We start from the raw sequence: 261966 nt of genomic DNA, 5'->3' as shown, positions 1-261966 counted from the left end.
TATTAGTCTCATCTCCTAAGAAGAGGCAGGCACTGTTTGTGCTCTCTGCCCACCCACACCCAGGAATTATTGAACTTGTTGACCAATTTAATTTAAACTCAGCAAAAAGTGAGACCTTCAAAAAGATGCTAAGTTCCTACAAGTTTGGCAAGAGTAAACATATATAGGAGACAGAGTCATCCTAAGGCACACAAAGAAAAAGAGAAAGCACCACAAACTTTACTTAATAAGAGAAGATAATACATCTGGGGGGGGCAAAACCCCTCCTATTCCTATTCCTGTCCTATGCAGATCTCTATTGCCTAATGTAATTCAGGTAAGAAGTCAGTCAACCCAACACAAAAATTTGTTCACTATATCCATCTTGGCACCTGGTAAAGAATACAGAAAATGCGGGTTAAAGATGATCCATGCTGTCAAGCTTAGAATTAGGACAATGATTTACTTAAGACAGTGTCATGGACCTTCTTCTGTCCCTAGGAGAGCACAGGCCAAATGTGCGTGGCTTCTGCCGTGCTTTGTGGTGTTGTGTTCTTGAATAAGCCATCATTGCTCTCAGTCAGCAATTCCAAATATCAATGACCATGTGGGAGGTAAAGAAGTATCTTGGTGATTTCCATACTTAGAGCCTCCCAAGGGCTTGTCTGCAGTGCCTGCAATGGGACCTTCAGTGGAGAAACCTTCTCCTGTTCTGCCTAATGAACAAGGCATTGAAACAATTAAGTTGTACTGAAATACAAGCTGATAAGTAATGAATTAAGTTTGTGATCTCTGACTGTTGTGTAGCACCTCTTAATTTCAGTGCACTTTCACAGATTTGTCAACAATTTCTCCATTTCTAGGGAAAAAAAATCCTCAAATAAAGTAAAAAATGTATAGCTTCATGCGGAAGCAAAGCTAGTCAAAGGGCACAAAGAGCTAGTCCCCCCTCGCTGCACACCGCTGAAAAATATTTTACTATGTTATTGAAACATACGTTGATACATTACCTACATAAATATGCAGCTGCCTGACATTTTAAATTATTAGCAGAAAGGACTTGCGGTGACATAAGGCTCAATCCTGCATTTCTGACAGATTTCCAGGTCTCCCTGTGATGTTAAAAGGTATTGGAGCTGCATAAGAAATGCAGGATCAAGGGAGCGCTGGCTTTGCCTTTAGGATCTCAAGTCCCATTATACACAACTAAGTCTGAGACAGAGTCCATACCATGGGCTCAGCCTTACTGTCATGCAATAAAAGCATCACCAGACTATTTGTGCTGATCACTCACCTGTTTTCCCAAGCCCTTTTTGTCTTCAATCTCTGTTCTCTGAAAGAAAAAAGAGAAACATGCCTCTAAAGACTGGTGGGAAAGAATCACAGCTGTGAACTACAAGCGAGCAACATTTCCACTATGCACACAATGTACCTATGCAGCAGTTGTTCCATGTTTCTGCCTTTTGCTATGAAAAACAGAAAACAGATCAGCATCCAAGGTGCTTGTTTGAAGTGTTGGACGTCCAGCATGGCAGGGACTTGGACATGAACCTGCCACCTTCTAGCCAAGCGCCACAGGTTCACCAGCTGCTTAGAGATGGACTTAGCTCTCTTCCAGAACCATGCTGTGGTTCTGAATAATCTGCTCCACCAAATGCCTGTAAGAGACCTTAAGACCTATGCATTTGTCCAAAGCAGGCCATCAGATCCAGAACATGGTGCCCAACTCCCAAACTCCTTCCACTGGAAGTGGGGATGACACCGACTGCTTTGCTGTGACCCTTTGGAATATTAGAGCTGCTCATCATTACAGAGACTCATCCCCAGATCAAATCAAAACGACTCAAGGGTGGCATTTCTTCAGCATCAGCTACCATTACTGAACCTAAGAAATCTTTTAATAAGAAGCAAAGCCCCATTGTGTCAGGTGCTGTTCAAATACAGGGGACAGCATCTGCAGAGGAAAGTCAACAATCTCAGCAGATGAAGCAGACAAGAGCCACAAGGAGAAATAACAGCATAAAGGTGAGTAACATCCTTAGGGTTGCAGTAGGGAAGCTGAATACAGAACCCAGGTGTCCTGGCTCCCAGCCCTGCGCTTACAGCACCACATCACTCCACCAGGCACACAGATGCTGCAGTTTTAAGCCTATCAGTCTTCATGTCAGGTGTTACCTCAACTAACATGAAGTAAAGCTGCCATGGTAACTTCTCCCGAATTTCTCTACTTTTTTTGGCTTTGCCAGTCTTGTTAGAAAGCAGTCCACAAACACTGGTGCATTGGGACCTTTCTGTTTGCTCCTTTTCTCAGACCTTTTGCCTCATCTTGTTTTACTGCATACAAACAAACCTCATCCAATTACAGGTGAATATAAACGCACACACATAGCAGTTTTAGAGGGTGTTACACATCCCCCATCACTCCCAGCCTTGGGCTATCCATCAAGGATCATGCTAGATTGTTTCACACTCAGATAATTTAATTTAGTTCAAAACTGTCCTCACAGCAAAACATGACTTTGAAAAAACAGTCAGCACGCTGTTTTCAGGAAGCTTACCCGAAGTAAATTCTACTTCCAGGCTGCTCCCAAAAGTCTCTCTTGACTCTGACAGCCAGCTGTGCATAAGAGGAAACCAGCATCCAGAGAACACGGCTAAAATCGGAGAGGAAAGTTAAGATGAAAAACAGCAGGAAAAAGAGATTAGTTTAACATCCTAGTCTTCAAAGGCACTACTGAGTTACAGGAGGTCTATAAACGCTCTTAGATGCTCTCTGAGAGAATAGGTCCCTGGGAGGTTAGGGAGAGGAAGAAAACCTGATGAAAGATCAGCAAAATGGAGGAGGGCTGTAATTTCACCTAAAAGAGGCGCTCTGAATTTGATGGAGCTGCTGGGGCAGACACTACCACCCATCAGAACTTTTCTTCTTCCCTGCGGAGAACAAGCAGATTTGTAAAAGCTCCACAATCTTCAAAAATTGTCTCCTAATAAGGCACAACAATATCTGCTGCACAGCCAAGAAAGCAAGAGTTAAGGCTGTCACAGTAACCTCCTTCTGAGATGTTATGGTAGGGATTTTTCACAGGAGCTTGAAAGAGGAAGGGGCCCAAATCACACAGATAAAAAGCAACGGGAACTGAGTGCCTCACAGCTCCCAGCTTTCCTTGAGGGAGGAATCCAATTAGCCATCCATAACAGGTTCATCTGGCCTCAGTCTCTGAAGAGCCCCAGCCAACTATGTCTTGGCCTGAATCCTGCAAGGACTCTCCTGGTGGAGGCAGCAGCTGAGGGTGCTCTGAAATCTGCATGAATTTTTCTTCTGCGCCAGACTTTGCAAGCTTGGACTGCAACGTTATATTCCTTCAAAAAATGGACACAGCCCAAACTCTCAGGTAGGGGTATGGCACAGGGCCACCACTAAAAGAGGCCTGTATTTCTTCAGTACTTTAGGGTCTTTAGAAAGACCATGATTAACTTATGACCAGACACAAGACTCACCAAAGGCTCAGCTTCTTCCTTTCTTCACTGGCTACTGTATGGCTGACCCTTTAAGCAGGATCTTAATGAACTACAGAAACTCATTCCATCCCTCTTTCTCTAGAAATTTGCTATACAATAAAATAAGTAGAAATCCAATTTAATTAACTCTTCTTCCCACCCTACTATTGCTTCTTTCTCACTCTTTTCTCAATTCTTTTTATTTTAATTAAGCATGTCTGATGTAGAAAATGAGGATGAGGCTGGCAGAGAGGGACTGTGATGAAAACATGCTCAGGTGACAGGGAAGCTCTCTGAGACTCTTCCACACTCCACTAGAAGGCAAAAATTCAATGCAGACACCTACATGTTTCATGTATTCCCAGGCTGAGACCTGCAGAGTACAAACTGCCTCCCCACTGGCCTTGTGGAGGTGAGATGCCACAGGGACTACTTACACTGACTTGGCCCCACTTGAATTCTCCTTATCAAAGAAGACCTGTAACTGACCCTAATGCCTGAGCTCTACAGAAGAGCAAACAGCTGAAGACTTAACCTGGCACATAATATTCCATAACATTCATTTATCCCTCACTCTGCGTGTCGATCTTAACGCAGCAACTCAGGCAAGAAGGGTTTATTTCAGGTGTATTTAGTGGTCTATGAAGACCTCCTACGATCACACTATACTTTATACGTGGGCAAGAGGGAGGTAATACTCCAGAAAGAGTGGGAACAAGATGCAAGATCGGGACTTAAGCAGTGACAATAAAAGCTAAATGAGGTAAATGTGCCAGTGCAAAGAACATTTGCTTTACTCCAAGGCTGCAGTTCGGTACCTTCACAGCAGCACTGCATTAAGTTATTGTGGCCAACATCAAAACAAATTAAAACACAATTTTTTCTGACAAAATACTATTACCATGCTTCACTACACAAAGACCCAACTGTACATCCCCTAGACCTCTCCATACTCAAGAGGTCTGGATATAAATGAGGGCTTACGGTGAAGCCCCACACATCTACACAGGCACCATCATTTGAAGAAGTGATTCTCTGTTTTGATATTCTAACAAATGTTCTTCCCCTAAAGTGCAGGAAAGACACATGGTGAGGAACTTGTATAGAGCATATGGTGCTGAAATAGCAAGCTGATAAGTCTTTAACAGCTTTTGACAGTGGTAAAAGATCAATTATTGCACCATAAATATTAAAAAGTTCCTCCAGCCTTTTGCTGGAACGAATGTATATTTAAACATCAGTGTTTCCCTTTAATAGCAGCCAATTTGCCTCAGAATCTGAAAGTTATGCAGCCTCACAAAGTTAAATTAAATGCTCGATTGCTGTATGTTTACATCTCCAGCTGCTAAAGAACAGGCCTAGCATTTGCAGCACAAACTCGTGAAGCCACTGAAGCTGCAGGCAACCTGAAAATGGCCCTTGACCCTTTGTTAAAACTAAAGGGTAAAATGGGATTGCCATTGCTTTCCCTTCCCTCCCTGTTTACATGGGTGTACAACAAAAATAACCAAAGATGCCCCTGGAGAGTATTAGGTAAGAGGGGCCGATCTCCCAGATTGACTACTGTGCCAGCAGAGATGCATAAGTGTAATGGGTTTTATTCTCTGAATTTCTTGGCCCATGAGCTTTCTGCCTTGGATTAATATACATATGTGCATATATATATGTGTGTATATACATATGTGTGTGTGTGTGTGCATATACAGACTCACACTCTTACTAGCCTTAATTTTAATCATGAAGCCAATTGGCAGCCCCCTTTCAACAGTTCTCTGTGGAAAGTCACTGAGGCTAAACAATGATGATATAGGTTTGCTGCTAAAATTAATACTATACATGGCATTTTTATGGAGATTTGATGACAGAACCACATGTAATGACCCTGGGGTCCAGTTCAAAGCAGCACTAAATGGAAATTGACACTGAGCTGCACAACTTGGGTTTGGATCCAGAGCTAAACTGTCCTATTATGGTTCTGAAATTATTCATATGGATCCACTGTTATTACTTAAGGGCAACACACTCCAGTAGCACATCAACTTCTTGCTCTGGAAAGCTTCCCATCTAAGGCAAGGTATCTTACCATGCTTTGGGCTTTAAAAAAGTGCCTGTCTCTGCTGACTGCTGTAGGTAAGGATGTTAAAAACTGTATGCATTATTTATACCAGTGGGATCATACAGGGATAGCAGTGAAGGTCAAAGCTCTTTTGTGCACCAATGGACAGGCACTCACTTGCTGTGTGAACAGACAAAACCAACAGAGAGAGGGAAAAGGATACAAAGGGTAATGAATTCATAAGTCCCGGCACAGCACTGCTGAAAACCACAGTGGAGTTTCCTTGCTCCCAGGCCAGTGCATCGCCTGCCAGGCCAAATCACTGCTCTGCTTCTCACACGTTTCAATACCTACCCATATTTGACCCTATATGATCCAGGTTCCCAACGTGGCCTGAGGGTGTGGCCAACCCTACACGCAGCAAATCACCTCATGCACAGGTATTGTTTTCGGTGGAACAATTCTATCCACATTAGTGCTCTATATACGGCCATAAAAGCGCTATAGTTTAATCAAAGCCAAGTAGGCCAACTAAAAATATTGTATTAAGAATAAAGAAAAAAAGCTTAGGTCAAATCCAGCATGGAACGGTGTGAAATCGCACCAAAAATGCCATGTGTGTCACTGACTCATACCTCTCCCACATGGGAATCGCCTACTTTCCTCTCTTGACTGTTCTAGCTGGAAAGACACACCTTGTCTTCAGGTCTTGTCCCCTCTCCCTTTTCCACCCATACCTTCCCACTTTACACTAACTGAAGTTCTTCAGCCCACCTCATTTTCTGCCACATCCAAGGTGCAGTGCTCAGGGTGGTGGCCATTGTCAATTGGCTGGATTGTCTTATCTTGGATGAATAAATCTAGCTTCCCCTTTTCTCTGTGCTGTTTTGAGTACAGATCATTAGATAGCACAAGCACAATAGCTGTTGTTGGCCTTTGCATCTTACCACCTAATGGCAGTCTTGTCCAGCAGTCTTAAGTGTTCTCCTTTCTTAGCAATTGTACTTATCTTGGTGGGAAACGCCACTCTGAAGTTAGATCTATCTGCTCCTAAGCATCCTTAGCTCTGCAGCCTTCTGTTCTTACCTTCAGGTCAGACCGGAGCCAAGGTTCAGTTATGTTCTAGCAGACTGCAATGATAACAATTTATACTATTTTTTAATATCTTCAGCCAAACCTGCTGGGGAAATTAACCTGCAGGGCAAAGTCAGAGAGCACATGGTTAAAGGCAGAACTACAGCAATCACTAGCAGGTGGTAAGCTAAACAAAAAAAGAACTTATGAAGAAAATTTAAAAATCATAATGGTGCCCTTGGGAATACAGTGGCATGAAAAAGCAGAGCTTACATCCTCCTTCCACATCCAACACGTTGTCTAAACCATTTGCATTAAATGACCCCTTCATTGCACAAGGGGCAATGCATGCCAGAAAGGACACCATCTGACTGATGGGCAGGTCAGCAAAAGAGAACAGAATGAAGCCAGCGATTGTCAACCTGCTCCAGCCTGCGATGACCTTCTCCATGAAGGGGCTACTCACAGCTGGTTAGGGCTCAGCCAACCCAAAGATGAGAAGGGTGTTTGTAGCCAGCCTTCAGCAAATGATTGCTTGCAGCAACTATGGTGAGGTATAGAAGAAGCCCTCCCCTAGTTACCAAACAAAGCAAGAAACTGAATAACGTAGGGAAGGAAGAAGAGAGAATTCCCCAACCACGTTCAGAACAGTGAGAGAGGCAGTCTGGAGGCAGGTAGCGAACATGGTATCTGTGAAGCTGCCTGGGACCACGCCCGGCTGAGCCTAAGTCTATTATCAGAGACCCTTAAGACGAATTCTCATTTCTTCAAAACTAGGCACTTTTTCCCCTTCTGTAACATTTGTGTCATTTTAAAAAATGTTTATGCTTGTCTAACTCTGGGTAATTTATTTCCGCAATTTGGCTCTGCCTCAGTCCTAAGGGTATTTTTTTGTTTGTTTGGGATTTTTAAAGAGGATTTTGGGCTCACAAAACATCTCAGATTGACAACTCAAGGAAATAAAAGCTCCCATTGAGCAGAGTGCCTGTGTCAGCCATGACAAGGCAAGTACCCTGCACCGTCTTGCCTCTGCTTCTCAAGGTGAGCCACAACATCCAGCAGAACAGCAGGCCATGCTGTTTTCTGGTGTAGCAGACTACCGCTTCGCTAGCGTGAGCCAGGTCTACAAAGCGGATAACAGTGCCAAGGAAACCAAATGGAGACCAGTCACTATGAACTGACATCCCAACCAGCAGACGTGCTAACTGGCAACTGTGATCCCAAAAACCCAGAGGTGGAAAACATCTCACAAGTTTTGATGTCAATCAGACAGATCCTGTGTCGATTAATCACTTGCTATAATCTATTAGCAACACAGATTAAACCTCGATTAAACCCTCCTTCACAGTTAGCCACAATACAGTGGGAAGGGAACAGAAGAGCTCACAGAGTGGCACAGATTCAGGGCTCAGGGCTTACAAAGCACTGGAGTCCCAGTTTTAATGGATTACAGGAATTTACCAAACATCAAACTCGACAGACAAAACAGACCACAGACTTATTAATTATGAATACTCTTTAGTCGGTGTTAACCAACAGGTTTGATAAGATTAGCCAAAAAGGAGAGAGAAAGACAACATCAGTTCAGGAACAATATTTCTTCGTTGTCCAAACGTTAACCTCCATTGAGTTTTATACCTTAATACTCTCATTCTATTTCATATCACTTCACACTGCTATATTTTTCTTTTATGTTCATTTTCTTTACCATTTTGGATACCTTCCAACTATTCGGGCTCACTATTAAACACTTCTGTCTGCACTGTATGTGTTTTTATTGCTAAAGCTGAGGAAATAGCAGGTATCTCTAACTGTGCAGAACGCAAAGCGTCCCCCCTACCCAGTGTCCCTGTTGGGGCTGGGGCCCAGGCCTGGGAAACTGATGGAAAGAGCCAAGGAAATTCTTCCAGAAGGTAGGCAGACATAAGGGAAGAATTTTTTATTCAGGACATTCCCAGTGTACCTAAAGAAAGTAACTGCAGGACCTGATGGAAAACATGTGCTTTGAAACTTACTTTAAAGCTAGAACCATCTTCAGACCAATTTCAGAGCAAAGAATCACAGCATTCAACAAAAAGCCCCTCCTAGTGGGCCATCATCTTTTAAAACAGCATAGCATAGGGAGGGGAGCAACTTCTCAGACGGATGAGCCACAAGAACAAGGTCAATACCTTAAACCCTACCCAGAGAACTCTAGACAAGTAACACAGCTCATGGGCCATTAGTGTTGCATCAACCCAGCAGCACTGTTACCTGTTCAGGTACTAATCCAGGTTAGATACCTGTCGTAACTCAGGACCTGGATGCAAAGCAGCAGCAGGCTGATCAGCGCAAGCCCAAAGACACTTGAGTGTCTCAAGAGCCCCCACTCACAAGAGGAACAAAGCACATACATCTTCAAATGAAAACAAGATCTGGGGTGGATTTTGTTGGTTTTCTTGGTTGTTTTGGGGTTGTTTTTTTTTAAGGCTGACTCCAGCAAAAGTATGCCCACTATAGCATTTAGAAGGGCAGAGGCCTCACTAATGCAGTGCCACGCTGTTACTTGCTTCAGTTTCTGGACTAACTGAGGCTGCAGACCAAAAAGTGAATGCAGCAGCAGCATCTCCAATGAATGAAAATACAAATGATAGCAAGGAGCATATCCAAGGACATGGCTGCAAATTCCCGCACAGATCGAGCAACACCTGCTTAGCAAGAGCTACAACAACTCCACACAGCAAATTGTCATGTCCTATGGCAAGCGTCCATCTTTCATGGCAGGGCAGAGAGAAATCTTGCCATTTCTAGTCTTTTCCCCAGCCTCCCAACAACATTGCAGGATTATCTACATGAAGCTCCAGCCAACTAGCTCTTACACTTTGCACACTGCCAACCTCTGGCGTTGGTTCAAACAAAGAGGAAACAGAGGTGAAGTAATCAGTCTTCTAGTGACTCTAAAACTGTTCTGTGCAGCTATGTAACTTCCTAGAAATACTCAGTGCTGAAACCGTTGGAAGGGTTTTTTTGTTGAAAAACACTACTTTGATCATTTAGGTAATTTCAATTGTGGCATAACTACCAACTTTAGCAAATTGGAAAAAAATAGACAAATCCCACTTTTTATTTGGAAAAAATTCCCTGTTTCATATAATTTACAGTACTCACAAAGTTATCACTGCCAGAATATGAGGTGTCATATTATAGTAAAGGAAATATTTTGATTTCACACCTTAAATCATTAGCAGCAATTTTGAAACACCTTATCAAGATAACAGTGTCTCCTCCTGGGAAAAGACTGACAATTAGTGAAGCATTAACAGTGACTATTACTAATGTGCCAGGCAACATTGTCTAACAAATAACAAAATGAAAAAGGAAAACAGAATAATGTGCAAAATACTATTTTATACCTCCTTTTCAATTATTTTTTTAGTGATGAGTTAGTGCCTTTGGCATACACTGCAGGCCAGGCAGTTGATGGTGTATGGTGGCAGTTGGGGATGGGTAGCATGACTTGAGGTTGGCAGTGGAATCCTTCAGTAACTTATGAGAATTAAAGTCAACCTGCCATTATCTGCCAACGTGTGAACAGTTTCCTTGCTTTTTGTCATTGGCAGGGATGTCTTTCATTAAAGATTGAAGCTCATAATTTTTAGATTCCAAACCACCCAGGCAATGTAATTAACATTGCATGAGCCAAAAGTAATCAAGCACCACTTTAGGATGTTTTCTGGGTGTTTTTGTTGTTCTGGGGTTTTGTTTGTTGTTTGTTTGGGGTTTTTTTAAAATAAGCTGTGCAAGCATGTCCAGGAAAGTAAGAAATCAATTGATCTCTGCCTTGAACAAGTCAGGTGAAGTGCAGCACCTCTCTGTTCAGACATTTCAGTCTCAACTGCAGGGCTACAGTTCCTGACCCTCCCTTTAGCTCCAGTTGCAATATGCGCCAGACTGCACGTTTCAGATGGGCACAAGTGGAGATGATAATGTCATGGAAATCAGACTTTGCAGGTCACCTAACAAGGTCAGGGCAACACCTACATTAATGAAAGCAGAACTGTTTGTACTACAACCCTTAACTCTTACAGGAATCTAAAATGTCGGTGGAAACATCCAAGCAAATAATACAAAGCAGAGAAGATGGACCTAAGGCTGAGACGAGAAGGGATTTCAAGGAAAAAGGTCCACAGGAAAGAAATTTTCCCAAAATTAGAGCAGGTTTGAAAGCAATACTAATACTAATCCTAGAAATGGCACACAGCAAGGTAGACAGAAACTTCCCATAGAAACCAGTTTCACCCAAAATACTACCAATGAAGTCGAAATACATTTGTCAAAACAGGTTTGACTGACTTTGGACAACCCAAAAAGAAGATCTAGCGATTAAAGCTAGGCTGCAATTAAGTGCAGAGGTACGAAGAACCTGTTCAGCGTAGTCGTGGCCACAGAAACCAAGGACCGTGGCAAGGCAAGATGACACTGAGTGTGTATGCAGAGGATGGGCCTACGTTCAGGAAACCAGAACTCCTTACCACAAAAAGGGGTCCTGAATGACAAATGGGCAAGACCAGAGCCAACCTGAGTAAACTAGGGGAGGAAGGGTAGCAGGGGAGGAGACGGAGCAGGGCAGCCTCAGCCAGCAGTGGCACTGCCTTGACACGTGCCTGGCTGACACCGAGGAGCCCGTGGGGCCCACGGCTCAGAGCATGTTGCACGGAACAAGCCCCAGATCATCAGACCCCCAACTACTCCTGCCTGTCTCATGGCTTCTGTCAGCAGTGGTGATACCGCAAAAGAGAAATGCATTTTGCCCAAAAGCAGTGTGGGCCAAGGGGAGTAAATTTACAATGACATATTTCAGCATTTCCAAAATGATATTTTGCCAGGATATCCAGTTCACAAGAAGTGTCAAAATATTTGGTAGCAGTCTCATTCAAACTGACACAAAATATAATTAAAAAAAAAAGTTGTTTTACAACATGGAAAAATCTGCCTTTTGGCCAGCTCTAACTGATAGCCCAGTGTCAGCTCAAAAAAACTAGGCATGTGTTACTTCCTTCAGTTTTTCCCTTATTACATTGCACAGCTGTAAGAACAAGGGGGTAGCTTGCCTGTTAGATTTCATCTGGCTAATATGAATCTGTCCCCCATTTTCAATCAGCAGAATTAGCAGTCAATCGGTCAGGTTCTTTCCCAGCATCACCGCAGAAAATGCAAAAGGTTCGCATTTATTTTATAGTTTTACAGCAGCTAGGATACCTTTAGAAATTTATGTCTTGCTTTCATGCTTTACAGCACTCCTTGAAACATTAGTAATATCATCTAGGCAGGAGCAATAAAATGCCAGGACCCTTTACCACATGCAACTCTGTCTGACACCAAATCAAGTTTCTCAGGTGAACTACAGATTGAAGAAAGAAGTAGTGTGAGGAGCGGAATCCAATTCATCTCAGTTATACTCATGCCACTGATGTCAATATATTACATCCCTACCAGGCTAAACCAAGTGTTTCTTCTGAAAGATGCAAGAGTAGAAGTATGGCTTTGGATCTGAAACTAGACTGACACAGGGCTCTGCATCTATTTTTAATGTTACATAGTCTTATACTTTCTAACTCTGGATCAGCCTTTTTTTAAAAATAATAATTTCTATCTTTTCTGTTCAAAGCCATCTAAAAGAAGATTTAATAAGACTGTGGGAAATGTGTATAAAGGAGGAATAACAGATTGATTTTAATCCTACTATTAGTCAATTAAGAGATTCTAGATTAAAGGCTGCAGATAACCTAACAGTCTTTTCAGTCTCTTTCTCCAATTCCCCAGATCTTGTGGGAGAATTAAATGTGAACTGCAGCCACAGTCTGGTGATCACACTAGTTATTAATTTTCCAGACACTGTTGAAAAGAAACATTTACTTCAGCAGACTTTACTTCTGTGGACCTCTGTGCACCAAGTTGCACCAAGAAAAGACCTTCTCCTCACTCAACCTAAGACACTTCATGTCGTTCTGACAATACTAAGACCACTTAATATGAACATACTTTGTAGCCTCTGACATGCTGTCAAAGAAGGGGAAAATACTTTACTGCAATTGAGAATTGAATTCATAGTATATTAAAACAAACAAGAATTAAATCAAACCACCATCAGAAGAACGAGTTACATAAAATGCCTAACAGACAGAACTCAAACATATACTCGGAGTGCTGTTTGAATGCCGTGACGTACATGCCAATCTCCAGCCTTCAGGATGGACCAGCAGCAAAATATTTACCACGTTGCCCCTCTTGAAGATTGTTGCTTGATGCCAAACAGAACTTTAAGTCTTTTCCCTGTTATGCTGTCCTTGACAGCTGTCAGGTCCAAAAGGACACACTGGTCAAAGCATTTTGTCCTTAGCTCACACTGCCACTTACTGCCTAGTGCTGTTCAGTTACTTGCTCTTGTAAACCCTTCTTCATTCTCAAAAGTTAAATCACTTCTTCCTTAACCCATAGAAGTCCAGGGGGACCAGAGCTCAGTGTGCCTCCAAACAAATACATTTATTAAGTCATACATTACTTCATTAACACCTAGGTTACAAACTACTGGTTATCTATACCAAAAACCTCATGGAAAGGGGGCCCCAGCCTTCCAGGAATGGTGCCTTCCAGATACTGAAATGACAACTTTATAATGCAGAATGAGGTCTGAAACACAAAAAATCCTGTCCGTAAGAGGCTCTGCCGTGCCCTAGCTGTAGGGCTGATGAACAGATCCAACACGTTGCATGCGTTGTGAGGCCAACCACAGGTCCCTGGCTCCAGGGAGGTGTGTTTTAGCATTTAGTAAGGTTCACAACTGCACATTCTCCCCCAACCCAGAATATCTGACCAAAAGCCTGCCTTTCACATGTCCAACTGCCAGTGTCCCCTGTCACACTGATCAAGTGATAATGAGCAACAGCACTTGGTTGTTGATGGAGGCATGTTCCAGGTGGGCTATGGTGTGCCCATCCCTTACATGGCTACACATCATACCACACATGCAGCACAGGGTAGAGGATGTTAGCGTTTAGGAAGAGATATGGGCTGCCATATAAGCATACCCCACTACGTGATTAACTGCAGCCACCAGGCAGGCTCCGCAGCACATTTTCCCCCCTGAACAGGCTGTGAGCTGGCCCCACAGGCTGCCTTCTGGCCAAGCCTTTCTGCAAACTGAGAAGCTCACCCAAAAGTGAATACTTCTGATGCTCGGGGCAAGGACTGACAAGGCAGACTACTCCCAAGAGACTTCACTTTGAACTCATGCATATCTAGGAATTATGTTTTGCCCCCTCTCTGTGCAGTGGAGATTGAGAGATCACAGTCAGCATGCATTGCTTTTTAGAGATCATCAGTGACAATGATTTATGCTTTAATAGCGAATTCCCTGTGAGTGCTTAATAATACAGATTAAGCCCTAATAAATGTGTTTCCTGCAGGTTTAAGTGACTAACTCTATGATCTATTAGACTTGTCTTATAATACATACAATTTTTCTTGGTAACTGTGGAAATTTCTAAAGAATTGGCAGCATCTGTGCCTGAAGTATTAAAGAAATCTATTTTTTACCGGAGGAATTTTGTACAAATTAATTCCAGCCTTGGATGTAAAATGCTAAAATTCATATTCTCTGTGAATATCTGTTAGAAATATTCAGAACAAACACTTATAATCATTAAGAAAATTAAACTGTTAAATACTCCTCAAACATTATAACGAATCATGTCAAGCCACAGTTTTATATTTTATTTTCTAGCTACTTTGTCTGTTTCAGCTATACATTCACAGTACATAATATATTCTGTATTATTCCTCCCAGTTCCTAATACTTTTATGTGTTGATCACTAAAGGGAAAGTTTTAGCATACAGCTGCTTTTAGTTAACATCTGTCAGAAACCCAAAAGATTAATGAATCTGGTGCTGAGTAGCAGATCCAAACTTCACATAGCTCTACTAATGTTTTGATCAGTCTGGAGCAAAAGGGTATTTAAGAATCTCACTGACAGCTAGAGGGAGGGAAATAATCACTTTGAATGAAAAATCCAAATTCACTCAACTGGTAATGAAATTGCACTGAATATTGATTCAGGGCTCTAATAAGCTCAGAAGTTCAAAGCAAGCACTGGAAGGCAAATATTCTCTCCTTTTCCTTCAGACAAATCTGTAGTAGTACCACAAGGTAGGATTTCACTTCGTTCTAAATATATAGGATTATAAAAGAGTTTTGAAAGCAGTCCTGCAATCTCTCCTTCTCCCCCCACCCCCTGCATTTTTAAGCTGACAAATTTAACAACAACTAAATTTCAACTGAGAGCAACACTTTAAAGTGATTTACATCTAAATGAATAGGTTACTGTCTCCCTTTGGTTTTCAGAAATTATGCAATTGCCTTTTTTTTTCACTAAACCAGACTAATCTGAGATTAATGTTCAGCTAAAGCTCATCCTTCATTCCTCCCAACCATGCCAGAGACATTAATGACAATGTTAGGAGTCGGCTTTGCAGAGGATTTCAGACACCACAGCACAGGAGGAGAGTTACTCATGAGCAGTAGAAAGGGAAGTCTTCATATTTTTGTAAATCACTTACCGAATTGTCTTTCCCCAGCAGATGGAGGGACAGGCTACACTAAGAAAGGGAAGGAAGAAAGTCTTTTGGTGAGAGTTTTGCCTAAGTAAGGAGTTGCACATATGACATAATTATCAGAGCAGGGTTTCTAGTGGTTTGCTTTCCGGGCTGTAACTCACAAGAGATGAGAGAGCACAATGCCTCTATCTGCATTAACTCTGGAGTCTTCCTGGTGGCAGCAAGGAGACTGCCCCTCCATCTGCTCAGACAACTGCCATTTGTTGTGTGCAGCCTCACATTCTGCATGCTGGATAACCCGAGAGAATGCCATGCCCTTAAAACTGAACTGACCACCTATTTAGCAGTGCTGCCAACGGGGAATTGCATGGGACTGGGTCTGTGGAGGTCAAGGCTGTAACCTTGGCTATGTTGGTGACCAGGAAAAGCATCTTGCTGTTTGACATTTTAATTGTCTACCTGTAAAGTAGGCACGAAGTCCATTGCAAAGTGCGGATGAAAACACTAGGCACTACCTTGGAGTCTTCAACTGCAGTTAAGTGCCACGTTGACAGCTCACAGACTGATTTCAGGCTGCCTGTGCTCCTCTCCCCGACTCCCTGGTCATCATACAGGGGGGACTCCATGCTGCTTTAGATCTGCTGCTTTTTTAGTAGTGTGCATTTCGAGCCACCACTGCTTGAAGTCCAATTATCCTTACCTTTTACCAAACACCCACTCCCATCCCTCCAGCCTCAGATGTGACAGATACGAGCCTCGGCCACCCCATCCTCCCCAGAAGGCACACACGTCTCTCTTCATACCACCCAGAAGTTGCCACTCTTCCTGAAGAGCAGGGCACTTGCTCTCTCCTCTTTGAGACTCCATCTCTACATACAAATCCCTCATCCTGCCCTGTCTGTTAGGGTGATGACCTGCCAGTACTCAGATCAGCTGCCCCAACTCTGAAGTCTAAAATACTATTCAGCAAGGAAGAGCCTCGAGGCAGGGTGTGAGGAGCACAGATACCACTTTGTAAGCAACAAAGCATGATGGAGCTCTTCATATCATTCAGGTCTCTGGCCATTAGGTGTAAAATAAATAAGAGCAACAATGCATGCCTCTAGCACCCTCTTTTCCTCCCACTTTCATGCTCTGTGAGGCTGTCTGCATCCATCATCCAACCAGAAAGTCAGTGTCCTGGAAAAGATGAGCTGGGGATTGAAGCGCATGGTGACACCTTCCCTGATGACACTGAATGCGTGTCTCAGAATGAAGCCTCAGAAATGACTTCTCAGAATATACCAGGTAATTGACAGGCAATTTAAAGCTTTTGCCCCTGTATCTTCCTTACTCTGGTGTAAAAGCTCTATGTGCTAACAATTGCTTCATTATTCTCTCTCACAATGAAAAAAACCCTAAAGATTTCAAAGGGAAAACAAGTCCTCTTGTTACAGCTCTGCCCAATCCAGCCAGGTGTGACAAGGCCAGTATTTCAGCAGATCATCTGAGCATTGCAGAATTGCTGACTGTTGTCAGAATGCCTTTTTCTCCATTCTGCCTCCCTTTCTCTCCTGCGGTAAAAAGTCTGATTGTTTTCAATTGGCAAAATACTAAAACCTGCAGCTCCATCTCTATGGGAGACTATGGCTGTCATTAGATGGTCTTTGATCTTCAGGAGAGAGAGAGGAGAGCAGAAAATATCTGGACTTATGTGCTTGTCATTAGAGCATCATTGTTGCATATTACCAAAAAGGAGGTCAGATTGGCTCTATTATTCTCTTCAGTTGAAATTCAGAAAACAAAATCCACACTAAGTGTGAATAAATGCTCCTTCTTTTGTTCTTTAAGGGACTGAACACATACACAGAAACGCATGTTCTTAACCTAGATCTCTCAAAGAACGTCCTTCATACACCTCGAGGTAATGACCCTGACAGGTGATCACTTCCAATTTTCCCATATCTGAACATCATATTGATCACTTCCTGGTGTACAAGTGCAGATCTGTATCCATATCTACACACACCTCAAAAAAAAGGGAGAAGAAAGCACACATGATAGAGCAGCAGCAAGATTTCATTGGTATGCACTCAGAAGAGTCACATTATTTATAGGCAGCAGACCTGAGTGGATTCTCAGGAAATGTTTACAACATGCAACACCCTCATGTATTCTGCATTTGCATCCATGTTGGGAAGAAGTCGCAGGCATGATGCGTCATACCAGTGCAGACAACCATGTCCCATGAACATTCCCTTGCAGGGTTAAATTTACTAATACAGATAGAGACACTGTGGAGGGGCCACTGGCACCAGTGGAGTTGGAAGAAGGAAGCAGTAACCGGGTGAACTGCTGCACCACTACAACTGTGAAATGTCAGCAGCTCTGCCCAGAATAAAAGTTAGCAGAGGATCTGGGCTTGGGAGCAGCAAGTGCATCTCAGAGTGCAGCTAAACATCGTTCACATGGATAAAAAGGGCTGTGTCTTCCTCTCCACCAAGTTTTTATATGACAACCAATCTGATTCCAAAAGCGCTCAAAACTCCATGACGAGCACATAGACCAGAGCCTCTTCAGGAAAGTTTTGTTATTTGCTGCTCAGAGCTGGCCAGATGTTCTTTGCAAAACATCTATTTAAACTCTGCCTAGCTGTTGCAGGACTATTAGGTTTCATGGTCACCAAGCTCATTCATGTGTGTCTGGTAGGCACGTTGGCTACTTCGCTGTCTGTGTGCAGAGCTGGGTGCTTTAACAAAGCATTCAACTATGAAAAAAAATCCAACTATTTCTTACTAGACCACAATCAGCAGAAAGATCGGCAGTAGATGGTTAAAGATCCTCTGTCCCAAAGGATTTGGCCAATGTTTGTGACTGGGCTGGAGAGGGGGAAGCACTTTCCCACCATGGCATCCTTACTGTCTGGGAAGCTTTAGAGTTGACATGCGTGTCCCACTCCTGCTACCTTCTGTCCTCTCCTGGTAGTCATCACGTTTCACACTGCAGACTTCAAACAGACCCTGGTGATGCAGTGCAGTCACACCTTTAAATCCAGGAAGCATCAGGCTTGCCTCTGGCTGCCAGCATCTCCCTCTCTGCACAGCATGACACACCTTGCAGACCAGCACATGGTTCCCAATATGTCTATTGTTATAAGTCACAGCCCTTTGTGCATCAAGGATGTCACAGGATAGAGCAAGTGAGGAGACTATTGAATTATGTTTTATGTCATGCACCGAAACAGGATATTAATTATTGTAGAAGACACAGCAGGGACTGAAATAAAGGACTGAAAGGGACAGTTGGGTTATTGTGACCCATTCCCTGCTGCTACCGGTACCTTGTCACATCTCTTTCTTCATTTGAACAAGCTCTGTCTCAAGAGTAATCAGACTCTGGGAGGGCTGAGATATTTTTTGGGTGCATTGGCCCAAATACACCAATACTGCGTAGCACTGCCACGGCAAATTGACATCTATGGATGTGCCTTGTACCTGGTAAACAGCAAGGCACAGAGCATGCTGCCAACTGCATATGCTTTCTCCATATAGATCAATATAGTCATTGGGAAAAATACTTGCCAACTCCCTGGATGCAGCATGAATATCAGGGTGAAAATGAGAGGGAAGCACTACCCACATAAACCAGGCAGAAAGCATCCCCTTACATGTCTGTTAACAGAGGAAAAAAAAAAAAAAATCTTAGTGCTAGGACTATCACAGGTTAAACCCTACATGCACATTGGACAATGACTGTATCTTCAAGAGTTAGATGTTGTTTGGACAAATACAGACCTTGCTTCGTCATGTCTGCTTTACTCTTTCTCACAGTCTAGTTAGCTTCAGGATCCAGCCTCAGGCTTGAACTTCACAATCAGCAATTTCCAGTCTAAGTATCCTAGTAAACATTATGGCGCATGGAGCTTAGAGGAAGAAAAGGCATGTGTGGGCAGAGCCCAGGAACCAAACAATCCTGAAACTCAGTCTCAGCTCAGATTCATTTTCAGATTTTCCTTTACAATGTCTCATCTGCTATATATTATGAGGGGTAGAGGAATCAATTTATATAAGGTCCAGGGTATGGATTAACTGCCCTTGATGATAGGCAGCATCTGGCATTTAAAGAACAGTAACTCCACCTATATATTTGTAAAGCCCTGATTGAAAGGATACTATCTGAAACAAAAACTAAGCCATGGTGTAACAGTTGGGCATAGGAGCCAGAGATGTCTGTCATTACCACAGCAGGGGTTTTTTAATTTTAACTTCTTGAACATTTCATTCTTTGTTCCTGCCTTGCTTGAGACAACCACTTTCCTCTCTGTTTGTCCATCTGCAATTTTGCAGAGAAAGAAAAACGATGAGCAGCTTTTCTTCATCACATACTTCACATGAAACTAACTTCTCTGAATTCTCCTAGCACATACAATGTCCCTGCTGCTGCAAGATAAAATGTGTCACTGCTCCATCTGCTACTCATTTGCTGATGAGTCTGTATGGCAACATGCTGCTAAGCAGAATATTCCAAAAAAGAAGAAACTGTGCAGCCCAACAGATCTGGCTTCAACAGAGCTAGGGCCAGGTCTCATTAATCATTTTGCTGTGCTGCTTACAGTACCTGGTGGAACATTAGGACTGCATCCCCAGTTCAGTATTTCATGGTACCATCATACACTAGTTAGACAACTCCTCATTTGGTGCAGGAATGGAGAAACAGAGACAGCAGGAGGTGCTCAGTGCTAAATGATTCCTTATTTCAGTACTGCTCTGATATTCGTAAGCAAAAGTCCTTAATTTTGGGGCAAGGAGTGATGACAATCCAGGTGCAGAATGTACCCAGTTGTCACCCTCCTCCGTACTGCGTTAAAGCTATATCAGAAGATGCTGAAATTGTAAGACGCACAGTACTGAGGCATTGCCAGCTACTTTGGATTCCTGCCCAGTGCCTGCTTACCAAGGGGAAGTCTTACCCCACGTCTTGGAGGAACAAACTGCCCCTCAGCATCAGCCACGGGGCAAAATTCAGAGGAACATGGCAAGAGATGTGCAACCTCTGGCCACTCTCAGCGGAGGCTTCCCACCATGCACAGAGATTGTGCAGGAGACTAGATGGATCAACCACTCTTCTAGCAACAGCCAGGGAAATCTCCTGGGGACCAGCTCTGCACCAGAGGAGAAATGATTGCTCTCTTCTCTGGGCTTGCCCTGCTGGGGGCTTATTCACTAATGGAGGTAGGTATACCTAAAGAAGCTGGGGTGTCCCATCACCTCCCAGTCAGGTACACAGGCCCCATTAACATCACCTGGCATGTGAAACATCTCACATCGCCCTAAATGTCCTGCACTGAAATCAGCCCCATCAATGTCCCATTGGCTCAGATTAAAAAAAATGACTACGACACCTGCATCTCCTCCCCTCTCCCCCCCTGTTCAGCACCAGGGAGGTGCAGGGTCCTGCCCTCCTCTGGCAGCCCAGCTCACTGCCCAGCAGTCCTCTTACTCCATCCTCCTTGTCCTCACCACAGCACCCCTCACCCTCACAGCCCCACCACCCCTGGGTGTCCTGAGATGTCTGAACCTACAGAGCCCTTACTCAGACCCAAGCAGTGTAGGAAAATCTCCTTCTCCTCAGAGGGCAGATTGGAGAAGCAAAATAAATAGTTTCTTCCATTCAGGTCATTCAAGTCTGACTGACTCTCCAGCCAGCTGCATCCCAGTAAAGACTGCTCCATTACTTAGGGCCTGGGGAGGCCTCTGGTATCCCAGGAACTCTTAACCTGTTTTTCCCCACAGAGGCAGCAGTACACCCAGGACTGTGTCCTCTTTATATCAAATTAACTGGAAGCCACACATTTGAAAAAGTTTCCTAATAGCCATGTCTGTTTAAGTATATTTTTAAGATTTAAAAACAAAAAAGTCAATCTCTAAAACATAAATGTTATGCTATTTTTCAAAATAATTGAGGGGAGGAAATGATGATTATTTGCATTTCATTTTTCAGACCAGCTGCAATCAAAGAAATGCCTGATCTCTATTGAATTACAGTCTGCCTTTGAACTCTTAATGTACAGCTCTTTCCTGTACTTTACATAAATAATGTTGTTATAGTACATGCCCAGTCACAAAGGATACACAGACAGACAGATACAAGCAAAGCGAAGAATCTGAAAGCAAGGTGATAAGATTTTCAAGGCAGAAACACATTTTTCTACTTATCGTTGCCTAAGGATAACACTATTTGGAGCACAAAGACATGCAGCTCCTCATGTTTGATGAAAAGGCTACTAAAAAAGAAGAGAAGAAGAAATTATGACATTTCCCCCCACTCTTTCTGATTTGAGTCAGAGGAGAAACCAAACATGCCTAAAGGGGAAGCAAGGCAGCTGCCTTAAGATACTTTCTGAAATTCAAGCTTTTGCTGAACAACTATGTGGTAAAGTTATAGTCCAGGTTGAAGTTGATAACACAGGATCCTTAAATTTAAAAAGTCAGCTTTCTAAGACACCTGGGTAAAGAAAAGCCCTAAAGGGGAATTGTCAAAGAGAAGCTATTACAGTATACTACAATATCATTACAAACGTGACGATCTGACAAAGGCAAACATCCCTCACCAATAGAGAAGTGTGAATAACTGATCTTTTTAGATCAGTAGTTCAGCTGGGAAGAGAAAAAATACTTCAGGTAGACCTGAAGCAATTTGTTAAAAAAAAATATATATATATATTTTAATATATTTTTACATATATATAAATGTGTGTGTATATATATTCAATAAATGGTAACAATTTGTTTTGGCTTGAACTACTCATTTCAAGCCCAAATGATTTTGTTTCACTTTGCAGTATTTCAAATAACAGCAAAAGTAGAAGTTGCCAGCTGCATGCTATCACAAAACCAGCAAGACATCATATCTGCTAATTCAGCTAGGGAAAGAAAAATCTAGAAAGAAATGAAAAATCTGGAGACATACCTTTTTCTACCCAGCTCAGAACAGGGTTTCAAATCTGTTTATCAGGATAGTTTTTAAGCACCAAGATCTCTCCGGACCAACTCAGTTCTGTTGAAATTGGTCCATTTTGTAACCAACACTAGAAATTATTCCTCAAGTCTGCAACATTATCAGAACTTCCCAGCTTGAAAATTCTCTTTAGTTAAATTTAACTTGATTCAAAGCAAAATACCTATGTATAAATCCCAGGCTTTTGAAACGGCCCCACTGCTGTCACTATCCATGGAGTTACTGCAGGACAAACAAAGGAATCTCCATCTTGATCCAGAATCAGGACCACAAGCCTGTTTTGCAGGGCCTTGCCATCCCAAAAGCGACCTTGGCCACAGCTGGAAATTTAGCTATACCCTCCAGTGAGGAGTGATACCATAAAGTTAGTCTCCTTATCCTAGATCTCATGACTGCCTCACTGTGCTGCTTCCAGCTCTTCTGCAGTCATACTGTGATTTAATGAGCTCCTCCAAGGCAGCAAAAATCTGGCAGCAACTGCCTGAAAACTCCAAGACCCCATAACAAGGCAGGAGATAAGGCTAACCCTAGTACATTGGATGAACCAGGGCAAACAAATAAAGCTGCTCTGCAACTCCAAATTGCTCATTACCAAGATGCAAAGGAGAGCAAATTTGGATGGCTGTAAGCAGAAATCTCTTGTTACTATTCCTCCAAGCAATCACCCTTAGTCTTACTCGTGGGCAGCAATTACCACACCATCCTCACCCCCTGTGACACTCCCCTGGGAACTCATGTACTAACCATGCTTTCAGCCACTTCTTAAAAACTGCAGATGGCAGCGAATTTTGTTGGCTGGCCACTTAGTGTTTTTTTACAGAGAAGGGAGATTTTGTAAAAGGAAGTCTTTCAAAAGTAGAAATGAAGGGTGTTTATAAAAATAACCAGAATCCTTCCCCAAGGCGTTCTGAATAAGACATTCCCAACAGCCCTAAGGTTCAATGTAAGCAATGCAAGGGTCAATGAAGCATTGAAAAGGCACACCCCTCTCCATAATTAAAGGGTAACTTCATTTCTGACGACTTCAGTAGACTGACAGCGAGTACGTGATTAACTCAATATCCAGAGAACTACACACACTCATAATATCCCAGAAGAATCAAGCGCTGACAAGGTGGAATGAAGGTGAAGGAACTTCAACCCACTGTTGAAAGGATGGAAAAGTTACTGACAATTGGAAGCAGAGTTATACAGTGAGAAAAGTTGGGCAACAGTAAAATCAGTGATAATACTAACTTGCCAGTAGATCTAAAAGCATTTTAGGTTGGGCATGTGTTCTTGCACCAGCTAGTGAACACCTTGGTCAGTGTACTGTTTCCCCCACATTCAGCATGTGCTATTGGTTTCTTCTCCCCATCCTCAACCACGAATAATTTCTGGAGAAAAGCCTAATCAGTCTCTGCTGTCTTTCAAAACCCAGTGTCAGCTACAGACATCTCAATGGTTGGGATTTATAGCAAAGAAACACCTCACAAAGAACAAGATGGGCTTCTAAGGAATAAGGCAGAGATGCTGTGCTTTAGTTCAACAGATTTTTTGAGAACCCTATACAACATACAGTAGCCCCAGCACGAATCGGAGGCCAGCTGCATGGGTTACTACTGCTATCAGGAGCCAGGCATAAATTTGGGAGACCTCTCTAAAAAAATACTGGTGAACAGCTGTTTTCACTCTGGAAGTTAGTGGTGGGGTCCTTTTGTACTCAACTGATGAGCAATCCCATCCAAGAACTTCCCCCAGAAAAAGATAAGTTATGTCTGTAGTGAAGGTTTTATTCTCTCAGATATTACAAGCCCAGGACAGCGAGAGTTCACCTCCACGGAGCCTGAGAACATACCCTGCCTGACAGTGCTTAGGATCCTGCTGCTTGCCTGCAAAGGGCCCATCAACATCCCAACTTCAGGCAGAGCTGGGCTGGAGAAAACCATTTCATGGATAATGGACCCAGCCAGCTCTGTAGCTGTGTCCTTGAGGACTTCCTGCCCCAGCAGTGAAAAATCTGTCTCCTAGTAGCAGTACTGCACTCACAGAAAAGCGCGGGTTTTTTTCCCTCCAAGTCTTTCTAAAAGTTCAAATTCTCATCTAGTCCTCAATTAGAGCTATAAGATCTTTACAAATCCAAGAGAGAAACTCTTGCTTTTATATCTAAGACAGTTGGCTTCCAAACCTCACAAGACCACTCATGAGTCTATTTGTTTCTCATCCTCCCCAGCTGGGATACATTGACCTGCTAATCTTTCAAGCTTGCAACAGCCAAGGCAACACAACTGTACTTTCACCGAATTTATCATGCTCCTTTTGCCTTGGCCACAGCTTACATCAGCTTTCTTGCTTCCTTCCTGCTTTGTCCATGGGGTCCTTGAGCCATCCTCCTACAGGGTCTCACTAGCTTAATAACTTTAGAGCAAAAGAATTCTGTTCTTGCAGGTTTTGCTGAGTGTCCCTGGTTACACACAGACCTTGAAAGCCTGAGCTCACAGAGGAAATCCCAGTCATGACATGGAGCTTCAGCTTAAATCAAGGAGAACAGCCAGTTGAATTAGGAACATGTTCTTTCCATATTAAACAGACTTTTGTCCAGGGCATCACACATTCCAGCTTTCCAGCAGGAATAGCTGTAGTTTATGTCTGGATTTCAACCCCGGAAAGATCTCCAGCTCAGCCGCCACACATCCACACATTCCTACCAGAGCCACTGAGCCATGTGCTAAGCTGTGCAGAATGCACTGAAGTCCAGTCTTTTGGGAAGCCTCAACTTGTCCTCTGGGGTGACCACACACCTGAACATCCACAGCTCAGTCATCCCTATGCCTGCAGTACACGAGTACTCTGCTCTTGCATGTCAGGAAGTCTGTCAGGCCTCTAATTTTGCTTGCAGTGCCCGCAGAGGATCTCCGTTCAAGAGAAATGCCTGCATCCTGATGCTACACGAAAATGCCACACGTGCTCTAATGCAAAACACAGGCTCTGGAGAGTCAGGCTCCCCTTGCTACGGTGGGGCTGAAAGGACCTGTGCTCCACCAGGAGCTTTGTGCAACAGAGCAAGCGGAGCGGTCACCATCTGCTCTGCTTGCTCCCTGCCCTAGGCAACTGCACGCTGTGCCCACGCCTGGGGCCAGACCTTAGCAAGCCCCTTCCAGGTCTGGTTCTGTTCCTCCCTTCTCACAGACTTGTGAGGAAATGAAATCTCAGCTGTCGGGGGGTTGGCGAGAGGAGCAGGGTTTCTAGGTGAGAAGAACAGGCCAAATGCTCTCTTTCTATCACCCTCCAATGTGCCAGCTTCACAAACCTGCTGACAGTCCTTGAGAGCTGATGACATTTTTCAAAACATTGACAAAAATAGACAAGCACTTCCCCCCACCATTGAAAAAACTCATCAACTATTTCCACAAGGCCCTTCTGCTCCCCACTCTTTCTTTGACCACCTTCACAGCCGGCTCTTCTCTATCAAAACATTTATGTAGACTCACTCCATTCCATAGTAAAAAAAAAAACCTGTCTTCTAGGGAGCAGCTGACACCCCAACTCCTTAAAAGATGCTAACATTTTAATGGCAACTCCCATACGTTGTAAATTCTGGTCCTGTCCCCTTACACAAGAAGAGCTCCTAGTGACTCCCCATGAAAAGATTTCCTTAAGTGAGAGTTTAATGTAATGGTTTAACATAATGTAAATTAAGCCATTAGTACCTGTAACTAACACTGGAAATAAAGTTAAGTGCTCATTGAGCTCATAATTTCAAATTAAAAGGAAAAACAAACATGTTTTTAAAAACATAATTCGTAACTTACTGCTTATATCTTAGCTTGCTGTTAAAATACTTTTGTGTTTTATGTCCATTTCAGTTTAGCAACACTAATAAATCAATATATTTCTGTAACCTGAGTACATACACTTGCTATATATACAGCATCCTTTGGCAATATGCAATAAATTGAACTGAATAAGTGTAATACCATTAATTTTTTTTTCTTTTTAAAGATATATTTATTTCCGTACTTCTTGTATTGATTCTTTAAAACCTATAATTAAGCCTCTGTTGGATGTAAATGTACCAAGATATTTATTCTATAGGGACAATCCAAATACTTTACATAAGCAGGGATTAATATGCCCATTCTGAGCCATTAGTTGGCCTTGGAATAAACTTGCAAGATGGGAAGCATTTTGGCTCTTATTCAACTTGAATTTAATATACTTACATTCAGCATATGCCTAAGTCCCCTGCAGAACTCGAACCAAAGTTGTTGACCAGATTAGGGGCATGAAATCCAGCATCTTGAAAGATCAAACTCTCACAGATAAACAATGTTCTTGTGGCAAGTACTGCAATATGCATGAATAATCAGATATCACAAGCAGAGTAAAACCACACAGTTCTACTAGAACCCCAAATCCAAAGCAATTGAGATTGAACTCTTACAGGGGCTAGGTCTGTTTCTGAAATACGGGCCTTCTTCCTAAGCTCCTCAGAAATTAGCTTTGCTTTGTGCGGCTCAGATCTTGAAGAATTCCTCCTGTTTCTTATGTCCCTCCATATCCAAGTAGCTCTGCTCAGGCAAGACCTAAGTGGTGTGAGACACACTCACTCCTTGTTCCTTTGGTAACTAAAAGCTCACCATGCTAAGCCAGAGCTGTACAGAGCATAATTCTGTAGAATTTATTCAACACACATGAATCCTGCTGTCCAACTGAGGCAAATGAAGCTTTAGAAGCCTCCAAAGGCCTCATGTGCAAGCAAAGGATGAAGTCAGCACTGCAAGAGTTACAGCTGAAGTGCAGTTCTACAACCTGATAGTGTCTTTGCTTTCCAGGATTAGCTGTATGTACTACCTCACCTGCTCCAACAAGTCCAAGAACATACCTAAATCATTGACATCATTATCTGTCTTTAAAATAAAAGGTCACAAATAAAAGCTATCCATGCTGCAAGCTCACAAATCTCAACGCAACATTTTTCAACTCCACATGAGCTGGTACCATATTCTGGCACTAGGGAAAATAAGGAAAGTCATGTTAGTGACTGAACAGTTACAAAGCTGGGTAGTCAAGGACGGCCAGGAATACACCAAGATTGTCTTTTGGGCTAGAGAGCACTGGCTCTATTGGGATTCAGCTCTCAGTGCTTTATTTGGTCTCATTGATATTTTGGTAGGTTTCTCAATATCATTGTATTCAGCTTATGTTGAATTATATCTGCTATCACTCCCTGTTCGATTCCTCTACAGCTGAGCAACAGACTCAGAAGAAGGGAAAGAATAAAAGCAGAGTTGTGATGTCGGAACATTATGATGCACAAAGTGTCATCATATAATTATTACAAGAAATACTTGTAAAAAACAGTAAGTTAATATAAAGATTTTCTTGCTTGGAAAGAAACAGCATGAAGTTAACACCTGGTCTCATTAATATGCATGTCAACCTGCTTTCAAGATAAATAACAGCATTCATGTAAACCATTTAACGTAAAAGCAATCACACAGAGACATACACGATCCAATTCATGCCGAGGTTTTAATTTAATGTTTAGATCACAATTTTAGCTGTTTAAATTGAGCATAAAAAATAAATAATAATCAAACATAAATGCTTACTTTAGATTGGGTTTCATCTTCAAGAGATATATGGCCCGGCAGAGGTGGTCAACAATTTGGGACACATGGCAAAAATACCCCCAAAATCCCAAGATTCTGTCATTTGAAGAACTGTCTCCTGTTTATTGGAAACTAGATTACGGCTTCCACTTCTTCCCTCTTTATACCAAGACTACCCATATTTGTGTGAATTTCTTAAACTTCCAGGATTAAGAAACTCTAAATATTCTTAGAAGTGGTCCCCCAGGAAGAAAATTTAGAAAACTCAAGAGATAAATCAAAAAGGAGGTCTCAGGTCTCAATCAAATAAAAGCTTCAGACATCCTCCACTATTCAGTTTGGACTGACATTCAGAGTATTAAGACCATAGTCAAGATGGACATAGTAGTGTAATGTAAGGCTCAGTCTGCCCCCAGCCAAGCAAGGACAGGCATGGACAAGAAAGGAGACACTCCATCACTGAGACAGGGCTTGCACCATACTTTGATTTCAACTATAGATCTTATTGTTCCATCCTCAGGTAAATGCTGAGCATCAAGAACTGCCAGAAAATCCAGGTGAGACCTAGAGCTATGGGCTTTGTCTTCAGGTCCTTGGTAGTTCAACCCCCCATGCAAGGAAGGCTAATTTAATCAACCCAGTGGGCAGCCAGTGGGATGAGAGACAAGCGCTTCTGACTACTCGTGATATTCTGACTCAAGCAGAAGGGAAGCACTGCAGGTGTCAGGCATCCCGCCATTCCCAAGTCCTATCGTAATATGGCCTAAAACCACAGAGAATGGCAGTGGCAGTGAATCGGGTGGACCCACACCCTGCTTATATTCCTCTTTCTTACCTTCTTTAGGGATGCTACTTTCAGCATCATCTTACCCCTCCTAGAGACTTTTCCATGGGAAGGATAACCAGTCAATAAAAAAGGAAAAAGAATACATGTTGCCTCAGCAGATACCTCCAGAAAGGCTATTCCTACTCCTACTCTCATCTCATCTCTTGGACTCCCATCTCCAGTGGTAACATCCTGATAGCCTCCTTCAGTTCTTCTTTGAGAATAACCCCTATTTCCTGTAACTACATTGTTATTTCAACAGAGTAGAAATGAGTCCACTTTCATAGAATCATAGAATGGTTTGGGCTGGAAGGGACCTTAAAGATCACCTAGTTCCAACCCTCCTGCCATGGGCAGGGACACCTTTCACTAGACCAGGTTGCTCAAAGCCCCATCCAACCTGGCCTTGAACACTTCCAGGGATGGGGCATCCACAAACTCTCTGGGCAACCTGTTCCAGTGCCTCACCACCCTCACAGTAAAGAACTTCTTCCTTATATCTAATCTAAATCTACCCTCTTGCAGTTTAAAACTGTTTCCCCTTCTGTAGTGTCCTATCACTACACCCCCTGATAAAGAGTCCCTCCCCATCTTTCCTGTCGGCCCCTTTAGGTACTGGAAGGCCACTGTAAGGTCTCCCCGGACCCTTCTCTTCTCCAGGCTGAACAACCCCAACTCTCTCAGCCTGTCCTCATAGGAGAGGTGCTCCAGCCCCCTGATCATCTTCGTGGCCCTCCTCTGGACCCACTCGAGCAGGTCCACGTCTTTCTTACGCTGGGGGCCCCAGAGCTGAACGTAGTACTCCAGGTGGGGTCTCATGAGAGCAGCGCAGAGGGACAGAATCACCTCCCTTGACCTGCTGGCCACACTTCTTCTGATGCAGCCCAGAATGCGATAGGCTTTCTGGGCTGCAAGCGCACATTGCTGGCTCATATTCAGTTCTTCATCCACTAACACCTCCAATCCTTCTCCACAGGGCTGCTCTCAATCCACTCATCACCCAGCCTGTATTTGTGCTTGGGATTGCTCAGACCCATGTGCAGGACCTTGCACTTGGCCTTGTTGAACTTCATGATGTTCACACAGGCCCACCTCTCAAGCCTGTCCAGGTCCCTCTGGATGGCATCCCTTCCCTCCAGCGTGTCAGTTGCACCACACAGCTTGGTGTCATCGCCAAACTTGCTGAGGGTGCACTCAATCCCACTGTCCATGTCACCAACAAAGATATTAAACAGCGCCGGTCCCAGTACCAACCCCTGAGGAATGCCACTTGTCACTGGGATCCACTCGGACATCGAGCCATTGACCACAACTCTTTGAGTGCGACCATCCAGCCAATTCCTTATCCACCGAGTGGTCCATCTGTCAAATCTATGTCTCTCCAATTTAGAGACAAGGATGTCGTGTGGGACAGTGTCAAATGCTTTGCACAAGTCCAGGTAGGTGACGTCCATTGCTCTTCCCTTATCCACCAACACTGTAACCCCATTGTAGAAGGCCACCAAATTTGTCAGGCATGATTTGCCCTTAGTGAACCAGTCACCTCCTTATTTTCCATATGCCCTAGCATAGTTTCCAGGAGGATCCGCTCCATGATCTTGCTGGGCACAGAGGTGAGACTGACTGGCCTGTAGTTCCCCAGGTCTTCCTCTCTTCCCTTTTTAAAAATGGGGGGTTTGCTTCCCCTTTTCCAGTCGGTGGGAACTTCCCCAGACTGCCACAACTTCTCCAATATGATGGATGGTGGCTTAGCCACTTCGTCTGCCAGTTCCCTCTGTGGATGCATCTCATCAGGTCCCATGGACTTGTGCACCTTCAGGTTCCTTAGATGGTGTCAAACCTGATCTTCTACACTGGGTGGTTCTTCATTCTCCTGGTCCCTGCCTTTGCCTTCTGCGTCTTGGGTGGTGCGGCTGGAGCAGTTCCTGATGAAGACTGGGGAAAAAAAGTCATGGAGTACCTCAGCCTTCCCCATGCCCCGAGTAACCAGGTCTCCCATTTCCTTCCGGAGAGGGCCCACATTTTCCCTAGTCTTCCTTTTATCACCGACGTACCTATAGAAGCTTTTCTTGTTGCCCTTGACGTCCCTGGCCAGATTTAATTGTATCAGGGTTTTGGCTTTCCTAATCTGATCCCTGGCTGCTCGGACAATTTCTCTGTATTCCTCCCAGGCTACTTGTCCTTGCTTCCACCCTCTGTAGGCTTCCTTTTCATGTTTGAGTTTGTCCAGGAGCTCCTTGTTCATCCACACAGGCCTCATGGCATTTTTTCCTGACTTCCTCTTTGTTGGGATGCATCGCTCCTGAGCTTGGAGGAGGTGATCCTTGAATATTAACCAGTTTTCTTGGGCCCTTCATCCCTCCAGGGCTGCATCCTATGGTACTCTACCAAGCAGATCCCTGAAGAGGCCAAAGTCTGCTCTCCTGAAGTCCACAGTAGCGAGCTTGCTGTGCACCCTCCTCGCTGCCCTAAGGATCTTGAACTCCACCATTTCATGGTCACTGCACCCAAGGCTGCCCTTGAGCTTCACATTCCTCACCAGCCCCTCCTTGTTGGTGAGAACAAGGTCCAGCATTGCACCTCTCCTCACTGGCTCCTCTATCACTTGGAGAAGGAAGTTATCATCAATGCATTCCAGGAACCTCCTGGATTGCCTATGCCCTGCCGTGTTGTCCCTCCAACAGATATCGGGGTGGTTGAAGTCCCCCATGAGGACCAGGGCTTGTGAATGTGAGGCTGCTCCTATCTATAGATGGCTTCATCTGCTCGGTCTTCCTGGTCGGTAGCCTGCAGCAGACCCCCACTACAACGTCACCTGTCCCTGCCCTCCCTTTAATCCTGACCCATAGGCTCTCGGTCAGTTCCTCATCCATCCCCAGGCAGAGCTCCATGCGCTCCAGCTGGTCACTGACATAGAGGGTGACACCCCCTCCTCATCTCCCCTGCCTGTCCTTCCTAAAAAGCCTGTATCCTTCCCTTCCAACACTCCAGCCATAGGAGCCATCCCACCACATCTCCATGATGCCGATAAGATCATAGCCCTGCAAGTGTGCACACATCTCTAACTCCTCTTGTTTATTCCCCACGCTACGTGCATTTGCATAGAGGCATTTAAGTTGGGCCCCTGATGAAGCTGACTTACTGGCTGGAATTCCTTTGTGCTGCTCTTCAGTTGCTCTCCTGCTGACCTGTGATCCCACTCCAGGCTCTGGGCATCTATTGCTGGCACTGGCATCAAGCTGGTAGGAGTGGGATGGATTGAGGTCCCACCACCCCTGGCAACTTTAGTTTAAAGCCCTCTTCACCAGCTTGGCAAGCCTATGACCAAAGATGCTCTTCCCCTTCTCTGACAGATGGACCCCATCAGCCACCGGTAGACCAGGTTTCTCAAACCATCTAGTCCCTCTGCTTCTGCTATGAACTTTAGCTCACTACAACTTGAGAAAACATCAGCCATATTTCAGTACAAAAACCAGTCATCTCCAACCTTTGGTTTTCTCATTTCCTATGTTTTGACTACAACTGCGTGGATTTCCATGACAGAGTCAGTGAAGAGATGCAGGAAAAGTCACAGCAGATATTACTCATGTCATACTTAGCAGTTCGTTATGATTAAAATTCTATATTAAAAAAAACTGTCCCACCTTAAGGCTTAATCAGAGGACAGATTTTATTTGCCTCCCCAAAGGCACCTTGAATGCTTTTTCACAAATTCTGACTTTTTAGTAAAACAGCCTTCTCCCTCAAAATAAAAAAAACCCTCTCTCATACAAATAAAGTTTATTTTCAGTGCTTTTGTATTAAGTAACCTCAAATTAATGACTTGTATACTGGCATAACACTTAACTGTATCCTGCTCCTACATACCCTGGCTCTAATATTTCCATCCTGATGCTTACCATAAAATTCTTCTCTCCAGTTGAGTAACTCAACAAATTGCTGTGATGTACATAACACAGGTAATAAAGAGCTGGCAAACTTCACATTCATATTACTGTAGCCAGCTATCTCAGCTTTTGTTCAGCAATGATTGATAGACCATTATTAACAAGCAGAAAAAGATGCTGTAGCAAGTCATTTAGTCCAATTCCACTCATTGCTTACAGACATTGAGGAAAGATGAAGATCCATGGAGCACAGCTTGTCCATAAATAAGACTGCTTATATGAGATTAGAAAGCCCTCATTAACGCAAAGCAAGCCATGTAATTCCAAAATGAGCAATCAGAAGAGAAACTTCTGTGTGTGTGTTCCTGCACTGGAATGTTTGCAAATGGAATGAAAATCATCCTTGAAACCTCAACTCACCCAAAAAGAGTCATAACTCACCACCTCCATGGAATATTTTTACAACTGTCCAGTTAGGTAAGACATTGCAATAAGGCCAGTCAATACCAGCTGCCATGACAACAAATGGCTGAACCTATTCAGAAAGTTTGGGTAGCTCTTCAACATTTTAATCGATTTTGTTTGATTAGCAAATGTATCACTTTCCCCCTATTGACAAACTTGGCCTGTGCATGCTACCAGTCTGCACTGGGAAAAACACCCCCATCTCCATGCAGAGGTGGAATGAAGCAAGCTGGAAACAATACTAACAGCACCAGCAGTAACTTAGAGGGGCCAGCCTGACAGAGGCACAAGTGGCTATGCATCCGATCTTCTTATGGCTCCTAATTCTCCTGTCATACTGTGCCTCATCATCACTAAGCATCAAACACAGTCCTAGTATAAACACTTCTCATGTACGATCAGAGGCAAATGGTCTGAATTTGCACATTGGGTTTTTATTTTATTTTCCAGTTCCTTCACACCTCATTTCAGTACCACTTGTGTATTTCTGTTACTGCTCTTGGAGCGACATTGTCCCTGTGTGGTGCTATAGCATCTAAGAATGATCTGTTTGCTTAGCCTCAGGCCCTTAACTATGGGAAACAGTCAGATCCATTTGATGTACTAGCTAAACATTGTACTTCTGAAGTCTGCATTAAAAAAAATTTATGGAAATCCCATTACATTGGATACCTCGGAGTACTGCAATGTATTCAGTGCCAAGTGCTTATACACAGAAGAACAAGCAGATATTGGCCTAATTCTTGGCATCCTGAAAGCTGAGATACTCACATACATTCTGAGCATATGACACTGTGGATTTAGCTAGTGAGGAACAGCTCAGGAATAAGCTCATGAATTTAGGTCTTTTGCCTGGTCACAGTCATAGTCAGGCACTATATTTCACTCTGCACAAACAAGTCCTTATTTGCTCACCCAGGAACTTGAAGAGAAAGTTTACTATACTGGATATTGCAGTCTATTTGACTAAAGCAGATTCATAGATTTCAGATGAGCAGAAATCTTCTGTATTAGCTTTTTCTTACCAGTCTGTACTTGATTTGTGACGTGGACTACACAGAATTTTCACTGTTCTCACTATTTTTTCCTTCAAAATCGCAAGTTTTAATGAAAGATACAACCTAAGAAAGGAAGTTTCCACTAAATTTCCTATCTAATTTTCTGCCCATTCTATTTCCCACCCAAAACATACCCAAACATAGTGTCAGAAAATAGTTGGAAAACGTTATATGTTCACTGCTGAGAAGCTCAGAACTGTCTTGTGTAAGAGCACATCTTTATGTAGCAGACAGATGGATCTTGCCTTGCCCTCGAGTGCGCAAGCACTGTAACTGCTACCAGCCCAGCAGCTGGAGAACCTCAGGAGACAACAGAGGAAAACAGAGGAAGGCAAAAGAGAGCTCTGGAGGGTGGCTGCCTTCTTCATAAGTACTGTCAAAATCTTTAACTACTGTTACACCACAGATAAGTTCTTTGTTCAAGATTGCCAATACAGTCTGTAATCCATGGGCTAGGGCAGTCAGGTTAGAGACTGTGGCAGAGATAAGGATGTATCCAGACCACATTAAAAGGGCAACACCTTAGTTTTTGCTAGAATTTTGCCTTGGGTTAACAGTATTCTTCAAAAAAGTAAGGCTGTGAGGAAAGGTACTCTCATCTAAGCTGCTCACAGTGATTCTTCAGGGAGATAGATAAATGCTTAGAAAGGGAGAACTAGAAAACAGCTGGTCCTTTTACTCTAAGACATGGAATCAAAACTACTGCAGCTATGGCTGAGGAAGCAATACTAGAGGGCAGTGATCGTACCTTCTTTTGTGTGTACCTCCCAGCCAAGCATCTTATTGCTATGCCAGGATGGTTGGCCATAGATCCAGCCCGCTGTGCTCTTTACAGCTTTCTGCATCTCCACTGCCTAGGGACAGAACAGTCCCTGCTTCCCCCAGAGAAGAGAGTCTACAATTCTTTGTGCATAAATGGGACAAAGGAGAGCTCGCTTGTTTACTGCAGGCTAACGGGAGAATCAGGCTGATGCTGGCCCTAGTCTCACAGGCTGCCTTACATGTATAAATAGCGAAGCCCTCAGAAGATGCCCGTTATTGCTGAGTCTGGAAAGCAGCTAATTTTAGTCAGTAGCAGAGCTTTTAAAACAGTCACAACCCTTCACTGCTAGAAGATAACATCTCTTTCACCTGAAAGACAGACTTACAATAGTTCTGTCTTTCTGGTGACACTAATGAGTTACTGCTCTGGGGATAGTTCACTCGGATCCCTCTAGCTGGCTTGCTTTAAGCTGTCAACTGCTGGCTGCACCGTAACTCCCTATGACTGAGTTAAATCCTCCAGGGTGGCACGTTCTCTATACGCTATGCTTCCTGTATCTGCTTCCCCTCTCCTCAGGTCTTAACTTTATTCTCTAAACTTAGACCCACCACAGATCAGGCCATGAAGTGTCAGAGAGATCCTTAAATATGAATTCATTTTCTTCCTCCCACATAACCCTCACCTGCCATCACCTCCCTGAATATAATTACCTTCACTCTGTCTTCTCAATCCTTTACTCACACTTTGGTCTTTTACAGGCTTAGTAAGATGCAGATCTACTTTGAAGTGTGACTCCTGAAATTTTTCATAAGATTCCATGCTTGCTGTCTCTGAGTGACTCCAGATCAGACGTGTTCAGTTCATAACAGGGGTGGGGGGAAGATAACAAAACTCGGCACAGTTTCTGCCAGCTCAAGAGTTTGGCTACTATCCTGCCTTCCTCAAAAGGCTCTGGAGGATGGAGTGTGCACTTTGAACAGCTCCCTGCAGCAAAAGTACAACTGTTCTCTAACCTTGTCCACAGGACTAGCAGGGCCAAAATCCAATCCAAATTGAGTGCATCACTAACGCCATTGGATCTGATTCCATAGGCACAGCGAACAGATCCAGTGCAAATAATAGGCACACATTTACCAAAGTCCTCATGCTTTAAACTCACAGGACCTAAGCCTTCTCTTTCACCCAGTGATTCTCTCACCTTGAGACTAGCTCCTAATCCCATCCATCTTCCCACCCTCTCAATGATGTTACCAAAACCAGTGCTGATATTAAAAGCTGTCTATAGATAAACTCCCCGCTGGCTTCCATATCTGGTACCCACCTCTTGCTCAACCTGCTCCTTTCTCTCCTCTTCCTTATCTCCTGTGTGTCATCTTCCATCAGTGGAGGCTACTGTTTTAGTGGTACTGCCTGCTAAACTGCCTTCCAAGTCATTGAGCAAAGCTGTAGGAGAGCAGCAAACATACAAAGTTGTCATAAATCTTCACGTGAAAACTTAGCTCTTTTTTCTTTTGAGTAATGTCAAGACTTGGACATTGCATTTTTGCAATGCTAAGAGGTCAGTGGGCCATTCTGAACATGAGATCATGATCTTGTGAGATGCAAGTTCTTCATACTGCTAAGCTGAAAACAGTTTTCCAAGCCACTGAGAACTAACCAAATCGGATGGAAACAAGAACCGCACAAGACTCTCAGGGCAGACAGAGACAAGTGGCTTGCAGGTTCTGTGGTGTGCAACTATGTGCAAGGATTGTTTTGGGCTCAATGGTAACGGCATAGAAGAAGGACAATACACACTGACAGAAAGCTATAAAGAGCCCTAGAGGCATATGGACACTAAAACATCAGGCACTGATGACTGGCAAGACTGAAGTTATCGGCTGTGAACAAATGACAAGAAAAGCAAAGGGGTAAAATAAATAAAAGGTAATGCAAGACGTTCAGACAAATAATAATAAAAAATTCAAGTCCTGAAAGCACATGGGGTGCTATGAGTGAAGCAGGCTCAGAGGGATACAGCAGCCAGGCTAATTTGTCGAGATAGCAAAATGACATTTTCTAAAACAAGCTAAATTAATTATTTGCCTCAGCGCTCCGGAAGGAGAAAAGAAGCTGACAGAAAATGACATGTCATATAATTCTCAGGGTGACAAGGAGGGGAACTAGCAGAGATGCAAGGGTGGAGGCCTATATATCCCTCCTGTGCTACTTGGCTGCCGAGGGCAAACCCTTTAGTTGATGAATACAGACAACATACCAATGACATGCCAGCAGTGCTCTGTGATGGGGAAAGGTGCTGTCTGATCATTTTCATGAAGCTCAAGACAATCTCTAGGTCTGACCCTCCTTTGCCACAGCCTTCATGTCTTCATTTCTGCCTGCACAAAGTGACTATGAAATTCTTCCAGATAAGAATTCTCCTTTTTTCTTGGTGGCAGCTCAACACTCCCTGTTCACAGGTATAAATGTCTAGACAAAGTGCAACAAAAAACTTCAGGCATGAACTCATGTCACTATTCACAAAGGAAACAGGTCAGAAGCCTTTTCGAAAGTCATGTGAAATTAACAGTGGGGAGACCTGGCCCTTGTCAAGCTAGGTGGAGCCTGTGTAAGCTCTTGTTGCCTTGATGCAGGGCGAAGGGGTTGCTGGCTTCCTGACACCGAAGGGACCTCAATGTAAGACAGATTTCCAGAAAAAAATGAAATTTAGATCACAGTTTTTCTCTCAGCATCAATGTTAGCTCCATTCTTTCCTTTTCATAACTTACTTCCATTACAAAATAGCTCCCCTTAGTGACTGAAGGCTCCCATGCACGTATCCTGTGCAATGTGTTATAACTACTCTCTGTTACATGAATACCTAGAGATCAGTGACTGTCTCCAAGGGCCTCACTCCATCCCCTAGCCTCCAACCAAGTCAACAGCAATACTCCCATTGCAGGAAATTGCACCTACAAGGACATGATATTAGAGGATTTACTTAAGTATAACCAACTGACCAGAACTAAAACTGGGGTAAATAAACTCATTTTTATTAATAAAGAGGGACACATCAACCCACCAAAAAGCAGAATGCAAAATTCTTTGTCGTGCTTTTCCAGATTTTAAGAACTACATTAATGTTCAAGGCTTGAGATAAAAAACAGTAAATCAAGACCTATGTATACTCTTGGCATTACTGTTGTTTTACTTTCCATAAGCATAGAAAGACTTTTGGATACCACGGTACATTGATAATGAGATTGCAAGGTGTAATGTTTTTTAGAGTCATTAAGAAGTGGAATTACAGACAAGCCTTATCAAGATCTGTTTAATAGCATAGGTAGAGAAATCTTGAAGAAGTGATAACATACTTGCAGTGAAGCTCTTGGAAGCTGTAATAATCCAGAAATTGTCTGTTCTTCTTGCACAAGTCTGACCAATTCATTTGTCAGCTGCACATTTTGTGCCTACAGTGAAGAAAAACACATTGCATAGTATTATCACCATACACAATGCAAGCAGGCATAGTTATATAGAGATAGATGAACTTAAGGCGGGGGAGGGGGGAGAATAACAGATAAGCTACAAAATTCTGTAAATACATTTAAGCAAAAGAGCCTGAAATGAGGCTGTTTGAATTCCCTCTTTTCAGATGTCAGTGAGTTGGAAGATCGTGGCAATTGCTCACTTTAGACACACTCGAGAAGGTAATCAATAGAGAAGAGAGAGTAATAATGCAATTTAATTTAATATAAATAGACTAGGATAATAAATCTCTCTCTCTAAGCTAAGAGATAAGTCCTTTCCCATTATGCTTCATTCTATGCTTCTAAAACAGCATATGTGAGAGTCTCTGATGAGATATGAAAAGTGCAAAACTAAGCTACAGAGGTATGTGTAGAAATACATGTAAAATGCTATAACTGAGCAAGAAGTCATGCATGGCAAGGACAAATTTTTCCTGTTGACATTTTATAGATGTTCTTTTAGCTTTGCACAAACTCAACTGCACTAGAAGCTTCACACAGAAACCGACACACCTGAATCTGTGATATCTTAGAACGATGCATTTTGGGGCATCTGTAGCAAACTAGTAAGAGATGAGGATGTCATTGTGATTCCAAGTGACTGGAAACAACCTAGATGAAAGCACTTGAGTCAGCATGTAAATAATTACTTACTCTGGCCTAGTCCAAAGACTGTTGTCTTCACTGGAGAACTCTTGTCAAGTCGTGTTCTGTGAGTATCAACACAATTTCTAAATTCCTGTCCCAACATATAAAACACAAGTAACATTTTCTGGGCATGGTCTCTAATAATTATGGTTCTGGTCAAGAATAAACAAAGTGGGAATAATTTTAGTGCAATGCAGAAAAATCTATTGCTTGGGGGACAGGAAAAAGGAAACAAAGTATATCTTCAGTAGCCACAGGTTCCAAAATCCCAAAGTCATAAGTAACAAAAAATGTTTATATACATATTACATTTCAGATCTGTGCTTACACCAGAGGCAAGTGAAGCTGACTCCAATACGTATCAGAAGTTCGCAGGTATAGGAAGGTACAGTGATCTCGAAAAAGAGATTACTCTAGGGCAGGCTAAGGAAGCGAAGAAGCCACACTTCAACTGCGCTATGTACAATGTAAATCATTCCAATACAAAAGGATCATTCAGGGATGAAGAAAGGACAAGAGACAGTTGGGGCATAATATAGGAACACCGAAGTTATTGTTGTTTTAAAAGGTTTTAGGAAATAAGAAATTAAAATTCTGCTCCAAGGATATGCCAGGCCATCCTGGGGTCCAACACATCCAGGTACCCTACAAGATCAGCAAAGCTTTGCATGCTCCTGGCTGCTGCAGATGGTACCAAAAAATCATTGTCCAGGGAAGTGAGGTGGCTCTTGTTCCCAAAGAGCAAGAAGACTCTCTGAATTGATGTTTGTGCACAAAAATAGCTCTCAGCACAAGATCAGCCGGACCCCAGGCTAATCAATAATTTCAGGATGGCAGTATGTAAGTGCATGTTGTGCTGGAGAGAAGAGTTGATCAATGCTTCATTATACACTGGTACTTGACATCAGATGCTGCAGGATGCTCCTAGCTGCATGCATTAGAGCGTGGTGCTTTTTGCCACAACACAAAACTCTCAGTAAAAAGCCAAGAGGAAACAGGGTCCATGGGTAACCTACTGGTCTGTCAATGATTCTTGTCTTTGACATCTTCTCCGAGCCCTGTTGCTGTTTCAACTGTGCTAACAGCTGCTTTGTGGCAAACCAACACCTTAAAAACACACAGTGGCAAATTCTGGTCCTAATATTCCCCTCCAGCTCCGTCTTGTGGATGAGTGGAGCAAACAAGGAATAAAACAGATTTTGGTTTTGTTCTAACCATCAGTGAGGAGTCATGAAGTTAAAACCTTGGGTTTCTTTCTCATACAAATTTAGAGCTCTGATTCACAAGCACTTTCAGGCTGGTTGTGGCAGCTGAAGAGGTCAGGTATAAACCAGCAAGTAAGGTTATCTCTACAGTTATCTCTACTGTTGCAGCCGGTTCCACACAGACTGTGAATTGGAGGCTTTGGCCACTGCAGCTTCCAGTGTAGCATGTTCACAGGCCGGAATCAGTGGTGGCCTAAGTTGCAAAACAGAGCTGTGAACAATGAGGGCTCAGGAACTGAACGGTTGCCTGCTCTGCTACAAGTGATACAATCTCTGCAGAGGAGCAAGGCCTGGCTGGAAGTATTATGTCACACCAACCAGCACAAATTGCTGGGGTCACGAGTCCTCAGCATCCTGGATTCCTGCAGCAAGTCAAAAGGATGATGAGATCTTGACTTCACCTTTGAAAATAAGTAGTGTCCTGAAACGCACAAGGATTTTTGAAAATGGATTTGATACACATGCAAAGCCTCTTGTGTTATCTACAGCCAGATGCTTCTGGGATTCAGAAGTTATTTCCTACCCTTTGTGTCTGTTTGGTGGATGCCCAATGGGTTCACTCTCAGTCTAAGGTGTCACCCCTGGATCCTACTAGACCAGTTATTTTTGCCTTTTTCCTCCTTCGACTTTCTGTAGAAACCAGCTAAAACATAGACTGAGTAACAAGGTGTTTAGATAGGGAAGGAAACAGAAGTTCCCTTCCTGTCCTCTGGGCATTTACTCCTGTTTTTTTCTTAGCTACGACCGATATGTGATGTCTGAAACAAACTAATTTCAGCTGCTTTCCTGGGATGCTGCAGAAAACAGTAACAAAGTTTCTGGAGACGTCTAAAGCTCCCGCAATCACCAAAAAGAGCAGGTGGGCAGTACCACCGATGATGATTTTTTTTTTTTTTTTTTTGTAACGCAGCCAAAATACAAACGTACCCGCGGAGCACCAAAAGCTCTGCAGACAGGCGGGCTCCACAATTAAGAGGAGGTGGGCACACGGGGGTCTCTCCCTCCTCCCTGTGGCACCGAGCGGCGGCGGCGGGCGACACCCCGCGGCCAGGGCAGGGAGCCGGCGGCCCGCCGGGAGAGCCGAGCCGGGAGAGCCGAGCCGGGAGAGCCGAGCCGGGAGAGCCGAGCCGGGAGAGCCGAGCCGGGAGAGCCGAGCCGGGAGAGCCGAGCCGGGAGAGCCGAGCCGGGAGAGCCGAAGGCTGCGCTTCCCGCAGCTGGCAACGTGCCTCCTCAACAGCGACGGTGGGCAGCTTGGGCTTTCCGAGGTCTCCGTCGCCTGCCTGCTGTCCCCGGGAGGCTGAGCGCAGTGCCCGGGGAAATCCACAGTGAGCTTTCATTATCCATCGAAGCCCTGGTACTAAGCGAAGATCTCGCAGCTCTCCGGTGCTGGCATGGCGTTAGTGAGCTGCAGAAAGCAATCACCTGTGAGCACAGAGAATCCCACTCCATCCCTCCAGCTCCCACCCTCCAGCCAGTATGACTCTTACCCTCTCACTCCTTAAAGTTGCCCAGCCTGGAAGTTAAAACAATTAAGAACTCCAGTTGCCCCATGGTATTCAAAAAGTGGGCTCTGATTTATTGCATCCCATTCTCTGCCAGGCCAACAAATGACCCAACCCATCAAGCACCTATTCAGGCCAACAACATTCAACGATATTTCTTCCTCTCCTTCCCCTTCTCCCATTACAGGAGAGTTGGAGAGGGCTCTGCACTTTTATGGCTGTTTGACAACTAGAAGTAGCTGATCTGTGGCCATTGCCTTGGAAGTAAGAGTTTCCAAGCCAGTCCTTGACTTTGTGTACCTCAAGGTTTACCCTGCACCTAGTTTCTTGTATTCAGGCTGTTAAATTCAGTCAGCTGAATTCAGCTGATCTCTCCCTTTACTGATGAACAAAAGCATCCTCATATTCAATATTTTCATTAAATGCAATGGAATTCTCCAAATTCAACTCCCCTTTCTATGCACTTTCACTGTCTCAGAAACAGTGTTGGTCTCAAACACCTGCAGGTAGTGTCACTAACATATCAGAGAGCTGTTGTGTCTCTAGTAAACTTCTTAGGGCTTCCCTGAAACAGGAATCCTACCCCAGACAAACCTGATCCAGTTCTCCAGACCAGGACAACTACTAGCAAGCCCAGGAGAATCACAGTGTAACAAGACTGGGCAGAGCAGGACAAGGGCCAAGATGAATTAAGGGCTTCAGGCAATTGTGGACAGCTGCCCAAGCAAGAGGAAGAGAGGCTGTGGAGCCTGGGGAAGGGAGAAACCCTGCTTAAGTCCACATGGAGCTCTCATCTGAAGGCAAAGGCTGTCCCGCTCACCCCATGGAACAGTGCTAATGCGTTGTCAGACCCAGGGGACAAAGGATCTTTACAACGGTGTGGTTGTGCTTGTTGAGCTGAAGATACAGAGGTGCTGGCGCTACCCACAACATACCTGCCTAATCATGACAAGGAGGCGGGAGGGAAGGCAAAGGAAGCTGGAACACAGGCTGCGTTTGAATTGGGTTAGCTCAAAGCCTGTAACTGTGTTAAAGAAAAGCCACGCTGAAAATTCAACTGCATCCCTAAAATAAAAGATAAGAACTGCTAGAGTCTAACTCCAATTGCTGAACTTCAAAGCAAGGGGATTTCCACCTTGTTTTAAGTGAAAAGTTCAATAGGCTCAATCCAGCCACTTCCATAAACCAAGCAGTGGCTTAACCCATCTCACAGTGATGGATAAAGCTGGCTACTAATGGATTGTTGTCCAGAGATCAACTGTCTCCAATCCTTGAACCCACAGTAAATGCTGAATGCTGTGTTGGAGCCCACAACCAAAGAAGTTCAGACAGTAAATCAAAAGGAGAAAGTTTAAACACATCTTCTATTTTTATCAGCCAGAGGTTCAGCAAAATTTTTTCAGTGACATTTAAAAATGAGATCTTTGTCATCCCATCAGGGACTGCAGAAAAGCGCAAAAGCAGGTAATTCCCTGGGCACAGAGGCACGTGCCACCACCTGAGCAGGAAACTCCTGGCTCCCCTTAGGGTCCGTTCACTACATCTGCAAGGCAAGGACCAGCCCTACCCCTGGCCTGGCTGGTGCCCTGTGTACGCCTCCCAGGAAGGCATCAGGGAACTAACCCACCAGTGACACACACCCCATTTTCAGGGATTTCTTACTGGAGGAGAGAGCTTTCCTTCTCCCGTACTACGTAGCCTGGGCAGGGGTGGCCTTTCAGGAAGTATTTTAACTTTTGGGGTGGTTAGGTTTATGCCACATATATCTCAGTGGTCACTCAGCTGGCAAAGGATGGCAGACCCCTGGCTACAAATCTCTGTAATGCATCTGGAGTCAAGCCACAACGCTCGATAGAGGCAGGCTGGCTAGCAGATCGACTCCACTCACCTGGGGTGCAAGATGGGCACGTGCAGGGTGGGTTTCAACCAGAAGCAAGTCACCTCTCTGAAGACATTCACTGTAACATTTATGTGTGCAAAGATTGTTCCAGCCCTCTGCCACTCCGTCCCTCCACCTCCTGGACCTCCCCTGCACCCAAGCACAACTAAGCTGCTCAGTGTCACTGTGAGTCGATAGGACTGGGCATCTGAGCACATGTTGCTGCTACCACCTCACAGCCCTTTGTGGGAATCTCTCAGCATCAGTACAATCAGATTTGGGGAATCACTATTTGTGTGCTGGCTTGCTTCCCTCCCAAACATTGTTCCAGTTCAGAGGAGTGGGTATGTTTTTGATGGAGGGGTGTAGTTGGATTCTCTCTTAAAATGCCTTTCTGTGCAGGAATTTATTCACCTTACTAATCTTGTAGAATAAAGTAGCCTCTACAACTCTTGCACCCATCTTATCAGTTGGCTCAAACAAAGAAAGTAAGCTTTGAGACCTTAAGCCCTTAATCATGGGGAACCCAAACAGCTTTTCAGGAAAATTCATTTTCTTGTCTATTTCGACAGAAAGTCTTCACATAACTGAAGTGACACATCTGTTTGATGGATGCTGCCACAACACTCAGCCCTTTCACACTGAAGATTGATTGCTCCTAGAAATAGGTAAATATCATTCACCTAAGAACTAGGACCCCAGCTTCAACGGAATAAACAGACCTTTCCTGCATCTACTAACTGCTGAAGCATTTCCTGGGCACAACAGACTCCATCAGTGCCAAAGAGAGAAGGTCACTGCACAAAGAGAATCTCAGAGCAGCAGTGGGTACTAGCAGTAGTCAGCTTTACTCACAGAGGTAAAATGACACCTCCTAGAGAGAATCCCTTTAATTCCCTCAGGTCTGGGATGAGTTTTAATTCAGAAGAATGGAGCAGTCTCTATAAAACAATCACAGCATTGAAATTAACAGGGTTGCTCCTACACACAGCAGATTTGCAGAATCAGAACCATAACCAGTGTCTTACTTGGAGAGAGTTCTGAAAGGGGCAGGTTATTTTTCTTAGTGCCTGTCTCTCTGTTGTTATCTGCCCCTCATGTCTCAGCACTACTTCTGCATTCATCAGCAAGGCCAGTTAAAAATCGCCTGAACTGCCATTTGGCCAAGTGCTTATCTGCACAACTGCACAACCCATACCATCAGTTAGGGAAAAACAATTTCCCCTGGCTACTAGAGACAGCCTAATTACCTAATCTGACAGGTTATTAATGGTTCAAGTCAACAAAAAGTATAATGGATGCTGATAAGCACAAGCTGCCTGGACATTTGGCACGTACAACCCAGCTAGAAATCACTGCTGTGAAAAGCTGCCACTGGCCACAGAACTAAATTGTCTGATCTCTCAGGGTTTCATTTAACAGCTCTATCAACATGATAAAGAGACAAACTAGCAAGTTTAGTCCATTAATGAGGACTGTGAAACAGCCTAACAGGATAAAAGATATTTATGCTGCTGGTTAATATAAAAATAAATCTCTGCTTCATTTCTCTAATTACAGTACCCTCCCCTTTTACAATGCTACTTTGGGGACAAAAATCATGCTATTGTCCATACTAGGAAGGAGAGCAGTACATCTAAGGGTTCATGAGGAAATGGGCAGCAAGAGTCAAGACAGAGCCATTTTTTAAAGCATTGTCAACTCTCCCATAACTCACCAGAAGTGCTGCACTATTTCATGGGTCTGTTTTAAAGACCCAATTACTAGACTCACATGATCCCTTCAGAATCTCAGGTTTTCATTTTAAAGAGGAAAAAGAGACATATCCTTTGCAGTTACTGAGAGCAGTGCACATATGTGTATCCAGAACAGCTCCAAGCCAGAAAGCATACAAAAAGGAACTCATGCTATCAGTTATTTGTTGTAATCTCAGGTTTTTCCCAGACACTCTTGTAAGCATTTGGCACCTTTCTCCTGAGGTACAAATGCCTGGAGCTAGTAGGATTGAGTCCATTTAAGGATGAAGAGAAATAAACAGATTTGTCCCATAGGCTTCAACTTCCAGTTAGCACATTCCAACACCGACTGTCACTGGAACAACCGCACCACAATGGCAAACGGCAGCTCACACCTCCAGTGTCCATGAGATAGGTTTTTCACAGAAAACTATTTAACTTTAATCTGGTTCATTGGTGTGTTGTTTTTTTTTTTAAATTAAGTAGAACATTTTTCATTGTGTTTTGTTGTTCCAATTCCCTGTGAGGTCTTTCATCCACCACTTCTGCATGTAGTTCACTTCTCAGTGTAAGCACCCATCTTCTACTGCTCAAGCAATGAAAGGGCTTAAGGGGACTACTTGAGCAATCAATACTCCAGTAGATCTTATGAATGTTTTGAGACCTGTCCCATCATTAAGCAAAACTTTATATCACTGAAATATTTATCTCTGTTTCTCTGCAGATCCCCAGCAACATGAAAGCAACACCTTGGAAAAATGAGAGGAGACACCTACCCGCTTAAGTGCACCCTGGATAACACGTTTGACTGACACATAACATGAAGATATTTCAGTTCAGGATGTTCTACATTTACAACAGCTTGTACTCCCTGAAAATAAAAGTCCTGGTGGCTCATTCAGTGCTTGCATTGCTTACAGCACGTTAGGCCTAAAGCCCAGCTTCTAATCCAGATAAAGCAACTATTGATTTCCTTGGATTTTTTGTTTCTATGCCAGCAGTAAAACTACAGATACCTACATGCTCATTCTGCAGCAAACTCAAATTCTTTAAACCACAGCAAAGGGAAGTGCAAAGCAATTTTGATTGGAACTGCCAAGAGAACCACATCAAAATCAGAGCATTTCATTAACGTTAAAATCTTTCACCACCTTCTCAAAATCACGATACATCTAGCCAACACCAATGGTTCATATTGTCCACAAGACTATTGGTGACAGTGGAGGTTGCAGACATTGAATGGATATAATTACAGCCAACAGAGAGGCCAAGTCATGATATAACTTGCAGGATGTTATTAGCCTGGGATACTACTGTTTAGGCAGTGGCAAAGGTGGCTTCCCTGTTCTAACATCAGGCAAAACAAGATGCCTCCCTCCAAACACTCCATAGGAAGTTTGGAACTCAGAAGGCTCAAGGAAAATAGTCCACTGCTGCCAAGCAGGTCCATCTGGCCAAAACACTTCAAGCAGAACAGCCGCCTGTTGGGGAAACATGTTTTCACACCCTGGACCATACATTTGACCAGTGCAAAGGAGGCAGCTGACATTAAGGCAGTTCAAAGAGGGTCTTCTCGTACCAAACAAGGCTGCAGGGTTTTTTTTAATTACATGAAAAAATTAGGCAGGGATACTATCGTTGCTTAACACTTAAACTATTATTGGGCCAAAAAGGCAGTAATTCTGTTGTGTTAGGTTCTGTATAAATGAGCTAGACCTGTCTCTCCTTTGTTATAACTGCATGACACAAGTCATCAGCTGTAACCGCTATGTAACTGCTCACCTGTCTGACATTCCTCACTTGCCTCTCAGTATCTTCAAGATTAGGCTTTGTATCAGTTCATTACTGCAGAGTATCTGGGGGTCTTGGAGGCTCTGGACACTCCCACATGTATGCATGCATGCAATAAGGCTGCAGCCCATGACAAAGACATGAAGCTTACTATGCACTGCCAGTGAAGTCCCCTTCAAACCAGGCTCCTGGCTCCACCAATGACACTACATATTACTTCACTACAAAGACAAAAAAAAAAAAAGTAAATTCTTCTATAAGTGCATAAACGTTTCCAGAAAAAAAAAACCACCATCAAAAAATGGTATCACAAAGCCCAAGAAAACACAGCAACTTTACACAGCATACAGTAACCTGCAGTAATCTGGTGTCTTGTTCTCTATTGCTATTCCTTTTCTCATTTCTAGAGTAATAATGCACATAATTTCCACCTATGGGATAAGGATCTTTGAACTTCTATCCAAATGTTTTGTACACTCTAAGGTCAAGAAAGCTAACAGGGCACAAAATGAGCACATTTTCTACTATTGGATTACAAACCTACAGAAGACTCAAGACCATATAAAGGAAAAAATACACCAAGTGGCATGAAGATCTGCAGGAGGTGGCATAAAAACTTTAACCAGTATTAGGCAAATAGCCCTAAGCTGTTCGTTGATGTGCATATGTAAAATCGATCAACAGAGTACATACGTAACTGTATTTCACCATTCTGCGTTCCCTGGCTGTTTGAAAGCTACAATACAGTATAGCATTTAGCCTTGCTTTAAAAAGCTGTTTGCTTCAGGGCTGTGTTCTGATCTCAGAAAACCTTTTACTTTCACGCCATTTGAGGTAATGCCAAAACTCTCATTTAATTCTGTCATAGGATGCTAAGGAAAACGTTGACACTCAGCTTCTCTCAGTGTTACAGGCAGTTTTTCCCCAAACTTTTTTCACAGTTCTACATCTACCACAAGAGGGAGCAAAGAGTTCACCTTCCTTAAATTCTCCGTTCCAGAGAGAGGTAGAGATAAGCAGCTCGATGTTGTCATTACCCATGACCGAGTTCAGGCTAGGAGTTTACAATGCTTTTGTAGAGCACGCAGGTCCTCAGACAATTAAAAGGGCCAGGTTTTTTGCTATGAGAAAGGTGTTGCTTCACACTCACACCGTGCAGAGCTCTCTCCAAAGCCAGCAGATGCTGCAGAGCTCACCTAAGGAACAGAGACACACAGAGTGATGCTACAGGCTGGTAAAATCAAGACAATCCTGATGGAAAGAAACCTGCAGCTTCATCACAGCAGTGTGAATAGGTTGTTTGCAAGAAATTGATAAGCATTTCCAACCATATCGGATATGGGGTGGAGGGCAGGGCAGGGGACAGATGAGGAAAACTACACCCTTCTAACTGCATGTACTGCTTTTAACAGCAGTGTACTGTGATTTCTCACTAAAACACTATCAGAAAGTAGCTCCCTAAAAAAAATCCCCCTAAACCTCTTCTTCTGCAGCATACGCGACCACAGAGAGGAAACAAACTCTTTGTATAGGAGGGTATCCCTGGTCATTCCTTCCTTCTCTCTCTCTCCCCCTACCCTTACCAACCTCCCCCCCAATCATCAAACTCTTTTTACATTCTACTGTTATGAAACTGAATAGTTATAATGATTAGAAATTAATCTTAAATCCAGGCAGTTACAGGTTGCTGCTGAAATACTATGACACCACTGTTAAAAGCAATAGCTGATATCCCATTCCAGCACAGCAATCAAGCAGGTGCTTAAGGCCATTGACTTCCAATCTATAGCAGTTCTAACTATGCCATTGTTACCACTGCTATCAAACACAGCAAGTAAAATATCCTTACACATTGCTGGATAAAGATGGACTAAATTCAGATGCAGATTTTCTAGGAGAAGGAGAAGAAAACCAAGTCCTCTGCCTCACACTTACCTTCGTCTCGGATAAGGTTACTTGGCTGTAGCTATCCAACTCTCTGCTCGGATCGAGGCTGCATTTGTGCCATCATCCACAATTAGTTTCCAACATGCAGATGAGGAGTTTGCTCAGTTGAGGTCTTAGCCACTTAGTTGTTTCCTTTTGATAATTCAACTCCATTCCAATTCCACAAAGCTAATTACAGATTAATTTTATACAGCCTTTGCTGTTCAGAACTGGTTCATAAAATAAAGAAGCCAAGTGACTAATAAATGCCAATATCTCTTCCACGCTTTCAATCTGTGGAACCAAGTCAGACTCTTCACAATTTAAAACAACAAACAGGTGCCCTTTTGTTTCTAATATCCCTGTGGATTCCCAAAAGGTCAGCTTGGCTGTAGGCCACAGTTACTTCCCTTGATATTGACAGCAGCTGTGACAAACACCATCAGTAGCAGACTCCAGGTGCTTGCTATTACCAAGTGTGCTACAGTTCAAAATGGCACATTTTCAGTTGAACACAGACCAAGCCTGATTCCCCTTGCACCGTTAGCAGCAGAACTGCTGCAGTCAGAAAGGTGTGCAATAACCCCCCATGCCCACTCAGACTCCGTAATCCAGCAGAAAGAGTTCCCAAGTCACCCTGTTATCAAATGCGGGGCTCTCTGATCCTTAAAAAGACAAGAATGAGTCAGAGAAGCAATCCACAAAACAGTGCAGGAATGTCACTACAGCTACATCTGTTTTGTAGTAAACTTCTCAGCTGTTAAGGAATAGCCATGAGCACACAAGGACACTAAAAGAAATGTCCTACTACAGACTTACACCGATTGATAGGCTGCTTCACTTACAATTTTGTCAGGAGAACAGATGCAGACGCTATGGATTCCTACAGTTATGCCTACTATAAAATTTTTAGTGTATTAAAGTGGGTGCATTAAAGGGATAGTCTGATATTTCAGTCAATAAGGATGAACATGGGCAATCACTTTATACACACAGACCAGCCCACCCCTTTCCTACATCATTCCATCTCTCCATGCCTCAGCTCCCCATGTAAAATGATGGCAACAGCAAAAAGTGTTACAAAGAAATAGGATGAAGCAGCAATCACTTACTCCAGTTGTGGAACAGTGAGACAGAGATAACACAGAGATTGTAGCAGAGCCTCCCTTGCACATTACTAGACAGTTCACACTCTTCGAAGTTTAGTGACTTCGGTCCCTGTCTGTAAACACTGAAATGAGTTGCAACTAGTCATAGTACCTGCAGTGTTTGGGAAGAACTGGATATCTCCATGTCTGCACAAAGGTACCCTGGAGGACCTCAGACAATACTGAAGAACATATCTGGTAAAGACTCATTTCTAAAGTTGTCATGATAATTAACTCACATAGAGGGAAAAAAAAAAAAAAATCAGAAACAGATTTTTCCATGCTCATTTTGAAGCAAACCCAAGTTTATATTTAGGGGTTAAAAAGGTAAAACGCTAAGTGTATATTTCATGGGTACAACCCATTTTACAATCATAAATGGGTAAACATCAACTATGAAGTATTTTAACCACACGCAGCTTTCCCAGAGATAATTTATTAGCAAAGTCCAATACTTAGCAAAGACAGTAAGACTATTCCAATTTTACACATGAATAAATGAGGCAGAGATATAATGATTTGTCCTGGTGGGCCAGCAGAGGAACCAGGAACGTGGTCTTCCAAGTCCAATATTCTGTCCAGTTAGCCCCTGTACAAAGTAATTTGTGAAAAAGAGAATAATTTTCACTCTAGGAATGTGCAACCATGACAGAGGACTGACACCCCTCAGAAAGAGTCAAAAAGGAACCCTTAAACAGAGATACAAACTAGCTTGTTAATCTATTATCTGGGACTTTGTCTTAAGAATGGTAAGAAAAAAAAAAATTAATACTGAGTTGTTTTTATTTATCCTTGGACTTGCAGGCCCCTAGGCTCTACCAGGTTTTTAAGTTTTTCTCCATAAATGCAAAGTCTAGAAACTTTTAGAAGTTAAAACATACATTCTTTACCTTCTAGAAGAGATGAGAGCCTCGTGTAATTGTGAGCCCAAAAGGGGTGGCTTTAGCAGACCCAGTAAATATTACAATATCATAACAGCACTGCCAGAGGTACCCATGCAGCAGAGAGCTCTTCACTTTTCACCTAGAGGGTTTGAGAAATAGTGCATTACAGCAGCTACTGAAAGAACACTTAGTGCAGTATGTTTAGGTTGTTCAAGGTCTCTCTCACAATACTTTATCATATAATTTTCACAGGAACCTCTTACAACCTCTTACATGCCTGCCCTTCATGAACAATATCCTTCAAGAACCAAATGCACAAAGGGAAGACTGAGGCTCTCACTTTATTTGCCTGCATAAAATAAAAGGCCTACAAAGGGAGAAAAGAACAGATCTGAAATTAAGACTGCAAACAGATTTGGATGGGGACACAACAGAAGGGCATCTGCTCCAGGCTGGTTGGTCAGAATGAGCACAATGACAGCAGTGTCTGCCATCTCAACACGATGGCTTCTCCAGTTAATCAGCAACACCCCAATTTTTATCTCATTTGTTTTCCAACTAATATTTTGTTGTGCTTTTGAATAATGCAGCACAGAAAGGGAAGCTGATTTGCCATGTACTGTACACACATTTTTTTCCAACCAGTCAGGTATGCCTAATCAGCAAAAAGCACTTACATTATTTTCAGAAGTTATTAACTGAAATGGGAAACCAGCATACTGTGATTCCATTACAAAAGAGTTACTGCACTCAAGTGCAGCTGGTATAATAAGTATCAATTGGCTTGAGAGAACCTAGCTATGCCAACTAAGGCTCTGTCCCACAACATTAAGTCTTGCAGTTCCCCAGTATTTACAGGATTGCCACACATAACCTAGATCTAAACCCATAAAAAGAAAGAGAAGTGCTGATCTTCAAGTTCACCTAGATCTTCAGGCAGCTGCGTAAAACAGAAATACAATGAGATACCAATTGTATTAATAAGAATATGAAACAATCTGGACAGCTACATGGGCATTAAAGATGTTCAGCACCTTTCCAGGATCTGGTTCCTAGAATATCAACCAAAGTTCACTCAGAGCTCTCATCAGAATCACTTCTGCTTTATCCAAGTTCTGCACTTAAATCTCTAGTAAGCAGTCATCTTCTTTCTTCAAGCCAATAAAGATCCATGCTGAGCTGTCAAACTAACTCCTTGGACTTTCTTCAAGAAATTTTTCCTGTTAGCTTCATCACGTATTTTATCTCAGAACTTTGTTTCAATATAAATATAGACAGGCTTTGTTTTCTAAGCCTAAATATTAAACTTCATTAAAATATATGTACGTATTTAAAGCACTATAAAGAATGCTGATGCACATAATCAACGTGCCCTTAAAACAAACCAAGAAACATTTCAAGCACAGCAAACAGCAGTCCCCCTCATGCAGTTGCAACTCTGCTGTCATCCACAAACATATACATATGCTTCCTTTCATCTTTCAAACACTTTGTGAACAAGGTGAGCTTTATGATTCATCTGTCACATTTTACTTTGTATGGGAGCCAAAGAAAACCAAGAAAGCAGTAGCAACAAGGTTGGTTAAACATGATATGATGAAAATGTCATTTAGATCACACTCTTTTAGGGCATTTTTTCAATGGCATTAGGCAGCAACTACAACACAGGTTGTTCAGCTCATGACAAGGCACAATACAACTCCAAAATACAAAGTCAAAAGTCAGTCAGCAGTGTAAGTGTGACTTGCCTGAGAACATCCAAAAATACACGTGTGGTGGGCTGACCTTAGGTGGACACCAGGTGCCCACCAAGCCGCTCTACCACTCTCCTCCTCAGCAGGACAGGGAGGGGAAAAAGTAAGATGGAAAAAACTTGTGGGTCAAGATAAAGGCAGTTTAATAGAGCAAAAGCAAAAGCCGTGCATGGAAGCAAAGGAAAACAAAAGATTTATTCTCTACTTCCCATCAGCAGGCGATGTCTGGCCACTTCCCGGGAAGCAGGGCTTCACTGCGCATAGCGGTTGCTCTGGAAGACAAATGTCATAATAACGAATGCCCTCCCCTCCTCCTCCTCCTTTCTCGTAGCTTTCATTGCTGAGCAGACATCATACTGTGTGGAATATCCCTTTGGTCAGTTTGGGTCAGCTGTCCTGGCTATGTCCCCTCCCAAGACCTTGCCCACTTCCAGCCTACTGGTGAGGGGGGAATGTTGGAGAGACAGCTTTGATGCTGTGGAGCACTGCTCAGCAGTAGCCAAAACACTGATGTGTTATCAACACCTTTCTAGCTATCAATACAAAGCACAGCACTATGACGGCTGCTATGGGGAAAATTAACTCCACCTCAGCCAGACCCAATACAGTTTTCACCCCTTATTCCACACCATTTGCATCGTGCTCACGTTCCACATAATTTAATACATACCTATATATCTTCTAACCATCTCATTGTACTTAATTCTCACTACTGAAATCCCATCTTAGCAACACTTACTTACCTTACAACTTATACTACATACTTAAAACATCTTTATACCCAACATACAGATTTATACATTCTCATTAACTACTATCCCCTGTCCTTTAACAGATACATATTATTCTCCCATTCCACGGGCTTCCTCCACTCCTCCAAGAACAGGCTACGACTTGAGCCCTATTTGTCAAGATGGGTGCTCAGGACAAGAGAAGCAGCATATTCGACCATTGGGCATCAACACCGGCTTCGTTTGGGTCATCGTTGCACTCATCCAGTTCCTTGAGAAACTCACTCTTCGTCAGTTCAGGTCATTCTTGCTACATCATTTCCTACAACATACAACTCACATCACATTATTTTTCCCCCCAAGGTTAAAACTCCTTGAGGCACACACCAGGTCTCCCCATCCTTCCACATTACCCACCAAGTACACCCAGGTCTTTGAGTGAAGACAATCCCACAAATGGGTTTGCCTTTTCCCAAGGGAGCAGCAATCCACACCGCCTTCCCCAGCCACTTGCCTATGTGCACTATGGGGATCTCCCCCCACAGTATGTAGGGGTTTTGTCTGGGCAGCACCAGGATAGTTAGCAGATCCTCTGGTGTTAACCAGCCAAGTGGCTTCTGCTAAATTTATATCCCAATGCTTCCATGCCCCATTGCCCAATGCTCTCAACGTAGTCTTTAAAAATCCATTATATCTCTCAATCTTTCCAGAGGCTTGTGGGTGGTAGGGGATGGGATACACCCACTCAATGCCATGTTTCTTTGCCCAGGAGTTTATGAGGTTATTTCAGAAATAAGTCCCATTGCCTGGATGACACACTGGGTGCTAAAAAAGGACTGTGGTGGGTTGACCCTGGCTAGACACCAGGTGCCCACCAAAGCCGCTCTATCACTCCCCTCCTCAGCTGGACAGGGGAGAGAAAACATAACAAAAGGCTTGTGGGTCGAGATAAGGACAGGGAGAGATCACTCGCCAATTACTGTCACAGGCAAAATTGACTCGACTTGGGGAAGCTAATTTAATTTATTACCAATCAAATCACAGTAGGATAATGAGAAAATAAAACCGAATCTTAAAGCACCTTCCCCCCACATCTCCCTTCTTCCCGGGCTCAACTCCACTCCTGATTTCTCTACCTCCTCCCCTCTCAGTGGTGCAGGGAAACGGGGAATGGGTGTTGGGGTCAGTTCATCACACGTTGTCTCTGCCGCTCCTTCCTCCTCAGGGGCAGAACTCCTCACTCTTCCCCTGCTCCAGCGTGGCGTCCCTCCCACAGGAAACAGTCCTCCATTAACTTCTCCAACGTGGGTCCTTCCCACAGGCTGCAGTTCTTCATGAACTGCTCCAGCGTGGGTCCCTTCCACGGGCTCCAGTCCTTCAGGCACAGACTGCTCCAGCGTGGGTCCCCCACGGGGTCACAAGTCCTGCCAGAAAACCTGCTCCAGCATGAGCTCCTTTCTCCACAGATCCACAGGTCCTGCCAGGAGCCTGCTCCAGCGCGAGGTCTCCACAGGGTCACAGCCCCCTTCGGGCATCCACCTGCTCTGGCGTGGGGTCCTCCCCTGGCTGCAGGCAGATATCTGCTCCACTGTGGACCTCCCTGGGCTGCAGGGGGACAGCCTGCCTCACCATGGTCTTCCCCACGGGCTGCAGGGGAATCTCTGCTCCGGCGCCTGGAGCACCTCCTCCCCCTCCTTCTGCACTGACCTGGGGGTCTGCAGGGCTGTTTCTCTCACATCTTCTCACTCCTCTCTCCACTGCTGTTCTGATGCTGGGGGGAGGGTCCACCTTCTTAAATATGTTATCCCAGAGGTGCTACCACCGTCGCTGATGGGCTTGGCCTTGGCCAGCAGCGGGTCCGTCTTGGAGCCGGCTGGCATCAGCTCTATCGGACATAGGGGAAGCTTCTGGCATTTCTCACAGAAGCCACCCCTGTAGCCCCCCGCTCCCAAAACCTTGCCATGCAAACCCAATACAAGATGAAAGGAAGGCTACACTGTATCCTAGAAATAATGGTTATAATATATTAATCCTTGAGAATTTCCAGGTGTAATATTATTCACTTAATCATAAAACAGGAAGAGTGCTAGAAAACTGCCAACTAATAGAATGAAGCATCTTGGAGTGATGTGCAAAAACACAAAATAGGACTGACTTTTTCATCCAGCCATTTTTTGATTAAAAAAATGTATTTTTATCTCAGTTTCAAAAGAGGAAACACCAGTAAAACACAACTGTAGAAAGAAAAACAGCTTCCTAATAGACAGCCTTGCTGAGGGTGATGCAGGAAAATACTTTTTGCAAAAATCAGCCTGTGTGAGACAGCTGTTGCTGAACAACTAGCAAGGATATAATGGTGCTTTATCTGCTGTTCGGGCTGTTCTTTGATTTGGTTTGTTTGGAACACAAAAGTAACAAAACTTAGTCACTTTTGGGTCTGGGAGATCTCATTGGAGTTCCTGGGCCTGCTCTCCAAGATTCAGAGGCTCCTCTTTGGGCAAAGACACGTGTGCGACTATAACCTGGGAAGGAAGCATATCACAGGGTATTCCACAACCAATAGATTCCTCAATAAGGTTCTGACAAAGCTTCTTGTGGCCAGAGGAAATTAGATCGCTCAAATCCTGTTTCCTGGAATTGAAAGAAACTGTATTACAGACATTTGGTCGATAGTATGCATAGAACCACTATTCTTTCCACCACAAATTAGTCCCTAAGCCTTTGAACACAGGTAAGGTCTTTGGTACGTGAAGTCAAAAGCTGCTAAAAATATAATGGCAAGCAGAGAAAACAACGGCAGTGCCCTAAGATGTTGAACAATCAGGGAGCCTGTTAGAAAAAAAGTGTCTAGAGAATTCTTGGAGGCACATAAGGGAGACCAGGCAGGGGACCAAAGACCAAAGTTTGGTCAAGGACCATAGCATAGACAACCATACACACACATACCCCATGTCATTCTTTAAAAGACAGCACTGAGCATAGCTAGTAAATTTTAGTGACTTAACCTAGACTTGTGCAGGACTGGCCTATGACCTCTGTGCTCTACTACTCCCAGACTACACCCCAATGCTCCTGTGATACACTAGGAAATTTTTTCCACTATCCACTATGGCTGAATTGCATCCCCCCATTATTGCAGGTGACTGTGCATACTCTGAAAAATATATCTTTTAAAAATGCTAAGTTTATCTACTTTAATTTTTTATAATTCCCAAATGTTCATTTCTTACTGTAAAAGCTAACACTTTTGAAGCACAAAACACACCCACCTTTACCAATGATTCAGAATGGTTTAGCAATAAACAGCTCAGAAGCAAACGCAGCAACTGAAGAAATGTCCTGGGATCCAAACTCAAAAACTTTTGCACCTAGCAAAAGCACTAGGGATACAATTCACACAGAAGATTTTTCAGCCATTCTGTGGACAAGAAAGCCTTACAGTCACTCCCAAAAGGCAAAGGCAATACACGTACAATGCTTCCACTACTTATAGCACACACATCCTGGTTACCTGTTAGTAAAAGCAAATTTATGGTACAGTCACTTAAAACCATAGGAAACACACACCTGACTGTATGTGAACATGGAGAAATTAAGTATTTCATTTTGTTGGATCCGTATGGAAAAACTCATGTATTTAACATGAGCTCTTCTGTGTGAAGCAGTGTTGGGTTCTCTCAGCCAAAGGCCCACACCACCCAGGGAATTTATGCAGCAGGAAGCCTTTGTCCGTAACACAGGGTATGCTGTTTTCCTTCAGTATGCCAGGTAAACTCGTGGCAGATGGAGACGACTAAAGATTTTCTCTCTCCAGTCTGAGTTTAAGGGGTGCACATGCCCAGCCCCCTGCTCCTCCAAAAGGCTACAGATGGACCTTGCGTTTTCCACACACATCTTGAAAAGGGACGATGACTTCCAAACCCTATTCCTCTAAAATGGCCCCAGCTGAAAACTACTGTCATGTTTGGGGATGCAGGAGGTCAGTTACATGACCTCTCTCTGCCTTCCTGGTCTCCCCTCAGCACTTACCACTACTATATGGCTCTGCGACCTGAGTGCTCCTCTGGTGATGTGCTTCTACAAACGTAAGTAGGACCTTACAAAGCCAAAGAGAGAAAGGGCAGTCTGAGGTTTGAAGCTGAGGGTCAGGATCTGAACAGGACAAGAATCTGGGAAAGGTCAAGAAAACTCTATGTAACAAAACACTTTCTGTAAATGTTACCCTTAAATAATATAGTCATCGCTCATAAAGGCAGCCTACTTTTTCAAGAGTTAGCATCAGTAAGTGCTTTCCCAAAGCTTCTCATGGAAGGTGCTGCAGGAAAGGGTTCACGAAGGTATTGCTTCAGGCCAAACGCAATTTTTGCATTGAAAGGAATAAAGTTGAGGGCTGGCTCAATGAAGAGCCTTGCGGCAGAGCAGGGAGACAGCAAGGAGGAGGTCTGCCAGTAACCAAAGATAGAAGCATTAAAGCACTCAGCCCCAGTGAGGTAAAAGGAGAAGAGGACAAAAGAAAAAATTCATTTGTTTGTGGACTACAATGCCAAAAGAAACCAAAAGATTATTCAGCTAGACATCTGGTATAAGACAAGTCACAGATTCAGGAAGCAACTCCACACCGACAGCCTTTACGTCTTCAGTTAAAATGTAAACCATCCAGCCTTGATGCAAAGACAGACAGAGAACCCGGAACTTCACCAGCTACGTTGTTTCAAAGACTAGTCATACACACACAAATTTTTAAATCTATGCCTCATTTCTAATCTAAATTTGTCTGGCTTCAGCTTTCAGCCACTGGTTTTTGGACTTCATGTTTCTAAGCCCTTTGCTGCTGCACACTCTGTAAGACTCTCTAGAAACTGGTATTTCATTCTCATCTCCCAAAATCTAGACCTCAGAATGAAGTCATTTTGTCGTCTAATTTATGTCAGTCTCTAGCAGTACACCATAGCAAGATCACAGAACTGCTGGAAGTCTCTCTGTGTAGGAAATAGTTTCCAGACCTCCCGTTGAGGAATCATTGCTGTAACAGCAGCGACAACAGAATTCTAGCAGGAGTGGAATTAAAGATCTCCAGAAAAAAAGGCTCAATCTTGCACGGTTTTGTGCGTTTTCCCAGCAGTTGTCGGCACAGAGCACTTTGCAAGGTCAGTCTTAAAGAGCTGAATTCAACAAGTTCAGCTAGAAGCAACAGAGAGCCAAACCCTAGTGAACCTTCTCCTTCTGTGTAAGGCAGCGAGCTCCCCCTCGCATTCCTTGAGCTCAGGCAGCTGCTGTCACGCCTTGCTCCCTTCTCCCCAGCAGCAGCAGCAGCACCAGCAGCAGCACCAGCAGCAGCGCGGGGGGTAAACGCGAGCCCCGACCCGACGGCGGCGGCAGCAGCAGCAGCAGCTCCCGACGAGCCGGGCGAGGCTCACCCGCATCCCGGCGGGCACCGGCCCAACTTCAGCGCAGCCGCTCCGAACCCGCTCCCTCCAAGCAGGCTTTAAAAACTTCTCACCGGCCGGCCCGCCTGCCGGGAGCGGGGGTGAGCGGGCGGCTTCGGCCCAAGAACAGGGCCCGGCCCTGCCGCAACCCCGACCGGGCGGCTCTCTGCCCCCCCCCCCCCCCCCCCCCCGGCCGGGGGTGGGGGGGAGACCGCCGCGGGCCCGGCCCCTGCGCGGCGAGCGGGGCCCGGCGCGTCCCACCCCCGGCCTTGACGCCAGCGCGCTAATGAAATGCTAATGCCGGGGCGCGGAGCCGGGCGCTGCCCGCGCCAATAAAACCCGGCGCGGCGCGGCGCGGGGGCCCTGCCCGCCGCCAGCCCCGCCGCCATGCAGAGCGCGACCCCCCGCCGCCCCGCCGGCGCTGCACCTCCTCACCTCCTACTTCATCGACAGCATCCTGGGCCGGGGCACCGCCGCGGGGCGGCACGGTGAGGGCCGGCGGCGGGGCTGGCGGCGGGGCGCTTCCCCGCTCGGCCCCGGTAACTCCCCGCTTCTCTCCCCTCAGGCGAGGAGCGCGCGGCGCCGCCGCCGCGGCCCGGCCGAGCGCGCGCCCCCGCGGAGGAGCCGGCGGCGACGGGGCGGGGGGAGCGCCCTGCCGGCGAGGCGCCGGGGCCGGCGAAGAGGAAGCAGCGGCGGTACCGCACCACGTTCAGCACCTTCCAGCTGGAGGAGCTGGAGCGCGCCTTCCGCAAGTCCCACTACCCCGACGTGTTCACCAGGTAGCGGCCGCCGGCGGGAGCGGGGCGGGCGGGCGGGCGGGGGCCCGGGCCGGGGCCGCGGGAGCCGCTCGGGCAGCGCGGCGGCTAACGGTGTGCTGCCCCCGCAGAGAGGAGCTGGCCGTGCGGCTGGACCTGACGGAGGCCCGCGTACAGGTGAGTGCCGGGGCGCGGCGCGGGGCTGCCCCGACCCTAGGAGCTGCTAAGTGGCGAGGGACACCCCCCCCGCGGCGGCCTCCCCGGGGGCCGGGGCCCGTCAACCAGCCCACGAGGGCTGAAAGCAGCTGTTAGAAATAACGCTTTATCCCCCCCTTCCTCAGCTGGGCGAGAAGTTAATAGCGGAGGGGGGCCGCAGGAGGTCGGGGGGGGCCGTGTGCCGTCCGTTTCAGTTGGTTCTCAAAGGACGGAGAAATTGGCAAGTTACCGCAGCGACAGGAAAACAAACAGCTGCTTAGAAACATTCCCGGATTGCACTTCACCCTCACGTTTGCTGCTGTCTTCATGGGTCTAAAGGCAGGTACTGTCTCCTGAGTTTTGAGATTATAAAAACAGTATTTAAAAAAAAGTAACCAGTTGGTGTACAGCAAATGAGGGGTTCTGTGGGGCATCCCAAGTTATTTACCCAGGCTTCAGAGAAGCTTACACCCTTTTCTTGCTCTAACTTAGCTCAGTAAAGCAGTCACACTTCTAAATGACTGGTTAAAACAAATAAAAGATTACTTTGACATTCATAGGACAGTCAGGCACTGTCCGGGAGAATTTTATGGCCTAGCTGGGCTGTAATAATAGCAACGCCCGTAGAACTTCAGCATACAGAAACAGACACTAATCATCTTGTAGCCTGCAGTTTTCTTAAACTACAAATGACCCTAGTAGCTTTTCCTGACTCTAAGCACTCATATTTAACAATACCTCTTCAGAAGCAGTTTCTTTAGATTCATCTCTTGTATAAGCTAGAAATCCTTTTTATACAAAAACGTTAGCTTTAAAAAAAAAAAAAAAGTTGTTTCAAAAGGTGTGATGGCTTTCAAAGTATTTTTAAGCTCAAAATGACAATTGGACTAAATTTGGCTTGTGCTGTATATCATATGTGACTGAACTACTGTTCCAGCACAGCTCTGGGTTATGTGCATACTTGTGAGACTGAGAACTGGTGCAGCTGCTCAGTGTGACAGCCCTACTTACTGCTGCATAGCTTTGCTACTGTTGATGCCAGATCGTTGTTGGTATACGTTGTCATTACTTCAGTCACTGGATCTGCGATTGTTCACACCAGCTAACGTCTGTAAAGCTGTAAGTTTTTTAGCTTTTTATTTTAATATGCACCATCTTCAGAAAAGGCCTTAGAAGTATTAATGGTACTTCGTAATTGACTCATCTGAGAACACCTAGATGCACTTTTCATCTCTCTTTTGTGGACTTGGAGGAAATTACATGCCCTCCCCTCTCCCTACCACCAACAATCACTAAAACCTCCAGTCACTGAAATACCCAATATCTGGCAGTTACACATGGCATCTACCAGTGGAAACGATATGGGCAAAAAGCTGTTAACTTACCTGTTACTGTCACATTCATTTCGTGGGGTGCTTGCTCTGTAGTCCATTTCACCTGTGAAGGAATGGCACAATGGTAGGTGGGAAAGAGGAACTCTTCTCCTAATGACTCATCTAAAAGAAATGGAAATGTTTAGGTTTGATGGAGTCAAGGAGGAATTAACAAGCAAAACAGCAGAGTTGACGTATCCATAGTGGATGGAAGGAACAGCAGAGAGCTGTTCCTTGCACCTTCTTACTCCTGGTCAGATCTTAACACAAGTCTCCTGGGCATGAGCACACAGCACAGTTTGCTTAGGGTGAACTTCCAGTGCACAGCGCCTCTACCTGTGTATGTGTCCTTGTCTTGTGGTAGATGGGGGACAACTTACCCCGGAGGGAAGAGGATGTAAAGGAACACCTATTATATAGATGATGTACTGTACTTAACAAGCTATCTTGATTCTGAAATACTTGCCTCATATGCCCATGCTCGTAGTTGCTCTGAATGGTGTCCTGTGTGAAATGAAGACTTCCATACCTCTCCCATGGTACCTGGCTAAACCAGCTGACGTGAAAAGTAATATCTTTTTATTTACTCATATGTAAACCCAGGAAACTAACCTTGCCAAATGCAATCAGACCATTTCTTCACTTCAGTGTGTTTTCAAATTGAGGTCTGCTTCTCTAGGGAGAACCCTCCGTCAACCAGCTGAAACGGGTACCAGCCACTACACTGTTCCTCAGTCTTGCATTTTGAGTCTTACATGAAAATGAACAAATAAGAAAAAAAATTGCCCATGAACATATTCTCATTTCAGCATCACTTCAAAGAGATCCCCTCACCCAACCCTCATTATTTGCTTGTATAGAGGAAAGGAGATGGCAGCAAGAATCTTCGTATTCTTCCTTACCTTAGGAAAGGGGTAGTGTGAAAGTCTGCAAAACCTTGTTGTAATCTGAAGCCATGCTGGGATGCTCTTCAATAGCATTCACATCTGTTGTTGCCGTTCTACTTCTCATTATTCATATTGTTAGGGTGGGAGGAAAATAAGAAAAAGTTAATGGAATGTTTTATTTTCTTAATGTGAGGAGTAAAACATTACTTGGGTATTTCAGTACTGTAAATGGCATCAGTGTTAAAACATCAGCTTACAAATATAACTGATCTAGGCATCCTTGTGATATTTTCTGATTATGATCCTGTATTCAGCTACAGCAGAAGCGTGATAGTTAGTCACACCTATGTGTCTTTTTATCATTGTTAGCTATTACATCAATTAAATAGGATACATTTTTAAAGAAAATTACAGCAAGAAAGCCATCAAATTTTACATGCTCACCTTTTTTTAAAAGACCTAAATCTCGTTTTGGCAGATATGCGTGGTGCTAGTAATTACAAAAAAAAATCTGGGTAGTATTTAGCATACAATTCAAACTTGATGGTTTAAAACTCATCATTGAGTATTAAGTAATGCATTTTTTCCAAAGTATTTTACCACCGATACAGTCATACCATAAAAATCTTAAGACTGGTGTAGCAGTTTCTGTTATGTTTGGTTTGGCACTTTAAACGTGTCTGAAAATAGAGTAAAGGCAAGTTAAGCCTTTTATTGGAAGCAAAGAAAAACTGCTTAACAAAAGGTTCAAGATGACTAATCTGAATGTTAATGACTATAATGTGCGCACTAAATTTTGAAAGCTGTTTGTCATGTCAGTGTAAGGTATGAGGCATGCCTTTGCTCCTTTTATCGCTTGCATTGATGAGTTTGTACCAGTAGGGAACTGAAAGCCAGCTTTTTTCTGAAGATAATTATTAGATATCTATGCTGGTATTTCCTTCCAGTTTGATAAATACAAAATCTGAGAGATGACTAAGTAAGTTTGGTTGTAAACCCAAAATCACCTGTAACAGTAAAAAAGTTATTTTGCAGTCAAAGTGCATGTCTGAGTGATCAAGTGGATTTGCTTTAGGACAGACAAAGCAGAAAAGCAGACATCTCATTTTGTGTTAGGCTTCTTTATGAAGAACAGATTGAATAACAATGCTAAGATTTAGTAGGGAAATTAATACCTTTGCAGCATTTGTTTTATCCTTTTTAGGAGAGGCTTTATCTGCATATCTGCAGTGTAAGACAGTTCACTGCCTTTTTAATCGGATTTTATTTTCATAGAAAACACTAACACCTTTGAGTTGGTGGTCTTCTCCTGTGAGATCTCAGCTAAGCTCCACTTACAAATATTTGGGATTACTGGTTAACAGCAATTTAAAGTCATCTGATCCCATTAATTGAGTTCATTTTTCTTACCAGACCCCTGTCTTGGACTAACACAGACCAAGTGTGTAGTCTTCACTGTTGTGCAGGCATAGCCATCTGGTGTTTCACTGGTTCAGATATTCCTTTGTAAGACATCTGATCATTTAAAGCCTGTGGTTGCTGGGGAAATGGCCAAAGAATGAGTCAGAGCACTCAAGAATTTGAAGTACCAACTTCAAAATTTTGATGTTCTGACTTCTTCTAAGGGCACCTCCCTCTGCTGACTGCCTGTACAGTGAGACAATTCTGTGTTACGTACATAACCTGAGGAGTATGAATCCCTCCTCCAGGAGGACAGCAGCTTCCCAGTGTAAAGATAATATATGCAATGAAAGGACTAGAGTATTAATTCTTCAGCTGGCTCCCGAGAACCCCACAGCAAGTGCTTTGAAAGAGTAAATTGTTACTGACGTATATAGGAACAACATCAAACTAAGGGCAGCAAGGTTGTGGCACGCTACAGCCTTCTGGTTTGGGTATCAGCACCCTAGTGTGTGGAGGACTTTCCTTTCAAACACACTTAATATTACTTAAGTACCTGAAGGTAAGTCACATCCCTGGAAATGGTTATATGGCATGTCTGAGATTACAGCAAGCAGTGAAGCTGGGAACCTGCAAAACCTGATTTTTAGATGTTACACAATAGAAATTTAACACTCTCTGAAAACGTTTTTTGACGGAAATATAATTGCAGATACGAAAAGCAACTATTAAAAAAAACATGCATCTTCTGCATCCAAAGATTTTTGTCATAATACAGATTTCTATAGAATTTTACTATTTCAGAAATACTAATACCAAAAGAATAACTATTTTTAGCATCTGTTGTAGTTTTTTTGAGGCTTGAATTTTTGCAATTTAATTTTATTATTTTAGTTTGGTTTAGTGGCTTTGCTAGGTTCTTATTAAGAAGTTATCTACATTGTATGGTAAAAGAACTTCATATTTGAAGTTTGCCTTTGTCCTAAATCAGAAGTAAATTTCAGGAAGTCGTAATTCTGTACAAGACAAAAGTTGGTCTTTCCAGCGACTTTTGTTCCTTGTGTTACCACTCTCTACTAAATTCTGAATCCTGATCAGTGCATTCAAGTATTTTACGTAGAACTTGCAAGTTCTATACATAGTGCTTGCAAGCAGCTCACTGAATTTCAACAGCAGTTACATACAAGACTGCTGAATGAGATTATGGGCCACAGCTAATGCCTTTCTTCCAAATCCAGATCCAGTTCAGAATCCACCTTCAATGGCCTCCACTGCAGAGGGGGCTAGAAGACCTGAGCAGCTGAGTACATTCGGATGTTAAGTGTTCAACCTCAGCAGCATCCATTTTTAAATATCCTTGGTTTAGGTCCTTTCTCCCTTGTTTTAGAGCTGATGCTTTTCACTCTATTCTCTACTACCATCCTGGGTCTGAAAGGTTCTGCTCAGTGAATGCCAAAGAGTAACAGTGTGAAGAGTCAGTTTTCTGATCTGTAGATTCAGTTGACTAAAGTCTTTAAAATATGTTTAATGGGCTAAAATAATGACTAGTCAGGCTTGAAGAGACAATATACTCAACAGCTTACTACACAAAACCAATACTAGCTAAAGCCCTTTTAGGAATAGCTTGATACCCTGTTCTAATACTGCTTACTAGATTTTTCTAGTTTAGTATTGGCTTTCACTGCAATTCAGTTAATCACTTTCATGTAACTATATGCTGTTTGCATTCATGGCAGATAACAAAAGCTTCTCATTTTGAATCCTCTGTATAACAATGTATGCTCCAGCTATCAAGATAAAAAGCACACACCATATATTTGGCCTAGTTACTCTTACAGTCACGATTAAGTTGCTTCTTGACGTATCTGCACAGAAATAGCCACCTCTTGAATGGCTTTGTTGAAGTTTAATTTTCAATAAATAGCTTATGAAAGGAAGAATGATCACTTTTACTAACTGATCATGAGTTCTCAGGTGATAGGTTTATAATATTACAGTGGCTTTAAAACTTATGGGACTATTCAGTCAGAGCTAGAGAGTAGTCAAGTTTACAATATTTATAACTGATTTATTTCTTAATAAACCCACTAAGGCACTTATGAATGGATCTTTAATATTAAAGAAGTGGTTTTTGGTTTAACAGTAAATATTTTGCCGCCTGTATCACTGCATGCAGTAGTAGCTGGTAAGACAAACTACAGAGTAAGTTCAGCTAATGCCTTTATAATTTCTTATTGAAGGTCTGGTTCCAAAACAGAAGGGCAAAGTGGAGGAAACGTGAAAAAAATGAAATTCTGGGGACTGTTCCAGGAATCTCCTTAACGCACCCACTTGGTCTATTTTTGGATGTTCCACTGAGTCATTCTCCCCTCCTAGATCACACGTGGAGGTCAATGCCTCTTTCAACATTGGCTGTGCCATCCATGTCTCCAGCCTTTAGTCCTTCAACCTTAGGGCCATTTGGCCTCAGCAGCCTTACCTGGACTTCTCTCTTCAGAAACCCTATTTTAAATCCACATTTTGGAAGGTATAGAATTAAATTTTTTTCTAAATCTCAAAACTGTTAAAAAATGCTGCATTTTTATTAGTTTGATACTCACATGTTCTCAATAAACGTGCTCCCGTAGATAAACAAACTTACTAAAATGGGGTTAGTTCCTGTGTAGGATCACTTGATTAGGAATAGCAAGGTTTAGTTTTAAGTCATGCTAGTAAAAACTTAACATATAATTGCTCTTTGAAGAACAATTGTGCATACTTACTGAAATTTAGGTCTCATTGAACTTTACTCTTCACATAGACTGCTGTAATCTAGGTGGCTCCAGCTCCATCCTTAGCTCACAGACTGACACAGATTATACACCATAAAGATGTGACTGCAGACAGACATGGGTTGTAGATGATTTGACAGAATAAAGGTATTAGACATTTCTTCTCAGGAGACCAGGAGCCTGGCTACATATGAAAGAGTGACACAGCTCTAGAGAGAGACAGATTGAGAGAGAGAGATCTTCCTGATTCTTACATGTCCTACTAAGAGCCTGTCCTTTTCCCTTGGCAGGTGATGTGCTCTCACCACATAGAACAAGCCCACAGCTAGCCTCCTTTTCTTTGTCTGTAGTCGGACACCTAGAACTCTGGCAATTCATTTCAGCTGAACCTGCTGTCTGGGCTTTCTTGTCTGGCAACCTGAAATTTATCAGCAGAATGCTGCTGCTGCTCTAGTGCACCCCATAAGATAGGAAAAAAGCATGTGCGTAGTGTGTGTGTGTGTATACATATAATAGGTGTGTAGATATATATATTTTAAAAAAGAAGGAAGGTAGTGCTCTCCTGCTGAAATTAGAGCCTGTATCATAGTTCCACATTAACAGATAGACAAATGCTGTTTTTCACATGGAATAAACTTGTCTGAACAAATCGGCTGCATAAACAGTCATATAAATTGGTCTTGTTATGAGGTGGTTTATTGCTTTCACAGAACAGGCTGATCTACAGCATCCAAGGTTTGTTTAGAAAAGATTTAGCATTAGGAGTTAAGCAAATGGTTGCTGTTCTAGGCATCTGCATGCCATGTCTGATCATCTCACTTATTTTAGTTAAAAATGTTTGGGTTTTTGTTTGGGGTGGAGTTTTTGGGGTTTTTTAAGGGCAAGACACTATACTGCAAAATAAAGCTAAAATACATTCTGGAAAACAATGTACCTTTGGAAGAAATTGGAAATTTTGCCACATTTTTTTCTAATACTTTGGGTGGGGGAAGCTGCAACTCAGTAAGTACTTGTTCTCCAAAACAATTCTTAATTTGGATAATATTGAATTCTTTCAAATACAGGTTTCTCAATGCTTTAAATCCTCTCATGACAACAGCTTCAGTACTAATGAAAGCTCCTGGACCCCCATCAGACCCTGCTCTTACTGCCTTCACTGATCCAGCAGCAGTTGAAAGGAAAACTTCAAGCATTGCAGCACTAAGACTCAAAGCGAAAGAACATTCAGCACAAATCCCTCAATTAAACCTCATCTCCAGTCTTACAAACACTAACAAAGAACTTTGTTAGGAGCTCTCCCACAGACTACAGCCATGGAGGGGAAAGTGAATGCCTTCTCCAGTAAGTAGCTCCTGTTAGAGACACACATTTAAAAAAAGAAAGAAGAAACACACACACACAGAACTGTAGCTCCTCCATCTTCAGCAACGGACTGAAAGGAAATAACCCTGCTAAAAATTGGTTTCCTTCATTACAACATGAAATCAGGTAGTAAATTGGCTTGTATCATTTCTGACACGACAGAAATAGAAGCAGGAACTATCTCATCTTTGTAATTCAGGCTAACATGAATCTGAAGCTTTGAAATCCTCAAACTCACCAGATGCTAGTCCAAGGGTTCAAAATTCTTTGTAGGAATAACTTCAGTTTTCTAAGCAATTCTTAACTCGCTTCTCAGGAGGAACTCTTACATGCAGTACTTGAAACATAAGAATCAGTACGTAGTTATTAACTTTGAGGCCATGCTTCATGTTGAAGTGCAAATGCCAGTGAAATCTCGCATTTTAGACAGACTTGGCCGGAACAAGATGGGGACTATTTTCAGTATAGGCTTTTGATTCAGAACTAGGTTTGTATAAAGAGTACCTTGTTTCAAACTAAAAAAAAAAATAAAAATGTTTGGTTTATGTTCAGGGTGGCAATGTTTTAATAATTAAAATGTTTAACCTTTGTATATGAAAACTGTATTCTGTGAAACTAGGCTATCAATGTCCAGTAAATGGTGTGTAGTTCTCTATGTATGTATATACGTATCAATAAGTAGCTCATAGCTGTAAATATGAGGTTGCTGAATACTTTTAGCATGATTACTGGCACATCTTACCAGACCAGTAAGTTAACAGATTACTTGTACATTTCCAGACATTTCATGCCTTGAGTAGATTCAGAATTTAAGTGAAAACTAAATGTAAAGTGTTAAATTTTTCCTTGGACTCATGTTGGAATGAGTGAAAACAGAGACCTTACTGAGCAGGAGTCTACAGTTCATCAAAATCCTGGACTCCCCTTCTGGCCTCAGGTCATTTTAAAAATTTTTGCTGAATTTCCCCATCCAGGAAATGGGACGGAGAACAAGTGTCTCATCTATTAGGTCTGATGCTTTAGTGTAAAGTGAGGGTAAGTAGTATCCTCCTCTTGCAGCTCACTTGCCTACCTCACAGGGCTGTTGTGAGGATTGATTAAACAAACATGACGCTGTGCAAATGGTAGAGTTATACAAGTGCTAATTGTTGCTTAGCAATTACAAAAGAAAGGCCAACAGCTGACTACACATGAAGATTGCCTTTCCCACATCTGTAGCGGTGGTCCAAGCAAGCTCTGTTTCTCTGGGTTCATGGGACAACATGGAGCTCTCTTCCACTGATGCCTGGTTCCTCAAAACTATTCTGAAGCACTTACATTTACACCGAAAAGATTTTGTGTATTTTAGAACTTCTTTCTCAAGGCAGTTCTGGGACTACTCTTAGGACTACACAAATGTTTTCGAGGCTAGAGTTTTGACTGCAGAGCTCCGGATACCTAACTGCTGCTTCTGTAGACTCCTCTGAGCTTGTACTTAGGTACATGACAGAGAAGACACTTTGCTGGATCAGACAGATCAGTTTCCCATTTCCTCTGAAATACTAACAGCTTTGACTGCTCTTGAGTCATAACCTACCGCAAGACTGGAAGTATTTCTGGGTTCGTAGACCTCATTGTTAGCACAGCTAGGAGAAGGTGGTGGTATTTTGCTGTTAGGAGAAGCAAGCTTTCTACCCAAGTTACACTAGGCCTGCACTGTGGGTCAAGCAGCAGGAAACTTGGGAAGTGATGTAACCAGGACCTCTCACACAAAGTTTGAGTGTGTTTCTCCCACAACAGCTATTTGATTCCACCAGTCCACTCTCATGGCCCAGGCTGCCAACTGGCAGCACAACACAGTATCCACTCAAGTGCTGAGTTTGTTCCAAATTAGCCTTTTAAGCAGGTTAATGGCTTGAAAACTATCATTACACAACTCATGTTCTATTCTGTACAAGCTTCTGTGGCATCTTTCCTTGCCATGAGTGTCTCTCTCTTGCAATGCAAGGAGGTTCTGCAGGGAAGGAGACTGTATCACTGTTTCATTTAAAGTAGCAGAAACTGTCCTCCATTTGCCATGAGCCATTCAGAAAACAACTGCAATAAAAATAAAACCTAGGTATTTTTGCCAAATTATATCCTAGCCAAATTCACCAGAAGCAGTATCTGCAAAATAACTGCTGAAGGCTGTTTTAATGCATTGCATGAAATAGTAGGTCCTATGTAATCACCAAAATCTTCATCATTGACCACAGGGCCACAGAGATCTCACTTGGGGGGGGCGGGGGTGCTATGGGGGGGTGTCAACTTCACAACCTAAAATTCCCTTGATTTCAGCAGTTACATCAGAGATAACTTTCATCTATCAACAAAGTTTTTCCAATAGCTATGGACAGAAATCATTTCAGGAACAGCAATTAACATCACTCATTTGCACTATAGCTCATGCCAGAGCTAGGAGCTGCTACCTCTACCCAGCACACACAGCCACTTCAACGCTACTCTGGGAACTGTAGGGTTGGACAGCAGGGTTGGCTCCTAAACCCTTGCCAGATTGATCTGGTGTTGCTCTTTCCTAATCCTCCTTACAAGAGGACACCCTTCCTCCAAGACACCCTCTTCTCCTACTGAAACCACAGCCAAGCACCTGCTTGGTACCACTCCCCTGCCACCGCAAGCTGTGGCCTCCGCGTCTGACGTCACGCTGAGGCAGGGACAGTCTCCACTTTGGTGTATATTTATGCATGGCTCTGTGGCTTCAAGCTACTGTGTCCTATTTGATATATGACAGAATTGCAAAGTAAGTGCATTGCCTATTTTGTTACATTACTGATTAAATAGGAGCTGCCATTCCTGTGCCATTTAGGCGGAAGATGGTGTCTGCAATCATTAGCATTTCCCAATGGGTACAGGTAGAGAATGCAGCTTACTGATGTTTCATCTGGTTTTAGTTTGAAATGCAGAGAGGTTTTCTTTAAGCTGATTTCATTTTTTCTGCTTTAATGAGTCCTTCCAAGAAATTTCCATTCTTTCATGTGAATTGAAAAGCCAGCTGTGAGAGCTAATGATATTATGAAAATAAATATGCAGGACAACACTTGAAATCAGCTTAGGAATCAGAGTGCGTCAGTAACCAAAACTCAACAAGCTTTTTATGTTAATTATTACTATCTTATAATGAAATATTACACCAAGGGAAGAAGGTTTACTTATTCAGTCTATTTTACATTTAAATAAAGGGGCTTAATTACAAGCTATTATGGAGATAGTATTAAAATTACATTTTAAAAATGTTGGGGAGCATTTAACCGAAAACCCTTCAGCCCAGTTTCATAGCTACACATGGGTCAACACTCTCACCAGGAACCAAGGAGGGACATTTACTTCCCTAGCTTTCCTCAGGGACAATGAGGAAAGCAGCATCCTACATTCTGAACAGGCCAGCCATTTTACAGAGTTTCTCACACTGAATGTGGCAATTATTTCCCGACGCTTTATCTTGCCTTATGCACTAAATTCTTTAGTCCTAATTTAGGCAAAACGTGCACTGATCTGGGTTAAGACTGCAGGATTTGACCCTATGCCTCTCTTCTGAATAAAGAACGGTTGCAGCCTAATTCTTCTCTGGGTGACACCAAGATGGTTTCCTGGCATAGGTTTCAACTGAAGCAGGTCTGGAGCCCTGTTTGTTTTCTTGGGTTTGTATGGTTTTCCTGAAAGCAAAAATGTAGGGGAGGATTTTCAAAGCAGCACAGAAGATCTGAATACACCATCCCCATTCACTTTTTACAGCCCACTGCGAAAAAAAACTCAATCTCCAAATTAAACCTCTTGACATTACCCTACACGTCACAATTTTTTTGAGGTGTTTTGTTGGAAGATTCTGCAGCATATTGGTATCTCTTCAAGAAATGTTCACAAATATTTCTATTGGACTGCTCACATTTGGCTAAATTGTCAGGTTTGTTCAGTTTGTTCTCTGCCCCAAGTTCAGTTCTGATAACATAGGACGTTGGGTAAATTTCCGTATTTCCAGTGACATAATATCATCAGAATCGTGCCTACAAAGAAAGAGCGATTTTGTTGGGGGGAAAAAAAAGGAGAATAATAGGCCAGGTGTTTGAAGAAAAGACAAAGAAACAAGCACAGTAGGGTGTTCTGACTCACAAATCTGTATTGAGAAAGAAGTATTCATGAAGAAAATTAATTTAAGAAGTATGTAGTTCAGGTTTTGAGCCCATAAGTTCCTTTCAAAAACAGATTAGTGATTAAAAACTTTTTTAGTCTAGCAATCTCTTAAACAATTAGCACAGTAATTGGAAAGGGACTACAAATTCAAATCTAGATGGACATAAAAGAGTTTCCCCATAGAGCTTTGCCTTGGTTTTGTGGGTAACTGGCATGCACCTGCCTTTACCATCAGTGGGGTTGAAATACTGAAGAAGTGCTCTGAATAGGGATACAAATGCCCCAAACAGTAATGCCATACAAATTACTTAATTCATGTAAAGTAGAAGTAATTGTATTGATTATGAATGTGTGAGTGACTCTTTTATTTCAAGTTATATGAGATGTAAACCACCAGCTTGCAATGGGGTCCTCACTGCAAATTTGCCAACTATAGGGTGGGATGTTACTTTTTTCCTTATTCTGAACAATAAATCGGAATGCACCGCCACATGGAAATAGAGACTTTAATCTAAACCAGGTAAATAAGAATTTCTCTCTAAAAATTCTTTTCTCCTCCAGCCAGGTGGTAATTTTGCTCCACTTGTTCACCCTGCAAAAGATGCCTGAAATCAAAGGAAAAGGCAGATACAGGAGAAACATCCTCAAACTTCAGACGTTTTTCCCCAAGGCAGAACTTTTTCTTTTTCTTTTTGCTATTACTGAGATTTTGAACAACTTGTTCATTTGCAACCCTGTCATTAAATGCCATGATCACAACTAGATAAAGCCTAGGCTGCCAAAAGAAAAGAGAAATAAAAAAGGAAGAGGGAGAGTGTGCATAGTGTATCCCTGGCAATGTAATTATACTTACCAGCAAACGTCCTGAGTTGTGGCTTCCCAGGAAGCTGTATGAACAAAATACACATAGGAAGAAGCATGTGACGATATGCATGTCACCTGTACGTCGCTTACTTGAGCTATACAACCACCCAAATTGCATAAAAGGCAGTTAGGAACAGGGCATTTCTATAGACCTTATATTCAAGCAGCTCTACATATGGATTACAAAGGAATCAAGCTCATGGTTGTGTTACAGTCCGCACTGATCTACACAAAACCATCCCCTGCCCCGGCGTGGGCCCTCCGCGGCTGCCGTTCCCGTCAGGAAAACCAGCCCCCCGCCCCGGGGCCCCTCCGCGGCCGCAGGGCCGTCCCTGCCGGGGGCCTGGCGCGCCTCCCCCCTCCTCCTGCCCGGCCCTCGGTGTGGCAGGGCTGTTCCTCACGCGTTGTCCCTCACCCCTCGCCGCCCGCCTTGCCCTTTCCTCAACACGCCTTCCCCTCGCGAGGGGCTCGGCTGTGCCCTGCGCTGGGGGAACCGGCTGGAACCGGCCGGAACCGGCCGTGTCCGGCACGGGGCAGCCCCTGGGCTCTCCTCAGAGGGGAGCCTGCCGCCCCGCTGCCAGCGCCCGCGCGCGGTCCCCCAGCGCGGTGATGAGTACTTACAAGAAGGGATGTCTCGCAAGCTCATCCTTGCACCTAGAACTGCCCCATGGCTTCAGAAACACCTGACCTGAGCTGAGGCTGTTCCTTCTGCCCACAGAGAACCTGCCCGCTCGCTGCCTGTACGCTACTTCCAGGTTCGGACGCCATCCCGGACACCCCTCCCGCCCCGTCCAGCCCTGAGGATCGGGCCGTCCCCGCTGCAGACGAAGGAGGCACAGCACAAAGCAGCTAACGCGTTACTTCGCAGCAGCGGCAGAGCACCCGCGAGAAGCCAGCTCTCCCACGCTGCTTGTCCTCTCTTCAGCCCTTGGCCATGCCGTCCCCCAGCCCCTAACGTATTCGGTTTACTAAAAAATGCGAGGTTAACCTTCAAGGATTGAAGATATTCAGTCCAAGCAGTATGCCAAGGCACAATTCCTGGAAGGAACATAATATTCGCAATTAACTTCATTTGTTGGTGGCAGCAGCATTTCCAATATTCGAGTTGGAGAATTGCTTGGCGGTGGCTGGAGGGAAGATTGGAATGAGCTCACAGAGTGACACTGATGGAGTAACAAAACTTTTACATTAAAAATATATACTGAATGGGGGATTGTTGTTTGGTTTTTTTTTTTATTTTAGAAAACCTACCTTATCAGTAATGATCTGCAGAAAAACTAGGACAAAATACCTGATGTAGCTGTTACAGATAAAAACTTAAGTCTTTGGTGTGAGCAGCATAGTGACATTATTGTGAACTAAAGCAGAAGCAGACGAGACAGCTTGAATTACAGTTTCATCTGGTTCAAAAGGGTGGGTGCTAGTAAAATGTATTTAGGTGATCTGCTAAAGAAAAGAATACATTGCATTTTGTAAGTACCCAGTCACAGCTAGAGATTTTGACAAAAGTTGACTTTCACACACAATTAAACAAAATAATTTCAGTTTTCTAGTTTCATAGAAGCTGATCCACAGACTGCCCTATCTCCAGGGTTATTTTGTACTGATAAAAAATCATGGGATTAATGTTTTTGAAAGAAGACAAGAAAGGACAGCATTATTATAGCCTTATTTTCTATATATCCCAAAGTGAATATAGGAAGAGAAGTGAAGCAGGCTGCAATGTTAATGTATGAGAAGAGCCTGGAGACACTCTCATCAGTAAGTTATCAGAACATCTAAGTCTTACCTCTGTTAGTGCTCTCTCAAACTGAACTAGTAGAGAAGTTGCTGACTGCAACAATAAAGTTTTCAGTTGATGTTTTAAGCAGTGGTACTGTAAGCATTCACCACCTTTGTACAGACCTAAGCAAAGAGAGAGCAAAGGAGGGGGCTACATTTGGAGGACAGAGGAACAGATGGAAGACATACTCAGTTCCCAGCTCCATGGCAGGGTTTCTGCTTTTGGACTGTGGTGAGCGCACTGCTCAGAGCCCAGCGCTGGACGTAAAATAAATAACCCTCCCCAAGCAGAGTGGATGGCAAGTGCTAAGGACTGCCAAGACATGGCCTTGAAGACAATAAAAGAGCAGCTCCAGGCATTACTAGAGCACGCACAAAATTCTCAATTTTAAAAAGAACTCAATCTGCATCTCAATTTCTCATCCCAAGTCCAAGAGAAGGCAGGAAAGAACCTCATTTATTGTTTCCAGCACAAACATGGCCATTACTAATGACTCTTACAGAACTTTACCTTATGAAGGTGCCATTTCAAGAACAGTTATTCTTGAAAACTTTTATGACAAAAATGCTTGTCTATGCTGCAGTCAAATATGTGAAATTATTCGCAGCCTCAACACTGAAGCGTTCAGCAGTTTTGCTTGTGGAAGAACACTTTGATCGGAGAAATAAAAAATAGTGACAGCCATTCAGATGTCTGTACAAATCCCAGATATGCATGTCTCACAGGACTAAGGATAACATACCCGACAATGAAAGGAAGCTTTGATTATTGTAGCAAGTCTAAAAGCACCCTCAAAACACCCACTGTTACTACTTAAAAGCTAGTTATTCACACCCTGCGTTTGACTAGGTGGTCTCCATTCACTGTTAAATCTTCCTGGCATCCCCAGTAAAATAGTGCTTTTGATAGGAAGTTCCTATACACTAATAATGATCTAAAAGGAAGACATATTTCTAGACTGGAAAACAAACAAACAAGAAAAACAAGAAAACACCTAGCTCCATGCATACCAGGCATCAAAGGCCTCAGGCCCCTGCTGAATAAGAGCCATGGATCACTTTAATTAGAGCTAAACCAGCTCCATCTGTCAGTGAGAAGCACAAGAGAAGACCTAACCATACTGAAGCGAGTCTTTCTGGTCCCACTGATGTACACTGTTAGCAGTACAGGGTTCAGAGATGTTAATAGTTACTACCATACTTGTAGTAGCCACAAAGTTTGGTTTTTTAAATTAACATATTCCCCAAAATTTAGAAATTACTATTCACTGTAAATATCCGTTTCCCCTCGAACTGCCCTTGTACCAGGAGACTAAGCCATGCTAGAGAACTCAGAACATTACCCTTCACTTCCAGAGCGTGCCAGCATTATTTTGGGGTTCTGGTTGTTTGGGGTTTTTTAAGTCCATTATTAATCAGTTACATTATGCTTTGCAAAATGTATTTTTGTAAGTTATTTTCATAAACACAACTCAAATGAAATCATGGCTGCATACTAATAATATAACAAACCTGCAAAGCTACAGTCTTAGGCAATTCCTACATTACCTACAGGGGAGAAGGATGGGGGTTGCAAGAACATCATTTCTTCTCTCCCATTAAAGTTTAAAAGGCGTTACATACAGACTTTGCAGTTTGGTGGCCATACATCAAAACAGACAGAAAATATTCTCTTCTCTGCTACTATTTCAATATGGAAAGGTCTCATACACAATGCAATAGATTCACAGCAGGTCCTTAGAAAATATTGTACCTTTAGTGCCTTTGAGTAAACAGGGGACTTTAGAAGGAGAAAAATGAATACAACAAGCAATCCAAACAAATTTTAAAATAATTTCACGAATGGTTTCCCTTTCAGTAGGATAAAAAACTCTGGCTACTCTCTAAAACACTCAACTGATAGCTTACTTATTAGACAAAAATTAGTGTCCACTCAACCATGAAAAAGACAAGCCATTATATGCTATAAGAGAGATCAAACTGACATCAGCTACTGTACATCTTGACACTTACTACATAATCAAAGTAAACTTTGCTATATGTGACTGATCTAATGTACCTGTCAGTTATCACCGTCTCTGCTCAGATGAGTTCGTGTGTCACCTATATACATGGGACAAAACAAATAAATAAATTGCAATGTTATCTCTTCAAGCTGCTCACACAGTAAGGGGAGAGTGCTTAGTATTCCGTAATGGAGTTAGGAGTAATTTACTGAGAGATAATTTCTTTTGGACCTAAAATCTCCTGCCTCCTGTAGAGCAGACAAATAGAACTATCTAACAGGAAATGGGGCATGATAATACTGCTCTTTAAATAGAACTAACAAAATGGAAATACAATAGGCATTACAAAGTATACAGCTAACAGTTATCAAAACCTTTGATGTTTTTATAGCTATTTACTGCAAGAGACTGTATTAGCTGCTCCAGCCCATTTTAATACAAGAAAAGTTTAACACGTTTTTTTAAAACACTTTAAAAAAAAAAAAAAATTAAACCTCTGAAGTAGTACTCTCAGGTGTCTGGGGAAATCGAGTATGAGGAGGGAAAGCCACTTCGTTGATGAAATAACAAAGATTTGGCAATCAGCTCCAACAGTGGTGTACACGATGGACTACAGTTGTAATAGCACTGATGGTTTAATCATCCAGAACTAACTTTCCTGTATCTGAACAGAGATGCAGCAGGGTGCGGAGGCCAGGACACTCAGCTGGGACTTGAAAGACTAATTCTACTTCTGACTCTAGCCCTGCAGCTCCACACACCTTAGGCAAGACATTTCATCCTTTTGCCTCACTTTGCCGTGTCTGCAAAGCACAGCCTCCCTAGGGAGAGCAGCATCACTCACCCTGCTGCTCTACAGTGTCACCAGGATCCTGAGCCTCAGCACTGCTGTAGCACAATCCCCAACATCAGTCATTTCAGCAGTGATAGCCTGGGCCCCCTTTCAACTTGTAGGACTGATCTTCCCTGGCAAAGCTGGGAGGGGCTGAGTCAGCAGAACCAAGACTCCAGGAACCCTTCTCACAGCAGTGTCGCTTATATATCATCTCTTTGCTGCTCTGTGTGAAAAGTCACAGATTTCAGAGAGCAGTAAGCTCTATCATGGCATTGCAAATCTGATTCCTAAAGAGATCCAGTTCAGCTCACTTCTTTTACTGCCCTTCCTGGCTTCTTTGCAGGGGATGCAGTCCATCTGCTACTGCATAGCCAATAAATGACAAAAGTAGGCATTAATGCAGTAGGTATCCTTACTGTAACAGGGGTCTTTTTTTTTTTTTTTTCCTTACCTTCTCTTTAAGCCATACTTTTAGCACCAGTTCCTGAACTTTAAAAGGAACAAAACAAGTCTGGAGGACTGGGAAATTCACCATGGCTCCTTGCTCAGAGTGATGTTGTGTTTAGGTTTCTCCCTCATAAGAAGTCAGCTCTCTTCCAGTTTGCCAAACACAACCCTTCAGCATAGCGCACCTCTGCCCCTTGCCTGCAGCCTCAAAGACAATAACCAAGGTCTTACTGGACAATTGAATTTGTCGAGCTGATTTTTGGGGGTCATTTTACCTTTTTTTCTGCTTGAAACATATAACTTCCTTTCATTTTATTCCCTCTTGATTGCATCACTATACCAAAATCATCTTGGTTCTGGCCTTTCTTTTGTCTTTTCTCTTCTGTCCTGGGCCCAGTGATACCTCTCTAACCTGAAAAGATAAATTATCCAGGAACAAAACTGTTGCTATAGTACAAAGTGAAATGACTGCAGCTACCCAGACCCAGCTTCACTCTGCATCCTAGGGTCAAGTTGAATCTCCAGCCACCAAGAATGCTGCTTTATAACAAAATTTTCAGGGCACTCTGTGCTGAGCTTCGTTCCAGAGCATCTCTTTTGTCCATTTGGTTGGTGCTGCTTCCCTCTCGGGGAACTTTTTCAGTACAACAAAATATTTATCAATGTTGAAATCTCTGTGAAGTAGAAGTGGGAGGATTCTCTTCAGTGGAAGTTACTTTAAATATTTCACTTTCCAAGTAGCTCTGTGAATATAGGGGAGAAATACATAACTTAAACACAAGGAGTTACTGACCCAGAAGTGATTAGCATTAGTGTAAAGCTTTCAGACCCTTTTTCATCTTATTGATTCTAAGCAGAATAAATCCGTAAACGATAATAGGGCTCAATTTAAATTACCTACAGCAAGTGCTGCTTTTCAGCTCTCGTCAGACAATCATGCTGTTCAATCAGCTCCATTCTGTATGTACAAAGCAAATTAATGTGTATAAAACAGTCGTAACTCAGGCCAGTTTTCAACAAAAGAATCTTTTATGTAGCACACAACTGCCTTTTATTGACATGCTTTTAATTGAGCCTAGAATGCTATGTCCATATTCTACCTAATTATAGCAGAAAATACATATATCTCTGGACATACTGACCATACCTTTCCCTTTGTAAAGTTTCCAGAACTTTACCAGGGTAGAGAATGATGATCTCAGTTAAGCCCAGATTTGTTTAGAAACACTAAACGGGCATGAGAAGACACTTCGAGCATATCGCAGCCAAGCAACATCTCAAGGACGATTACATTAGCACACTGAATCGGCAAGGCCAGTTCCTCACTCCTTGAAGCCAGTCTGTAAACATGCCTCTCAAAATCAAGTCAGAGGGCACTACAGTACGTGACATTGATAGAGAAACCTGCAGTCTGGAAGAGTTGTTTAAGCAACTCATTTTTGTTTCAAAATCTTTAGTGTGTCTTTCTTTCTTTCTTTGTGTTGCTCAGTTTACCAGGGAACAAGCAAGTCCCAGGAAGCCAGGATACTACTTCTTTAAAGGATGAACTCCTGGGACAACAGAAGCAGCAATGGCAGAAAACAAAGAATTAAAGGTGAACTCTGGCAAATACTTCTGAGTCAATCCAAGACATTTGCCCAGTGGGATTATCTTTGTGAGGGCAGGGATGCCAGGGGCGGGGGAGGTTATTTGCACTTGTCTCTGCCATTTCAGCCAGGGTGGCTTAAAGAGAACTAGTAGGGGATTCTGCAGAGGTGAAGGAAGAGGACAGAGCACAGGCCTTTTATTTCCATTTTGACATTGCCAAGTCCAGCCCTTGCTGTGGGTAGGAAAAATCCTGTTGACAACTTCCATAGCCTTTACAATAAAGCCTCAAGCTAAGACAACAGCACATATTCTTCTTTAAGAACATGCATGCCATACCATGGTTACCAGCAGCAAAGAGCAAATAAACCCAAGGCTAAAATCAACTACACTGTCGGTGTCGATTTTAACATGGGTAGCACTCCATCTCAAGGATGTATATTGACAATTAGTCAATTTTATTGCCAGGCTCTTCTGACAGGTCCGTGCTTCAATGACACTATGCATGGGACTCCTACCTAACATTTTGCTTTAAATATTCTTCCTGTTAACCAGTCACCCCAAATGTAGATTAAGGTGAATGACATGAATGCAGCCAGTCTGACATGCACAGACACAGCAAGTAGCTGGGAACACCACACAGAAAGGAAAGTCCTTTAGCAGTAGACAAATGCTCCTGATCAACACACACACAAGAAATCTGTAGTGTAAATGATTCAGCTACACTTCCCTGCTGTATGAACACACTTGCCTGGCATTCAGATGAGCAACTGAAGTGTGCTAGCCAGTGCTCCCGCTCAGTGCAACAGCTCTCTACATGAGTGACCTTCTCTTCCTCTTTCTTCACTTTTTGTTTCCCAAGAAGTTTGTCAGGCACTGCAATTAAAAGTCTGTGAGCACTAGTGGAGTTAAATTAAATGGATGTTTAACCTCTCTGGGGAAATATTTAAGAAGTGTACTGAGATGTATTTACTGAAGATTTCACTAATTCAAATAAATCAAGTTAAAATTACAGACTAGACTGCCTACTGTCAGTTTTCTGAAAACCCTTCCATTCAAAAAAAAGCAAATAAAAATGGTAAGTTCATTTGTCCTTTGCTTTTTAACTGGAAGCAGAGCTGACATTGATGTTGTGGTGAAAGACATTAGTATTTAACTACTTGAAGAAATTCACATTACCACAGTGTCCTTTTAAATTGCTGTACTTATGTTCGCCACATAAGTTGCTATTAGCAACTGTAAAAAACAAAAAAACCCCTTATATTACTGCCTTGAACATAGCAATGGTTTATTGTACTAAATTCTTTGGAGCTTTCTTTGCTCAATATTTGAAATAAAATCAAAATGCTATCCCTGAGAAAGAACTATTTCTTCCAAAGTATATATCTCATTCACTGTAAAAACAGACTTTAAAAACTAATGTAGCTGACAAATAATCCCCAAGTTTTATGTCATGAAGTAAAACAAGTCCTTGTGAGAATATTGACTTGTCCCTTAAACTTCACTTTTCAGCTCTTAAGCTAAATAAAAGCACATTGCTAAAATCCTTATATTGAAGTGATTTTGATTTCTCTGAAACAGATGATAATTCCTCTTCGCCCTCCAACTCTGGGTTGGTGGGTTTTTTTGCATATCACTTTTCCAAATTTGTATTACCATAAAGATCTAAAGGAGTAGGGTTTAGATGCTATATATTTAAAGATAAAGCAAACATTTTATCTAGGACAGAACAAACACTTTAAGATATGCTGTCATTAAATATTTAAGTAATGCTTCTCTAAGAATGAGTGAGTCCACTTGATGTTTACAACAAAATTTTTAAAATGTCTGTTTTACTAACTAGAAAATACGTCTAACGTTCAGATTTGGTGGACAAAGCTTTTCATTCAGTTAAACAACATACTACTGAAATACCAGACAAAATACTTGTTAATGGTGAGTGTGACTGTTTCAGGAACAACACAGAGTGACAACATGGCTCAAATAAAAAACTGGCAACATGCCAGTAGATTCTCATTTACCATAGTCTGTCTTTACACAGGAAGATCAAATTAACAACCCAAATGAAGAAAAGGTCCAATCTGGTAGTACTGTAGTATTAGAGAAGGAACAGATAAATAATTAAGTCAGGAAGAAGGCTGGAGGGTCCTGCTTCCCATTCTGATCAACATGTGGCAGGATCCTGGCTAGCTCACAGCATCTTCTTTAGTTTTCCCCTCTATGAACTGGGCAATAACACCTCTCGAACTTGCAGGAACGAACACAGGATCAACCAGCTTTGGTACAGAAGCAGCTTTAGTACTCTATGTATGCAACATACTTAAATACACCCACCTAACCCTATTTAAGTAACACCAGATAAACAAAAGCTTCAGAGGATGGAGTTCTTTCACTGATGTCATTAAGAAACGCTTATCTCTCTCGCTGCCAATTTATATCTAAAAATTTAACTAGTCTCAAAACTTCCCTTTATGAAGTTTAAAGTTTATTGCCCTGCACCAGCACAAAGACAGAATCCCTTGCACATGTTCCATTAGGCTCCAATATCAATAATATTCTTTATGGTATTTTAGTCAGTGGGACACAGCTCTTTAATAAATGACCATGGGTAAGGAACAAGGTAACAGTGACAAGAAAAGTCGGCTCTGAATGGCAGGAAGTTGTTCACATCATGTGCATCTAGCTAGGTGAGCTTATCAGTTTGGAAGGTACATTTCCCTCATCAGTGCCAATACACTTTACTAAAGAAATGGAGTTAAATATGCCTTCAGGAATGGGCTGAAATATTGCTGAAGTGGGGCTTTCAGGTCTGACTTTAAAGCATCAGATCCTACTGTATGGCGCTAAACAGGGACCAAAATGCTTTTTTTTTTTCTTCCACAAGCAGTCTTACCTAGACCATCTCCAAAAATATTTAAAAAAAAAAAAATTATAGCTTGCCTCAGATTCTTCTTAACTTTTACTTATTTTCCTGGCAGCACTGAAAAAAAAAATATCTGTCTAGATTACTCGATCTTCCTGCTTAAGTTAATTTTTCTTGTCTCAGCAGAACAGATCCTAGATTTTCATGCTTTTCTGCTTGTAAAAACTGTTGTTTTCTTCTGGAACAGAGGACCTTGATTTAGTTCAGTCATTACATTCATTTTTCTAATGCATTCCAGGTCTCTGGAGACAGGTGGTTCAGGATGGAGAGAGATAAATATAGCTGCTTCTCCATGGAGCATTCTGTTGCCTCAGGTTTCCAAATCCAAATTAAGTAGTTAATGATTTATGTATACACTGAGCATTAGCATCTTTGTGCCACGTTAGTCTTCAGATCACAAGTGGCTCTAAAGAGGCTTTAGTCAAACAAATGAATATTAGGTTGAATGATTCAGCTTACTTCATGTAAACAGTTCCAGCATGTTCACATTGATCATCACTAAACTGCACAGAGGCGGGCAGTCTCAGTTGTAAAGTTAAAGAAAAAAAGCACTACCACAGAAGCAGCAACGAGTCCTTGGCTCTTTTTTAAATGCAAGTTTTATCACACTGATATGCCCTTCTCCAGATGTATTATCCAAGGTTGCAAGCATTCACTGTAGGTAGTGTTTTTATTAAAGCTTCACTGATGCATTATGAAATTGCAGGACTGTGCCTCTTCCTTTAAAGATAACTTTCAGCTTCCATAGTCACAAGAAACCCTGAACACATACCCTCTAAATCCATAACCAGAGGTCAGCTGTATTTATGCATGCATGCAAGTATTAACGATTTTTTTAAAGTGATTTCCTGGTGCAGAGATCTAACTCAGACTTTTTAGACACTGAGTAGGCAATACAGGGCAGGTGTGAATTCTTCAGCCTCTCTAAACCTTCTAGTTTACATATTGCTCTTTAAACCAAAGTTTCCTCTGACAGTTGTAGGGTCGTTTTTGTTTTGTGGTGGTTTTGGTTTTGGGTTTTTTTTTCTTCTTCTTCTTTCTCAGATCTGATACTCAACATGAATCCTCTTATCACCTTAGCAATATACACAGATCAGCAAAAATATCACTTTGGATAAGATAGCATCTAGCTATATGAGTGTTTGTAACTTAACCTTTTTCGACCTTCAGTTACAGAGGTGGCTTGCTCTGCATATGCCAGGTTTTGTTTTGCTAAGTATGTCTCTCTAGAGTCCGAAACAAAATCAACAATCTTTGTCTAACGAGCAATTACATTTTTTTTCTTTTCAGTACTGCCCTACATTATGCAGCCTGTTATTTCATTTTGATATTTCCTACATGTCAGAAAACATGAATTATACTGTGCTTTCTGCCTGCTCTACTATGTGGCACAAAAATAGCTTTATTATAGACTATATAGATATTTCCCCAATATTGGAATTATCATCAGTGCTACCTAATCAGGGCATATTTACCCCAGAAAAGCCTTTTTGGGCTTCTGTCACAAAGCACAATATCCAATTATTATAGCAGCAATCATCCAAGTCTAAGTTTTGTTTCACTGGGAACCTTTACAACGTTTTGTATTCTTAACACCCCCATCCTTCTCCAGGCACGTTCACAGCAGGCATTTCTATTATTGTGAAGCATGGTACAAGTACGACTCACCTTCGCCTTCAGTCTTCACTTTTGGTAACAAGCAAAGGCCCTGGTTAAGATTGTAGTGCTGCAGAGAGAAGTCTGAAGAAAGAAGATTCACTTTCAACACAACAGCTGAATAGTAAAGAGGAATAGCAACAAAGCACACTGTCAAGAGATAGAGCCAAAGAACAAGACATGAGCCATGAGATGTTATGCATCTCCTTTCCGGACCTAGTGCTCTCTTTGCTGCACCAAGGAGGCAGATCCTCGCCATTATGAAAAAAAAACCTAAAACCCAAACAACAAAAAAACCCAACAAAACCACCAAAAAAACCCAAACAAAAAAAAAAAACCCCTAACATGTTGATTCCTGTTCTTGAGCAATGCAAGTCTTAGCAAAGAACAGTATATCTCCTTTTAGACTTTTTTCTCCTGGGGGAGGGGGTGCTGCAAGGGTTTACTGTTTCTTAACACAAAGCAATTAGTAGAAGTTTTCTTAGACAATGACTATCACTTTCCATAAATACTCTTTAGCAGTGCATTTTTAGAAAACCATGCTGATGCCATCCAACTAGAAACGCAGTGCTAACACGGCAAAGCCAAGCATTCTAGTAATGAGCAAGGGTTGGGTTTACTCTGCAAAATGTATAGCAAAATTGTCTCAAAGTAGAGTTAAGAGTACTTGTTAGATTGCAGAGAGAGCCTTCAAAAGAAAAATTCAGAAGCAACTAGAATAATACTGATTTTCATGGTCAAATTAGTTTTGGTTTGCAGACACAAGATCATTACTGCAAATGGTTTGGCTTGACCAAGTAGAATAATTAAGTTTCAAGGAAGGGAATGGTTACCAAAAAAAAAAAAAAATTTTTTTTCTTTTTTTTTTCTGTACTCTGCTTTAGGTAAACTGACATCATAAATCCTTTAACAACAGTACTGTTCAGCTGTATTCCCAGTCCTGCATTGACAACAAGGCAATTCTCTGAATGCAGAGAAGATAAATGGAGTTAATGCCACTAAGCAAACATGACATTTTTGTTGTACTGTGATCACAGATGAGTCACTAAGTAAAATGATTAATCACAAATCAATGTTACTAGGCTCATTTAGAGATGATTCTCCCTTTGCAAAGCAGGTAGAAGCTCTAAATTTATAGGCTAATGCGTTTATTCTAGCTGTAGCAGTCTCGTTATTGGTCTTAAGCATCAGAGTCTGCAGGAAATTTGTGCGCAATTAAGCTAAAGTGATGACCTCCTTATACACATTTTGGCACTTTTTTATCTGATAGTCTGTTGTGCAAATATATAAATGAATTGAAGCATTACATAGAAATTACAGCTAATGCAATACTAAGAAAAATAGACATATACCAGAATTTTAATACATATGCCAATAAGGTATCTAGACCATAAATTACACTCATTTTATCAGTCTGCAAATGGGTTTATCAGTCCACAAATGGGTTTGTATGAAGATTTTAGACTGCTTCATTTTCGGTTGACTAACATTTGTAACTTCTACAAACAGTTTTATGATCTAAATTGTTTCAGGAGGAAGTGCATAGATTTGTTGAGCGACATGTTTATAAGTCATACACACACTGTGAATACTTTCTATTTAGTAAATAAATTCACCTTATTTAAATATTAAGCAGAAAAAAATATTCTTTCAAACTTCATAAAGGCTTGCTAGCACCATAATGCTTTTTTTCTCACCATTAATTTAATGAAATTAAATACTCACATAGACTCATGCACATATCTTTATCTGCCTACCTAATCTGCCAATATAAATTGTTTCTGGAGTGATCATTTCCAACCTATCCAACCCACAAAGGGCAATTTTACAGGGCAAAAGATTGTACCAATCTTAGACATGATAGGCCCTGGATCCCTGTACTACCAGACAGGGACTATTTCAGAGCAGAGCTGGCTGAATATCAAACACGATTTAAAGAAGATTAAATAAATACATGACAATTTGATCAACTTTCAATTATGCTTTCAGAAGGGAGTCATCAGTTGAATATAATAAATATACTCGTGACTGTATGGTGAAAGTCATATAGTCAGCACCATAATTCACAAGTTTTTAGACCCTTCTAACACACACAATGTTTTTGCTCCACTCAGCAGTATTTGTAATACTAGGAATCGCATAGCCATCTGGAAAACACAAGGTTTACACTGACACTGCAGTTAGATTCTCCACAATGTAGCAGTGTTAATGAAGGGATGTGTTGGCAAGGTCCCCAAGCTGGTCCACATTCTAGTAGAGCAGAGAGGAGTTGCCAAGTAGAACCATCCAAGAGTTGTGAGGTCCTAAGCAAAAATAATCTATAGTAACTGCTAAGCAGCTCACACTGCTCTTGTCAGAAAGTACCAGCCAGGTAGGAAACACACCACTGTGCTCTGGCTTAGGAAAAAGGTCAAGTACAAGATCTTTGGACATGCACAAAACTGTCCTGCATGTGGAGCATTTATTGCTCAAAGAATACACCTGTCATTAACAGTTCTTGCATCCTTCCAGTGCTCCTCAAGATAGTAATTGATGCATTACACCTTTAGAGATCTCTCGAATGCAGGAGATATCAAACCTACAAAGTGATCTAAACTATGCCTGAAAGAAGCTGTCCATACATGAAAATTGACCAGCTATTAAAATGAACTTGTCTCAGCTCTTCCTTTGCTCCTAGTATGCACAATGGAAGGTGAAACAGAACCCTGTGACTAACCTATTTATTTCTACGTTGAACAAAGAAAGCAAGGACTAAATCAACTGCCTTTTAACTAAGAATGGAAACAAATACCAAGAAATGAGAATTACCTAAATAACTACGAGGGTCTACAATGATTTACAAATATCTTTTCAGCAACTCCTATGATGAACTGCCATGTTGTACTTGCTACTTACTGTTTTCAGGAAGTATAGACAGGAACTAGGTGACAAGAAAAACAAGTTGAGAAAGCTATGTAGACATTAACAGCTATATGTCACATTTTAAAGCTCTTTACTCTGCAATCATAATTTAAAACTTTACTTCCTCCTTTCAAGACTATTTGGGCACACATTTTCCCTCAGGGAGATATCCTAGAATTAATGACTTAAGAATCTGCTACTGAGAGCCTGAGTAGGAAGCGTACCTTCACAGGAACCACGTTACAGACTGGCATCTATGCAGATGTTAAAGTGTTATTTTGAACTTGGCACTGCAGCTTTCAGACCATTTGCTCTGTATTTTTCCCCATTTACAAGCCAGCAATAAGGAGGGATAAGCAAAGCATTCACAAGAAACTTCACACCATGGTCACAGTGGAACTAACAACCCTTCAGATCAGTTCCCCATTTTCAAAGGAAAAGTGCATTTGAGCGCCGAGCCATCTCAACTCTTCCACAGCAGAAGCAGCATACTGCTGCTAGACATACGGCAACTTACATTTTGACGATATACTGGTATAATGCAGCTCATTAAACTCAGATGGCAATATTCAACCAACTGATATGATTAGGAGCATGCTGTCTTCTTGCAAGGCCATGCTGTAGCAATCGGGAGAAACACAGTGCGTGTGCTGATGAAGTCCAGAATTTCACAAGTACTAGGCCAATGACATCAGTTCTCCCAACACTGAAGAAACAGCAGCCAAGTATGCTCCAAAGGTGAGCATCGCTGGGTCACAGGATTTGCATGACGATGCTTCTGTGAAAAGAACTTAGAAGATACTGCTTTTTCTAAGGGGAGCGTGGCTAATGCAAGGACCAGACACACTGTTTCCACCAAGCGCCTCAGATCACCCTGCAACCTGCCAGCATGCTCAAGGCCTGCCGACAGCAGTTTCCCAGCTGAACATGAGAAAGTATCTCTCTACTATAGTAATGCGACAATTTTAAACCAAAGACCTTATAAGCCATACACTGAGGAAAGATTTGTCTAAATAAGTATTTCACTTGATGACTAGAACTTGTACATCGTGTTTTGTTTTTATGACAGCCACTGACACAGAGATAGAAGAGGATGAGTCACTAGTGTATCTGCACAATCACATATGAGTGCTCAAAGCCTTCCTAATTCTGCACAGGACCATTAAAAGCTTGACTTCCAAGAATGAACCTGAGATTCCAGGGAGAACTCCTCACATGTTCTCTGTGGTTATAATATGCGTTAGCAAGCTTTTTTTAAAGCTGGCAATAATTGTCAGACAAGTAGAGAGGGGAAAAAAAAAAAAAAAAAAAAAAAAAAGACTTAACTACAGAACAGCTCCCATTGAAGCAGTATTTTCCTTTGCTCCAAAGGAAGCCCCAAGCCCTATTCAGAAGTTATCATTCCAAAAAATAAAGGTAGTCAAGCTACATCTTCTCTCCCCTGCATCCCAAGGGACAGACAGGTGTCTACATCATGATACTCAGCCCATTAAAAGCTGACTGCTTGTTTTCTATCATCACCTAATATTTTCAACTGCAAAATTCTCAGCCCACATTGAGGAAGGCTGAATTTGAAACAGACCAGGAAATTTAAAGCAGCAATACAGTATGCATACAAAAGTTAACATTAAACAGGAATATACTTCCATCTTTCAATTGCAATAAGTAGTACCAGGCAAGAATTAGCAATCACCATGAACAGAAAAAGCAATTTTCCTTAGTCACTGGAAATGTTATTATTGTAAAACTAACTCTTAACAGACACACTCCTCCTTCAAAAACAGCATAAGAGGAGAAGCAAATCCCCCTAATATTTTTTTAATAGGACACAACAGAATAAAGGAAAGTGTTTGTAGCAAAGCAACGTTGGCAGCTGTAATCTCAAAGGCGAGTAAGATGACTACAGTGCTCCCTCTAGTGGCAATATACATGGGAGACTTACTTGCCTTCCGTTAAAATCACAGCAAATCGGTGGTCAAACTAAGTTTCAAACTTTGAGGCAATACAGCAGGTACTTCAACTGAAGTAGCATTAGACAGGCTACAGCCCAGATGAATTACCGCACTTCAGCCTCAGGAATGTGGTCTACATTATGGGAAACAAGTTTTTACACTAATGATGCTGCCAAGTACAAGCCACTGCAGCATGCAGAAAAGAGCATGAAATGAAGTCTCAGATCAGAAACGTGGATTTGAATTGAAATTCGATCTCAGCACCAGAGAAACCATTTACAAGGGATGAATGTTGCAGAAGGAGGCGAAAAAAAATGTTTTCTATCCAGTAGAACACAGGATACTTTGGAGCACATACAAAGCATCTCAGGAAACCAAATTGTAAATATTTCTGTACTGGGAAACATTTGGATCAAGTGTACGCTTCAGGCCAGTAGTTACGAGAGGGCTGAGGACAGCATGGTCATAGCCAATGCCATACTTCCCTATCAATTTAGTAAAGGAAGTTTATCAAGTTGTTTTGCCAGCATGGAAATTTTGGTTTGGCCTGTGCCCAAATAATGTTTGGCCATCAAACGAGGCTTTCTCATTGCAGTGAAACTTGATACACTTGAGATAAATGAAGAAACATTTAAGGAGGGTTAGTAAGAGATCCGTAACAAGCAGTGTTTAGTTTTGACCACATGACCTCACTTGACAGATAGGCAGCTGCTTGCCGGAAGGTTTAACAACTCATCCATGCAGCTGTTACCTCCGTAATGAACTGCTGCAACGGGACTTACTGGGAAAGTTCAGAAGTCCAAAGCAGGGCAGACCAGCTCACCGAGCTCCTGTGATTCAGAAAGCATAAGCATCAACTTCCCTGCCCCTTCTAGGTGCTATCCAGGGAGCAGTAAGTCCTTACTACAAGTGACCACCACAACAGATAGAAGTTCTTGGCAACATTTCAATTTGTTTTGCTGCAAGAGACTCTGCACTGTCACTCACCTTTGGGTGAAAACAGACAAAAAACACAAGCAGGTTGCTGAAGTGAAGGCAAAGCACCCCAAGAGCAACAGCTTCTGCAGTTACATTCTGCAGCCTCCCAGTTGCAGACTCCACAACAATTAAAGGTCTCTGACAGTTTGACAAGACTTGCTGTGATATGCAGTGTTTCTGCCCTCACCTGTCCCTCTCCATCCTGCAGTATCTATAAAAACAGGCTGGGATGGTAACGTTTGGTCAATTTTAACTTCCGTAACCATTTGATGAGCCTTAGCGGGGATGAACAAGACATTTTACATCCCTGAGGTGCTGCAGGAGACTTTCTGAACACTGAGGAATACATCCTTATGCCAGCTATTCTCTTCTCAGGTTTTCAGGATTTTTGTGCTGGATTCCAAGAGAAAAAAGGAATTTTCATAATACTACACTTGAAACTTCAGTATTGCAGAAGGCAACAACACAGAATATACAGGCTGGCAACTGTCCTCACTGGAGCTTACTGAAAAAACGGTGATAGCAAAGCCACAGCCACTGCCGCATCCTCACTGGTGCTGCATGTCTTGGTGTGCATTACTGCAACTTCTGGTATCCCCAAGCACACCTGCTTCTGCTGTAGCAAATGAGATCTGGATTTACAGTAGTGACACACAGGTGCCTGCATGATGAACTGTAAGAGCATGGTATGTTGTCAGCTTATAAGTCCTGTTAGGGCTTTCAAACACCACAGTATAAGTCATGGTTTGATGGCTATGGGTACTGAGGGTGACAGCAGAAGAAGATTCAGAGTTATTGCTGGCAATAAAAGTGATTAGACTTCCTATGCCCACAGCAACATAGTATATAGCATATATATAAAAAAATCCCCTGGCACAGAAATAAAAATTAAGGACAGATGGCTTTCAGTACAAGATCTTGGGTTGTATCATTCACAACAAATAATTGTTTTCCTATGAAACAATTCTGATCAGATTTTGTGGATAACAAACCACACTAGTTAAAGAGGGACTGATTTGCTTTCTGTCAAAGAACAGTTAACGTGCCACTTTATTTGTACTTTCTACCTGAACAGTGAGTATGCAAGCCGTATATATGAATGCCCCTGCTCTGAAGAAGATGCCACATAGTTTCATCAGAATAACTTTGCTATGTCATCAATTTTAATTCCAACCTGTACTTCAATATGCACGTAACTATTTTCAAGTACAATGAAAACTTAAGTCAACAGCATCAGTCACCAGCATTGCAGCTTTCAGTAAATCCTTCACAACTTCAGAAAAATCTCTATAAACATTGTGTAAAGTAGGTACAGAATGTACAGAGGACAGTTTTCTATACAAAAGTGCATTTTAGCAATACAATTAGCAGAGAACCTGGGGAAAAAACCACTCTCAATTTACGCAGTACCATATGCTCTAATCTATACCTCCCATCTCTCCCCCAAAACAGAAAAAAAAAAAAAAAAAAAATCACAAAACCCACTTTCCCCTTGCTTTGGTTATGAACTATATTCAAGGCTTCAACATTACAATTTTTTTTTTTAAATGGAAGAATTTATTTGTAATTTGGAAATGTTTTAAAGTTAGCCAGATGAGAGAATGCAAGTATGATTAATCAGAGTTAACAGTCAAAACAGACAAGCTTTGAATATTACTATGATTTTCCCTTGACAGATTAATAAACTATCTTTGCAAACCTTAAATGGAAAACCGCATGTTGACTTGTCTTTTCTATGCCCAAGAACTGCAAGATCAGTAAGCTAAAGAACATTAAGCCAACAAATCTAACAACATTTTCCATGAAAATCTGGCTTATAAGAATGAACTTCAAGAGCCCCCAAAACAGTCAGGTTTATTAATATTTATAGACCAATGCATCAACTGATTTCAAAGCTGAAAAGACTGTTAGGAGAAAAGAAACGGCTTCAGGCCATTCAGTGTAGATGAACAGTAAATATTGCCATTTTTGTATGTTTCTATATTGTATATGCACTCTGATGTAAATGTGTATGAATAAGTTCAAGCAGGCTGGTTGGTTTGTTTTTTCCCCAGAGAATGATCTTCACAGGTTTCAGACCACAAAATGAGAACTGAAAGTTAAGCCCAGGAAAGTCGTGCAAAGAATTCTCTTGCTCTTCTTAGTAAGCATCCCATACTGAGCATACTATAACCATCTTTTAATCAGTTTCCCAGATAAAGAAAAATAGATATTATCTTAACAAAGAATGACATTAGATACACACACAAAAATTAGACAGGTTTGTCAGGAAGCTAGCTTTCTTCCTCATATTTAAAATCATATTAGAAAAGAATGTTCTCTATTGTTTACAGTCCTCTTGCAATCAGACTTTCAGTGCTCCTTCTAAGCCTTTTTAGCGAAAAAGTTACCATGGAAGCAAACCGTTAATGTTACAGAGTGTAAATTGATTACATTCATATTACAGTGGGTACAAAGCACCTAGACATATAGCTTCAGTACTATGGAGCCATACAACTATGAGCTTTTTCCTGTTTGTCTCTTATTTTGCTTTTAATCTTGACATTTTTTTATCTATGAATAAAAAGCAGAGATTTTATTCTTTTTTGAAAAAGCACTAATAAGAATGCATGATTTTAGCAGTCTGCTACTCTTCTTTATCTATCTGAACCCAATAATCTGTAGATAACTTCTGTAAAACAAAGTGGTAGCCACAATGGCCAACACTCGAATCAGCAAGACCAGGTTTAATTAAAATTCCAACTGTTTGACTAATGACAAGGATATCCAGTATAAATTCATAGAATCATAGAATCATTTAGGTTGGAAAATACCTTTAAGATCATCAAGTCCAACCATTAACCTAACACTGCCAAGTCCACCACTAAACCACGTCCCTAAGCACCGCATCTACACTTCTTTTAAATACCTCCAGAGATGGTGCCTCTACCACTTCCCTGGGTAAGCACACAGCATATTGCAGGGAAAGACAAGAATGTGACAAAAACACCTGCCCCCTCCACAAAATGAGTGTGTCACTAGAACTCGGAAGGATGAGAAAAGGGAAAAAAATGCAAACATGTAGAAGTATGTGGGAACTCTTGAATCCCACAGCTACTTCAGGCCTGAACCTCTGAGACACCAAATACTTGGCAAAGACAACATTCAGGTAAGCAAGATGTTATTCTGCAGTCTTATCAGAACATTCAGAGTTTCTTAGGTTATAAGCATCCTGGGACTACAAGATTACAAAGCTATAAATTATTACCACAGAACCCCTGGAAATCCACTCTCTTCTATCATTTTAACTGTCACACAAGTGACTGAAGTACCCAGCTGGAGATGACATACCACAATCAGCTACTGTGGCACCCAGGACTTTTTCATCCAATGTAACAGATGAGCAACTGGACCCATCTAACCACTTAGACTAATTTATACTTACATGCTTACGCTAAGATCAAGATGGAAATACTATCCTCCCTCATTTCATGACGTCTGGAAGCTAGTAGATGGGTGATCAAAAAGAACTGTACCTCATCAAAATGAGGGGGTCTTCTCTCAACAAAGCCTGAAGGATTTTAAATGCTGAAGAGCTGCTGAAACAGAATAAAGCGACACGCTTTCATGCTCCACCACGCTGATATCACACCTTTCTTACAATTCATTTCAGTGTCTCAGTTCTCTACAGTATTAAGTGTGCGTTTTTCATCAGTGTCCTGGTTTCAACTGGAATAGAGTTAATTTTCTTTCTAGCAGCTGGTATAGTGTCATGTTTTGGGTTCAGTAGCACAAGAATGTTGATAACACACTGATGTTTTCAGTTGTTGCTAAGTAGTGTTTATACTAAGTCAAGGATTTTTCAGCTTCTCATGCCCAGCCAGCAAGAAGGCTGGAGGAGCACAAGAAGTTGGGAGGGGACACAGCCAGGACAGCTGAACCAAACTGGCCAAAGGGGTAATCCATACCATGTGACGTCATGTCCAGTATATAAGCTGGGGGATCACTGCTCGGGAATTAACTGGGCATTGGTCAGCAAGTGGTGGGCAATTGCATTGTGCATCACTTGTTTCATATATCCCAATCCTTTTATTATTTTTGTCATTTTATTATTCTTATTATCATCATTATTAGTTTCTTCATTTCCGTTCTGTAAAACTGTTCTTATCTCAACCCACGAGTTTTACTTTTTTTTTCCCCAAATCTCTCCCCCATCCCACTGGGTGGGGGGGGAAGTGAGTGAGCGGCTGTGTGATGCTTAGTTGCTGGCTGGGGTTAAACCACAACATTGGGGGTGGGGTGGGGTGGGAATCACACTTCAAAGTCACTGCAGAAAATAAAGGTTGTACTGAACTGTGACACTGTACCCACAGCAAAATGTTTCATGATGAATTCATCCATTACAGCCACGGTAAGTTGCAAGAGTTCAACAGCTGCACCCTGAAATTAGCTGAACAGACAGCAATTCAATTTTTTCTTCCAAGATATTTAAAAGAAGCTCCAGATTTAAGTCAATCTAAATCCTCAGTCACTTGTATACTGTTAAGAAGTTTTTGGTATTTCTTCTAGAAGGGAGAGAGCCATCAACAAGCTATTGTGCAGTACAACCAAATACTGACAGGTAACATTCACTTCTGGTTAGTGGCCAAATAACTGGCCATATGGCATAGCTAACACTCAAGTTTAAAACAACATTACATAGTTTTTAATCAGTCAATGGCCAAGTCTGGGTACCTGTTGTCTAGCAGCAGTAAGAGTGACTAAGTTCAAACATACTAGTTTGACTATGGACCTCATTTATTTCTTATTGAAACCCTTTCAGAGGCCATTGTTCAGATATTTTACTGGTCAGTTTAGTTTGAGGCTACAAGGAATGCCACTTCTGAAAGAAAAATACTTCAGCTGTCAGGGCTAAGTCTGTGCAGGACATGCAAAGTGAATGTGAGTAGTCCTATATAAAGTTGATCATGCAGTTCTGCAGGATTGGGCTATATCCTGCAATTACAGGCACCTGTGGCCCACTCTGAACTGCCAAACTCCTTAATTCACAGGAGCAAAATGAAAGTAATGAAGGATCAAGATAATTAAAAACTACTTCCTAAACTCAGAACTAGAAAATACTTTTATCCTCTTTTAAGTTTCACACTGAAATTTAGAAGTATGATTTTTATCTCAGCTGTGGGGGGAAGGAATTCTGTAACAAGTAGTTCCAAGATAAAGACAAAAGCCACCTAACAGATTGTCAGAATTAGGAAGCAGGTTAAAACTACTTTTACCTTCCTACATGAAAGCCACAATTTTACCTCATTTTCTTAGCAAGAGAAATTTCAAAAGCAGATAGACAACAAAAGCAGAATTCTGAAACATGTATTGGTGTAACAACCCACAGAGAAGACACATCCTCAGCTAAACATACAATTAAAAAGCACAGCTGCATTAATTAAGTTCTCCTGCCAACATGAATCTAGATATGCTTCTGGGGAAAAAAAAACACCAAAGTTGTGTGCCACTTGTTTGCACTTCTGTTTCCAGTAGCATTTTTAACTATTGTAGTGTCCTAGACAACTTAATTGCAGATTAGTGTACTTTCAATGCAAAACGATGTTTGTATTTGAATCTTTTCATAGCAATACTAAGGATGTACTGGTCAACCATTAGTAACAATCATACTATAAGACATTGAGCAGCAAAATAACTTTCTGAAGACTAAGCTTGCAAGTTGTTGTTGGTTTTTTTGTTTTTTTAATTCTGCTTCCTAAAGAACATTATTAGGTGTTATTTGTGTTACAGATTCCCTGCACAAGAAGTTCTGTTTCTTGTTTTCTATGTAGTTTGAGATAAGTCCTTTTCTAGAAGTTGCAATTTGTCACAGTACTTTGATTTTGTATGATCCAAGAGCAAGACAAAGAAAGCCCTATAGAACTAAAGATTTTTTTCCTCATGCTAAACAATCTTCCTAATAATGGGAAAGGAAGACAGAACAAGCCAAATGTAATATTAAGTTGGAAAAAACAAAAAAGCTGAAGCATAGTAATGCATGCTTAGTGTCATCCAAACGCACCCCTAGACTTAGGCCTTGCAAGTAAGTTAGCATGTTAGACAAGTTCAAATTTCCTTAAAATTGTATCTATTCAGCAGCTTTTCAGAAGACAATTAAGTTTCTGAAGTCTGTTGCAAAATTAGTCTCAAAAGCTGAAGTTACTCAATACTTAAACCTTCTTACCAAAATTACACTTGAGAAAAGATCTGGTTTATATTGTTAACACTAATCAAATTTTGGTCAAGAAATATATGTAAACAATAAGGATAATACATTTAAGGCTTAGAAAGAACACTGATAAATTCACCCCTGTCACATCAAAACATCCACATCTCCTTCATGGTCCTCCTCAGTCACTTTTAAAGATAGCACTTCTTCATTAAGAAATAATCCACTCAGTCTTTCCTTACGAGCTTGTCTTTGTTCTTTCAGCTGTCTCTTACGTAAGGCCTTTTGCTGTAGTTTCCGTTGCTTGGAACGTTTCTGTCAAAAGACAAAAGACACACACAGAAAAAAAAAAAAGATTTTATTCTGTAGATTAGAAACTACCTTTAAAGCTGGCAAATATAAGTTAACCTCTAAAATAATGTCTGCGCTGAAAAATAACTAAAACGAATTCTCAGAGGTGGTGCAAACATTAATCCAAAATCGTATCTAATATTAAAATATCAAGACCATTTACCACATCTGAGCTATGAGGCACAACATCACCCTGTGATGTTGCATAGCTGAGTCTTTGATCGGAAGAATCTTTATTGCAGGGGAAATATTACTGATTCACAATAACAACCTGAGATGTTGAAGAGCAAGCAGGAACTGCTCTTCTCTACACCTGAAATTGAAATTATGGAGACAGGACAAGTGTCACAGTACTACTTTAATTGAAACATGCTTCAACAGGTCACTCCTCACCAAGTAATCTGATGAGACATGTTGGAAGAATAAACTGAAGAAGCTTCAAAAAGCCTGATGCAACTTCTGGTTGGGAAAAAAACCCAAAACCCAAGACAGTCTTTACCATCCAGAAATTATGCCTAAATTAGGTTGATCAATCTTAAATTTTGGGGGGGTAAAACTGTGTGTTCATTCAAAGAATTAAGTTAGATGCATAAGCCCTTATTCAACCCGCACTCACCTTATTCTAAACAAAAGTAATGAGAAGCTCTACTACATACAAACATCAGGCTTTCACTTAGAAATAATGGGAAGAGCACAAGTTTAAATTCCTTATGGTCATGTCAGAGGAAACAGTCAGCACTGGTTTAGCTAGATAACTTCAGCAGATCCTCAGTTACTAACCATGCTCCTTCAATACAGATATCCCAGTTAAGATCACATAAGCAACCTTAACAAGTTAGACAGCTTAATACACATGTACATAATGAGAAACTTTACTTTTGAATCCCGGATTCTTTCTGCAGCACTTGTGGACAAATTACTATCACTGTGCGCTCGACTCATGTTGGCACTCGAGTTTGAAGCGGAGTTAGCAACACTAGAACCACTGCTGCTTGCTGAGCTGACCATGCTGGCACTGCTGCTGCTGGCACTGGCACCACTCACACCACTGGTACTTGCACAACTGTAGCTACTCCTCTTCCAGCCTTCCCTTGCAGACCGTTGACGAGGTCCGTGTTCCTTGATATAGTTTCTCACCTTTAGAACAGAGGCAGCAGAATTACTAAAGCCTGATAAATACTGTACTGAGATACTCCTTTTCATGGAAAAACCACAATTTGCCTGTTAATAATGATCAAGTTATTGGATCAGTTCAGTTAGTCTTTTAAAACATTTTTCTGTGGCTGCTTAACTCCCAAACCATCTGGCAGTCATCAAGAAAACTTAACTAAGAACTAAATTAATATTTACTTCATTATGGAAGGAAGAAAACTAAGTAACAAGCTTTGGGGTTCCCTCCCCCTTCCTGCCCCCCAAGTTTTCTACTACATAAGTTATACTAATAACATCAAACATACATACATATATATATATATCAGTCAAGTTCAACTGAACTAAGCTGTGTACCCAATGTATCAAATTTGCATATATATTCAAACAAAAGTGGGTGTAAGGCAAGCAATACTTTTCTACTTTAAGAAGATACTTATAAAATGTTTGAAATATGAAATAGGCCAAGCCCATAAAAGCAGTGAACGTTTTCTGTTTTCAATCTTTATCTTCATCATAATCACAAATACAGAGTAACACTGAGGAGTTCAGTTTGGATGCTGCGTCTTTTCCCAACAACACACCACAATAGTACAAAGACTAAGACAACGGTAGCATATATCTACCATACCAATCAGGTACCCTTCTTTGTTATAATCTGTATTTTATACCACCTTTAAAACACATTTTTCTACATCCCTTTTTACATGAAATTTATGGTCTTCCCCAATGAACTCCAATCCTTTAGGAGTTTTAAATACTAGTTTATATACAGTGAACAAATGAAGATGCTCAACCAGCTCATGGTCATGAGGTGGAATACACTTTGTCATAAGCAGTACCAGGCCCACAGCATAACTCATTACACGCACGCCAGCTTAGGCTTAACGTGTGTCGAGAATATATAACCAGTCTTTCATATAAAGGTTTAATACATACAACAACATGCTTTTGAACTGTTTTCCCTCACTCACAATATTGTGCTCTAGTGTTATCTCCCTATATCTAATGATTATGTACAAAAATTGATCACAACTCCGTAAGAGATTTTGCAAGACATATCAGATGCTGAAACCCTGAAGTCAAATGTACAAATCTTAACTCACCTGTTTCAGTTTTTCATCTGTGAGACAGTTCAATTCAATAATGAATTCACTATCTGTAGGTGAGATCTGAGCAGTAGGATCAATAATTTTAATAATATCAAGTTGCTCTCGAAGGCCCATCTCTGTACTGACTTTGCGACTCAGATATTCAATATATTCAACCTAGGACCCAAAGAAAGGCAGGTCATTTTAAAGTATTATTGATTCTAAAGAAAAAAGGACGGACCAACAGAATAAAATGTACTCAAATATCACATTTCCTATGATTCTAGCCTCATTGAGTATCCTCAAAAACTCAGGGTGAAAGCTTGAGTACACGTTAAACTGCCTACTACAGATGCAAAAGACAAAATTTAGTTTCAAGAATCAAGTAGTACTGCATAGGTCTGCATTTACACCTACAGCAAACCGTATATCTTTTAAGATGTGGCACCGATTGACAGTTCTTCTGTATATTACAGTTCTCACATAGCAAAAAAGTCAATTTCACCTGTTCATCATTTGTCATTGCACTCCATGGAAGTTCATCGAGATTCCTGTGCTTGTTTTTCTTTTTTGGAAGCAGACAAGGAGAGCTTGGAATACTAGGTATAACATCAGAAAGTACATCACTCCCACTTGTAATGTCACTGCCAGGCAACTTGTAATATGCAAGAGAAAGAACAAAGCCTTAAAATACAGTAGGCAGATTTAAAATCATTCTAACACCATTAACAATTCAAAACACACCATCAAATTAGCAAAGCATTGCTTATCTATGTACTCTAACAACTTCTTAATAATTACTCATAACCCTGCAGTACTCCTTTGAACCTTCCAACAAACAGTAAATGCAGCAAACTCAATTCACACTATTCTCTACTTATGAATCCTGTTTTTAAAAATTTGCATTTAAGAAAACAGCAGAATCATGTGGCATCTCAACTATTTCCTTTCTCCATCAGTGTAAATTGTCCATTACAATCCAAACCTAAATCTAAACCTCCCATTTTAAAGCATAAGTCTAGTTTAAAGAAGATAATTTCAAAGCAGGTTTGCAATTCATACCACACCCCACAATTACACAAGACAATTCAATTAAAATCACTGTCATTTTGCTGGAAGCAACTGCAGAACTTTAGCTAGCTTCGTTTATACAACTGACATGTAATTTCTGAATGCGCTTCCAGTTAAAGCGTGACAGTCGGATTACTCATGCTTAGATTCTGCCAGATAACACCATAAAGAGCTACAAAAAAGTCTTTCCAAAATTCTACAAGTCCAATCAAGTATGTCTCTCAAGAAATGCTTGCTTTAAAAAACAAAGAGTCATTTAAAAAAGCTAGTTACTAGTCAAACATGCTGTCAGCTAACTAAGACATGGGAAATTGCTTCTTTTCAAAACAATCAACGAGTTTATCAGCCAATTAAAATTTTACAACTCAGTGAAGCTCTGAATCTTTGGGATCCAATGTGAGTTGTTCCTACAGGCTGTGTTATACAAATGCACTTGTAACTTCTGTGATACGATATACATAGCGACTAGCTGTTAGACTAAAACAGTAAGAAATTCAGAGCTAATCTCAGTCCATGTTATCTGAAGTTCATTTGCATCTTCTGGAACAGGATGTGCGCCTTCTTGAAATCAGTGTTTTCAGTCCTTATTCTGCACTTAGAAGACTCTGTACATGCTTTGACTAAGCTTTATGACAAAATTTAAAAGTATTCCTCGGTATATTCTGAAGCACCATGTTTCCTGTTTCAAAGTTATGTATACGTTCATAGTTGATTTAAGTCTATAATGTAAAAAGTCAGTTTAAGTCTATATAAAAAGATTTGCATATCACAATTGAAAAACTGCTGAACAAAGAAGACTACCACAAACTAGAGATACCTGACCAGGACTGCATCCAATACAGACTAAGAAAAAGGAGGACGTGATTCACTTTCACACTTTTCCTGGTGAGACAAAGTGAGCTCTGTACTCTTACTTGGCCCAGAAAAAAAGATGGAAATAGGCTATGGCAAGAGCTTCTACACTTTACCTAGGTGCCAGCGCCATTCCAAAGGAAGATTTAATACAACCAAATCACTGGAAGCAGACATCTATAACCAGATTTCATTACCAGGGCAGATCCTCAGTACAAAGGATCTAAGCTCATGGCTACAAGACACATGCTGGTCACTAAAACCAAACTACCATAACATATAAGCATGTCTCTTTGAAGAGCTGACCTTCAGTGTCTCCTCCAGATTAAGAACGCTGGAATAAAACGGAACAAAACATTTTCTTTATCACTGAACATTCAGATATCTGCTCTTACATTCAGTACTTACCAAAAAACAAATGCCAAGGACTTTTCAGTTAAAGCTAAACCCAGCACTTAATAGTCTATACAAAATTTTACATTTACAGTGGAACTAGTTTACCTGCCATTCAAACTCGCTGTCTGACCAATCCCAGTATGTGCTGATAGAAGAGGAGACATCACTGCAGACGCTACCCTCGGGGAACAAATCAAAAGAGGTGAACTCCTGGTCATCCAATAGAGAGTAACAGTCATCTTGATCACCGACTGAAACCGATGAGAACAGCTCCTCACTGCACTCTGAGCTGGCTACGCTGGTTCCACAAGACGTCAAGTTCCACCTGCAAAACAGGACAAAACAAAGAGAAAGCAGCAAACGTTGGCATCATGTGTCCTGAAAAATTCTTTTAAGCCTCATAAAACTATCTCCACTTTGCCTGTCAGTAACATTACACGTTGATTTTATTGAACTAAGTTATAATAATGTAAATTGAAGTATTCTATTTTAAAATATTTTTAAAGGTCCATAAACAACACCAAAGGGAATTCAACATTAAAAACAGCAAGGCAAAAATGCATAAAAAGTTCATATAATTACACCTTTATTTTAGTATATTAACAGTTTCCAACCCAGAGCCATGATTCCTGTAGTGTATATATTGTCTTTTTTTTTTTTCGTTGTTTGGTTGTTTTAAATACACTGAACTAAAAATATAATTTCCCATATGTTGGGATATTTAAAGTTCCATGTGAATTGAAATAAGCAAAACTAAGAAGTAAATCAATTGGACTTCAGGACAAATAGGAGTCAAAAATAAATTCGAGGTTGATAATCCCACACAAAACTAAGGCTTAGTAAGGAAAGACATTATGTATATACCCAAGGCTCCATTATTCACTATTTTCAACTCTGAATGCCAAAAATATTGGACATGCTGTTGCAATAAGACAGCGCAAAATGGGAAAATGACCTGTGTGAAAATGCTACCATGCCAGAACTAAGCACTCTTTTCCCCCTCAGAATTTCATTTAACAACCTAGTTAATGCTGCTGCTAAAGGAAAGCAATTGAGGACTATAACTTCACAGAACAGGTTTTTTTAATCTAATGAGAGTAAGCCAGAATTTAACAAGCTCGTGAAATGAGTCTCCATATCTGGATTTATTTTACATATTGGTAAAAAGTAGGTCGAGACAACCATGAGTCAGCACAGCACTGCAATATGGCCAAAACAATTTGAAAAGGGCTTCTAAAATTCACCACACAAACCCACTCGATCAACTCCTTTTCCACCAGCCTATCCACTTCAGCCTGGCTAAATTAGAAAAACATTCTTCTACCCAACTGCAAAAGCTGAGCAATGCCATCACCCAGAAAGGCTGGTCCTCACTGTCGTTATTTAAGCTGCACAGCAGCTTGGCTAAATATGTTTGTGATGGACTCACTCCCACATTTATTTGGCCAGCAGTGAATTAATCCAATGTTAAATACATTTCAAAAACTTTTCCTTTAGCAGATTCAGGAGATCTTGCCCTCCCTCCCTTTCTGCATCCCTTATACACATGCGATGTTTTACTGGCACAGACTTTTGTGGGCAGGGCAATCAATCGGTACAGAGTAGAATATGGTGACACACACGTGGTGACACAGCATGCCTTTGAATATTAACTGCAGCTTCAGTATTCATGAAATATCAATGAAAAGAAAGGTAGAGTAGACAAAAGTTACCAGACCTATCAAAACACAGGATGAGGTACAGGGGCTTTACCACCAGCCAAGTACGCACAGACGCTCCAGGTATGCAGTATCATTGCTGGTATAGGCAGTCAGCCCTCACCTTCTCATACCTAGGGGGCCCTGCTGTACTTGCTGGGGTGAACTGGATTAACAAGAAGTGGGAACTACATTAAAATCACTCATAACTTTAAAAAACAGAAAGCCTTATGCGAACACCACAGATTGAACCGTGCATCTGCAATGGCTTCATCAGTACAAGACGTGGCACGTCCTTGCCCAAAGGAGTGAAATACCCACTCAGGAAGCCTGGGTTACAAACCTGGGTTTATAAAATGAGCAAGCCTGAATAACGCACTCAGGAGTTAAAGACAATACAAAGAGAAATGTACGATTTGGTGAATATCACACATTTACGTTACATCTATGCTACAAATACATCTTACTGTTTATGTCACAATTGGGTCTTAGGAGATAACTCGATCATGGAAGTGTATCATATTTGATCGAGGCCCTTCATGCTGAATCATTTAAGAATCTATAAGTAAGGGCTTGCTCTTGTGAATGACACTTTTAAAGTGTAATATCCATAATTTCATACAAATTCAATTGAAAGATTACCTTATTATTCACTCTTCGTTACAGTGTCGTAGAAACACTAATAACCAGCAAAAGTATCTTGCAGCTCTGGAACAGGAACTAAAACTATCCCACACGTACGTTCGAGACTGAAATCTCACAAACCATTCTCAAAAAAACCTATTGCTATATTCAAGTTCAATGCTGTGCATAAATAATAGCAGGAGTAGGTTTTTAGGTAAGCAGGACTGTGGTTTTAATTTTATGAGCACAACTGGAATTTCTTTGGAGACCTGCACTTGCATTTTCAGAATAGGCCTTTCCTACAAATTACAGACAGAACAACTTGCCCTTAATTAGTAGCATGGGATGGAAATGTTTCTGCAAGAATCGCTGCAGTCACCAAGCCGCCTGACTCATCCCGAACCCCTACAGGTTTGCTTGGTGTCCACGCAAGGCCTGCTTTTTTTAATTACTGTAAACGCACCACTCTCTAGCTGCCCATCCTACGGCGCTCAAAGCTGCCTCTGAAGAAACTCGGAGAGGAATAAACACATGTTAAAAAACGACCAAGCTCACGCCAACAACCGTAACCTTACCAGCCAAGACCGGACCAAGCTCATACACAGCCCTGCCAAAGCGAAGCGCAACCCAAGCCGGGGCGGGCGGGCGGGCTGCCCGCAGCAGCCGCAGCCGGAGCGCGGTCACACCCCCAGGCCGGCAGCGGGCAGGAGAGCGGGGGCAGGCAGCACGGGCAGCCCCGACCCCGCCGCTGCTTCTGGGGCAGCCCGACGGGCCCCCGGCGAGGGGCGGCAGCCGCCGCCGCCGTCGCGCCTCCGGCCGCCTCAGCCTCAGCCTCAGCCCCGGCCCGGCCCCCGTCACCCCCGGCATCACGGAGCCGCCGCGGCCCAGCCGCCTGCGGTCCGCCGGGCCCCGCGGAGCCGCGGCCGGACCTGTTGGAGTGGAAGCGGTGCAGCGGGTCGGTGCGGTGGCAGGACGAGAGCTGGCAGCCGAAGTCGCTGACGTCCAGGCAGCCCTCCTCGCTCAGGCTCAAGCTGCCGCCCCGCGGCGGGTGCTGATGCGAGAGCAGCGGGCACGGCTCCTCGGGGGCCAGGAACTTCTCGTACGGCTCCTCGGTCATGGCGGCGGAAGAAGGAGGAGGAGGAAGAAGAGGAAGAGGGAGGCGAGCGCCTCACGCACGCAGCGGCCGAGCCGCCAGCGCCGCCATCAGCGGCCGGTCCCGGGACGCGCCTCAGGCTGGCGGTCGGCGCGGAGAGCTCTTTCCGGCGCCGGCCCTCTATGGCGAGACGACACGGCGCCCCCTGCCGCGGCGGAGGACGGAGGGCGGCCCACGCGGGCCCGCCCCCAGCACGCGGCCCCGCCCTCCGCCCCGCGCGTCAGCGCCAGCCGTGGCCGCGCTGCTATGGCGGCGGCGGCGGGCAAGGCCGCGGCGGCGGCCTACGGGCACGGCGAGAGCGGCGGGGGCCGCGGCGCCGGCGGCTTCCTGGGCCCGCGGGTGCCGGCCGAGGTGGAGGCCATGGCCCGGGGCGTGCAGGACGTGGGGCAGGAGACCTTCCGGCGGCTCCTCAAAGGTAGGGCCCGAGCGTGGCCTGTCCTCGGCACGCCGCCGGGGCTCGCCCTGCCCCGGGGCCCTCGCTGCCCCGCCGCGGAGGGACGGGAGGGATTTCCCGGCCAGACCCGACGGGCAGGCGCCGCGTTCCTCGAGGAAGGCAAGGGCAGCCGGAGGGGGCCTGCTCCGCTCTGCCGCGCGTGGGCAGGGCCGCAGCTCTCGTGGGACGCTTCCTATTGCTTTTCCCGGCGGGAAGCTAAAGCTGAGGGTTAAATACAACGGCGGGTTTCCTTGGTTGTGTTCTAAAACGCTGTAAAATCCGTGAGAATGGGGTACGGACTTTTGCAGCTGTGGACGGCCCCCGGAGTGAGACTGAGCGCTGTGAAAGTCATTCCTCCCTCATCCCAGAGCCAGCGGTCGAGTCGCTGTCAGGACGTGTGAAAGTCAGAGACCCCACGGATGTTTTCATAACGTGCAGGAGAAAATAAAGGAACCTCAAAGTGCAGGTGTCTTACTGAAGTTGGGGTTGTAAGATTGAAAATGATTGATTTGATTTTTGTTTGGGAGGCTTCTCATGGCACCTCTGACCACCAAAATCGGAGTTACTCGGTTGAGTAAATTATTGTATGCGAAATAATCACAGAGTAATCAAAGAGAAAAGTTGATTAGCAGAGTGAAAGCACGGCTTGTTTGTGGCTAGCTGAGAGGGGACCGACTGCTGCACAGCATGGCATAGTGCTGCAACCCTTAACATGCCCGTTCTCTCAGCTAACTTCCTTTCAGGCTTTTTTCTTGATTCGAGCCAGTAAGGACTCAAAGCATCTGGTAGCTGGTTTGTCCTTAAAAGTGTTGCTGCACAGTGTCAAAAATGGAGCGATGTATCCAGGGTTGCCTTATAATTGAAAGTAATAAAGCTACTTATAGGCAGAGGCATTTGGGACAAAAGTAAATACAGATGTTGAACCATATTTGCTGTCTAGTGCAGGAACAACGGAGACTGAAAAGTTACATCAGTGTCAGGAAGCCTGGCGGTCTCCTAAACCCCATCTGGGTTTAATTCCGGTGTAAATTACCGCCTGCATTTAGGTGTGCAATAAATGCTTCCTACCGTAGGGGGAGCAAACAGTCCTTCGAAAGCCCCTTGCAGCCAGGGCAGGTGACTCTGCCGCGCAGATTCACCCAAGTGCCCGCGTCCCCCAGAGCGGATGGAGACGCTGTCCAGGTGATGCAGAGCTGGCAGAAATCTCCTGTCGTCTTCTGCTCTTGCTGGTCTGTGATTAACAGTTTGCAGGACAGCGGTTTTTCCTTTGAAGGTTCAGTAGTCTCTGAAGACATGGTGGATTTCGACAGAGTATATCTAAATTGCTCTGGCACTTGCACCAAGTTAGTTTTTTGAGGCTGTTGCTGTTACTCTGTTGCTAAATAATATAAAAAACGAGGTACTGCTTCATATGCCTGCTCAGTTCACAGTGTAAAAACTGCATACACCATTATCACAGGGTTATCCAGCCAGTGTTATTGCAGGCTCTGCTAAACTGCAGGTGTAAGTTTGAGACCGCAGGCATCATCTACTAGGCATGAATGACCCAGCAGTGAGATTTTCTTGGGAAGTTTTTGGGTTATTCTTTTTTTTTTTTCCTCCCTCAGATTGACTGTTAGAAATGTTGGTACAGCTGATATTTCTGAGTTCCCTGAGCTATACTTACTAAAAAAATTTGTATTCTAGGGTCATGCAAGTAGGTTATAAAAGAAGACATAGATTTTTAACCAGTCATTAGGGTTCATCAACAGAAAGACCAATACTGTCATTAAAGCTGTCTAGTTAAAAACTATAAGCAACCTGTTGTTCTTTGAAGAAAAAGATCAAAGTTGTATTTAAGTAGGTAAGTAGACAGCAACCTGTTTACTGCTCTGTGCATGCTCTAATAGACAGCCCTCGGTGCTGATCTGTATTTGGTCTTTCCAGTAGACTCTTTTCAAAGTCAGTTTTGTTGTTGTAGAGCAGAGCCTTTTTCAGACAGGTTGGTACTAGCACCTTGCACATCCTAGCTACTCTGTGTGAAATCTGCCATGCAGATAGTACCAGACAAATTGAGTCAGCCACGTGAATGATGCAAGACTTGCCACTGAATTTGGTGTGCTTTTAAAAATGTGAAAAGCAAAGAGAATTTATCCAGAATTAGAAGACAGTAGCCAGTAGAACTCACCTAATACCAAAAGGAAGGCTGGCAGTATGATTAAAACTTTTCCTTTCCCCTCCCGCCCCCCCCAAACGTTGGTATTAAGCTAATTTCTTAGTGTTGGCTTTCAGTAACACTTGGTGAACATTTTTAACTTTTCTTGTTTTATTCACAGCACTAATGTGGCTCATTATAAATGACTAATCTAATGACGCTATCCTGCAATGGGATTGTGTCAGTAACCTTTTTTTATCCACAGTGGGGCTTCCTGTGGCTCCAGCAGACCATCCAGACTGATCAGAGTGCAGGACAGAGGCTGACATGACAACAGAAATTTATATAAGCCAGTGCATATATGGAAAAAGGAGGAATAACTGAATGATGAAGATTGAGATAAACCCACACCAGTTATTAGTGTGTAATATTGCCACATGGGTTAATAGTAATTTTCTTTAAAGTTTTTATTATCAGCAGTTGTGCAAACTACAAGACTTGAAGGTTTAGTTTTGTCTCCTTGCTCATTTAATCCTGTCTCTGCTGACATTGCAAGATAAATGAATTATGTAAAAAGTTGGAGAACAGTGTTGAATTGTTTACTCTCTCAATCCTCTCTTATCCTGTGTATCAGAAGTGTAATTAAGCTGTAAGCAGACTCCTGATGTGAACAAGTTTGCTGATAGAAGCTCAAGTTGGATTTGTACTCACGAGCGATGAATTTTTTTACCTTTTTTGCATTATCCCACTGGAACAAATTTCAACAGGGAAAACAGCTTCAATTTTACAATGCAAAAGCTTAATCCATTGAAGTTCTCTTGGTAAAGTGTTTTGAGACTGACCTGTGGTGGTGGATGATCAGATGTATTTAGAGAGACCTGAAGTGACAATTTCACATCAGGAAAAACATCAGTACATTAAGTCAAGTAAAATCATAGACATGTTTATGTTAATGTTCAAGGTCTCCAGGTCTTCCTCTTTTTAAAGGGATCTTGCTTTTCTTTCTTATTCACAGTCACTGTTAATGCATTGGAAGGAAAAGACTGCAAGGAATCTGTCAAGCTGATTGCAGAAAGCACTAATCTCTCAGAAGAGCAACTTGCTTTCCTCATTTCTGGCATGTATACCCTTCTCCGAGAAGCATTGAGACTCCCCTTATCAACTTTCAAACAAGAAGTAAGTTCTGGGAATACTTGGAGTCCTGATAAGTTAAAAGCTGTGTCAGACGCGAGTTACCATCTAAACCCTATTTGCCGGGGTGGGGAGCTGCACATAAAAATGTTGCTCCAAGTGGTTGGAAGAAACCGATAAAAACCTAGACCATTTTACTTTACTTGTTGCGTAGATTTACAGTGAGCTCTTTGGAAGAGTACTTAAGCTTTGGGAAAGAGATTTCTGTATCTTTTTCTGCTTCAGCATCTTGTTTACTCTGCATGTTTGTTTTCACTCTTAAATTAAAACCCCAGAAGAAACCATTGCAAAGTGTTATTTCATTGGCATGAACTCTCTCTTACACTAACAGCGCATTCACACATACCGCTCATTTTGTCCACACTTACAATTTCTCATATTTGTTTGCCTGCCTTTCTTCATACTTCTGCTATAGAGGAAGGAAGGTCTTATGGCCAGAACAATATAGCGGAAATTGGGAGAAAGTGCTATTTCTGCTTATGCTATGGATGTTCTGTATGAATATGTATGCGTCTGCCATGTTCCCAACCCCTATCCCTTTTTCATGGCTATTTTCTTTCCTTTTCATGTTACTTTACCTTACTTTTTTTCTTTTTTTCATTTTATTTTTATGTGAGTGAACCACTTCTGGGCTTCCAGCACCTCTCTCTTGTTTAAGATACTGTTTTCATATTTACCCAGGCATACTGGAAAAGCTCATATATTGCAGGAAACTTAGTGGAAGTATGCTTTTAGTATTCAGAGCTTATCTTTTGCCACTTCCTTTCTGTTGTCATAGTTTAAACAAGTTACTGCAAAACATATTTGAGAACAAGGGCACAAAATTACACTAAAAGAAGAATAAGTTATGGATAGCTACATAAAAGAAATGGCAGAGATGTTGTTTTCAAAAATAAAGGCTTCCAAGAGATTTAGGTCTTTAAGATCAGTTTCTCACAACTTGATTGAACACTTTTGGAATTTCTTCTAGATATGTAACCCGTAATTTCAAAACTACTGGCACTCGAGACTAAAACTTTTGGGGAGAGATATCAAGCAAGTAACCACTGTTAATTCACTAGGTAAGAAACGATCTTTCAAGACTACATCCTGTAAAATTTCACCTTCCTTGTCTTTCTAGGTTTTTAAGGAAGACCTAAAGGAGCTCAGGTATGGCTGTTTATGCCTGGTTTTTTAATCTGTTTGTTTTTTCATAACTTTTATGTAACTGCTTCCCCAAATCAACTTTTCTACACAGCAAAATTGGTATAAAAATTACCTGTAAATAACACATAATACATCTGTTGCCAAATGTCATGTGAAGCCAGAGGAAAAAAACAGGTGTTGTGTAAGACTTGATTTAGCACTGAGCATGAGCAGGAAATTTCACATGCTGGGGAGATTGGTCTAATTTAGTTGTAATGTAGGTTATGCAAATGTGAGTGACCTTCTCTCTGCCATCCCCACCTTGCCCTGCAGTATTTTTTAACATGTTTGGTAAGACAGTGGTAACATCTCAGAAGCTAAGAAACTGCCCTACTTTTTTTCTTCTTTGAAAGGCCAATGATATAACGCTCATGAAATCCTACCACCTTGTTCAGCTATGATCTCTCCTGCCCGTCATCCAAGATATCGTTTGTTACAGACTTAGTCAAACTGTGTCAGACTGTTCAGAGTAACTCTGAATAGAAGTTCATATCCTAAAAGCTAGACATCAGATGCTAATAATCTTTATAGGTTTTCCCTTATTTCCATATTCAGTAGCAATGAGAGAATAACAGCAGTTGATGTTTTCATCTATAGAGAAACCTCTGCACCAAAGCTCAATTATTTTAAAATGCTAATTTCCCATAATTCTTAGCATTCTGATTGCTGCCTAGGAGAAATAGATAGATATGTTTCTAATTCTGTCTTTTTTCATCCTTATTTGTCTATTAACCTGCACATTGGCTTTCTCCTCGGACTGTTCTGCAGACTTATAAGCATAATTTACTTTATGAGCAACTTCAGGCAAATTAAAGCTGCAGATTTAGACATGTAATTGGGATGTAATCGGTGAAAGGTGTAATTGGGGCCATGATGAAAGGTGCCTTGCCAGTTGATACAATTTTGTCTGCAGCTCAGTGCTGGAGTTCAGCCTGCCTTTTGTCTTGTGAGCTAAAATGCAAGCTGCTTCCTCTGCCACGTCATGGAGTTTACACCCAGGTTAAAGTAGGTCAGTAAGAAACCGATGAATTGCTTTTGACCCAGTGGGAGTTGGTGTTCCTTGAGGTGCTCACAGAATGTGTTCAGTGTGATTAAGGAATAATGAAGAGTACTAAAAGCTCCATGCCAAGTTCTCTGGGGATGGGTGAATATTCCTCTGTTGAGCAGTGGAGAAAGCTGGTATACAGGAGGGCCAGATGTCACTGGTTGGACTGTGTACACTGGCTGTATCTAGAAATACCGACTCCCAGGCCCCTGTCCTTGTCATTTGACTGCACTTTAATGCCTTACACTTTTGTATTTGGCTTTGGGGTTTTTTTCCTCACTTTATGGTTTATGCATGGAACTATGAAGATGCTTTTCAGTCTGGGTGATCTTTTTTATATCTTTTGTATCTGCATAAATCTTTTTTATCTTGTTCTGGTTAACATGACTGATATAGCAGCAATAGTTCAGGTAACTGCATTTGTGTTGCTTGCAGACTTGTATGTTTTATGTGCTGCTCGTTGCTGCTATGCTCCCATGATTCTCACATTGTTGGGACTCTTCCTGACTTCCATCTCTGACAGTCTTATTTCCTGTGAGTAGCTCTCTTCACCTTGTGGCTAAACTTTTAGAAGACTAAATAGCTTATTCTACTCTCAAGCTATGATACTTAGTAAATTTGGTAGTACCTTTAGCATCTTTGATTCCTATGGGAAATGTCACTTCCTATGTTTCCCAATGCACTTGGGTTTGGAGATGAAATACCTGCTCGTTTTTAAGGCACCTAGTAATTACATTCAGACACTTGTCCTTCTGCAGTGACTCCTGTAGGTCATCCTGTGACCATGTGCATGAAGAACACGTAATTGGTTGAACAGCAGAGTCTTGGCATTATTGGCACCCAGTGTTTGGGCAGGTGTTTTGCATTTTAAGGCAGAAAAGGCTTATTTCCCTTTTTTTGTTGTGTCTTTTAAAAGTTTGAGCTCTGACCCAGGTTACCTTTTTTTCACCTCTCCTGCATTCTATTTTGTTTCCTTCAGTGAAGCTGAAGATTGGACTAATTCCACCCATATAAAGTCTTGTAATTCTCAATTTCCTGGTGATGCACTGGTCTCAGCTTCTAGTTTTGGTGGAGAGAGAGGCTGGGAGACATGCCCACTTCTGATTAATTAGATCAGTACTGTTGGTATCACAGGGTTGTCATTCTATATCCCCTATTTTTTGGCCTGACTGGCTGAGCCAGTGAGAATAAATTCACTCTAAATTGTGGGTGCTATTTTTTCCCTCCCCTCACAGGTTGTTTAATAACTTTATGTCTCAGGCCAATAACATGGGATTGAGACATCCTCACACCTTCTTCCTTGCCGTTTGAGTCCCTTCTGTAGAATGTTCCTTTGAAAACTGAGTGCCAACTGTAGCTCAGGCCTGAGCTGTGCCATGTTCTGTGTCTGATCTGCTTAGCGTGTGACAGGCCTCATGTAAGCTGCTTGAGCCAGGAACAGAATTTTCAGCAAAATCATTAACTGCACAGCAAAAATAATGCAAGCTCAAAGGTAGCATTAATGCTTCTGTTTGAGTAACACTTACTCTTGCAGTCGAGCAAGCATTGTGATAGGTATCATAATAATCATATTGCAACCCACTGTCTCCAGCTATGCCACTACATACAGAGGATATTCGGTCATCATCAGGATGGGTTAAGTGATACACTTGCACAGAAAGTATGTTTGCAGAAATAGTCTTGTCTCTTCTGAAAGAAAGACACATGGAGCCAAAAAAGCACTGTCTAGTTCCTCCTCCTCGCTTCCCAGTTTGCCTCAGATAACTACATTGCTAATATGAATTCAGTTTTATCCAAGCACCGTTTAAAAATGTGTTTTAACCCCACTTCTTCCATTAAGAATTCAAGCTCTAATAACTGCTGTTTCATCTTCCCACTGTGTGAGTTGATGAGTTGTTTTTTCTCCCATCATTAGACACTGTAAGCCCTTTAGGACAGGTAACTTCCTTGTTTGCTTTGATTTTTCTTTGATATACCGCTGTGTATCTCTAGCCACTGGTGAGTAATGTCTCTGGGCACTGATTCATGTTGACTGCTGGATTTAACTGGCAGCACAAATAGTTATTTCTCCCACTTGTCTAACCTGCCTCTCTGTAGGAGGTTACTGTCCCTGTGACAAAGGCAGCTGAATGGATAGTGTTTGCTCTGCAGACTTTGCAATTCACAGCCTGATATATTGAACTGAAAATTAACAGCAGCTTGTTTGTAAGGCAACAACAGTGTCGGAGGAATGGTAAAGTAGTGGAGAGGCATAGGGTGGGTGTAGTGTGAGTTACTCTATCTGACGAGTTCTTATGGTCCCCATCAAATTTATGCTTGTCCTCCCCATGTTAGATATGCTCCTTTTGTAAGTAATCTTAGCTACAAGGGCCTCTGTTTTTACTTTTGAGGGAGCAATCCATTCTGTCTTCTTTTCATGACGCTTCAGGTGACAGTGAAATGAAATGTGTATGTTTAGGATTTTTGAAAGTATGCATTGCTGCCTTCTGCACTTGTCAGAGCCATCAGTAAAACCTTTCTCAACTTCACTGAGAGAAGTTAAGCAAATACTGGGTTCTTTTGAAACTCACTGTTGCCATGCTAGGTAGGACAGGACTGAAGTGCTTACGTAAGAGCTGATGGCAGTTTTAAGCAACGGAAGATGGAAAAAGTTGACACATTTTTTGTGTTCTATAATAGGTTGGGTCTTTTTTTTTTTTTAGCTAAGGCCATATATTTGTGGTTACAAAAAAAACTTAACTCTTTTATATGCTTTTCTCTTTAAGGATACCAGAAGATTTCATTGTGGACTTTTGCAGTATAGTCTTTGGTAACAGGTTAGTGTCTTCATGTATCATGCATTGTGTAACCAGCAGGGTTGCACAGAGCTCTGCTGACAAAAATCCCAGGCCTATTGAAGGAACAGCAAAATTCTCTAAATTGATGAGAACAAGATTTGTCCCATTATTTTGAATCAACATAACATGATGTCCATCGTGCATGGCTATATATGCAGTAAGTAGCTTTCATGCCAATTTAAAATGTTTCTGTGATCATCACCCAGCAGTTTTTATAATGTTCTATAGACTCTGTAAGGTGCATCAATACCTACAGATAAAAAATGTGTTGCAGAACTAAGCACTTCTATCATCATCATCACAAGTTAGAGCAAAAGTGAAAGACTTGCTTTGTTGAGAGGCAAGCTACATATGCCTTCTACATGCTGTGGTTCGTGGAAGCTTTCTCAGATAGCATTTAATCAAGTCTTAATGTACAGTTGAATTGGGAATTCACACTGGGTGACTTGATGACACCTAAGCGATTTCAACTGCTCTGCTAGCTGTAATTAATTTTCTAAGCAGTATATGTCAGTAGCTCCAGAGAAAGTATTAAATCAAGAACTTTTTGAATCGCATCTCTCTTTTGTCCATTCTAGGGATTCGTTTTTTCTATATGGTTCTCTGCTCAGCCATATTTAGCTTATTCTACATTTAGAAATTGCTTGGACTTTCTGCATATGCAAAACTTTCCTTCTTGAAACTTGAGGTCACTCAGCACATAGCATCACTAACCCCATGCTGCTCCAGATATTCTGCATGGAATCCTGATAATCATAGTTGTGGTATTTCAGTTACCCTCACAAGGGTCTGAATGCTGCTACCAAAGTTAAAAATATTTTTCATTTCCTTGGTTAGGAGCTTGGCTTAAAGCTAAAGGTTCTTGGAGTAAAAATAAATTCAGCCTTCTCATCTTTTCTTTGCTCTTCTGTTTGAATTATAGGTGTTAAGAATGCAAAATTCATGGTTGCAAAGTGGAAATATTGTTTGCAGTGGAGAAAGAGGATAAATTTAGATGTCATTTGAAGCATGCATGATTGTTTTTTACTGTGAAATCACGATGCTGGAAAATTTAGCTTTTTCTCATTTCGAAAGCTGTGATTATCTAGTGTAATCTCACTCTGTGTTTTGAGACCAGAGAAGAGCACCTCAGATTTGATTTCTAGACAGATCTGCTTTTATAATCTTAAATGTAACACTGAATCATACATATGCTTATTGAGTTGTAAATATATATGATTGTGATGGTAAGAGAAGTATTAGCATCTGATCAAAAATTCAGTATGAGCTAGATAACTCAGAAAAATCCATTTTCAATACTTTTCCTGGCATCTTATCCTATTTTTGCAATTTTGTTCACTAAACAACAGCTCTGAAGTACTGGAAATTTGACATTTGTATTTCTGTGTCCCCACAGTTCCATCAAGTTATATAGACTGAAAGGAAACAAAAACTTGCCACACTGACACCATCAAATAACTGCGTGAAAACTCCTCTCTTTTAAGGGAAAGAATAAGCCTAACTTCCCCCTCTTTGAATGTTTGTAATAAATGTACTGCTTTTTTTTTTTTTTTTTAAATAGTGTAGCTTTAGTTTCTACCAGGAGGGTGCGTTCTGTGTGCCATTTTTCAGCATGTCATACATACTAATTTATTCATTCTCCCTGTTCAGTGGCCTGCTAGGCATGTCTTGTTATGCGCCTAGGGAACCATCCAGAATTTGTCTTTAGTTTTGATAGTTAGGTCAGCTGCTGGTCCAAATTTTCTATTCTTTCATTTTCAGGTGCTCTTGTGTTGCATCCTTTGGCAGATGATTTTCTTGTCACCAGGTGTATCATCCTTTCCATGTATAATTTGGGTGGTTTCTAGCTGATCCATGGTGTTTTACTTGTTCTAACTTCTGCCTTCTGCACTATGTGCTGACAGTATATTGCAGCTGTTGGCACAGAGTGTTTACAAAATGTGATTATAGTCTATAGGTTTTGGATATAAGCTCCACTGAGTCTTTTCTGCTCCATTTTGCTGTTCCTCTTAGAAATCAATGGCTTGATTTAATGGCTTGGATAATTTCTGTATGTATGTTAGCCACTATGCACATTCTGTCATCCTTACATGATTCTTGCAGTTCCAGCTGCCATCTCGTCCAAGCTGGGAAGGTGCTGACAGAAGCTTAAACTAAGCTATAAAAGCCACAACTCTTTCTGAGGGAACGGTACTGAAGCGCAGTCCTGACCAGAACTAAAGCTTTGTGGTTTGGCCACAGAAATGCCATAGCTTAACAATATTCAGAAGCTTCACCTCTGTTTGGGCATTGCTGACCTTTCCCACCACTGCTAACTAGAACATCTTCCTGTTTACTCTTTCTTCCCCCAAAATGCTGGTGCTGCACTGAATGGATTATCTTCCATTGATGGGAGTTAGCGTGTCTTAAGGAAGCGGTAGCAGTGTGGCTATTTTAAGGCATTCCCTAAATTAAGCAATACTCTGGCAGCAGCTTGCCACTAAGGGAAAGGCCTGTTCTTATTGTTTAATCCTGCTAATGACCATTCTAGACTCCAGCTCCTCATGGTTGCACCCAGCTGTGGTGACCTACTTCCTATCCAGTAGTTGACAGTGAGTGAGAACCAGCTGATCTATTTTTTTCTGCTCATTCCTTTACCATACTATTAGGAATATGTGTCACTTCTGACACCATCCAGCACCCACCACCCCAAAAAAGGATGAATTCTTTCTTATGTTGCTGTGGATAAATGCAAGAGTATTGGAGGATCTCAGCCTGTCGGTCCTGTGTACCTTATCAAATCATTAATCTTTCTGGGCAGTTTCTAAAGGCACCAGCTAACTTGCACACAAAAATCTGAGTAGGGATGTTAGACTATCATTCCTACAATCCTTGATTTTTTCAGAGAGGATTCCTTTCTGATGTAAAGTCTGTAATTAGATTATGTCTAGCACCATGGATAAAGGATGTAATGTTTCTTATCCTGCCCTTAGTGGGAGTACTGGAGTAGCTTTGAAATGTACTGTAAATAACTTCCAGAGACATGGGATGCTTAGCAAAACAAAAGGGTAAGTAACACGGAAGTCCAGACTATCTCCCAAATGGACCAGCCGAGTGACCTCATTCTGAAGATATTTCTGCATATATAACTAAAAATGGGTGGTTGTTATGTCTTTGTATCAGATTTGGCTTGTTTACCTACCCAGAGCTTAAGAAGCTGTTAAAATTTTAAAGATTGTCAACCATCTGAAGTTTAATTGCTGTCAACTGTATTTCCTCACAGAAATAAACCGAGGCTTGATCAGCCTGATTCTTCCTGCAATATGAGTAATAAATGAAGTCCTTGGCTTCTTACACATTAGACTAGACAAAACATCTTGAAGATTGTGCTGGGGTTGGCAGTGAACGTTATGTGAGGAACTTAGAGTTTGTAAATTATGTTGGATTAGCAAGAACCACTGGGTGATTTTTATCTTTTTTTAAATGTATTTATTTTTTAAAGTATGCTTCAAAGTGCACTCTGATGCTATTCTATTTTGAAACATTGCTGCTCACTAATACTAGATGCTTTCTGCTGAAGGAGCACAGTGACCTTATTGCAACTTTTTTGCTCAAGTCATCTGTCTCGTTCCTGGTTGCTTGTTCCTGTTGGATCTGCATGAAGCTAAAGATATATTTGCAGATCCCTTCCTATGCCTCACAGTTGCATATAATTGAGATAATAGATATGCCAGCCACCACAATGACATTTACTAAACTTTATAGTGACATCAGTGTACTGGAATTACACAGAGTCACTTGGTCTCTTTGTTTTTTTAGCATGGACCATAGTTGAGCATAGGAAAAGTGGGTAGTGTGAGCACAGCTGTCTTAAATACACAAAACCTCCACTCATTCAGACCTCTCTAAATGAGGATAGATGTAGGAGAGAAACAAGTTCCGGACAGGTTTGTTCTGAGGAATCTTATTTTCTCTTTAGATTGTTGTTTCTTTTATGAATTTGCATTTCAGTCTCCCATTTCTGATTTACTCTGTAGGCGTCCTGCTTCAGAAGGCACAGCTCTGATGCAAAGAAGTAGGCTGCCAAGTGTCCAGGACTTAAAGTGGAGAGTGGACGTAGCTATATCCACAAGGTATAAAAGAGAATCCTGCATGACCCTAGAAATTATTTTGCCCAAGGTTAAACTGACTTCTTGTGCTGCTTAAAAATGTTAACAGTGTTAAAGTGTATCTTGCTGTTGGCAATTGGCACGTAGCATTAAATGGTAAGATACGGGGGGGGGGGGGGTCTGAACAGTGTAGAAGTCAGTTTATGTACAGGTTACTGCTGTTAACATGGACCTGCCAACAGGCTGCTGCCTTCATATTCTACTAATGATACTTTTTAGGCTCCTCATTTGTTTTGATCGCTAAAGCTAGAAACATTTCACTCAAAGTCTGAGTCTCTCTTTCAATATTTTAAAACTTAATGGAGCTGATAAAACTCCACAGGTCCTTGGAGGTGATAGAATAAATTAGATGGATTTTGCTTCATGCAGCCAGCCAAGCTCTCAGTTTCACTGGAGCAAGGGAGGGAAATCATCTATTCAACTTCTCAAGTAGACTATTATTTGTGTGTTGCACATGTTAAATAAAATGACTTTCCATCACCTGTACAGTCTGCTGTAGATTCTACAAAGAAAGGCTTCAGAACACCACTGCCACAGTTATGCAACTGGTTGTTAATCTACCTCCTAGTTTCTTTCACAAAACAGGAGTAAAGGCCTTTGTGATCATCCTGCCTGCAGTGAAAACTTCTTGCCATCTGCCACAGCAGAGGCAGCTGGGGGATGCATCTTTGGCTACAGCCAGAAGGAAAGAGAAACCTGTTGTCTGTGCTGTTCCTGGTCTTTGTCTAGTTCTACCCAAGACAGACCAGGGTGAAAGAAATTGGAAGGTGATCCAGTATTTGTCAGTAGCGTAAACTGTTAGTGTGAGTGACTTTGTATTGCATTCATGAATACCTGCATCCAAGGGAGAGTGCAGTGTCTTTGCTGCCATAGTTGAGAGGCCCATGGGTAATCAGGGATAGTCTTCCTGAAATCAAGAAAAAAGGCTTCTAAGTGAAAATGGTAACAGCCACAAGGTACTAGTTCAGGTGACTCTGAGATGACCAGTGCTGTAGGCACCACACAGGTATCACTATGCAGAAAAAATCTGTACCTATAAGAGAGCAAAATGGACAGATAAACATCCTCAGGCACAATGCTTGCAAGCTGCAGGCAAATCCTATGATTTGTTTTCCAAATAACACAGGAGCAATACATTATCCTTTTCTATTTTCCTTCCTCTTACTTTCCTTTCCAGTCAACCTCCTCCCCGGGATTTCTTGTTTATCATCCAGCAACAGCCTCTGCAAAGAGGTACGGCTTCTGGCTGTAATGCCTGTCAGTACCTGAGCAGGCTTTGGCAACATCAGTTGATGGAAGCTGCACAAGAATGACTCATTTCCCCTCTTTGGGTCATCAAATAAAATAACAACCCACAAATTTAGGATGAAGACTGGAAGAGTTTGATTCCCCAAATGAGATGGCAGTTGAAAGTATGAAGGGATGGAAAGGGTTAATGCAACATGATAAACTACATAAGAAAACTGTGCATTATTACTAGCAGTACTTGGTCAGCTCTTATCCCTATCATAGTTCCACTAAACTGATTATTATGTAAAATGAAAATACTCCTAACTTGCAGTTACTAAATTATATAAAAAAAATTAGTCTCAATACACAAATATTAGTCTCAAATACTCTCAAATTGGACAGGACTCCTATGTTCATGAGTTGCCAGCCAGCCAGGTACGGAACTCTGTGACTGAAATTACTCATGTTCTATGTAAAGCCTTCATGAACATCTTAAATTGTTAATGTACAATGGTGTACTCGTCACACTGCTGATGTCTATTGTTGTAATACTAATAATGTAAATAATTTCAGTTCACTGGCCCGTGCACTTCAACCATCCATTCTAATGATGATGAAGCTTTCAGATGGGACAGCTCATCGCTTTGAAGTAAGTCTGATTGCCATAAAAAATAAAAAAAGAAACCACTTGAAGTTCTTTTTAGAAAGTTGAATTACTATGTAAAATATTAAAGCTTTTGTAAACAATGCATTATCATTGGTTGGTTTGCTTTGGAATCCTTCACGTTCAGTGTAGCCACATATATATAATGAAATGCCAACCAAAATAATTTTGTACCTTGTTCCTACACACACGTTTTGCTGAAACCTCGTTTGTTAGAAGAATAGTAATTACTGAAAAGCACTGTTGCATAATATCTAGTTTGATTAAAAATTATGGTTTTGTTACAGCTGTAACCTTCAGACCTGATGGTGGCTCTTGAGGGCAGAAGATTTACTGGGGTAGTTTATATAATGTACGATACGCTTCTAAACCTCCTACATTTATTAGAGAATGGTAACGTTCTCTTCTGTGGCAGAGGTAGTTTTATTCTTTTTCTTCAGTACAGTTCTTGCTGCTAGAAAGAAAGTAAAAAAAACTCTTTGCTTTTTACCTCAGAATTAGTCAGTGGCAGTATTTATGACACTGTACATAAAGGCTTGCCAGAAGATGGCCATATTTTTAACCTTTGAAAAGGAATGCTATTTGTTCTATAAATAACATGGTGGTGCATACAGGAATTCAGTGCACAGCAGGCATTGTTACATTTGAACTCTGTAAAGATTTTGGCTTCAGTTCATGTATTAGTAGTAGTCTGGATGAAGCACCAAAGCACTGTGGGTTGAAAGAGGTGGACTGATTTTGCTGTTACAATGCTTCACAAGAAGGCAGCTATTGAGGAAGGCACAAACTGTGTTACATTGCAAAGTGTTGAGGGTGTCAATTCACAGGAAATCAAATTCACCCCTCTGTGGACAGTTCAGCTCAGAGCATCCCATACACTCTGTTTGAGGTCCTTCATGGAACTTAAATGATGCCATGGACTTCAGGTTAACCCTTGATAACAGGGTAAGTTTCACTTGTGAGAATAAAAACAAGTATATATTCTTTACTGTTTAGATTTGGGGCTTTATTTCCTGGTATATAATGTCAAGTCTTGGTCTTTCTGGCATTGTTCCTGGTTGGTTTGGTTTGGCTTCAGGGTTTTTTTTGTTGTAAGACTGTGGAAGACCCTTTGCTATTCTGCAGTGGAGATACGTCAGTGTGCCTGTCCAGTATGCACTGCAGTGCCGATACCAGATAGCAAACAATGTGCTTCTCTTAGAATCAGCTCTTTGCTGCTGCTGCTTAGATCTGAATGCCAAAGATGTGGCTGTAAACATGATTTCTGTATCTGATGAGTGGTCTTCCAGCAGTTAGTAGCCCTTTGGGATAAACCTATGTTTTCATTTAAGGTACCATATGCAAGTGTCCTGGTTTCAGCTGGGATAGAGTTAGTTTCTTTCTAGTAGCTGGTATAGTGTTATGGTTTGGATTTAGTATGAGAAGAATGTTGACAACACACTGATGTTTTCAGTTGTTGCTAAGTAGTGTTTAGACTTAAGTCAAGGATTTTTCAGCTTCTCATGCCCAGCTAGCAAGAAGGCTGGAGGGGCACAAGAAGTTGGGAGGGGACACAGCCAGGACAGCTGACCCCAACTGGCCAAAGGGGTATTCCATACCATGTGACACCATGTCCAGTATATAAACTGGGGGGAGTCGGGGGGGGGGGGGGGGGGATCACTGCTCGGGAACTAACTGAACTAACTGGGCATTGGTCAGCAAGTGGTGAGCAATTGCATTGTGCATCACTTGTTTTGTATATTCCAATTCTTTATTATTATTATTGTTGTTGTTGTCACTTTATTATTGTTACTATTATCATTATTATTTTCTTCCTTTCTGTCCTATTAAACTGTTCTTATCTCAACCCACGAGTTTTACTTTTTTTTTCCTGATTCTCTTCCCCCATCCCACTGGGTGGGGAGGGGAGTGAGTGAGCAGCTGCGTGGTGCTTAGTTGCTGGCTGGGGTTAAACCACGACAGCAAGCAAATACAGTCCTCAGCTCTTCAGTTTCCTTTCATTCGGACACATTCAGAATGTCCTGCTAAATAACAGGGCTTATGTAAGATGGTAGGTCCAGAAGATAATTCCATTATGAACAGTTTTAAAATGTGTATGCTGCAGGGAGAAGTTACATTCTTTGGTCTCTTGGGTTTGGTTTGGTTTTTAATCACAGTGTGACTTCTGACAATGAAGATTTTTTAAAGAGCACTGGGAATTGCAGCATTTTGAGTCTTGTATATATGTCAAGAGTGAAAAGGACACAATGCCTTTTTATGCATTTCTGATGCATATGGAAAATGCAAACCAGATGTTGGATTCGTCTCACATAATTGATATCTGTGCTACAATAGGCAGAAGGATGACAAGGGACTCTGTCAAAAGAACTGCATGTCTTCAGTGTAGTCAGAGAAGTAGAGTAAATTAGGCAGTGCTCTGCAGAGCAGCCTGGGACTAGCTAGACTGCTATTGGTACTCATGTGAGCACATGCATTTGTGCACTGCACTGATGTTAATCTGTGTCACCCAGTCTGTGCCTGTGCTCAGATGTGGTTCTCTGTCTTAACGGATAATAGATTTCCATCCATTTGGCTTCTCAGGCTTGAAATGGTAAAGAAAAGTCCATTAGTCTCCTGCACAGTTGAAAACATTTTGTATATTTAATCAAAATCTTTTGCCTTCCATGTATAGGCAGTGCCGTGTCCTCTTTGCTCTTGAGGTTGTTGCCCAGTGTTTTGCTTTGAGGCTCAATTCCTTTCTCCTGCAAGTTTGGACAAGCAGAATATCTGGAATTCGCTGCTTGAGAATTGTGTAGGCTCCACAACCTTCCAGGTGTCTCTGTCTTTCCTTCCAATCCGTGACTTTCTTACTTCACCACAGCAGCCATCAGTTTACATTCTGGATTACTTCCTTTCTCACATCAGCCAGTATAGAAAATGTACTACATAGCTGTTATTTCTAGTTTTTCCCCATTCTACTCTTCCTTTTCACCCAGATGATTTAGTTGAATTAACTGACTTTTATTAACCTCAAATCCTTGTCTTAAGTTTTAAAAAAAAAAAAAAAGTATTTTAAGAGAGATTGGGCTGACACTGCGGAATGTTCCCTATCCATAGGCATGCCCTAGTTAAAGTTCCTAACATGTTTCATGTTTTCTAACCTGAATATTCTGTTTCAGGTGCCAATTGCAAAGTTTCAAGAACTGAGATACAATGTTGCCCTTATACTGAAGGAAATGAATGATTTGGAGAAAAGGAGCATACTGAAGATCCAGGACTGAACACTTTTAAATTGGGAGTTTATAGAACAGATCTGAAGCCCTCAGCGTGTTTTGCAAATGGCAAAGCAGGGGACCATCACCACTTTGCCTGTCTGAACTGCAGTGTAGCATTTATGATGTCTGCTGTAAATATTTTTTCAATTCAAGTGTTAAAAGCACAAGCTCTTTTCATAAGACTTAGGAAAACCAAAAAATAATCTATGAAAAAGTATAATGCTGTTTGTGAGCATTTTTGCATGATTCATCAAAACATTTTTTAAATAACTGTCTTAATAGATGTAAGAGTCATTTATTTCTGATTATGATTCATCGCTCTAATTATTTTTGAAAGCCTGCTACCGGAAACCCTGTCAATGTGTATCATAAGAGAGCTCTGCAATATCTCCAATAAAAAATAAAATAAAAACAACACTCCTGCGCTCTAGTGTGACAAATGTGAACTTGAGTTTTGCATAAGTAAAATTGCTGTCTGCCTTCTCACTAAGTGACTTGAGGTACAGCTACAGATATTTAAAGGCTCATTTTGAAGAAAACTGGAAGTCTGTGGATCAAGAAAGAAGTATCAGCTGAGCTTCCAGAACTAACTGCATGGAATTGCAGATCTAAGTCTTTATCTGGTTGCTCAGAATGGGCTAAATAGCACTAATCTCACAGATTTCTAACTGGAAATGCCTGCCTCTTATTTCATGTATTTCCTGTATGTTTGATGTGAACAGAATCATCTGACTTACTACTGGGCAGAAACCTCTGGCACTGTGATGATAGCGAACAGCAGGAGGCAGTAATCTTGTAGGCCACTACAGCTATATACTCATTAATAGAGCAAGTCAGACCCCAGGATGAAAAGGCTACGTACAGCTTCTGGGATGAAAGTCACAGATATGAGGATATCCAAGCCCCCGGGTCAAGAAAACAGTTAAGCATGGGCTGAAGTTCCCTGAATTGGTCAGGCAGTTGGACTAGGTGATCATTGTAGGTCCCTTCCAACTGAACTGTTCTGTTCTATTCTGTTCTGTTCTGTTCTACTCTACTCCTTTGCCCCATGAGTAAACCTTGGAAGAACTCCCTTAACTTGAAGCATGTGTTTTAAGTCTCATTTAAACACCATGGAACCACAAGTATGTACCTAAGAGTTTTGCCAAGAAGGGATGCATTCATCAGTCACTGCCTGAACGAGTTTTCCCCCAGCAGCAAAGATACAGAGGCTGTGAGCAACAGCCCAAAGAGCACAGGCCATGGACCCTAGAACTATAGGATTTATCTGGCTGTCAAAGGCAGTTTAGGAACAACATGCCACTACCATTGTTAAGCATTGTCTTATTCTAGCTGCTTTCAGGGTTTCTACCTCAGCAGTACCGCCCATAATTCTCTCTCTCATTTTTTGTGATTGCAGAACTTGCCTTTATCTTCCTCACTCCCTGCAGAAAACTACTGAAATTAAAATCGTGGATTCAGGAGGCCTTTTGCACTCCCACAGAAGTTTGTGTAGGAAAGGATGACTTGGCTCTTGTCATACTTTTTAAGAGGAGACTTCTTTGACAGCAGTCCCTACCAATCTAAAGACAGCTAAATAGTTGTGGTCCAGAAAGCTTTTAAAACCTGTGCAAGAATGTGTCCTGTAGTTTCAAATAAACCTATCAGCCATGATTTCACACTGTTCAAAAGCTGCATGTTCCATTTGCTTTGTAGGCTACTCATCAGTAACTTCCAGGTTTGATCCATGCTGCATCTTAACTACTGTGTTCAGGTCACACCAAAGCATATAAAGAGGAATTCACTCCTATAACTTCAAGTGGATCGTAGATTGCATTAATGTCATGTTTTCTTTTTGGTTTTACTTTCTGAAGCTTGTTCATCTTCTTTCTGGAATTAAATTATCACAAGCTGTGAAACAACCTATGTTCTTATGTTCCTTGTTATAACCTTTCCCTTCTGAATATTTAGGTTTACGTGGTTTCAAACTGGAAGGGTATCTCAACTGAGACCATAAGTGAAGTCTTTTCAGACAAATGGAACACTGCATGGGTGTAAAATAACCTATTGCTGAAGACATTTGCAAAGTACTTTTTACTGGTCAGAGTAGAAGAATCCATAAATACCTTTACCTTCTAGACAGCATATATTCATTCAGTTGTTCTCCTGTAACAGCAATTGCCCATGTTCTCCAGAAATGGAAAGGCTTCCTGACTGTTTTCCTCATGTTCTCTGCAAGGGGTGATGGACCTCTTAGTCTCAAGTTTGTCTTGCCACACATTAAGCAAGAGTTTGCTGTAACTGGAGGTTTACCGTGCACACTGAGGGGTACTTAAACACTTGGGATTTTCATTTCTCTGTACTTAACAGTTAATTTGTGCTTTTCTTCTAACAGATTAGCTTTCCAGTAAAACAGCAGTTGTCGCCAAAATGGCTAGTGGAAGTGGCTAGTGGATAGTGCCTGAGTTTTGATAAAATATGAACCTTCAAATGATTGTTAAGTTTCTCAGAACTTCATGGTGAATTATGTATTAAATATTTGTTCAACACTGAAATATCGTCTTACTTCACAATTAAAATACTCTGGGATTTGAATTCCACTGAATTTCTGACTGTAGCCCTTTCATTCCAATACAGAACAAAAGTAACCTTCTAAGAATCTGGGTATGTCTGAACAGAAATTATTTTACCCAACTCACTCTAGGTTTGGTTATGCTTCAAGGACACACTGTGAATCCCCCCTTTCTGTATCACGCGGTGAAAGATACAACTTGAATGGGATGCTCGCTTTGTCAGTCCCGATGTCTTGTCAAGCTGATCGCTCGTCAGTCATCAATTAGGAAGGCAGGAGGTTTGCGTGGGAAGGGCACTGGGTTTTTTTCTTATTACACATGTTCACGGACCAATAGGTAACAAAGACCTTTCACAGGTTCTATTGGTAGTTTTCCCTGAAAAACAAACCCCAGTGATCCAGTTGGTTTCTCTATTTGATGGTGCCATGCATTTATTTAAACTCGATAATGTATTTGTGAATGTCTTAATTCTAGCGATTTCCTAACCATTTTCTCCATTACACCTTTTCTTTCCTTTCCTTTATAGTATATGGAACATTATGCTTTTTCTTTCAAGATTAGTGTGTCAAAACGTATTTAAAATAGAACTTGAACTAGATGGTTTTTCAGTGTAAATCATGTGTGTATAATAGCAGAGATGCCCAGTGCATGCAGGAGTAGTCACAGTAGGCAGAATGCAAAAGGAGAGTCAAAGATAGTTGTCAGAAGTCGTTCAGAGATTCAGTGGCAAAATAACACAGAACTTCTCACACGTCTTCACTTCCTGTTCTCTAACCGTAAGTTAGCGCAGCTTCCTGACGTAATGGTCAGACCTCCCTCTTTTTTTTTTTTTCAGTTGGCTCAACTCCACAGGCCATCAGTCCAAATCTTTTCTTGCCTATGGACTATTACAGTGTGTGCAGAGCACTTGAAAATAAAAAGCCATCTGTGGCTGTATTTGTGATGTGACTTCACATCCCTGCTTCCAGTAGAGAAGGAGCTTTGTCAGCATGACTAGTAGGTTGGAATTTCACACTTGGGTTAGTTGTGTTTGAGAGTGGAAAGAAACAGGTTTGTTGGTTGTTTTTGTGGTCTCAAAGTGTGATGCAGATTATAGCTCCAGAAGAAGGCTGAAGAATGTAGTCATGCTCTCATACTGCCTGTTATGCCAGCCATTAACTGCTGGAAGAAGATCAGTATTGTGCTCATTGTCATTAAAAGGAAGAAATTAAACCTCCCTTTGTAGAAAAATCATACAAGGGAGACGTGCTTTTGCAGAGTGAGTCACCTCCTAGCTTTAACTTCTTCTGTTTAAGTGAAGGATAAATCCGCACTTGATCTCATGAACAATGCAGGTAGGTAGGGGGTTGCTTTTTTTTTTTCACTTTTTGCTTTTTCTTTTTTTGCTTTCTAATCAAGTATACCTCATGACCCACTGCTGCTCCAAATCCATGAATATATGTATGAATGTATGAAAACTCTATGCTTTCAGCACATGTTATATAAAAACACCCCAGCATATCTAGATTGAGTATGTATATTCAATTTACACAGCTGTTTTTGCTAAAAGAGTCTTTGTAGAGCCAGGCCTGATGTCAGAATCAAATATTTTGTAGTTGTTTGACTTCTAGTGAACAGTAAATTAGCATCTTGGCTTTAAAATATTTTGCTGCTAGTGACTGTACAGCTCACTCTGTACCTGTCACACCCCACAAAGTACTAACATTTACCAAACACCACACATACCAGGAACTAGCAGAGGCAGAGGCAGCTCGTTTCTCCCCTAAGAAGTCACAGAGTTGTTGCCCATAGGCCATCCATGATAAGGTCTTAACTGTTTTCTGGCTTTGGATAAAGGTCTGTGTTCTGAACCCTCCTAAGCATACAGCTTCTACCACAGGAGTTGTTAATAAGCACGGCTGCCCTTTTCTCTTGAAATGTTTCAGCCACCTCCCTGCTGGCGTAAGAGAATTCCCAGAAGTACATTTCACAGTGCTTTTTTGAGACTCATTTCAGTCCCGAGTGATCAGACTGTCAGCTAGCCCTGCAGATGCTTTCATACATTGTAAATAGAAACCGTGGAAGTTCCTTTCAGAGCACAAACGCTGACTACAGTTTCTATGATAATCTATTTCCATTCCCTGTCTTGAATTCATGTGCTGCTAGAAACCCTCCCTTTATACCATGACTTATCTCTTTAAGTGTCTGCTATGTAACTATGTAAATCCTGGTGGCGTATCCCTGATAGAGAGATTGTCATTGCATTGCTACTGGTAACCAGTGGTTATGTCACTTTCCCTCGCTTGAATAGGCTTTGACTCATAGCGGTTTTCAGGACAATGGTTATAAAATAACACACTGAGGGGTTGCGGAGACTATAGTTTTGCAACAGAGACAACTGTCAACTTCAAGGGTAGAAGAAAGCATTTTTCTTTTTTCTTTTTTTTTTTTTTTGTTAAGGGTTTTGTTCTTCTGTAGCGTGAGTTCTTGCATGGAAGTTTGGAAAACCAGAAGTCTCTGTTAGCAAGATTGAGTCTGGTGGGAAAACCCCATTACTTCTGAGCACAAATGTTAATTCTTTCTAATTGTTCTGAAGCATTGCTTAACTGAAATTTTAAGTGCTTCAGTTGTCCTACCTTTCTTTGAATTATTTGATGGCAGGCTGTGCTATACTTTGGATTATTGTCTGACTAAAGTGATGGCAGAAAGAATTACTGAAATGAGCCATTATTCAATTAAAGTTTTTGTTTTTCTAATTAAAGGACTTGCCTGGGAACAACGGTTAGATGTTGAACTTTTTCTTTCTTTCTTTTTTTTTTTTCCCCCCTGAAGATTCAAGAGCCCTTGAGACAGAGGCCAAATTTTTGGAAGGTGCAAAACGTCTTAGCGTCATAGGAATTAAAGACAATTGAAGGGTCTGATGGCTGGCTTCTGCTTCCAGGTATATATCTGACTTTCTGTATAAGCTTAAGGATTGCCTACACATGGACACATAAACATCACAAAATTAGCCCTCATTATTAATTTAAAGTGTGTATTATTAAGAGTTAAGATCAGAATTTAAGTGGCTTTAAATTAGTTTTTCACTTTAAATCTAAGTTCATCTAAAGTTTCTCAAGTATCCTCTCTGAACAAGGTCTTACAAAAGTCACGTTACGTCTCCTTTCTTCCATCTTTTGCCCTGTCCCTTCAAACCCCATAGGCAGGGCTTGTCCCTTAATACCTGCTTAGCTTACACAGTCTAAGCTGGGGAGTCCAGACACTTCTGTAAGTAAGAAATGGGAAATGAATTCCTTCATCCCCTCTCTTGAGCTTTGTGAGGAGGCCAATAGTATCAGTAATAGGATATCCTCAGAAATTTCAAATTCTGCAGTGGATTTTAAGACAGTGTGAAAAGTGCCCTCTATTTTTAGGGTATTTGAAAACGTATGTATATATATCATGGACATTTCTAGAAACTGTAACTGTAGATCTGCCTAAAACTGCAAACAAAAAAATCAGACAACTTCTTTTAAAACAACTGCTTCTATGCTATGGTAGCACGGGTCGTTTTCTCCCTAGGCTACATTTAGCACGGTTACACAACTAGTGCAATCCTTTCATATAATGAAAATTGGTGGGAACGTGCAGATTGAGGTGGTCAATGCAGCTGGTTTTAAATCAAAAAAACCCATACATCGTAAGGCATGTGCTTTTTTACCTAGAACCCGGCATGGACAGGTGTATCTACGCAATATGCCACACCGCGTGACCAAATAAACGCGACATTTTCCTCCTAATGTTCTGCTTACTTGTCCTAGAAGCACGATTACTTGACATTAAAATAGCTTCACTACTACGTAGATTCGGTTAAAGAGAGCGATTGACTGTGTAACTACAGCCTTTAAAATTCCATTTCCAGCAGGAAACGGCATTCTTGTTTTTCAAAATCGCTTTGGACTGCTCTTCCTTTTGTATTACCGTAGGTACCAAAATCCGGGGGTGAATTCAGTTTCTCACCGTGGTGTCACTGCAGACCAGCGGGTCAAACGTAACTTTCGAGCACAGTTCCCAGCCGGGTGCCTTCACACGGAGCACAGCTCTGCCGAACCCGACAGCCCCCCGCGGAGAAACACAGCCCGGGCCGGGCTGTCAGGGCGGCAGGCGGGCAAGCGAGCGAGCGCCGGCTGATTTCGGCTCTGCCTGAGACCGGTCGAAGCGGACGGCAGCAGCGGGCGGTGCCGAGGCGGAGCTGCTCCTGCTCCCGCTCCCGACGGGACTCTCGCACCGGCCCGGCCCGGCCTGCCCGCCGCTGACAGGGCGCCCGCCGCTGACAGGGCGCCCGCCGCTGACAGGGCGCCCGCCGCTGACAGGGCGCCCGCCGCTGACAGGGCGCCCGCCGCTGACAGGGCGCCCGCCGCTGACAGGGCGCCCGCCGCTGACAGGGCGCCCGCCGCTGACAGGGCGCCCGCCGCTGACAGGGCGCCCGCCGCTGACAGGGCGCCCCGTCCCCTCCCCTCGCCTCGCCTCTCCTCGCCGGGCCGCGGGCCCCGCCAGCCCGCCACAGCCCCCACCCTCTCCACGGGGACAGCCCCGGCTGTCCCCCCGCCCCTGCGGGACCTCAGCTGCGGTTCACGGGCGGCGGCTGGCGGGCCCCCTCGGCGGGCCCGGGGGCCGTTGTCGGCTCGTTACAAAACCGCCTGGTTTTGTAACAACCTGCGGGCGCTGCCCAATGAGCGCCGCCGCCCGCCGTCACGTGCCCGCCTTTATATAAGCGGCGGCGGCGGCGCGGGGCGCTCCCGGCGCGGGGCGGCAGCAGCAGCATGGGCCGGCGGGGCCGCGCCGCGCCCGCGCCCCCCGCTCTGCCTCCGCGCCCCGGCGCCCCGCAGCGCCCGCCCTGCTAGAGGCCGCCGCCGCCGCCGCCATGGGCTCGCACCTGCCGCCGCAGCAGCGGCCGGAGCCCCAGCTGGTGCTGCAGCTGGCGGCCGGGGCTCTGCAGGCGCAGAACTTGGAGCTGTCGGGCGGCGGCCTGGGGCCCGAGTGGCAGGTGCTGCTCCGGCGGGCCGACGCGCTCGCCTACGGCGGGCGGCTGCACGAAGCCCTGCCGCTCTACCAGCTGGCGTCCCGCCACCAGCAGCTGCGGGCGGAGCAGCTGGAGAAGCTGGTGGAGTGCCTGGCGCAGAGCGTCCGGATCAAAGAGGGGCTGCCCGCCGCCGGGAGCGGCCCCCCGCAGCCCCGCGAGTGGGACGTCTTCAGGTGCCGCAAATGCCAGGGCTTCCTCTTCGAGCCCGTTTCCTTGCCTTGCGGACACACGTTCTGCAAAAAGTGCCTGGAGAGGGACCGGGCGGCCGAGTCCCGCTGCGTTCTGTGCAAGGAGGAGCGCGGCGCGGCGGCCGGGCAGCTCCTGCGGGTCAATGTCATCCTCAGCAACCTGCTGGCCAAGTGGTTCCCCTGCCAAGTGAAGGCTTCGCAGCTCAGGCACGAAGGGAACCTCTTGTACAAGGAGAAGAAGCTACAAGCCGCCCTCCAGAAGTACAACGAAGCGGTCAGCCTAGGTAACGGCTCCCGGCCCCCTGCCCCCGAGCGTCCCGGGGGACGCGCTCCCCGCCGGCCGCTCCGGTCCCGCCGAGCCCCGGCCCTCCGGGGCGGGGGAAAGCCGGGGCCGCGCTGCCGGTGGGGGGGGGGGGGGGGGGGCGGCCGCCGCCCGGGCCGGGTCCCGGTGGAGCGGGTGGCGGAGGGAGGGGGGGCAGCCCCCGGGAAGGGGCCGGGGTCTCGTCGGCCGGCGGTGAAACTGGGTCAGGAGAGCAGCGGTTGCGTAAGCCGGAGCCCGCGGTCCGGGCCGGGCTCCCCCCCCCACACACACCCTCCCCGCCCCGGCCGCCGCCGTTGTGTAACCGGCGGAGCCGGGAGGCGGCCGGCCGCCTCGCCCGGAGCACGCCGCCGCTCCCCGGGGGAGCCGCTCGGCAGCCGGGGGCGGGGGGAGGCGAAGGAAAGCGGCGAGGATGGGGGCGAGGGGCCGGGGTTGCGCGGCCGGGCGGGCTGCCTCGGCGGCGGCTGGCTCTCCTCGCCCCGCCGCCGTCAGCGCCTTCGCGCCGGGGAAGAACTTTGGCTGCCGGTCGTGGTGCTGGAGTTTGAGGAGAAGCGACTCGCTCTGCGCGCAGAAAGTGGAAGCGAAAGGCGAGGTGCTACGGGGAAGAGTTTCTTCTAGACGAAAAGAGCACTCCGAACAAAAGCGTGCTGCCTTAGTCCGGTACGCGCTATGTCCTGGTGGCTACCACACGCCGTAGTGCGAGTGATCGCTTCACCTGCGCTGCTGTCGCGTTTTCTGAGTCTTGTAGTCGCCGCTCGTTTTCCTGTGGTGAGCTATGGCACGAAAAGATCTTTAGGTATCGTTTAAAAACTTGGATGCTAAAAATTTTGAAACTCCGCCCTGCAGCGTGACGGCGTTCCTCTTGCTGCCTTAAATGTCTCCTGTGTGTTTTTATCGACCGTCTGATCCTCAGTCAGAGCTGGTAATTTATTGTGTGAGCGTCTCAGCATTTATTTATGCAATGTTCCCTGCAGTTATATAATACGTAGCTGACATTTTGTCTGGAGCTGCCCAAAGAGGTTTCCAGATTTCATTTAGTGCACAGTTAGTTAAAAACTGGATGTTTTGTGGGTTTGTACAACTTGGAAGCGTCAACATGTGTTTTTTGAAAAAAATTTAAAAATTAAGGAATAAAGCTTATGTAACTAATTTTCTACTTACTTCGATCAACCGATTTTTCTGTTTCCTACAGCTCCAAATGACCACTTACTATACAGCAACCGGTCCCAGATTAACTCTACTTTGAAAGCCTGTGAAGATGCGTTGCATGATGCAGAAACAGCGTGCAGACTCCAGCCGTACTGGTTCAAAGTAAGTTCTGACTCCAGTTGTACTTTGTTTTAAAACCTCAATACCACCCTGATAGAAAACTGTTAGAATGGTCAGACAGCTGAATCTGAGGGAGGCTTTAAGTCCTGTAACTTCTTGGACTTCTGTGACTCGCAGACATTTAATCATGATATTCTTGAGCTTTCCTGGGGTGAAGGAAGAGAGTGATAATCCTGGAGGATGAGCTGAGGCTATTGTCTTTGACCTGGATGAATCTCAAGTTCATGAACTCTCTCTAAAAATTGAATGCTGTGCTTACATCTTTCTGTAAGGATATAATGACTATTTTAGGAGATGAATGTAGGGGAAGCAGATTTTTCCAAGATCTCTTGGGCTCAGGTGCTGTGAGAATCACACTTACTTGAGTTAGAGGATATCCCAGTTCTGCCTGTAAGAGTTTTCAGGACCACTGTGGTTAAAACCCCAGACACTGGTGGTGTCTAGGTGTAAGAGTTATAGTGATTCTCCCTGCCTAACTTCTTCTTTTCTGGAAAATTCTTTTGTCATTTCATCTTGATTTTATTGCATATTCTCATGACAAAAGAATAAAAGCTGCAACAAGGGATGTGTTTCATTGCAGGGTCACCTAAGGAAAGGACAAGCACTAGCTAATCTGGGGAAAACAGAAGAAGCTTTAAGAGAGTTTCTATTCTGCCTTGCTCTAGATACTGGGAACAAGACAGCCAAGTCTGAGGCACAGAAGGTGAGTTCCCTAAATCATCTGGAACTGCATTATTGTTTACAGTGGCCTTTCATAAAGGAGGATAAGAATTTTTCTCTTCCCCCTTCTCTCTCATTACTGCAAAGAGCTGGAGACACATATCCAGACTGTTGTTCAAATTTGAGTTGTGTGTAGCCCTTACTTGAAGGTAGGGAGGTAGCAAGAAGACATACTCAGCAGGCACTATGTGGAAACGGTTACTCACGGTGTTAGCATCAGCAAATTTGAAGTAAAACTGAATTGTTAATAATTGCCACCCACAGACTATTGTGTTTCTCTATAGTCAAATTTCTGATCTGTTTCCTAGCTTGGCAATGTATTGCCAATGACAGAGTGCAGAAAGAGGGGGAGTTGCTATTGAATATTGTATCAGGCCATTGACTGCCAGAATGCAACACGCACCACCCGTCAAACTCCACTTGGGAGCAGCAGCTCTCTTCCTACCACCAGTCGTGCTGCACTGAGTATCAGTGTGTGAAGGAGGCGTGAAAGGAAGCAGTCGACAAAAGAAGAGCTGTTTTAAAATAGTTTTTAAAGGTTGCTAATAATCAATGCTAAATAAGCAACAAAATGGACCTGCAGTGAGGCTTTTTTCAATAGCAGCTTAAGATGTGGTGTGTGGGTTCTTAAATAGCTTTTGTGAAGACTGCTCTGTTTTGTGTACCCCTCAAATCTCTGATTTGCTGGGAATCAGTTTTTTGACATTTGACCGCTTTGTTGTTGTTGTAGCTGAAAGGCTTAGTGTCACAGTGATAGCTTATGGCAATAAAAAAGTAATAGTTCTATTTTCCTTGTACTGAATTTTCTTTTATGGCAGTGCATTCACGCTTTTCTCCATCACTGGTGGGATGGGAACTTCGGGATTTCTGTGTGCTGAAATACGTAACGCTTTCTATAAGCACAGTAGAATTCTTACAGTAAAGCACTGTTCATGAAGGTAACTGAGAGAGTATAACCTGGATGGCCGTAGTGCAATCAAATTCTTATCTCATTTTGTATATGGTTGAGATTTTCATCTCCTGTGAGTTTTTTGTCACTGGTATCTGGGGGTTTTGTTTGGTTGGGTTTTTCTCCCCAGCGGGCTCCATGCAGTCTTTCACTGTCATTGTGTCACGATTTGTTCTCATAGTCATGCTGGGAGACTTCCTGTGCACTAGAGCAAAAAGAGCAGGAACAAACGGATATGTTTCTAAATTCTGACTCCAAATAGCCTTATCCAAGACACCTAATTTCTGAGCAGTGGGGTTCTGAGAAAAACTAGGCTTCTTATGACTCAAAGAATTACTCGTGCACTCATCAGACACAGAGTTCATCCATGGTGCAATATTCTACTGGGTCATTTCCAAGCCTGTTTGCATAACAATGACATACTACATTTTACCAAATTCTTTGGGTGCAGCTGTGATGTTCTCCTTGTATTAACTGTCTGTCCATGTTAGTTTTGACATAGTGTGATCCTGTGGAATCCTTTCTGGCTTTAAAAAGAAATCTTAGCTGTTATGTGGCTTCCTCAGGGATCAGCAGGATCACCTTAGTAGTATGTTGAAATTAGTTTTTGAAGTGCGAGTCTTCCATTCAGCTCTGTTTCTTTCCTTAAATGATCATCTGATAAGCTGTGCCGTACAAGTGGCTATAAGCTGCTACTTGAAACAGATTCATTTATGTTCTGATAGCAAATGAAGAAATAGCATTTTTCTACTGCCTACATTTTTTTGTATTCTCAAGTAACTGAATGAAAGATAGCTACAGTTTACAATATCAGAGACATTTACTTAACTGAACTTGGATTAAGCCTGTGAGATGAGTGCTCTCTGTACTAGTAAACTCCAGTGAAAGCTTCTGATGTGCAGCAAAAAAACCCATATTTAAGATGTTAGTAATTTCTGGTGAGCTCTGAACTGCAGGACAAAGAGGACAAAGGCACGTGTGTGTCACATCACAGAGAATGGTTAATAACTTTATGGGCTTATTTAACTCTGAAAATGTCTCTTGCTGTCTGTTTGGCCTATATTGCATTAGCTCTTGCACTTTTTGTTCTTACCCTAGTCTAAAGGGCTCTTTAAATGGTTTGAACAAAATCAAGGATGCTTCTTTCAGCTATTCCCTTACTTGCTTTTTCATTTAGAGGTTGCAAGGAAGGAACTAAGCAGTGAAGTGTTCTGTTTTATATCACAGCTTCTACTTAGTTTGTTTTCACTCATCCCGGGAAATGCTCAGGAACACTTACCCGATATCCTGCAGCTGTTGTCACATCACTCTAGATTAAAGGGGAATCTCCTAAATTCAGTGGGATCTGGAGGCACCAGCCATAACCTACAGAGGTTGCTCAAGGTAAAGATCAAGTCTGATGTGTGGTTCTTAATTTGTTGTGTGTTTTATGTTCACATGGGGAAGCCTTCTCTTCTTTTCACCTCTGGGAGTTAGGAGGATAAATTTTCTCAGATTTTTACTGAGTTTCAGAAGATACAAAACAATGTTGACGTACTGAAGTCTCTTTCTCTGACTTCTTTTTCTTTAATAGAAGTCCTCTGTTGTTCTAATAAATTTTATGCCAGAGTTGAGTGGCTTCTATTCCTGTAACTGTCTTTAGCTCTTCCAAGTAGCTGGTAGTGGGAAAGGGCCTCTGAAGGTTGGACTGAGATACCCTCAAAAGCTGTGAAATGCCAAAATCTAGGGTTTCAGCTTGAACTGTAACTGATGATGTCAGTGACAAAATCATCCTGCATTCAGATTCTGTACACTGTGTAGAGGTTATTGTAGAGCCACATAAGATACATTAGCTACTCTGTAAGTTTGGTTTCCCAGCCATAGTTTTGTAAATGGCTGTAGAGGTTTACATTCATGGGTTTGTAAGGACCACTTTTGCTTCACCGAAACCTGAACTTTGAGGATAGGTTTTGCACATACTGTATATGTAGGAGAAAACTTCACTAGTCCTTACAAACAAAAATGGTAGGTTTTGAGCAGCCTTGTTGAGACCGATAAGAACAAACAGTGACATTGCCTTCTGGAAAGGCTATTAGGATATTCTGACAAGAAATCCTTTTGTATGACCCTTTCCTGAAGTCATTTGAGGGACAGTTCACTTATCTTTCTGCATGTTACACATCACCACAGCTCCTGATCACAATCCACAGGATCTGCTTTCAGGTTCATCTGGGAAGTTGATGTGACAAGCTGATAGGTGATGTCCTGTGTAATGGCTGCTCACAGGTTGTTCTGTAGCCGTAACGGGATAAAGACTGATCATTTTATCCTTTGCAAAAGAAATCTGTCACACTAAAGGAAGCTCTGTGCATCTTCTCTGTTAGAAATTGTGTGTGTTTATGCTGCTTCCTTAAAATAAACTTGGATTGTTTTGGTTGTTTTGCTGGCTGACACCATCATTATGATATAAACAAAATGTATTTTTCCATAGGTTAAGTGATAACAATATATTTAACCTGAGATGTAGTCACATTTCTGCCTCAATCAAGTTTCATGACCAAGCTATAAATCCACACATAAGGGCTGAAAATATTCAGTGCCATGGTAGGGCTGGGGAGGGGAATAGTTAGCTTTTTTTTTTCTTCATTAAAATCAGGCCCTGACACAGCAATTCTCAAACTGTTGCTTCTTGACCTACAAAGTCCTTTCTGGTGATCCATAATATTAAAGACTTGTGACAGGTTTGGGGTTTTTTTCCTTACCAAGTTGTTAGAAGATTGATCTAATGTCAGTCCTCTCTTCACACAGGTAAATGTGGAACAGAAAAAGGGTTTTCCCATTCAAGAGGAACCAAATGTAACTACTTCTGGTAGTTTGAGGAAGTCTGTACAAATTACAGAGAGCAAAAAGGACTGCTCAGAGGAGGAGAACAAACTTACCTCCACGCCAGAGTCTACCTTTCTCATTTCTGAGAAGTGCAGCCTCCTGAAAAGGAAGTGCTGCTCAGAGGAGATGCGAAATGCTGAGGTAACCTGCAAACTGATGAAGAAAGGTATGTTTAATTATGCACGGCATAAGTCCCATGGCATGAAGTCAATGGAAATTTTGCTTTTATAAAACTCAGAGGAAGAGGGTCCAAATTGCACTTTGGCTTTTATATTTTCTCTTTAGCCTAATCGGGGCATGATGTGGAATCTTTCTCGTGTGTAAAAAAAAAAAAAAAAAAAAAAAAAAAAAAAAAAACAAAAACCACAAACAAACCAAAAAAAAGCCCAAACAAAAAACTATATTAGTCTAAAAAGGGGGCTAAGAAGGTTGGGTCAAGTGCTTGTTTATCAGCAGGGCTCTGAATCTTTTAAGGAACATCAATATCATGCATGGTCTTAGCACTTTCTGTATCAATTTAAAAAAGTTTGTTTAAAAGCACAAATTCTGTTTGTTCATGATATCTGACCTTGTTTTCATGCTGTGGGATGTATTTACAATGGTATGACAGAAGAATTTGTCTCACTTTAGACTTCCAATGCTAATAAAAAAATGTTTTGACATTAATTGTTAATGCAGGGCTAAATTCAACCCTCCGTAAGTGGGTATAATGTCACCAAAATTAAGGGGAGGTATGCTGATTTGTGCCAAGGCTGAATTTGATGCTTTGCATAGAAATTATTGTAATGATGCTTAATGGTTCAGTAACTTGCAAGTATATACAATACACATTTAAATATTGGATGCTGGTTGTAGATACATGGAATACCATTGTGTTTACATAGTTCTGTTCAATTACACTATTATTTTTTTTTTGTTATTGACAGATACAGTTGATGCTAAGGGAAATAGTACTGGACAACATATTCCATTTGAATTCGTGGATCCATCAGATCTGGACTGCTCCCTGTGTATGAGGTATCCATTGTTTTCTCATAGATGTCTTTAGCTTTCAAGCTGTATCTCTTTCCCTTTTATGACCTAGAGATTCTCTAGCTTACTTGGTAGTTATTTTTCCCTCCAAATTGAAATTAGTTTTTATTACAATTGTTGCTCCAGTGATGCATTTCTAGACCTTTGGTTCTGAACACTACTGGTGAATAGGAACTCTTTGATCTGCTCTAGGCTAGTGATTGTTTGGAAAAGGGCAGGTAGGGTCGTGTGAGGGTTAAGTGTGTTAGTGAAGGTGTCTGAAGATTTCATCTCACCACTTACACGTGCCCACCCAGTGACACACATAGTGCACAAAACCCTGGTTTGTCCTTTGGAATTTGTAGAGCCATGTACGATGATATATAATGCATAAAATAGCTAAAGAGACCACATCCAATGAACTTTCCAAGTTTGCATGTAAGATACTGTGTTGCTGCTATTGCAACAGGAGGATCTTGCAAGCAAACAGCATGTTTTTCCTCTATTGCTTAAGAGATGTGTTCCTTAGTTTACTAAGGCCGTCACTCTATTTGCTTGATGATCTCTTCCAGTTAAACAACAGTTATTCTTGGGGACAGCAATGACTTGATAAAACCAGTAGGAGTTGTCAACTACATCTATTTTGCTACTGGTTTTGTAAAAAACATTTTAACTTTGGCAAATATACATGTGGGGTTTTGTTACTGACTTAGAAGGAAATATTGGGAAGGTGTTTCACAGGGGTCTTGACCTCTGCAGTGGGTGTTGCTTAGGTTTGTCTTTTTAACTACCCAGATTTATCAATAATGCATGTTGGGGTTAGTTTTGCACTATATTTTAAATTCTTAAATAGCAGATAGCCTCTTCGTGGATTTATTTCTGAAGGCTTGTGCTTTTGAGAAACCTGGCCTGGCTTTGTTTTGGTTTTTGTATGCGCAGGGTGGGACTTCAATTTATTTCAGATGAACTGAAACCTTCGGGGGAACAACTGCTGTGTTTGATTCGCTTCTGCTTGGAATAAATCAGATCTGCCCCCTTTCCCTCCGTCTGCTTACAGCTGAAACATGCTCCAAAAGTTTATACAGCTGTCAAAACACTTGATACTGCTAAGACCAAAACTTTCCTATAACAGAAGGCCACACAGTTAGTCTTAGCTGGTTTTAATGAGTCTGCATGTTTATGATCATTGTGTCCACAAAGCATTTTTCAGAGGTTTTTAATAAAATTAATTAGCCATACTTCCTCATCCTCTCTGTAAAATCAGAAACAGCCAGACTACAATCATTTGTAAAGGAATTAGCTCAAGGATTGCCGATTCCCTTACAGTACAGAGGATGGTGATGCTGATCTTGTAATTGCAATCACAAATACAGGCCTTGCGTCTAGCTGTCACAAGATCTTTTTCTTGCTATTAATGCAGATTGATTATAATTATTTCCTGCCATGTTCTTCAGAAGTATTTCAGGGATTTGGATCCTGAGATACTTTGGACTAATTACCTGGTAACCTACTGACCTGTTCACTATTAACTGCAGGAGCTGTTATTAACCTATTTGTTTGATGGTGTGGCCAAAACGTTACTGATCTACATTCACTCCAACAGCAAGCAGAAATAAAAAGTAATAGTTAAAGCAACATACTAGTGAGAAATGAAGGAGCATTACTCAGCAGGAGTGAATATTTAGTTTCTTGCTGTTACAATAGCTTAAAATGATGTCATGAGAAATCTTGGTATATAGTGTTTCTTTCTGCAAGTCATGAGGCTTGGTTCAGGTCCCCTTAGAGTCGTTAGTAAAAAGCTGCTGCTGGCTTCCATGAGAGCTAGAGCAGAATCATGCATTTCAACAGGAACTTCTTGTCTTTATGCTAACAATTCAGGTCAAGTAAGTCACTATTAAATAATTACATATGCAAACCAATGCTTACTGAAACATATTGTAGAACTCAGTATTTTACACAGTTTAAAGCAATAAGGTAGCCTTGGTGCAGTGAGGTTTCTGTTCATGAAACAATTAACAAGGCTTTTCAATTATACAGCCACGTTGCAATAAGATAGGTGTTGTATTTTAAATACTTCTTCATATGTTCCCTTGCTTAAATGTCAATATTTACAGTAACTAATGACATGTAATATACTGGCTATGGCAATCTCGTTAAGAGCCAATTATGTTCTTACACTCATCTTGTTTAAAGATGCTAATAAATACGGGTTTACATATTTATAATTTCCACGTGTATAACAGAACTTAGTGTACTGTTTTGATAAACTTTGATATTTTTAAGTAAACTTACTAATTCATTTAAATTATAATTAGACTAATATTTGAGACCTTAAAATGCTTAGACACTATGTTGTAAAATATAGCTTATGCCAAACAACTTAATTTCTAGTCTTGAATGTTTTCTATTAAAAAAAAAAACCAACCAAAAAAACTTCCATATTATTTACATCTCCTTAAGGTACTTATTGGCAAGGAAATATCACTTTGCAATATCATGTAATCATAATAAGTAAAAAATCCTTACATGAAAATAAGTGTCACAAAGGTACTTGAAATGGGTAAATATTAGATACTTTGAAGACCTGGCTTCATATATTTAAATTTTTTTCTAGATGAAACATGAACCTAATGTCACTCATTTTCCAGAAAAGCAGTCATTTCAAGGTTAAAAACTGTCTATTCCAACAAACTGCTTTCCAAGTCACATTAGAATTGGCAATAATAGTTTATTGCAATCACGTATGTGGGCTATTACTGCAAATAGCGATTTTGTGCTTAGCTCTACACATACAAGTAATCACATGATTTCCACAGTAATAGTTGTGCAAGTATTGCTCAATTTCATTAGAAAAAGTCAGATGGTCCAACTTCTGCTTCTATTTATTGCTTACATAGAGGAAAATTAAATCCTGGCTTGTTGGAAGTTAATGTCAATACGCTCTCTCACATTCACTGAAGTCAGAGTTTATGGGCTGCCTTTCATGTTAGGAGGTAATAAGAAAGTTTGTAAGCTGAATAAATACAAAAGTTGGCTGAAGAAATTAAAAGCAAGGAACAACTTTATCCCTGGAGTAGTCAGTAGTTAAATCAGTGAATGAATACAGCTATTTTTTTTGGTAGCAGCTTTTTCTTTTACTTTGGTACTTGATGTTGTCTTTTTGATTTTGGATTTTCTAATCCAGGCTCTTCTATGAACCTGTCACTACACCTTGTGGACATACTTTCTGTCTCAAATGTCTTGAGAGATGCCTGGATCACAACCCAAAATGTCCCCTGTGCAAGGAAGGGCTCTCAGAGGTAATGATGCTTGGATTTTCTCAGCATGAATTCAAGGGCACAGGATAGGATCAAGTAGCACCTTCAGAAACCTTTGATATTTCCCAACTCAAAAGAAATATTACATATCAAGAAGAATGTGACTTTTAAAATGCTCTTGTGACTTACAAAGCATGGATAGTCTCCCCTGTTCAAACCTTATGGCCAGACCTGTACTTAGAAAATCTGTAGGTGGTTTTACTTCCCAGATTTCCCAAGACAATGCCTATAACATAGAGAATAGCTCACTAAACAACTCCTCAGTGGCAGTGCAAGCTTAAAAGATCATTTTGATTTGTTATAGACATAAGAAAATGGAGATAACAGATGACTACCTTGTGCATAGGCACCATACACTTTGAAATGCTAGGCATTATCTATAACTGCTTGCGTGTGTTTTTACTGCAGTGCTTGGCTATGAGGAAATACTGTAAAACAGTACTAATGGAGGAGTTAATAGCTAGATATCTTCCAGAGGAACTCACTGAAAGAAGAAAGGTTTATGAAGAGGAAATAGCAGAGCTTTCCAAGTATGTAATCCATTTATATAAAATCCAATCTTTAATACTACTGCTGTTAGCTAGTGAATGGCTCCTGCTGCTGTGGAAAAAGAGCTAAGATGCTGACAAAGGAGCTTCTTTCTCTGTATCATGTGATTTCAAAGACAACAGGGTCTAGGTGAAATTGTGCTTTGAGTTAGCATAAAAACTGGACACTGTGCTAAACAATAAACAGAAGTAGAAGAAATCCAGAAGGTTGCTTTATAAACAAAGTATAAAGCAATGTGGTTGCTTTCAGTGGCCCTCTGTGAAAGCCACAGAGTGAGACAATAGGTGGAAGTAGTCTCACAGGCTGGGGGTTGGAATGTACTGTGTAGGGAAGAAATGGGATTAAGGAAAATAAAGTAAATAAAAGCAGTAACAGAGATGCATTAATGCTCTCACTAGCAAAACCAGAAAGCATAACTAAAAATTCTTCTGCTAGCAAGTGGTATATCACTTTCCATAATATCTAGTCAATTAAGGGGAAAAATAATTTTAGTTTTTACTTACTCCATTAAGAATTTTATTCTAAAGATGTTATAATCTCTATTTAAAGATACTATAATTTTAAAGCATATGTTATTGCATAAAATGTATTTTATACTTTGTCAGTAGTTTGGTAAGATGTCATATCTGATTTGTCCTTTCTTTCTTACAGCCTAAATAAGAATGTTCCTATATTTGTCTGCACAATGGCTTATCCCACAGTCCCATGCCCTTTGCACATTTTTGAGCCATGTTATCGCCTGATGATTCGAAGGTGCATGGAGACTGGCACCAAACAATTTGGGATGTGCATCAGTGACCCTGTAAAGGGGTGAGTGAGCAGCATGCTTGGACCATGTGATGTATCCCACTTAGTCTGGAGCAAGTCTCTTTGGAGAGGTGGAGAAAGGTCCATGGCTGTAATATCTGTGACAGTTTTCCAGCAGAGAAAGTTTCTTCCTAATTATGCGGGTTAAAGACATTGAGAAGACTGAAGTTTCTCTCCTGAGCACTTAAGATTCTGACTAATATGACTGCCCATTTTTCTTGAAATACACATAGCTAGTGTGTATTATACAAAATTGAGCTGCAGACCTCTTGTAATACATGAAAAGGAAGTGTATTTTCTACTGTTTTGAAATCTGTTGAATGCTTTGGCACAAGAAATCAAATTGAAACAGCAGTAAGGTGTGTTGGCGGGTTTAGTTTTTTAAATTATGAAAAGAATAGCTAAGCTATTGGGATACATTTATATCCTCACTGTTCTGAATATAGTGGAGGCCACAGAGGTACAATAGGACCTTCATACGGACTGGCTGAGCATTTACACTGAGCCATTTGCAGGCAGTCTTGGGTAATTTGACCTTAATGTCTGTCTCTGTATTTAGCTTTCCTCCCTTCTTTTTATGGCATATACTTACAGGGTATGTATACGCCATAAAAAGTATGATGTACACAAAATACACACCTACAAAGTAAAATCTGCTGAAATTGTGGGAAAACTTTTTTCTTTATAGATTTCGTAGTCCTTCCACATTTTTCTGAATGGCACTTGTTCTTCTGTACAAATTGACTGAGCATATTAGGATTATGGGGGAAGTGTGCTTCTGAGCTGTAGAATTTTCAATTTCATAAGATGTTCCCTGTATTCCAAAACGTGCAGTTACTGTTAATCAGATTAGACAGCCTGAATCTTCCTGATAGTTTTGAAAACAATTGTGGAATAATTTGAACTACAGTAGGTCAGTACTATGAACAATAGAAATGAGCTGACACTGGTAAATACCTTTGTGGTAGGGACTGGCTGTACGGCAGTTCTGTGAAACTAAGGTTGGAGAGAATAAGACTTGTTTACTTGCTTTTGTTCTGATTTCAATAGGTTTGCAGATTATGGCTGCATTCTGGAGATAAGAAATGTTGAATTCTTTGCTGATGGTCGCTCTGTTGTAGACAGCATCGGCAAGAGGAGATTTAAGGTGATACAACACAGCCAGCGTGATGGCTATAATACAGCGGATATCGAGTACATTGAGGATCAAAAGGTAAATTTAGGATCAAAAGGTAAATTTAGGAATATTTCAGTTCAACTGTATTACATGTGAAATTCTAAGCACATATGTTCTTAGTGAGTTCTTTTTTTTTGTAGAACAGTTTCTAGTAAAACAAATTTGTGGTATTTACTAACCACTCATGGTTAAAGATGGGAAACATAATAGTTACCACAAGCATGCACACACACTGCCCATATACTGAAGAGTGTTTTTTCCTAGAGGTTTTTAGCAGAAGACAAAACTAAGTGAATCCAGGATGAGATCTTGCCGCTCTTCTGAACAGAGTAACTGCAGTTTATAAGGGGGCGGGAGGGAACCTGCCTCCATTTGCATGGAAGCCAATTAGAATACTCCCATTCAGGTAAGAAGGAGCAGGATTGGGTCCACTACACCTTCAAAATTATTTACATTCATTCTTATTAAAAAAATATATATATATATATAATCTAGGCAGTCAAAGTATTCTGGGTGATATATGAGCTTTTGGTGTATAATGGGAAGATAAAATGTCTACTCTGAGGAGCTGTTAATAATAAAAAAAAAAAAAGCTTTGCATAGTCTTTTCTTCTGTGTTGTATGATGTTTATGTAAAAGTGTTTTTATATAGCAAACCAGAAAGAACTTGTTCTGCAAACAGGTGTCTTTAAGAAAGTGAAGGATTTGATAGATGGGGTGGGAGGAAGCAGAATGGGGGACACCAAACTAGCTTTCAGGATTTATCCCAGGTATCTCTTGTCATGCTTTTCTTTCTTTTCCTTTCCTCTACCCACCCCAGAAAATCCCCAAAATTAATGTTGTGCCTTCCCCAACATGCAGACTGAACTAACAGTAACCTTGCCCCTCTCTTTACTCATTTCAGGTGCAAGGACAAGAGTATGCTACATTACTTGTTCTCCATGATTCTGTCTATGATCAGGCATATATGTGGTTTAACTCCCTCAAGCAAGCACTCAGAAGTCGAATTCTCAGTCATTTTGGTCCAATGCCAGCTAAGGATCCTGACCCACAGGTATGTAGAATCAGTAGCTTATGTAACTTTTAGAGACAGAAATAGCAGGGATATCTGATAAGCTGGGAGGCATTCTGTTTTAAGATGAAAATATGAATACTCTTCATTCTATCCTGCATGAGCTAAGTATCTAAGTTATTTTGCCATATACCAGTGGTAGCACAGTTGTGAACAAAAAGCTTGTATTTAATGTTGGTAACTTCCTGAGACTACTTAACCAACTATTAATCCCAGGAGACTTAAATACCTTTTTGCCTACTCTACTTCCCCAATTAAATGACTGAGAAAATAGACAAGAGGAAACCTGGTACTCTTGTCTTGTTCAAGGACTGCAAATGGTAGGGATCCTAAAATAACAGAATATAACAACAGGAACTAAATATGAAGTAGTGTCTTAAAGTATGAAGAAGGGAGGCAGGAATCCCAAAGAACTGGGTCAATAATAACATGGGAACAAAATCCATTTAAAAAAAAATCTAGAAGGCCCAACCTATAAACTGTTGCTAGAAATAGAAAGATGCATCTTGTTTCTGCCTTCAACATCCTATTTTTAGGAAAGGTACAACTTGGTTGTAATTTATTTCAAGCCAGCCTGTAATCACAAGCCATTAGGTTGGCATTGAAATGACCTGCTTGCTAGACTGCTGTCAAAATACTGTGTTTTCAAAGTTAAATCTTCAAAAACAAGACCTTACCATCTACATGTATCCTAACCTCTATTTTTTTCCCCTTACTATAGGCTAACCCTAATGGGCCAGCCTGGTGCTGGTGGGTCCTAGCTGTCCTTCCACTTGAGAACAGAGCTCAGCTCCCTTTCCTTGCCATGAAATCCCTCAAAGACCGCTTGAATGGCATCAGACGTGTCCTTACATTCATGTCTCGTACAAGATCACGGTGATGGTGAGAAGGAGAGCTGTGAAGTCTCCCACAGTATTTGACTGTAGACTGTCTCTTGTAACTTCATCTAACTGCAATAATGTCTTACCAATTTGAGTGTCAGGATGTTTCAAGCCTGAATTTCAAAGAAAATGAGTTATAAAGAGCAAGGGATATTGCATCTGGAACTCCGAGATGATTATTGAATTACTGCACTGCTAAATTAATAACAAATGTGATAGAACAAAAAGTGATCTTGTTTGCCATAAACCTTTCAAAAAGCTTAAGGGGTTTTTTAATTTATTTTATTTTTATTTTTTTTTAGTGGATAAAGGATAAACTGTGCAGTTTAATGTGAAGCAGAAATAATAATGCATTATTTCAGTGAACTGCAAAGTCTTTTATTCCAAATGGTTCAGGTTTTATATAGCATTGTGTAAAATAATGTTCACAACTTCCGTTTGATAATTTATTTTTGCACTATGATTTTTGTTTCAAAATGTATATTATTTATGTGTTCATTCTCTAAAGGAAAGTGAGCTGCTCTATTTATTTATAGCGTTTTTACCCTGTATTTATGACTGGGGGCAAAATGATGATTCTAGCAGTGCACAAGCAACTGCTTTGATAATTTTTCAGATATTTGTGTTCAAATACTTCGAATGTTTTTCTACTTATCCCCAGTTCTACCACAGCCTAAGAAGGATGTTCCCCCCCCCCCCAACAGCCTGCCATGAAGTCTTTGAATACACAGATTATGTCTGAGATAATTCAAGCACAGTTGTTGGAGCTTGATCCTATGCTTGCAGCTAGGTTCCTGATATCAAAAAAAACATGCTTAACCCTTAAGCATGAGTGTTTAAGTGCTTGGGTAAATTCAAGTATTGATCAGTTGATGTCAGTGGGAATTGGCCATAGTGGTGACAGAAGGATCTATCCCCTAATTTTTCAAAGAACAGAGAATAACTTGGAGTTGAATTTATATCTGAACTCTTTCTTGCAAGAATGGAGAATGGCTACAAACAACTGCAAAGAAAGAGCCACAATATATGAAAAGTGGCTTTTCCTAAAGAAAACTGGAAGTACTGGTATCATTTCATTGTAGGTTACTACACAGATTTTTTTTTTTTTAAATCAACTCTTGTTGCTGTTAAGATCAGTTTTATTTCTTTTAATTGTTTGGTGGGATTTGGCTTTGGAGTGTGTGTATGGGGGGGTGGGGGAAGTAATTTTGAACTGTAGGACTCAGAGGGCAGTTTGTGTCACATGAGAAGGAACATGTTGTAATAAATGCGATTTATTTCACCCCAATCTTCAGGTTTCTGTTAGCTTCAAATCTCTACCCAGCCATGGCATTTCTCTTAAGAGCTTGGGTAGTGTTGCTAATAATAGCTAACTCCCAAGGAAAACAAGTGAATTTTAACATGATTACTTCTAGCTATAAAGCAGGTAAAAATAGGGCAGAAATGAGAATAGGAAGTATCTTTGTTTTGACTTTTTTTTTTTTAATCAACAGTTCGTATACTTGTTTTGCTGCTTTTATTGCTTTCAATGTACCACTTTCTGGGACTGATTTTGTCTCCATCTGACTTTAACTTTCACTGATTTCAATGTGAGCAGAACTGGGCCTTTATTCTAAGCTACTGTTTTCCTTTTCAGTTGCAAAAAATAGATTGAATTGAGAATGCTAGAGTTTCATTGTTATTTTTACCCAGGATAGCACTCTTTGCCATTCCATGCCTTTATGAAAAAATGCAGTAGAATTTAATGTCAATTTTCCATGTGTTTTTCCACCATCATCTCATCAGAAATATTTATTAACTAAAAGTAATTTTCATCTTAAGTTTCCATAAAACTACCTTTGTTCCCCCTCTTGTTAAATTCTATAGAACTTTTCTATAAGGGTACCAAAGAAATGAATGGAAGACAAACATGTTTCAACCTTGTGATGCAAATGAAATATGTATCCTGTGTTTGCATTGAGCTACTCTAGAAATGCTACAACTTCTTTCCATACTGCTAGATTGTTGCACTTCTTCCATAGCTGGTACTTTACATGCTTCTCCCTAAACAATGTATAGAAGTACGTACATGTTCTGAACAATAACAATGTGTATGGTGGCTTACACCTGCTATGGCATTTGTCTTCATAAGTCAATAATGAAGTGATCTCTACTTGTTCGGAAGTGAAGCTGCATTAAGTGCAATTCTTCCTTAAACCATTATGTATTACTGCATAACATAAGGGCCCATATTGCTCCCACAGAAAAAAGTTGTCACTTTGTTACTCTTATTTGTGAGAAAAGGACTTTAAATACCTATTTTAAACTGTTTTCTCACTGATGTCACTATTCTTTTTTCCTGCATGCTATGTCTTCTACATATTCATATTCTGCCTGTTTTGTTGATTTAGAAATTGGCATGGAAAGAATCCTTGATTTTAAAAGTGAATACTGTCTTTTCTATTAGCTTTGAGTAAAGCTGCCAGAATTTCCTAAGCAGAAACTTGTGTACAGGCCCTATATCATAAATGCCCAGTGTATTTGTTGCAACCTGGAAACACTGGACCTACTGCATGTAATGCATACAGTTGATCTGCATATGCACAAGAAATCGAATGCATCAAGAAAGTTCATCTGTACATGTACAGTAGCATTCTGTCTGGGACTGCTCTATGGCCACACATCCCAGATTAGTGGCTAAAGTCTGCAAATTCCATCAGAAGAAAAAAAAATAAAAATTGAGAAACAGATTTTCTAGAGAACACAGACCTGTCCAGGAAAAGCTGGACAAGGAGTAGCCTTAGCCTTCAGTGAATTGAGATGGTAAAGTTTCAGTAATAAGGTTTAAAAACAAAAAAAAGTCTTCTAGTTATGCTACAGCATTGCTGATTTTTTTTTCAGTTGTATTAATTAGTACAAGGATGTAAATGCAACATTTATTACAGGCATGAATAAACAGCTGAACAGATTTAAAAATACCCTCACTTTAATTATAGAAACAGCATTGATCAGATAAAATACTAATTGGGGGAGTGTTTTATTTAAGCCTCTCACATTTTTCTAGACACCAAACCCAGTCCCATAACCAGTCTTGCTCATCTGTTAAAAAAAAAAATCATGACTCAAACTTCCATTTCCTGTGTGGCCAAGAAGTATTGATTAATCTTTTGTTGCGAGGGCATAAGTAATGCATAAGCTTCTTGCTAGTTCTTAAAAAAAAGTCAATTTTCATTGACCCTAGTGATCAGTCCCCCTTTAAAAAAAAAAGGGGGGGGGGGGAAATACAAAAAACAAGTCTTCTGTAATGGGGGCAGAGAGGGAACCAAGATCAAACTATAGATCAAACTGTAACTGAGTCAGTGCCAGTCTCCTGGGCAATATCATGTAAACATCTCCCAGAAATGACTTGCATTTGTAAGATACGGGTTTGTTAATCTGAAATCTCTTCACTTTGCTGTAAATGAAGTATTTTAAAAAATACATTAAAATAAATAACAAAGACTGGCTGTATCACCTTTCCAAATCCTTGTACAGTCAGAGAAGTTTTCTGCAGGAAGTAATACTAATTTTTCATTCCCATATATAGACAGACTTATGACACTCTAAATAACTTTGCTTTGTCTTATATGCTCCTTTGTATAGCGATAACTTAAAGGGATATGTTTCCATGAAAATAGCTGTTATTTTGGCTAGCATGACTTGGTTGAAAGTAAACCTGAGACAGGACCGGATCAATTGGGGAAAAAATCATGAAACCTGACAAGGAATTTGGACACAGTTGTGGAAAGTAGTTCAGTAGTTTTAATAATGAAATGATAAAATGATGTAGTAGGCCATTATCATGCTAAGTCTTAAGTGACATTCTGGTGTTAGTTGTAAAAGTTTCTCTTTTTTTTTTTTTTTTTTTATTTTAAGTGCTGATATCTTATCTTCCATTACCTTGTAGCAATAAGAGATACCAGCTGTCATACTGAATGGTTGACCTATTGCTTGGCCTATCCTTCTGTCCTGTATGACTACTTACTAACAGAACACCTGAACCATGGATTTCTTAATCCAAAGATTATGTTAATCTAAAAAAAAAATCACGTGGATTTTGATGTAGCAAGTCTGGCTTAATCTGTGCTTAGAGAAAGAGCATCTAAAACAAAACTTAATTTTATAAAGGTCTTTTCATGGAATCATAGAATACCAGGTTGGAAGGGACCTCAAGGATCACCTGGTCCAAGCTTTCTTGGCAAAAGCACGGTCTAGACAAGATGGCCCAGCACCCTGTCCAGCTGAATCTTAAAAGTGTCCAATGTTGGGGAATCTGCCACTTCCTGGGGACATTATTTCAGTGGCTGATTTCACAATGAGAACAAAGTTTTCCTCTTAATGATTTCTACATGGTGCTGAAGTTTTACTGGTGTTTAAATTAATGACAGACAGGAGCTATATTTAAGTGCAGTGTTTAGGAATGGAGAACATGTTCACAAACTCTTAGTTTAAAAAAAGTGTAAATTAACCACAGGTTTTCTGTGCATGAAAACCCAATGGAACTATATGCACTTAGGGTAGTGCTCCCCATTTCCCCGAGTCCTACATCAGATGAACTCAACCCCTGCTTTCAATGCCTGCTTTAGTTATCATTTAATTTGTCAGCTTCATAACCTAACTTGTAACTGGTACAGCACATAGTTTAGGATCTGGGGCTTATTCCAAAGCCCAGTAAATCACTGAAAGTCTTATAGCTACAGAAAAATGGTAGTTTCAGCAAAGACACTATTTTGAAACACTTTGCTAAATAAATATTGTCTGGGTACAAGAAACTAATCTGCTTAGACAGGATTAAAATAGTGGATAATAAAAAACTGAACTATTACATTGACTTACTCATCCAGGTATCATGTGAAGTGCTTACTAATGTTGGAGTTTCATAAGGTCTAAAGTAACCCTCACATAGAAGTGCCTGTATTCTGTTATTGCCATTCTTGAGCTTTTTAATAGAGTCATAGCCATATATTTTATAAATATAAACATATGCACCTTTAAATCTTTACATTCAATTTGCAGAACAAAGGTTTACAGAGCAGAAGTGTAGCAAAAACAATGTAATAGCTTCTATAATTCCCTGGTGAGGAACGGGAGAAGTACAAAAATGAGGAGCAAAAGACTATCCGTGTAAGATGTCTTAATTTGGCACCATATACTTGTCCAATTTAATTCCATCAAGCTATGTGGTTACAAGAGTGCCAGAAATATATCTATCAAGCCATTTTAAATAAAAAGTTTTGTGGACTTGTATATTCCATTTGTTTGTAAAACATCCTTTTGTGCACTGTAATGAACTTGAAATGAAACTTAAGTTATACTCTCATATCACTGAACAGAGTACTGTTCAGCTACCTCTACATAAGGTTGAAGTAATTTGTTTTTTCCAGATTTGTTCACATTGTCATACAAAATATATTTTAAAAAAATCATAGTCCAAAGAACCTGTATGTGTTTGTAGATGTACTTATAACTATGTTGTACCAACAAAGTCTGTGTGGACAGTTGTTTGCTAATTAAAATTTTTGTGTTCTTTACTCTTTGGCTTGCATAAAAAAGAACTACAAAGGTGAACAAATACTACACGTGAGGTGCTTTTTAGGTGTTTTAGATAAAGGAAAAAAGAACAACTCTTAGATCCTGCAGTCACACAACACCGCTTGGTATGAAAGAACCAAACCATAGAAATGAAGTTGTCCAAACCTCATCACTTTTGTAAAGGACAAGAAGTGTGGTTTTTTCCTCTTTGCTGTAGTAAACTAAGAATAATGGGAACTGAAGAGGGCCTGGCTTACAGCACCACCATCTACTTCCCTGGTACCTCTCATGCATTACTGTTTGCTTTACAGCTTTCTGTGATTTAAAACTATAACCAGGATACCTTTTCATTTAGTCTCAGGCAAGAATGAATCCTAGCTGCATCTCTGAGGCAATGAAAGGACTATTTTCAGTGAAGACCCCTTAACAAGAAGTTCTATAGGATTTTCAAAGTCCTTGTCTTTATAGAAAAAGCTAAAGAATAGTTTTATTCATTAACCTAACATTGAGAGAAGTGACTCCATATCTTATTCTACTAAAAATGTGTAAGAGTTGCCAAAATTTTTAAAAGTTACGTATGTATGGGCTGCTCCTCTTGCCTTGTCATTTAAGCAAGATGTAGCATGCTTGTGGCTTGCTGCCTAAGTCCCAACCACCTCCGGTATCAGAGATTGGCTTGCTGATCTCTTATGTAAGCTTGTTCAGGCCCTGTATTTATTTTAGAATCCAGGGCACAGGCTACGACTGTATATGGTAAGCCAACAACTAATTATGTCAAGAAGACTGCTGTTTTCTGTAACAAAATACATTTGCATTTGAGTAAAGGAAGTGTTTTGGTTTAAGTGCTTTTCCATCAGGAAATAGTAAATAGTCAAAACTGAAGGGAACATGTTGATTTAAACTATTCCTTTTAAGTCATGATTTTAGTTTTGAAAGCTTTAAGAATGGTTATAAAAAAGTGGTGTTTAGATGCAGTATAAAGCAGAGAAAATTTAAACCAAATATAGGATAGCAAATTATTTCCCAACTACTTGCTCACTGTGTTCTCATTTTATAACACTGTACCTACACAGATTTATTCAAATGATATTTGAAATATTCTAAAGTCATCTACACTTACATAATGCTTCATATTAAAATTATCATCCCAAACTGCTAATGATTTCTATCATGTAAAGCAGGTCAAGAGAAGCTACTTATTCCAGTCAGCCTTTGCTTCCCAGTATAGTTCCCTGACACAGGAACCTGCACTGACTTCACTGGGACTTGGATCAGGACTGTGGGCCATACTAAGCAAAGGGAAGGGTATGTCGCACGATAGCTCCTGGCTGTTTACCTGCCACAGCTTTGAAAATGTTGCCATTCAGCTGTAATGTGCTTTTTATTCTGTGAATGGGATGCCACAAAATCCTGGAACATCTCTTAATGTGCTGTGGTTCTCTGTATGACTGACTGAAAGGTATTGCAACAGGTGTATCTTCAACAGATGTAGCTGACTTCTTAATTGAACAGTTATTTAGCCTCTGCTGCAGCAGTCATGGATTGACTGGTCTTTACTCCCTACTACTCAAAATCAGGAAGTAACAATGTAAGGTTATGTGATCTGCCATCCTCTTGGCCACATGTACAGATGAAAAAAGAATAGAAACTGCATTACTAAGCTATTGCAGGGCTGGGCTTGGTTTTTTTTAGAATGTATTTCTAATTTTCAAACAGATTTTTATCAGTAATACCAAGTTCTCCAACAACTACACAACAGAAGAACAGATTAAGTGGTGCTTACTAGTAAACAGTAATGTCATCAGGCCTTCTTTACCAGAAATGTTACATTTTTAACTAACCAGATAAATTGTATATTGATACCAAAAATTAATATACAGAGGCTACCTGAAAAACAGAGCATTGACATAAAGAGCAAGATTTGCTACGAAGACTAGCCTTCAGCTGCCACATACTGAACAGTTTACATCTTATGATAGGATGGCTTTCAAGTTGTTAAAGCAGAAAAAATACTAGCTGAAAGAATCTATATAATGAAAGCCTGCACATGCTGTCAAGACCAGTTTTATGCCAGTGTAACATCTTTTGTTTCAGTAGATCTGCTCTTGATTTATAATGCTATAAATGAGAGGAGAATTAAGCTATTTATGTAAGTGACTTTATTTACATAACTGACTTATGCTGTATTATGTGATGGAAGAGAAAACCAAGCACATGCCTTTTTTGTGTTTTTCTGTGAGCTCCAGAAAGATTTTGTAAGAGTAATGCTAGTAATAGTTTTCTCTATGTGACATATTAGAAATTCAGTCTCATCCACATGGAGGTTTTATCATGAGTAGAATACATGGTAATAGATGACACGATAATGTGGAAGAATTTTAGCAAGTCTGCAGACAGTCTAGAAAATGTGAATGCTGAACATCACAATTTAGACTGTAAGTTAGTTCAACAAAGCAATTGTTATTCAGGCTCTTCCTTGGATGAGTCAATGATTTGTACTGTGACTATTAGTACTGAATGTACCATCTAAAATTCATTTTGAAAGATTACTGAAGCATTAATGATTTAAAAGTGGTTGCTACAAGTATTTTTTATCAATGAGAAGCCCAAGCACTATCAAGGCTAAAAAGCATACACAAGGATTTTCAACATAGTGGAATTAAGTTTTTTCACATGCTTTTACTTTGTTTTTTACTCCTTAGTGAATGATGACTATATAATATTTAGGAAATCAGGGTCAGTAGAGTAAATGTTCCTGTAGCAATTTGGCAGACACACCTTTCATAACTCATAAAGTCACTACTGGAAAGGCACAACTGGGTCACAGAAGTGCATGGTGGGATGCTGCTTTCCAGTTATGCAACCAGGGTAACTAAAGGTTAGAGCAAGCACTTGAATAACGAGCTTTTTGCCAGAAAGAATAGAACAGAAAAACACAGTGTTTTTAAATGCTGGCTTCTGAGCAGCAGCCGCCTAACGTGTCTAGTTAGGAGTCATCAAACCGAAATAGAACCGGATGCGTCAGAACTTTGAAGAATGGCAGTTCAACATCCCAAAAGAAAAATACATCTGCTTGTATTCCAAAAGCAGATCCTACCGGTTCTCTCATTCCAATAGATGATACTAGAGCCATTTGCAGCATGCTGCTCCGCTTTTTCTCCTGGCCCACTGTAACTGGCTTTCTCACTCATCTCTTGTCTTCTTACTTTCTCCATCATCCAGTAACATCTCCAACTTTAAGGAATTCCACAGTTTGCCTTTGTTCTCTTTCCTGCTTCTACATAAATGTTACTGGATTACTTCTAATAAATATAATTATTGCAGAATTCTTACCTAACTTCTGACAGAGGAAAGAAGAGAGAAAGGAGGTTTTGTTTCAACACTATAAAGACTTTCCAAGGTTTAGAGGGCTAGGATCATAGCCCAAGGGCACAAGTTATGACATTAACTAACAAATAACTCCCATCAAGTTTGGGGATACTAGTTACAAAAACTGAACACTATCGCAAAAAGACTAAATAAAATGGTGTTCTTTCAATCACAATTACACCTCCTGTTACAGCTGCACACCAGATAAATATATTAATCAAAATGACCTCATTTTAGGCATGCGTAGCAGTGTGTTATATAACCATGTTAAGTATGCTATTTTATTTCCCTCTTGCCAAGGAGAAATTGTGTTTGTCTTACAAGAGTTCCAAATAAGTCTGGTTATAAAGTGATGGGGAAAAGAACAGGAGGGAGAGACGAAAGTGAGAGAATTAATAAGCAAAATGACTCATTCCCTGAGTGCAGAGGTGATGTTGCACTCCGCTTAAATCTCAGTTGCTCTATAGGAAGCTAATGTTGTCACCAGCAGTCTCAGTATTCCTAACATGCCCAACATTTCTCAGGATGGGAAAAACAGATATGTTACAAGGATGGAAACTACATCTTTTCAGACCTCATCGGTTCACAGCATTCCTGTTTTGTTTTCAAAGCTGTTTGTGAAGGCTGCCTCCATAAACAAGGAGTTTGCAGAATCTCCTGCCACTCTTTTTGTTGCTCACTTCTTCGGTGAAAAGTGGCATTCAATTAATTCTTTTCTAGTGCTACTAATGATGCTTTAAGCAAGCTCAAAAGCACCCTTAAAAGTAGAATACATCCCCACACACTCATAACAAGGCTGAGACTTGTCTAGATTTATACTGCACTACAGAAAAAAAGGACCAAGAGGCGTACATTTTTGCAATGTAAGATCACTCAGCCAGAGAACTCTGATAAGTGCTGAAAATGTGAAAAACAAATGGCAGGGTATGCATTTCCCATTTGCTCAATACACACACATAAAAGAAACACTGTGTAGGCTTCACTGCAGCATACCAGTGCATCCAAAACTCAAAGGTTAGTTACATAAATGATAAGGCGTGGGCTTAAATGCTTCATTCAGCTTGTTAATTACTTGCTTTGTGGCCTGAGCCAATGTTCTGAAACAGGTTCATCCAATATTGTGTTGCTTCCTCTGAATTTTCATTTAGTGTATTAAGCTGAAGTGCTGGGAACAATTTGTTGCAATACCTAGGAAGAGTCTGCTTTCTTTTCAAGCAATTTACAGAACAAACTTACTCAGACTAATCCACAGATGCTCTTTAAATGTCCTCGCTATTTCAGAAAATTATGAAATTTAATTCTTAGAGCATTCTCGTCAAATAATGGAACTGCTGGCTGCATAAACATATATGTATTATTGGCGTATGTTTTGAGGGTTCCTTCTTTGCGTTCTTTTTAATCTACACATCCAACGTGGGGAAATGAATGGTGGTGTGTTAGAAAACTCTCAAAATAAAATACTTAGCGTGTCTCTGGCAGAAAACTAGTAGAAGCTATGTTTTAATAGTAGAGGGAAATATTTCCACCTTCAGTTCAGTCAACTGGGATACCTAGTTGATGAGTCAGTTTAATACCATGGCTATGAACAAGCCTTCATTATTGAACAGCCTATCCTAAAGACAGACAGACCACCTATCTATTTCACGAGATGTGCAAGCAGAAACGGAGGTTTAGAATTCCTTATCTCTGTGGAAATAAATCATATTGTATTTGGAGCAAACTGTAGTTTTACCATGAGATATCTCATCAAGATTGTACCTGGGAATCCCATCTAAGATTCACTTCAAACAACAGAATTTGTTTTAAAAATAAAACTGCATAACTTGCCTTGTTTTCATCAGTGTACACTTGCAGACATCTTGATTTCTAACTAACTCACTCAGACATGGGCTAAGCAACCTATTGAGACCTTAAATTTAACAGCTACAGTGAAGTGGAAGCAAACTGAATGCAAACATTTCAGAAGATTTTGACTACCAGCATTTTAAGATTGTAATGAATATCCTTCAAACCTCACCTTTCTATTTCTACATGAAGGCTCTGTCTTTTTCCTCTATGATAAGGATGCCACTTAGAGATTTCTGAGTCACAAATGCAGATTAGCATTTGGATTTGAATTACAAGTCAAAAAAGGGAGGTTGACTGAAACAAAAATCTCATCTGGTCTATTATATGGACCAACTGCAAAATATAGATTGCAGCTGCAAATCTGGGCTGGAGCTATCTGGCAGTATGCACTGCTGTGTGAAAGGTGATGAGATTATCACATTGCCACTCTCCATATAACCTCCTTTCTACATCGTTCTCCAGATTTTTCAGGAATATTACTTCTGAGGTTGCTCATTCCCTTTGGTTCTGCATTTCATAGTCTCTACCCTACTTGTACTGGCTTGCTTTACTTTCCACATTTCGTTATTTCCTACCCATGGGCCACATCATATCATATCATTTCATCAATATTTCATCAGAATAACTCCCTGCTGGAATCAGTATGGATTTCTGCTTAAAAATTGATACCGCAATATGGCCCCACATTTCTATCCTTATGCACCTGTTCCTCTTGAGTTACAATCCCTCTGTGTCTTAATGCTTCCATTCTTCATATTGCTCAGAACATCAGCGTATTCTTAACTATACTTAAACTATCAAATGAATACAATTTCTAAGTTAGAACATGTATAAAAATGCCTTTTCTGTTAGCAAGTGAGAATCGACCACGCTATTTAGCTGATTTCACTACACAGATCACTTTTGTCTTCAGGGTAAACATTGTTTCTTCAAATTGAAGATGAAAACTGCAATTAAATATAGGCCACAGATGTTCAGGATGCAGACGACAAAAATATAGGTTTCATAACTCGACAGTTATGCAACCAGTTGCTTTTCACATATTAAAATGAACATTTAATTTTATGCTCTTATTTGCCCTTAATCTAAACACAAATAAACCTATAAGGGGTCCTTAAAATGGTGAGACTTAAAGAAAGATGTTCCTGATCTATTTTAATCATTGATAGTACTTTCCTCAAGTTGTTCATTGTTTTCTAATTTAAATTCAGATCCCAAATACTCAGACATCCAGTTCTCCATTGCATTAATGAGACACCTAAATAACTTTGGGGATATCAACCTTAATTTTGTCACAGATCTGGTAAAGGCAAGACTATTTTAAAATAAGGTCATTATATATATATATATATATACACACATATATATGTTATTTACCTTACCTACTGAATCTCATTTAAAGTGTCTACCCTGATAGTCAAAGTCCTCTCTGGGACTGGCTGCATGACACCCTGCAGCAGTGAAACTCTCATCTAATACAGCACGGTCATAGACGCAAGAGCCAAAATTTTTATAGCAGCTGAATCTAGACCATGGAATTTAATCCCTTAGCAGATAAAAATGATCAGGGGACTAAGCACTTTCTGTACTTACATAAAAATCCTTTTCTTCAACTTAGCTTCCCTCTAGTAAATCACACATACTAATTCTCTCACGCAAAAATAAAGAAACCAACCGAACAAGTTGTTCTGTTTGCTGACTGTAAATGGAGACAGAATGCAAATATGAGAGAATGTTCTTCTTACAACTGTTTATACTTTTAGCTACACACACACACACGCACACACACGGTGACTAGCTGCAACGTGGAGTGGATGGCACAAGGGATGGGTGGGACAGATGCATTGTGAAATATGGAAGAGAAGGTATACAACTCTGTATGAGAGCAAACTTCTTCAGTTTCAGCATTCACACAATTAAATTCTTAAATATACTGGAGACACTTGAATACTTTGGCAGTATGACCACTGTTCACAGAATGAGAAATACAAACTGAAAGGCTTGCTACGCGTTTAGTAGGTTTTTTTATACTAAGGCCACAAAGCACTAACTTAATAATAAAAACAATAACAACCAAAAGCAGAATAGGAAGACAACAGGTTTGCCCAGAGTCAATAAAGGCAGTAATTCCCAAAACAAGTGATTTTTCATGATGAATGAGATAGGCCATGCAGATATCTCAATTTGTATTTTACATCACAATGTGACTATACAGAACTGGTATGCTTTTATTTTTAAGCTAAAGAAGTTTAATTCAGACATGACACAGAGCCTCACAATACCGTTTTGCAGCCATTTTAAAAGCAGAATTGTAATTTGGAGAATGCAGATAAGAAGAGATAAGAGCCTAAGATTTCTTAGAACAAAATCCATGTAAACATCTAGAAGAGCTCTTGACCCTTTTGCAATGCCTGAGGAACCGGAAAACTACACAAACAAGGCACTTAATAAACTTGAATTACAGCTGCTGGTATAAACACCTAATGTGTGCGTCTGTTCATTCCGGGTCCCCACAGCCTTGCAAAGGCAGAATCAGCTGTTCCCAACCCCTGAAGAAAATCTTCATTAATCTCTTCTAAGAATCTGACACAAGTCAGTTGGGTTTGTCAGGTTCAGCCAAGCTGCATGAGTCGGGTCACACAAGTCAAGAATAGAGTTTTACTGGTAACTCAGAGAAAGACAGAGAGATGGTTGTTTTAAACCCCCTATAATAGCCCGTCTGAATCTGGCAGGCCAGTTCCTCTCCACAGCACAAAGCAAGCTTCTCACAGTTTCTAAATGAAGCACAAAGTCCTTAATGCAGTTACTAAATGAGAAGTGGCATCTCAGTGGGCTGCCTCAGTGGATTAATTTTAAATGCATAATTCAATATAGACCCACATAAACCTTTATGAATAGAAATAGAGGTTATATAAGCATGTCCTTACAGCATATACTGCAAATTTAAAGGCCAGTTTGAGTATAAGTCAACTCTGTCTTTTATTAATATTTTCACCTTCCCATTGGTTCCTTTCTCTAGCAAATGTGCTAATCAGATTACTTTCCCCACTCATACATTGAGATGCCTAAAATAAAAACAGCATTTCATTGCCAGAGACCAACTTTTTTCCTCAATCCTTTAAGAAAAGTTTACGTTGGGCTTGTTCTGAGGAGGCAGGTTGCATCAGTAATAGTTGAGCAAAGGCAGTGAATGCGAAACCTTCGTTTCATATTGGTCAAAGTTAAACATCCAAAAGTCCTGCATGGACCTGCATGTCTCACAAAGTCTTGTCTCACAAGAGCAGAAAGGCTGCTGGACAAGCTTCTACAGAAAGCCCGTGCTAGGAGGCAAATTTACATCCCTTTTATGTCCCAGGAAACATCCTTGGGCAAGTTTAACAAGGTATCAGGTAAGAGCAAAGTGGGACATCTCCTAAAAACAAGACAAAAGCTCAATGTCTACTCCTTGCCTTCTTTGGAGCCAAAACACACACACTCTTCAGGGAAACCAGAATGGAAACCAGCTTCCTACTTTCAGCCCTTCCTAGCTAGACAAAATTGGTCTGCCAGCTTTAGACACACAGGCACTTCACTACTTCTGCTACCATAAATGGTCACAGGTTCATCAGTTTAGCTATAAGTTTTGTGCTTTAAGTATAGTTGTTGACTGATCAATTCAAAGACTTCAGAAAGCCAAAATGAATTAAGACCTACCTCAGAACTATTTTTCATGTGGTAGATGAATCATTTCCCATAAATCAATTTCTTCCAAACCAATAATGGTATACTTCACTGCACTACAAAAAAAAAAAAAAAAAAAAAAAAAAAAAGATTAGTTTGATGATCCCAGAAATATAAAGATAGTCATCTTTTTAGCCAGGGATTAACATTACCTTCAAGCAAGGTAAATCCCTAGCCCACTGAATGCCATTTTGCAAAACTGACTGGCAGCTTCACCAGTTAAAAAATATGTCTAAATTGTTACTACAATTTATTACTAAACATAATCAGATTAATTAAAGTCAGAATGTCAGGCTTGGGCTATTAATACAAATATTTATGATTACATGTTGATAGCAGCAGCTATTCTGCTATTAGGCTGTACATTAACAGATTGAGTCCAAAATGAACACAGTTTATAAGAGCTAGAAAATTGCATGGGTTTAAAAACAAAAAAAAATCCACCAAATATCCCCAAGCTTTGAGAGAGTTCAGATCCCGATCTGGACCAGAGCAGCGCATCTGAATTACAGTTCCACAACACACAGAACCAAAACCTTAATCATATACTTGCTGAACTCTGGAGAACTTTATGTCTAGCTCAAAATGTAGCTTTCTATCTTGGGTCCACCATCAATGTAAACATAAATGAAGAACATTCTGTGAATGACTGCGGAAATGCCTACACTGTGTTTTGCAGGGAGATGCAAGTTTGCTCTGCTTTCTCTCAGAGTCAGGCAGACGTCAGTCGGTTCTAACTTAAAAGCCATTACGCCACAGGCACTGCGTTACATCAGTAATACTGTACAACAGATGACACGTGGTGGCACCCAGTCTGGTGCCAACTCACATCCCCACAGCTTTGAACGTGAACCAAGTTAGCCATGGTCCGCCTGTGAATTCTCCCACTTTGTGAAAGTTCAGTGGAAGAAATGTCTGCAGTGACATCGAGGAACTCAAAGCAGCCAATAAAATAGTATTTTTAGTAAGAAACAGCTATTAATTACAAGTCAAGTTCTGAAAGGGCTACCTAGGAAACACATATTTATTCAACCATTTTTTCACTGTAGACTATCAGACAGTGTGAATTTGGGGCAATTTCCCCCAACTTCAGCACAGTTCTGGCATAGCCAGGAGGAGACTTGACCCCAAGTTATTTACTGAGATTTATTTTTGAGCAATGCAGAAAGAAAAAGGCCCAATTATAATCTTATTTAGACCAAATTAATTCCACTGGCTTTAGTAGATTTGTTCCTGACTGACAGAGCTGTTCCCAAGATCTGAAAGAAAGCCCAAAGCGCCACTTAGCACTGAAATCCTTCTTGTTATTTCACATTTCTTTGGAAAATTGCATAAAGTCTGTTGTTGTTTAAGTCACTCCCTGAAAGAAAAAAATCTTTGATTGCAGTACTGTGGTTACAGACCCATACTGTTAATAAAAACAAATGCAAAAGTCTAGCAAAACTATCAGTTCTGTCTGGAAAATTGTTGGGTTTATCTGCTCAGTCAACACAAAAGTGTGTGCGCACGCTTCTGAAATTCCCATTATCAAGCACAGTAAGAAGACTGACAAGCTGCCTGTCCAAGGCAAAGAAATCAGATGTTCCAGTAACTCTGACTCTGGACACCACCAGCATTGCTGGCTCAACTTCTTTCCCATGGTAAAAGCTACGAGAAATTCATTTTGAAGACCAGGTTATTAGGCAATGGCCTTGGTTACATCAGCACAGCAAGGGAAACACTAGGGGAGAGTATATAAATGTCAAGGCTCTGCGCCTGCGAGATGGCAGCAGCCTGCAGCGTGCCTGCAGGATGCCAAGCCACTGATCTCAGCCGGGCACAGGCGCTGCCGCCCTCCCGCAGCAGCAGAGCTCAAGGCTGGCTCAGACTCTGGCACGCACAGCAGCCCCAGCGCAGGGCTGGACGTGCCAACCCCCTGGTTCACCCCGTTGCACCCAAGCCAGGTTTCAGCACTGCTGGCCAGGGCAGAGAAGGTGAAGCAGGGAGGGGAACAGGCTCTGGCTTACCTGAAGTCTCCACAGAGGGGTCCAGGCATCCCACTGCTCCATCCCAGCTCCCTCTGCTATGTCACTAGCTTTCCAGGGATACAAACTGTCTCTCTAAAGGAATGGCATGCTCTAAAAATTAATTAGTCATGGCAGTACGTCTGTTATCATCTCATTTTTGAGCCGCTGCCTTCAAAGGAGAAATCCATAAGAAAAAGGATGGAACAAGATATAAACCAGCATTAACAAATTACATACCCACCCGATTCCAGTCAATTCCAGTGACTTTGGTGAAGTTGCAAATGAGACTGTCGCTACATGTGAACTGAAACTATTGGGCCAAATCAGTGGCATGCAAGTCATAAGGCCACCTGTGCTGCAGGAAACCCACTGAACTAAATTAATTAAACATACTATGAGAGACACCGGAGATCACATCTGGACAACGACTGGCAGCAGCTCACTCATGAGAGTCCCTAAACTGAAGCTGCACAAATATTTCTCTTGATGTATTGCAGTAGGGAGCTTCTGTCTGAAAGTAAAGCAAAATGTACTGTAGAGCGGGGTGCCTGTTGGCACAGATGCAAGCACACTGCATTGAGCAGCTACTCTTCATCTGGATTTCAAAGACTCTCAGAAGTGACTTATCAAACTTGGCTTTAGGGGAGATGCATTTGCTTGGAACTTCTGACTGATGCCAGGAGATCCTTCAGGTAACACCAACTGGGGGTGCATTACCCAGGAATAAGTGAAGACCTTCACACCCAGCAAGTCTAAGCCAAACACATCTCCTCGAGGTGTTAGACTGATGACAGCCCCAAAGCCACACCAACCTGGTTACCAGACCTGGATTCCCAGAAGCGAGTGGTAACACCCAACTTTTCCCCCATCCAAGGGTGGTTGGACTCCAGATTGCAACATTACGCTTTGTCACAACAGCCCGTGCCATTTTAACCTCCAAGTTATATTGCTTGAATTTGCATGACATGATTGACTACCAAAAAAATAACACATTTTTCTGAAAGATTTTGTTCCATTTTGCTTAAACATCTCTTAAAAGGGGCCAAATCCAATTTCCACTGTGGCCAGTCAACAACAGGACTAGACCTGTAGTCTACCTTTCAACAGGCCACACATGGTCAGTACAAGCCCATACTGATCCATGCTAGAGTGCTTTGCAGAATTTGGGCTTTAGTAGCAAGTCATGCTCTGAAACTATTAAATAAATAGCAAGTAAAAAGTGATGTTGATTCTTCTAGCATTTTACATGCAATGTACATATTCACAGTTATTATTCTACCACAATATGTAGTACTTCTCACAGCCAAAGTTCTTCTTTTATAAACAATGTAAAGTAAGGAGACAGTTATTTTTATAAGGGATCATAACATTAAGAATGCTTATGTAATAAATTGTCCTGTCAAAATGGAAAAAAAAACCCCAAAACATAAAATGAGGCTCTATTCTGATTTCCTTTCATGCAAGTACAGATCAGGTCACTCATCTTTGGGTAAAACTCCCTTTACCAATGAAATACTCTACTAAAACAGATATATATTCCTCCTCTTTGAAATACGTATGATTCAGGATCCAAACTGAGTAAACGCCTCTTGTCTTTAAAACACAACTCTAGTTTAATGTAGATATATCCCAATTTGTACATCTAGCTGTGTCAGAAAAGTCACTTTTATTTACTCCTGTATGAATGAAACATACTTCCATAGCTCACAAAGTCCAATGAAGTTATTTCATGCCACATGCACAACTAGTAAAATGCTGCACCTTTGGGGGGCACATCACCCCTCCATTGCTTCTCAATGACTGTCACTTTACTCCATTTGCCCACGTCACCAATGACATAGGTATTTAGCAGAGCAGGAACAACGCACTTGCTAGGAGCCAGCCAGCAACATCTTCTCCTGCTTTGTTAGCTCTCAACGGTACTGATGACATCATTAGGGAAGGCTGCTGCATGTAATTTAAACGCTATGGAAACACAACACAGCCCCAGGACTTCGACCCTTTCCCATACATTGCTGCAGTTGCTACAATGAACTTATTGTGTAACTTGGAAAAACTTACCTCAATGCCACAGAAACATATTCCTGAGCAATGCGGAAAGCTTCTAATTTTAAAGCAATCAACTTCACCCTTCTGTGTTGGAAAAATACCTGTGAATCAAAACTAAGTTGGAGCCAGAATAGTATAATAGGAAAAAATGTAATGAAGTATTAGCTTAACAAAGTAGGTTAGGGTGAACTTTGAACAAGGCAGCATTGCCAGTATTGATACGTATGTGATCTTGGATTTGTCAGCTTTTCATCAGATTTCTGTAAAATATGGCTGACTACAAAACAGGTTAAGTAACAAGGGGTTTTGAACCCACAAATGAAAAGTAAGAATACTTAGAGAGAGAAGCTATGTTTTTTTTAACAGAACTATTCTGAGGCAGATAGAAGAAAGGCTGGAATGAGAGTTTCAGGTACCAAAAAACCTTCTCCATTTAGGTTATTTATGTCAATCAAACCCTTCTTGCTGCCTTTTCATTTCTACATCATACAAAATTATATCAATTAAATACTCCACTCCTCAGCCATTTTCATACCTGTTTCTTGTTCAGTGACTAACTTGGTTTATAGATCAGTCAAAGAATCGACAGTTAATAATCCTGTTTAAATAATCTGCCTCTAGATCTTTCTTCTTTTAACTGCCTCTAAAAAATAAACAGCTATTGAAATAGCTTATTTTTAAATCTCTCCTAGCACAATAAGAATAATAATAGCATCTCACATTTTCCATAGTCAATAATCTGCCCCTCAAGTCAGGTGAAGCTGCTAAACTTTGGCTTCGCTCACTTCTGAGAAGCTGCATTTTTAACACACAGATCATACAGCAGTTCCATTTAAAGTGCTGCACTGCTGTGGGTTTGACCAGCAAGTCACCACATGCTTTGATTTGCAGTGCAATCAAGGTACTCACCTGCTTAATGTGGTTCAGAATAAGGAATGAGGTCAGGTAACAAAGCGTTACCTCTCCTGGACCACATAAAGTGGAAATGTACGGACTGCATCGAATGAAAGAAGAAAAAAAAAAAAGCTGTGGATGGCAGTGAGCATCTTTGATGTATTTCCATTCATTTACAAGAACATATGAAGTTCTGCTTCCCCATGTGCAGAGAGAAGAGACGCATGAAGAGCTTCACTACTTAAAGGCCCCTTCCAATACCTTTCCTTGGGCTTAGACACAACCCACTATGGAAAAGTAATTTGAATTGTAGCTTCCCACTCTAAGCCTTTTGTTTCTCAGCTTGAACTCTCATTCTTCCCTAGTCATTCACCTTCATCCAGCCATGCCCCTTCATCCATCCAGCTGGAAATACCTGAGCAACCGTTTTATTCTGGGAAGACGCATGGTTTTGTGTTCCAAGTTCAGAATTCACAGTTTATTTCACCTGCCTACTTCCATAAAAGACATTAAAAAACATTTTCAATGAAAACCAGAGTTTTCACTCAACCTCTGCACCAAGAACGAACCCAGACCATAACAACAATAGCCTGTAACAAATATTGATGCTTTGGGTGCAATACTTCCTGACAACATAGAAGACACAGAATGCAACAACTACAGCAAGTGAGAAATCAAGGTCAGAATCTTAAACAGGTGCTCAGATTCCCCAAATATGAGAGGTTCCACATCATTATTACTAACATTTTGGTGACGGTTGATGAGACAAGTTTGTCAAATCTTATAACCAGGATAAATCTCTAACAAAAACATAGGTAGGCTAACACACACTAGAGGAAAAGACAGAGACGTTTGCCTTATTTATTAGGCTGCTAATCACATCTCTCATTACCAGTATCCTTCAGATCTATCACCTTCCAGTAGCAGCTCTAAAGGACAAAGTGTCTTCACAGGCTAATCTCTTTCCTGTATTGATCTCAAAAGCACTTAACAGAGCAGGTGGCACAAACTCAGGAATTACAGCTTTTCTAAGCTGAGAACTTCTACTGTAATACTTCAAAACAAACTGCATTTAATATTTTAGACTACAGCACTGAAAAAGACATAATGTAATCCTAGTTAGGGGGCCCCTCTCTATCCAAACTTTCTAACATGAAAAGGGCTAGTGTTTAGTGTTTTCAATATGGTTAGTCTTTCCTCATTATTCTAAGGCTTTCCTTCTAAGTATGGTAATTGAAATGAGTATTGGTTCCTCAGTTATATCTGAATTTTAGAAATTGTTCTTTGGGTCTCTTTAAGGAGATGTGTATACAAGATTCTCGTAATAAAAGTGTTGTCGGAGTTGTGCTAGAGCAGAATTGTGTAGCTTTGGAAATTTTGGAGTCTTTTTCCCTCATTTAAACTGACTCATTTCCTCTTGTCCACAAACCCACTTAATTACCAGCTGGATGATAACATAACAGATTCTCTTTTGGCCCAAGTCTTTACAGCTCACTGTTACAGCAAAAGGAATCTCCATAATCTACAGCTAGGTGCTTGCCAAGTTGCTGTTTGTCTCTCTAACCTCCTCCGTAAAACCATCAGATTCTACACCTGGCTGGGATGAAGATCAACCTCCAGCCAGGCAGCTGCTGTTCTAAGCAGCAGCATTAAAACGCCAAACTGCAATGATCTTTTGGGACACGTTCACGTATCTTCCTGCATGGCCTCACTGCAGGACTGAACTCACCATGTAATCCACCTTTCCCCATCATAGAATCATAGAATCATAGAATCATTTCGGTTGGAAAAGACCTTCAAGATCATCAAGTCCAACCATTAACCATGCCCCCTAAACCATGCCCTGGAGTACCCTATCCACTCGCTTTTTGAATACCTCCAGGGATGGTGACTCAACCACTTCCCTGGGCAGCCCATTCCAATGTTTGACAACCCTCTCAGTAAAAAAATTTTTCCTAATATCTAACCTAAATCTCCCTTGCCTCAACTTGAGGCCATTTCCTCTTGTCCTATCTCCAGCCACCTGACAGAAGAGACCAACACCCTCCTCACTACAACCCCCTTTCAGGTAGTTGTAGAGAGCGATAAGGTCTCCCCTCAGCCTCCTCTTTTCTAGACTGAACAACCCCAGCTCCCTCAGCCGCTCCTCATAAGACTTGTGCTCCAGGCCCCTCACCAACTTGGTTGCCCTTCTCTGGACACGCTCAAGCAGCTCAATGTCTTTCCTGCAGTGAGGGGCCCAAAACTGAACACAGGACTGGAGGTGCGGCCTCACCAGTGCCGAGTACAGGGGAACAACCACCTCCCTGCTCCTGCTGGCCACACTGTTCCTGATACAGGCCAGGATGCGATTGGCCTTCTTGGCCACCTGGGCACACTGCTGGCTCATATTCAGCCGGCTGTCAACCCGCACACCCAGGTCTTTCTCTGCCGGGCAGCTTTCCAGCCACTCTTCCCCAAGCCTGTAGCGCTGCATGGGGTTGCCGTGACCGAAGTGCAGGACCCGGCACTTGGCCGTGTTAAACTTCATACAATTGGCCTCAGCCCATCGATCCAGCCTGTCCAGATCTCTTTGTAGAGCCTCCCTACCCTCAAGCAGATCGACCCTGCCTCCCAACTTGGTGTCGTCTGCAATCATCGTCACCAATTCTCAGGGGCTTCTTGTAACAACAAGGTAAAGTTTTTTTCCCCACACTTTATAGCTCCAAAACCTCCATCGAATCACAAATAGAAACAGACCTCTCTGAAAGAGAGACCTCTCTGCATTAATGGAATAATGCATAATTCTCCGCATTAATGAAAGCCTCCGGTCTCCTTGCTGTAATAGCGCACATAAATGCATACTGAAATCTGCTTTCTGTAACACCGAGAACCCTTCTGCGCTCCTGGGGGATGGCACTAGCACCCTCTGCTGTCACACAGCAGCACCAAGGCCGGCTGAAACCCCAGTCACTGTATTGTGCACAGGGAATTTCAGGGACAGCTTTGTACATCCTCCACTAAAGATCCTGAGCCATAAAACCTCACAGTGACGTTCTGCCATGAACTCTGCACTTCAAGACAGCTTATTTTCAAAGACAGTGACTGTGTCTAGAAATAATCACCCCAAATGAGCTTAGATTAGTTATTTGCGCTGATCGAACACCTAAAAGCTACACTAGAATGACAGGAAATCAAAGCCATGCTAACAGAGCTACCAACTTCTACAAATGCATCAATAAGTCACTGATATTTCAATGTTTATCTTAAAACCCCATCTTCTAAAGTCTTGTGATTACATGAGGCTAGGTTTTGGTTTTCTCTCTACATGCTTTTTTTCTCTTGGTTGCAGAGAGAAACTTGAAAACATTGATTTCAGAAATCCAGAAGGCAAGTAAATTTCAAATGTAACACCACATGATTCTCATGGGTTTTTCTTCTTTTTTAAAGCAACCCCAAAATGTCTTACAGCAGCTGACTAGCAATACCAAAACACATTCAAACAAGTATTTACAAGGCTTCCTGTGACCACAAGTGCTAGCCTTCAAGCCAACCCTGTACTGAAAGAAGCAATAACTCCAGAACAAAAGGAGAGCCATCAGCTCTCTGGTGATGTTTTCAACTTTTAAATAGCTAGATCTAGAAAAGTCCATTAGTCTGACCAGCTGTGGTGATCAGTCCTAGGCCACACAAAATCATCTCAAAACAAGATCTATGCAGTATATCCATATATAGAGTCTATATTGACCAAAGACCTCTTTTTATTTTTTCCTTAATGAATGAAGGCCATCTACCACTCTCCTTTTCCCAGGAATTATATCATCATCACTGGCAACAGCATTTAATTGTAAACCAAATATGGGAATGGAATACAAAAGGGGTTTCTTCAAGACAAGGATTACAAAAACATATATACATACCAAACATAAAAGACAGAAACAATATTAAGATCAAAAGCAAACACAGGGAAAGAGAGATTATAGTATAATTTGCAGTACTTTGGGTGAAGTATCACAATCCACACTAATAAAAAGAGAAGAGAGCTTGCTGAGTATAGAAATGCAGATATTTTACACAGGGTCAGTAAGCTTGTGATGGGATGGCAGCTGTACAAAACTTCAGGAATCAAAGCTGAGTATGTTCATTTACATGACACTCAAAAGTTTCAGAGAAATACAAATGTTTCAGTTCTTTGTAAGAGAAGATATGCTTCCTAAAATAGAGAAAAACAAGTAGTAAAATAGGCATGGATTACCAAGCCAATGTGAAACTCTTACTCTGTCTGGTGTTAGTACAAAATAAACAGTATCTATAGCTTCAGTGAGCCTACTTGGGTGAGTAAGTTTTCACCTATATAGAAAAAAAAAATCACAGTCTAGCTCCTAATTAATACTGCTTTCAAATTGCAAGAGCTACATATTAAATTCAGGCCAAGACTGGAAGATTAAAGTCTTGCTTGAGCTGATCTGAAACCAAATTTTTTGTTTTGCAGTTAATCCTATCAATAGATAAAATTTTCCTTAAAAATACCTACCAACTTCCCAGCTAAAAACTGGGAACTGAACTCCATCAGCCAAGCCAGCCTTCAAATTTTGCACTGACTGTAAACAAAAACTACATAAATGTGCAATGCTGCAAAAACTGAAAAGGACCGGTAAGTGCCACTGCCACTTAAGCCACTAACATAATTTTACAAAGCTTCTTTTTCAAATGTTTGCTTCCTTCAAAGTCAATAGCAAAACTTCTGTCAACTTAAGTGACTGCAAGGCCGGGTCCTGAGAGAATAATCCTTTCCCAGCTGCACATTCTTAGACTGATGTTGAGTTACTGGCTAAAGACTGATGAGGCAAAGAGGAAAGCAGATGCCCCTTTTATCACTAATATTAAATACAATTGACTAAATACACATCCACATGAACATGGAGAGTAGAGTGGCATTTGTTGAAAACAAGATGCCACCTTGTAGGTAGCAAATAGTTCCCATCCCCAACATGCTCTTTAAGAGAGACAATTGGCTGAGGAATCTCACAAAAAATAAATCACTATTTGCCATAATCAAAGGACTTTTTTTTTTTGGTAGAATGCCCAAATTATCCCAGATTTCCAAAGGTGTAACGAAAAGCAGAGTATAGGCTAGAGTGTGGTGGTTTTCCAGTGCATGGGAGAGAACAGGTATGTGGCTCTGGGCCATTCCAGTGGGCATCAATGAGCAAAGCACAAGACCCACAGCGTTGTGACTTCAAACCACCCAAAAGCAAGAATTACTCCAACTCACAATGCTGTTTAGATCTTATAGCTACCACAAAACAGATCCATGAACAATCAGAAGCAAAGTCAGATTGCCCGTCCGAGAGCATTAGACAAAGAAGCGTGATGACATCAATGCCCATGAGTCATGATGTGTCAGTGCCCAGCATTATATCTATTTTATAGCATACATTAATTTCTTAGCCAAAGCCACATTGCACAAAATACTGTATGGTCTGCGGAATCTTTAAAAACATGTTTTGCAAGGGAAATGTTTCAAAAGCCTGAAGCATGTCTTCTTAGAACATCACTGTCAGATGTGTAAGGATATAACAAATTGACCAAGTTTTCCTAGTATTTGGTAGTAGGAAATGCTCAGCTTCCTAATACTTGAAATTAAGCCTATGATGGCATTTCTTCATTGTGTATTTACATACAACAGTCTGATCAGAAGTTTTAAGGCTCTTATTTCTCAAAAAAATTGTCACAGTAAAGAAGGGATTAAATGGAGTTAACGCGGCTATTGGCAATACAAAGAAAGATGCTTATGTCATTTGCTATTGTACAATCTGGGGCATTTCACTCCATGCTTTGGCTTTCTTCTTGGCCAGGGATAGCCACGGTGGTTCAGCAGGGCTGCATGGTGTCATTGGCAGGTTAGAGGAGTGTCTTGCTTCCTTTTCAACAGCAGGAGTCACAGATGCTTCCTGAGCAATCGGTCCAACTTTACCTGCCAACAACAAGATATCCATCACTCATCAGAAGGCTAGAGAGTTAAAAACTCAGTTTCTGCCAATATTTCCTTCTCTCTAAAGCAATTGTTTTACAGCCCAGAATGTTTGTGACTCAAAAATAAGTCAGAGGAATCATTAAACTGGGTATCACTAGCACTATCTGGTCCAGCTACAGCAACAGTGAGGACTAGCTGTTGCAACGGAAAAATTGATACTAAGCTGTTAATGAATAATCTGCCCATAAAAGAATCTTCTCCTCAGCCCCAACAGCAAGTGTCTAAGCCCTGATAAATGAAGAAGTTCTTCAAAATTCTTCAAGCATGTGGAGACTATAGCCCCAGGTATTCTTATAATTCATATTCTTGGCTAACTCATTTCTTAATCTTTTCAAACTCTTAATTTCCATGACAGTGCACAGCAAGGTGTTCCACAGGCTTATTCTGCTCTGTGAGTGCAAGAGAATCTAGGAATAAGACTCCTGAGTATGCAGGAAAATGGAAGCAAAATATCTGCAGGGCAAGGATCACCCCAGGCTTGCTGTGGGGTTAAAAGTAACTGGTATATGTTTTTCAACATTGAGAAGTCTTAAAGATTTTTTTTCAGTCTTCACTGCCAGCACAAATATTGCTCCAGCAATATTATTAAATACCAGGTAGGGATTAAACCAGTGTGTTATGTTCTTGGACTTGTAAGCCAAGAAGGTGGGATTCTGGTGGGGCTAAGTGTTCCTGTTCATGAAGCCTAACACAAGCTTGTCATCCTCACAAAGGATGGAGGAATACAGATAACAATCCCTGTATGGCTTTCAGTTACTATTTAGAAAAGGCCTCTTCCATCCATCTTGTTTGAAAATTTTCAAGATTAATGTCTTCAGACAGACAGCGTGGAATTGTGCTTCACAGAATACAGCTCTAAACAGAGGCAGCTCTCTCATTTCTCAAGACATGGTTCACAAGTCTTTCAACATCATGCTCTCTCCATCCATTCCAACCCAGGCAGTATCTCATTTCTGTATGTAAGTCACACTGAGAAAATTCAATTTTTTTCTCATACTTGATTACTCTGTGCGTGGCATGTGGCAGGCATGATGAGGCTGCTGTGTTCCAGCACAAGAACAGAGACCACATGGGGACTTGAGCAATGTTAAGTACAAAAAGCTTGAGCTTGCTTGCACTGAAATCAATGGAAAATGTTCATCAGCTCCATCAGTCACACCCCTGAGCAAAGCCAAAGAAGTTCCCTATCTCCACTCAGGAGGTCTCTGGTCTTTTAAAAATCCTGCTCTTTGGTAGTTCTTGCAGGAGGCAAGCTATAATTAGGAACACTGGAGGAAGTATACTATCCATTAAAAACAGGCTGCAGCTCTACTTATACAGCAAATTCTTCAGAAGTATCTAAGGTGATGTATGCATTTAAGTGTTACTGAAATTTTGATTTTGGAAATGAATTTTCACATTTTAGGAGACTTCCTTCTTTGTAATAAGCAAAAGTGAGTCTAAAGCCCTTTGCATGCTCCCAACAGCACAAGGTAAAACAAAACCCAAAACCAGTAGCTCATGCCTATTTGAGGGAACATAGGCTTTGGGACAAACCTTACCATGCTTAGGGTGAAGTGGGAGAGAGAAGAGGCAAGCGAAGTAATCTTCCCTTTGTTATGACATGGGCTGCCATGCAGCAGTAACAAAACAGTCACACGCAGTAAAGTAAGGATCTGATTTCTTGGAATTCTATTCCAAACTTAGCTGACTTTGAGCTATCCTGGCTCTTGCTGTTGTGTGCAGGATGCATGCATTGCACAGAAAACCTCAACCATCCATGAAGAAAACTGCTAACAGTTAACATAAGCCAAAAAGCATGATCCAAATTAATAACTCCTCTGGATATTAAATCTACATCCTTTCCACGACCAGCATCTTCAACTAGACAAATTGCTGGCTGTGCTAATGGGAACAAAATCAGAGGAGAGTTTACATTTGGGATTCCCAATTTCCTACTCATGTGCTGACAGTGCTGAACATTTCCTAAACAATAGGGCATGGTTTTCTGAGCAGTAGAGGAGTAGTGTTTTCCTTAAACATCAGCACTGGTCAGAGCTCTTTGTGATATTCAAGGAGTGGGAGACTAGAATACGCCTATAAATGCTATCGCTGGAGGGGGGAAACAGTCATTGGATGTCAGGAAACTAGGCCAATTCTTGGGAAGACATGATGCAGAAAAATTTGTAATTCTGCTGCAAAGACCACAAGTGGTGTAAGTTCTAGTAAACGAGTAGCAGAGTACTTTGTGGAGTTCTGAATTTTGACTGAAGGCTGCTAGACTTCCAAGGTTTAGATGATTCAACACACAGAAACGCAGTCTGTTTGTGCCAACCTTTCAAAGGAAGACCTTCTAATCTAAGCAAAAATCTTGGCCTGTTTACGTTTCATCTCTCACTTTGCACCTAAAACCATAAGACAAAGCTGGCCTGTAACAGAATCCTTTTTAAAAACTATTGTATTTTAATCACACACACACACAGTTAGGGTGGCAACTGACATCAGACCCTCTGTGTTGGTGCACATCCTCAGCTGGTCAGCTACCTGTAGTAAGGGAGAAAGCTTATTTTGTAGGACCTGTAGATTCAAAAATGGGTAACAGCTCTATAAACAACTGCTACAGGGAGCAGGCATAGAGACACCCCCTAATATCTCTAATACAACAATTCTGGATGCTGGTGGATTATAAGGGGAAAGTGGCCAGGTGCATGCACTCTCTCTAGACAGCATCTCTTCCTGACAGTGTCAGCAACAGAAACCTGGAACGGAAAAGCCACTGCTCTCGCACAGTGGGGCACTTCTTATCTTCTTAGGCAGTATCTGAAATCAATAGCTTTCAGCTAGCACAATATGCTTTTACAGCTGAAGAGCTGGCTTATCTATATCTAGCTGGATCATGCCTCTGAGGTTTGGCACCACACTGAGTAAGCAGGGAGGGATAAGCTGCAGCCCAGCAGTAGCCTTGGAAGAGCTATGTGAGTCACGACGTCTGAGTCACACTCTTCCCCTGCATCTTTCTTATAGAGAATCACAGCTAACAGGGCAGGAGAGGGGCCACTGAGCCTTTGTGTTCACCTGAGGGCGGAACTGACTCTACCTAAATTATTCTTGATACATGTTTATCTATTAAACACATCCAGCAATGGAAGCTGCACACACTCTGTAAGCAACCTATGCTATTCCACACTTCACCACTCTTTTTGTTAGAATTTCCTAATGTCTAAGCTAAACCTCCCCTGATGCATTTTAAGCTTATACAGGGCATAAAGACTAGTCTTGTCCTCTGCAGCAAATTAAGTTTTCTTCTCTAGACTAAACAACTCCACTCCAATCAGTATTTCCTGGCTGACTGGAGATCTAGAAGACCTGACCTTTTTTGCTGCTCTCTTCTGGACACTCTCCAAATTCAACTGCTATTCTTTAGTACTGACCTTTGCCAGTAATAAATCACCATACTGTTTATATGCCATTCCATGAACCGGCAGTGGAGATAAAAGTTCCTCACTTGCTTTCTCTGCTGAGTGAGCAAGCCGATACATTGACTTACATGCAAACTATAGTCTGAACAGGCCTTACATAAAGTCTGCTGTTTATCAAAAAGGTAGATGTCTCTCCCCATTACCTGCCACCCATACCACTCACTGGTGTAAACTGTAGCCACTATGTAAAGATGTAAAGAAAGAGAATACCTGCAGCAGCAGACACACTGGTCTTCATTTGCATTTTCTTGTCCTGAGAGCTCAAGCTGGAAGGCATATTCTTCTTCAGTATGTTCTCACTAGCACAGATCCCTCGCTACAAAACGAGGAGAGGAGAGAAGGAAAGAATGCAGCTAAGAAACCTGCTAGCCACTGGCACTCATAAAGCTCGCCCTGGCAACACCTCTAAGCCTGGAAATGCAGCAAAAGCCAGACAAGGATGGTTGGGGACATCCTGTGGGAGGGAGGGAGGAAGGGAGGGAGAAGGCAAGAAGACAGCTGCTACAAATACAGGGTTACTTCACATGCAGGCAAGTTACCTTCCCTCATATGTATGGGGAATTGAAGAACTTGTCCAAGCTGCACAAGAAACTTGTGCAAGAGTCAGTGGAAAAGCCAAATGTTCAGTATGCAGTCTCCAGAGCAGGACAGTGAATGCGGCCTGTAGGTCACTAACAGTGAGGAAGCTAGTGCAACTCAAAGCGGCTCTTGGGCTACAGAAATACATTCTGGGCAATAGGCAAGCTCTGGAAAAGTTCAGGTTTGAGTAGTGCAAAGGGACATATAGGAGGATCCAGCTCTAAAACTAATCACTGTGACAGTATAGTCACATGTGTTTGCTCACTTTCACCAGTTGTCTGTCTCAATACGTTTTAGAGGCTAGTCCTGAAAATCTCTCTTTGAGTAGTGCTCACAACGCGCCTCCCAAGAAGATGATACTGAACAGTTTGCAAAGGTACCCATGCAATCTGGTGCAGGATTCATACCCATAGAACGTTACTTGGTACTCTACCTCCTCTTGATCCACTTTGGTCAAAGCTTTGTCTTCAGCTTTATGTTCTTTGGCAAGAGGGTGGTCCTGGAAACCCTTTTGTTTTAGTTTTGCCACGGAGACCCAAGCTGGTTCAGAGGAAGCAGTTTCCAAATGCGGAGAGGAGACTTTTTCTACAAAAGAAGCATTTTTGAAGTAAAGAAGGGATTTAGGTCAAGTCAGCCTAAAGCTAGTGTTTTGTGTTTTAAATCCTTCAGCATCTGTAATACCCTTTGAACACTGGGGAGATAAAATTACCTTCCCTGACGATTTTGTCCTTGGCAGTAACTGTTTTTCTATTTATTCTGGAGTTTTTGACCTGACTCTGCTTCCGTTTAAGTCAATGGCAGAACTCCCACTGAGATCATTGTGAACCGGATTTTGCCTTTGAAACAACATCCTTACGTTGCAGATTAAATGAGTATGATAACCATTATTTTTTCATGTAGGCAGTAAAATACAAGGTGCCTTTTCACTTTTTAAATATTTTAGATGAAGTGATTGTAGAAAAAAAATAATCACACCTAATGCAACTCCTATTTAAGGTTTGAGCTGCTGCAATCTGGAAAATTAACTACAAAACAGCAGCAAGTTTTAAAAAGCCGTGTTAATATTCCAACTATATGCACAAGTAGGTTGTACCAGAAATGTTTCAGAGGCCCTTAAGCTATTACTCTGTTGTTATTCTTGCTGGAACACACCCCTCGTTAAGATAAACCAAGAATTCTCTTGACCAGCCAAATCATCAAGCCAATTAAATTATGGTGCTGATGAACCCAAGGCTGAATTCAATCCTCGTCAAGAGGATTTTTGTCTTTTGTTTGCCACTCTGCCAAGGTTCTTACACAACCACTGTTTTCTACAATGTTTAGATTAAAATACAGCATAAATACCTGAAGGTTTATGACCATTTTGCTTCTTGGCCACTTCTTCTGGTCTTGTCTTGGGAGAATTTTTGTCTTGTAGGAGGTCTGTTTTTTTAACAAATGATTTTGTGCTGACAGGAAGGCCTGGAGGTGGCTTCCCGGTGCCCACCGATTTCTGATCCTCCTTGACTGAAGCAGAAGAAGCCGTGGGAACAGCAGAGGGGATCAGCTTTGGAGACTCAGCACGGCTTTCATTCTGGTATTTTAGTAAAGAAGATGTTCTCCTTAGTCTGACCCCAAATGGGTTTTCAACATTTTGTGCTTCATGGTTAGCCCACTCCATAGAAGAATTCAAATGCAAATCACTGTCCTTACAATCTCGATCAAATCTATCTGAGTTGGTTTTTGCTGATTCCTGGGTGACTGCATCAAAATGGGTGTGTTCTTTTGTCATTCCTTCAAACAATTCTGGTCTTATAGGGGACGTTGGGGAACTTCTGGTATAGGAATCTTCCTTTGAATTTGAACCCCCTGAGAGAGATCTTTGCCATGCTGGTGCAATGGTAAATCTGACTGGTTTAGCAGAAGCAGTCTTCAGTGGACTTTTTACATTTACATCTGAAGATTGGCCATCTTCCACTGTTTTTCTGTGAGAAGCTGTACTGCTTATCTGGTACTCCTTACTGTCATCATCGGAAGAGATATTACTCTTCAAGCCAGCCAAACTTGAAGAGGCAAGACATCCAATGGAAAGTCTTTCAGAATTGTATGATGTGTTGGCCTGTTGACTGCGTTGGTTACCCTTCGAAACAGAAACAGTTTCTGCTTTAAGACATGCTTCCAATTTACTGGGAGGTAGCATGCAACCTGCTTCCAAGACCAATGCAGCAGTGTCTATTTTTTTTTCTGCATTGTCTTTGGATGACTGAAATTCCATTATTGCACAAGTTTCTTTGTCATTTCTTGTTACTGAACTGTTTTCAGCCTTCAAAACAGCCACTGTCTTGATGTCAGAAGACGACTCTGAATCGGCTACCACAACCTGTGAAGTGCTTGGTGCAGTATCTGAGACAGCGTGGTTGGAATGATTCTCAGTAGTACCCAAGCAGGCTTCTACTTTGCCAATAAACAGTGGATCCCCCTTTTCCTGGCCTTTGATGTTTGGGTCCACAGAATTTACTGAGGACCTTTGTGCAACATCTGCCAATATATTTATGCCCTCTGTTTCCACACCATTGCTAAACAAGTCATCTGCTAGTATGTCTGGAAACACAACAGCTTCTCCTTCAATTTGTTGCAATTTTGGAAGTGCAGATACTTCAGTATTGGTATTTTGCTGATGTAATTTCAATTCATCAGCAGATTCATCTGAACAGCATGACATTTTTGCACTGTGGTGTTCCTCCAGGTTCACTGGAGAAGGCTCAGGTCTCAGAAGGGGTGCAGCTGCTTTATAGTGATGGTCCCTGTCTGAAAGGCATGCATCCTCTTGCAGCAAAGCACAAGAGTCTTCTGCCACAAGCGTGGAATCACGAGAGTCACAGACAGCATCAGTGGGACTTTTTACACCTGGCGTCTCCTTAGAACTGCCTCCCTTTGCACAATATCCCACCTGGGCTGATAATCCTATATTAAACAGAGAAGAGTGTGCACTTAAAGGTTACAATTCAAGCACCATCTGTATCAGTAATTCATTCCAGATAGTGCAGTCATTTAGCATGAGTTCCCCATGTCTAGGCACCATTGCCTAGAGCTCTCAAAAGTGTATTTAGAAATCAGATGTCCAACTGAGGAGACTAATAAAGTTTTTAGTTTGAACATATCTAATCCCAGGAATGACTGAAAGTTGTTCTCTGCTTAAGGTGTACCAAATCAGTTGCTGTTTAGTTCTTTTCAGTGCACGCGCCTAGTTGTAACCCTACTAGCCAGGTTTCCCTAGACACTTTTTCATGTGTATGCCTAGAAAGGCTGTCTAGAATGATCTGGAGGATTTTCTGTATTTATGCAGAACATCTCAGCATCAGGTAGCTTTGCTTTCTGCAGCTCCAGCAGGGCTGCTGAACATCTGGATAGCTTAGATGTGTCTGCACACACAGTAACTCTGATGTGTGACAGCATCAGGTCCCGAGTCTGCCCTGACGACAAAGTGCCAGCATTCCCACTACACTATAGCATTACCATTAGCCAGTGCATTTGTAATGCAGTGCTAAAGAGAAAAGTCTTCAGTGCTGTTTTGGAGAAATTTCATTTGTTATTACAATTAATACAATTACAATTGTGTTACCACTGGCAATTAGCTATTATTCAAATGATAAGGGGGGAGGTGGCAAAGGAATATCTAGTAAACACAAGCCAATTAAAGTCACCTTATACACATAGCAGATATAATACTGAGGTTAAGGTTTTTTGGAGTTTCAAGGAACTTGGATCCCCAGTCAATGAGATCTAGCCAACTGTGTAGCACAGGTACTTCTGAACACGGTACTTTCACCTCATGTATTTTTTAATGCTGCCCTCAAAGTTCACCATTTCAGCACCACTGTGTTGAGTGGAGTACAGGACTTTTTCCATCATAACACTTTAGCAGCCAGGATTGGTTTTATGATATAAAACCAAAAGATGCCTAGTCTGAAAGGACTTACAATTCAAATAGGTCCTGTCAACCTTATGTAGAAGAGTTCAAGCACCCAAAGTAGCAAAAAATAAGTCCTCATTACCTTCCCAATCACTTTTATGCTGGTCACTCTCAAGTAATTCTGTTGAATTTCCCTTCTTTTCTGGAGTTGCAGGAAGACGTGTTTCATTTTCCAGCTGTTCCACCTAATGAGGTGCAGTAAGATCTTTTAATTAAAGAATAATGCACAAAAATTGTATTTTATACACAGACACGTTTATCAATACTCAAAACATAGTCACAAAACCCTCATCCTGTAATTTACCAACACTGTGGGTAATGTACTATTCCAGTTAAAAACCTAGAAATCATTCATGTTTAAAATGTCAAAGGCAGCCCATTGATCTCTCTTGAATCTGAAACATTCTGGGATTGACATATTCTGAGTGAACAAGTATGTTTTTAAGACATGGCTTGGTATAGAAGAGACCAAGCCAGAGACATTATCATCAATTCTGATATCACTGACTAACACTCCACAATTAGCTTCTCTCCTTCAGCACTGTATTTGTACCAGCTGCAGCACAAAGAATATCCAGCAAAGATGCTGTAGGGCCCAAGTTTCCAAGAAAACCTCATTCTGTATTACTCTTTATTTCTGCCACACTCCAGCTCAACAACCTTTTCTATCTGGTGAACTTCAGCTTCACAACGTGTTTCCTAGAATGCAGGATGAGAAGCATCTCATCCTAATTTCCCACATGCAGAGCCACATGCCTTCCCAAAGTCCTTCAGTCTTTCCTCTGACATACAAAGAATTAAGTTAAAGCTAATCTGAAATCGTTTGTAGAAATAGACTTAGGCTTCTTTAAAACTGAAAACTAGCTTTTCAAACAACAGGAATGTTTTTACAAACAAAGTGTAACCCACAACTTCTTTGGCTAAATAATGAAAAAACAAAGTTGCACTTGTCTTCAGCTCCCATGGTACTGAAGTCTCCCAAGTCTTTTTTGATTGGTTGGTTGGTGGAAAATAGGTGGTTTCCCTTCTTCCAATGGAAAAAAAAAACCCCAAAAAAGTATAGGAGTGTGGATAAGAGAGAAAAAAAATTAAAAAAAAAAAAATTAAAATAATAAATAAAAATTCATATCCATTCCCTCTGTGAGGTGATTCTTTTCCAGAAAACACTTACCTGGGGTGTGTGCTGATTCTTGTTCGTAAAGCCTTTTTGTTTCCGGGGGTTTATGGCAATCCTGTGCCTGGCTGCTGAGGTGTCCAGGCAGCCAAGGGGACTGGCAGGGATGGTGAAGTCAACGGGAAGGAAGCTGCTGCCTCGTGAGCCGGGGGCCCCCGGAGTGGCAGAGGATGAAGGACTGATGGGCCTGGAGGAAGCTCCAGAAGGTATCTGTAAAACACAAACACATCACTATACATTTTGCTTGGCTTCCCCACATCTCTGAAACAATTCCTTTGCTAGCTCATTCCATTTCAGAAGCCTGAAATGGCTGTATGTTTGGACATAAATCCTCACTTTAAAACGCATGTCTAATGTCGTCTCTGCGTAGAGATTACTCAGTTCTGTGTGTTCAGCTGTATGTTACACAAAAGTGAGAAATACCTGTCTCTCCCTCTCCCACAGTAAGAGCCTCAGCTTGTCCTCTTCCCAGTTCTTATCTGAAAAACCATTTGCAATATATGTATGCACCAGCAGGAGACACTGGTGCAGTTTTTATAGCTGCCTTTTTATCCCAATAATGTGACACATTGCAGGAATATGTTATTAAAAAGCCACAAAAGTAGCATGGATGCTTGCTCCTCATTATCCCTATTTCTAAGAAAGTTACCATAGCCACGCTCACAGGAAAATCAAATGCTTCCCTCCAACAAGTATCCCAGAACCATCTTTCAGACAGTGATGTGGATCTCACCCTCGCAGGAATGCTGTTCTGGGGAACTAAACAGCAGTAACCTTAGATTATGCTATCAAAATAAAGGGTTTACATAAGTGTTTGTAGAGAAACCCCTAAACATGCAGTCTGACTGGTTTTGTTACTGTTTTGAAACGTAGACCAGACTTTCTGGAACACTTGCAAAATTTCACAGACATGCCAAACAAGCTTCATTTAGTATAACATACCTGCTATTTTGGCTTCAGCCATAAAGCTAGGTGAAACACAGCCATTTAACTGTGCATGTCATTCAGATTTTAGTTTTGTTTAAGCTTAGGATATAATACAGCATTGAAAAAATGTGTGCTGATGAAATTTTAAAGATAATGAAAGCATCTGCCCATCTGATCTACAAAAATTGTCTAGGTACATTGCTTTGTGTTTAAGGTAGCTAAAATTAATTTACTTATTCTCCATTGAATTTCTTTAGTTCCTAGATCTGAAATAAACCACAACAGAATGTGGTATGACAGATACAGACTCTTCTCATGAAACATTTACACATTGTGAAAGAGAGAAGGAAGAACACATCTAGTAAATAAGCTAACTATTGTTATAATTCTACAAGAGTAATGATAAACCTGTCAGGATCACTAGAACTTACAAAAATAGTAACATTGTTACTCATTTCTACATACAAGTTCTTCTGCCTTTCAATTATAAAATTACAGTTGTGCTTATTTAATATAAAAACACCTGAAGCTAGTATCTGAGCTACTGCTGTACATAAATGGCAAATTCTCTACCCTACTGAAGGTTCAGGGTATTTTTTTCTCTTGAGCACTGACAGTTGGTATCTTCTCTCAAAGACAGTGGAGCAGACACAAGATTTCCACATCAGTGTTTAAGTGTAAGATAAATTTGGTGTTTGTTGGTTTTTGGGCAGATGCAGGAGCCTGCACAAGGAGAACACTGCAGCTAGGAGGCCCATTTCCTAAAAAGCGCTTGTGCCAAAACACTGTCCTCAGCCCCACAAGCTGAGACCCTGTTTTGCTTTTAATCAGTCCGGGTTGACGATGCCAACAAGGAAGTTAGATTTCCGTAAAGGCTATCTGGCAAAGGCAGGGTAATGTGGGTTAATGTCTCTGTGAAGTCACTTGCTCCTTGCTTTGAGTGATAGCCTCACATTTAGCTTTAGATTAGTCAGAAAGTGGGTATTTATAAGTGTGGAGGGCACTGAGAAGTTACATGGGTGATACATCAGGATTTCACACAGAGGTGACAGCAGCATGAAGCTCTTGGAAATCCCAGTGAAGCAGCACAGGGCAAAGAAATGAAGTAACTATCATCTGCAGCAAGATTAATACAATAGTAAAATGTAAACCACTACACTGTGTGTAACTTCAGATTGCTTAGGCTCAAATCCTCTTTTTCCTTTACTAAATATACAACACTGTTAAATGCAATAGTTGGTGTAGATTTCTTGGTGCTTTTCACAATTGTCCTCATCTTTGGGATGAGGTTATTCAGTTTAACAACTTGTGTTCTGCTAGCTCAAATCCTGGTATTACATAAATAGTTTCAAAAGTTACTGATAGAAATGATGATTATTTATGAAAAGGTTTTTTATTTTAGGCAAACATACTGGCAAGATTTCTGCTAAACCAAACTGCTGACTAAGAAAAATATTTGGGTAAAGGAACATACATGGTCCTATAGAGAAGCTAGCCAGATTCCTAATGAGTTGGGGAGAAAAAGGAAGAGCCTTTAAGTGGGGAATTCTGTGCAATAAGAGAGAAAAAAATTTCTCCTGTCCCTGTCCTTCCTTCTCATAGGAGATGAGGTTGTAAGACTGAAAGAGCTCAAAGACTTCAGAACCAGATAGAAAAGGGCTTTTTGCATTGTAAGGAAAAAACAGTATGCAGGCTTACAAAATGAAGCATTTTAGTCCAAATATAAAATGGGAGATATGTTAATAAAATGTACATTGAAGTAAAGATAAAATATATACAAGAAGTTATTAAAAATAATGACAATCCAAGTTACCTAGATCACTTGGGCCTCTAAAGTTGTGTAACTAGTAGTGTGCTACGAGGGGGGAGACATTGCTTTATCTTTCTGTCCCCAAAGCAAAAGATCTAGAAATGACTGAGCAGGAGAGTGTCTGATCTCAACCACGGACAGGGAAATTTAGCTGGTCTTGCCCAAAGATTGCTCTCTTCCTTCTCAAAGGCTGGCCCAAGAGAGAGCGAAAGGGAAAGCTTCCTTAGCAGTAGTGTTGGCGCTAACTGTTTGACCCTCAAGATACTGCTCTGGCTCCTTAAGGCCCTCTTCATCAGGAAGGAATCTTCTAAGAACCCTGCTACCTCCTCTTTACTTGTGGGCTATTCTCAGTTTCACAGAGGCTTAAATTGTGTTCTCTCTGGTAAGCTTCTCAAACAGGGATTCTGTATGGAGGACTGCAAAGGTTGGGCCAAAATAGCCTGTAGCTGTTCTGGACCCATAACTATTCCTCTTCTCAGCTAAATGGCAGATTACGTTGCTTATACAATTGCAAGGGCTATCCCATGAATTGAATCAGTTCTGTTGGAGCGGTGGCTGCCTCTGTCACTGGCATTTGAAGACCCCATTGCCATAACTGTGGTCTGAGTGGTCTTTCAGACATTATATTAACACTGGAGAAAGGCAATATAAGCAAACCTTGCAGGCCTGTCTTGAAAGCGTGAGATGGGCAGGAACTCAACTCAGCTTCAAGCAGCAGGGTCAGTCAAGGTAAAGGTCCCCTAGGCTCCTCTCTAAAAATATGACCTCCATAAATTTTTCCAGGCTGGTCAAGGAATAGACTGGGTTGGTCTGACAGCAGAACCTGCTGCTTCTGATGGTCACTTATCATCCAAAGAAAACTGCAAACTAACACAGACCTTTTCCTGCGGAATACCTGGCATCAGAAAGGGCCGATCCCGCAATTATTTCCCATGATAAGAGATGCAGGGCATTGCTCACAAGCCACTGCTGACAGCCAGGTTTTATTAAGCTGTTACTGCTGTTGGGTATTGCGGCCCTGGGACATGGAAGTGGAATTGAAGTGCTTTGCCTTGTCCAATTTTCAGCTGTGTAACTTTACAGATTCATATTGTGTCACAGAGCTGACTGCTGTTCACACAAACCATTTACCAGTAGGTTTCTGCCTCTCTCTATTTGGTTCTTATTCAAAACTCTGTGAGAGGTACATTTTCAGTATCATTTGCATCACTCTGGACTGTTTATGAATTGTTTGCTAGGATACATGATACCCAGAATAGATTAAAAGAAAAAAAAAAAAAAAGATTATCATACTGGCTCCATACAGACACCACACATGCTGTCTCAGGGAATTTTATTAGCAGGAAAAGTAGCTATTTACCTGTTCATCTTCACTGTCTGTCCCGCCTAAACTCAAAGAGCTATGACGCTGAACAGGGTTGGAAGACTGTGGGATAAAATAAGGAAAAGGGTAAGTCAAGGGAAGTATCACATTGAATTATCTGGGACTGGATATCCAGTGCTAATTATGAGAAAACACAAGAGGAAAGATAAAGGAAGGGTCACTGTGTCCCTGCCTCACAGAGTAGGTTTCATTTGTTCACTGGGGATCAAACATAAAGTAGGGGAGCTTTATCGTGCTAGGAGACATGGCATGAAGGTTGACCACATGAGGCAATACATTTTATAAAGTTATTTTGGCTTATTGTTTTAAGATCTTCAAATTTACAAATGCTCACATGCTCACTCAAGTCCAAAATCATGCATCTGTTGTGAGAAGGCAACTCCTAAGAAAGAAGATAACCCAAACCCCCTCTAAGTCCCATCAGGACCTGTTCTCCTTAGACTCATAGGATTGTCTCTTTCATAGAATCATAGAATCATTTAGGTTGGAAAAGACCTTCAAGATCATCGAGTCCAACCATCAACCATGCCCACTAAACCATGTCCTGAAGTACCCTGTCCACTCGCTTTTTGAATACCTCCAGGGATGGTGACTCAACCACTTCCCTGGGCAGCCCATTCCAATGTTTGACAACCCTCTCAGTAAAAAAATTTTTCCTAATATCTAACCTAAATCTCCCTTGCCTCAACTTGAGGCCATTTCCTCTTGTCCTATCTCCAGCCACCTGACAGAAGAGACCAACACCCACCTCACTACAACCTCCTTTCAGGTAGTTGTAGAGAGCGATAAGGTCTCCCCTCAGCCTCCTTTTCTCCAGGCTGAACAACCCCAGCTCCCTCAGCCGCTCCTCATAAGACTTGTGCTCCAGGCCCCTCACCAACTTGGTTGCCCTTCTCTGGACATGTTCCCGCACCTCAATGTCTTTCCTGTAGTGAGGGGCCCAAAACTGAACACAGTACTCGAGGTGCGGCCTCACCAGTGCTGAGTACAGGGGAACAATCACCTCCCTGCTCCTGCTGGCCACACTATTTCTGATACAGGCCAGGATGCGATTGGCCTTCTTGGCCACCTGGGCACACTGCTGGCTCATATTCAGCCGGCTGTCAACCCGCACACCCAGGTCTTTCTCTGCCGGGCAGCTTTCCTGTCAATTTAACTAATATTGCCCTGGTTTTGAGCTATTTCATTCCAAAACCAGTAATTGTTTAAGATTCTCTTGCAGTCCCCATTATTTTTGTTTTCCTCACTGGCTTTAACACACCCAAAACCATCTTCCCCTTTCACAGGTGCAGGAAACTGCCAATCTGTGCAGCTCTTTGAAGCTGGAAGACATGGGAAGTTCATTTGTGCAGTGTGAGTACCTCAGCTTGTTCTCAGACTGGAAGTGGAACAGTCACAGTAACACAACAATCACCCGTGAATAATTGACTTGTTATGTTTTCTGCCATATGGACCTGCCAGGAGAGACTGCCTTGCCCAAAGGCACTGAGAGTTGCCATATCAACTGAATTTCTCTCCTCTTTCCCTAATGATATAGGTCACAACTGCCCCAGCAGTTGTGTGGTCTACATAAAAGCATAGAAAATTGTACTCAGAAAGGGTATTTGTAAGGCCACTTCCTAGGCACCCCTCACAATTACAAGTCCACGATCCACCTAGGTAATTTGTTCTAGTTCTGACTGATCTGTTCCATCAGATTTTATCACAAGCAAGCAAAAAGGTCTTCCCCTTCTCCAAGCAGATTTTACTTTTTCTGTACAGGTGGTCACTAAAGTGTCATAACAATTATACCTTGCTTGGTGAATCTGTCAGAACTTCATGAAGGGTTGAAATTTCAGGAGGGCTCCTAGGTAAACCATCATCTTCAGAAACAGCACCTGCATCTTCCAGTTTCTTCCCAGTTATAACAAGAGGAGGCGAACCAAGTCTGATGTTCTGCTGCAACTGAAGCTGTGGTTGAAAAGAAATTTAGAATATAGACTTTCAATGGCATTATTTATAGGGGACATTTTGGACACTTTTACCCCAGTTGCTCCCAATAGGCATGCAGAATCTCTTAGTTAACAGAAATACTTGAAGAAACAGACCATTTACAGAAAATAGCCACTAATAAAATTTTATTTAGTTACATTCATCAAGGACCCATCATTAGAACTAGCTTTGGTACAAAATTAAAATCAAAATCAGTTTTATTCAGTAAGTTACCAGAGACAGAAATGTCACCATTCTAAGGCAGTTTAATTTAGGATTAAATTTAAAACTTTAAAAATTCTAGATTTAAGTATTCTTTAAATAATTACATGTATCCAGATGTCCCAAACAGTCATACAAAGTATTGTCAGTCAGCAGTTCCCAACCCCAGGTTTATGTGGTCAGCTTTCCTTCACAAAGCCCTTCCGAATATTGAGAGCTTGTCACCACCCTCTCCCGCACAAGTAGCTGAGTCCCACTTTTTATACAAAGAAAATTTAATTCAGTTTCTGGACCCCCCTAATGAATTGCTTGTTAATTTTCCCCAGCATCACATCCTGGTCCTGTCTACAGCAGGAACGATAACAGCAGCCAGGAACAACTTTGTTTGTAAAGGAGTATGGTGATTCTTTTCCAAGATTGCACAAAAGAATGCTCTGGCAGGCCCTGACCCTAGAAAAATAAAACAAAGTCTGCAACCTCACAAGCAGCCAGATGTTCCCTCAAACTAAAAAAGTTCAGATCTCAGGAAACACCACTACTAAAATTCTTGGCTTAAGTCTGTCGGCTGTGTCAAAGCTGGAATAGAAACAAGCCTGAACAGAAACTCTGTCCTTCAACTAAAAGCGTCTCAACTGAATATTCCCAAGAAAAATATGCAGACCTGTTTTTTTTTCTGTTTCTTTGCTTATTAAACCAGATTGGGAAATTCGAGGCCTAATTCTGCGCTCTTCTGCAAGCTATGCATTCATTTATATCTCTGTAAAATAGATCTAAATAGCTGCCATTCTTATTCAGCAAGATTCACTTGGAATGTGATTCCTATAGATCTAACAGCCACACAGGGTAGCACAATGTCACCCTTTAATCCACCAGTCCCCCAGTTCAAACAGCTTTCTTGCCCTTTTACCCACAACAATCCAAGAAGTATCACCAATACAATCTGCAAAAGCAGGACTGACGACAAACTGCACAAAGACTGCAATATATGGGCAAAACAAGACATACAACATACTTGTGCACTTCATGGGAAGGAAAATATAGGAAGTCAATTTTGTTTTTCTCTCTTTTCACAACTTCCCATCTTTGATTTATTAAATTTATTACATGCAGACAGCAAAGTGTTGTGGGGGAAACTCTGAATTTACAGTCTGTCTTCTACTGGTAGAAGTTAATTTACATTGCTAAGAAAATAACAGCTTTTATTAGTGCTTGGCTTTTATTCTGACAAGAGTGAAGCTCACAGAAAAAGGCTATCTTTTATGGCTATAAAAATAGTACTGGCAGTATTACATTACCATGCAGGATGATGGATGGATGAAGAGAGGCCACAGTGGACTGGAGATAGCATGAAAAGAGCTTTTTTTCCCCAACAAAGGTCTGTCATATATAAACATGATCTCTCCTGCTACTCCTATTATTATACAAAAAATACCCTGAATTGAAGCTCAGCCTATTTTGCAGTCTTATGGAGGAACAAGTCCCTCTGTGCATCTTCTATTACTTAACATGTGATGCAATTGTGTTTTGCAACACAAAGTTCACACTGAGCAGAGGAAGAATTTCAATGGCCTTTGGCTGCCTTATCAACAGTTTGTTTTCAGCCTCTGGAAAAACCTTAACATTTTATCTCAGTGCTCTGAGCTGGGCAGTTATTTAAGTGCAATTAATATAACCAACAGTTGATAATGGAGCTGTCAAGGAGGGTTCACTATGTGCCTTGGAAGAAGGAAATGACCTAGCAGAATACAGTATCCTTTGCTGGCAGAGATCAGTAGAATAACGACATAAATAAAGCTGTCACTAAGAGTGCCCTGACATATCCATCATCCCACACACTTACACAGCCGCTGGTGCTAGCATGTACAGTGAAAACATCATAGTCAGAATTTCCAGAAAGAATAACATATAAATAATATATAAAGAATAACAGTGTAAGGGACGTGCTACAGTATAAATAAATGGCCTTAACCCAAAAGCAGTAGCTATGAAGTAAAGAATGGAAATCCCATTGGAAGAGGACATGCTCATTAAGGAAAGCTTCCAAGAGTCCATGAACTGGATTCATGTCACTCACACACTATGAGACCTGGGCAAGGCTTAAAGCACCAGGACTGCTCAGAGATCCAAAGAGCAGCTTCCAAGAGGCAGAATAGATCCAAAAGTAGTAAATCTGGCTTTGGACACTTTAGTCAACAAAGTCTTAAAGCACACAGCAGAGGAATCAAGCAACAGAGTTTCCTAGGAGACAGCTAATACAAAGCAGCACCATGAATGAGGGGAAGATGTTCTCACCTGCAAAGTTTTCACTCTTCCAGGTATGTTTTCCTGAGACAACGTGTCACCTGCCACACTTCCTGGTGCAGACTCAAAAATGAAGACGCTGTCATGGGACAAGGCTTTGTTTCCCATGCTTCCTTTGGGGCTGGGAAAGAAGGAAGAGTCGTCAGTGCACTGGGTACAGCCCTCCAACACTTCCCTGCACTACTTCACCAAGGCAGAGGGATCATAAAGAGCCCAGGGTAGGATGCATCTCACTTAACTTCAGATTTCTGCACGTTAGCTGTCTAAAGTAGTCACTGCTATCTCCTTTTATACTCAGAAGCAAGGAAGAAACACTTTTTAGGATGCTGATCAAATGCAGGTGTCTCTTTTCAGATGTACTCAGCATCTGCATTGAACACAGGCCAATCTCTGTGGACTAGAGAGGGAGTCCAAGGTGATTAGGTCAGATGCTGAGATTTAATTGGATGCATGCCACCCTGAGAGATATCTACAGCGCAGAGGAGGGCGACAGGAGTCCCCTGCCCTCCTTTGGTGGGAATGTGCCTAGCACGAGACATTCAGGATACAACCTTTGCAGCCTGGTGTGTATCATACCTGCCGAAGATTGTGGATTATTTTTCCCCTTCTTGCAAATGCAGGCAAAAAATGTAATTCCACTATATTAACAAACTTGATTCGAACCCTCTCAGGTCCAGCAATAAAAACAGTTCTGTTCACCTGTATCATGAACATCGCCAGATCCCAAGCATATTAAAAAATGTAGACAAGACAAGTGTCCATGGCCACAGTTACATACCTATCCATGGCCAAGTTAAAGTACCCAGATGAGATATTCCTGCCCTGCTTCTGTGCTCACTGGGTGTTCAGCCCAGTGAAGCACTGATGAGTTCCCACAAGAGCTGTTAACTAAGTTGTAATCAACTGAAATTGATTGGGGTTGGGCTATTAGGTTGTGCAGGGCACATTTTGCACTTGAGTGGCACAACAAGGAAGGCTCCAAACCTTTTATTCACCAAGTTCCACCAGCATAGGCAGGCACTGTCTGTATATTACTTTGCCAAAAAGACCACAAGGATGCCCTCCACCAGGATTTCATTCTAGCACTTAACTGGAAAACAACAGAGAATACTCATGTTGTTGGCTGTCAGCCTTGTAACCCACAAGTTACAAGGATTCCTTGGCTCAGCTGCAGTGCAGGCAATGCTCATTGGCTCTGCAGTTTTGACTCTGGGTAACAGGGGATGATTAGGAACAGAACTCTGACAAGGAAAATCCAGTAAGCCTAACACTCTTCTGCAAGGAAATCAAATAGAAAAGGTGTCCACTATTTGCCTAACCCCAGATTCTCTCTTTATTTAGAAGCCCTGAAAGACTGTGAACTTTCATAAAGTAAATACATCATGTAAAAAGCTCCAAACAAATTACTCTTTTTTTAATCTCCTGCATCTCCCTTCTCTACATCTCCAGAGACAACATCTTCTTTGTTGGCTTGACTAACCCTCCTGTTGCCCCAGAGGTGTAGTCAATCAGTATACAGTTATGCCAAGTCTCACAGTAGGGCAAAATAATTTTGCTCTATGTTTATCTTGTGTCGAAGACAATCTGAGCTCTTTCTCTCACAGCACAGGTCAGAGTTCATGCTTCCTCCCATTATATGTAATAGTTAATGTCTGTGTTAAGTTTATAGGACAGCAGTTCTCCACACAAATAAGGCCCGTGACTTATTTCATCATTAGAGTGAATGAAGCCATCCCATCTTTTTGTGTGTTTGATTTTAGAGTCCTTTTGAACATGAAAGACACTCTATACGGGCAAGACATAATTTTACTGCATTCAGAAAGACAGTGTCATGCAAATTTTATTTACTGTAATGTATATTCATTACTAGTTGGCATATTTTATTTACTGCAACGAATGCATGTGCATTAGCATGTATTAACCTTTTTAATTGGGGATTTCCTCACTTCCTTTACTTGGAATTCTTTAGCATTAAGAGCTGAGGTTTCCTTGTTCTTCAGACTGCCAGTACAAGATCTGTTTCTTTCTTTCTCTCCCTGCATATGTATCATATGTGTTTGCAAGAGAATTACTGTATTTTCTTCTGGCAGTCACAAAAAGAGCATTGGATTAAATATAGAATTAACTGCAGCTTTGGTACAGATGAGTCTCTTATGCGCAAATATACATTCATTTGTAATTCCAGGCAGTGTATTTATATTTGCACTGAAGCTAAAGATGCACTGTTAGCTATACCCCCAGATGTTTTAGCCACTGTACCTCCACACTGATTTCCCCAGACAGATGCTCAATTCATTCATGTGTAGCAACACTTGAGCCACCATGACTGAGGAAATGATGGGACTCTACAGCCAGCAATAAAGCCACTCCTAAACTCATCATGGCCTGCACTATCTTCCACCTATTGTTGCAACCCCACTCCTTTTATTAGTGTTTGAGGTAGGGGAAAGAAAGGTGACACACTTCCTTCAGGCAGCCACTGTCTCAAAAACAACTGCAGCCTGCCAAAGGAGTGAGTGTTCATTACAAAGACCAGGACAATTTTACATATTGCCCCAGTAGTTTTTCCTGCTCAGAGCTTTTTAACTGGAAGAAGGCTATTTGGGACCCAATTTTCCCCTATGTAAGGTCTTCTATCATTTTGATAATACAGAGAAGATGTTGTCCATGGCACATGCTTTAACTTTGCCATCAAGGTTTTTCCATTTCCATTCAAAACTCGTACCTCTCGGAAGATAAAGAGGCAGCGGCATATAATGCTCCCTTCCCCTTCACAGATGCCCAATTCCATTGATTCCCTACAGCACCTTGACATCTGGGCACATCCCCTTGGCTGTTACAGGAAGCATTTGGCACATCTGGGGGTTTGGTGTCTGGTTAGTATTCAGAAAAGTTAAATTTTAGAAATACTACATGGTTAAAAAAAAAGGGGGGGGGGGAGAAAACCAGTGCTTCTGCCTCAAGAACAAACAAACAGCAGCATTGTTCTAGGATTGGTTTTGATATTCTGCATGCCAGAAATTACAAAGCTCAGGGTCCTGCTATAAACCCTTCACAAGTTTTATTCCCACTGGCTTTCAGGATCAGGTTTTCCAAAGGATTATGTTGTTCAGTCTCTCTAGGCACTTACAAAGCGTGCTTATGCCATGCAGGGTCTGGACATGATGGGGTTTTCAAGTAGCACAAACATAGCCTCTAATTTTTTTTGGATAGTCCATCTAATCCTATCTCTAAGGGAAAAAACAGAAGGGTTTTACTCACTTCCTGATCTCTGATCTTGCAAAACAGTTCCTAATCACTGGAGGATAGTGCTGAGGTAAACAGCAATTGGACATAAAGTACTTGGTTAAGGGCAAGAGAAAGAGTTCGCACCCACACTGCCTCTGGACCGGACAGCTGATTTTAAGCCAGATCCCTCCTATGGGCTGATGGGGTAAGCTCAGCTGTTCCTAAGCTTTTTGGACTGGGTTAGCTGAGTCACTCTAATTACCCTTACCCTAGGGGACTGGTTGTGTGGTCACTTACTCTGTTGCTGTTACGCTAACAAACAAACTAAAGAGATTGTCGTTTCATTCACAGATCATTTCCATGATGCAGTTGCATAAACACAACAGAGAGAGTGGGGAAAGGTGGGGCAAGAAGGAACAAGCACCCATGAGAAAGTAACATCTATAAGCTGTTCCACCAGAAGAAATGTAGTGTCCAGCTCCATCTAATGCCTTATTTGATGATACAAAGCATTTGGCAGCAGTGCTGATCTCAGCACGTCCCACTCTAGTCACCTATTCATGCCCTCTGCCAGTGTCACACCCGTCCAATGTCCCCTCCAACAAAACACGGCAAACCATAGGATGTGGCCGGTGTTCTGTCACACTTTGTTAGTCTGCAGTTCCACAACCTGAGGCCTAGGGTAATCCAAAGAGAGGCCTGGCTGAGCAGCTAACAGGGGAGTATGAGGACGGTGGGGAGTTGGAAAACAGCCAAATTATAGGTTGCCAGATACTGATCCATGACACCCCTGGCAAAAGACACAACCATGTTCAGAGGGTTGTCCCACCCCAGATTCAGAGACATGCAATGGAAGTGGTGTGTAGCTTGATGGTCTAAGGTTATCAGTGAAGCAGTGTTAGCAGTGCACGCTAATAGCTTGTATTACACTAACTGCAAAAAGGACAAGTTTTTGAACTAACATCATTCAGGGATCTGAGAATTGCTCCAGACACACCTTAAGAACTTGCAAACCTCACTTACATGTACAGCACTTCATGGGTAACTGACACAAAAGTAGAGGCCTTCAGTTGTTATCTATACCTAAATGACTATGTAAGGAAGTTAAAGCAGCAATCTCATACTGATAACACACCAAAAATACTACTTTGCCTTTACCCCAGCCATGATGGAGGGCACCATTTATGCTAAAAAACAGCAACTCAACTTCACACGTATTCTCTGTACTAGCACTACTCAATCATCATCCTCTTATAAAGCTGCTGCTGATCAGACCTTCCAGGACAGATTGCGAGCACTAAAACCAATCAAAACAATTTGGGCTATCTGCAGTTTTAGACTAAAAGGTTGGATCACCCCTGCCCCTGGCTGCTCTCCCCCTCCTCTCCAGGCTGGCTTTTGAAGCACTAGCAAAGAAAGAGGAAATTCTTGGAATTCCTTCATCAGCATTAGGGCTTGTTTTGCACAAACTTGGACAGAGGTTGCTCCTAAGGGGCCAACTCACACTTTCATCCTACTGCTGTGAGAGGTCCGCTTTTATTTATTTATTTTCCTTCCCCGCCAGCTTACCCAGCCTCCTTCGGTGAATGAAGTGCAGTAGTGTCGAGCACAGAGATGCTGACATCGCTGCTGGACTGACTAGGTTTTAAATTACTCTCCCCCCTGGGAGGCGGAGGCTCTTTCCTTTTCTTCTTCGCAAAGAAGTTCTTGAAAGTCTGAAATTTGGATTTTTTCTTTCCTGCAACATGAGAAAAATGAAAATTTATGGAAGTTGGAGGTGATTCTTAGCTTGGAGAGTGTTATCTCTTAAATTCTGGAGGAAGCCTCGAAGGCAGAGCAGCCCATTCAGGTTTAGTCGTCTCCTTCGTAAATAATTCAGTGCTGGAGTCCAGTGAAAGGTGAAGCTGCAGTTCTTACATTTGCTGCTTATAAAGCAACACTGGCATTAAGCTGACAATAGTGGTGCCTACTTAGGTTCCAGTTTATGAAAAATACACCTTATATAGAGAATGTAGCTACCTACAAATGAATAGTGATCATGCCAATCATACTTGATATATCTTCAAAAAAAAAATTATGTCAATGTTTTTAACTCTTATTGTTCTTTACTCAGCTCGGTTTAGTTCTGCTTTCTCTTTACTCAGTGCTGTAAGAAGAGAACACCTGAAGGATATTCAACATTTGGCAAAAGATTGAAACTGGCAAAAGAATTTATAAACTCTAAACCCAAAATATCTGTTTCCACATTAAACCACTGCCCCAAAATAAAATCAACAACTCCTCCAAGGACAATGGAGCAAACCTAAATTAAGACACTGCCCTGCAGGTCATGAAACCCCCAAACATAGCAGCCCTAAGAACACAATTAGAAAATTGTTAACCTGATTTCAGATTTTCCATTGTCCAAATGAAAAGAAATACAAAAAGAACAAAATAAACTATACGAAACATCACTGACTTCTTTCATTTTTAATAATCTAAGATACTTTAACATTCTTATTTATATTTTCTTTCAGCACACAAGTGCTGCATTTTGGAACTGACCTTTACATTGGTCAGTTTGGAGTGGTTTGGGCCAAACTATTGTACTAAGACCCCTGTGACTGACTTAAATACATATGCAGAGCAATAACATCACTGCATATCTGAGCCAAATTCATTGTTCAATTAACACTTTACAGCAGTTGGCATAATAAATGCCCACAGCTGGAGGATTCCTTCATAACCAAGGCATTATTTCAACACAATTATTGTCTTCTCCCAGCAATGATTTAGTCGGCGATGCTCTGTCTCAACGTGTGCCCTGTACGTGTAGGGGTCTCTGCCGATGGGCCTTATCTGGGCTGAAACTGTGCCACCCGCACAGCTGCATCAGACAGTAGCCACTTTGACAAATAAACAATGATACTGAGATCTACTCACCCTGTCTCCTCCCTGCTCTCAAGACCAGTGCCAGCACCATGTGTCAGGACATACAAGGACACTGCTACACTGTCGGGCACGGACTGATGAAATGGCTACCTCTCTGCAGAGCAGTAGCAGCCACGGAAGATCTGCACATTGCTTTTCAAGTGACTTAGGCTGTCACTGAGACCAAATTATCTTTCAAACCATGTAGAGCAAAACTATCAATGGAGTCCCACTCATCTGAATAATAATGGGATGTGGTGCTCCCACAGAGGGTTTATCAGTGGGAGACCGTTTTATCTTCCACTGCTGCTTATTGGGCAGTAAGTGAATGAGATAGTCACAGAAAACATACAGGTTATATTGCCTGCCCTAGACTACAGAGCTGACCCCAAGGCTTTTGGATTTGTTAATACTCTCATGGGGCTCAATGAGTTTCATGTTGCGCTGACAGCAAGAACTGGTAAGAGAAGACAGGTCACAGAGCAACCAGAAGACCATAGTGTCTCTCAAATAAAACAAGTGTGTTGTGTCCTTTAGACAGTCTTTAGAAATGCCTCCCAACCATTACTGCCGTTCGAATCAGCAATTAGACAATGTATATGATACAGGGAACTTGTCAAAGCTGAGTTGGTTTATTTTAGATGAGCAAAACAAAACATTAAAAAATTTCATTAAAGCAGTGCCCCAAAATTATCAATTCAGCAATGTCTGCTAACACAGTCCAATGACTCAAAGAACAAAATGGCAGACTTTGCTACATGCAGAGACCTCTGTGCAACTTAAAGGCAGCCTACATGAAAAACAAGGACATTGTCATGTACACTGGTCAGCTGACAGCGGTATGGACAGAATGCAAGTTCGATTCTAGTGCAAGTATTACTGATGAGCTTAATTAGATGCTGGTATTTCCAGAGAACCAGGGGAATGTTTAAAAAAAACAAAAAACCACAACACAGTAACAACAAAATAGAAGTGATCCCAAGGACATTTAAGAGAAACAGACATAAGTCCTACCACAAAGGATAACATTGCCAAGGCACTACTCCAAATACTTGTTTAGATCAGAAGTGGTGCTAACTTTAGAATGGAGTCTATGGAAAGGATTTGCAAACGCTGCCAATGAGTAAACCTCAGCTGGCACAGGACAACACTTGGGTATCATTGTGCAACAGAGAGTTCTCTGATGTAGACACATCAGTTACTTCAGTGCATTCTCTAGCCTCTAATTTATTACTGATGTGCAGGATACACCCCCTCTAGCAATAATTCCTCTTCAGCCATGCTCTGCTCAGCTGCATGCCTTCAGCTGTTGCAGATGAATGTGAAAACACTAAGTTTTCCTACAGTCCCAGAAGATGGGCACTTGCCATACTACTATGCAAAAAAAGATAAAAACACTACTAGACATTTAGTGCTGCATGCAGATGAAAACTGGGACTGCTCTGTGTGAGAGCATTTGGCAAAAAAGACACGGTTCAGAAAGACGGTGTTCATATTTGTTTCCTGCTGTGAACAGTTGTGCGCTGGTTTCGCACACCGTTAAAAGGATGACACATTTAATTTAAAGGTGCCTACATTACAGTGCACTGTGAAGTAGCCCAACATATCACTAAAGTGGTAGAGTGCTCTATGATACTTGAACTAATAATATACAAGAGGATCTTATTACTTAAAATGGAAAAAATTCATTGCATAACAAAAATCCAGTCAAAGCAAGGAGAGAAAATCCAAGCTCAGACAGCTATGCCTATATCCCTTTCACCCACTGATGAATAATGACTCATGATTTTTTAATTCTTATGGTTACCAATCTTCAATTTTATGGTATTAAAAATAAAAGATTAAATTTAAAGGCTACTGCCCTAAAAAGCAAAAGCCTTCCCAAAAATTAGTTGCTTATGCTAACTATGAGTTACCCCACTATAACAGAAAAGGAGCAGGAGTAAGTATTTTGCTTTCTCTGTAAAGTTTGTTTATTCTGTATTTTTTACTGTTTGTGTACTGCCTATTTCATTGTTTCTCCTGTGCACAGAGAGAATTAATGCACGTCTTTCTGCTCTTTGCATGGTTCTTCCTGACAACAAGATAGAAGAGAAAAAGATGCTTTTTCCAGTGCCAAATTGAGACTGTAAAAAGCACAGGGAACATCTGATTTGGGAGCTCAATTATCATATTTAAATTAACAGTTAATTTTGGGATCTTCTATGCTCTCTTAACTTCCTAAGGTGTGTTCAGGACACATTTTCCACTTTTTCCTCAAATCCAAGGACTAGATATTTCACCAATAAAAACACATGATCAAAAAACCCCACAGACAAGATTTCTGAAAATACCATGATTCTTCATAAAAAATACCTGATATTGCCAGAAAGGCTATTAAATCATGGAATTCAGTAAGGCTAACTAACATTGGGTGCTGACAGTTTTTGGACAGTGACCTGGTTACTGCCATCAAGGAAGAGCAGCATGCACTGGAAGCCCTCTACTAACTAGTCAGACAATAAGGTAAACACCAAGAAATTAATCTAATTGACAAGACTGTGAAGGTTGAGGATTTTAGCCACCTACAGCTTTTACATCACAAGCCAATTAAAGCTATGAGGAGGAAGAGGTGACGCAATCCTCCATTACATGGGAAGTAAAACATCCTAAAATGGCTTTATCCAGGTCCAGTCAAGTGTCTCTTGATTACTTCAGCAATAGCACAGCAGGCTTTAACTTTTTAAAATTTTGGTTCAGTTAGAGACAGAAATATTCCTGGTGGTTTTAGAGCCAACACTTAAGACAGCAAGCCACCTCCTGCCTTCCCTGTCACCCGGGTCAGAATTGATCCATTTGCTGAACCTTCTAGTGAACCCGAGTACAAAATTTGCATGCATGGGTTTCATAAAAGTTCACCAGTGTGCCATGGATAGCACTGGACTATGTGATAAACTAGATTATAACTTTAAGAAACCAGCTGCTGCTGAGCATCCATCATTACACTTTCTTCACCCCTATCTATCTGCCATGCACAGTTCAACTAACAGTCACTTTCTCATTTGCTTCTCTGTTCTACCAGTATTCTGATGGTGGCAAATGTATTTCTAAAGGATAAAGCAAGATGACCTTTGAAACACAAACATTTAAGATGACTGTGAGACATAAGCCAAAGAAAAGAAAAAAAATGAAGCGATGTGACAGCCACTTCTGAAATGCCTCGGCCATAATACTATTCTTCATATTCACCTATCTCCTCAGGAATAGTCTGAACACCAGCAAAGGGGATCTCCTTTAAAGACAACTCTTTGGCATAAGTAAGATATTTTCCTTTCTTGACTATTATTTCATTCCCTCATGGCTGTTTGCATCAGCCCATGTCACCAGATTAAAGAATAAGTAACAAATGGTTGTCTGTGGCCAGAAGCAGAGAATGAGGCTGCAGTGGGGGTACTGATACAGCTCCCACAGACAGAGGCTGGCTAACAGGCTCTGTAGGATCCATCAAAGCAGGCACAACAATCAGCCCTTCAAGCTCTAACGTCCTGTTTTTGAAAATCCAAGCCAGAATCGGAAAAGAATATCCTCCATCAGGTTACAACCCTCCAGTACTGCACATTAAAAGATCTTTCCCATAAAATTGCCAGCTGACAAAGCCACACAGAATTTTTTTTTACACTACAAAAAACAAAACAACACTGCAAAACAAGTCACTACAGACCCCTCGACCTAAAGCAAATAAATCTTGACTTTCAAATCAGCTATGCATTCGGAGAACAACTGCTTACCTGTGCACTCTTCAACTGTCTCTCCTGTTTCAGGTGACTGTATGACCTCTGTTGGCCCCGTAGCCATGATATAGTCACTGAAATAGAGATGAAAGCATTAGATAAATTTTAGTCCACCTTCCCAGCTGAATACAGTTCCACCCAGCATGAAGAAAGAACATGGCTGGATCCTTTCTGAAACTGCATACCCAAATGCTTATCACAAACATGGCTTGCACACTTTTTTGCACTTTGGCCACAGAACTTCTCCTCATTTTTCAGTAACACTTATTTCTCCAGCCAAAACTTAACAAACCAGTGTAATTTCTTGCCAGTACCTCTCTCTTTTTAGGAAACCAGGGTCAAAGTTTGCGTTAATGAAAGATGTCATTAAACTTGCTTAGCAAAGACTGTAATGCTTCCCAATCTCAGAATAATGAACTTTTATGATTGCTCTTTGCTAGAGTGACAGCTCCATGCTATTGTAAAAAACATCTTAAGTAAGTGCTCTGCTGCCGAGGGTTCATGTATTACAGTATCCTCACAGCAGGCACCAGGCTAGTCTGTCAGCATTATTAAAATTAGTTAAGCATCAGCACTGAAGCATCGTCCTGGGCTATGCTACATTTGTGGAAACCAATAGATCAAATTTATTTTGGACTCAGTGCAATCAGCTTTTAGCCACAAGCTTTGAAACCTTATCGCAAGCAGGGCTATTGATCAACCAAATTAGCTGATGGCATCATCTTCCTCCCCGATGAAAACAAAAGTTCAGCCTAGTTTTAAGATCATTCAATGTTAACTGGCTCCACTTTGTATTTTCCAAGACTGCTAAATGGGTGTCTGTCAGAGACAAAAGAATTAAGCAGACCACAGGAGTTACAGTACAAATGTCAAGCAACAATGGAAATGTGACAGTTTAGCAGGGCAGCTCATAGTGTCCTTCGTTAGGGAAGATACCTAGGTGATACATTTACACAGTTAGCAGTTCCAATATGCTGTGTCAGAACTTAAAGATAAGAAATCTTTACAAACAAATGAAAATACCCAGAAACAAATCCTGCTCCCTTTTCTGCATAGACCTCATCTAGCAATTTTCCACCTCATAGTGATATAACAACGCTGCCAAACTACGTATCTCAACAGCACGCAAGATTATGGTTCCATACTAATTTAGCCAATCAGTAAACTATTTTATTTCTTCTGTATCACCCACAGATTCTATAACCTGTCGTGCCCAAAAGCACTGGGACTTTCCTGTGAGCTCACCTCCTCAGATAACCTTAAAAGATAAGTTGCACAAAACCAGAAGCAGAGGCGATGGGACTGTCAAACAAAAAAAGGGGGGGGGGGAGCAGAAAATCGAGGTAAAAGAGGCAGGGCTCCTGTGAAAAAACAGACCACAGAGTAAGCTTTCCTTGTACTAGCAACACAGATGTGCAAACTGCCATGCTGCTGAACTGTAGGTAGAAATGGAGGAGATAAGAGTGCAGTTTTCTTCTGTTTTATAACAGATCATCTGTGAGCAGTGAACACAAGAGTGCGTTAACACACTGTAGTTCCAAGCAATCTCATCTCAACTTGCTAAAATCAACGAAGAAGTCATTGCAGCAACCAGAACTGATTATACCTTTCCTAAATAAGATGCACTGAGGATGTTTTTGAAACAATTGTTAGACAATATTGAGAAGCAACAAAAAATAAGACTTTTAAGATTTTCCCTTTTGGATGATCATAACCATTCAACTCTTTTCCATTTTTTCCCACATCTCATCAACTATCCATGAAAATGCCTGGATTTCCTGCGTATTTTGATTAAAGTGGTCATCAGCAGACTTTCTCATAGACTCTTTCTCTGCATTAAAAAGAAATTCGGTTCCAATTTTTCCCCTCAAGTTTATACACTATGCATATTGATTACATTAGATTTTTCTTGAGGGAAAGGGAAATGCATTTGAAATAAAACATCAAGAAAGTACTCAACGAATTTACAAGGACAAACTGGCAAGTCCCCAGACTTGAGCTTATTTTCACAGAATGTGAGTGGGCCTGACATTTGGCTCATTTAGACCTCTAACTTCTGCTTTACCCACCTTCAATAAAATCAAAGAGAAAATGCTGCTTTCAGATCCAGCTTTGTTTTCACTGGCTCTACATTTATTTAAATTACTCGATCATCTCAGCTGCTCACTCAGAATCCTTCCAGCCTTTGGAGGTATTTTGACTGTTGTGTTTATTATAACTGCAAACATTTATTTCCAGTTGGTATATCTTTTATACAAGTAGAACTATAATTGCAAAGCAGTTCAGCTCCGAGGCAGTCTCTTCACAGCCAAATCAGCTCCAGCATTAACTCGATTTTATAGCTGAGTTCTCTGGGGCATATGGAGATCAAGTGTCAATTGCAAGGGTGCATCGGTTGTTTGCAAATGTGCCCCATTTAGGACATAATGGTTTGGTGCCTTTGTATACCTCATCATGGCATCATCTTTTTCCAGCGAACTGAACAGTGACTTGACGCGAGGAAAACCATCATAGATTTTTCCAAGCTTTAAGTTAGCAAGTATTTAAATGACAAAAAAAAAAAAAAATTTACAGCAAGGTGTAAGTTCTATCATTAAAAGCTTGATGACATACCTGAAGGAAAGTTTGCAATTAGAGGACACTTAGACTTCAAATTCTGGTGGCAGTGAGTTGTACTTTACAGACAACAGCTAGCAAATGTTCTGAGCAACAAACCCTAGCCTGGGGATCAATGTAACGGAGAAAAAGAGGACAAAAACCCATCAATACAAATACATGCGAGTGCACAGGCATTAACTGATCGAACCTTCAGACATTCACCACTTCCAGGCCTTAATGACAGCTGACAGACACGGTGTCAGGATGTATCAATACCATGTACGTTCAGTTCAATCAGCTGTGCTAACCATGTGCACCCTGCGAGATTTCCCACAGCATTACGCCATTAAAGACAAAGTTTTAAACAAATACTGTGTGCATATTGACTTTTAGTGATAAAAATATCAGGTTAAATAAATGGCCTTTTAGAGCAGTCTTTCTGATACTCTTCAGGCTAGGAGATGCTAGAGGACAGGTGGGAGAAGGAGCTCTCAGAGGGATGAAGGAGACTGTCTCCTCAGGGGGGGAGCAGTCAAGGCAGAGCAGTGACAGATTGATAGCTGCCGACCAAGGTAGTAGAGTGTCAAGTCCCAGCTACTGTTTGCTTCCCACAAGAAGTGGAACAGTGGGCACATTTCGCCAGTCTACAACTTTCTAATCACGGTCTTAATCCTCTCTCAAACAGCTTTTGCAATCCCTGCATATGCACAGGCCTCTTGCTGCAGAGGTACAGTACAGACAAGATGCTGAGTCTCTGCTAGACACCTTAAAAGCCACACATGGCCCTGCCCAGTAACTCCACTGCAGCAATTCCTGTGTAAGGCCATGGAAAAGACTGAAAGCTTACTGAAAGCAACAAGAATTGACTACACGGTGTTCACCTCTCCTCCACAGAGTGATGGGCTGGATTATTACACCTATGAATTAATGAATTACTTGCAAACTGTGAAGTAGCTTCCTATACAGATGCAATCACAACAATTAACCTGACATTACTAGACCCTATTTGCATTGCCAGGGTGTATTTTAAAGCAATGAAACTCCTACAAAGTTGCAGGGCTTGCCTTACTTTCAAAGCAGGCAATGGGACCTAGTTAGAAATCATCACTACCCTCTCCTGGTTTGATGGTTTAGATCTAGGCTCCCTGCTATCCCATACAAAACTTCCACTAATAACCCTACTGTGTTGCATTCACTTGGAGCTCTTCAACTCATTAAAGGAACTAATGAGTCTTAAAAGAAAAAAGAAATCTCCAGGAACAGGAGAAATATCCTTGTCTCCCTTTTACAGACTGGGGCAACTGGACAGATATTTGGAGTGCTCTGTGGGAGGGCAGTGAGAGGGCAAAAGAAATAAAGTGCCAGGGTCCATTCCCTTTTCTCAGCTAAGGACATTACTGAATATGTGGGGGGGGGAGAATGCTAAAAGAAGAAAAGACAATGCCCTTTCACTGCTTGGTTTGTGTATTTAAGGACTCCTGGGAAGTTAACACTGTACAGGACTCAAGTTTCCTGCATTTAACAAAGGCCCAAGACAAACAGAAATGCTTTCTGCTCAGCCTTAGAAAAGGGACACAGCCTCCTTGCTGTCTCTCCAGTGGAGCAGAAGACTTGGAGACAGCACAGCAAGCAAGCTCCTACCCCATCTTTAGTGTTTCTTCAGCTTCACTCCCATGCTTCTGTATAAGCATTCTGGAAGGCCTTATGACAGAGAGATCAAAGGAGATGCTGAACCCTGAACAGCCTCTTTCCTACCAAATAAATGCTTGAGGAAATAAAGACTCAAGAATATGAGGCACTGCATTCAGTTAGCATCTTCATAGCCTACAGAAGACAGACAATGGCAAGCAGCCAAGAGAAAGAGGTGAAATTTTTGCCTGGAGCTTTTAAAGACCAATTTCCTCCATGCTACAAAAATTATTTGAAATCAAGCTTATGCTCCAGATTTCAGGACACACACTTTGCACAGAAAGACGGATTAGTATAGGGAAATGCATGCCCCTCATCTGGTCCTCTACACCACCACTCTGCAGCCAGCCTCCCCCCAGAACACACTTCAAGCTACTGCAGGACCTCAGAGAAAGCCCATCTATTTCTCTTGAGCACCGAGTTTCAAACAAAACTACAGAATGCAAGATGGTTTAGTATTCAGATTACATTCTGCACCAAAAGGTAACCAACAGGTTAAATTTTTACTCTGTCTTATTAAAGCACATTAGAGGACTTTGTTCTGATGGAATGTGGTTGATTGCTTTCCTCTCTGGGAACCCTACAAGCTAACCATCAATGAACTTGTTAGTCCAACAACAGTTAAGTGAAATAAAGTTTACCCTCTGCAACTCCATGGAACAGTATTTCAGAGTCAATCATAAAGCAACAGCAGAGCCAGCAAGATTTTTATTCAATTTTCACATCCCTTGAGCATATCAGAAACTCAACAAACAAAGCTCCCATTGCTCTCCATGCAACGAGCCGAGCGAACTGCACTTCAAGGTCCACGTTCAGGGAACATGCTGAATAGTGTGGGATCCCACAAACAACTTTGCTGAAACAGGGTACGACCCAACATGACAGCAGGAATTGGGATCTGACCTTGCACAGCTGATCCCATTGTATTCTTCTAGGGCACAGCTTTTCTAGGATGAAATTCCCAGGGGTTTTTTGCCAGTCCCTAGCTAGTATGTCCCTAGCCAGACTGTGACTGTTTTAGGCAGGCATAAGAGAATAGCACAAAGAGCAGTTTACATTAGGACTCTTGCTACTGCCTCTACTGATAACAGTGAGGGGAGAAGTTTACCAAGCTAATGAATATTGCTCTTGTAATTTTCATGGAAGGAAGGAGAGTTTAAGAAAGTTTAAGGTCCTTTTCCAAGGATCACAAATAATACAGCAACAGTAGCCATCAGGAATTCTGGATAAGCAAGTAGATAATACTTAATATCAATAAAATACTCTCCCAGGATCAAGTAGGGGGTCATAATTCCCCATAGCAACAGACATCATTCAGCTCCTACCCTTGACGAGATATCCAGAGCAAACAACTGTTCACATAAAGAGATCTATTCACAGCTTTCACACTTCGCATTCAGACAACACCCCCTTCACCGCCCTCTGTCCCCACACCTTGGCTTCTCCGAGAAGGCTTGCCAGAAGACAGGTCCCAATGTGCTGAACTCTTTTTACCTACAATCTGCTTTGAGAAGCCTCTGTCTGACAGCGTTTCTGAAGGATTTCTGCTATTCAGCAGTGCCTGAAGCATTATGTGCTGCCCTCCTAGTGAGTGTGTGTGTAACACTAATGGAAAGCAGCTGGTGGGCTGAAGCCGACTTGAAAAAAAAAAGTAACAGGAGGAAATGCCTTTCATACAGTCACACAGGCTCAGTCTGTAATTGTGTGAGAAGCCAAAAGGATAAGAAGGGGGGAGGGCAAAATGAGACAAAAACATTCATAAGCTACTACAGAAAACAGTGGAAATGCACTCTGTTACCAGTCCAGGAACTGAGAGTAAATGCCTCTGTCCGCTACATGCTGCCCTGTCTCCACAGACCCACTCCCTCTCAGCAGTCATGCCATTTGCTAAATCACTGCAGAATGGTCTCCCTGCATGGGGGGACAGGACTGCAGCATACATACACAGGCCTGTGTTACCTTAAACCTGAGGCAGGTACCACTAGCAGACCAGCTGTTTGTTAGTTCATACTCAGCTTGAGAGGCCAAACTGAAGTCCAAGCTACCATAGCTTTGCAACACTTGGCACCAATGCCAGACAGATTAACCTGCTTTGGACATGCCACTTCAAGCTGCCCTCATACACCTAATTACTCTGCAGTGCTTTTTAGCATGACCTTGTGTAGTTGCTGTCAGTGTGAGGATCTCCACTGCTCAGACAACAGAGCAAATAGCTTTTGGCAAACAGGTAGATAAGTAAAATGTTTCTGAATAGCCTCTCGCTGATAATAATTTGTCACACAGTTTTTCCAGTGCATTTTCTGGTCTGCACCAAATAGGGGAAATGTGACAGAACATTGCTCAAATCAAGACTGGCACTAATATAGTCATGATCTAAGCACACGCAAGAGCTCAGCCAATATTTTGGGCCCAGACTGCCTCCAGTTTAAAGGAATGTACATTAAATGACCCAGTTGAATTGCACCATTTGGCATTAGCATAGGAATAAGTCAGTGCATTTCCCATGTAGTAATTCTTTTCCTTCACACTACCACACTGGGGAAATTTCAGGAAACAGCTGGAATGAGGATCTTCTTCCACTCTTCCTAAAAAGAAGTAAAAGAAGCAGCAGAGTCATCCAGTAACCGTACTAAGGAGCTAGTACATTGCCAGCAGTAGAAGGCACTTTCAGATCTACTTGATGTGGATACATTTGGAGTAGTTGGGAAGGAGGGGGAACATGCCTTTAAACATCAACAAGGATGTAACCAAAGTCTGCCTTTGCCAGTTAGGGAGCTACACCCAGCATTACTGCCTTTGGAAACAGTTTCAAGAGCAAAGCAACAGGAAATGTCAAGCCACTATCACTAAACAGCAGACATGCCTCATGCTAGCAGAGTCAAGATGTCAGAGAGTCAAGTATGGGAATAAAAGTAAAGCTTACTGTCTCTGCCTCTCCATGTGGCAAATTCAACAAATACGCGTAATCTTCCATCCCAGACCTGGGTGGTGGGCATATTTGGCCACTGTTTTCTAGCTGGCATGTGTGCTTTTTACCCCCTCTCCAAAGTCCTAATTAATTTTCTTCCACCTGTGGCCTCCCACCATAAAGTGAGATGACTGATATCTGACCTGTGGTGTGCAGAGCCCTGGGAGTCCACAGGCTTCTTCGCAGGGATCAGCAAAGGATAAAAAAGGTAGCTAAGGAAAGGAGTTTACTGTCAGCTGGCTTCAACATGCTCTACAGGGGCTTGAAAAACAGCGTGTCTCAGAAAACTCCATGGAAATTGCCAATATCTGCAAACTGTGAAGGTGACAATTATTAGTTTAGACAGTAAAATCTTTGAGACAGAGCTCATCTTTTAAACATATCCTAGCAGACAGAGACTACTGGGCTGGGAGTTGGGAGAATTGGCTGATTTTCCTGGCTCTATCACTGGATAACAGGGCAAATTACTGGATTGCTGACAGTAGCCGAGTTAGTTATTGCTCAGCCTTGAGTTTCTTTACCTGTGGAATCGAGATGGTCACACTGAATACCTGGAAAGCTTAATGAGCTGCATGGAGGAGCTAAGCACTACCTCTGCTACGGGAGACCAGCATGCTGGAATTATACCAATTGACACTGCTATCATGTGCTACCACTACACGGAAGATAGATAACAAAAACCATAAAAATTCGCAAGAGTAGCCTGCATATCTGCCATGCCCCTGTATCTGAGTCTCACACTGATTTCCAAGACCTTATTCTCACAAAACGTGAAGAATCATTACATCCTGGGCCTGAAAGAAAGAGTCTGGAGACATTTTTACCAAATTAAGCTGTCTGAATATTGCAGGGGAAATGAGGCTGAAACAATAGTGAACTGAATGCCAGAACTGAAACATGGGACTTCAGGCTATGTCTAAAGCTTTCTGTTTTTTTAAGGTTTTTCCAAAACAGTCACTTATCCCTCAACTTGTTGGTTAAAGAGCAGCTTAAGGATGGGAAAAAATAATAAAAAAAAATCTTCAGATAGATCAAACTTCCCAGGACACATTTCTTCCAAGAGGAGATAATATAGATATTTAATGCCCAAGAATTCAAAGTGCACTGAAAAAAAGGAGATGCTAGCAAAAATTTCCAGGGTGAACTGTGTTACAAATTTTCACTCTGAAGATCAAACTGTCATAAAAAACAGTCAGCCATCTTTTGGCTACAAGAGAGCAAATAAAATACAGGCTTTGTGGTCTCGGAGGCTGCTCAGGAAATCTCTCTTCATGTGAAGTCCCAAAACCTAGCTGGGGCAACACGTACTGCCTGTACACACACAAAAATAAAAACATGGCCAGCTCCTTCCTATGTTGAAACATACTGTGGCTGGCTGGCTAAACCCCCTGAGTGTGCGCTGCCTGTGGGTATTTCTGGAATTCAGACCCCATTTTGGCTCCTAATCAAGGAAGGTCTGGGGTGGCTTCCACACTTGCAGAAGGAGCTCTTCTGGAGCTGTGTATGAAGCTTGAGGGTCTCCCTTCTTTTGCTCTAAAGGAAACCTCCTGCTGTCCCTGCTCTTCTCTCCTGGCTGCTCTCTCTGGAGCCTCAAGTTAGGCAGCTTCTGAAGTGTGCTTGGTCTTGAAACACATGGAGAACTGTTAGAGCCAAGGGAGATCGATGCATGTGCTTAAAGCAGTCCCTGAGCCATTTATGTCCCAAGGGCATCTACTGACTTCTCTCTTTAGTATGAGCAACCACTAAAAAGGGATCCTACTTCTCTGGGATTCCAGACACAAATACCTCTCTAAAACAGGATCATCTAAAATAAGATTATCTGAGCTAATGCTGTTTTGCACCAATGGAGTATCAACCTGTATTCAACTACGTTTTGAAGAAGGCGGTACAGTAGCATCAGGGAGCAGAGAGGGAACATGACAGTAGAAAAACCCAGGAGGGTGACACCAAAGACAAAGACAACAAGGACTGTAAGATGGAGTACTGACAAGCAGGCAATGGTGGGGGTGGAAGGGAATCAGATGGGGACAGACATTCTGAAAGGTCTTCACAGGCCAAGGCGGCAAGAAAGGAAGCGGTAAGACAATTTGCATTTTTTGTAAGCAAGCAATGAAATTTCAACTTCTGGAACATTCTTTTCACTAAACTAAGATGATGAAAAGCAGTTTGACTGCTAGACTGAACCAGCAAACAATTCCTTTTCACCTGTCAGATATGTATTTTCCAACGTACACAGATAGCCTGATGATTAACACAATGTCTGCAACATAATTCTGAGCTAGAGCATTCAAATACATCCCATTTGCATCCAAACTACTGTGTGGATCAGAACTGTGTTGGTAGATGAGTGATACTTACAAGCCCTGGCAAAAGTGCAGAGTTACATATTTCTGAGAATGAATAAGCATAAATGAATTCATCATGAATAAAAGTCAAACATTTAGTTCACTAATTAGCACCAGATCCTTGAAACTCGGCGGCTAAAAGAAACAACCACCACAAAAATTTGAAGCTGGAATGCCGCCTTAGCTCTGGCTAGATGGTTAAAAAGCAAAATCAGGCGGCTTTGCCTGCACAGCCAAGTTACCCTGCTGGGATTGAGAGTGCTACAATCCCCTCTAACAGTCACAAAGATACCAATGTGCTGCAGCATGGTGACAGGATATGATAGACCACAAAATACCTTGGCACCTGCAGAACTATAAGCTTGGATCACATTAGAGTAGAGCACCTTGTGCTCAACTGCTTTCTTACAGCAGCAACCCTTAGGAGATATTTGGGGAGACAAAAAAAAAATTCCAACCTTGGAATTACCTTGGGGGTTTTTTCCTGTTTCCCCACAGACAGACTTATCTCAGACTTTCCCACGTTTGGCTGGTAATCAGCTCTAGCTGCCCTACAGCAGTTCAGGTAGGTTACCTACTAGAAGTACAGCTTGGACCTACTACATTTCTGTCCCACATATCTATAGCCAGATTTCAGCTTCTAAAGCCAATTCTACACCTTCACATCACAGCTATTAAACTTTCCAGACCTCTGTACAAGGAGGAAATGACAAATTAATCTCTCCAGTTGTCTGTAAGGGTACAAAGCTAGACACTTTGAGCAGCAGAAGTTTCTGCATAAGAAGAGAACACAAGGCAAAATTATGACAAGATGTTTTCATGGCTCAGTCTGGCAAAATAACATAGACAAAAAACCTGACAGCCAAATGGTGCAGAAGAGTGAGAATCATATTCAGCAGATTGTCCCAAACCAAGAAGCTTCTGCTCCAGTGCGAGAGAAGTAGGACAGGCAGCATTAGAGGTGCACATCTGTCAAACACTCAGCACCTTGGTGATAGGGAAAGGGCTGTTCTACTGAAACCAAGCAAACGGGCATGCCTGCTTGGAATTCCTCTGCCTACAGCCAGCAAACACACCGCATCACTGTGGCTGCTAAAACAAACACCATCCAGAGAGAAGCACGAACAGAACGAGGAGGACTGGGAGATGTGGAGTGACTCACTGGTATATTAAGCCAGAACTGAACTTATTGCACAGAGATGAGTCAAATGGAATGAATCAACAAAGAGAAATAGTTGATCTTTTTGTTAATAATACAGCACCATTGTACTAACTGCGCTCAACTGCCTGCAGTACCATGGTTCTGCCACCTCCTGACTGCTTTTGTTCACCCTCTCTACTATTCTTGAGTAAGAAAACAGGACTTAAGCCTCCACTCATTTAACCAGGCATAGCACTGAATAATTCCTGTGCGCTGAAGACAAAATGCTCACAAATGTCCAAATACTCTGTATAATTGCCACGTACAGGAACATGCTCATAGGTTTTTTATTTAAAGATTCCCCTGAGAGACTCACGATGCCTGGGGAGTCCTTTCACCTCAGCTCACCCTCTCTGACTTGGCCCCAGCTGGGAGAGCTCTCCACTTTCCACAAAAGCACATCCCTTCTCCTGTTCAATGCTTTGCCTCTTGCACCCTCCGTAAGCTGTTTCTTGAAACCTGGTATTGTCACCCCCTTGTGGATCCAGGGATTGTCTCTGCACTGGTGAACTTGCTTCACTGGTCAGGAACCACCTTTCATCCTCAGCTGTTTTCATCTCAAAAAACCCACTGGAAAACTGTTAATCAGTGATTCTTGCCCTTGTTGGGGAATATTGTGTGAAAGCGGTGTACAATAAAGACAGGTAAACAAACATATTTCAGGATACCAAAGTGTTCATGGGAAGCATTTCACCTCAACAGAATTCATCAGCCACACAGACAGACCCCCCCAGATCACCACAGGACCACGGCACTAGCTCTGCCACAGCTCCCACGCAGCACGCACTGACTCCAAAGCCGCACAGCCTCCTGACAGCTGCCAGCCACACTGAGCCTACGGACCACTGCTGAGCTGAGCCGAGTCCAGGTATGCTGGGGGATGCCACAGGCATGGATGGCCAGGGAACTCACTGTCTCACTTTAAACAGCCTGTGAGTCCTGGAGAGATGCTCCATGTCTAAAATTGTGCCAAAGAGCAAAGCGTCAGGTACTGTGGACAGTCAGTAAACACAGCTACTTAAATCCCATGGCGATTACATGCCTCCAAAAAGTGAGAGAGGCCACAGGAGGCAAATGAGCTGCTGACAGAGAAGAGCCAACAGTTTTAAACTGCCCCATTCCCCACAGTGCCAAATTGCTACTTCAGTAGCTGTTGGTGGAGCTTTAAACGACTTCCAATTCACTTGCTAGTGTCCAAGCTAAAACAGCAGCTGCTTGCTGTGGATGGGGAACCAAAGGCTCTAAGGACCTCACACACATATAAAAGCTGTAAAAAGTGTAGTACGCACCAAGGACAAAGGGACTTCTGGCACTCCTTCCACTATCCCCTATGAGCCTCTCCAACAAGAGGGCTTGCGGCGAAGGTGTGGTAGGCAGTGAACAGACATCTCATCTTAGTTGGTTATCCATCAGGTGGACAGCACTATACCATCTTTACAATAATCCCAGTAAACACCAAAATCTCTTCCTGACACTCATCTGAGCAGGCAACAACGCAAGCTACAGCAACAGAGCAACAGCACCTAATCCAGAAAACACGTTTTACTCGATTTCATGGTTATAACATCATTTTACATTTGCAATGACAATCTAAAAATATATTGAAAGTAATACTCATACATCCCTTGATCAACTTGCTTTACCCAAATGCTGAACTCCTTTGCAGAACAAGAGTGCACATCAGCATTTTTGGACAATTTTGGACTACAAGAAAAGAACACAATATCCCACTGGAAGCACGGAGCTTGGCATAGCAGAAGGCATTCAAACTGAAATATGTCCATAATTCTGGAATTGCTTGTGAAAGGCACCATGAAATCCTGAGTGACCACATTAAGTACAGACCAGTTAAATACATTTCCTTATAGTCTGTTACAGAAACCAGTTCTGAGCTGGCATGCAAAGCCTTCAGCCAAATATTTTATATAGCTTCTAACACACTATATTTGTCTTTGGAAATTGGCAGTTTGCATTGACCATCAGTGAACCTTACTATTCAAGCAACCACATTTTCAGCTCATAACTATGTATTTGGCTAGTACCAAAAACTGAGAGATGTATGAAAAAATTCCTCTACAGGCTTTAGAAAACTTCATCTTATCTGTCCAGGTCTAATATTTTTTTCTGACACCATGCTAGGACCAAGCACAACAAAACTTTGCAACAAGGATGAAGAGCTATAAACTTACCGGAAGAACAATTTCAGATTATTCAGGTTGCAGATGCTGGTTAAAGAGAAATATGAAAGCAATCTCCAACCGTGGAATAGCAGCCAAGATTGGGGCTGTGATGAAGAATTACCTGGATTAGGCTTTGGGCTTTTTTTTTTAAGTGATATCTCATAAAAGAACATTAACAAAGCACAGGGACAGGACTCCCTGCACAAAGATCAGATTCAGCCATACATTATTGCAGGATACCAAGACAGAGTGTTTGCTTCCCCTTGCAAAATGTGGGGAAGTGAAGGTAAATGTGGCAGCAGCACAGGAGACCACTACACAAAGCAGTTTTTAAAACAGGCCAGGTGCTTTAGCTGGACCCAGCAGCTCAAAGCCCTGGATGGACCCCTTTCCCAGTGTCAGTGACAGGTTTTATGGGCTGCACTGAGCTCTATTAATGCTTTGGCTAAATCCTTACTGGTACCCAAGCCAATTGTTTAAAACATAAAAGTCATTTCATTCCAGAATAGCTTTCGTTCAGAAAGCGAACTAACTCCTACAAGTCGAATGACCACACGAGGATTCGGGGAGGCCATTCCAATGACCCATTTGTCCAGAAAGATAAACACTGCATGTCAAACTGCAAACAAATTTCATCCAAAACCAATCTCAGGCTAAAAACATCATTGTTACTGCAATTGGTGTCTTAGACTCATTTTAATTGCCAATAATCACAGCCAAAGCAGCATATAAAATTTGTAAAGACTGCAAAGTATTAATAGTTGCACTAATCCACTTGGGAACACATCACAGGGCTGAAATAACAGGTTGAGGAATATAATCTGTATATATACCGAGTGTAGAAACCTAACTGAAGAGTAACAAGAAAGAAGATTTTGTTGAAGAAAAAAAACCCTCTTCCTCATAAATCAGGTGGAGATCCACCAGGAAAGAAGAGATCGTATGCCACATGAAAGAAGCTTCATCTGCCCAGCCTTTATAGCCTCTCAGACTTCCAAGTTTGTTTTAACTGCACTAGATGCTGAAGGATTTTGGGGAAAAACAACTTAGCATAAATCAAACAATGTAAACTGATTTTTTTTGTCAATTCAAGTGCCAATCCTCCCACCTTCATCAGGACTCACTCTTAGCCCTTTTGCTAGTTCTGATTGCGTCCTCCCCCTTTATCTAAGGCAGACTTACTTTCCAAATATTAATTCCCTCTCATAGACATTGTTACAAATTTCAAAGGAGGGAAAGAGTCAATATGGGATGGAAATGCTAACAGAAATCTAACAGGAATTGTGTGCCTTTGAAAATGCACATTTCCACCAGACTAATGTGAGACAAACCGCTGGTATGAAGGGTACAATCTTTAGGAGAGGAAAAAGGAGAAAGAGTGAATTGTCAGCTTCACTTTTGAACTATTTTTTTTCCCCCTCTGCTAACCAGGATTTACCCATACATTTAACTATCAGCATTCACATCTTAAGCCTCAAGATACAACTTCGCTTGCCTTTCACTGTGCATTTTCACTTTCTGTAATCCCATACTGTATGCAAGAATAGAGCCCTCTATAGTCTGCTGATGCAAAACATTATCAAAAACTGCTCAGTTTTTGCAGCAGAAAATTTTGTTCCATTCCTTAGCAGGGAGAATGTCAAAGGAAAAACAGAATGTATCTTCATGGTGGTTCAAAGCACAAATACTAACATGCATTGTCCCATTCTACTCTCCCTTTATAGTCTGCTCCAACAGAATACGTCAGTGAAGCAATAAAAAATATTTTAAAATACAACCAAAACTCTCAACAGGGAGCAATTACAGGAACAAACCTCAGGTTGCTTATACAAAAAACTGAGCACATCAAGTTCTCAAAGAGCATTTACTGCCAGATTTCTAGCTGAACGTTTTTTAAAAGCCAATGTGCATTTCTTTATTGCTCATATTTATGTGTTAATATATAAACAATATAGCTAATCAATAAGGAAGAGGACATTTTTCCTTTTACTATAATTAGACAGGAGAAGGTTCTTAATTCCTTTTTCAATATTTCATGTTTATACCTCTGAAGGAAAAAAAACATGACCAATTTTCACTGATTTGGTATTTCAGCCAGGACTGATTTTTTGCACTTTTGTACTCAGAATGGTACTTCAGTCTCAAGGCATAAGCATTTTGTTCAGTGCTGCTGCTGAAACGCAACAAAGACAGAATTTCAAAGTACCCACTAGACTCAGCTCACTTTGGAAAGGTGGAGGGAAGGGCTCAGCATGGCACTTACTTTTTACTTTTCAGGCAACCGTAGAATCCAGCCATGGTCCTTCCTGGGAGGCGTGTGTGCATTTAATTCATCCTTGTGTGTGGATGCCAGCACAAAGATTCTGCAGCTTCGTATCCAGCTCACCAAATGCCCACACACGCACACAAGAAAGCCAGCATGCCGATGCAATTACTAGCCAGATAAAGTTCCTGATCTGAGGCCCTCCGACTCTGCTGAACTGGGTCCAAGGAGGGCTGTGCCTGCTCCATAAATGGTTATGAATTGTTAACTCCCCCTTTTCCTGCCTCCTTCCAGCGCTTGGTAAGCACAGCATCCTAAGTGTAAAATACCATATGGCATTTGATTCTGTCTCCCTGTGGGACTAATGAGAGGCTTGGTTGTAATTAGGATGTGAAGAAGCCCTGAGGAGATTAATTGTTATTGTTATTCTTTAGACAGAGAAAGGCTAAGGGAAATACTTGCAACATCTTTGAAATAACCACTAAAAACTGCAGTCATTCTCCAGCACATAAGGGGTGCACAGGACCTTCCAGAACAGGCATTATCCCATCTCACTGTAAATCACAATCTATTCTAACAAGCTATTCTGCACATTAACAGAAAAATTAAAAAAAAAAAAACCAAAACAAAACATCCACGCAATATTGCAAGATCAGGCAAAAAGCTCTGGAGTTTAAAGTAGCCAGCACACCCATATGAGAAAAATACTGCCTGGTGATGCCCTCTGACAATACGCTAACAGTTGTTACTCACTAGCACAACTAAGGAGGCCCTCACTGGGTGTGGAAGGAGGAAAATGTCTATGGTTTAATGCTGAGGAACATAAACCTCAAGCAGCTTCATTCACAGGGGTGACCCAAGCCCTGGGGACAACATAACTGCACACATTTCTGACATTATATTGCATTAAATTCATATGGAAATGAATCCGCATCATGGCTGTTAATGACCTCTGTTGAGGTAAAAGCAGAGAGGTAAGGCAAGACATTGCTTGTGCTGCCTGCACAAAACTAGGTAGTTATCAGCAGCCAGTAACAAAGTGTTAGCCTGTTCCTGGAGTTGCATGTCTTGGTAAGAATCTCAGCTGACGATTAAAAAAAATGCATGCATATTAAACGTAGTAAGTTCATAACTCTCATAATTGCAAAGGAAAGATTTACACTCATTCCTAAAAGATGAGAAGAAAACTACATTTATTTGTATATCTCAGCTGTACATAATATTTGAATACTTGGGTCTGGCAGGCCAGTAAGAGGGAGTATTGTATGAATATTTCTATATGAGTTCCTCTTAAAGGCGTTCAGTAGCAAGACCAGATTTAAGGTGGAGCAGTTCTTCTGGAATCCTAGTATTCTGGAATACTATTTTAACACCTTTCCCGTAAGAGAGACATGAAGTTTGAGAAATGCACCTCTGGTGAGGAGTCCCGTAACTGACTCAGCTACAGCAGTTTCATTACAGGGCAGAACTTTGAAATCTATGAACAGACAACTCTATTTCTCTATTTCTATAAAGCCCCCTAACAAAGGAAAGCCATGACACAAATAATAAATGACAGCAAGCGCAAGGGCCATCACAAACAGGAACCAAATCATATTCTAGTCTAGTTTCCCACTTAGCAGCAAAGAAAAAGCCTCCACAAGCAGTCAACTTCAATGCCATCCACAGAAAAACTGCAAATCAAACCTGACCTCAAGCAGATACACTTTCTGTCTCTTGGGAAAAGAAAAAGAAGCAAAAATACAGTAACACTAGTTGAAGTTTTACCCAAATGAGTTTCACTGTTGTCCTGAATTACTGCACTTGTCACAATGACTTCATGCTGAACTCCTAATCCTAACAGAAAAAGGCTAGCTAGAGAGCATTAGTCTCCACCCACCAGAGAAAGCCCATAGAAAAAAAAAAAGTCAAAATCAAGGCTCTAGTTATTGGGTAACAACCACTAAGAAGGAATTCCTGGAGATTACTGGAGAAACCTTCTGACTGGCTTAATGTACAAAACCTTGGACGTAGGATTGCATCTGAAATCTGCCCGGCATTTAGTTCAGAAAATGCTGCCAACAGAAACATTTATTGTAAGAAATTAAGGAGACCTCATGAGAAATTCGCATTTGTATTTAAAAGCAAGAAAGATCAAATGGCCTTCCAGTGGGAAAGCCCAATCCCTAAAGCCAGTGGAAGGGTGTAATCCTGATGGCTTTGGAAGAATTTCATCACTAACTGGTGTAGAATACGGCCCACAAGCTTCAAAAGATCAGATTTTTTGCTAACATGAAGCAGATTTCCTGTCTCCCAACCTCCTCAGATGGTTTGCCTTCAGAATAGGTTTCCTTTCATTATTTTTTTTTCTTTCATGTATTTTTGTCTTGAAGTTACTTACTTGAACATGCAAATCTTCATCTCTTGGGTTCCATTTAGGTCAAACATAGTCCTGTTCCCAGCAACTGGCAGTTTAGCAACACACATTGCACCATCTAGAAACTCCCTTACTTTCCAAGAAGCACAGACTAGTAAACAGTCATTAAAAATAATTACCCCACCTCAGGATTTAATCGTTTTTGATTCTCTATCTTCATATCAGTCTCGAAGCCACTTCATGGTAGCATTTATTATTCACTGCTCTGCCTCTTTATCACTAGCACAGTTCCAAATGGCCACACATTGAGCTTTTTGCTTACAGATCTGAAATCTTAGATGTTGATAAACATCATGGCTCTACATCCACAGGTAAATCAGTGCAAGTAAGCAGTTATGTACTGTACCCCAGGTCTGACAGCCAAACAGTCACTGAGCTGACATCAGCTCTTCACCTGTCAAGTGCTAAAGCGAATGGGCTGCTCTACTGCCAGTCAATTAATTAAAGCTGTTTTCAGCTTGGAAAGTAGATGAACACAAAATAACCACAGAATACAGACTTTGGCAGAGTAAAGATGGTTCTTTAAAAATAGGGAAGACAGCAAGTTTGAACACCGGGAAGTTGAATCAGATCTGGATTTCCTCTAAAGTTCGTGGCTTGGCTTGATTGAAATAGCCCGGTCTAGGCCCACTTTCATTTGAAAATGATGGCCTTTCCCATTGACTTCTTCACACTCACTGTCACTGCTTTCCCTCAACAGCCCAACATTGCACCCCCCCCCCGTGATCACTGCACATCCAAATCCGCCTTGCTTCATCTTCTGAGTCTGCAGGCAGAACAAGCAGTCCAGGTGGCAAGCTGCCCTCCCGCAGTGGTACCAGCAGCGATGAAGAGGTAGCACCAGAGCTCCCAGCGCCTAGTAAACTTCCCAATAAGTTTCTTATTTTCTCCAAAGGGAACCAGGGAGGCAAGTCTGAGCAAGGCCCAGCAACCCAATCATTGAGAAATGCTTGCACCAAAATACAGCTCCTAAAATCAGCGAGTTACTTGTTTCACAGGCACTTTCACCTGTGTCATTGCAAAAAAGGCCTCTTCAAAGTAAGTAACCAACAGCAACTAGTAATCCAATGGGGGAAACTCAAAGAGAGCTAAAAAACACTGGCATGTTTCCACAGTCACTTCCTACACATACACACGGGTACACGCCAGCAGCCTGACAGCAGAGGTGTCAGGAGCTACACACACAACCAGCAATTCAAAATATGTTTCGTGTCCGACAGATCTACTGCTTTTCTTGCAGCCTCTTGCAACTAGATCTCTAAGGGCTAACCATGTCCTTGCCTCCCTGGCTCTCAGATAGTGAACACTTCACACTTCACAAAATGTCCATTCAAAGCTGGTTTGCATGCAATCAGGACACATACACAGTGCAAAGCAGCAGGAATGGACGAGATGTCACACAGTTAGGAAATCCCATGATTCACAAACTGTGTTTAAATGTGGATGTTTGCTTATTATCTTTTTAAAATTTATTTTATTTACAGAAGGGGACGAAAGTTTCATGTGAATTTTTCACCAAACAAATGTAGGGGCAGGAGTAGAAATCCTACAGCAAACTAATAGACGGTAGCATTTCAGATTTCCTGTGTATTTTTGGTGTCTCTGAACAGACTCCTTGTTAACAAGGCAGACTTTGGTCTCTCATTCTTAGCCTTTAGCCTCTACCAAAATCCAATCTACCTCCCTCTCTCCTAGTCACTGTAACAAAGTCACATTTCGACTGCATTCCTGTAGTAAGTTTTGCTGTTGCGAAAAACACAGTGTCTACCAGGTGAGAATTCACTGAAGGAGGTTTGCAGGTCCCCCTATCACCATTACGATGGGGTGAGCTGTCAAATACTGATCTATATGCACTTGAATTTTATATAATGAAGATTCTGTGTATTTCTTACATGCGTGTTGCATTTGTACTCCTAGCAACATTTTGCACTTTTCAGTTATTTTGCCTCTTTCCACCTTTCCCACCTACTGTCAGCCTGAGTACCACGTGCCCTCCTCCTGCATCCCGTAATGCAGTTGAAGCTACGCAGGTGCACAGACCCTCCCCTCTTTTTAGGGCAGGGCTGCATACCCTCAAACAACTGACATTTTCTATTCATTTGGTTGACTCTGGAAAAGTAACCCTGTCAGTGTCTGGGCATCAAATGAGGTACTTGGGACAAATGCAGCAGAACCCAAGTCTAGTTTCCAGTTCTTGTGTCTTTAACATTGAGCAATGAAGCCTAGGTTAATTGAGAACTCTCAGACTAGATTTTATGCTGCACTTGATCTTGCCCAAGTGTTTATAAAAAGGTGCCGTTCCAGCTAAATTGCATGTAAAGCACTCCTTCCATTATAACCTAGAATAAACCCTGCACAGAAATCTAACCATAACATTGCAAGTCACTCTTCCCATACCACAGTTCTCTCTGCATTTGGCATGTGGATTGTTTACCTGTGTGCTAACATAAATGTGACTCTCGGGAAACACTTTCCTGAAGCAGAAATGCATTCAGCTTTCTTACAAGTGAGATTCCCAGGCTGGCAAACGGGCCTGACTTGGAAACTTTCAGTGAAAACCCTTCAATACTAAAGAAACAACTAAACATGCATCACTATTAAAAGCTGCAGTATCAGAGCTTTAAACAAACGGGGTTGGAATCAAACACAGTACTCTGCAGAAAACAAAGAAGTGGAGATAAGAGGATTTCTGCCTTGCAGAGTTTATACATCCATCTGTGATTAATATTAGGAGGAAAATGAGGGTCAAAGCCTATCTCTGAAACTGAAAGTAGAGAGTGTAGTCAGGGGCCTCTAACTATGCACTATATCAGCTTTTTATTCATGCATATAAGCCTGAAGAATTTGCCATGATACTTGCTCTGGAGTCTAATTACTGTATGTTGCTCTAATTATGTCTATTTTTACACTTTGTGTACAGCGTGTGGGATTTGGGGGATTTTTTGTTGTTGTTATTCCCTGTTAAGAGGACTTCCTGCAAGCTACTTCAAAAAAATGTGTATTTCAAAGCAGGCAGCAATACATATAATCTCTTCTATTCCAGTGTTTGGTAACTCTGAGTCTGAATCGTTTCTTGCAGTTTACCACAAAACACACTGTCTTCACCTCTGAGGAAGGAGTGAAGATGAACTTTGGTGTGGGGTATCTAGTGCATTACTGAGTTCTAAAATATGGCCAAAAAGATATTGGTATGCTAAATCTGTCCTTTATGTCCCCACAGTCAAATGTGAACTCTTCCTGGATTATCTGGAGATGAAGGTCAGGCCATGTGTCATTCAAAACGTAATTTCCCCTAGATTTGCAACAGGATCACAGATGTAACCTCAGACTTCAGTGTCAGAAAATATCAATTGCCAAGCAAATAATACAGATAAAGAGAGAGAAGTGTTTGTTCAACATTTTACAAATCTACAACGATTGATTCTCATATAAATATGTAATTTATTTATAAAGAAAGTAACAGCATCCCTGTATACTTAGACGACATAGCCAGGATGTGCTGCCTCTCATGTATCTGCTTTTTTCATCCAAGATCATAAACCTAAAATCTAAGATTTTAATGAGTCTGAATGAAAAGCAGATTATTTTTGACACAGTGGAAGAGCTTGGTATTTCCTGCGAAAATACTAGCACGGTCAATATTTTATATACTGGGAAACTGTGGTTCTTTTGTCTAAGGGGGGGTAGTGCAGAAACTGAACAAAGGAGCTCTATTTCTACACATTCTGACTTAAGAAAATACCATGTTAAAAAATATTAAGTTCCAACAACACAACTTTTCCTTCTCAGTGTCCAGGCAGGCACCAATATACAAGACCATCTGGAAAGAAATATGAGAACACAGTATGTAGCTACAGGCACATGGACCAGTGCCTAGTCTAGATGTCGAACATCAGAGGTAACAGTTACTGAGTCTAAACAAATATCCTGAGACATGTGAATAATGAATTGAGTTTTCTACACCCCATTCTTCCCAAATTCCCCTCTAGGGATAGATCCAGTCAATGTCCTTGCAACACTCTTGCCAAGCTCCCTTGGAGACAGATCAGAAGGACATTGCCACTAATGCTTGTGCTGTGAATAGCAATCAAGTTTAATGACTTCCCATGTATATTAGTTTTGCACTAATGTAGGTCCACCTCTTCAACAGAATTACTCCTGCTTTGTTTGTACAGGTATAAGCAAGAGCAGAACCAGGGACTCACACATCTGGAATAATATTCCTAAAATCATCAACATCCTGAATTTCAACTGCGACTGAAATAAAAATTCAAAAGCGAAGGTCATCTCTGATACCATCTCACTGGCTGTCGGCTGAAGTAATAATATGGGAAATCACGGAATCGCAGCTCTGGGGAAAAGGCTGTCTGACTCCAGTGCCTGCAAACACAAGGCTAACGATAAAGTGACCATTAACCTTCAGAGAAGGGCAGTGAGGTCCCAGAATGTCCTGCCTGTAGGCTTTATTGCTCCAAGGGGAAATGAACAGAAAAATAAAAGTCAAAACTGCATACTCTTGACATTTAACTCAAATTAGTAGGCAATGGTAACATCGCGCTTTCTTTGTTGGCTTTCCTCTGTATAAAGGCATGAATACAGTACCTGGTTCATTCCACAAACTGCAAAATAAGTAGAAAGTATTGAGCAATAATAAATTTACTCCCACCACTTGATATCTGCAAGATTAATCACAAGTACCAGACATGTGTCCCTCTGCATAGGATATAATATTACCCCATACTGCAGATACAGCTGGGAGAACTGAGGCAGAGTAATTCAGTGACTATTCCAGAATCCATAAACTGCAACTGAACCCAAAGTTTCTGATGCCTGGAACTGTGGTTTAGAGTCTTTCCCCATCCTCCCTCGCTCAATAAGGACAGCCAGAAAGACCCTACAAGAATAGGCACCCTATAAATATCCAAGATAACTTTAAGTTCACTAGCCAGCCTTCAGCCGTGGGAACTCTTACAGGATCACTGGCATCAAAATGCTGAGTTAAATTAGAAATCAATGACTGCACTACATGATTTGGCCCAGCCTGTCCAGAGTTTCAAAATCATCACATAATAAAAAATACCTCATACTGAGCCAATTTCACCAGAACAGACCCATAGCACAGCAGAGTCCTTACACAGCAGCCCAACGCATTACTCAGATTCAAGTTCTGGGAATCTTTAAATATCCCAGTGTGTTCCCAATTGTCTCTTAAATATGCTGGAGCTGTTCCCATCATAATGGGAAGGGAAAATATCTAATAAATATCCAGAGGCAGGAAATAAGCTAATTGCAGAAGAATTTTACCTAAAACTGTTGAATAAACTACAGTTCTGTGTCACTAAGTCACATAATCACATGCTTAAACTGGATGTCTGCTTGGTTCTTCTTGCTTCAAACAGTGCGACCACAGATCTAGGCATACACTTAAGTAATGCACTGAGCTGATGGGTCTATCTATCATACCAGGATCAATGGTATCTGAAAAACGCTACAGTTGAGAGTCATGGCAAACTTAAGTTCATTGCTTTAGTATCGTTCTGCTTTACCACGGAGATTAGGGGATACCTACAGCTTTCCTAGGACAAATGCCATTCTCAGCCTCACCACTCTGGCCCCCATTGCTACCCTTTAAACACGACATACTTGAGATCCACTGGTATTGGCTTCAGGTATTGCCCCCTTGCTAGTAAGCAGTTCCTTCCATCTAGGTAGTTTCTATACAGTGAAATACCAGCTGACGCTGCAGGTCCGAACAGGAAGAGGAGCAGCTGTCACCATGCACCATGTAGCTGAAAAGTCACCTACTCCTCTACAGGTTTTATCAGCACCCACACAAGAACACAAACTCAGATCCTCTCATGAAACAGCTCCTTTGGATATAACATAGAGGCTAATATAACTGATACTGTCTGGCATGGTACTAGTTGAGTCCTCAAGGGACTCAATGTATTACCTGGACATAAGCTAGTATGAAGACTAAAGATTAGCTATGCTTGTTCTCCACTCAGAGAGCTCCCTTTGGTCACGAAAATACTAAGCAAGACCTCCATCTACTGAGGACTATTTATACATAATGTGTATAAGACTAGACAGTATTTAAAAGCAACTAAAGGTTGATGAGCTAAGTTACAAGATGGATTTGCACTGCTTTCTTGATTACACAATACCTATATTGTAATATTTTCTCACTGTGGATGAAATTTAGTATTTCATGAAGGCAACTGCAACCAAGTACAAACACTAAATGCTAATAAAACTTCTGTATTCTTTTCCTAGTTTGTGCAAAGTTTTCTTACCATGAATTCACATGTAATTGCTAAATATAATGGGATGTTAGTAAAAAACATCCAAAGGAAATGCCATTGAATGTTGCAGAATAACCAATGGTGATCAGTAAAAATGATATATTGATGATATGATCAAGCTTTTATTTTGATCAGAATCAGTTGCAAAAACAGCAAATACTTTATCTCTGAAGAGTCCCATACACACTACAAATGTCACACACCTTCGACCAAAATGAAAACCTGTTCAAAATCTGAAATATTTTTCCTTTGGAGGAATGAGGGCACATCATTGTGCTGATGCTGTGTAATGTATAGTAGAATAAAATCTAAGTCACACCCTATGACTGTTTTTATCCCTCTTGTAACTGCAGAATGAAGAGCAGTGGCAATGGCCATAGTTTGAGGGCCAGTAGAGCAGAAGAAATGTGATCACCAGAATCAGAGCATGTAAATTGCTTGTATTCCTTTTTTTCCTCTAATCCAATCCACAAAAGTTGTGGTGGTATCGTTTATAACATAGTTTCTTCAGACTCATCACAATAATAATGGCTGGTTTGCTCCTTTTTTCCCCTCTTTCCTCTATTTAACATGATTTTACACTGCTTAGCATTAAAGAGATAACATAAAACCTTTTGCATAGCCTAGAAGCTTGACAAATCAACTAAAGCAAAAACTTCTGAGATAAACGATAGTCTTTCCTTGACTCAGATTTCTTACTTTAAGCTGATTTATTGTAAGAACCTTAACGTTTTAATGTATTTTCTTGTACAATAAGATATCATTTTTAATTATTGCAGAACCCACAGCTTTAGGAGTTTAACTCTCATTAAATCCACTCTTCAGTCAGCACAGTAGCAACAAAGTGATAATGCATGAAAGATAGATCCAAAAAAAGAAAGTAAGTGTTAAAAAAATAAATGCTTAAAGAAGTACATACTTGCAGTTAACAACATGTATAAACAGTCTAACGTTCTTCTGCTCACTCTATTGCTCTTGAACTCTTAAGAGCACACAAACGCATTGCGGTTTTGAAATTTTTTTCTGATGTGGAATACCTGCATGCTACGTCTCTTTCAAAAGACCAAAATCTTTAAAAATTTAAAGGTTTGTGCATCTGTAAATAAGGTCTTTCTCAATATATCTGCAAAGAAAGAATGAAGGATTTTGGAAAGAACTTTCATTAGTATTGTACACAAGGCAATTCTGAAATGGCATCTCCAGCTGAGTTTACTCTCCTAATGCACAGGAGGTTTTCTATACCCTATTCTCTATAACATTGTGTTGACATCTCCCTTTTTTTAAACTAAGATTTAAAGAGTCAATTATATAAATCCACAAGCTCCCTATGAGGTGTTAAATCATTTGCTGGCAGACTTGAACGTATAGATTGAAAAAGCAACAAAATCAAGCAAGCACCATTCACACACACTCCCTGCTTGTAGCATGTTCCTAGGTAATTATAGTATGGCCCTATAGTTTAAATTTATAGAGAAGCTCTTGGACCATTTCTCAAATGTCAAGTAAACCACACAGCCTACCTCCCCTGCTCTCTTTCCCTCGCCCTTTCACTTCCTCCTCCTAAGATAATGAAATGTATCATATAAAAAAACAGAGGGTAAATTCAGGAGAACTCAGAAATCCTGACACTGCTTTGAAAGAAAACAGGATGACAGACTGCATCTTCTCTAAACCTTCCCCCTCCTGTCATTACCAGTGCTTAGGAATATAAGAATAGTTTCTTGAACCATAGGGATAAAATTTAGCCTGACATTGTGAGGAAAAGCCTTAGACCCCTGTTATCTGGCTGCAGTCATCTGTAGCAAGTCAGCAAAAGGCCTGGGAAAAGATGCTGGTTTACCAGATACCATGATCCAGGGTAGACAAATGTCCCCAGATCACATGGTAAGGGCTGCAGCTCCAACTCTTCTAGGCTACTAATCTTCAAAGAGAAAAAAAAAGAAGTAAAAAAGAAAAAAAAAAAGGTAAAACAAAACCAGCAGCATTAACCCCTCATGTGCTGGCAGGTATCCTTCCCATATAATCTAGTGGAATACAAAAATGGTCTCACAAAGTGTAAACTGGGAGAAAGGAAAGGACACATTTGATTGCAAGCTACTGTAACATTTTCTGGCAAAATTACAGCAATAATATTTAACAGATTTCTATGAATGATGGCAGCCTCTTCTTACTAGTAAATATCAGTTAAACTGAAGAAATGCATGCTCAGCAGAAAGAAGAAAGGGCTGGAACAGCAGATGAAAAGCCAAAGAATGGCAGTGAAAGCAGGACAGACTGTATAACTCCTTGACATACCATTATGCTGAGGTTAGCTCTAGAGAGGGCATCAAAGTCGTGAGCAAAATAAGTATGTGCACTAACCTCCACTTTCCCCCACAGGCTTTTAAGCAGCAATTCAAAAAGAAGCTGTGAAGTAAGATCCTCATTACTTCTTACAGTTTTAAGAGCTTAGAGTAGGGAAGCACCCCAAATTCATCATTCCTGAGTCAGCAACACTGTGATGGCTTAAACAAGTGGGTATATTGGAAATAATATTTGGTGCTCTCTTCATTTTCAGTTTCTGAATCATTAAAGATTCTGCTTTCAAGCTTTCTGTCCCAATATGTATTTTGGCAGTTTTGCCTGGTTTTGGTTCATCAGAAGAATGTTCAGAGACTTGCATGATTGCTTGGCTGTATGAGCTATGACCTGATGAGATCTCATGAGATTTATGGGGGGAACTGCAATAGTCAGCAGGAGTGTGAGGGAGGAATAGTAGTTAAAACAATCCTTGTTAATAACATCAGCTGCAAATCTCAGTGTCTGCTGCTCACCAAAGAGGTGGTTTCAAGTTCTAACCTGTAGCACTCCTTCCATTGCACATATAAGCTGTCAACCAAAGATATGGAGATAAACCTCTCCAGATGGAGAGAAATCTATTCAGCTTTATGCTTAAACTACACAATAGATTGACCTTAAACAGACAGAAGAATTGGCACAGAAACTCATCTGAGGGAATGATGAGGGGATAGGACTGCATTTCCACTAAAACCAATGTCAAGTAACAAAATCTCATGCTATGTGTTTGAATTCATTTAGAAGAAACTGATGAAATTCAAATGGCATCTATGCTTGTGGCATTAGCATTCCTTTTGAAAGCTATTTTAAACTTTAAAAGGATGTATATGTATCTGTGTTTGCATGACTCAACATGATGCTGGTGGCATTCCAATAAAGTCAAGCCACCGATTCTTGAGTTTGGGCCATATCCAGAGCTCACTAAAATCAATGACAGGCTTTCCACTGAATTCAACTCTTCCTGTCATAGCCTAGGCTTGCAGTCTGATGTACAACAGGGACTACAGTCACGCTGCTTTGTCCCCTGTTTGACTTACTGCACAGCTTGATGTTTATGTTACATAACTAAAGATACTCAGACCAACCACACCACGTACACTGTCCACAGTACAAACATAAGGATTACTGAAAATCCTCGGGGGGAGGAATAAAATCAAGTCCCCAGTTTGCTAAACCAATGTGTACTTTCTTTTCATTTAGAGAGAGAGAGTGTTCATATAAATAAATAAATAAATACAAATGAATCTCTAACACACTTCAACAGTATCAGATACAGTAAGCATTCTGGTCCAAGCTGTAGTGGATTTTAGCAGAGATTAAGCAGTTAAATCGGTTAACTGTTAAAGATGTGTTCGTTGGTATTAAACGTATTAGACTCTCTCCCACGTACACAAAGTATTGTTCACTGAGTGCCCATTTTCACAGCTGTTCAAAACTGAGTAACATCTTAGCCCTTCTCTTAACGCTTAGGCATGATCCCAGTATTTGCACTTGCAGCTAGTGCTTTCTTGTGAAATATTCTAAGTAACCATTGATCTCTAAATAAATTTTTTTAGAATTTAAATAAATAGACCTGTATTAAGCAGCTCTTTGGACCAAGTACAATTTCTCTTTTCTTCTTTGACTGTCATATATCTTCTGGTAAAAGAAAACATAGCTGTGCCTTTGTCTGCAGCAAACTCTCTGACTGGTAAATTAAGACACATTTCAAGTGGAGACAAATACTAAGTTTGAAACAGAAGCCAATGCCAGTAAAAATTCTTAAGTGGTAAGACTTAACTTTTGCTGCTTAAGTCTGCACTTACTGGCTCCCAGGAAGACTAAAAAGAAGTCTAAAAGGGGATCTACTTCTCAAATGTCTGAATACAGCCAAAAACCTGTGCTGTGGGTTCCAAAGGAGAAAGAGTTTTGAGTCATCAAATCTGCACCGGGCATATTTCCATCTTTGTGGTCACAGGAATCTGTGACATATCATTTCCAGAAAACTTCCATCAAATCTTTGATGAAAACACAAGCGAACAGCTTAAGTGGAAAAGTCCTCCAACTCACAATGATCTATAACACCAGAGGAGTTTACTTTTGATTCATGTAACATCCACGTAACGTGGTTTTGCGTAGTAGAAAAAGCATTTATATACATACATAATCGCATAAATCTATATATATATACGAAACTTGAGTCAGTCATAAAGTCCAGGGTAAGACGTGCTTTGCACTTTCTTATACTATAGTGAGTAAGAACCAAGGCAACTTTGAATTTTGCAGATATAGACCCAAATTCTCTGTTGGGCTGGATAGTTCTGGAATCCTTGCAAACCTCACACCCCACCTGTGCAATGGGGCTGCATTTTTTTATGACTATGTAGGAGCCCAGTCTGGAGAAGTGTAACTGTGTTGATCTTGTGGTAAGTCATCTACTGACATTCGTCAGAAACAGATGAGCAATTTCACTAGGTCAATGTAACTTTTCAATTGCAATATTCTTCAGGAATTGGCCTGAAGCACTAGCAATGTACTGGTCTGTACATTATATAGCTAGAAGTCCAAACTACAAACAACCGATCAACCAAACAGTGCAAAAAGTGATTCCATGCCCATGAAACCACTGGTTTAATTTTTCATTGTATTTGTTTTATAACAGCAAGACAAATATATATTTGCATTTCTCATAACATATCTGCAAAGGTACTGGAGTCCTAATTATCATTATCATATTGTGTGAGAGAAAAAGAAATAGAAAACTCATATTCATGAAGCTGTTAATAAAAGATAAAGCCACCAAACTTGCCTTTCCATTTTAAAGGTTCCTAACAGTATACTTCAAGTTACCTGTAACCTCCTTCAGTTTCCACCAAATATCAGAAGGACAATACAAAGTGTCAAAGATCTACAGTGACTGTAATCCCAAGCGGCTCAGAATATGTGTACTAGGCTACCTCCTTCCAACTCCCCAGTCTGCTACACCAGGTCTGAAATTAATAAAACCCCACCCAAATCTGCATCAGACAAGCTCTGGTGATTGCATGGGTCTAGGCAGAGTAGTCCACTCACAGAGAGATCTCTGTAGGAAGTACTGCAAGGACACAGCACAATGGCTGGAAGGGGAAAGGGACTTTTCAAATGACATTTCCAAGAAAGCAGTTGGACTAGACTATGGAAAACACTGGAGGTGGTTCGCTGGGGTTCTTGGATACTCTGTGCTCATACACTGCCTGCAGCTTGTTACCTTGACTAAAGCACTTGCCCTTCCATGAGCCACTCCTACTTGCACAAGTATAGTTATCATAGGAAATTCATCAAAGTCGTTATGTGATCAAGGCTTTTCTCCTGCGTACAGTTGTTTGCAAGATCAAGCTCTTAAACTATGGGGTGTATCCGCAAAATAATCATGAAAGAAACGACACAGTGGGTGTCTGTGCATTCTACTACAGGTTATGGTTCCCATCTGCTCCCTTTACAAGACCCTACCACTCCTCTCACGCCACCACTGCATACTCGCCCTGAGATCGCACGGATTCTCCCACTCCCCAACACCAGTGTTAAGGCTTCACACCTGGGAGACAGCCAGCAATTCCACTAACGATGCAGGAGACAAAATAAAGTCCAGCTCTTGTTAATAACCGTGACTACTCCAGCTAACCCACATAGGTTAAAAAACTGTGTTAGGGCATAAAATGTAGAGATCTGACCCTGAAAGACTGCGAGTCTGTAGGTTAAGGATAAGGATGCCAATCCAGCCCGACAGACTGGAGTAAGCAGACGTTAGCCAGCAGCCGCCGAATAAAGCGTTCGAACAAAGAGCGCATCACAGCAAGCTCACGCCGCTCGCGTTATTCTATTACCGCCAAGCAGAGGGCTTCGCGTGCGCAAAGCCCGACCCGAGGAGCTCTCGCCGGCACGGCCCCGCTACGCCGCTGCCGAGGGACGGCGGGAGCCGCGGGCAGGACTCCTCCCTCCACCGGGACAGCGGGTGCGGAGCTGCCCGGGCTGGGGCCGTGCCCCCCACTCCCGGTTACCGCCTGCGCTGCCCTCCCCGTCCCCCGCCGCCGCCGCCACTCACCGGCCGCCGCCCGAGCGCCCCGCTCCGCTCCGCACCCGCCGCTCCGGGGCGGCCCCGCCGCGCGCTCCGCCCGCCGCCGCCGCCGCCCAACGGCACCCAGCGCGCGCCCCGGGGAACCGGGTCTCGTGCACCAGGTAGCAGGCCCCACCTCCCACGCACCGTGTCAGCGGGGGGGGGGGGGGGGCGGCCCCTCGTGGGAGCGAGCGGAGCAGCAGAGACACCCCGAAGGGCCGGGGGAGCGGCGGCAGGAACGGGGCTTCCCCACGTGAAGCCGGGTCAGCACCCCCCCCGGAACAACTTCGGCTCCGCCGCGCTGGGACCGGCCGTGGGAGCGGGCGGCAGTGCCTCTGCCGGAAAGCTGCGCTTGGCCTGGGAAAACCACCACGTTTAAAGAAAATGGAGGGGTTTGATACTGCAGGAATTTTGGCTCTTTCTCTTGCCTTTGCGGGATGGGAAGTCTGTGCTATCTCCAAGGCTTCCCCACGGGTTTGGTGTCCGTGGAGTCCTGCAGACTCAGACCTGGGAGAGCCACAATAATTCAGCTGCGTAAGGCAAGCCTACGGCGTGAAGGTAGCGGGCGGTTCTGTGGCCTCGCTCCCGAGACACAACTGCTTGCGAAAACATTAAGCTTGACCTATGACGCCTGCGTTCAGCGCATTGCCTAGAAGGTTTGGGGCACGGTGCAGGGCATCTTCTCAGCATACGTAATTCACGTAACATCTCTCGGGCTGTGGGATGACTTTGAGGCTCTGAAAGATTTTCTCTTTGAGGACATCGCCTGACTACAACAGCTGGAAATGTATCAGGCTGGGAAACTGTCGGGCTGCTTCCTTAACGTGTTGAAAACTGGATGCCACTGGATCACTATTTAGCACTCTAACTTTGTGTCAAACCAAGCACGACTGAACTATCTTCAATGGTTTAATAAAATCAGAAAGCCAAAGATAAAAGGAATCATTTGTGGAACAGAGAAATTCGGCTTGCACCTGGAAGTGTATCTAGTCTAACTAGACACCTAGATGATTTGGGAAAAAAAGCAAGTGATACTCCTTCCATATGCCTGTCTGCCTACTGCGGCTTTCTTCATTTTACTCCGTCACCCCCTGTCTTGTCTGTGCTGCTTTGGATTTGACAACCTAACTAAAGCAGACCAAAGAAAGGCAGTGAAAGCCCTCTTTGTAATCAGCTAGGGTGTCAGAAGCAGATTTCAGCTAAATAAACGCAAACCAAGATGAGAATCCTTGCCTATCTTGTTGCATTTCTGCAACTAAAATGTTGCAAGGTTACACCTAGAAAACTCTACCTTCCTAGTTTATTGATACCTCCCTTCTTCTAACCTTTAAATCTATTAACGATGAAGCTGGTTGTCAATTCACATTTAAACAGACTGATCTGCTCTGTAGCAGAACTAGCACTCCATCATAGCGGCAAAGAAATAACAGGCCCTACTTCAGGGATATAGTGACATGAGTGAAGATGGCTCATGCATTCCAAAATGCAAAGTGAATGTCTCCAGTGTAAGTAAAATTGGTCCTTGTGAAGAACACATGTACATGCAATGAATACCATTTCCCTATGCGACGCTAACAGAGCAGAGATAACATTTCCTACTCCCTCTAACAGCGCTACTGATTTGACTCAATCTGTGAATGCACCAAATTTCCTTCATGTCATCCAGTTATTTTTGATACATAAAACCCTCCTGGTTCATCAGACCTGTAAGCAAATCCAAGGAGCTATTGTCAGAAGTCAGGGATTTTATTTACTCTTTCAGTGTCAGTCAGCGTGCTTTCTAGGGATACTGAGTGTTACATTGCAAGAATCACAGGCAGACTTATGTTTTCTTTTTTCCTTATCTCTTCCAGAAGTATCTACAGCTTGTCTAGATTGTTTTTGACATCTGCTGCCTTTCAAAAAAGGAGCCCATACTGAGAATTCACACATGGATTTTCATCTATAGTTAAGAGGCAAGACATCTCCAAAACTTCCTAGTGTAGTTGCTGTACGTACTGACCAAGCAAGTTTTCTTGTCACGGTGACTGTCAGTCCTGTTCGGCATGACTGAATTGAAAACCAACGTCCTGGCAGCCTAAAAGGCAAGCAAGCAAGGGGGAAGATGAGGCAGGGGGTGTGGGGGGGAAGATTTTAGTCGCGAGCTCACATCACTATGTTTCCGAGGAAGGCAATTCTCCAGCATCAGCAGTCTGCCTTTCCAACCCCCCTCTCTGACACATTTTCTAAAACTCGGTAAAAATTCCCATCTGGAGCTGTTTTCTGCTGCAGATGTTTACACATATATCTGCAGGAATGACAGGATCTTGATAGCCTTCAGCATAGTGTCATCTTCACATTGCAAAGTTCGTTCTTCTCGTACTTAGCTGGATGAAGAGCACAGCTAGAAAGTCAGAAGATGCAACTGAAAAATAAACAGCAATGTGATGGAGATGGAAACAAAAACTAAAAAAAAAGGAAGTCCAGCAGAAAGATGGTCTGTGCTTTTGATCTGAAGACTAGATGTAATTCAGGGCATTCCTAGGTCAGGTACCTGCTCTGCACCTGGAACAGACCCACTCTAACAACAGCTTAATATAATGCCTGCTGCCAGCATTAGGATAGTACATTTGACCTACTGGACTGCTGCAGTTTAGGGAGGGGTTCTGTTTTCTTGGCATAGGTAGTGACTAGTCAATAAAAGAAGTGAGATTACAGCATCTCATCATTCCTTTCTTTTTCCTTGTTAGTAAGTTAAATTATTACTGGGGGTGCGGGTTGAGGGGGTGAGGAAGAAAAAAAAAAAGAGGGAAAAGTAATAGCTGTATTACACCAGCTGTGAGAAATAAGCAGGCACGATAGAGCTTGCCTACGTAAAGGTATTGGATGGTCTCATATAATATGTTGCCTCTCTCTCGAAGGCTTGAACTCCTTGTGTCTTTGCAAGGCACATTTAATCTTGCTTTTTAGTTTCTTTACTTAGAGAAGTCTACAGATTCCAAGAGGCCATTGGACCACAAGGCAAAAACTTCTCTTTATGGCTGCTACTTGATGTTACAAGCTGTTTGTAATGCAATCCTATGGTACATTACTGAAGTCTCTCAAATTCTCAGGTGGGAGTTACAAATCAGACTTTAGGCTGGACAGTACAGATCTAACTTGCCAGTGGTTTTATTCATGGCCAGTTCTCAGTAAACACAAAGACTAAGATACCTCATCTGTATATCAGAAACCCTGGGTCCTTGCAGGTCGAATGAAAGCCAGCAATAGTTCCAGGTGACCAGCAGCTCTGGGAATCTGCTCACAAGTAACGCAAATTAGGCATCAGTATCTTTGCAAACTTCTGAAAAGTTTCTTACAGTCATAGTTTGAATTAAAATAATCAATCAGGTAAGTCAGAGAAAATAATTCCTGTGGAGGGCTTCCAAAGGAACAATGAGAGAATGTGAGGACCAAAACCAGCTTGGCAACAATGGTCCCCATGTACTCAGCCAAGGTAAAGCATATCATGGGGAACCTAGGCAAGGCACACTTTGTTTAGAAGCATTAAATATGCTCTAAGAATTCATTAAATCTACCAGACACGTTCCAAAGTGGAAATTGAGCAGTAAGAAGAATGCTGATGTGTAGTAGAGCTACTTTTTCTTCCTAACAGATTTATGCTGGGATATTAAAAAAAAAAGTAGGAGTATTTTAAAACTGTTTGAACTACTCTGATTTGCAAGGATATGAAAGTTATTCGAGTTCCAATGCTTTAATTAATAAGAAGACAGCATTATATTAGAACTGCTTTATCAAGCCATCTCATAGATGTTGTTTAACAGAATGGTTTCAAGGAGGAAACTGTTTTTGTCTCTAGAATGGAGAGGAAAACCTGTGTGGGAGCATAGCTAATGCCTGTGGTCTTTAACTGGAGCTGGGGCCAACTCTGTTCTCCCTAGAACCTCAGTTCCATTTAAAGGAATTGCCAAGTAAGCTTGCTAGCGAGAAATGTATAACAAAGGGTTCATGAATTTAGATAATTCTGACTCATGTATCATAATTTTATTTATGCCCATTTATTTCTAAATATCTGTTCTTATATTTTTCTGAAGTAAGATGCATTCTGAGGCATATGAGTATTTTTTTATACGCTGCAAGGTAAAAAAAAAAGAGCTTGAAGTTGGGCAACTGTAACTTGCAGTACCAGTGCTCGTGTGGCAGATAACCTGAGATTCTATCAATCTTGGCAATGTTTCCTGGCCCATCTTTATCTAAGAATGAACTGTTCTTGGATGGTTTCTGTAGGATACTAGGCATAAACAGAGCTTCTTTTTCCCTCCCTTCAGTGTCTGGTTCACGGTCAAATTCAGGGTTGGGGTTGTTTTGGAGTCTGGGTTTTTTCCTCTCTCTTGAACAAAATGTATTGTAAAAAATTAAAATCTCCCTCCAAATTTCTGTTTTTTCTACATCTATTCCTCTAACATGTTATATCAAGACAATGAAGTGTAATAGTGCCATGTCTACACTGAGCAGAATTAACTGTCATCTAGGTAATACAGCTCCTAGTTTGAATAATTCTAAAGTTTTAGAGATTTATCTAGTATCCTAAATAGGGTCGAAACGCAGACCTACTTTACTACCAAATACAAATCTCAGTCATCAGATCAGTGAAACAATGAGCTTTTCAAGTTACACAGCAGGTGGAAGCAAAAGTCAGTGTATACCGTAAATGGACAGATCAAGGTCCAAGTGCTGATCAATAAAACAAGGAGCTTCCCAAATCAGACAGCAGGTGGAACCAAACATCCTACCTTGCAATGGCAGAGCCAACATGTTTAAACACCATAGTACTGAGAGGTCTTGGAGTGTATCCCAAAAGGCAAAACTCTATCGGTAGCCCCGGTGGCCCACAGGGCTACAATTTTCCTAACACTGAGAATTAGAAAGTAAATGAAATGCACTGCTTTCGATTTTATTTAACTAGGCGTCCCAATGGTACGTTCAGTAAAAGTGGCCTTCATCCGCTGAAGCAGTGGTACAAACCACCTGCCAAGCTACAATGCAAGATCAAGGTTGGTACGCTGCATTTCTTCTCCACGTGCACCCTGAGTGCCATTACTCACTTGTGTAGAGGGAATAACGATATTCTGACTGGGCATTGGTTTGTGTTCTTTTTGAAGGATGGTGAGGACACATATTGCAGAGACAACTACTCAGACCCAAAACACCATTTCTGCTTTCTCACACCTGATACTAAGGAGCAGATGACAGCAGTAGTACTTACCTGTATTCAGGGCTCCAGTCGCTCCATGTGAACACCATATCGAGTAGGTACATCGAGTTAGTACTTCCTTCATCTTATGTTTTACTTCACCAAAATTTCCGTTGAAAAGGCGGCCGAATAAAGAAGTCCACGACTGGACACTTTTCTTTTTCTTAATAGTACCTTGTGGTTGCCGCTTCTGTGGTTTTTGGGGGCCGGGGGGTATTACCTGAAGAGGAAAAACCCAGAAGCCTGGTAATTTCCTCCCTTTTCTCCCTCTTTGAGCTTGGCACGATCGCTAGTAAGCACTGCGAAAAGAACCTGCCCCAAGGCGGAGATGCGCCCTGCCACAGGAGGAGCGGGTGCAGGGAAGGGACCGGCCGGCTCCCAGCTGGCCAGCGCGGCAGCTTTGACACGGGTCTGCCGCAACGCCGAGGTTATTTTTGCCAACATTTCTGTGAAACCGTGTGCCACGGAGCCGCCCCTGCGGCGGGCCGACCTGACCCGACCCGCTGCCGCCTCGGCGGGGAACGGCGGCCGGCGGCGCCCCCCCCCCGCAGCCATTCCTGGCCGGGCCGCGGGCTCTCCGGGCGGCCGCCGCCATCGCCTGGCTCACACCACCACCTACCGTCGGAGGCGGGTTAGCAGCCGGCCGGCGCCGAGCCCGCCTCAGACTGAGGGCGGCAGCCGCGCCCGCGCCTCAGCTTCCTCCCGCCCTCGGTCCCGTCCTCCCGCCGCCGCCGGCCCCACACGCCCGGGCCGTCCGCCCGCCCGCCCGCCCGCCGGCCGCGTCCCGCCCCCTCAGCGCTGCCTGAGGCGGGCCGGCTCCTCCCGCCCGCCGCCGCATCGCGCCTCAGAGCCCGCCGTGCCGGAGCGCAGCCGAGCCCGATGGCCCGCGAGGAGGTGGCGGCGGCGGCCGGCGAGGAGGCGGCGGCGGCGGCCGAGGGGGGCGGCCTGTTGCTGGAGATCGTGGGCTCCCCGCTCAACCTGAGCCTGCTGGGCCTCTGCCTCTTCCTGCTCTACCAGATCCTGCGGGGCGAGCGGCCCGCGGCGCCGGCGGGCGAGGCGGACCCGCCGCCGCTGCCCAAGATGAAGCGCCGCGACTTCACGCTGGCGCAGCTGCGGCCCTACGACGGGGTGCGCGACCCCCGCATCCTCATGGCCATCAACGGCAAAGTCTTCGACGTGAGCCGCGCCAGGAAGTTCTACGGGCCCGGTGAGGGGCCGGGCCGGGCCGGGGCGGGCGGGGGCCGGCGGCGCAGGCCCGGCCCGGGAACCCCCGGCTCTTTGTGCCCGGGATCCGGCCGGGGCCGCTGGCCGGAGGGATCACGGCGGGGGAGCGGGGGGCCTCGGCGGCTTGGCCCGGCTGGGGCCCGCCGCGGGGCCGGTGCTGGCGGGGGAATTTGTTCCCTGCGGCCCGGGGATCGGCGTGCTCCGCCTTAATGCCTAACCCGCCTCCTGGCCTGCGGGATAAACGCTGGGCTAAGCTGCCCGTGCCCTCTCGCCCCTGCTCACGATCCGGAGATTTGGAAAGCATTCGGCTTGCTGGAGCTGGGAAGGGTGGTGCGCAGCTCGGCCTGTGACAAGATCGCACAAGCGGCAGCGCTGGGAGAGACCTGCCTACCCGGGTGAGGCGGAGGGCAGGATTACTGCTGTCGCCTGGGCGCCAGAGTCGGGCCTCGATGTTGTAAAAACTCCGGCTTTGCCAGCCTACGTTGTTTATTATTGCCTTTATTTTCCCAGGGCAGGTTACACGTACCGTAAGGGGTTGTGCCGCTGTTGGGTTGGGCGGCTTCGTCAGCCTCAGGTGCCTTTGGCTGATGCCGGGCAGCAGAAGCGAAGTGTTTACATTCCTTTCCCAACTTCTAGTGGACATCAGTCTATTGCATAATATATATGCTAAATACCTAACCATTTAGATTAAGCCAGCTTCCTATCAGGAGTGCAGGCAGTTCAAACGTGCAAAGATTGAACAAGCTATGCAGAGACTTACAGAGCAGCTAGTGATGAGGTGGGTGGGAGTATGTGCACCCAGATGTAAGAATTTAATCACCTCCGCTAGGGCATGGGGTTTTATTTTTAACAGAGGCACTCCTGTTAAACAGCCTCAGTGAGGCTTGTTAATTTGTACCAGGATCTGTCTGGCATAACCACTCTTGAGTTGTGCAGACAGCTGGTAGCTGCTGTAGTGAGCTGCCAGTGCTACTCGGAGACAAGGAGAATAGTGCAAGAGACACCACGTCTTTGGAAGCATGATGAGATTATTACTTTTGGTCCAAACACAGACTGGAGACTGTCGTGGAATGGTGCTGGACTGTAACTTTGCGTTCTGCAGCAGTCAAGATGATACATACAGCTGAGTTAGGTGTGCAGGTTTGTATTTGTGCAAACTAAAAACAACTTGATTTAAGGACCATGCTTTGGATACTACCTTCCTTGACAACAGTAAAAGCTGCTCGTTGTATCCAATTTGGTAATTGCTGAATGGTTCATCAGAGTGTCTGGCTAGTTTGGTTTTCATTTTAACGGAAAGGTAAGATTCTTTTGATGAATTTAGGAAAAAGCTCACTCTGGGAGCTGTGGAAGATGGCATGCTCTCTACAGTAACCAGAGTTCACATCTAACTTCTTTAAGCTCCTTTAAGAAGAACTTTCAATGTCTAGTTGCAACGTGATATCTCTGTTTTCGCCTTGTCGTGCAAGCAGGTTAATCATTAATGAAGTTTAGCAAGGGTCTGTCTTGATAAGATATCTCTGATCTACTGTGAGTTGCATGTTTTGATCATTTGAGTTCATCTTGCATCTTCAAAGTTTTAACAGATATTTCTTCCAAGTTGGTAATTTGTAGTATCTCCACCACATTTTCTGTCAAGTCATCCTTTCAGCTCTTTAAGTCAGGAGCATCTCTTAGAAAACTTCCCTTTCACCTCAGACTTACAAATTACAAAGGCTTCCTCTGATCCTCTTTCTAAGGATGTGCTTTCCCAATTTGTATGCTTATTCTTACCCTGTTCGTATGTTCCATGCACCGTTCTGTGGTTCATTGTCCTGATGTTTCAGCAAACTCAGCATCTCTTCCCATGGTTTTGTTTCTTGTCCTCTTCCTCTGTTTTCCTTTATTACCAAGAATAAAACTTAAAAATGTTTCAGAAGTTTGAGGCACCTCTGACTCACAGGTCAGGGTAGGAACCATGATGCGTTTCAGTCTGGGGACTCTGATCCATGAAGATCATACAGCATCCATTACCTCTGTAATAATGCTGCTTATGTTTTTATTTTAAAGAGGGCCCGTATGGGATTTTTGCTGGAAGAGATGCATCCCGAGGTCTTGCCACTTTCTGCCTGGATAAGGAGGCTCTGAGGGATGACTATGATGACCTCTCTGATCTCAACGCTACACAGCAAGAGTCCTTGAGGGACTGGGAGTCACAATTCACTTGTAAGCAATTTTAAACCTATTTACAAAGAAGTAGCTAACTACTGTAATAAGGGAAGCAATGGTTAAAAGGCTATTACCACCTGGAAGCATCAGTCTGGAAACGTACTCTGAGTTAATACCTCAGTTTACTAAGTATTACTAGAATTACTGTTACTCAAAAGAATCAAGGGAAATGTCAGATTTTCCTTCTGCGTTCTCCCTCTCTGCTCCTTAGAGAACAGTAGGAGAGATGAAAGCACTCTGGCATAGGATAAGATCTATAAGACCACCGAAAAAGTTGACAGGAATTGGAAATTAAGAGCATGGTTTTGATACAGTTAAGAACCTATCTGTAGAGACGATAAGATTTTAATGCTCTGAAAAATGAAGCTTATGTCCTGTTCAGCTTCTCAGAAACAAGAGTTACATTTGAATTACTACTTCTTGGGTTTTTTGAGTTTTGAAGTCTGTTTAAACTAGGCCTTTTCCCCTTGGAGCTCTTGATAAAACTTTTTTTAACTCTAAATAAGTTACTCTGCATGGCCTTGCTGGTGGCTTTATCAGATTCATGGACAACTGTACCCAGCTGACTTTCTCCCCTAGAAGGTGATCAGGAATGGGCAAATGCCACCTCTGTGCTTGGAAGCAGCCTGGTCGTTACCGTGCCAGTGATGGCCAGAATGGCAGAAGAAAAAAGGCAACTTGCACACTTGAGATGTTTGTTCTAAAATTAACAGAAGGAAGTAATTTTCATAGTTGCCTTGTTTTTCTATGCTTAGTATTAAAAGTTTAAAAAAGGCAATTCCAACTGTTTTGTGTTGTGTGCCTCAACTTGCTGCTCAAAAAGGAGAACTTCAAACCACAGTTTTATGGAAATTCCTATGTTGACCTTGTACTAGGGCATGCCCACTGGTATGATTTGTTTTTTTCTCCTGTTGTATATCTTGTTGATGAAAAATAATTCCTCCATATCTCATGATGCCTTTTAGGCAAGTGAACACCAAAGGGATTATTTCTACTCCATTAAGACAAAAAGTACATGTATCAGTTGTTTGCCTTGGTGTATTTTACAGATATATATGATGGAAATTGCATATACAAAAAAGTTGTATAGTGGAAATCAAATGGGTTTTGGGTTTAAGTCTAGTGTTCGGTATTAAAGACTTACTATCACTAGCTAGAATGGAGCTTTCCTCCACATAATGTCATTAGAACATCTCGGTTCTGACCTGATGTGGCCCTACTATTTTGGCGCTCTTCCTGTCTTAAAACTGTTAATCATGCCACACTGAATGGCTGTGTTATGATGCTAACAAGTATGTCGCAGAAACCAGAGCTATGCTACCAAATATCTGACGTAAACGAGTGTTTAAATCTGCCTTTTCAAGAGTTGGGCATCAGGACTGACAGTGAACTGCACTCTTTTTATTACTATGTTTCTAGTAAATTTGGCAATTAGTTGCTTTAAATTCTTAATTATAACAACAATGCTAGTCCGAAATACCTGTAGTCAGAGGCATCTTTTGCTTTGTTGAAGTTGACAGATGGGCAACATAGCATAGCTCTCAGTTCTTACATGTATATGATCTTGGTGTTTTTACACGTTCAAAAAGAGATATAAAATAAGGGAGAGGCTTAGCTGCATAATCGGATAACAGATCTGTCTTTATCTTTGGAAGAAAGAATCTTTCTTCTGTCCTATTGGATATTTTCAACATATATTACAAGAAATAAAAACCCTTGAAAATTGTGCACATGTGCATGTGCGTGCGTGTATAATATACAACGTAAATATTCTAACAATGCCATTGGTTGAAAATGAGCTTTGACATTGGCAAGAGAAATAATCTAATCCAGGATTCTGTTTCTTTTGCTGGATGAGTCCCTCAGTTTACATGTGTCTTTACATTCATTCATCTTTTGGCTTAGGCAATAGGAGGTTACATGCACTTTGCATGTTTCTTACACTTACTACAACATTAATAGTAGTTCAGGTAGTTGATTTTGGCTTTTCACCTTCCCCTCAGTGTTTGCAACAAGTCGCTGAGAGCTGTTTCATTCTAATATAAGCATTTTGTTAATTCAGGAAACAGACATAGGAGTTAAAAAAGGTACATCTTCAGGGTAGAATTATGACTTGGATTCTTTCTTTTTCCCCAGTTAAATATCACCATGTTGGTAAGCTGCTGAAGGAAGGGGAGGAACCCACTGTATACTCTGATGAAGAAGAAAAAGATGCCCAGGATGCAAACAAAGACTAGAGAGTGCAGTGAGGACCAATCTATTTTTGAATTGTAGAGGATCATTTGTAAGATTCCACTTCTGTTTTACAAGTTGCAACAGCAGCAATGCTTACAAAAGGTCCAGAGTTACAGTGAATTATTTCTTTTCAAAGGTTTCCTTTTCAAATTCAGTGGTAAACTACTAAAGGTCTAAGATTTGTCTTCCTTTAAACCTGCTTAATCTGAAGTATGCACGAAAAATGTCTGTGCAAAAGTAAACTGCAATTTTGGCAATAAAGGACTATTCCTGTTTTTCTTCTATCACCATTTAGTGCAGAGTAGGTTGAAATCACGGTTTTACATTAACAACCTAGCACTGTGGACACAAGCACAAGAGTTAACTTCACATATGCAACACGAATTCCACTAAATCCTGTTTTGTGTTAGCTTCTGCAGGATCTGGGCCTTGGGTTGTAATTCTTTTAGAAAAGGGACTATATTTAATTTGTCCATGAAGCATCGTACTCATTTGTGGTGCAATGTAATTCAGTATTATGTAAGATAATTTGGCTTTTAAGGAGTTACATAGCAACTTACAGATGAAACACTAACTGCTTTAAAAAAAGGTAAGACTTTTTGAGAGGTTAAATCACTTTTAGACACTTAGGAAGTTAATAAGGACTGATGAATACTTGATGTATTCAGTCATGCATAATTATGCATGGATTAATATTCTTTGTTTACTTTTGAAGCGCATCTGAAGTATTACAAAGGTTTAGATACTGAGTGTAACTAGGCATTCCTAAAAACCAGGTACACCATGAAGCGTGACTTGACTGGACTACTATTCATTCACTTTCCCTCTTAGTAACTCTTCTGTGAACTTTAATGAAATGATATTAAACAGGGAAGACCAGCTGCTATTGATTCCTAGGCCTAAAAAGACTTGCTGGTATGGCATGATTAACAAGTGCTCTTGTACATGCAGCTTTAACTAGCAGACAAATGTTACCAGTCAATGTAACTTACACAAGTTCCCAGTACAAAATAAAATAACATGGTGTAAGCCATTTCTGTATTGAGGCCTTTGTTGCTTTGGAACGTTGCCATTAAAAGAAACAGCACAATCGTCTCATGCATAACCAGCAATGCTATACCTGGGGGACCTGACCTTTGAATTGCTTTTTACTTATTTGCTCTCTTAGCTCACATCTCTCTGTAATTACTAGGTTTGTTCTGACTATGTAACCTAGTCTCCTCCCAGAGGGGCCTGGGTAAATGGATCTGACCAAGGACAAATGTAAATGTGCTCCATCATCCAAAATACTGCTGCAAAACCTTCTCAGAAATCCGAAGGAGATAACTAATGATTTGCTGATCACTCGTAAATGTGTTTCTTGTCCAAGTGATTCAGCTTGGGTGCCTGTCTGGTATAGTTCCCCCCTATTTAGTTTCTCTGGTTCGGCTGTCGGCTCTCTGGACGAGTTGTTTCCATTTGGCAACAGGACAAAAACGATGAACCGAGTCCTGAGTGGGAAGGTGTAAACTAGGCAAAATTGTTTGGAAGTAGAGTGCATTGTGCAACAGCAGCTTTCATAAACAAGTTGACACAACATGTTAAAGTGCCTGAGACCATCTGTGGTGAGAACGAATGACTTTCCCTCAGTCCTAACACTGTCATGGCATTTTCTTTTGGTTACACCAGGCCTTCAAATGAAGCGTGTGGTTGCTTGAGCCAGATAGCTTGCGTAAAGTGGTACTGTATGAACTACCTAATGAAGGTCTAGAGACAAATGTAAATCTTGTCATGACCTTTGTGTTGCTATTTTATTTTTAGAGACATTTATACTCTGCAAACTACTACTAATGGTTTACCTCAAATTGGAAACGTGCTTTTATTTGTTTAAGGCAGAAAATAAAATACTCTTGCATAATGGTTGTATTTGTTTTTATTTACTGCAACTAAATGTGATACTTAATCCCCCAATGTTTCTGGTTTTATATCGTCTTTCTCCAATGTCTTAACGTTATCCAGTGCATAGATTGAGTATAACATGTTCTAAGTGAATGCCTGTAAATGTGGTTCTGTAGTGTAACTTTAACAGAATATTAAATATAGAACATGTTTATGTTGTATAGTATGCTTTGCTGTTGCAAAAACAGAGTTAGGCATAAAACGGTCCAAGTAGTTGTTAACACTGTGCAAAAGCTGGAGCTTTGGAAGGCTGTCATGTAGTGGAACTAGGCTAGGCTGTAACCTACCCTTCAGTGGACCCAACCATCTGACTCTTAAGTTAGTCCATAACATATCCTGAGGAACTGAACACTATTTTAAGTATTAATCCGTACATTACAACATGATGCATCACAAAGAACAATAATAATAAAAAAAAAGTACACAGAAAACTGGCAGTAATGCAAGACAAAGCTTAACATTAAGCATCCGTGCCTCTTGGGAAGGAAGTATTACACTTTGGTAAGACCACTGCTTTTTCAGAGAAAGCAAAGAAAATTTATTGTGAAAGGGGAAGAAGCAAGTTACAAAAGCAGTGGTTTCATGAAGCAGCGCGCACAAATTTTATTTTCTTCTAAACTGCTGGAGAAAATGGATGGGTTTTAGCTTCTTTTTTACTCTGTTCATTGCCACTTGATCCCTTCCTTCAACAGTGACTGGCTGGAACGATGAAGCAAAAAGAACTGTGCCAGGCAGCTTATCAGACTGTATGTTAACCAAGTAGGACACGATGACCAACAAAGAGCAGAGACTGTCAGCAGTCTACCTCATCTGAAGTGTCCAAACACCCGTTACTTGTGTGTGTCTGTCATGAAGGCATACTTGAGAAGCTCTGGGACAAATCAAAACAATTGAGTAGTATCTCATTTCCAACCAGTTCTGGCATACTGCCAACTGCTTTGAAAAATTCAGATATTCTTTTATCTGGACTCTACCTGCTCTTAATATCTTTATTAGCTCTTACTTCATGCTGCTTCAGTTAAACAAAAAAACGTTCAGTAATGAATGCTTATGTCGAAAGTTACGTAAGGGATTTTACAAAAGGTGAGGTGTTCCTATGCATTGCCTGGAATCTCTGGATTAAGAAGAAAGGGCTTTATATCGTAATTGCTGTATTCTTGTATTTCAAGCAGATGGACTGGTGTAATAATGGGCATTGTGTATTTCTGCTTTAAAAACAGCCCGTAGGATTTTGATTTCAGCGTTCAGCACGAGGTACAACCAACAGGCCATATATTTCCAGCTTAGTTCAGACAGCTCCCCTGAGAAGACTTCCATTCTCACTAGCTCTATTAGGAGGCATTTTCATTAGTTCTGTATAGAAAGTCAGATTTGATTGCAGGATCTGCAGTCTCAGGGCCCTGCTTCATACATGTCAGAGTAAAGAGTGTTGCCATAAAACAACCTCTTGAAACGCCAGCTGGGTACAACAGCACACACCAGGCTCAAACTGAAAGGTGTGAAATTATGCCAGCAATGTTACACATTTCCATTGCTAAACTCTATAAATGCTGCTTTTAATGCATCTTTTCACCTTTTAAATGTTCTAATTGTCTAAACATTCTGTAGCTTTCACACTTGAGATGTGACATTTATTCCTCTATTGAAATTTAATCTACAAAGCTACGTATTTTAAAAGTTTTAAAGCAAACTGTTTTATGTATCTTTAACGATCAGCCTTCAGGATAATAAATAAAACTATACTGAGCAGCCCAGCGTATGAAAGGATAGGGCTCAAATTAAGCGTGTTGATAGAAAAAGTAGGGCATTAATATTAAAACACCTGAAAACAGGTTCTAAATAATGCCTCCAGTAAACAAACAGGAAACACAAAAGTTCTGTTTCAGTATGAAGATTACAATGGTGTCTCACATTTTAAAGTGCACGTGTATTTTATTTACTAACAATGTTTTACACGGAATGAGGACTTGGAGATAGAGGATTTGCTTTATCAGTTTCAGTCAATATAGGTGAACGCAAGGAGCAATTACAGAACCGGTGTATTTATTTGTTATTGAGTATTGTGACAACATATTGATAAAACACTAGAAATTTACACCAAAGGAAATCTTTAGTTCCTGCTCCCCCAGATTAACAAAAAGAAATACTTCCTCACCTGTAATCGAAAGGCCTGTCTCATGGGAAATGGGTACTTAGGACACAGAACGGTCTATAGATTGACAGAAGGGGAAGTTTTGTCATCTTTAATCCGCAAATATTGCATAGAGAAAAAACACCCTTGGTATGTCATATCAGTGCAACTGAAACATTTTACATGGTCAACAAATACAATAGTTGATCTTCATTATAACTGTATAAAATACTAAAAAGGAGACTTAAGAGGGGCATAAGTGTTCTCCAAAATAGTCAGAAAATACTTCTGTCAAGAAAATAAGATCTTTTTAGATAAAAGTAATAGATTAACAGTACTTTGAGTAGCAACCATTTGTCATTCATGACCCTGAAAAGGCACTCGGCATCTGAACATGTGAACAGAGAAGACTGATAAAATCTGGCTTAGATGCCTGTAGGAGTCGCCAGTATTGAACATTGGAGGAAAACCTAGCTACGATGAACAATTACAATGTATTTTTTTTATTACTATTTATTAGAGCAGAAGTTACAAACATGGGTAAGATTCTATGTAATGAAGGCAACATTATCACATTAACTTAGTATACTGACATGTAATAAATAAAGCATACTAAAAAGAAAGCTGAAATAATCAGTGTATTGAACTTAGTAGGACTGGTCCTCTATATCTTGCTAAGGGACTTTGTCCAAAAGCAATTGCGGCCATCTTCTAAATATAGCCAGCTGAATAAATATGGATATAACTCAAGCTCCTAGACTGCATTTCCACATTTTTACCTACATGCAGCACAAATCTGACAACATTTCACAATTCCTCTGGAAATTATCTGTAAGCAAACTCATACTAAATAGCTATCTCGCTACATGTGCCTTCAAAACCTTGTGAGCAAATTTTCAACCTGCATATATATGGGGACTGTCAGCATGCTGACAAGCATTGCCCTTTCACTACCTAACATTCAGAGCTTTGCTTAGACAATCATTCAGATTCCTGGAAGCACTACATCTACTACTAGCACAAGTTCAGTGAAATCCTTCCTCCCAAAGACCAGCCAGTTTTCAGAAACACCTCTAGAATTGTGAATAGAAAACAAGCACTTTTCCAGTGTGGGTTTTACAAAAGATGGGATTTTTTTCATATTTGGAAATCTATTACTTCCCACAATTGAGTATAAATGTCCCCCACACCTTCCAGTCCCATCATTTTAACAGTCTGATTGAGGAGGCACTTCATAGGCTTGCTTTAGGATTTCCATAACTATGGTTTTTTCCAATGACTCGTTATTACTAAATATTTTAACTTTGATATTTACATGGTTCCCTACGTTTAATCAGAGTATAACACTGCAAAATCTCAATCTGTACCCTTTCAAATTCTTAGCAACTGGTCCATGAAAGTTTGTCTGGTCCTGGGGGAAGTTTTGGTCCTCTGTTATCCAAAAGGCAAACACAGATTCTGGTTTTGTGGCTCACTACACCAGTTAGATATTCTAACTGAAGGAATTACCTAAGCAAAAATCCCCCAGTATTTCGTATACCTTTTAACGGTCAAAGGGCTTTCTTCTCCCACTTCTATATAAAAACTTAAAAGCTATTATATAGTAGCTGTTCAGCATCCTCTTCTGGGCTCCGCTCCACAGAAAGTATCTGAGCAGGGGTTTGTCTGAATTATCTCAAGAGGAAATAGAGGGCATCCTCTGACATCTGCATCCATCTCTCTTCTCAACATTAATTTCCTCTCATCTCCTGTAGATAAGTACATTAAAAAGTTACTTGAAATTAGTTTGTCAGCGGGCAGGGAGAGAAAGGGTATGGGGAGGTAGCTGTAAGGTATCCACCAACGAACTGGAAGCATAGTAAATTGTGAAAGGGTTGTGAGTAACAACAGCCAGAAACGTAGTAATCCTGTATGGAGATCAGATTACTACATATATATAAATTCACTAACTTCAGACAGTACTTCCCACCCAGATGTACCACATATTGAGTTGCCTAACATTTTGTCTAAAGCCTGTTCAGTTGTTAGCATGCATGTTATTAACAGAGTAACCACCTATCTGCTAACTAACAAATACTACTCTCCAACTGCAGCTGTGCGTAGTGTTTCTGAGCTAAACTGAACAAACTTTTAACTGCAGAGAAGTTGCACTGTTTTTTTATGCCATGTTTATACTTTTTAAAACTCTCTTTAAAAACACTCTACCCTTCATCACTGTAAGAGCTGGGACAGCTAACCTCAGCTGCCAGAGACCTGTCAAATTCAGTCACCTTAGTTCTGGTGCCACTCTCTCTCACCTGTCCTCTGGAGGGTCTCCTGAAGTGGTGAGCCATCATGAGGGGTAACAACTGGTGCTGTCATGGTGGTGTGAAGTGTCTTGAATTTCACTTTTTTGTGGATCATTTTCTTACATTTTCTTTGTATCTTTCTGAGTGACTCCAGCTGCGTGCAACTGTCCATCTCTGAAAAGCCACATTCATCAGATAAAAGATTAGAAGAAAGCTTTTTTCGCTTTTTCTTCATTTTGCGAGCATTTCTCTCCTCTTCCCTGGATTGTCTCTCACCTTTCTGTCCTCCACGTCTTAATTTACTACTAGACCTCTTGCATGACTTTTTAACCTTATGTTCACACTGCCTTGCCAAGCCCTCATGGACAGAATCAGAACAGAAGCTACATTTGCTGCTTTCCTTCTCTTGACCTTCCAGAGTTACATTTTTAAGGTAAACCAGTAATTTTCTTTCCCCGGCTCTTGCAGGCAAGCACCCTGTATTACAATTGCTGTAAATTTCTTCACACCTTCTTTCTGTTCTCTTCACTGAGCTGCTACATGACTCTCTAAAGTACTCAGGATCACTGATCTCTTCCAACAAATCCTTTAATCTGCAAGCAGATCTATGTGTTTTGTGTGGTACAGTACCTTCATCGCTACCATCTTCTTGTTTGAATTCCTTATCATGAATAACAGCAGTGCAATCCAAAGAATGATTCAGTCCAGCACGTGGCAAGTTATCAACAGCGCGTGAGTCATTCCTCTGCACTTGCAACTTTTTTGCAAGCCTACCCCCATAGGCCTTGTTTTCTAACACCGAGTCTGTTGATTCAAGTTCCGCAACAGTGATCACCAGTCTATAATTATCATCACTACTACAAATTCTCTTGTTGAAGTTTTGTACAGGACTCACTTCCCTGAAGTGCTGACCATGTTTGTTACTCAAGCTTATGTCAAAACCACTATTATCATCAGACACCACTCTCTTCCACCAGGACTTGTTCGCAGTGGTTTTTGGCTCTAAGCAAACACGTGCATAGCCCGGTGTCTGATAGTAGTTTAGTAAATAATGGATGAATTCATCAGTCTCATAAACCTTTTGCTTTTTGCAACTGTCTTCATCAGACACTGTCTGCGTGTGAACTACGTTCAGTGTTGGGTAGTCCCTTCCATCGAGAGATTCGATGACCCTGCAGTCTTGCGTAACTGTAATCAGTAAAGATCCACAGCCAAAGGAGTTGTACACATCTCTGCCAGGCAATCCATCAGAACTCGGGGCTGTACAGGGATCATTTAAAATCGTCCTGACTATATGACAAGTAGATGCATGGAAGTTACTCACATCTCCTTCCTCGCTACATAAGCTGCTACCTTTTGGGGTTAATGGGCACTTAAATTCTTCCTTATGTTTCAACTCTTTGTGCGTATGATAATGGGAGTTAACCAGTTCCTGATGTATGCCTTTTAATGCTGTTTCAGAAAAGGAATCGTCCTTCCTTACGACCAATGAAGGATCCACTTTTTGACTTGCCAACTGCACAAAATCCTTCAAATAAAAAGTCAGGAAAGTGATTATGTACATTTATTGAGCACTATAAAGAGTGCTAACTGCAAACTCATAAGCAAACAGTCCCACAGTCAGAAGAATCACATAGGTGAGGGATAAGTTTGGCTTAGTTCAGAGCTCGATTGTACAATCTCACTATTCCTCAGTTAGAACTACAGATATTTCATCATCTCCAAAAGCTGCATTCTCAATTAAATAAGAAAGTGGTCCTTTCAACCAATTCATCTATCTCACTGCAACTGCATAAGAAAATATTTATTCTTTGTTTGACCACAGCATCACAACAACTAGTATTGCAGGCAACAGTAAAATTACTACGCTTTTGCAGATCAAATATTTTATTTGGAATAAATTGCTTTATTATACATTGTTTTAAATGGGTCCAAATACAACCAATCTAAAGCTTTCCAAGTGGTGAAACCCAGGAAATGGGAGTTTATTTAACACATCACCTTCATAACTTAAGGCAGCCAATGTCAGATGTTATGGGGCCCTAAAAGTCACGCAGAATAGCAAGGCTAGCCTCTGACTTCAACTCTTAGTAAATTATAGTCCTTTAGAAATCTTTAGCATTAAGGATTGGGGAAAACATACACTTGTTAAAAGCTGCAAGCAAATTTTTGCTTAGCAAATAGTGAAGACAAAGCCATGTTAGCACCCCTGAGAAATGAAAACCCCCGTTTTCATTTAAAATTTTCTTTTTTTTTTAGCCCAAAGCACCAAAATAAACCTCCAAACATTAATCTGTATGAAAACACTCAGATTTTTATCACTCCTCTGCTGACTTTCTCAAGACGTTAGCTGAATCAAACTGGAATAAAACTGATAGCTTAGTCTCGGCCACAAAAGAGAGGCTATTAGAAATGCAACTGGCATAATCCATGCCAATTTAATTCTCTCACTTGCAGAGGTGAGACCAAAACAAGCAGAGATAGCATCATTTGCATCCCCGCCCTGAAACTCCTTGTTTGCAATGCTGGATCAAGTCTAATAGAGCTGATACAGCCCTCCCAGCCCTATTTTTACTCAGTAACGACAAGGCCTCGAACAAGCAACAAAGGCAAAGTTTCTGGGTGGAAATGCACTACCTTTGCTCTCAGGGCAAGACTGAGAGCAGACTGTCACAAGACTCTAAGTCTTGACCTCAGGCCTTCTCAGCGTTCGGTCAGTCCCCAAGGCATCCTTCTGAATTAGCATCAAGACATCAAATGTCTAGCAAATTATTCAAGCTCTAATAAATATCCTTCAAAATTTAAAATATGTTTTAAAATAGTCTTACTTTCACACGGTTTAACAGCACTGTAAGCAGTCTGACAGACTCCACTCTTCTCTGAGCTAGCAGGGATTTCCTTTCTTCCCATTCAGGCATATTCTCTGGCCACTGCTGTTCTTCAGCTGGTACCTTCTGCTGCTTTGGGGGATGTTTCTCATCTCCATCTATCTGCCTCTCTTCTCTCCTCTCGAGCTTAGCTTTCTTTTTTCTCTCTTGAACTTCTTTTCATCACCACGTCTTTTTCTAGGTAATTATCAATATGGGACAATTTAGATGACACTCGTTTTACATTCCGAGTCCTGGGGAATTGGATGCAAGTCTCTGAAGTCCTAATAATAAGCAACCAGTCGCCAACAATCCACGTGTGGCTAACAAGGAATCTTGTTTGTTAGAATAACATGTTTGAAAAAACATGGCACAGAGATGACATGCATCCAACTGATGCACATATTTAGAAAGTTCTTTGTCTCTTCCAATGGTTTATATTCTAGGCTTTTCTTTATAAGCACAGCCAAGACGACAGAGTCACATCGTCATTTGTCTCCAAGGACACAACTAGAGACTAATCATTTGGATCTAATTCTCAAATTAATAAACCTCCCCTACAGATTAGTATGAGGGTCCCATTTAAGAGATATTACAAGACTAATTCAGGGATGTTTTAGCTATTGCTGAGCAGTGCTTACACAGAGCCAAGGCCCTTTCTGCTCCTCACCCCAACCCACCAGTGAGGAGGCTGGGGGGGCACAAGAAGTTGGGAGGGGACACAGCCGGGACAGCTGACCCTGACTGACCAGAGGGATATTCCAGAACATAGGACATCATGCTCAGCATAGAAAGCTGGGGGAAGAAGAAGGAAGAGGGGATGTTTGGAGTGATGGCATTTTGTCTCCCCAAGTAACTGTTAGGCGTGATGGAGCCCTGCTTTCCTGGAGATGGCTGAACACCTGCCTGCCCATGGGAAGTGGGGAATGAATTCCTTGGTTTGCTTTGCTTGCATGTGCGGCTTTTGTGTTACCTGTTAAAACTGTCTTTACCTCAACCCACGAGTTTTCTCACTTTTACTCTTCTGATTCTCTCCCCCATCCCACTGGAGGGGAGTAAGCGAGCGGCTGTGTGGGGCTTAGTTGCCAGCTGGGGTTAAACCACCACAAGCTGTCGCTACTTTTTGGAAACCTTGTCCTGCAGAAAGCAGATCTACTGAACAACCAACATGACACATCACAGAAAACTCCAAAAAATTCAAGGAACAAAGTGTTCACCAAGTAAGGGTTTAAACTTCTTTTTTTAATAAGAAGGTATTGACAATGGAAGCATAGCAATGTTTTCAGAGACCTAGCATTAGAGTTGCTATGCTCCGCATTCTAAGTGTTGGGTTTTTTTAAGATATGAAGGTGTGTAACATGCTTGATTACTAGTGACAGTTTAGGATGCTATCCAAACATATGATCTACAGAATTAAAACTTCATTATACTACTATTACTCATATACAAAATGTAAGAATGCTGCCGTAAAGATAACAATGAAAAAATTACACGTAAAAAGGGGTAGAGGGAAAGATGAAAAGGTGTTCATCTCTAGTTTTTGGACCTTCCAGTCAACTGGAAGTCACCTATAAATGAACGTTATATTCATTTTACTTCAGGGCATAAAGACATTAATCTGTGATGTTGCAGCACAGAGGAATACAAAAAGCCCACATGCAGAATCTTAAGCAATGAGCTTCAGAGCAATTTGAGAGCAACAGCTCTCCAATTTCACTCCAGGCCTGCAGAATCCTAGTATAGTCCAATCTGAAAGGGACCTCAGGATGTCTTTAGTCCAACCTTTCTCATAACCCAGACCCCTCCATCTGATGCCTTATACACAGAATTATCATGATGCCTTTCTTTCTAACAGTTACACAAACTGAAAACTACATAGTACTGCTTCAAGTTCTCCGACTCCCGTTTCCTCAAAGCCTGGATTTTTACAGTAGCCACTCTTTCTGGATTTTATTTGGTATGAGGTAGTGTAACAAATCTCAAGAAAATGGGACATTCTCTAAAAATACACTCTCACCTTTCAACCCCCTCTCTTTTTTTCCCCCTTTTTCGAATGTGCTCCTGTTCTTGCAGCTTTAGTCTTTCCAGGCTTCTCTTCCTTGTAGCTCCTTCACTAACATGTCTGGTTGTATCAAAAGTCACCTGTCACAGAAGAAGCAGAATCAGACTTAACAGTCCAGTTTGCCGTGTATTTATATAAACACAGACAACCTGCTGAGCAAATGAGACCCCAGGTGACTACCAAATACTACTACACTCGTGAGAACGTCTCTCCCTACCCTGGCATACTAGAACACCTCTTCTGAAGTTCGCACTGGGTCGTCAATCAAGCTCAAACACCCCACTCCTAAATGTCTCCTCCTGCTGTGACATCGGGAGCTCACAATCTGACATCATACCATTGGCCAAACCCGTTCCTGGCATGCTCTTCTGAGGACTCAAAGTTCAGTGGGTTCAGCAGAGCATTCCTAACTGCAGGATTTATGCAGTTCTGCCAAAACCAGAGTTCGCTGACTCTTAGAGCAATATCTTTTGGATCAAATGCTTGCTTGCTTAAAAATTGATGAATTATATTGATGTGTGCTGCATTTAATCAGCTTCAAATGCCCAGATATGAGCACATTAAAAGAAAACACTCAAGCAAATTGCATTAAGGTCTATGTACACTGAAAAAAATAAGTAATATGAAGTGTTATTTCCAGCATAGAGGTATACTTTAGGGTCACAGTTTAGAAATTACCTGCTGGGAAAAAATACCAAAACAGGGTACACCCTAATAAGTACTTACAGACGTAAGCTATCAGGCTGCTGAAATTAAGCTTACAGATTGCAAGTTTTCTTTTACAATGCCACACTAAGCATAGCACTTCAATGGATTCATCTCTCAACATACTTAAGCAAAAAGGTACAGATAAGAGAAGAGAAAGGGTACCTACCCTTTACTAGCCAAGAACCACCTAAATTAGGGTAGCTACTTCATGCTTAACAATAAGAAACCGAGTATCTTTCAAAGGGTCTTGCCAGCTCCTGAGATCATCTCCCAATTTCAGTGTCAACCACACTGAAAATATTTACAACTTTTACCTTACCCACATCAATTTTTCAGGAAATCAAAACAGTAAAATGCCGTTTTTTGATTAAAGTACTTAAGTTCCGATACATGGACTTCATATATCAGTATCTCTATAGCCAGTACAAACAGGATAATCATAAGGGTTTTTTCCCCCTCACATGCTTAAGCATCCAAAAAGTTTACAGAGAGGCTTCCAGTGGTTAGCAAGGACTTCTCAGGCCCAACTTCCAGGAAAAGAGAGCAGAAGTTGGCAAACCACCATCTGTGCCAGTTTCTTGCACACAATCTCACCAGTTAGTAACAAAGGTTAGTATATTTTAATGCTGTCCATATGCTATATTTTTCTTTCTTTTTAGCCACCGCTTTTACATAAATACAGACTAAACCAAAGGGGGGGGGGGAAGATACATATACACAGAGAACTGCAGGAGTGCCATATAAAAGCTTCCACTGAGGCAACATGAAAAAAAGTCTGTAAGATGGTTGTCATACATTAAAAACTATACTGTCATTACTTGAAAAATGCCTGTTTGCCTTCAATATAGGAATCTACAGGGAAAGACAAGTGCAGTGCAAGAAGCTGTCTGGTAAAGAAGGTGACTATACTTTATTCAGAATGATGAAGAAAAAAACAAAATGTATGTACTGAAGGAAAAGCTAGTGTAATTAAAAAAAATAACCACGAATCTCTGGAAGCAGCAGCAGCTACAGCACAGACTGCAGCACTGAATCGCTCCTGTTAAGGAACTGCTGCCAAATGCACTCAGAATTAACCACAACTTTGTCAGGCAAGGCTGAATATCTCAGGATTAATCTCTGAATACAGCCATATATATATATATACACAGACACACCTTCAGTATCTCATATAAGCAAAGCAGATACACCCTAAGTACTTACTACAAAATTGAAAAAGTGAGTAGTCTCTAGAATCCTTTCTGCCCACCATGCCATTAAGATAAAGAGCTTCCTAAACCTATCTACAATGTTAGTATCAACAACACTTTCTCCATCACACTAAGATTTGAGGTGCAGCAGCTTAAAACGTCCAGGACATTGCTGTTGAAACCTGTAGAGACAGGAAAGTCAAGCCTGAAGAAGAGCTGGTGCACCCAAAAGCTCGTTCCGTTTTGCAAGTACATCTTCTATTAAACCAACTGATATCCTGCCCTTGCAAATCTTTCTTCACTTACATCCTTACACCATCATGGCTGCAACCATATTCCTACTACTGTAATAAATCACCTAAAAGTAAGCCCAAAAGTCTCTCCATAGAGCTGAGTAAGCTCTAGTGGTTTGCCAGTGCAGACCATCATCCTTGCTCCTCCCCACTCTTCTTCATAGCCAGGAGCTCTTCAAGTATCAGAAATGTATTTCTCATCACGTAACTGTGTACAAAGCACAGAATTATTTACCGGCTGATCCACTGGCTTGCTGCTCAGCATCATGGCCTTTTGGAATCAACCCCGACATATTAATAAGCTGTTAACTTTAGGTTTTAACTGTTCCAACTGACAAATCACAAGTAATCTGACATTTGACCCCCTTACCAAATTATTATTTCCTTTTAGCCATTCTGCCATGGTTATAACATCAGCAATACATTTGCCCTTGCACTAGGGTTTACTACAATAACTGCAGGCTGTGAACTGTCCTTTGCTACCTGGACGCCTCTCTTCTGTGATCACATGTCCTCATAACCTTGAGATATACTCAGAATAAAAAAAAAAGGTGCTACTTAAAGGTATAAAAAGGAACCAAGATACTGACCTGGGAATCTACAGATCTGTGATCAATTCCCAGCTCTGAGGAATTCCTGCGAAACCTAGCAACTTCCTATGTCTCAGGGGCCTAAAATAATACAGTATTTTAGAACAGATTCAAGATGATCAAGACTGCAACAGGCCGTTGGACCACTTACTCTGGCCAGTGCAAACCATATTTGGCTGAAGCATCTCTTCCAGGAAGGCACCTGGCTCTGGTTTGAAAACACAACAATACGAAAGCCTGACACTTCCCACGGGCAGTTTGTTCTATTCCCCACTTATTCACCACTTGAAATGGAAGCCACTTCCACATATTGATTTTTTGTAAGCCTTCCTCTACTAGATTCACATCCTTTTAGCATCTATGTGGTTTTGTGGGATTTTTGCTTTTTTTCCCCTCTTACATGCTATAATCCAGGCACCTCTTGGTCATCTTTCTTATACAAAATACATAGCTTGAGCTCTTTGAGAGCTCTCTCATAGTCTCTCTGCACTTTCTCCAGCCCCTGAGTAATTTTTGTTGCAATATCGTAACACTCTCCAATGTAAAACAGATGAATCCCAAACCCACGCACAGTATTAATTTGGTCAGTGCCATACACAGTGAATTAACTCCTTTAAGCCTACTTTCTATCACCACTTAAATATACTCCCCACGACACTGCAATGGAAACCAAAGCTGTTACTAATGTACTACAATAACCCTTTCATAGTCTTAAAGGAAACCACAATGACAAATCAGTAACTCTGAAATTATTTTCCTGAGTATCTGCATGATCCTTTTTACATCAACTAAATTATCTTAGAACACCCTAAAACGCGTCACCCAAGTTCATACTTTAAAACAAATTTAGACTTTAGGGAAACATTAACAGCCTGGCAATATCTAACCTGAAACACCCATTTAGTCCGTATGAACAAAATGCAGGTAGTGAGAATAATTTGATCCCAAGGTGCCCATCACATTTGCTCACAGTACCGCTAGCTCAAACAGCTCTTACCATCCCCAGTTTCCCAGCTGGTCACTCATGCCAGGCCCTGGGCCATCACAACTGTTTCTGAGACCATATTGTCAACTGTGTCAGGAAAGAGATCTAGCTTAGAGGGGAGAGGGGAAAAAAAAAAAAAATCATTTTTTGCCAGGTTACTTTTCAGAGAGTTGATTTCCCTGCCCTCGTGCACAGCGCAGCCCCCGACCAGTTCTGCCAGCAGAGCCGAAGGAGAGCTCGAGGCAGAGGAAATATCTTAATTCCGCAGAGGTGGGTATGCAAGAGCACCTATGAGCAAATGGCAACGTGGCAAGCGTTTGTATTGATCTGTAGTCGCAGAAAGAGTTTATCACGCAGGGAAAAGCGTTTACCAGAAAGAGTCACTCGGACAAGAGGTTTGGACAAGAGGTTTAAACGCATTTTCAACAGACGGAACTAGTTTATTCAGCTTGCTCTGCCCAAAATTAAGTGAAAAGCAGGGACGATCAGAAGTGCCGCTGCTCACACAAATATCGCAACAAAAGGGGCGTTTTGAAGCCTACGCTCCCAGCGTCACTACTTCGTGCTGCGTGTTTTGAGGTGGGGATAAAGAACACCGCAAGCCAACCCCATCTCCATGGATGCAGCTGCCGAAAAGGCCGCGGTCCCCCCGCTCGGCGGGAAGGTGCCCGAGCTCCAGCTGGATCCCCCACGCACCGCAACTCGGGTTACCGCACCGCCGGCCGAAAGGAGCCCCGCGGCCCGGGCCCGGCCGGCGCCCGAGGGGCGGTTTCAGCGGCAACCGGAGCCGGCGGCAGGGCCCGACCCGCTCTCCTGCCCCGGCGGCCGCTGCGCCCGGCTGCCGGCCCCGGCGGGGCCGCCGCCCCCTGCCACCCCCGGGCCCCGCTCCGGGCTGCCGGAGTCAGGAAACCCACCGGGCCCAGCCTCCGCGGGGGAGGCGAGGGGGTGACACTCCTCCGGCCGAGCCCGCTGCGGCCCCGGCGGCCGGAGGGGAGGGCGGGCCGGCCCGCCCGGGCCACGGCCGCCGCCGCCCGAGCCGAGCCCGACACCCGCCAGGACGCCGGCGGGCGCGGGCCAGGCCCGGCCGGCACGGAGGGGAGGGGAGGGGAGCGGCGGCCCTCCGGCCGCGGCCCCTTCCCCACACGGGCCGCACCGCGGCCGCTCTCCGGCGCCGGAGCCCCCAGCGCCCTCCGGCAGCCGCGGCTGCCTCCCCCGAAGGAGCGGGGCACCGAGCCCAGCCGCCCGCCCCGCCCCGCCCCGGGAGCGCCTCCCGCAGCGGCGGACGCCCTCCGCCGGCAGCGCCCCGCTCGCACAGGCCGCAGCGGGCCGGCTCCCCTTACCCCTCCGGCCGCCGCTGCAGCCGCCGGCCGCCCTTCCCGCCGCCACCCCGGGGCGGAGCGCGGCGCACGCTGGGCAGCGGCGGGGACCCGCCTCTGGGGCGCGGCCCGGCACCGCCCGCTCCTCCCGCCTGCCGGAGCCGGGCTGGCGGCGGCCGGGCCCGGCCCGGATGCCTTCCCGCCTCGACCCCAGACGCGGGGGCCATTTTGTGGGGGCCAGACCCCGGGGGGGAAAGGGCGTCCCGGGGCGGCGTGGCTGTGTGGTGTTCGGGCATTTTCACGCGTGTTTTTGAGGAACGATTCGCAAAGCGGGGCAGGGCCGAGCCCCAGGAGGTGCCGGCGGCCGTCCGGGCCGTGGGTTCCCGCCCTGCTCTTCGCCCCCGAGCGCCCGCACAGCGGAGGCCCCTGGCCGTCCTGCATGCCGGCCCTCGGCTGGTGCCTGCCTGCTGCCGGGCGTCTTCGGCCTGCGGTCATCGTGTGTGTGCGTTGTCTTAAAACAACCCCAAAGAGAAAGAGTTACTCTCCTGGCAGTTGCCTCGCTTAGGCGGTGCAAAGGCCTAGTTACAGGGGTGTGGTGCGACACCGTGTTTTTCTTTGTCCTGTAACAAAGGTAGCTCATCCCCCACTGCTTCGTCTGAGTGATATTGCGTAAGGATTAATATCAGCTTTTCCCTGTTTCTAGTACTAGCTTGTATGTGTTTAACCAGTGGAAGCGTGGTGCCCGTGTCTCCTAGTACTGTATGGCAGTCGGCTCCCCGCAGCGGAGCAGCTCCCGAGGGTGTCAGCACCTCGCCAGCACGCTCCTGAAGGTACCGTCCAGGCCTCGGCACTTGGCTGTTCTTTCTTCAGGGTCCCCAAGGAAATTCCGCTTAGGGCAGCCACTCACTCAGATACTCCTTCAGCTTTCAGTGGCTTTTTGTCTCTAGTGATCTTCCAAGCACAGCTGTAAAACATGGGACATTTTATATCCTTTGTCCCCCTTCCTAAAAACAGACACCTTATTTCTTCCCTTGTGGTAGGTAGTACGGTTGTAACTACAATGGTCGGTGATAATAGGACGCAGACAAGGCCAGGCCCGCAGGCAGAGGTGAGTACCAAGCACTCCTTTTCTCAGATGCTCTGATTGCTATCTATGCAATTACAACCTGAGAACAATTGTTAGGGGCGTATTTAGCGTGGGAGCGTATTTCTGTTACAACCTTGTGTGCCAAAAAAGCATGTATGTGTTTTCTCACTATAAAAGTTGATACGATAAAGATACTACACTTACCTACAAACTTTTTTGGGGTCTAAGTTGCCTTTTCCACAGCTGGTTCTCCTTGCATTAGGAAGGTTTTCTAGGAGTCTGTTATACCCTGACATTTGTTTGCATTTTTCTTTATCTTAAAGATGTTTTGATGGTACAAAAGGTTAAATTTCAAAGACACTGTCTCTAAGTTATGTGATTTTTTCCTTTCTACGTATGTTTTTCCAAACCCAAACAGGCAAACTGGAATTCGAGATCAGTTTGCAGCTGCAGGGTCATTGTATTCATCTACTCCGTACCTGGTGCTTTTCCAAAGATGCAGTAAGTTGAGAAACTTCAATGTTTCAACTTGTAATGAAAAAGTTTAATGTAGCCATACAAAGCTATTTCTTTTACGATCTGAGGGTGGGGTACAGAAATAGGAGATAAGAAGTTCTACACCTACTAATTTAGGAGACAGTGCTGTTAATATTTTGTTTTTCCTATTATGAGAGGAGTTATACAAAAAGTACATTTCCGTTTTCTAATTTCATTGGCAATTATTCTGTAATAATAAAGTGACAAACAATTAATAGTTTAATTTTTTTTTTATATTGAGCTCTGTTAAACTGCCACAAATATCTATCATTTTCTGCTTGCCAGTGCAGTGGTTTTGAAGCTTTTCATTTAATTTTCTTAGGCTTGTGACTGGCATAGGAATGCTGTCTTCCTTTTTAAGTACAATGTGTTCCAACCCAGCATTGTCTCACATCTTAGCACCTCTGCTACCAGAGGTACTAACTGACACAAATAAATAAAAACCTCATACTGTGCCTCCTGGTTGCAGAAAAAAAAAAAAAACAGTTTCTTATCTGTAATTAAGCAAATTATATGTAAATACAGTCTATTTTATATTATGTATTTCAGGGAGCAAACTGCTGCAGACTGTAGTCTTTTGCAATTGTGGAATATCCTGCCTATTAGGATTGTGCATGTTGCTGGAGCAGTATGGTGAGTTACTCCGTGAATGAACAGTAAGTTGTATTTCCTCTGGCAAAGGAGACAGGGAAAACTGATGTTAAGGAAATCACTCTGGCAATGTTCTCATGTTGAGAAGAAGTGCCATATCATATTAATTAAAAGTGCCACATCCAAAACTGATCAAAGGATGACTCACTTTTACACGGTGGATGAAGGAACTGATTCACTTTTACACAGTGAATAATAAAACTATGGAAATCATTGCCACAAAAAATATGGGGGACTGAGCACCTTGCTTCAGAAGTGGATTTGATGTTTCTAGAGGCAATAAGAAAATATGGAGTTGTTCTGCAGATATGATTTTCAGCCAGTATTAGCTATCTTGTTTTATGCAAAAGGTGTAATTTCTGAGACATTAGAAAGAGATCTTGAGTGGCATAATTATCCCACATCTCCCTCTTGCAGAATAGTTACAATTTGCTCTGCAACCTGCAGTTTTCTAGGCTTTATCCCATCTGTTAGCTACTTAGATTGTGCAGACCCTGGATTTGCCCTACTCTTACAAAAACTTTCTTCTTAATACTGGACAGCAAGGAAAGGTAAAACCCTGCCTGTGCAAGTCATGTGATGTCATTGAAAATTACTTTAGGCAAAACTGGTGCAAAGGACTGTGTAGAGCCAGCTCTTTTGTTTATTCTGGGTTCTCATTTAGATAAAGTGGATTTGAAGTAAACCAACTTTAATGCACAGGAGCATTCATGCAGAGATTGCAACATCAAATGGGTTTGATTCAAAGTCAGGCAACCAGTGCACATAGACAAACTTTCTCTGGGAGCTTCAGGAATAGGCTGGGGCGGAAGGTGGTTGGAAGAAGCTTTGGGCATAAAGCGTGTTTAAGTACGTGCAGGTAAGACTCTTGGCTATGGTTCTGCTTGTGGCTTGGTAACGTCATTCCAGGAATTATGTCTGGATGTTAGATACTGCTCAAGTAATTTAAAAGCTAAGATAACTTTCCATATTGAGACTATGTATCTCCCTACCTTTAGATTGTGCAGTCGATAGGAAAAATCAAACCTCTGTCTTCTATTTAATTTTGAAATAACACCGAGACCTTTTCCAAGGGACAGTAGGAAACTTGCATAGTTTTGTTTCAGAAATAACAACGATACAACCTTGCTTATTGCAGATGGCTGTCATTGCAGGTTTGACTCATGAAACTAATTTGTGGACTGATGAAATATTCTTTCCCTACATATTGATGTGATCAGTTGCTGAGTGAGAAGCAGCTCACCTACACAACCACTTTCCAGCCAGACACAACTAAATGATGGGTTGAACACTGCCATCCACCGGCTGGCTGAACAGAAAACTTGTTGCACTTAAATTTCTTTAAGGTAATACGAAAAAGTACCTGGTGGTGTTTTGTTTTCTTTCTTTAACATGTTTAACTTCCCTGTCAGGACTTTCTAATCAGCCTGTATGATGATGGGTTTAATCTACAACAAGGTTACCTCAGAAATACTTTATATATAAGTAGGTGATTGTGCTTAGAGGCTATTAAAAAAAAAAAAAGAGAAAGAAAAAAGTTCTTAGCCCAAGTTTCCAGAACATAAGCTGTCCAGCCAGAGGAAATACACTAATTTATACAGGAAGTGCAGGATACACAATCCTTAATACAGTTCTGTTTTATAACATTTCATGGCTATGCTTAGAATGTGCATCAGTGGCATTACTTCTAGCGTGAGCTTTTTGTTACAGACAGAGATTGAAGAAGTTTCTTGGTTGCTTCCCTTTTCTGAAGTCTGCTTTACAACCTACAAAGCCAGCTGGCACTGTGAATCGCTCTTAGTACAGAAAGGCAGGCTTGTGATTAAGTCACAGGAGTGGGAGTGCAAGGTTCTATTTTGGGCTCGGCCACAGACAGCCTGGTTTATCATAGGCAAATCTGCTAATTTTCACTATCGGTCATACGGACAACCCAACTGCTCGCTGGAGGGGCTTCTCCTCCCACCACCAATGAAGGAATGGAGTGAGAGCACGTTGCGCTCTAGCAGTCTCCAGCAAATGTCCTGGAAAGCAGTGGCAACTGAACACCTCAGAGCAGTGCTAAATTTAGAGCTTTTCTAACTCATATGTGGGGATGGCACAGGCAGAAAAGTGGGTTCTTTGACAGCTTGGTTCATTCTGCCTCCCTGATCTCAGAAGTTTCCTGTGAGACTTTAAACATATTCTTGTTAGGTCCTGACGTGCCTGAGGAAGACAGTGTCAGAGTAGGATGGAATTTAACTTAGGAAACGACAGCAAGATCCAACACCATCTTTACTAATAAAACCAGTATGTGACAGATTTCAGTGTTGTGCCTCATTCTGACGTTAGCTACAACTGTATTATCCTGAAGCAACTCATTGATAGTGACCAAACTATTTACAGAGTTAAAAAAAAAAAAAAACAAAAACAAACCACCAAAACCAATCCAGAACTTGATGTTTTCACTGCAAGGGTGTCTGAGGCAAATTTCAAAGATGGTGTGATTGATTAGAAGGTGTATAGTAATGCAGGATGATGTCAATGTAGGAATGATTAAAGAATCAACTAGTAGCTACTTTAAGGACAGTGTATGTTGTTGTTTATTAACTACAACTATGCGAGACAAAGTATAAAGAAATAGAGAGCGATCTTCTAGGAAATAAAAATTTTATTCAGAATACTTCTTACAAAGGACTCACCTGCATAAATTTATGTTCAATGAAATTCACTCTCCAGCTGTAATAAAAATGTATTTTTGTATGAATAAGAAAGGAAACAAAAGAAAATCAGTTCCCTCAGAGGATTCACTTGCTCTGTTGTTTTTGCAGTGATAGCTTGTGAGATACAGGAAACTAAGTAGGACATAAACAATATAAACTTGATTGGGCTGGCAGAAATGGTGAGAAGAAGGTGCAATTTTAAGTATTCATTTTTAGTAATCTTAGATCCTGCTAGTGACATCCTTTTTTTTTTTTTTTATGACTGGTTTTATTTTGGCAGGTGCCTTTACACAGGAGAAAAAATAACAACAGACAAACTCACACCAACCACCATCTTCTCCAAGGATTAGATTGTGCTGTGGAAGGCTGATGTCATCTGCTGATTCATTTTATCAGCCAGAATAAGTATGTAAAAACTCGACCAAAAATGAGTAATGGAAAACGGGAAGACTGGATGGAAAAAAACTGTGCTCGGGAAGAATCTTGAGCTGAGGTTTGTCTTGTACAGACAAGCAAGAGAGGCAAACGCCTAGAAGAAATATCACTCTTTTATGGTTAGAAATCTTCTGTTTCCAAGCAGTATTAATGTATAGCAAGTTTATACCCATTTGTTGTTGTTTCGAATTCTTCCTTTAAATAGTTGATTTTTTTCCCCTCCCTAGCAATTAAACACTTTCTCCCCACCAAGGAAATACAATGCTGTAAATAGTTGAGTTACGGACAACTAGAGAGATGTCTTTTAGCTCTTTTACTGATTTGAGAATACTGTATTGGATCAGTAGAAGAGCATTCTTGCCAAAGGTGGGCTAAGGGGCATCTTCTTACACTGTTTTGTTGGATGCACTGTCAAAAGGCACTGAATGTAGACCAATTAAGGTTTCAATCTGGGGTTTTATGTTTTGGGGGTTTTTTATTA

The 261966-nt window shown here is 41.8% G+C and overlaps 7 protein-coding genes and 5 long non-coding RNA genes across 34 annotated transcripts; 5 read left to right on the top strand and 7 right to left on the bottom strand.

Annotated features, from left to right (window-relative positions):
* Positions 1-1273: 1273 nt before the first annotated feature.
* LOC128153974 (uncharacterized) lies at positions 1274-36217 on the bottom strand. Its single transcript, XR_008239177.1, has 4 exons — positions 36111-36217; positions 6620-6727; positions 2538-2633; positions 1274-1312 (listed from the first exon to the last, which is right to left on the bottom strand). It is a non-coding gene; the product is annotated as an uncharacterized LOC128153974 (long non-coding RNA).
* Positions 36218-54122: 17905 nt separating this feature from the next.
* LOC128153838 (uncharacterized) lies at positions 54123-57660 on the bottom strand. Its single transcript, XR_008239116.1, has 3 exons — positions 57592-57660; positions 56832-56980; positions 54123-56193 (listed from the first exon to the last, which is right to left on the bottom strand). It is a non-coding gene; the product is annotated as an uncharacterized LOC128153838 (long non-coding RNA).
* A 1626-nt stretch (positions 57661-59286) lies between these two features.
* On the top strand, positions 59287-68854 carry ESX1 (ESX homeobox 1; the record flags this gene model as incomplete). Its single annotated transcript, XM_052814106.1, has 5 exons — positions 59287-59476; positions 59554-59767; positions 59875-59920; positions 65840-66126; positions 67435-68854. Coding segments are annotated over 5 exons (963 nt in total), but the record flags the coding sequence as incomplete, so codon positions are not given.
* Positions 68855-90968: 22114 nt separating this feature from the next.
* Positions 90969-104479, bottom strand: FAM199X (family with sequence similarity 199, X-linked). Its single transcript, XM_052814110.1, has 6 exons — positions 104175-104479; positions 101030-101249; positions 99111-99260; positions 98621-98782; positions 97242-97502; positions 90969-96329 (listed from the first exon to the last, which is right to left on the bottom strand). The coding sequence occupies exons 1-6, from the start codon at positions 104360-104362 to the stop codon at positions 96159-96161; spliced, it is 1152 nt and encodes a 383-aa protein (XP_052670070.1). The 5' UTR covers positions 104363-104479; the 3' UTR covers positions 90969-96158.
* A 134-nt stretch (positions 104480-104613) lies between these two features.
* COMMD5 (COMM domain containing 5) lies at positions 104614-122936 on the top strand. The gene is made up of 7 exons (XM_052814111.1): positions 104614-104813; positions 107981-108141; positions 109277-109305; positions 113152-113202; positions 117240-117335; positions 119175-119250; positions 122424-122936. Exons 1-7 carry the CDS (start codon positions 104645-104647, stop codon positions 122523-122525), a joined length of 684 nt encoding a protein of 227 aa, XP_052670071.1. The 5' UTR covers positions 104614-104644; the 3' UTR covers positions 122526-122936.
* A 6904-nt stretch (positions 122937-129840) lies between these two features.
* Positions 129841-150845, top strand: LONRF3 (LON peptidase N-terminal domain and ring finger 3). 2 transcript variants are annotated; one of them, XM_052813185.1, is made up of 12 exons: positions 129858-130584; positions 131812-131930; positions 132529-132651; positions 134845-135000; positions 136405-136648; positions 137409-137499; positions 140678-140792; positions 141219-141340; positions 142011-142169; positions 143217-143379; positions 144248-144397; positions 145137-150845. In XM_052813185.1, exons 1-12 carry the CDS (start codon positions 129954-129956, stop codon positions 145293-145295), a joined length of 2232 nt encoding a protein of 743 aa, XP_052669145.1. In that variant the 5' UTR covers positions 129858-129953; the 3' UTR covers positions 145296-150845. The 2 variants fall into 2 exon arrangements, with proteins under 2 accessions (XP_052669146.1, XP_052669145.1); XM_052813186.1 differs by lacking the exon at positions 134845-135000 and having other exon boundaries at positions 129841-130584.
* Positions 150846-158056: 7211 nt separating this feature from the next.
* Positions 158057-166480, bottom strand: LOC128153951 (uncharacterized). The gene is made up of 3 exons (XR_008239171.1): positions 164748-166480; positions 159757-159839; positions 158057-159475 (listed from the first exon to the last, which is right to left on the bottom strand). It is a non-coding gene; the product is annotated as an uncharacterized LOC128153951 (long non-coding RNA).
* Positions 166481-168454: 1974 nt separating this feature from the next.
* On the bottom strand, positions 168455-214260 carry KIAA1210 (KIAA1210 ortholog). Of its 11 annotated transcripts, none has more exons than XM_052813522.1 (13): positions 213679-214256; positions 200504-200959; positions 198432-198508; positions 193324-193492; positions 188518-188647; positions 185824-185982; positions 184009-184074; positions 179909-180121; positions 178820-178922; positions 176130-177728; positions 175219-175370; positions 174417-174522; positions 168455-170688 (listed from the first exon to the last, which is right to left on the bottom strand). In XM_052813522.1, the coding sequence occupies exons 3-13, from the start codon at positions 198496-198498 to the stop codon at positions 170516-170518; spliced, it is 2937 nt and encodes a 978-aa protein (XP_052669482.1). In that variant the 5' UTR covers positions 198499-198508; positions 200504-200959; positions 213679-214256; the 3' UTR covers positions 168455-170515. The 11 variants fall into 11 exon arrangements, 10 of the variants coding, with proteins under 10 accessions (XP_052669482.1, XP_052669480.1, XP_052669476.1 ...); XM_052813520.1 differs by lacking the exon at positions 213679-214256 and adding an exon at positions 204156-204358; XR_008239102.1 differs by lacking the exon at positions 200504-200959 and adding an exon at positions 173207-173271 and having other exon boundaries at positions 170616-170688; positions 213679-214260.
* Positions 214261-230533: 16273 nt separating this feature from the next.
* LOC128154002 (uncharacterized) lies at positions 230534-234567 on the bottom strand. The gene is made up of 2 exons (XR_008239206.1): positions 234054-234567; positions 230534-231212 (listed from the first exon to the last, which is right to left on the bottom strand). It is a non-coding gene; the product is annotated as an uncharacterized LOC128154002 (long non-coding RNA).
* Positions 234568-234820: 253 nt separating this feature from the next.
* Positions 234821-241605, top strand: PGRMC1 (progesterone receptor membrane component 1). Its single transcript, XM_052813418.1, has 3 exons — positions 234821-235248; positions 237315-237470; positions 239610-241605. The coding sequence occupies exons 1-3, from the start codon at positions 234921-234923 to the stop codon at positions 239708-239710; spliced, it is 585 nt and encodes a 194-aa protein (XP_052669378.1). The 5' UTR covers positions 234821-234920; the 3' UTR covers positions 239711-241605.
* A 2067-nt stretch (positions 241606-243672) lies between these two features.
* Positions 243673-256190, bottom strand: LOC128153737 (A-kinase anchor protein 17B-like). 12 transcript variants are annotated; one of them, XM_052813417.1, is made up of 7 exons: positions 256101-256157; positions 253776-253856; positions 250950-251074; positions 248894-249130; positions 246696-247593; positions 246075-246239; positions 243673-245525 (listed from the first exon to the last, which is right to left on the bottom strand). In XM_052813417.1, the coding sequence occupies exons 4-7, from the start codon at positions 248981-248983 to the stop codon at positions 245389-245391; spliced, it is 1290 nt and encodes a 429-aa protein (XP_052669377.1). In that variant the 5' UTR covers positions 248984-249130; positions 250950-251074; positions 253776-253856; positions 256101-256157; the 3' UTR covers positions 243673-245388. The 12 variants fall into 12 exon arrangements, 8 of the variants coding, with proteins under 8 accessions (XP_052669377.1, XP_052669369.1, XP_052669371.1 ...); XR_008239079.1 differs by lacking the exon at positions 246696-247593 and having other exon boundaries at positions 256101-256156; XM_052813409.1 differs by having other exon boundaries at positions 246075-247593.
* Positions 256191-256297: 107 nt separating this feature from the next.
* Positions 256298-260868, top strand: LOC128153898 (uncharacterized). The gene is made up of 5 exons (XR_008239141.1): positions 256298-257184; positions 257582-257664; positions 258250-258333; positions 259506-259697; positions 260542-260868. It is a non-coding gene; the product is annotated as an uncharacterized LOC128153898 (long non-coding RNA).
* The last annotated feature ends 1098 nt before the right edge of the window (positions 260869-261966 follow it).

This window comes from Harpia harpyja, chromosome 18 (genome assembly GCF_026419915.1).
Source record: "Harpia harpyja isolate bHarHar1 chromosome 18, bHarHar1 primary haplotype, whole genome shotgun sequence".
Lineage (NCBI taxonomy): Eukaryota > Metazoa > Chordata > Aves > Accipitriformes > Accipitridae > Harpia > Harpia harpyja.
Note: the sequence above shows the minus strand (reverse complement) of the source record. Positions and strands in the feature narration are given on the sequence as shown.

What these genes read in the sequence shown, in the direction of transcription:
- KIAA1210 (XM_052813516.1), bottom strand. Translation starts at nt 213,740, where the DNA reads ATGCACACACGCCTCCCAGGAAGGACCATGGCTGGATTCTACGGTTGC. An exon ending in CATTCACCGAAGGAGGCTGG is followed by an intron (nt 188,648 to 193,323) that starts GTAAGCTGGCGG and finishes CTTCTTTCCCAG; the next exon opens with CCCCAAAGGAAGCATGGGAA. An exon ending in AAATGGTCATAAACCTTCAG is followed by an intron (nt 175,371 to 176,129) that starts GTATTTATGCTG and finishes CTTCTTTTGTAG; the next exon opens with AAAAAGTCTCCTCTCCGCAT.
- COMMD5 (XM_052814111.1), top strand. Translation starts at nt 104,645, where the DNA reads ATGGCGGCGGCGGCGGGCAAGGCCGCGGCGGCGGCCTACGGGCACGGC. An exon ending in TATCAACTTTCAAACAAGAA is followed by an intron (nt 108,142 to 109,276) that starts GTAAGTTCTGGG and finishes TTGTCTTTCTAG; the next exon opens with GTTTTTAAGGAAGACCTAAA. An exon ending in AGTATAGTCTTTGGTAACAG is followed by an intron (nt 113,203 to 117,239) that starts GTTAGTGTCTTC and finishes TTTACTCTGTAG; the next exon opens with GCGTCCTGCTTCAGAAGGCA.
- LONRF3 (XM_052813185.1), top strand. Translation starts at nt 129,954, where the DNA reads ATGGGCTCGCACCTGCCGCCGCAGCAGCGGCCGGAGCCCCAGCTGGTG. An exon ending in ACCTACAGAGGTTGCTCAAG is followed by an intron (nt 135,001 to 136,404) that starts GTAAAGATCAAG and finishes CTCTTCACACAG; the next exon opens with GTAAATGTGGAACAGAAAAA. An exon ending in GACTGCTCCCTGTGTATGAG is followed by an intron (nt 137,500 to 140,677) that starts GTATCCATTGTT and finishes TTTCTAATCCAG; the next exon opens with GCTCTTCTATGAACCTGTCA.
- LOC128153737 (XM_052813410.1), bottom strand. Translation starts at nt 248,983, where the DNA reads ATGCCTGAATGGGAAGAAAGGAAATCCCTGCTAGCTCAGAGAAGAGTG. An exon ending in TGCTGTTAAACCGTGTGAAA is followed by an intron (nt 247,594 to 248,893) that starts GTAAGACTATTT and finishes TTTTATTTGAAG; the next exon opens with GATTTTGTGCAGTTGGCAAG. An exon ending in GGAGACCCTCCAGAGGACAG is followed by an intron (nt 245,526 to 246,074) that starts GTGAGAGAGAGT and finishes ACTTATCTACAG; the next exon opens with GAGATGAGAGGAAATTAATG.
- FAM199X (XM_052814110.1), bottom strand. Translation starts at nt 104,362, where the DNA reads ATGACCGAGGAGCCGTACGAGAAGTTCCTGGCCCCCGAGGAGCCGTGC. An exon ending in CACCGCTTCCACTCCAACAG is followed by an intron (nt 101,250 to 104,174) that starts GTCCGGCCGCGG and finishes CCTGTTTTGCAG; the next exon opens with GTGGAACTTGACGTCTTGTG. An exon ending in CAGATGAAAAACTGAAACAG is followed by an intron (nt 97,503 to 98,620) that starts GTGAGTTAAGAT and finishes TCTGTTCTAAAG; the next exon opens with GTGAGAAACTATATCAAGGA.
- PGRMC1 (XM_052813418.1), top strand. Translation starts at nt 234,921, where the DNA reads ATGGCCCGCGAGGAGGTGGCGGCGGCGGCCGGCGAGGAGGCGGCGGCG. An exon ending in CAGGAAGTTCTACGGGCCCG is followed by an intron (nt 235,249 to 237,314) that starts GTGAGGGGCCGG and finishes TTTATTTTAAAG; the next exon opens with AGGGCCCGTATGGGATTTTT. An exon ending in CTGGGAGTCACAATTCACTT is followed by an intron (nt 237,471 to 239,609) that starts GTAAGCAATTTT and finishes CTTTTTCCCCAG; the next exon opens with TTAAATATCACCATGTTGGT.